Source organism: Aquarana catesbeiana, linkage group LG06, assembly GCF_042186555.1.
Source record: "Aquarana catesbeiana isolate 2022-GZ linkage group LG06, ASM4218655v1, whole genome shotgun sequence".
NCBI classification, from domain to species: domain Eukaryota; kingdom Metazoa; phylum Chordata; class Amphibia; order Anura; family Ranidae; genus Aquarana; species Aquarana catesbeiana.
In genome coordinates, this window is record NC_133329.1 from 66,995,826 (window position 1) to 67,231,409 (window position 235,584).

General features: G+C 44.8%; 1 protein-coding gene across 4 annotated transcripts; it reads left to right on the plus strand.

The window, feature by feature from the left end:
- The first annotated feature begins 12,646 nt into the window (after positions 1–12,646).
- LOC141148578 (uncharacterized) lies at positions 12,647–215,110 on the plus strand. 4 transcript variants are annotated; one of them, XM_073636141.1, is made up of 9 exons: positions 12,647–13,033; positions 131,280–131,609; positions 145,635–145,934; positions 151,510–151,623; positions 169,240–169,596; positions 174,526–174,882; positions 178,225–178,533; positions 185,902–186,243; positions 210,585–215,110. In XM_073636141.1, the coding sequence occupies exons 1-9, from the start codon at positions 12,979–12,981 to the stop codon at positions 210,665–210,667; spliced, it is 2,247 nt and encodes a 748-aa protein (XP_073492242.1). In that variant the 5' UTR covers positions 12,647–12,978; the 3' UTR covers positions 210,668–215,110. The 4 variants fall into 4 exon arrangements, with proteins under 4 accessions (XP_073492242.1, XP_073492241.1, XP_073492243.1 ...); XM_073636140.1 differs by lacking the exon at positions 12,647–13,033 and adding an exon at positions 66,351–66,450; XM_073636142.1 differs by lacking the exon at positions 12,647–13,033 and adding an exon at positions 66,351–66,450 and having other exon boundaries at positions 169,246–169,596.
- Positions 215,111–235,584: the final 20,474 nt, after the last annotated feature.

Here is a 235,584-nt window from a genome sequence, read left to right on the forward strand (position 1 = left end):
AGTGGTCATTTCAGGAAATTTTAGCTATTAGACACTGTCAGGGGCATGTCAGCAGTCGTCAGGTGAATCTGCGTGCACATAGGACCTCAAGGAATATTTCTAAGCGTATCCAGCCAAAATCCCCACCAGGGGGCGCCGGTGCGCTCCCGCGAATGCCCGTACGCGCGTTCGCGGGTGCGCGCGCGCGCCCGTTCGCGCTAGCGCCGTTTGGCGCCAAGGGGCCTTTAAAAGGGTGACAGGTGCTCATGTTAGCTGCTGTTCGTCTGCAGCTCTGCACCTGAAAGTTCCTGTATCTGCCTGCTTGTTGTTTGCTATTGACCCGGCTACGTCTGACCACTCTCCAGTCTCCTATCCGACCCGGCTTGTCTGACCCTGTTTACTCTGCTACCCGTTGCCGAACTCCTGCCTGTCTGACTACCCTTGGATCATCCCTCCTGCTATATCCTGCCTGATCTCCTGCCAAATACGGACTGTCTGACCTTGCTTGCCTGTGTCCTGTAACGCTGCTTCCAGCCCGCCTGTTTGCATCCAGCTGCTGTCTTTACATCCGGCTTCCAGCCTACCTACCGGCCTGCACCAGTGTCTGCATCCACAGCTCAGCCATCCCTGAGGGACGTCCTCCCAGCTCCAGTGTCTGCTTCTGCTGGAACCTGCATCAGGCCCTCCTACCCACTGTGCTCAGGAGACCACTGTTCCCACTTCCAGCGGCTCCTGAACCAGCGCTTAAGAGAGGTCTCCTTCTACCAGTCAGGCTCAACTACCAGGTACCTCACAGTACGAACAGCCATGACTGAGCCTGCAGGAGAGACCTCTCCCATTCAGGAGATCTGTACACACTTGGCGGCCCTCACCCAAGCAGTAAAAACTCTACAAGACAGTTATAACAGACTGGAAGGGCAAGTGTTAAACCTCAGTGGTTCCGGTGGTGTGGCCGCTGCACCCGCAGCTGCTCCAGTACAGGCTGCTGCACCACCCTCCGTGGTCATGCTCCCACCAGAACCAAGAGTACCTGTTCCTGACAAGTTTTCCGGTGACCGAACTAAGTTTGTGGCCTTCCGCAGCGCTTGTCAACTTTACTTTGGACTACAGCCACGGACTTTCTCTTTGGAAGCCACCAAAGTGGGGTTTGTTGTATCCCTCCTGCAGGGGGAGCCCCAGACCTGGGTCCATCGCTTGCTTGAATCCAATGCTATACAGATTCAGACTCTACCTGCCTTTTTTGAAGCCATGGCCCAGCTTTATGAGGACCCTCAGCGGGCTGCCACCGCTGAAGCAGCTTTGATCGCGCTCCAGCAAGGCCGTAGACCGGCCGAGGACTATGTCATGGACTTTCGACGCTGGAGCGCGGATACTCAATGGAATAACGCAGCCCTACGCCACCAGTTCCGCATGGGGTTATCTGAGGGTCTTAAGGATGAGCTCGCCCGAGTAGGAATGCCTGACACCTTAGAAGAGCTCATTGCCATCACTATCCAAATTGACCGACGCCTTCGTGAGCGCCGGTCTGAACGATCTGCCCAACAAACTCGGCCTATGTGGATGACTGCCAGAGCCCCGCTGCCTGCCTCTCGGTATCTACCCTCTGCCGGGCCAAGTCCAGTCAACCAGGCAACTGATGCCCCTGAACCCATGCAACTTGGACTTATGCGTACTACGCTGACCCCTGAAGAACGGGCACGCAGGCGCCAACTGAACCTTTGCCTCTATTGTGGCGGAACGGGCCACTACGTGAACAACTGCCCAGTGAAGATCCGTAAGTGTTTTTCTTCAGCTCCAACCAGTTTGTCTGCCTTAACAGCCAATGCCACTCAACTTGTTCTCCCTCTCTCATTACAGCTCCAGGGAAGAACAATTCAAGTCAACGCCATTGTTGATTCCGGGGCATGTAGCTGTTTTGTTGACTCCACTTTTGCTACACAGCAAGAACTTTCGCTAAAAGACAAAACACATAGACTTTCAATTTTTCTGGCCGATGGGTCCCGTATAAAATCCGGGCAGGTCTCTCAAGAAACCCTTCCGCTGTCTGCTATCTGTTCATCCCAGCATCGAGAGATCTTAATCCTGGATGTCATCTCATCACCTCTTTTCCCAATCATTTTGGGTATGCCCTGGCTTCAAGCCCACAATCCTCTTGTCAATTGGGCCACAGGCGAGATCAAGTTTCAGTCACCCTATTGTCAAAGACATTGCCTACCTGAACCTGTTATTCCTGCTACTACCCTACTATGTATGGACACTGACCCAGATCTGCTTCAAAACGTACCAGAGGTTTATCAGGACTTTGCAGATGTATTCAGCAAGAAGGGAGCAGATTCTCTGCCACCCCATCGCCCCTATGACTGTCCAATTGAATTGCTTCCTGGAGCTGAGATCCCTTTTGGGCGCATCTTTCCGCTGTCCGAAAAGGAACAAGAGGCGCTTAAGGTTTACATCAATGAAAATCTAGAGAAAGGCTTCATTCGACAGTCCACTTCACCAGCGGGAGCGGGAATATTTTTTGTCTCTAAGAAAGATCTTACGCTCCGCCCTTGCGTGGATTATCGGGAATTAAACAAAGTTACGGTCAAGAACCGTTATCCATTGCCCCTAATACCAGAACTGTTTCAAAAATTACGGACCGCCATTATCTTCACCAAATTAGACCTGAGAGGGGCCTACAATCTGGTCCGCATTTGGGCCGGGGATGAATGGAAGACGGCTTTCCGGACCCGTTTCGGGCACTACGAATATTTGGTCATGCCCTTCGGTCTCTGCAATGCTCCTGCCACATTTCAGCATCTGGTCAACGATGTGTTTAAAGATTTCCTGGACATCTTCTTAATTGTCTACTTGGACGATATCCTTATCTTCTCCAGTTCACTTGAACAACACAGGGAACATGTCCGTAAAGTCCTAGCGCGACTCCGCTTGCACAGATTGTACGCCAAAGCGGAGAAGTGCGAATTTGAACAAAGAGAGATTCAGTTTCTGGGGTTGGTCATATCCCCAACCGGTATTAAAATGGATCCTCAGAAAGTGTCTGCTGTGTTAGAATGGCCAGCACCCATGGACAAGAAAGGCGTACAACGTTTTTTTGGATTTGCAAACTTTTATAGGAAGTTTATCAGGGGATTCTCTGCCATCATCTCCCCCATTACACAGCTAACCAAAGCAGAATCTTCGTTTCCACTGGAACCAGGAGGCCCAGGAGGCCTTTGAAGAATTAAAAAGGCGTTTCACGTCAGCTCCGATTCTTAGTCATCCAGACCCATCTTTGCCCTTTATTCTAGAGGTTGATGCCTCCGAAGTAGCTGTGGGTGCTATTATTTCCCAACGTCAGGGCAACAAAGACCTGATGCATCCTGTTGGGTACTTCTCCAGGAAACTTTCGCCGGCTGAGCGGAACTACGATGTGGGGGATCGGGAGCTACTTGCCATCAAGACGGCCTTGGAGGAATGGAGATACTTGCTTGAAGGTGCAGTCCATCCAGTACTGATTTATACAGATCACAAAAATCTGGAGTATCTAAGATCTGCTAAAAGACTGAAACCCAGACAAGCCCGTTGGGCTTTATTCTTCACACGGTTTTGCTTCCACATCACCTACCGGCCGGGATCCAAGAATACAAAACCAGACGCACTGTCACGCATGTTTGATAATCCCAAGGACTCTTCTGTTCCTGACACTATTTTGCCGGCAAACAGTTTCCTTCTCCTTCAGACAGATTTGCTATCCATGATTAGAAAAGCATCCCCAGAACCCTCAAGTCTTCAGGAGTCTTCTTTAACACCTCGAGATGGACTATTATGGAGGGGAAGTCAAATCTTCGTGCCAAAAAACGTTAGAGTCAAGGTGCTGACGCTTTTGCATGACCACCCACTTGCAGGACATTTTGGGGTCCGTAAGACCCTTGAGCTGGTGCAGCGCACTTTTTGGTGGCCTAACTTAAAGGAATTTTGCAAGAAATATGTCAACTCCTGCTCTGTCTGCATCCAGAACAAAACCCCCAGGAACAGAGCGTGGGGCCTATTAAGACCATTGCCTATACCAGATAGGCCCTGGAGGATGATAGCAATGGACTTTATAGTCGAACTGCCATATTCTGAAGGGTGTTCGGCGATCTTTGTGGTCGTCGACCGGCTATCCAAAATGGCCCACTTTGTGCCCCTAAAAGGAACACCTTCTGCTGTAGAGACGGCTCGTGTGTTCATTAAGGAAATCGTTAGGTTACACGGGATCCCCGCAAATATAGTGTCTGATAGGGGGGTGCAGTTTACTTCTCGTTTTTGGAGGGCCCTTTGTGAAAACTTGAAGATTGAACTAGCCCTGTCCTCAGCATACCACCCCCAAACTAATGGGCAAACTGAAAGGACAAACCAAACTCTGGAGCAATACATTAGGTGTTTTACATCTTTTGTGCAAGATGATTGGGTATCCTTGCTGCCACTTGCAGAATTCGCGTACAATAATGCCAGTCACTCTGCCACAGGTCAATCCCCTTTCTTTGCCAATTATGGGTTTCATGCATCTTTTTTACCAGATTTTCTTTCAGAATCTTCAGTTCCAGCGGTCCAGGACACAGTGCAGTTCTTCAGTCGTAATAACCGGATCTTGCAGGAGGCGGTATCCAAAGCGCAAGCGGATAATAAGAGGTTCTTTGATGAGAAAAGAAGGGGAGATCTAAACCTTCAGCTTGGCGACAAGGTATGGCTGTCCACTAATAATATCAGATTGTCATGTCCTTCCAAGAAGCTTGCCCCAAAATTTATTGGACCTTTCCCTGTGAAAAGGAAAATTAACGAAGTATCGTATGAATTATGCTTACCTGATTCACTTAAGATACACCCTGTATTTCACGTATCACTCTTAAAGCCTGCTGTAGATGATCCTTTTCCTGATAGGGGCACCAGGGTCCCTGAACCAGTTTTGGTGGACGGTAATGAAGAATATGAAGTGGAATCCATCCTTGACTGCAGAAAGAGGTCTGGGCAAGTACAGTTTTTAATTAAGTGGAAAGGGTATGGTCCAGAGAACAACTCATGGGAACCTGACTGTAATATTCATGCCAAACGTTTAATCCATGCATACTTCTCTACCCATCCTGAAAAAAAGGTGTATCTGGGCATCCGGAGGCTGCCCGTTGGGGGGGGGCAATGTCAGGGGCATGTCAGCAGTCGTCGGGTGAATCTGCGTGCACATAGGTCCTCAAGGAATATTTCTAAGCGTATTCAGCCAAAATCCCCACCAGGGGGCGCCGGCGCGCTCCCGCGAATGCCCGTACGCGTGTTCGCGGGTGCGCGCGCGCGCCCGTACGCGCTAGCGCCGTTTGGCGCCAAGGGGCCTTTAAAAGGGTGACAGGTGCTCATGTTAGCTGCTGTTCGTCTGCAGCTCTGCACCTGAAAGTTCCTGTATCTGCCTGCTTGTTGTTTGCTATTGACCCGGCTACGTCTGACCACTCTCCAGTCTCCTATCCGACCCGGCTTGTCTGACCCTGTTTACTCTGCTACCCGTTGCCGAACTCCTGCCTGTCTGACTACCCTTGGATCATCCCTCCTGCTATATCCTGCCTGATCTCCTGCCAAATACGGACTGTGTGACCTTGCTTGCCTGTGTCCTGTAACGCTGCTTCCAGCCCGCCTGTTTGCATCCAGCTGCTGTCTTTACATCCGGCTTCCAGCCTACCTACCGGCCTGCACCAGTGTCTGCATCCACAGCTCAGCCATCCCTGAGGGACGTCCTCCCAGCTCCAGTGTCTGCTTCTGCTGGAACCTGCATCAGGCCCTCCTACCCACTGTGCTCAGGAGACCACTGTTCCCACTTCCAGCGGCTCCTGAACCAGCGCTTAAGAGAGGTCTCCTTCTACCAGTCAGGCTCAACTACCAGGTACCTCACAGACACAGTGTACTGTGCTGCTTATGTTGCCATGGTTACCAAAGCTTCTGTTATACACAAGGGGGAGGTGACTGGAGCATCTCAGCTCTGATTACAGAGCCCGGGGGAGGGGACCGACACACCATGTACTGATTTATAATAGAGGAATATGATGGGGCAGTTTTGATGGGGCAATTCTGATGGGGCAGTTTTGTTGGTGGCAATATGATGGGGAAGTTTTGATGGGGACAATTCTGATGGGGCAGTTTTGATGGTGGCAATATGATGGGGCAGTTTGATGGGGACGATTCTGATGGAGCAGTTTTGATGGTGACCATATGATGGGGCAGTTTTGATGGGGGCAGTTTTGATGGTGGCAATATGATGGGGCAGTTTTGATGGGGCAATTCTGATGGGGCAGTTTTGATGGTGGCAATATGATGGGGCAGTTTTGATGGGGCAGTTTTGATGTTGGAAATATAATGGGGGAGTTTTGATGGTGGCAATATGATGGGGCAGTTTGATGGTGCAGTTTTGATGGGGCAGTTTTGATGGGGCAGTTTTGATGGTGGCAATATGATGGGGCAGTTTTGATGGGGCAGTTTTGATGGTGGCAATATGATGGGGCAGTTGTGATGGGGACAATTTTGATGGGGCAGTTTTGATGGTGGCAATATGATGGGGCAGATTTGATGGGGACAATTTTGATGGGGCAATTCTGATGGTGCAGTTTTGATGGCAATATGATGGGGGCAGTTTTGCTGGGGGCCGTTTTAGCAATTCAGCTATTCAGCATTCCCACGCATTTTCTAGTTAGTGGGAATGCTTTAGCAGTCCCAATATTGTTATTCGATTTTATTTATTTATATTTCTTTATTATTCTGTACGTTTTTGGTTCTGCGTAACTTCTGATGACTTTCAGCTATTAAAACCATTCAACTATTAAAATGTTCGTCTCTTTCATCTGATGATGGGACTTTTTCAACTTTTTTTCTACCATTTATACTTTTTAAAATACTAAGCTTTTTATCACTTTTTTTAATATTGAAGTCAATTGGAGCATGCTTCAGCTCCTTAAAATCTTCTTCCGCTCCTAAAAGTTTCAGCTCCTTCATACTTTCACCTACAGACACCAAACAAACTTTAAAATGTTCACAAAATATTCAGCTATCTGGCTATATCTTTTTAGTTTGATATCTTTTACAGTTTTTGTGAAAAAGCTGTTTGTTTAGTGGTCATTTCAGGAAATTTTAGCCATTAATCAGAATGTACTGTGTTGCTTTTGTTGCCATGGTTACCAAAGCTTCTGTTATACACAGGGGGAGGTGGCTGGAGCATCTCAGCTCTGATTACAGAGCCCGGGGGAGGGGACAGACACACCATGTACTGATTTATATTAGAGGAATATGATGGGGCAGTTTTGATGATGGCAATATGATGGGGCAGGTTTGATGGGGACAATTTTGATGGGGCAATTCTGATGGGGCAGTTTTGATGGCAATATGATGGGGCAGTTTTGATGGTGGCAATATGATGGGGCAGTTTTGATGGCGGCAATATGATGGGGCAGTTTTGATGGGGCCATTCTGATGGGGCAGTTTTGGTGGTGGCAATATGATGGGGCAGTTTTGATGGGGCAATTCTGATGGGGCAGTTTTGATGGTGACAATATGATGGGGCAGTTTTGATGCGGCAATTCTGATAGGGCAGTTTTGATGGTGGCAATATGATGGGGCAGTTTTGATGCGGACAATTTTGATGGGGCAATTTTGATGGGGCAGTTTTGATGGCAGTATGATGGGGGCAGTTTTGATGGCGGCAGTTTTGATGGGGCCATTTTAGCAATTCAGCTATTCAGCATTCCCATGCATTTTCCCCAGGAAATGCATTTTCTAGTTCTTCCTAAGCTCTTCTTCATGTGTAAGGAATGGATACACATTTTTTGTATGATTTAGGCTGGCCATACATTATTCATGTTTTTCCCCTTTCAATCAGCGGGTTGAATGACAAAAAAATGAGCCGCTTCTCCATCCTTCTCAAATCCTTTTCCACTGTGGTATTGTATTCTGACAGTGGGGAGCCTCCTCCCGCCGGCAGAATACAATGATCAGTGTTACTGGTTGTAGCTGGCGGCACTGACTGTTCAGGAAAAAACTGACAGGCCCAGGAAAATGTTTGTCCAGGGTCCAATCAGTATTAAATTTGGCCCTGACTACAGCTCTATTTCCTTCTCTTTGGGTGCAGAGTGCAGGGACTGAATAAAGCAGGACTATCTATCAATGACAGTTACCGACTTTCATCCTTAATTATGCTCTCACAAATTCTTATAATAAAGTGCAATATTTAAACATATATAAACTGTGTTAGATGATACACTGTGCAATAAAAAAAAATTGCATACCAAATATCACTATAAATAAAAACAACCACATTTTAAATAAAGTGCTTTTTGTTAATATAATGCTCAAATATCAAATAAAGTACTTTGGTCTACAAGTCGCAGATTAGAAAACACATCGGCTCTTGCAGCAGAGGCTTTACAAATAAACCGGCAGATGATTCCGGGGTGCCAGGGAGTGCACCGGAAATTGTGAGTGTGATTTATATACATTTTTTTAACAAATATGTTAATAAAATGGTATGCGCTATGAGATCCCTTTCTGCTTGATCCTTTCCTATATGTGAGCTGCTTCATGGATCTGTGTCATAGAAGATGAAACCAGAGGAGGGTTGCAACACAGCAGTGCTGGGAAAAGCATTGCAGACCTACTTTGGCATATAATAAGGTGGTCATCTCCCTCTGGTGAGTGTGGACCCACTGGGCTAGGGCACCATTTGCACAGAGTGTTGGCGGTGGAAATCATTTTATTACATATCGAACAAAAACATCACTCAAGCACTTTTGTGCTTGTCTGACACTCCTACTCTCTTGATACCATATCGGACTTTGATTGTCACTTGTTTGAACTGCACCAAGAATAATTCTTTTGTATAATTTTTTTTTTCTTTCATGGATAATTCGTTGTACACATTTTATGAATTTTTTTGGTTTTTATGTTTCATTATAAGCGGGTGAGCGGTGAGTAAAATAATTTCTAATGTGTATACATTGAAAAGGCACAGCTACCCACAAATGTGTTTACCTATTCTGTTGCACAGGTACTAAGTTAATATTAGTTCCTCTTTAGTGTTCAACTCCACCAACACTCAGGAAAACTCACCAAAAATCCTTGACCCTCCAGATTTAGTACGTCAGTATGCGCTTTGTCCACTCAGGGGTTAATTCCTTGTCCTCTCAACATGAACACCATAGTACACTATAAGTCCAGGAGAGAAAAGCTACAATAGTATAAAAAACCTTTTTATTAAAATTGCATCATACAAATCATCAGTATATGCACTTACATATTAGGTTGCATTCTGCCATGCACCTGGGAAATATAGCAAGCACGGTCGGTTCTTTCAGCTGTTCCAGGTGTACCTTGTCACTTCCGGGTGTAGTGGGTGCGATGACATTGCTTCCTGTATCTCCTCCCCAACATACATTTTGTTGTGATGACATCTTCGGAAGGCACTTTAAGCTTTGAAAATTAAAAAGCCTGTTCATTTGTATGGGCTGCTGCGCCCACGAGAAACGCGGGGAAAGAAGTCCTTGACCCTATCTTAAAAATGCACTGCTCAAAACCACATGGTGCTACAGCACAAGCAAAAACGCCTTACATCATCTGATGCGCCCTGCAGGTCGTGAATGCATGCAATTATGCACGCGTTCACAACCCACAAAGGTCCTGTTAACCTAGGCTAAGGGGGAAACAGCAAGGCAGCAGAAAAGTAGACTGGATCTCCTAAAAAGGAAAAGGAGCTAAAGGTAGTTTGTTTTTTTATTTGTCTCCCTGGTGCCCAACATGTCAGACTCTGCCAGTACTTCAGAATGTCGGCACAGACAAGATGCCATGGGCCACACATAGAGTGCTGGCAGTCTGGTTTTGGGCACCAGAGTCTTAGAGAATAAAATGGAGGTAGTTCCAATTTTTTATATCACACAATATTAGCCCAACGATTTATGAAATGCAAAATTTCAGTAAAAAATATACAAAAGATAATTTTAGGGCACACAAACACTATATATTACCACTTTGTAAAAAGGTTGCAAAGACAGAAGAACAAGCAGTAAAACCAATTGGCTTTGAGAACCTCCTAAGGGGTCATATAAGTGTGGACACTGCATAGAATGGCATATATGCCAACTGTAAAAGAGTTTGTGAACTCTAAAATGGGGAAAAGATTGTAACTAATACATTTATCAACTGTAGTTGTAACTTTTATATACAGTATGTGGGAAAATTCCCATGCCAGGTAATGTATTTGGGAAAAAATAACAATGTAAAAACTAAGAAGAGTATTGGAACATGTTGGTGATATAAGTCTGAAAAAAGATAAACTGATTCCACGTCATATGTGGGATAAGCATGGTGTAAAGCTGGATGGCCTCCAATATTGGGGATTAAACCAAGTCAAATTGGACAGGAGAAAGGGGAATCTGGACACTATTACTGCGTATAGAAGCTAGGTGGATCTTCTCACTTAATTCAATGATACCTTATGGTCTAAATTAAGGCTTTACATATCTTCCATTTATTGATTGAAGTAGGAGTAGGTCTTATATATAATAATATAAAATTATTTGAATGAAAAATATGGAGATTTAGAGAAAATAGTGGTAAACATAAAAGGACTTTTGAGTCAATTGGATTATGTGTGTGAGGGGAAAAAATTAGCAGTGCACAATGAGGTCTTTTCCTGCACAATGTGATGATGGGCATCATGTGCGTGCTCATGCTGTAGTGTATACATGACATGCCTGTTGACGTCATCTTGCATCCTTGGGGCCATCTTGTAAGATTATAAAATGCAAACCAGCACATTGGCATAGTGGTCCACAAATTATGATTTTGTTTAGAGAGGGGCTATTTTATTTCCTTTATGGGACACTAAGCGCTATATTTTGCATGCTCCTGATGAAGTCATGAGAGATATGGCAAAACATATTGGGTGGTTATAGAAATTTTTGTTTCTTGACTTTTTGGAAGGGTGGATCTTAATAGTCTTAATAGATAATAGTCTTTTTTGGAGTATTTACACAAAGAAATAAAGATGAGGTTATGGAAGCCTTCAACTAGAGAGATAGTGAGCTTTATACAGTATAACTAAAGTATAATTAAAGCTAAAACTTTTTTTTCGTTTTGGATGGAGTGGAGAGGGCTTATAACCCCTGTTTTTATTGCAGTCTGTGTCCCTGTTAGGGAGGTTCAACCTCTCTATTTGTTCTGTTTCCCTTTATCGTCGACAGTGAAAGTAAATGAAACTCCACATTTTCGGTTGTCCCCAGAAAAGTAATAGAGGAGAAATTTTCCAATGGGGACACTAGTTCTAGTGACCTGGGGGTTCCCAAGGAATTCCCTTTATTTGAAGGGATTTTTTTCACTTCCTGTTTTGGTTGTGGAACAGGAAGTGAATGGAAATCTCCCTAATGGGACACAGATGCTAAAAAAATAAACTGACAGGGGTTATGACCTTCCCTTACTCTATCCAAAATGAAAAAAAAAGTTTTGCCTATAGTTCTACTTTAACCTTTTGCTGACCAGCCGCCATCATTATACTGCGGCAGATCGGCACGATCCCGCGAGCCATTGTAGCTATACATCAGCTCCTTTAAGCAGGATACCAGGCCCGCGCATGGCCGACGGTTGCGATGGGGGGCTGGATGCCTGAATAGGGGGTGGCTACAGGGGCCATGGATAGATTTATGCAATGCAATGCATGAATCTATCCATGATACATAGAGGTGGGTGGTTGGAGAAAAGGGGTAGCACTCATGCACCCTTAATGGGCGAACCACCACTGCCTGTATATATGCCAGCCCAGCCCCCCACACACACCTGTATATATATGTCAGCCCCACATACACAAATCTGTAAACACACAAGGCTCTGCCCCCCCTGTACACAAACAGCCCCCCACCCTTTACTTCACAGCTCATACTTGTAAAGAATGTCTTCCTTCCTGGTCCCAGCTCGTTTCCACAAAGCTGACATGTTGCAGACACAGAAAAGCCCAGTACATGAGGGGTGCACATGCACATAGTAGCCAGAGGTGGCAGCAAAGAGCTCAATGTCTGAGCTCAATGCCACAGAGAGCACACGCTGTGAGATCGTTTCTGTAATGCACAGCATGGCTCCCCTTGACCTGTCCTGCCTTCTTCTGGCCTGGGCGGGCCCCTTGGGCCCCGGGGCCCCTTACAGTTGTAACGACTGTACCCCCCTGATGGCGGCCCTGGTGGGTCACTGTGGGTGGCTGGCTGGCACCCTGGCCCTGCTGTGGTCAGTGTAGAAATCCCCATTACATTGGTGGTCAGTGTAGAACCCCCCACTATATACTGTACATGCAAAAGATTTCCAGTCTAGCTCTACAAGATTCACAATTTGCCACAGTGTAATGCCTCCTAACTAGTTAAATTACCCAGGGTTTTTGCCACTTAAAAAAACCTTCAACACATCATAACAGATGCCGCAGTACTCTGCAAAATGGTCATTGGTCAAATTATATTTTCTAAATATTTCATGCCAAATGAGTTTTTCCTGCATAAAATGTGTATCACTGTATTCTCTACAAGAACTGTTGGATTGCCAAAACTTTAAAGAGATTGTACAGACTAAGGCTAGCCATACACCTCAGTTACTCAATTCCACTATCCACACTACATAGTGTGGATGGGGGGATGTCCTCTGGCTATTATACTCAGACATTGTTCAGTAGGTTAATGATATGCCTCTTGTAGAACTAGTTCATTTTAAATAAATGTCCCATCCGATTAAAGGACATTCCCTGTTTACACTGGCTTGCTGGATGGAAACCAAAAAAAAGTGTCCCTGTAAAAAAAAAAAAAAAAAAAATTCTTTTGAAAGGCTGACAACAATATCCTATTCTGACTTATAACCTTTAAGGATATTTTAAGACAAAGACATTCCTTTTTCTGAAAGTGAAACTAAGTGAAAGACATTTATGTGACTGTTTAGTGTTTTGTTGGCACATCGGGGTAAAGGGAAATCATTCCACAAAGACTCAGGATGGCGGAGAGGACAATTCTGGGAATACTGATTCTTCTCTCTCTATGCCAGACATGTAAGTTTTAATCTTTTATCATTGGTGAGGGGAATGAGCCAATCATTTAACTGTAAAGATGATATATAAAAGAAAAGATCTGAGATATGGTTTTCAGGCACATGGAAGTGATAGAACTGTGAACATTGCTCTCTCCTAGTCCTGTAATCTGAATACAAATAACAATTTTAATTACTGACATAAACTTAATGTGACTATAAACATAGCTCCTAACTGTCCCTGATTTCGAGGGACTGTCCCTGATTTGAAACAATGTCCCTCTGTCCCTCTGTCCCCCTCATTTGTGCTTAATTTTGGTCTGATCTATATAGTTTGTATATAAAATGCACTATTTATCTTTCAAGAAGTGTTTCCTAGTGCAAATCTTCCATACAAATTCTAAATGGCTGCATTTGTAAATTTTCAAAGCCAACATAAAGGAATAGTAGTGAAAAAAAAAGCCCTTGTGAATTTAATTAACCTTTTTTTTGGTTAATTCTCCTTTAAGGAGGTGTGGCAGGGGTGTGTGTCCTATGCCTACATACATTTGCTGGTAGGTGTCCCTCATTCCCATCTCAAAATGTTGGGAGGTAAGCACTGAATGACTCAACCCTATACTAGTTTGACTACCAGGAGGATAATATTTGGTTCTGGCTCTTGGAGTCTCTAATTATCACACACGGATTTCCACCTTCTCTAAAAAGCTCCATACTCATCCTAATGCCTTAAAGTCTAGCTCCAGGAATTAGACAAGATCTATCCTGGAAGTGGGGCCACATCCGTACTACAAGGGTTAATCACTCACTCAGCTTAAAGGGGCAGGAATAAGGAACAATGCTTATCTTTCTATAATCTCCAGCATGGTCTCTCCTGCGGGGCGACCAATCATACAAAGCCACCTAGCTGTGGTCACTTCCCTGCCAACGTAAGTGGTCAAAGATGTAACTTCCTCAACTGTAAGTCCTCAATAGAAAAGAGAACTGCTAGACCGACAAGAGGTTAGCAAAGACAACCGCCAGAGCCATTGCCACAACCTTGCGTGTCCAAACAATTGTTTCTAATTTTTTTTTGGTTGTTCAAAAAAGTTTTAATTTGGGATTTCCATGCAACATATGGTTACATATAATGTCCATCTAGGACTACAATGTCCACAGGGTGATAAGGTTGCTATGCAAATTCACTGAAGAATGAACAACATTGTCACTGTTAGATATAGAACGTGGGAGGATGATAATGTAAGAATTAACACCTGCTAATGATTCTCTGACAGGAACTTCTGTCAGATCCAGGACTTTTTTTTAGTGGGAACGCAGGGAGCGCAGTTTCCGCCACCTTCAGTACTGAATGTATGTAAAAGCAAGCTGTGTGAGTTATGCTGGAGGGTCTATTGATGCTGGTGAGGATCTGTTTTTGAGTGAGGGTCTATTGTTGCTGGTGTCAGATCTATTATTGCTGGGGGGTCTTATGTTGCTGGTAGGGATTTACTGTTGAGGGGGAAAGGTCTATTGTTGCCTGGCTGCCGGAGGGTTTATTGATGCTGGTGGCTGTGAGATATGTTGTTTCAACTTTGCAGATCAATGTTGTCCCCTCTCAGTTTTCACATCATCGTGGTTTTATTCAAAATTATCTTTATTAATTCTTCAAAAGATATTTAAATTTTATTTTAATTGCAAAAAAAAAAGCTTAAAATATATAAAACTACTCCTATTACTCTATCCATTCCTTGTCTCTCTATCTGTCGTCCCCATCTTCCCACCCTCCCCCCCACTTCTATCTGGTTTACTTTCGCTCAAGTCCCTTATCATTCTAACTCAATACCTACTCCTTCCTTCATCTTATCTAAATATATGTCCGAGGTTTTTTAAAATCTTTTCCAACCCTCCCAGAGGCTGGTACACTTATTATAATGTCCTTTCTCCCTACTTCTCAACAAATGCATTTTACAATAATAATCTATTTTTTCATACCACTCTCTTATATCTGGTTTTTCACATTTTAACCATTTTTTTGGGATCAGACCCTTCGCAGCATTCAGAAGTTTTGGGACCCATGCTGCTGGGGGTTCTAATGTTGCTGGGGTGGATCTTTTGTTGTGGGGGGTCTATTGTTGCTGTGTGGGGGGTCTATTGTTGCTGGGGTGGATCTTATGTTGCTGGGGGTGGTACTTTGTTGTGGTTGGTCCATTGTTGCTGCTGGGGGATCTAATGTTGTTGGGGGAGGTACTTTGTTGTGGTTGGCCCATTGTTGATGTGTGGGGGTTCTATTGTTGCTGGGGTGGATCTTATTTTGTTGGGGGTGATATTTGGTTGTGGTTGGTCCATTGTTTCGTGTTGCTGGGGTGGATCTTATGTTGCTGGGGGTGGTATTTTGTTGTGATTGGTCCATTGTTGCTGTGTGGGGGGGGGGTCTTTGTGGTGTGGGGGAACTATTGTTGCTGCAGTGAGGTCTATCATTGCAGGGTTGGGATCTATTGTTGCTGTGAGGATTCTATTTTTGTTGGGGGGGCATTGTTGCCAGGGTGAGGTCCATTGTTGCTGGGGAAGTCTATTGTTGTATGAGGGATCTATTGTTACTGTGGTGGGGTCTATTGTTGGTGGGGTCTATTGTTGCTGGCTCCGGGGGATCTATTTTACTGCTTTTCTTGTTATTAGACAAGAAAACATTCCATACAAATTATTTAGCACCACAAAATGATACTTGGGGTGGTACTGGGAAGTGGGAGGGTGGTGGAACCAAGGGACAGTGCTCAGAGGAAGGTAGGGGGAGGAAATAAGGGACAGTGCTCAAAGGAGGTTAGGGAGAGGAGATAAGGGACAGTGCTCAGAGGTGGGTAGGGGGAGGAGATAAGGGACATTGCTCAGAGGAGGGAAGGTGGAGGAGATACGGGACAGTGCTCGGAGGTGGGTAGAAGGAGGAGATACGGGACAATGCTCGGAGGTGGGTAGGGGGAGGAGATACGGGACAGTGCTCAGAGGTGGGTAGGGGGAGGAAATACGGAACAGTGCTCGGAGGTGGGTAGGGGGAGGAGATACAGGACAGTGCTCGGAGGTGGATAGGGGGAGAGATAAGGGACAGTGCTCAGAGGAGGTTAGAGGGAGGAGATAAGGGACGGTGCTCGGAGGTGGGTTGCGGGAGATAATAAGGGACATTGCTCGGGTAGGGGGCGGAAATAAGGGACAGTGCTCAGAGGTGAGTAGGAGGCGGAGACAAGAGGGGAATCAGAAGAGGGGAGTTCCTGCAGCTATTCTCTGAGAAGAAAAGCCCTGGTGAGTAGGGATGGGCCGAACACCCCCCTGTTCAGTTCGCGGCAGAACATGCAAACAGGCAAAAAATTTGTTCGAACACCATTAAAGTCTATGGGACATGAACGTGAAAAATCAAAAGTACTAATCTTAAGGGTTAATATGCAAGTTATTGTCATAAAAAGTGTTTGGGGACCTGGGTCCTGCCCCAGGGGACATGTATCAATGCAAAAAAAAGTCTTAAAAACAGACTTTTTTTTCGGGAGCAGTGATTTTAATAATGCTTAAAGTGAAACAATAAAAGTGAAATATTCCTTTAAATTTCGTACCTGGGGGTGTTTATAGTATGCCTGTAAAGTGGCGCATGTTTCCCGTGTTTACAGCAGTCGGAGAGCAAAATGACATTTCTAAAAGGAAAAAAAGTAATTTAAAAGTACTAGCAGTAGCACTGGCAGCTATAATGAATTGTCGGGTCTCTGCAATACTCATAAAAGTCATTGACAAAAACGGCAGGGGATTCCCCAACAGTCAATTACCAGGCCCTTTGGGTCTGGCATGAATATTAAGGGGAACCCTGAACCAAAATTTTAAAAAAAATGGCGTGGGGGTCCCCTTAAAAATAAATACCAGACCCTTATCCGAGCATGAAACCTGGCAGGCCACAGGAAAAGAGGGGGGACAAGAGAGCGCCTCCATCCTGAACCGTACCAGGCCACATGCCCTCAACATGGGGAGGATGTCCCCATGTTGATGGGGACAAGGGCCTCATCCCCAAAACACTTGCCCGGTGGTTGTGGGGGTATGCGGCGGGGGGGCTTATTGGAATCTGGAAGCCCCCTTTAACAAGGGGACCCCCAGATCCTGCCCCCCCATGTGAAATGGTAATGGGGTACAAATGTACCCCTAACATTTCACAAAAATAGTGTTTTTGACAATTCCTTCATTAATGTCTTCTTCTTTGCCCGCTTCTTCTTCCATCCTCTTCTGGTCTTCATTCGGGTTTTCTTCCTCCATCTTGTTCTTCCCCTGCTTCTCCCTCTTCTTCCTCCAATCCTCTGCTTCTTCCTTCGGTCTTCTCGTCTGCATCTTCCTCCGCCTTCTTCTTCCCTGCCCCGTTCTTCGGAAGATCCGCATCCATGGGAGGTTCCCGCTGTGTGACTGTTCTTCTGACAGTTCCTATATAACTGCGGGTCACCCAGTGACCCCGCCCCTCTGACACACGGGGACTTCCCTAAGGCTTACCCTGTGATGTCAGGTTATGTAACAGGTGACCCCGCCCCCCTCTGACACCACAGGGAAAACCATAGGGAAGTCCCCGTGAAGTCCCCTGTGCGTCAGAGGGGGGCAGGGTCACCAGGTGGCCCCGCCCTCAGTTATATAAGAAGTGTCAGAAGAACAGAAGCGTCACACAGCGGGAACCTCCCATGGAGGCGGATCGTCTAAGGAACGAAGCGGGGAAGAAGAAGCTGGAGGAAGATGCGGACGAGAAGAGCGAAGGAATAAGCAGTAGATCGAAGGAAGAAGAGGAAGAAGTGGGGGAAGAACAAGATGGAGGAAGAAAACCGAATGAAGACCAGAAGAAGATGGAAGAAAAAGCGTGGAAAGAAGACATTAATAAAGGAATTGTCAAAAACCATCTCTTGCCTTTTTAACATTTTTGACACTTTATTTTTGTACACCATTACCATTTCACATGGGGGGGGCGGGATATGGGGGTCCCCTTCCAGATTCTGATAAGCCCCCCGCCCACAGACCCCCACAACCACCAGGCAAGGGTTGTGGGGATGAGGCCCTTGTCCCCATCAACATGGGGACATCCTCCCCATGTTGAGGGCATGTGGCCTAGTACGGTTCAGGAGGGGGGGGCGCTTTCTCGCCCCCCCTATTTTCCTGTGGCTTGCCAAGTTGCGTGCTTGGATAAGGGTCTGGTATGGATTTTTAGGGGGACCCCAAAAAACGCAGATAAACACTCAAAAACGCAGCTCACCAGCGTTTAACGGTTTTGATCCATAAAAAAAAACCTCTAAAAAGCGCTAACGCTGAATAACCCAATAAAAGCTATTGCAGAAAACTTTGAAATACGTTGAAAAACTCACTGCAAAGCTACTGGCGTTTTTATAATCTCATTCACACGGGCACCGTCAGTTTAGCCACGTTAAAAACGTATCAGTTCTTATCCGTTGCTTCATCCATCTTCCGTTCCTTTAATATCCGTTTTCATCCGTTAATGTACACGTTTACATCCGTTTTTTCATCCGTTCATCTGTTTTGATCCGTTTACAGCAGTTTCTGTGCCTTTAAGGAAATAACCCAGAAAGCATTGCTCCTCCCATACAGATAAACAAAAAAAAAATGATTTCTTCAAATCGGATCTTAACTGATCGGACGTTGACGACAGTGTCCGTAAACGTCAGTTAATATCCATTTTAACGGATCTGGACGTAGCTTTGTACGTTAAAAAAAACTGATAAAATCAGTAGCGGAGGTTAATGGATGGTAACGGATGGTCATCCGTTTGCCCATAGGAATGCATTGTCATCCGTTGACGGATGGAAGAAAAACGGATAGACAGTCCGTCCGAGTGAAAGGGACCTAAAACTTGAGAATGAAGGACACTTCAGAAAGACAATGACCGCGGGAAAAAGTGGGTGCTGTTAAATTACTCTAAACATCAGGCATGGCTCAATAGTCTGATTAGAAATGATAAACACCACAACCTGGAAAGTATCCCAAGATAACTTCACACCCTGTACACCCGCCCTCTCCACACACTACCCCCCCCCAACATTTCTTTTCTCTAAAGCCCCATGCACACTTAAGCATTTTTTTGCGCGTTTGTGTGACAGAGAAGGGCAACCCATTGACTTGAATGGGTTGCCCAACATGTGACAAGTAGCTCCTTCACCTTTTTTGTGTGGTCAGCCTCACAAAACACACATGACTGCTAGCCGCCATCCTCAGTGCCAGGCTGTCCACAGATCCAAAAAACGGAGGCACCTTTGGGCACCCCAGGAAGAGTAGCAATTTGGCTTGAGGCCAAACTATGAACAGTGGGAGGGACTCAAGGAGTTTGGCTAAACAAAACCCGGGTTCCATTTACCTATAAAATAAGCTTTGATTGCTGTGTGACAAGTAAAGTTGGCTACACATTATACAATCTTGTACAGTTTTCCTTTAGATTTACCAAAACCATATAATAGGAGGTCAAACCTAAACCCTTCCAATTTGTATGCAATCAGGCAGGCCCTTGCACTACACAGTTGAAGGTAAATCTAAGGGAAATTGAACAAAAAAAATTGTATAATATACAGTGCACACGGAAAGTATTCACAGCACTTCTCTTTTTCCACATTTTGTTATATTACAGCCTTATTCCAAAATGGATTAAATTCATTATTTTCATCAAAATTCTACAATCAATACCCCATAATGACAACGTGAAAGAAGTTAGTTTGACATCTTTGCAAATTTATTTAAAAAAAAAAAAATCCCATGTACATAAGACCCCTTTCACACTGTGCCGCCACCGGCGTCAGCGGTAAAGCGGTGCTATTTTTAGCGCCGCTTTACCGTCGTTTTAGCGCCGCTATTCAGCCGCTAGCGGGCGGTTTTTTTAACCCCCCGCTAGCAGCCGAAAAGGGGTTAAATCCGCCCACAAAACACCACCGTGTTTAAAAAATATTGTAACGCAATAGCAATAGCACGGGCTGTAGATTGGGTTAAAGGGGGTAATAACAAAAGATGGGTCAATCTAGAAATGGGATTAAGTAGGGCACGTTTAAAATTCCTGCTATGGAATCCGCCACGGTTTAGAAAATTAGGATTAGAAACACATATTATTACACAACACACTTTTAAAAGGTGGGACATGATGCACACAATTAATAGTTGGGATTATAATTCACCACTGATTTACTTAAAAAATAATGAGATGTTTCCCCCAGGTATGGAGGAAGTAGGAGAAAACTGGATCACAAACACTGAAACACAACTAAAAGATATCATGAATAAAGGAAAAATTTACACTTTTCAGCACCTAGATACACAGAGGAATTTAATGAGAATTAATGAGTGGCGGTATATTCAGCTCTCTCACTTTGTAGAAAGTCTACCAGGGTACATTTTTTTTTAAATCATAAAAGTTTTTATTGCTCATATGAAAAAACATATATTACATTACATTGATATTTGCACCGTAAACCGCATTTCTTTTTCCCACATATTAACATATCCATCGATAAGGTGTCATAGTTTGCATTTTGGATCTTTCAGCATTCGGACTCTATGCTCCATCTAATCAAATCAAAAACATATTCTCCATTGTCCCCATACCCTCCTCCTCCGCTCTCCAATACCCACTCACGTTGTCTATCTGTCGTACCTTTAAACACCCCTCAGCAACCTCATCTGTACCAATTCCGTGGGGCTTATACCTGGCACATCCAGCCATGGGTCCCACAATCTGTCAAACTTTCCAGGACTGCCCCTGTGCTGGTAAATATATTTTTCCATTATAAGCGTCTTTCCCATATTTAGTATCCATGTTTTGCTATTAGGCGGCGCAGCAGACTTCCAACCCATCAGTATTACCTTTCTAGCCTGAAATAGCGCCCGTGCAAAAGCGACTCTCGTCACCTCCTCCGCAATCACCCCCTCCAGAACTCCCAGTAAGCAACATAATGGATCTAATGGGACAGTGACCTGGAACACCTGATTTAGTGTAGCCAGGACCTCCGTCCAGTACCTATGGAGTTTGGGGCACCGCCAGAGGAGGTGAATCAAGTCCCCAGACGCCGCCCTGCATCTGCCACACAATGGGTCAGGCGCCCTGCCCATCTTGTACAGCTTAACAGGTGTATAATGTACTCTCAACAAGATGTAAAGTTGGGATACCCTCTGCGCCACGTTTAGTGAGTAGGAGTTAACTGCTTGCAGAGCTTCTTCCCATACCTCCCCTGATAGGGGGCCTAAGTCCGCCTCCCACTGAGCAGCCGCCTTTGTGGGATACCCCTCTAACAGTGACGCTAATAACATGTTATAGCATTGTGAAATCATGCCCTTAGTCTCCAATGCCTCCTGCATTATATGAAAAACCGGTGTGGGGGATTGGGACCAGTCAGTTGCATCCCCTTGTGCTTTAATTGCATGCTTCAGTTGTAGAAAGTAAAACAGCATATTGGTAGGCAGTGAGTATTTTTCTTGTAGATCTTTAAACGATAATAATGTTCCATTACTGAAAATCTGGTGCAGATGTGTGATACCCTTGCAGCGCCATCTGTGCCCTTGTTGGATCTTGGCCAGCTCAACATATGTTTTATTTTCCCATATCGGGCTATACTTAGTAAAGCCCAAAACGTTTTGTAGTTGTTTAGCTTTGTTCCATACTTTCTGCAGCAGTGTATATGTAGGCATTTGTTTATTGGGTTTTTGGAAAAGGTGGGCCTCCAGTCCCTCAGGTATTGACTCCGCCCCTGTGCCCACCAGCATAAGTTTAGCCGATGAGCACAGTGGGCGAGGGGCCATAGCGCCTATCAGTTGCTGCAACTGCGCCGCTAGATAGTATATCCATGGGTTGGGTAGGGCTAGGCCCCCCCTCTCCTTAGAGCGCTGCAGCTGTTCCAGCTTGATTCTGGGGGGCTTGGTATGCCACAGCAACAGCCGGAATAAGGAGTTAACCACTCTGAATATCTTCAGCGTGATAACTACAGGCGTGTTGTGTAGCATGTATAGAAATTGTGGCATCAGAATCATTTTTATGAGATTTACTTTTCCTGCCAGGGACATCCTAAGTTTATTCCAAATATTTATCCTGTCTCTAAACCGTGACAGCAGGGGGTAGACATTTAGACTACAAAAGTCTGTAAGTGTAGGCGAGATGTGTATACCCAAATATTTAAATGTAGAAACCACCGGTATCTGGGTCGGGGGTCTCATGTTGGTCGTCGGGGAACCGTCTATAAACATTAAGGCAGATTTAGTCCAGTTGATAGTGAGGCCTGAATAGCGACCAAATTCAGTTATAAGTGACATTGCCTGTTCCAGGGATCCCTCTGCGTCTTCCAAAAACAAAAGCATGTCATCGGCGTAGAGCATGATTTTTTCATGCAATTCACCATATTGAAAACCTTTGATCTGTGGGCAGTCTCTCACCTGTGCCGCCAGGGGCTCTATAGCCAGTGCGAAGAGCAGGGGGGACAGAGGACATCCCTGTCTGGTCCCCCTGCCCAGCCCAAAGGCATGGGACATTCGATCCGCCACACGTATAGCCGCCCGGGGTGTATCATACAGCAGCCTAACCCACCTGATGAACCTGGGCCCAAACCCAAACTTGGCCAGAACCGCCCACAAATATCTCCAGCACACGCTGTCAAATGCCTTATTGGCGTCAAGAGACAGCAAGGCTCTACAGCCCATAGACTCCGAGGGGGTCTGCATGTTTAGGTATAGGCGTCTAAGATTGGTTGCCGTAGATGTTCGAGGCATAAATCCCGCTTGATCTAAGTGAACTATTGTTCTAACAATCTTATTAACCCGCATGGCCAGTACTTTTGCTAGTATTTTAATGTCGCTCTGAAGGAGCGATATAGGCCTATAGGAGCCCGGGTCTAAGGGGTCCTTACCCATTTTTAACAATAATATAATGTTAGCTCTAGTCATAGTGATTGGTAGCCTTCCCAATTTAAAGGATGCGTTTAATACTTCGAGCAGTTTAGGTAGGATTGTTTCGCCATATTGGGTGTACACCTCCATGGGGAGCCCGTCGTCCCCGGGGGCCTTGCATGTAGGGAAAGAGGCAGCCGCCTCCCTCAGTTCATCCAGCGAAATTGGTGCCTCCAGCTCCCCCCTAGCCTGGTGGGTCAGAGCTGGAAGCGTTATAGTGCTCATGTATGTCTGCAGTTCTTCGTCTGTATAGTTGTCACACGGTTTATATAACTCTGCGTAGAAATATGCTAGCTCCTCTATAATTTTCTCCGGATCATTCACCAGACGTCCCGAGGAGCTACGTATCGCTCCTATAGCGGGGGACGACTGTTGAGATCTGGCTATCCTGGCCAACAACCTACCAGTTTTTTCACCCTCTTCGTAAAAAGCTTGTTTAGTAAAGAACCGTTTACGTTCCGCGGCGGAGGACCTCAACCGATCCAGGGACTCCTGGGCCGATATCCATGCCTCCCTCGCGGACTCTGATGAGTCTAAAATAAAAGCGAGCTCCAATTGCTTCACCCGGTCTTCCACCTGTATCAGTACGGTTGCGGAATTGTGTTTTACGTCAGCAATTTCAGCTATAAATGTGCCTCTCAGGCATGCTTTAAAGGCATCCCATCTTACTAAAAGATCAGTTTGTCTTCGGTTGTCTAGAAAGTATTGTTCTATCTGTTTCGCTACTCTGTCGTGAGAGGTGAAGAGCTTTAGCCAAAAAGCGTTCAGCTTCCACGGTGCTCTAGGCAGTGTGGTCGCCGGTCTAGTAACAAGATAAGCGACTAGAGGAGAGTGGTCCGAGACCCCTCGGGGTAAGTATTCTACCTTGTGTATCACACTTAGGAGTTGGGGGGACCCCACACACGGGTCAATACGGGAAAGTGATCCATGGGTTTTGGAGAAGCAGGAAAATTGTTTTGTGTTAGGGTATTTAGCTCTCCATAAGTCTATCCAACCCACCTCTATCAGTAGTCTACTCAGAATAGTGCCCCTGTTTCCCGATGGTGGCTGTGCCGGGGGGTGTCTGTCTAGTCTGGGATCTAAGTAGCCATTAAAGTCACCCATGATCATTATTGGGACATCAGGTTTGTCAACCAGGTAAGTCAAGAGGAGCTGTAAAATTTCCCTGGAGAACGGAGGAGGTACGTACACAAACACCAATATCAATGTCAAGGTATACAACCTGCAATGCAAAAACACAAATCTACCCGTGGAATCAATCACAGCATCTAATTCCTGGTAAGCCAAGGATTTATGTACCAAAACACTCACCCCGCGAGAAAATGCAGTGTGTGTAGAATGGTAGGCCTTGCCCACCCAGGAATACTGCAGAAAACTGACTGTTTCCTTCGTTAGGTGAGTCTCCTGGAGGCCCACTATTGCTGGGTGAAATTTTTTCAGACATGTGCTTATCATGGTACGTTTCAAGGGATCAAGGACACCTCGGACGTTCCATGTCACAACTGGGGTGTTTGCCATGATTGATATTGTAGATTGAAAAGTCCTGGGTGAACCTGTTTCTTCGCCTCATCTTCTGGCCGTAAAGTATCAATGCATGTCTCGATGACCCAGACTGTCCCGGTACAGCATTCAGCGTTGTTTTGCGATGACGATCCGAGGCATCTGTGGAAAGAAGTGCGTGGTGTCTTCGTATGCAAAAGTGTCCCTCTCCTCTGTAGCAGTGTGCTCCACGGTGTAGATCTCGCCCTGTGGGTGTGAGCAGTGTTCCCACAGTGGTCAGGGGGGGATTCCCCCGTTCCGACTGTGCACCTTGAGTTGTGCTTCAAACTGGTGCCAACCGGGCACATTTTAACTGGCCCCTGCAACTGGGCCGAAACTTGAGTGTTCAAAAAGAAAGAGTTTCCTGTGGGTACAACTGTCCCACCTTGACTTTTGACTTTTCTTGGTATTTTTCTTTTAAACAAAGCTCTTGTCTCGCGTTAACTTTATAGATTAATGATATTGTCCCGCAAACTATGTTGTAGACTATAAAACGTCTAATAATGACTGACCAATTCTCCAGCTTCGCGTTGTGTGAGTCAGTCTCCCATATCAGCTTCTCTCCTCCTCCTTAGATCCTGTTCGTTGCGGTCCAGCCAGGCGGATGCTTCGGCTGCAGATTCAAAGAATGTGGACTGACCTCTTGCCGTAATACGTAACTTAGCCGGGTATAACATGGCGTATGCGACTTGGATCTTCTGCAATCTTTTCTTTACTTCTGCAAATTTGGCCCTTTTGCGCTGTACCTCTGACGAGAAGTCAGGGTAAAAGGAGATTTTGGTTCCATTATAGTGCACTGCTCCCTTCTCCCTGGCCAATCGAAGTATTATTTCTCTGTCCTTATAGTTCAGAAGTCTGGCCAGCATTGATCTAGGTGGATTGCCTGGGGGGAGGGGTCTCAATGGTGTACGGTGAGCTCGCTCCACCGCAAAAAGCGCGGTAAAAACATCTTTGCCGAATATGTCTTGTAACCACATTTCTGTAAATGCTGTGGGGTCTCTCCCCTCCACCTTCTCTGGGAGCCCCACTATGCGTACATTATTCCTCCTGAGACGGTTCTCGATGTCGTCATTTTTGGCATTGGCCTGAGCCACTTGCTGTAATGCACTTCTAGTATCTCTAGTGAGGGGGGGTAGTATGTCCTCCACCTCGCTGATCCTTCCCTCCACAGCTGTGGTCCTCTCCCTGATCTTTTGAATGTCATGGCGCAATAGTGAAACAGTCTCAGTAAGGCTCCCAAATTGTGCTTTCAGTCCGTTTACAGACGCTGTACAGCACTGTACCGCCCGCAGAATATCACTTAGCGTGGGCTGCTGTCCCTCATCAAGCACGGGGTCAGGGCCTTCAGTATTAAGGATCAGGGAGCCCTCTAATGGCAGCGTATCATCCAGCGCCATGGCGCCTTCATGTCCCTCAGTGTCCATTGCCAATGACTGCTGATTCAGGGGGGAAGCACCGCTCTGTCCCTGCATCTTTTGGGCATAGTATACCATGTCCCTGGGCTGCTCTTTCCCCCATTGTTTACCAGATTTTGCCGTCTTACCGCTCGGATCCTGCGCCCTGTCTGTGCTGCGGGCCGCACGCTGTGGTAAAGGTGAGCCGGCGCCATCTTGGCCTTCCATGGCCGCCGCTGCTGCTGCTTCTTTCTCCCCTTTTCTGGTCATTCTGGACCTCTGGCACCTTTTGGGAATGTTGTGATGTGTCCTGTAGGGTCGCGGCGTACTGATGGGTCAGTTCTGGGTTCGGATCGGTGGCGGGTTCAGGATATTATAAGGATCAGTGGCGGGAGCTCCGTGCAGTGCGTCCGCTCACATGCCCGTCCAGGCCACGCCCCCCCTACCAGGGTACATTAGAGAGGAAAAAGACTTTAGACCAATAGAGAAAGTATTCTGTAGCAAGAAGCCTGGGGGATACATCTCTAGGATGTACAAAATGCTGATAAATAGCGGGGAGGTGGAAGTACCGCCATTCATTAAAAAATGGGAGAAAGACTTGGGGTTGACCCTAGAAGATAACGTAGTGGGAAATGTTCTGAAGGCAACGCACAGCTCGGCATTGGATATAAAAATGACAGAAACAAACTACAAGTGTCTATCTAGATGGTATGCCAATCCAGAGATAATCAGCAAATTCCAACCAGATAAATCTCCGAACTGTTGGAGAGGGTGTAAGGTATTGGGGTCCATGGCTCATCTGTGGTGGAGCTGCCCGGTTGTTAAAAAATATTGGCTGGAGGTGTTACAAATAATAGAGGAGATTACTGGTAATCCCGTATGACCCATGGATATGCCTGTTTCACAGCTCAGAGGGTGGAAACCGAGACTACAGTAGGTCCATCACCCCTGTGCTGTTGAACGCAGCAAAAAGTGAAATCCCCAAAAAATGGCAGAAGGTCGCTGGGCCTTTGATCAAGGATTGGTTTCTAAGAGTGCAGGAAACATATAACCTTGAGAGAAGGGAGAGAGAGTTGACAAATGTGGAGCATAAGAGAGGGGGAGGCAGATGGGTCAGTTGGGTGGCTTTTAAGGAATCCGTGAGGTATGCGGAGAAGAGGCTGAGCTAGCTGATACCAAGGGGGTAGGAGGGCGAAAGTATCTGGTTGAATAAAGTCTGCGGGGGGGGGGGGGGTTTCGGGGGGGTGAGGGATAGGGGGGTGGGTTTTTTTTTTTTATGGGTTACAAGGGAAAGTATTTTTGAAGAAGATGTGATGGTTATTTCTGTATGTGCTTTCTTTTGTATGGATATAAATAACTTAAAGATTAAGAAAAAAAAAACACCACCAGAGCACAGCGCTGCCCCATTGATTTCAATGGGAAGCAGCGGTGGAGAAGCGGTGAGTTCACCGCTCCTAAGAAGCTGCTGGCAGGACTTTTTTCTGACGCCCAGCCAGCGCACCGCCCCAGTGTAAAAGCCCTCGGGCTTTCACACTGGAGTGAATGGAGCAGCTGTTTTATGGCGGTTTGCAGGCGCTATTTTTAACGCTATAGCGCCTGCAAAATGCTCCAGTGTGAAAGGGGTCTAAGTATTCACAGCCTTTGCCATGACACTCAATATTGAGCTCAGGTACATCCTGTTTCCACTGATCATCCTTGAGATGTTTCTACAACTTGATTGGAGTCCACCTGTGGTAAAGTCAGTTGACTGGACATGATTTGGAAAGGAACACACCTGTCTATATAAGGTCAGTGGCTGAGATGCCCCATATACCCATAATCTGACCTTGCATTGCCCCTCTCGTATCACCAAGTACCCGACCACCAAGCGGCAGAAGAGAAAAGTGCAACAGTGGCAGACTTAGGGAGAAATCAATTGATCTCTAGCAATTAGCCAAGGTAGCTTACTCCTGACAGGTAAATTTAGGAGCAACCCTGCCTAAACTCCAGGGTGCTACAGATACTTAGCACTTTGCCTGAGCCTACCTTTAAATAAAAACTTTATTAAACTAGTCAGGAACATTTTGTGCTGGAGGGAAAATGAGGGGGGATTTTTCATGTTCTTGGACCCTACACTGTGCTTATACACTTGTAGCACTTGTAGATTTATGATCTACCATCTAAATTTAGTAAATTTCTCATTAAAGGAAGTTAGATTTGCCTCTGTTCCAGCTTGGCTGACGTTGCATGTGTTTCCATACTGAGCCAGTGGGTGTCGTTGTTACTATTGGCTAGTGTTGGAAAGGCAACGTGTCAAAGCGTATGGGTGCTCTTCTGTCCCGGAGACAACTCGGTGGAGGTGGTCCTCCGAGTTGGATTCTGGGAGAGGGTATTTATGGGATAGACGCCATGTTTTAGGGTCATTTTTATAGCCACCTGCTGGCCCTCCTGGCCGACAGGTATGCGTTAGAGTGCTACCTCGTGGTCCTCCGTTCCGGAGGCCCACACCGCTGCGGCGCGTGGGTGGGCCCAGAAGCTTGTTTGGGGCCTACCACAGCAGCCGAGGAATGAGCTGTCTATCCAGAGTGAAGAAGCTGGACAACCGAGGAGATCCTAGGGGAGGACCCATCATGGAAGGATCATGCAGAGTGCTGGTCTGGAGAGGGGCCTGGTGACTCGGTTGGAGGACGTATCCTAAAGTAACTTTACAGCATAGTGTTGCCGGGTTTGGCTTAAAAGTTCAAGCACTGTGTCTGACGTTCACCGCAAAACCAATACATCCTGTGGCAGAAGATCGTACGGGTTCATCCCGGGCAAGTCTGTGGCAGAGACTTTGTTCGTGCTACGTACTGGCTGCTAGGCAAGTGAGAGAGGCCTATACAGGCGAGCAAAAAGTGTGTCCCACGAGGGGAATGCATTCTACTGCAATATTCAACCCTAAAGGACATTTGTCAAGAATCCTACAGAAAGGTATTTGAGCTTCTCTGCAGTTTCCCTTCTGCCTCTTTCCTGCTATTTCCTTTGTTAATCGTTTAATAAAGCATCGCAAACGTACTCAAGTGTTGGTGCTTATATCGTCCGGAGGTAAACTCAACGGAACCCTAGACCCGGTGTCGGTGAAACAGAAGGAAGGAGAGTGAAGGTAACAAGCCCGCTTAAACCAGCAGCTCCACCCAGAGTTATTGCTACATGTGGGGGCGTCGTCCGGGATTTGTTGACCGTCAATTCTTGCAACCCAGAGAAGTGTTTCACCGGGAGTTTACGGTGAGAGTTGGACTTTGTCAAAGTTTTGCAGGAAGAGAAGGGTTAAAACTGCAGGACTTTATTTCTGAGTGCGTAGGCGGCGGGCGCCAGTAAAAGCCCAGGAGCTACGTGATCAGAGAAACAAGTGCGAGGAGCTTACCCTACTTGATACCACGTGGGACGCGTGTATGTGTTTGGCGCCAAAGAAGAAGAGAGGCCCCGTGATCGTGCTGAGAAGATCAGAGTGTGGCCATGTCTTTTTCAGCGATGCAGCCAATTATGGGACTGAGAATGTTTCCTGCGAGCACCGTGTTGAATACTGTGCTGACCGGAACCCTGCTTATGGATACTGGAGCAGAGAGAGAACGGCAGGCCACCACTTTGCATGTTGTTACTGAGAATGTTCCGGAGAGAGACACTGCTGTTGCCATCTCATCAGGGGACATTACTTTGATTTCTGCGTCCACTACACCTACTCCTGTTGTACCTGTTCAAAGGAAGGTGGGATATGTGAAGGCTTCCCGTGGCCGTGGTCGAGGCCTACCCCAGAGGTTACCTGAACCGGAGCTACCAAAGTCCACGTCAGGAACGGGTAAGCCACTGATGGGGAATGTATCTGGGACTGTAAATAAGTATCTGCCAGCGGAAGAGTTGGGAGATTCAGAAATAGAATCCATGTCGGATCTTTCCGGTGATGATGACCTATTTGAGACTATATCACAAGAGCTGTTGTGGTCACAAGACGAGGATGTTGCCTCTACTATTACTTTCCCTGAATGGACAGCCCTGAGTTCTGGGAAGACGTCAACCTGTGTGGAGCCGCACAGTACTGTTACTGAGACTTTATCGAAAGTTGCTAGTTCACTACAGACACCGGCTGGGTCTATGGTGAGTAAATCATTGGATTCCTATGTGCCTCCTGGTATAGGGAAAGATAGACCTTTTCCCAAACGTGCACGTTTGCAAACAATGTTAAACAAGCGTGTGGCTGCGGAGTATGGTTTGGAGTTCCCCTATGTGCCCCAGGACATAATGCAAGTGATTGAACTTAACCGGGAACTTTGGTACAGTGAAGCTGTTTGGGACTATTTGTCTGTGCCTAAGCCTTGACTAGTGTAGTCCAGATGAACCCATCTTATCCCATACTGTTAGCCACCCATACTCCACCCTCTTACCAACTTAAATAATGAGACCACACCTTTCTTCTGGAGTATTAATGGCCACAACAGCCTTTTATTAAACAACTGTATAAATACCTCCAATCAACTTAAATATATAAATAACATATACTTCAGAATAAAACAACATGTTTTAACCCAATCTGTTGGTCAATGACGGAGCTACCCCTTTTCACCACATATCCAAACAGTACACTGCAGGAACATATTTCCAAACTGATAAGGCCTCCAGCTGTGCCGCTCGGAGACAACCCCCTCCTGCAGTGCAACAATAACGGTATTCCTTTCAGGAATACACAGGAGGGGCCATACTATTGATGACCCCCCACCCCTTTTACCACATTTTATTTACCGCTACCGTCACCGACCAACAGCAACAAACCAGCCACAGCCCGAAAGGATGAAACCTTATCCTTAAGGGCCCCTCCACACCCTCAAAGCCCGTTGTATGCCTTCCTGCAACCCCATAGTCCATAAATCAGTTCCCACATCCGTGAGATGAACACCATCCCTTCGCAAATATAGGCCTACATTTATCTCCAACTCCCTGTGGCGGATAACCATGCCCCTTTGCTGAACCAAAAACCTCCCCACCACCCTATTGACTCGTATACGAGCCTTGTTGATTCGCACCACCGACCTTGCATTGCGCCACGAAGTTCGTGCCACAATATCGGACCATAGCAACAATGTGTTCGGAAAAATAGTATGTAAGTGCAACAGATCAGCTTTTACATTTGCTATCAGTTCCCTGACCGTCACAAATTGCTGCCAGGTTTGCAAAAGTGACCGGCCGTCGGTTATCCTTTTTCTTGCTTCCCTTCCTGTACCCTTTTAATGCCTGCCTCACCCAAAAATCCTTCGTCCAATTCTCTTTTCCTTGTAACTTAAACAGGAATGACAATGCAGCCAACTTTTTACCAATAGACGATACCGCCACCCTGTCTTCCATATTTCTGGACACAAAATACAGGACCATTAATCTCACCTCCCTGCCGTCCTCAACCGCTCTAGCTTCCCTGACCAGTCCCAACCATTCTTTCCATACCTTCCCATATACCACCCATGTGGACTCACTCACAGACCGTTGTATCCATCCTGCAATGACTCCAAGGCCAGCTCCCAAATCCAACCTGGGCAAGGAATTCCTTCCTTCTCTGCAGCCGGAGCTAATTCCCTGAACTTGTCCCACTGAAAGCGAGACAGCGAATCAGCCAATGTGTTGTCAATCCCCGGTATATGTACAGCGTAAATGAAGATATTCAACTGCAAACATCGTAATACCAACTGTCGCAGTAACCTTATGACAGGTTGGGAAGACGCTGACATGCGATTGACTACCTGCACCACCCCCATATTGTCGCAGTTCAATCTCAACTTTAAATTCCGGCAAGACCTTCCCCACAATTCCATAGCCAGCACTACTGGAAACAATTCCAGTAGTACCAGGTTACGCAGAAAGCCAGCTTCCACCCAAGATTTTGGCCATGGTTCTGCGCTCCATTGCCCCTGAAAAAACGCCCCATAACCAGTAGATCCCGCCGCGTCTGTAACCAACTCCACATCAAAATTACTTACCGGACCCGACATCCACACCGACTTCCCGTTGTATTCCATCAGAAATTGATACCATACCTTTAGGTCCTCCCGATGTTCTTTTGTAAGCCTAATGTAATGGGCCAGTGCTTTAACCCCCGCTGTAGCCGCCGACAGCCGTCGGCAAAAAACCCTACCCATTGGTATGATCCTGCAGGCAAAGTTCAACTTACCAAGCAAGGATTGGAGGTCCCGCAATTGTATTTTCTTCCTCCCGTGTATCCGCCGAATTTCTGTCTGCAAATCCACTAACTTGTCTTGCGGCAACCTACATTCCATCGCCCGTGAATCAATAACAATGCCCAAAAAACTAAGTTCCGTTGTGGGACCCTCCGTTTTTTCAGCTGCCAGGGGCACACCAAACCGTTCTGCAATGTGCTGCAACGTTGACAATAAAATCGCAAACACACTTGAAGAAGGGGGGCCTATGCACAGGAAATCATCCAGATAGTGTATCATAGATTCAAGCCCCGACACCTCCCTAACAACCCATTCCAGAAAAGAACTGAAAACTTCAAACATAGCGCACGAAATGGAGCAACCCATGGGCAAACATTTGTCCACATAAAATTGTTCCTGCCAGTGGCACCCCAACAGCCAAAAGCTATCCGGGTGCACCGGCAGTAGCCTAAATGCCGCCTCTATATCAGCTTTTGCCATTAGCGCCCCCTCTCCGTATCGCCTGACCCATCGCACCGCCGCATGAAACGAAGTGTATGACACGGTGCATGCTTCAGGGTCAATGAAATCATTAACCGATCCCCCTTTTGGGAATGATAAGTGGTGAATTAACCGAAATTTATTTGGCTCTTTCTTTGGCACTACACCCAGTGGCGACACCACCAGGTCTTTTAATGGTTTTGACCCGAAGGGGCCACCCATCCGTCCCAAAGCCACTTCCTTTGCCAATTTTTCCCCCACCACCCCTGGATGTTCCATTGCAGATTTTAAATTTCGCGCTACTGGAGGAACTACCTCCAATGAACTCGGTATTTTGAACCCCTCCCTGAACCCCTCGGTTATCAGTAACGCCACTTTCCTGTCCGGATACTTACTTAGGAAAGGCTACATCCTTTCCACCTTCACCGGCGTCATCCCTCTTGTAAGTAGACTCCCCGGCACGCTTTCCTTTTTTGAAACACCGAGACAGGGTGTGGGCTCCCCCACACCCTGAACATTCGTGCTTGAATTTGCACGATCCCCCGAATTTACAGGATCCCTCATTAAACTGCCAGCACACCCCCCATTTTTTGCTGGCCGGTAGTCCTGAGGAGTGGGTACCCCCGGCCCCCCCCTGAAATAACTGAGGTGGGGCCCTAGCTGACGACATCAGTCTCATCCATAGGCTAATATCCTTATGGTCCCAACGCAGATCCGGACGGACCGCTCTGCGTTGACGAAACTGTTCGTCATACCGTAGCCAAGCAGTTCCCCCATAAACCCTGTGTGCCTCCCCTATAGCATCCATATAACAAAACAACCCCGAACAGTGTTCCGGGTTCTTTTCGCCAATGACGCTGGCCATGATAGCGAACGCCTGTAACCAATTTACAAATGTCCGCGGTATCAATCTATATCTCCTCTTCTCTTCATCCTCCTTCTTGGAATCGTCGGGCCTAACCCTATCCAGGTTGAACTTTTCCAAAGGCAATAAGGAGAAGATCTCCACATACTCACCTTTGTAAATTTTTTGCCGCACCTCCTGTTTTAAATGGGCTCCCAGTGGGCCTTCAAAACACACATATATCTCACATCTTGCAGCGTCAGCCAGCCTAACCACATCAGACCTGCCCTTCCCTTCTGCAGCCTTCTCACCTGACGCCTCCTTCGCCGGCATCGGCTCCATCGTCTTGTCAATCGATACTACTGTAGCCGGAGAAACCTCAGCCCCCCCCCTGAGTTCACCCCCCGCCATCTTTTCCCACCCTCTGGGCGCCCCCTTGCGTATCCGTCCGCTGAACCTGCCCTTGAGCATTGCCAAAACGACCCACCAACACCCGCAGCCCTTCCAATAGCTCCTGAAGCTGCCCCCCGGACCCCGAACTGGCAGATGCGGTACCCGCCAGTTGTTGGTCCGGAGCCTGTCCTGACGACTGTAGCAAAGGTGACACCATCCCTCCTGCACCCGGCGCCACCGCCCCCAACAAACCCTGTAACACTTTAGTAAATGATAAATTGTCACTTGACTTACCGGGCTGACCAGGAGTCTCCCAACAGCCGCTGTGTCGCTCTCCTTCGCAGGCGCCTGCTGCCTTGGCTCCTCCTCCTCTTCCAACATTCCATCCTCCGACTGTTCCACGTGCGCCGAGACTGATGACACAGGCAGCCCCCCAGGTGAATTCCCCCTGGAGGCCGTAACACCACTCTGTCTTGTAGCCTGTACATTGGTGCGCGCTGATGACGATCCCTGCTGCCCTGACGTCCCTGCAACCGGGCCAGCCTGCGTCCTGCTCCGTCCGCCACCTTGTGCATCCCCCCTCCTGCCAGGTGAGCTCCGCCCACCCACAGCGTCATCCGATTTGCTTCTCCATGCCTCCCTTGCTCCAGCCTCAGATCTCCCCCTTCTGTCCATCCTCCCCCGCTCGTTGAGAGCTACGGGGGGGCAAGTCTGGTCTCCATAGCCTGGCCCAGCGCTCCGGGAAGCGGCGCCATTGCGGCCCGTGGCCCCGCCCACTGAGCCCTGACCACGGCGTGTAACCCACCCGGGCCCCGCTACCGTCGCCTTGTGACTCCTCTTCGCCAGCGGAACCGATCGCTCCCCCCTAGGGCTTCTCTCCACCCGGCCTTGCCTGTCTTCGGGTCCCGGCGAGTAACGCGCCGGAGGCCGCGATCTCTGCGCACGCGCCGACGGCCCTTCCTCCCTCACAGCCACGCTGGTCTCCCCGCCTAGTAGCTCAGAGACCTGGCTGTGGAGCCAGTCTGGTCCTCTCACCTCTGCAGCCTGCCTCAAGCGCGCCAGGATCGCCTCCACTTCCGCCATTGCTGCTGAGGAGCAGTGAAATTCTGCCTCCTCGTGTCTCCTTCCAAGCACACTGCTCCGTTCTTGCTCCGCCCCCTTTTATATGGCCACTCCTTCCTACTTTCTTGATCTCTCCTCCCACCTCTCCATGAAACTTTTTAACCCCATGTGTCACTAGACACACTGTCATGCCCGGCCCTGCACTATTCCACTTCCTTTCATTATTCCGGGCCTCACTTTCCGAAAGACTGGATGTTCTGTTAAAATGGATGAACGTTTTAGTGGATGTTTTATGCACTGGAACTTCGATCGGCACATCTATGCTGACAAAGTAGTCATCTGCAGGCCCGGAAAAGATGATGTTGTCTATTTCATTACCACAGTGGATAAACTGGGAAAGACACTGACCTTGCCAGATCCCCAGTTTTATTGGTGATTATGGACAAGAGAACTTTGAAGTTAGATAGTTAGTTAGGGTCATTATAAAGAGATCTTCGTGGTCAAAAAATCTGGATATTCTGCTCAGTGTTCTAAATCCAAGGACTTCTTTTTTGCTAGCCGGATTTCCTTCATTTGAAGAAATTATTATACAGGGATGGACTCCTTAAGATTACTTTGATATAGGTAAAAGGAAGAGAAGGCTCATTTTTTAAAAAATGAGGCTTTGCTCCTGATATTGTACAGTATGTGTATGTGTTTAATATGTTTTCCTTTTCAGGAACTATTGGATCTCCTATCAAGCTGGGAGGCTTTTCAGCTAGATAGATAGTGAACATAATGTTTTGTAGATGTAAGTCTTATAATGTCTTTCCACTGTCTTTCTCTCTTCTTTGTCTATCCAAGTTATTAAAAGCTCAAATACCTACTCCCAGGCTTGGGAGTTATCATCATTGTTTTTGGACAGACGTTGGGGACAACGTCTACTGTAGTGGGGGGAGTATGTAGCGCTGGTAGATTTATGATCTACCATCTGATAGGTAAATTTAGTAAATTGCTTGTTAAAGGAAGTTAGATTTGCCTCTGTTCCGGCTTGGCTGACGTTGCGTGTGTTTCCACACTGAGCCAGTGGGTGTCGTTGTTACTATTGGCTAGTGTTGGAAAGGCAACGTGTCAAAGCGTATTGGTGCTCTTCTGTCCCAGAGACAACTCGGTGGAGGTGGTCCTCCGAGTTGGATTCTGGTAGAGGGTATTTATGGGATAGACGCCATATTTTAGGGTCGTTTTTACAGCCACCTGCTGGCCCTCCTGGCCGACAGGTATGCGCTAGAGTGTTACCTCGTGGTCCTCTGTTCCGGAGGCCCGCACCGCTGCGGCGCGTGGGTGGGCCCAGAAGCTTGTTTCGGGCCTACCACAGCAGCCAAGGAATGGTCCTGAGCTGTCTATCCAGAGTGAAGAAGCTGGACAACCGAGGAGATCCCAGGGGAGGACCCGTCATGGAAGGATCATGCAGAGTGCTGGTCTGGAGAGGGGCCTGGTGACTCAGTTGGAGGACGTATCCTAAAGTAACTTTACAGCATAGTGTTACCGGGTTTGGCTTAAAGGTTCAAGCACTGTGTCTGACGTTCACCACAAAACCAATACATCATGTGGCAGAAGATTGTACGGGTTCATCTCAAGCAAGTCTGTGGCAGAGACTTTGTTCGTGCTACGTACTGGCTGCTAGGCAAGTGAGAGAGGCCTATCCAGGCGAGTAAAAAGTGTGTCCCACGAGGGGAACGCATTCTACTGCAATATTCAACCCTAAAGGGCATTTGTCAAGAATCCTACAGAAAGGTATTTGAGCTTCTCTGCAGTTTCCCTTCTGTCTCTTTCCTGCTATTTCCTTCGTTAATTGTTCAATAAAGCATCAAAAACGTACTCAAGTGTTGGTGCTTATATCGTCCGGAGGTAAACTCAACGGAACCCTAGACCCGGTGCCGGTGAAACAGAGGGAAGGAGAGCAGAGGCGGCTCTAGACTTTGTGAGGCCTTAGGCAAAACTTAGACATGAGGCCCCACTGTATTATGAATTGTATTAGGAGGGTACAGTATAGGGGAGTGGACAGTACAGGGGGTAGGTAAGTGGGCATAATAAAGATATATTTTCCTCAAGCAGAGCTGCACAGGGAAGCTGCTCTCACAGATCCTACCTATTCTGGTAGGCTGTCACAAAGAGAGAAATAAAGGGGGATGCGTGAAGAAAGAAAGAAGGAAAGAAAGAAGGAAAGAAGGAAAGAAAGAAAGAAAGAAAGAAAGAAAGAAAGAAAGAAAGAAAGAAAGAAAGAAGGAAAGAAAGAAAGAAAGAAAGAAAGAAAGAAGGAAAGATGGAAGGAAAGAAGGAAAGATGGAAGGAAAGAAGGAAAGATGGAAGGAAAGAAGGAAAGATGGAAGGAAAGAAAGAGAAAGAAAGAAAGATGGAAGGAAAGAAAGATGGACAGGAAAGAAAGAGAAAGAAAGAAGGAAAGAAAGATGGACAAGAAAGAAAGAAAGAAAGAAGGAAAGATGGAAGGAAAGAAAGAGAAAGAAAGATGGAAAGGAAAGAAAGAAAGATGGACAGGAAAGAAGAGAGAGAAAAGAGAGAGAGAGAGAAAGATGGAAAGAAAGAAAGAAAGATGGACAGGAAAGAAAAAAAGAAGGAAAGAAAGATGGACAGGAAAGATGGAAGGAAAGAAAGATGGACAGGAAAGATGGAAGGAAAGAAAGATGGACAGGAAAGAAAGAAGGAAAGAAAGAAGGAAAGAAAGAAAGAAAGAAAGAAAGAAAGAAAGAAAGAAAGAAAGAAAGAAAGAAAGAAAGAAAGAAAGAAAGAAAGAAAGAAAGAAAGAAAGAAAGAAAGAAAGATGGACAGGAAAGAAAGAGAGAAAGATGGACAGGAAAGAAAGATGGAAGGAAAGAAAGATGGACAGGAAAGAAAGAAAGAAAGATGGACAGGAAAGAAAGAAGGAAAGAAAGAAAGAAAGAAAGATGGACAGGAAAGAAAGAAGGAAAGAAAGATGGAAGGAAAGATGGACAGGAAAGAAAGAAGGAAAGAAAGAAAGATGGACAGGAAAGAAAGAAGGAAAGAAAGAAAGATGGACAGGAAAGAAAGAAGGAAAGAAAGAAAGAAAGATGGACAGGAAAGAAAGAAGGAAAGACAGAAAGATGGACAGGAAAGAAAGAAGGAAAGAAAGAAAGAAAGATGGACAGGAAAGAAAGAAGGAAAGAAAGAAAGAAAGATGGACAGGAAAGAAAGAAAGAAAGAAAGATGGACAGGAAAGAAAGAAAGATGGACAGGAAAGAAAGAAAGATGGAAATGAAAGAAAGAGAAAGTAAGAGACAAAAAGAATGGAAAGAAAGGAAGAAAGAAGGAAAGAAAAAGAAAAGAAAGAGAGGGGGATGGAGAAAGAAGGAAGGAAGGAAAGAGAGAAAGAAAGATGGAAAGAAAGAGAAGGAAGGAAGGAAAGAGAGAAAGAAAGATGGAAAGAAAGAGAAGGAAGGAAGGAAAGAAAGAGAGGGGGATGGAGGAAGAAGGAATGAAAGAGAAAAAAAAAGAATGACAAAAAGAATGGAAATAAAGGAAGAAAGAAAGAAAGAGAGGGGGATGGAGAAAGAAAGAAAGATAGAAGGATCAAAGGAAGGAAGAAAGAGAAAAGATGGAATGAAAGAAAGAAGGAAAGAAAAAGAAAGAAAGTAAGAAAGAAGGAGAGGGGGATGGGGAAAGAATGAAGGAAAGAGACAAAAAGAATGGAAAGAAAGAGAGGGGTATGGAGGAAGAAGGGAAGGAAGAGCATCCCCTACATCAGTGTACTCACTGGGAGGCAGGAGGGACTGGATGGATGGATGGATGGATCAGACTCCACTTTTCGTTTTCGGTTTGCTGCTCTTCAGCTTGAATCTTCCCGCCCACACATCCCCTTCTGTGAGGCAGAACAGAGAACACTGCCGAGGAGGGTGGGCGGGGCAGACACAGGAGGAGAGGGCGGGAGGAGGAGGAGCAGAAGCTCTCTCTCCTTTTCTATCTGGCTGTGCGGGCAGCAGGGGGAGGGGGGAGATCTGTCAGAGCTCTACTGAGCGGCTCTCCCTCCCTGTCTGTGATCCGGAGATGTAGGTGAGCTCCGATCACAGGTCTCACTCGCAGCCTGTTATCTCTCCCTGTAGCAGGGCGAGGGGACTCAGGATGGAGATCTCTGCTGCTGAAAGAGGCGGCTCTCTAATTAGGTAAACTAGCCAGCTGTGCGAGGCCCCTATGACTGCGAGGCCTGAGGCCACCGCCTATTTCGCCTAATTAGAGAGCCGCCTCTGAAGGAGAGTGAAGGTAACGAGCCCGCTTAAACCAGCAGCTCCACGGAGAGTTATTGCTACACACTCTTAACTTCTGCACTGTTTTCCTTTTGTAATCCTGACCCATACTGTGCATTACATACTCTTGTCCCCTTCAGTCTGTGTTATGTACTTCTTACCCCATCGCAAAATGCAGTACTGTGCATTGCATACTCCTGACCCCTTTTCACTACACTCTCTGAATACACCGCTCCTCCTCCGCTCCTGCCCATTGAAGTGAATGGGCAGCGTCGCTGAACCACCAGCAAAGCGTCGCTGGAGCCCCATGTGACCGCGGAGGTGGCTAGCTGGCCGGGGAGGGAGGGGGGTGAGGCGGCCTCTGCTGCTCAGATGGTGGCAGTGTGAGCGGAGGATCTGCTGTGAGGCTGCACCGAGGAGGATCAGCGGGAATATGGCCGGGATCCTGAAGGTAAGAGAGCATCGGTCGATCCACAAATACTGACCAATATCAGCCGATTAGTGTGAGAGATACCCGACTGAGAATGAAAGCTGAATGACAGATGGGCACAGTGACAGTGATCTGAGTGACAGATGGGCACAATAACAGTGATCTGAGTGACAGATGAGCACAGTGATAGTGATCAGTACCTCGGAGTAGGCTGCGTAAAAGTCTAGAGGTATACCATCTCGACCAGGGGCATTTGCTGGTGCCAAGGACGCTATCGCGGTCGCGATTTCATCCGTAGTAAGGGGAGCCTCCATGTCTTTCATCTGAGATTCTGAAATTCGAGGGAGTGGTATGTTGTGAAGAAAGGTCTGGGTCTCTTGTATAGTGACCCTCACTTTGGAGGAGTAAAGATCAGCATAGTATGTTCAGAATGCTGTTGTTACCGACGTTGGGTCTGTTAATAGTACATTTTGTGAGTCTACCAAGGATACCACCACCGGTGGACTAGCGTCCTGGCGAGCCAGGTACACCAAAAGTTTTCCCGCATGCTCCCCCTGTTCAAACACCCGTGGTCTCGAGAAAAAAAGTTTCTGTTTGGCTTTTTCAAAATGCAATTGGTCTAGAATGCGAGTTTGCAGCTTAAGTGCTGATGCTGTGGCATTAAATTCATTCGTTACTGAATCTAATTTTTTAGCAGCTAGTTGGAGTATGGCTTTCGACGAAGCTTTCAGCCTGTTTATGTGTGAGGAAAGAACGGCACGGACATGTATTTTAAATGTCTCCCATACCATGCCCACCGATGCTGTGCCCCTGTTAAGATTAAAATAAAATTGCCATTCCCCTTGAATGTCCTCCTGGTATTTTAAAGCACATAGCCAAAAGGGGTGGAGACGCCACGTGTGGGGTCCTGTGTGTGGGGTAAAGTGCAGGGTGGCCCAACAGGGAGCATGATTGGATAGGGATCTAGTGTGGTATCCATAATCTGATATGTGGTAGTAACACATCTGAAATCAATATAAAATCTATTCGGGACATAGTGGAATGTGTCGCAGAGAAGCATGAAAAAACCTGATTGTTCGGGTATTTGTATCACCATGTGTCAGTTAAAGAAATTCATTCAGTAGACGCCCAAATCGAGTAGTGTCAGGGAGTTGACTACTCTGACTCGGCTGTAATCTGTCCATTGTAGGATTCAGGACCACATTGAAGTCCCCTAACCAAATAGCGGGTATTGTAGGATATTGCGCAATGTACAACAAGCCCTCGGTGACCAAATTGGAGTTATAGGGCGGGGGGAATATAGAAGGCCATAATCAGGTATTGTGAGCCACAAATAGTACAATGCAGAAAAATGAACCTGCCCTGGGGGTCCGTCCACACTGAAATGATACCAAATGGGGCTGTTTTGGCAATCAATATAGACACGCCCCTTGAATAGGAAGAGTATGTGGCATGATATGCCCATCCTATCCATGGGCGCTTCAGCGCAATTTGGAGCTGACCTGTAATATGTGTCTCAACCATTACAATCTGCTCGGTAGGACTTGAGGCATCCAAAAATTGCGGTACGTTTAACTCTGTCACGGATTTCCCTGACGTTCCATGTTAGGAACTTGATGTCAGCCATATTTATCAAGTAAATGCTTATGGGGAAACGGCTGGATACCATTGCCCAGGACAGTTTCATCCCTATTCCACACCATTGCATGTGGAGTATTACATCTCAACTGCAGGTGATATCGCACATATTTATTACCAATACATCTCAGTGAATCATAACTCATGTTCTTTGCACTTTATAGACAGAAGTAGTACGCACTAATTGTACCGTCATCAGCAGAAGCCTATTGGGCCACGCCGGTGATAGTATAACATACTATTGGTGGGGGCGAACAACCGCTGGTTATAAGCCCAGCAATGAGAAATCTAGACATTTTAGTTTATCAACACTTAATGGCTATGTAAGCCCATTCATTCGCCCATGTGTAGTGTATAGCATTTATAAACATCCTATGAAGACAGTGAAATCAACCATCTATTAGCAGCCAACTGACACCCCCACTCACCCCCCTCCCCCCTTAATAGGGCTGTGTCAATACTTAAAATATGTAGAAATGGGGAAGAAGGTGTGATGACGGTAAACCTCCTTTAGTTAGATAAAGTCTCTAGTTGCAAAAAACCTGGTAGTGGGGTGTCTCATAGCAGGTCATTATGATCCACATGCTGGAGTCCAGGAAATATACCCCGTTCGGAAATTCTATAAGTGAGTTACTCCGGACACAAAAGAGTATAAGGTATAGAGCACCAGGCTCCTCAGCAAACCCCACAGTAGTTCTAGTGCGATGCAGATTCGGCAATTGTTAACCTGCAGCACCTACTGGGACCGGAGGCTCTATCAAGGGTGCAGTGCGCAGGCTAAATGTTAAGGTCTGTGAGGGGGCATAGAGTCTCACCTATACCTCTCAACGTGCAGACATCATCTTCAGGCGGGTCGGTTTTTCTCGGCATCTCGCTGATCCAGCCATTCCGAGGCGAGTACCGGGTCTTCAAGAAAATATGCTCGATCCTCTCCCACGATGCGTAGGCGAGCCGGGAGTAGCATGGCGTATTTTATGTGGTGTGCTCTCAAGCGTCGCTTGACCTCCATGAACCGGGAGCGTTGTTTCTGTACCTCCGCGGAGAAGTCTGGAAACGCCGAGACAAATCCTTTTTGGAACGGAATATTTCCCTTGATTCTGGCTAATCGAAGGACCGCGTCCCAGTCTCTGAAGTTTAATAACTTTGCGATGAAGGTGCGTGGCAGGGCTCCTTCAGGCGGGCGGCGGGCGGGCATATGGTGCGCACGTTCCACGACAAATGTGGCGGAGAAGGCCTCTCTGCCATATGTAGTTATCAGGAGCTTTTCAAGAAAAGTGGCCGGGTCTGCACCTTCTGAGCCTTCCGGCAGGCCGATGAAGCGAAGGTTGGACTTGCAGGCACGGTTTTCCAGGTCATCATGCTTCTGTGCCAGTTGTATTTGGTGTTTTAAGTCCTCCTGGGAGTTCTGTAGGGGGTATAGTGTATCTTCCGCCCGACTAATTCTGGTCTCCGTTTCGGTGACCTGCTCCCGGAGCTTAGTCATGTCCTGCCTTATTAGAGAAATGTCCACTTTCACTTCCTCCAGCTTGGTCGTAAGGGTGGACTGACACAAGGATATAGCCTCCAATACCTTCGCCGTGTCGGGCTGCCTCATGTTCTATATGAGGAGCTGCATTGGCTGTTGAAGAGGCGCCATCTTGCCCCTTGAGATCCCGCTCCGTTCTCCGGTACCTATCCAGGGACGAGGAGGCTGTATTATTCTTCTTCGGCGTGGACATGTCACAGCGGTTGTAGCAGACTTCGGTCTCACAAATGCAGGGTAAAAAATTAGTTTTTAGGTTGCAGGATAATGTGTTCAGGATCTACCACGAGCAGAGCTCTGGTCACTCACGTCCTATCTCATTGCCGTCCAGGCCACGCCCCTGTAATAGTGATCAGAGTGACAGAAGGGTTCAATGGCTGCATTTGATGCAATTGATGGGCACAGTGGCTACAATTGATGGGCACAGTGACTGCAATTGATGGGCACAGTGGCTGCATTTGATGGGCACATTATTGGCATTTGATGGGCACAGTGGCTGCAATTGATGGGCAGTGGCACAGTGGCTGCATTTGCTGGGCACAGTGACGGTATTTGATGGGCTCAGTGGCTGCATTTGATGGGCACAGTGGCTGCAATTGAGGGCACAGTGGCTGCATTTGATGGCACAGTGAGGCTGCAATTGATGTTTTTTCAGAATTTTTCAGTTTGTTTGCGTCCCCCAAAAATTTTGAGCACCAGCTGCCACTGGTTTACAACAATCGCCAGCGTTTCTTGAGCTTTCTGTTTCCACCGTCTCGCCCGAGAAACGATCCAACGGTGCAGCCAACTGGTCACAGAGGTGATAAAGGACTAGATCATCGATGATCGCCTATATGGCCTTGGAGGACTGGGGTGATGTCATGATGTCACTTCCGGTCCAGGGTGGAAGTAAACTATTTTTTTTTTAAAGCATAAGCTAAAAAAAAAATGTTTTTTGATCTTTTGCTTTTAGGGTGGGTTTACACTCATGCGATTGCAGACATTGCATGTGATTAACACCCGTTCCTGTGCACATCACATGAGATGTCTGTGTGGTGTGAATTCACCCATACAGTTTGTATGGTGCAGGACACTTTTTTTTGTCCACATTGGAATTGGATCGCATGGGTGTTCAGACCCATGTGATCCAATTCCACAGTTGGCACTGCCTTCTGCAAACCGATTTGGGGGTGTCATTACTTTTATATTGACACCCGCAGCGATTCGCAGAGCACAGTGTGAACTGCCTACGATTCTGATGCGGTGCGGGAACCTGCACATGAATGGCTGTGGATCTCGCACTGCATCAGTGTGAACCTAGCCTCAATGGTAAAAAAGAGATTTGAGGTCTTTTTTACCCCAGATCTCTCCATAAAGAGGACCTGTTTACACCTTGGGATGTTTACACCTTGTAATAGGAATAAAAATGATAAAAAAATATTAAGGGGACAGTGTAAAAATAAAAAAAATTAAGCGACCCCCATCCCTCTGTGCTAACACACAGAAGTGCATGCATACATAGGTTGCACACGCATAAGTAAATGGGCAGGACAGAGATCACTCTTCCCGATCACTGGCAGCAGTAGATCCTTGTCATGTTACCAGGCAGAACGGGGAATCGTCTTTGTATACATAGGCAGTTCCCCGTTCTACCTCTTCTCACTGCGATCGTGGGACCCGTGGGTACGCTCCCGAGGCGGGCGCGTGCCCGCTATCCCCCTTGCACGGAGTGATGTACAGTTACATCACTTCGCATAGGAGAGACGACCTGCCGCAGTTTATCTGCGTTAGCAGGTCGGCAAGTGGTTAAGTAGCACAGTGCCGTATCGCAAAAAAAAGGCCTGGTCATGAAGGGGGTAAACCTTCCGGAGGTTTTTTCTTTGGATGAATGCAAAGCTCTGCTACTTGTACCGTGAGGTGTTAATGCTCTTTCTACAACTGACTATTGTACATTTTGCAGTGTAACCTGTTCTTCCTGTTCTGCTACATCTGCATGCAGACTTTTTTTTTTAAGTGCATTGTGTGTTTTGTTTTTTTTAAATTGTACTATAAACATAGAAAATTCTTGAAAACATAAATACTGTATATTGTTATTCTGTTGGGGGCAGTGTGGGAATTTTAACCATCTCAACACAGTGCACTTTCACCCCATTCCTGCCATTTTTTAGCTTTCAGTTCTGTCACATTTTGAATGACAATTGCGTGGTCATACAACACTGTACCCAAATGATATTTTTATAATTTTTTCCCCACAAATAGAGATTTCTTTTAATGGTATTTGATCACCTCTGCGGTTTTTATATTTTGCGCTATAAACAAAGGAAGAGTGGCAAGTTTTAAAAAAACAATATTTTGTACTTTTTGCTATAATAAATATCCAATTTTTTTTTAAACAAATTTTTTCCTCAGTTTAAGCCCGATAGGTATTCTTCCACATATTTTTGGTTAAAAAAAAATCGCAATAAGCATATATTGATTTGTTTGCGCAAAAGTTATAGCGTCTACAAAATAGGGGATAGATTTATAGCGTTTTTATTTTTTACTTTTTCTTACTAGTAATGGAGGCGATCTGCGTTTTTTATCGTGACTGCGATATTGTGGCGGACAGATCGGAAACTTTTGACACATTTTTTAGGACAATTCACATTTATACAGCGATCCGTGCTATAAAAATGCATTGATTACTGTGTAAATGTGACTGGCAGGGAAGGGGTTAACACTAGGGGGCGATCGAGGGGTTAATTATGTTCCTAGGGAGTGTTTCTAACTGAAGGGGGAGGGGACTCACAAGGGGAGGAGACTGATCGGTGTTGCTCTATACTGAGAACTAGGGATGAGCCGAACACCCCCCGGTTCGGTTCACACCAGAACCTGCGAACGGACCGAAAGTTCGCACGAACGTTAGAACCCCATTGACGTCTATGGGACTGGAACGTTCGAAATCAAAAGTGCTCATTTTAAAGGTTAATTTTTATGGTATTGTCCTAAAAAGGGTTTGGGGACCCGGGTCCTACCCCAGGGGACATGTATCAATGCAAAAAAAACTTTTAAAAACGTCCGTTTTTTCGGGAGCAGTGATTTTAATGATGCTTAAAGTAAAAAAAAAAAAAAAGTGAAATATTCCTTTAAATATCGTATCTGGAGTGTGTCTATAGTATGCCTGTAAAGTGACGCGTGTTTCCCGTGTTTAGAACAGTCCCTGCACCAAATGTCATTTTTAAAGGAAAAATCTCATTTAAAACTGCTTGCGGGTTTAATTTAATGTCGGGTCCTGGCAATATGGATGAAAATCAGTGAGACAAACGGTATGGGTACCCCCCAAGTCCATTACCAGGCCCTTTGGGCCTTGTATGGATATTAAGGGGAACCCCGCACCCAAATTAAAATAAGGAAAGGTGTGGGGCCACCAGGCCCTATATACTCTGAACAGCAGTATACAGGCGGTGCAAACAAGACAGGGACTGTAGGTTTGTTGTTAAGTAGAATCTGTTTGTAATTTTGAACAGGTACATTTTTAACGTGTTTAGCTCCAGCCAAAAAATCTTTTTTAAGCTTTTTAGAAAACATAGGGAAGGGTTATCACCCCTGTGACATTTGTTTTGCTGTCTTTCCTCCTCTTCAGAAGATTTCACCTCACTTTTTGTCCCAATGAAAAATGTTTTTTGAAAATTTGGGTTTTTTTGTGGAACAAGGATTGGAAAGCATCAGTGGAAAGGAGAAATGTTTTTCCCATATTAACTCTTACAGGAGAGAATTTCCCTTCCTAGGGGTAGATTTCATCTCACTTCCTGTTGTCTCCTTCCGTTTGCAAGTAGGGGTCGTTTGTAAGTTAGTTGTTTGAAAGTAGGGTCCTGCCCTATATACTCAGCAGAAATTTGGGCCTTAGGTGTTGCTGTGGCCACAACACTGTAAGCCCTCACAGGGCCCTGCTGTGAAATATTAGATCAAAAATTGTAATTACACGCCCCTGTTAAACAAGGGCTGAAAAATTGGGCCTTAGGCACTGGTGCTGGTGCCACAACACTGCAACCCCTCACAGACACTCTAGTTGGAATGCAGGAACGAGCCCTGCTGCAAAGTATTGCATCAAAAATTGTAATTACACGCCCCTGTTAAACAAGGGCAGAAAAAATGGGCCTTAGGCACTGGTGCTGGTGCCACAACACTGCAACCCTCACAAACACTCTAGTTGGAATGCAGGAACGCACCCTGCTGCAAAGTATTACATCAAAAATTGTAATTACACGCCCCTGTTAAACAGGGGCTGAAAAATTGTGCCTTAGGCACTGGTGGTGGCGCCCATAACCAAAAATATTCTTACAAGCTATCAGCGTGATCATTGAGGAGGAAGAGGATAATTACTCAGGGATAGTCACTCAGCATCAGCATAGGCAGTCTTTGAAGGGATCTGAGATTTCAAAAAAAATTATTCGGTTACATCAGCATCAGGTGCTTGGTAGCTGGTGGTGATCCAAGACTGATTCATTTTTATGAAGGTCAGTCGATCGACCGAGTCAGTGGACAGACGCACCCTGTGATCGGTTACCACGCCTCCAGCAGCACTGAATGTGCGTTCCGAAAGAACGCTGGATGCAGGACAGGCCAGTAGCTCAATTGCATACTGTGCAAGCTCTGGCCAGTGATCCATCCTCAAGACCCAGTAACCCAGAGGAGTTTCGGTGGGAAAGGTGTCCAAGTCTGATCTTGCCCCTAGGTATTCCTGCACCATGTAAAACAGACGCTGGCGATGGTTGCTGGAACCGATCATACCTTGGGGCTGCGGACCAAAAAATTGTCTGAACGCATCGGTCAGACAGCCACCTTCTCCACCGCTCCTTCTTTGACTGACCGAAGCCTCAGCAACACGTTGTCCAGAAACAGGAGTTTGTAACCTCCCAGTCTCTGGGAACGCGTTGCACAGACCTTTCTGCAAGGCCTCCCGAAGATGTTTCATCCTCTGCTCCCACTGCGATGGCAAGATAAGGTCCGCAACCTTACCCTTGTAACGTGGATCAAGGAGGGTTGCCAGCCAGTACTGGTCCTTCTCCTTGATACCACGAATACGAGGATCCTTACGCAGGCTTTGAAGGATCAGGGAGGCCATGCAGCATAGGTTTGCTGAGGCATTCGGTCCGGAGTCCTCTGGGTCACTAAGGACGACATGGTCCGCAGCCACCTCCTCCCAGCCACGTACAAGTCCATGTGTTTCTTGGGACTGATCCCTTAAAGACTGCTGCTGATGCTGAGTGCCAGGCTCCACCTCCATACTGACACAATCTTCCTCCTCCTCCTCGTCCTCTTCCTGTGTGATCGGCGGGCACGCAGGAACACTGTCTGGATAAAGGGGGCCTTGAGAGCTAAGGAAGTCCTCCTCTTCCTGCCTCTGTTCTGCCTCAAGTGCCCTGTCCATTATTCCACGCAGCGTGTGCTCCAACAGGTGGACAAGGGGGACAGTGTCACTGATGCATGCACTGTCACTGCTCACCATCCTCGTGGCCTCCTCAAATGGTGACAGGACAGTGCATGCATCCCTGATCATGGCCCACTGGCGTGGGGAAAAAAAACCAAGCTCCCCTGACCCTGTCCTGGTGCTATAGTCGCACAGGTACTCATTGATGGCCCTCTGCAGCCGCTGCAGCATGGCCAACGTTGAGTTCCACCTGGTGGGCATGTCACAGATTAGGCGGTTCTTGGGCAGGTTAAACTCCTTTTGGAGGTCCGTCAGCCGAGCACTGGCATTATATGACCGGCGGAAATGCACACAGACTTTCCTGGCCTGCCTCAGGACATCCTGAAAGCCCGGGTATGTGCCCAAGAACCGCTGCACCACCAAGTTAAGGACGTGAGCCAAACAGGGCACATGGGTCATTTGTCCCTGTCGGAGGGCAGAGAGGAGGTTGGTGCCATTGTCGCAAACCACCATTTCTGCCTTAAGTTGGCGTGGCGTCAACCACCTCTGAACCTGCCCCTGCAGAGCTGACAGAACCTCTGCCCCAGTGTGGCTGCTGTCCCCCAAGCACACCAGCTCAAGCACCGCATGGCATCTTTTGGCCTGCGTACTTGCGTAGCCCCTTGAATGACTACGGAGCACCGCTGGTTCCGAGGAAGAGGCCATGGAGGAAGAAGAAGAGGAGGGGGTGGAGGAGAGAGGTGTTTCACAATCATTAGCATTTTGGAGGCGTGGTGGCGGAACAACCTCCAACACTACTGCACCTTGTCCTGCATCCTTCCCAGCTGCCAGGAGAGTCACCCAATGCGCCGTGAAACTTAGGTAACGTCCCTGTCCATGCCTGCTGGACCATGAGTCAGCGGTAATATGCACCTTACCGCTGACCGCCCTGTCCAGCGAGGCATGGACATTGTCTTCCACATGCTGGTAGAGAGCTGGAATCGCCTTCCGTGAGAAAAAGTGGCGTTTGGGTACCTGCCACTGAGGAACCGCACATTCCACAAACTCACGGAAGGGGGCAGAGTCTACCAACTGAAAAGGCAGCAGTTGAAGTGCTAGCAATTTTGCCAAGCTAGCATTCAACCGCTGGGCATGTGGATGGCTGGGAGCAAACGTCTTTCGGCGGTGCAGCAGCTGGGGCAGGAAAATTTGCCTGGTACAATCTGACGTCGGTGTACCAAAAGCAGATTGCCCACAAGTACTTGGCTGTGGCACACCTAATTCTACACCTTCATTCCTCTCAGTGCAGGTCTCAGAGAGGACTGAAGGTATAGTGGGGTTGGAATTCTCAGCTGATGAGGAGCAAGGAGAGGTCCTCTTTGTTCTTTGGTGTGGGTCTTTTAGATACGCTTGCCAACGAACTGCATGGCAGGTCAACATATGTCTGGTCAAGCATGTGGTACCCAAGCGGGAGATGTTTTGGCCACGTGAGATACGCTTGAGACATATGTTGCAAATAGCAGCGGTGCGATCTGATGCACTTGTCTCAAAAAAGGCCCACACCAAAGAACTTTTTGAATAATGCGCAGAGACTGCAGCGCCCTGCACATGTGGAGATTAGTGGAGTGGCCTCTATAATGGGTAATTAGAGTAACAAAAATTGTATAGGTGTACCATCATCCAGAAATGAATAATCAAAAGGATTGGAAGCCAGATCCCCAGTCAGGCGACCAAGAAGTGGGGGCATGTTGGACTATTCCGGTACGATAAACAGAGGTATGGGTATAGAATATAAAAAAAGCAGTAATAAAAATTATAATTGTTTTTATTGATGCAGAAGACACAACAATGGTAATACAATAAAACATAATAAAAGTACAGGTATATCACCAGTAGGATCATTGGTATACAGTACAACACAAAATCTCAGATATCATATCCTCGACTAGTTTCGCGGACATAAACCGCTTCGTCAGGAGGGAATCTGGAGATGATTTTGAGCAAAACAGTCTCAACCTAGCAAATAGAGGATATACAATAGAATTACCAAATTACATAATTAATATAATTATAATCTAGCATCAATATTCACAAAAAAGGTAATGCAACGTTCTAGGGGGAAGGGGAGCGAGTCTGCTTACCCAGGTCCCAACAGGTCCCAGGCGCGCGGCCCCACCGCCCAAGAATATTCTCCCACGGCGACCTGGGGGAGCTAACAGAATGACGGGGGTAATAAGCGTAAGGTAATTATTATCGGGTAATAAGGTAACCTAAATTATCACGCACAGAGGTAGAAATAAAAATTATGAATAATTAATAATTAATAATGAATAATAAAAAAGTGGGGGTGATACTAAAAAATAGTGATGAGGGGAGTGACTGGTGAGGGATATGAAATGGCATAATTTGAACCTTAAGTGTACGAGAATAAAAGGATGAGTATGTGACCGAAAGGGTAAGAATAAGTGATAAGAGCCAAAAGGCATGGTAGTGCATAATATGAGACAGTGGGGAGGTGAGAAGGAAAGATAGGGGCAGGGAAAGGGAGGGGGAGGGGCTGGGGACGGAGAGGAGGAAGGGGAAGTAGGGAGGTAAGGAAGCCCAGAGGGAGGAAAAGGGAGGGGGAGGGGAGGAAGGGGGGGGAAAAGAAGGGGGAAGGAAGGGCCAGGAAGAGAGGGAGGGGGGGGGAAAGGAGGGGGGGAAAGAAAACAAGGGGGGAGAGAGAGGAGAGAGGGGAGAATAGAAGGGGAGGAAGGTAGGGAAGGGGAGAGAGGGAAAGGGGGGAGGGAGGATGTGACAGTGAGGGCTAAGTGAACGAGGAGTGGAATTACCTGATGCTAGTATGAACGTGGATGGATATCCATGGGAGGCATCCTGCCAAAGCAAGTGCCATGGTAGAATGGATAAGAGGGTAATAGAGGCTGTGAACGAAGGGTGAGCACAGATCACAGCACGTTCAACTCAGCCTAGGGCAACTGCAGAGGGGAAAAAATAGTATGTTGAATAGTCGATACTAGTGCCCAGAGGTACGGGACTTGAGTAAAAGATAGAAAGGTACTAACCTCAGACTTGCGCCAGGCTGATTCGGGTATGGAGACCTAGGAATGATGAACTGACCGTCAAAATAGCAGGACTAACCTGCCATTTGTAGCTCCCAACCCTGCGACGCTGCGCCGCGCCCCTGTGGGACGCTGGCGCGTGACGTCACAGGGTCAGAGGTTCCACATGGCGCGCGCACGAAGAGATCGCGCGCGCACGCATGCGCACTGGCCATCTGGCCACGGGGACGACCTCCCCACCAAGACCTGTGCAAGAGGAGGGGGCGGTCCCGTGTCCGAGACCAATCCCTCCACCAGGGACCTCACCAGGCCGCCGCGGGAAAACAGGGAGGAGGGGCCCGCGCCGGTGCCCTGGGCGGAGCCAGGGAATGGGAAAGCAGAGTCACAATACAGAATGGGTAAAAAGCAACGATAAGGAGGTTTAAGCAAAATAAAAAAGGAATAATAAAATGGTAGAACAAATTAAAAGGCTTAAATAGGTGAGCTAGGGATTGGTAAATACCCTGGAAACCGGTGCAATAAACCCTCCGAGGCATAGACCCATAAAACCTAATAGCATAAATGCATATAAGTAAGGAGGGCCAAGGACAGAGCCACATGAGTGGGTAAAAACATGTGGATAAGGGGGCGGGTAGCCAAGTAAAAGTGTCTGGCCGACCTAATGGGCGTCTGTCTCGGAGGGTTGCAACGGGGCTAACAATTAGCCATAGTGATAGTAATAAAGGATAAACTTGCATGTAGAAAGAGGCCCCCCCAGAGAAACACAAACTATATGTGTCAGTGGGGGTAAATTAAAAATGAAGGGTGGGGCAACTGGGGTCTGTAGGGTAGAGGGCAAAAATGACCCATCCCCTATGACAGCCCACCCCAGTATCCCACTCAACATGATGCCGGGTGTGTTATCCACCCAATGTATACGATTAGTGGAGTGGCCTCTATAATGGGTAATTAGAGTAACAAAAATTGTATAGGTGTACCATCATCCAGAAATGAATAATCAAAAGGATTGGAAGCCAGATCCCCAGTCAGGCGACCAAGAAGTGGGGGCATGTTGGACTATTCCGGTACGATAAACAGAGGTATGGGTATAGAATATAAAAAAAGCAGTAATAAAAATTATAATTGTTTTTATTGATGCAGAAGACACAACAATGGTAATACAATAAAACATAATAAAAGTACAGGTATATCACCAGTAGGATCATTGGTATACAGTACAACACAAAATCTCAGATATCATATCCTCGACTAGTTTCGCGGACATAAACCGCTTCGTCAGGAGGGAATCTGGAGATGATTTTGAGCAAAACAGTCTCAACCTAGCAAATAGAGGATATACAATAGAATTACCAAATTACATAATTAATATAATTATAATCTAGCATCAATATTCACAAAAAAGGTAATGCAACGTTCTAGGGGGAAGGGGAGCGAGTCTGCTTACCCAGGTCCCAACAGGTCCCAGGCGCGCGGCCCCACCGCCCAAGAATATTCTCCCACGGCGACCTGGGGGAGCTAACAGAATGACGGGGGTAATAAGCGTAAGGTAATTATTATCGGGTAATAAGGTAACCTAAATTATCACGCACAGAGGTAGAAATAAAAATTATGAATAATTAATAATTAATAATGAATAATAAAAAAGTGGGGGTGATACTAAAAAATAGTGATGAGGGGAGTGACTGGTGAGGGATATGAAATGGCATAATTTGAACCTTAAGTGTACGAGAATAAAAGGATGAGTATGTGACCGAAAGGGTAAGAATAAGTGATAAGAGCCAAAAGGCATGGTAGTGCATAATATGAGACAGTGGGGAGGTGAGAAGGAAAGATAGGGGCAGGGAAAGGGAGGGGGAGGGGCTGGGGACGGAGAGGAGGAAGGGGAAGTAGGGAGGTAAGGAAGCCCAGAGGGAGGAAAAGGGAGGGGGAGGGGAGGAAGGGGGGGGAAAAGAAGGGGGAAGGAAGGGCCAGGAAGAGAGGGAGGGGGGGGGAAAGGAGGGGGGGAAAGAAAACAAGGGGGGAGAGAGAGGAGAGAGGGGAGAATAGAAGGGGAGGAAGGTAGGGAAGGGGAGAGAGGGAAAGGGGGGAGGGAGGATGTGACAGTGAGGGCTAAGTGAACGAGGAGTGGAATTACCTGATGCTAGTATGAACGTGGATGGATATCCATGGGAGGCATCCTGCCAAAGCAAGTGCCATGGTAGAATGGATAAGAGGGTAATAGAGGCTGTGAACGAAGGGTGAGCACAGATCACAGCACGTTCAACTCAGCCTAGGGCAACTGCAGAGGGGAAAAAATAGTATGTTGAATAGTCGATACTAGTGCCCAGAGGTACGGGACTTGAGTAAAAGATAGAAAGGTACTAACCTCAGACTTGCGCCAGGCTGATTCGGGTATGGAGACCTAGGAATGATGAACTGACCGTCAAAATAGCAGGACTAACCTGCCATTTGTAGCTCCCAACCCTGCGACGCTGCGCCGCGCCCCTGTGGGACGCTGGCGCGTGACGTCACAGGGTCAGAGGTTCCACATGGCGCGCGCACGAAGAGATCGCGCGCGCACGCATGCGCACTGGCCATCTGGCCACGGGGACGACCTCCCCACCAAGACCTGTGCAAGAGGAGGGGGCGGTCCCGTGTCCGAGACCAATCCCTCCACCAGGGACCTCACCAGGCCGCCGCGGGAAAACAGGGAGGAGGGGCCCGCGCCGGTGCCCTGGGCGGAGCCAGGGAATGGGAAAGCAGAGTCACAATACAGAATGGGTAAAAAGCAACGATAAGGAGGTTTAAGCAAAATAAAAAAGGAATAATAAAATGGTAGAACAAATTAAAAGGCTTAAATAGGTGAGCTAGGGATTGGTAAATACCCTGGAAACCGGTGCAATAAACCCTCCGAGGCATAGACCCATAAAACCTAATAGCATAAATGCATATAAGTAAGGAGGGCCAAGGACAGAGCCACATGAGTGGGTAAAAACATGTGGATAAGGGGGCGGGTAGCCAAGTAAAAGTGTCTGGCCGACCTAATGGGCGTCTGTCTCGGAGGGTTGCAACGGGGCTAACAATTAGCCATAGTGATAGTAATAAAGGATAAACTTGCATGTAGAAAGAGGCCCCCCCAGAGAAACACAAACTATATGTGTCAGTGGGGGTAAATTAAAAATGAAGGGTGGGGCAACTGGGGTCTGTAGGGTAGAGGGCAAAAATGACCCATCCCCTATGACAGCCCACCCCAGTATCCCACTCAACATGATGCCGGGTGTGTTATCCACCCAATGTATACGATTAGTGGAGTGGCCTCTATAATGGGTAATTAGAGTAACAAAAATTGTATAGGTGTACCATCATCCAGAAATGAATAATCAAAAGGATTGGAAGCCAGATCCCCAGTCAGGCGACCAAGAAGTGGGGGCATGTTGGACTATTCCGGTACGATAAACAGAGGTATGGGTATAGAATATAAAAAAAGCAGTAATAAAAATTATAATTGTTTTTATTGATGCAGAAGACACAACAATGGTAATACAATAAAACATAATAAAAGTACAGGTATATCACCAGTAGGATCATTGGTATACAGTACAACACAAAATCTCAGATATCATATCCTCGACTAGTTTCGCGGACATAAACCGCTTCGTCAGGAGGGAATCTGGAGATGATTTTGAGCAAAACAGTCTCAACCTAGCAAATAGAGGATATACAATAGAATTACCAAATTACATAATTAATATAATTATAATCTAGCATCAATATTCACAAAAAAGGTAATGCAACGTTCTAGGGGGAAGGGGAGCGAGTCTGCTTACCCAGGTCCCAACAGGTCCCAGGCGCGCGGCCCCACCGCCCAAGAATATTCTCCCACGGCGACCTGGGGGAGCTAACAGAATGACGGGGGTAATAAGCGTAAGGTAATTATTATCGGGTAATAAGGTAACCTAAATTATCACGCACAGAGGTAGAAATAAAAATTATGAATAATTAATAATTAATAATGAATAATAAAAAAGTGGGGGTGATACTAAAAAATAGTGATGAGGGGAGTGACTGGTGAGGGATATGAAATGGCATAATTTGAACCTTAAGTGTACGAGAATAAAAGGATGAGTATGTGACCGAAAGGGTAAGAATAAGTGATAAGAGCCAAAAGGCATGGTAGTGCATAATATGAGACAGTGGGGAGGTGAGAAGGAAAGATAGGGGCAGGGAAAGGGAGGGGGAGGGGCTGGGGACGGAGAGGAGGAAGGGGAAGTAGGGAGGTAAGGAAGCCCAGAGGGAGGAAAAGGGAGGGGGAGGGGAGGAAGGGGGGGGGAAAGAAGGGGGAAGGAAGGGCCAGGAAGAGAGGGAGGGGGGGGGAAAGGAGGGGGGGAAAGAAACCAAGGTCAACATATGTCTGGTCAAGCATGTGGTACCCAAGCGGGAGATGTTTTGGCCACGTGAGATACGCTTGAGACATATGTTGCAAATAGCAGCGGTGCGATCTGATGCACTTGTCTCAAAAAAGGCCCACACCAAAGAACTTTTTGAATAATGCGCAGAGACTGCAGCGCCCTGCACATGTGGAGCTTTGGGGTGTGATGCAGTCAATGTGCTGCCCTTAGGCTGGTCCCTGGAGAGCATCTTGCCTCGTTGGTGATGTGCCGCCTCCTCCTCCTCCTCCTCTCTCCTATCAGGCACCCACGTTGAGTCAGTGACCTCATCATCCCCTCCTTCCTCATCACTGGAGCAAACCTGGCAGTATGCTGCAGCAGGGGGAGCATGACTGCCAGATTGCTATCCTTCTTGGGCGCGTGTTCGGCACCGGGACCACGTGCCTTCATCAGGGGGAAGGCACGTGGTCCCGGTGCCGAACAGGCGTAGGGGAGGGGCCTGGACGGAGCTGTCAGCAGAGAGGGAGAAGGAGAATTTCGATACACACACCGCATCGCACGCCACACCGCGAGATTGACCGTTATTTGTTTGTTAAGGATGGTGCACTCACGCACCCATAGTATGTGAGTACCCCAGCAAGGGGAGAGAACTATTTTATTAAAATCCTTTTATTACACCTTGCAATATTGCGCTATGGAGTTTTTTTCTTTTGCATATATTATCTTCGTTTGAGAACATTGGAGGTCTGTACAGCTGGTTCCAAATGAGCACAGGAGTGGCTCCAAGGCTTTGTTTGACATAGTTTAATCGCTGTGTCACACACAGGAAGGTGAGCATATACACCTGTGGGGGTGGCTGGAAGACACTACAGCATGTTTCCTGGTGATACACTTTTGGAAGGAAGGATATGTGAATTTCACTAAATCTTTGGATTATGTTTCTTCTGGGTACTCTTATATTTTTGGATATATACGGTTTTGGACTTTATTTCATTCACCAGGAGTTATATCCCTTTACATTTCATTTGATTCATTATTTATGTGATATGTTTTTTGATTGATCACTCACATTGTGTGTTTTATATAGCACTGTGCACTTTATACCCTAGTACTTAGAGGTGTTTTCACTCAAGTGTATTATTTGTTAAACACCTATGTTGCTTATGTTTATTATTGCTGCACTTTTGATTGATGTGATTTTTTTCTAGCGCAGACACATTGTTTTAGTTTTATCACTTTGCACGATTATGAAACGTGACTAAGTGTTTGCAGCTGGTCTCCACTTAAGACTAATTACTCACCATTTGTAGGCATTCATCCGTAAGTGGCTCGCAGGGTTGCTCACTACTTTTGTGGTATTGTATTCTGACAGGGGGAGCCTCCCCCCGCCGGCAGAAAACAATGATCAGTGTTACCGGCTGTAGCTGGCGGCACTGACTGTTCAGGAAAAACCTGGCAGGCCCAAGAAAATGTTTGTCCAGGGTCCAATCAGTGTTAAAGATGGCCCTGACTACAGCCCTATTTCCTTCTCTTTGGGTGCAGAGTGCAAGAGCTGAATAAAGCAGGACTATCTATCAATGACAGTTACCGACTTTCATCCTTAATTATGCTCTCAATCCACAGCACTTAACTACACAATTTTTTATACTAAAGTGCAATATTTAAAAATATATAAACTGTGTAAACTGTGCAATAAAAATAAATTGCATACCAAATATCACTATAAATAAAAACAACCAAATTTTAAATAAAGTGCTTTTTGTTAATAAAATGCTCAAATATCAAATAAAGTACTTTGGTCTACAAGCCGCAGATTAGAGAACACATTGGCTCTTGCAGCAGAGGCTTTACAAATAAACCGGCAGATGATTCGGGGGTGCCAGGGAGGGCACCGGAAATTGTGAGTGTGATTTATATACATTTTTTTAACAAATATGTTAATAAAATGGTATGCGCTATGAGATCCATTTCTACTTGATCCTTTCCTATATGTGAGCTGCTTCATGGATCTGTGTCATAGAAGATGAAACCAGAGGAGGGTTGCCACCCACAGCAGTGCTGGGAAAAGCATTGCAGACCTACTATATGCATATGCTAAGGTGGTCTTGCCCCTCTGATGAGTGTGGACCCACTGGGCTAGGGCACCATTTGCACAGAGTGTTGGCGGTGGAAATCATTTTATTACATATCGAACAAAAACATCACTCAAGCACTTTTGTGCTTGTCTGACACTCCTACTCTCTTGATACCATATCGGACTTTGTCACTTGTTTGAACTGCACCAAGAATAATTCTTTTGTATAAATTTTTTTTCTTTCATGGATAATTCGTTGTACACATTTTATGCTTTTTTTTGGTTTTTGTGTGTTTCATTAGAAGCGGGTGAGCAGTGAGTAAAATCATTTCTAATGTGTATACATTGAAAAAGCGCAGCTATCCACAAGTGTGTTTACCTATTCTGTATATAGAAAAGGCTGCGCTGCTTATTAAGTGAGTGTAATCGTGAATCACTTAAATTACCTCAACTAATGCACCCATATGAGATGAAAAAACAGTGAAGAAAGAACTATATTGCTGACAAGTGCTTAAAATTAGTTCACACAAATTTGAGCATAATAGATTAATCTTTAGGTATGAAAATTCAAAAACTGAACAAAAACAGCAAAGTTCATACAGAAAGTTTCTTGCTGAGACAGTCTTTCATAAGAAAAAAAGGAGGAGAAAAAAACACCAATCTTCCAAACTATGTGAAGCATGCAATGCTGACACCCTGAAGAGTGTGATGATAGGGAAATTCCTCCACCTCTGAATAAGCTGCCCCTTAACAGATCAACTGATCTCTTGTTAGGGAGATCGTATGGGCTTGTGGCTGTGTCCCCCAGCCACTGGGTCTCTGTTGGACAGTATGTTAATTCCCATGGAAAAATACAAAAAGGAAAGCTCCATAGCGTGACACAATACACATTTATTAAAAGAAATAATAGACATGCACTTACAATAAGGTAGTTGTAAATCGCGTATAAAAACATATGCTGGCCGGCTCACAGCTGCTGCCCGTAGCTTCCGGGATCAGCGATGGATCCATCAGCATTGCATGCTTCCCATCGTTTGGAAGATTGGTGTTTTTTTCTCCTCCTTTTTTTCTTATGAAAGACTGTCTCAGCAAGAAACTTTCTGTATGAACTTTGTTGTTTTTGTTCAGTTTTTGTGTGAACTAATTTTAAGCACTTGTCAGCAATATAGTTCTTTCTTCACTGTTTTTTCATCTCATATGGGTGCATTAGTTGAGGTCATTTAAGTGATTCACGATTACACTCACTTAATAAGCAGCACAGCCTTTTCTATATACAGCATTACAAAGTGGAGGTTGTCTCACATTTAGGGGTGTAGCAGCATCAAAAATTTTTTTTGTTTTCATAGGTACACATATATTTTCATTGATCACATTTAGGGATAGCACAGTATTTTTTTGGTTTAAATGTTTACCTATTCTGTTGCATCTGATGCGCCCTGCAGGTCATGAATGCATGCTATTTTGCACCCGTTCACAACCCACAAAGGTCCTGTTAACCTAGGCTAAGGGGGAAACAGCAAGGCAGCAGAAAAGTAGACTGGATCTCCTAAAAAGGAAAAGGAGCTAAAGGTAGTTTGTTTTTTTATTTGTCTCCCTGGTGCCCAACATGTCAGACTCTGCCAGTGCTTCAGAATGTCGGCACAGACAAGATGCCATGGGCCACACATAGAGTGCTGGCAGTCTGGTTTTGGGCACCAAAGTCCTAGAGAAATAAAATGGTGGTAGTTCCAATTTTTTATTTCACACAATATTAGCCTAATGATTTATGAAATTCAAAATTTCAGTAAAAAATATACAAAAGATAATTTTAGGGCACACAAACACATTATATTACCACTTTGTAAAAGGTTGCAAAGACAGAAGAACAAGCAGTAAAACCAATTGGCTTTGAGAACCTCCTAAGGGGTCATATAATTGTGGACACTGCATAGAATGGCATATATGCCAAATGTAAAAGAGTTTGTGAACTCTAAAATGGGGAAAAGATAACTAATACATTTATCAACTGTAGTTGTAACAGATTTTATATATGTGGGAAAATTCCCATGCCAGGTAATGTATTTGGGAAAAAATAACAATGTGAAAACTAAGAAGAGTATTGGAACATGTTGTGATATAAGTCTGAAAAAAGATAAACTGATTCCACGTCATATGTGGGATAAGCATGGTGTAAAGCTGGATGGCCTCCAATTTTGGGGACTAAACCAAGTCAAATTGGGCAGGAGAAAGGGGAATATGGACACTATTACTGCGTATGGAAGCTAGGTGGATCTTCTCACTTAATTCAATGATACCTTATGGTCTAAATTAGGGCTTTACATATCTTCCATTTATTGATTGAAGTAGGAGTATGTCTTATATATAATAAGCTAAAATTATTTGAATAAAAAATATGGAGATTTAGAGAAAATGGTGGTAAACATAGGACTGTGGAGTCAATTGGATTATGTGTGTGTGTGTGTGTGTTGAAAAAATTAGTAGTGCACAATGACGTCTCGTCCGGCACAATGTGATGATGGGCATCATGTGTGTGCTCATGCTGTAACGTATACATGACATGCCTGATGACATCATCATGCATGCTTGGTGCCATCTTGTGAGATTATAAAATGCAAACCAGCACATTGGCATAGTGGTCCACAAATTATGATTTTGTTTAGAGAGGGGCTATTTTATTTCCTTTATGGGACACTAAACACTTTTGAGCATTATATTTTGCATTCTCCTGATGAAGTCATGAGAGATTTGGCAAAACATATTGGGTGGTTAGAGAAATTTTTGCTTCTTGACTTTTTTTGAAGGGTGGATTATTGGCTGTTTTGATACTGAGACTAATAGTCTTTTTTGGAGTATTTACACAAAGAAATAAAGATTAAGGTTAAGGAAATCTTCCACTAGAGAGATAGTGAGCTTTATGCAGTATAACTAAAGCTAAAACTTTTTTTTTAGTTTTGGATGGAGTGGAGAGGGCTTAGAACCCCTGTTTTTTATTGCAGTCTGTGTACCTGTTAAGGAGGTTCACCCTCTCTATTTGTCCTGTTTCCCTTTATCATCGAAAGTGAAAGTAAATGAAACCCCACATTTTGGGTTGCCCCCAGAAAAGTAATAGAGGAGAAATTTTACAATGGGGACACTAGTTCTGGTGACCTGGGGGTTCCCAAGGAATTCCCTTTTTTTGAAGTGACTTTTTTCACTTCCTGTTTTGGTTGTGGGACAGGAAGTGAATGGAAATCTCCCTAATGGGACACAGATGGCAAAAACTAAACTGACAGGGGTTACAACCTTCCCTTACTCTATCCAAAATGGAAAAAAAAGGTTTGCCTATAGTTCAACTTTAACCACTTGATGACCAGCCGCCATCATACTGCGGCAGGTCGACACGATCCCGTGAGCCGTCGTAGCTCTACGTTGGCTCCTTTAAGCGGAATACCAAGTCCACGCGCGCACGTGCCCACTGCACTGCTGAGGTGCCGATGCTCGTGGCCGATGGTCGCGATGACCGCTGGCCACAAGCGATCGCGGGCACAAGAGGCAGAACAGGGACGTGTGTATAAACACAAATCCCTGTTCTGTTCTGTGAGGAGAGACAGATCATGAGTTCCTAATAGCTAGGAATCATGATCTGTCATTTTCTCTAGGTCAGTCCCCTCCCCCTACAGTTAGAAACACACACAGGGAACACAGTTAACCCCTTGATCGCCCCCTAGTGTTAACTGCCAGTGAAATTAGTAATCAGTGCATTTTTATAGCACTGATCGCTGTATAAATGCCAATGGTCCAAAAAATGTGTCAAAAGTGTCTGATGTGTCCGCCATAATGTTGCAGTCCCGAGATAAAAATCACAGATCACCTCCATGCCATTACTAGTAAAAGAAAAAAAAAATAATAATAAAAGTGTTATAAATATATCCCCTATTTTGTAGACGCTATAACTTTTGCATAAACCAATCAATATACGCTTATTGCTTTTTTTTAAAAAAAAAAAGGGGATATTTATTATGGCAAAAAGTGCAAAATATTGTTTTTTTCAAAATTGTCGCCCTATTTTTGTTTATAGCGCAAAAAATAAAAACCGCAGAGATGATCAAATACCACCAAAACAAAGCTCTATTTGTGGGAAAAAAAGGACATCAATTTAGTTTGGGTGCAGCGTCGCACGATCACGCATTTGTCAGTTAAAGCAACTCAGTGCCGAATTGCAAAAAATGGCCTGGTCATTAAGCAGCCAAATCTTCCGGGGCTGAAGTGGTTAAAGGGATACAATAGAATCCTTTTAGATGCAGCTCTAGACTCCATACAGGTGAAAATAAATAACAGAAAAGATAGGAGTGGTAGGCTATATGGCTGACTTGATCAGATTTGTGGTCCACCTTCCAAAAATGAGAATGTTGGGAAATAAAAAAAAATGAAAAAGATATAAGTAAAAATGTAAAATTGTACTCCACACATCTATATTTTTGAAAAAATAAAAATGTATTTGACTTTAGTGGGAACTTACAGTAGATTAGCATAGGGGCCTGTTACACTGGCCCTACATGCTAAACTTCTTGAACTACTGACCATTACAGCAAACTGTAGTTTAAGCGACCCAACAGTTTGCTGTAATGAACAAGATACAGTAAATAACATGCTTGGGGAATGCCTTAAAGCTGTATGTGGTATTATGGAACAGTATGATGTATTACTTTAAAAAAAAACATGAAAAAAATGGCATGGAGTTTCTATTAAAGTTTCTACCAGACCCTTATCCAGGCATGCAGCCTTGACCAGGAAAGGGAGGGCAGTGAGAATGCCGTCCCCCTCCCCTTGCTGCACCAGACCAAGCAACATGTATTTTCACACTGGGGGGCACCTTGCAAAGAAGTGGTGCCAAGGCTTTCACCTTTGCAAAACACTTTGTCCCAAAGTTGAGAGACAAGGGTCTTTTCCCTATATCCTGCCCCACAAAAGGGATATGGAGGAGGTTACTGGGAGGCTTACAAGAGAATCTGAAAGCATGCTTTATAAAAATGGGGCTACCAGATATCTGCCACCTCCCTTTCCCAAAAATCATAAAATGTAAACAAGCACACTAATGCCTTGACAAAGTCCTTTAAAAACAATACAGGAAAAAGTCACTAATGTCTCCAATATAAATCCTTGTCAATCACAATGATCTGGTGGCCACCATGCGTACACATCGCATTCCCTTCATAAAATGACTGATCCCAAGCACCGCAGGATTGTTTCTGCAGTGACATTATTGACCAAATATGGTCATGACTATATTTGGTCAATGCTGTCTCTCAAGGTCTTCAGGTTTTTGTTTACATTACAGAAGCCAGGAATTTGGGCGGATAAAGTGGCCAATTTGGGAAAAATTGTTTGCAGGTCTTTGAAGGGTGAAAGATCTGGGTTTGGGTCAGACCCATGTTCATCTCAAGCCTAAATGTCATCCCTAAAAGACAATTCTGATTTCCAAAAGATCAGCAAATTTTCTGTGGATTGGAATAAACTTCTCATAATGGCTTTTTAGTCCTAGATACCCCTTACAAATGAATAATATATGAAAATGTTTATGTGAAATAAAAGTCAAACTGCATAAATATTTACAAAATATAGGGGTTGTTTTGATGTATTGGACTGTACATTTTAATACATTTCTGCAATTACATAGTTGCCAACAGTCCCAATTTTCCCGGGACAATCCCGATTTTGGGACCCTCGTACCGGATGGAGGGTGTCCCGAATCGGGATTTTCCATAAGGAAAATCGGGAATGTTTTTTTTTGTTTTGGAGCAGCTGGCTCCAGCAAAATGGCGGCCTGCAACTGCAACAGCGCCGCGTGTCTTGCCGAAACTAAGTTCCCCTGCCCCGTACTGCGCAAGCGCTGCGCCTGCGCAGTACAGGGGGTCCATACTTGCGGAGGGGAACTTTCTTGGCAGGCAGAACACCGGCCGGCCGCACCTGCACTGAAGGGGGGTGAGCGGGGGGTGAGGTGGGGCTGCATTGAGGGGGGTCTGCACTTATAGAGGGGGGCTGCATTGAGGGGGGGTGGCTGCACTAATTGAGGGGGGCTGCACTGAGGGGGGGTCTGCACTTATAGAGGGGGGCTGCATTGAGGGGGGTCTGCACTTATAGAGTGGGGGCTGCATTGAGGGGGGGGTCTGCACTTATAGAGTGGGGGCTGCATTGAGGGGGGGGTGGCTGCACTAATTGAGGGGGGGCTGCATTGAGGGGGGGGTCTGCACTTATAGAGGGGAGCTGCATTGAGGGGGGGTCTGCACTTATAGAGGGGGGGCTGCACTAATTGAGGGGGGCTGCACTAATAGAGGGGGCTGCACTGAGAGGGGGGGCTGCACTAATAGAGGGGGGCTGCACTGAGGAGGGGCTGCACTAATAGAGGGGGGGCTGCACTAATAGAGGTGGGGTCTGCACTGATGGAGGGAGTCTGCACTGATGGAGGGGATCTGCACTGATGGAGGGGATCTGCACTGATGGAGGGGGTCTGCACTGATGGAGGGGATCTGCACTAATGGAGGGGGTCTGCACTGATGGAGGGGGTCTGCACTGATGGAGGGGGTCTGCACTGAGGGGGTCTATACAGACTCTGCCGGGGCACCTGATGCAAGGACAGACTCTGCCGGGGGCACCTGATGCAAGGACAGACTCTGCCGGGGGCAGCTGATGCAAGGACAGACTCTGCTGGTGGCAGGCGACGTGGCTAGTGACACGCTCAGGGATCCCACTGATTCGGCATTATGGTGAGTTGAATGATTTAATTTTATATTACAATGTAATAATAGAAATAATGCGCTTCAATCATCTTGACACCATAACAACCATGGTGCCGGGATGATTGAAGCGTTAACACCTGGCGTTTGGAGTATCTTTATCTGCTGATTGTTAAACTTTCTAGAATACACATATTTCTATTGTGTAGGATCTGGGGCTGCTGTCCCGTCATTCCCCCTCTCCCCCTTTCCCTCTCCATCCCTCATTTATCTCAAACTCTAACCACACCCTATCGAGCCACGGCCATTTAAGCCACGCCCATTTTTACACGCAGGCCACGCCCATTTTCACAGCGGGCCGCACTTGTAATTTTTTTGCTAGGCCACGCCTACAAACAAATGCCCCGTCCCCTAATTATTGCACGGCTCCGCCTACAGCCAAAAAAGTGTCCCACATATTTTTTTGCAATGTTGGCAACTATGCAATTAGAAATAAGTTGATAGAACAGAATGTTTGTCTAATCTAAACATGTAATTGCTTTTTGCCTTACTGAAATGTTCTCTTGGGCTACAATCTCACCTCGGGGCCTTAGTAAACTGGTAAGGGCAAGGCAATCCTGTCTGTGAACCAACTCTTCTGTAGTTTACTCTAGTTATGCTAGTGCTAAAATTGGAGGGACAATATCAGCAGAATAATTGTGAGAAGCTCAAGGATCGGCAAATGTGACACTGCTTATTATTCTCCGGGAAATATCTGCCTGTCTATGGCCAACATAATAACGCTTATACAGATAAGAGGTTTGCATATACCCAGGGGCGGACTGGCAACACTCAGGGCCCCGGACCAAATAAAGCAAGGGCCTCTGACAGGCCCCGCCCATGACCCACCCCTGACCCCACCCTGACCCCGCCCATGGTCCCACCCCTACATTTTGCACAAAGTACAAAATCTGCCTTTTTTTAATGGGACCTGGAGGGAGGTCTCTCTCTAATAGGGTCCATTAGAGAGTCTGTTAGAAAGCATCTCCTCCAGGACCCATTAGAGATTACAAAGGAGTCTAATGGGACCTGGAGGGGGGTCTCTTTCTAACAGAGTGTACAGTGAACATCTTCATTCACTCTGGTCCTCACTGGACCCCCTCCTTGTGCCATGACTCTCACCCCTGCCCCAACCTCTCTCAAAGTAGAAAAAAATTGACACTGTGTAGCGCTCCTCTTACCTTAACTATGGATACTGTACCTGTGGCTGGCTGGCTCCCACGTCCTCTGTGGCTGGCTGGCTCCCTGGTGTGGGTGGGTCACCGTGGGTGGCTGGCTGACACCCTGGCCCTGCTGTGGTCAGTGTAGAAATCCCCATTACATTGGTGGTCAGTGTAGAAATCCCCATTACATTGGTGGTCAGTGTAGAAATCCCCATTACATTGGTGGTCAGTGTAGAACCCCCCACTATATACTGTACATGCAAAAGATTTCCAGTCTAGCTCTACAAGATTCACAATTTGACACAGTGTAAAAGGCTCCTAACTAGTTAAATTACCCAGGATTTTTGCCAACTATAAAAAACCTTCAACCCATCATAACAGATGCCGCTGTACTCAGCAAAATGGCCATTGGTCAAATTATATTTTCTTAATATTTCATGCCAAATGAGTTTTCCCTGCAATAAATGTGTATCACTGTATTCTCTACAAGAACTGTTGGATTGCCAACACTTTAAAGAGATTATACAAACTAAGGCTAGCCATACACGTTAAAATTTATTTTGTGAAGTCACTCAATTCCACTATCCACACTACAGAGTGTGGATGGGGGGGGGGTGTCCTCTGGTGGCTATTATACTCAAACATTGTTCAGTATGTTAATGATATGCCTCTTATAGAACCAGTTCATTTTAAATAAATGTCCCATCCGATTAAATTATATTCCCTGTTTACACTGGCTTGCTGGATGGAAAACAAAAAAAAAGTGTCCCTGTACAAAAAATATATATATATTTTGAAAGGTTGACAACAATATCATATTCGGACATAACCTTTTAAGGATATTTTAAGACAAAAACAAAATTCCTTTTTCTGAAAGTGAAACTAAGTGAAAGAAATCCATGTGACTGTTCAGTGTTTTGTTGGCACATCGGGCTAAAGGGAAATCATTCCACAAAGACTCAGGATGGCGGAGAGGACTATTCTGGGAATACTGATTCTTCTCTCTCTGTGCCAGACATGTAAGTTTTAACCTTTTATCATTGGTGAGGGGGAATGAGCCATTCATTTAACTATAAAGATGATATATACAGTTGGGACGGAAAGTATTCAGACCCCCTTAAATTTTTCACTCTTTGTTATATTGCATCCATTTGCTAAAATCATTTAAGTTCATTTTTTTGATCATTAATGTACACACAGCACCCCATATTGACAGAAAAAACACAGAATTGTTGACATTTTTGCAGATTTATTAAAAAAGAAAAACTGAAATATCACATGGTCCTAAGTATTCAGACCCTTTGCTCAGTATTTAGTAGAAGCTCCCTTTTGATATAATACAGCCATGAATCTTTTTGGGAAAGATGCAACAAGTTTTTCACACCTGGATTTGGGGATCCTCTGCCATTCCTCCTTGCAAATCCTCTCCAGTTCTGTCAGGTTGGATGGTAAACGTTGGTGGACAGCCAATTTTTAGGTCTCTCCAGAGATGCTCAATTGGGTTTAAGTCAGGGCTCTGGCTGGGCCATTCAAGAACAGTCACGGAGTTGTTGTAAAGCCACTCCTTCGTTATTTTATCTGTGTGCTTAGGGTCATTGTCTTGTTGGAAGGTAAACCTTCGGCCCAGTCTGAGGTCCTGAGCACTCTGGAGAAGGTTTTCGTCCAGGATATCCCTATACTTGGGCACATTCACCTTTCCCTCGATTGCAACCAGTCGTCCTGTCCCTGCAGCTGAAAAACACCCCCACAGCATGATGCTGCCACCACCATACTTCACTATTGGGACTGTACTGGACAGGTGATGAGCAGTGCCTGGTTTTCTCCACACATACCATTTAGAATTAAGGCTAAAAAGCTATATCTTGGTCTCCGACCAGAGAATCTTATTTCTCATTATCTTGGAGTGCTTCAGGTGTTTTTTTAGCAAACTCCATGTGGGCTTTTAGGTGTTTTGCACGGAGGAGAGGCTTCCGCCGGGCAGGGCCGGACTGGGTATGAAAACCAGCCCTGGAAAAAATGTCATACCAGCCCCATAGCATTATTATACCAGCCCAACAGCATAACGTCATTATTTTCTTGTTCATAAAATGGAAAACCATGCATTTTAAAGCACATTTAAAGAGTGCATTTTTTATAGATAAGACACATATAAAAGCACATAGGGCTTTATATATATATATATATATATATATATATATATATATATATATATACACTGCTGTGCGTTCGCTGCTTACACAGTGCTGTGTTAGGAAATCAAATAAATCGCTTCCCTAACACTGACCCGCCTCTCAGCCAATCAGGTGCACTGGGTCTGGTTACCTGTCACCTGATTGGCTGAAGCGACAGGCGCTGTGATCGGAGTGAGCGTGGAGCAACGCGCTGACCTGAGACAGGTAAGTGCCGGGCGGGGGGGGGGGCACTGGCAGGAATTGATGGGGCAAACTGGCTGAAATTGATGGGGCAAACTGGTGGCAATTGATGGGGCAAACTGGCGGCAATTGATGGGGCAAACTGGCGGCAATTGATGGGCACAGTGGCTGCATTTGATGGGCACAGTGGCTGCGTTTGATGGGCACAGTGGCTGCGTTTAATAGGCACAGTGGTGGCGCTTGATGGGCACAGTGGTGGCGCTTGATGGGACAGTGGTTGTGTTTAATGGGCACAGTGGCTGCAATTGATGGGTAGTGGCTGCGTTTGATGGCACAGTGGCTGTGTTTGATGGGCACAGTGGTGGGAATTTATGGGCACAGTGGCTGCGTTTAATGGGCACAGTGGTGGCAATTTATGGGTACAGTGGCTGTGTTTGATGGGCACAGTGGTGGGAATTTATGGGCACAGTGGCTGTCTTTAATGGGCACAGTGGCAGCAATTGATGGGTACAATGGCTGCGTTTGATGGCACAGTGGCTGTGCTTGATGGGCACAGTGGCGGGAATTTATGGGCACAGTGGTGGGAATTTATGGGCACAGTGGCTGCGTTTAATGGGCATAGTGGTGGGAATTTATGGGTACAGTGGCTGCGTTTGATGGGCACAGTGTCTGTGTTTAATGGGCACAGTGGTGGCAATTTATGGGTACAGTGGCTGGGCTTGATGGCACAGTGGCTGCGTTTAATGGGCACAGTGGCTGTAATTTATGGACACAGTGGCTGCGTTTAATGGGCACAGTGGTGGCAATTTATGGGTAAAGTGGCTGCGTTTGATGGGCACAGTGGCTGTGTTTAATGGGCACAGTAGTGGCAATTTATGGGTACAGTGGCTGGGCTTGATGGCACAGTGGCTGCGTTTAATGGGCACAGTGGCTGTAATCGATGGGTACAGTGGCTGCGTTTGATGGTACAGTGGCTGGAATTTATGGGCACAATGGCTGTAATCGTTGGGTACAGTGGCTGGAATTTATGGGCACAGTGGCTGTAATCGATGGGTACAACAGTGGCTGCGTTTGATGGTACAGTGGCTGGAATTTATGGGCACAGTGGCTGTAATCGATGGGTACAACAGTGGCTGCGTTTGATGAGAGAGAGAGAGAAAGAGAGAGAGAGAGAGGGCGGCAATTGATGGTTACAGTGGCTGCGTTTGATGGCATAGTGGCTGCGATTGATGGGCACAGTGGCTGTGTTTGATGGGCACAGTGGCGGCGTTTAATGGGCACAGTGGCGGCGCTTGATGGGCACAGTGGTGGCGCTTGATGGGCACAGTGGTGGCGCTTGATAGCACAGTGGTTGTGTTTAATGGGCACAGTGGCTGCAATTGATGGGTACAGTGGCTGCGTTTGATGGCACAGTGGTGGGAATTTATGGGCACAGTGGCTGCGTTTAATGGGCACAGTGGTGGCAATTTATGAGTACAGTGGCTGTGTTTGATGGGCACAGTGGTGGGAATTTATGGGCACAGTGGCTGCGTTTAATGGGCACAGTGGTGGCAATTTATGGGTACAGTGGCTGCGCTTGATGGCACAGAGGCTGTGTTTAATGGGCACAGTGGCTGCAATTGATGGGTACAGTGGCTGCGTTTGATGGCACAGTGGCTGTGTTTGATGGGCACAGTGGCGGGAATTTATGGGCACAGTGGCTGCGTTTAATGGGCACAGTGGTGGGAATTTATGGGTACAGTGGTTGCGTTTGATGGGCACAGTGGCTGTATTTAATGGGAACAGTGGTGGGAATTTATGGGTACAGTGGCTGCGTTTGATGGCACAGTGGCTGTGTTTAATGGGCACAGTGGTGGCAATTTATGGGTACAGTGGCTGGGCTTGATGGCACAGTGGCTGCGTTTAATGGGCACAGTGGCTGTAATTTATGGGCACAGTGGCTGCGTTTAATTGGCACAATGGTGGCAATTTATGGGTACAGTGGCTGCGTTTGATGGGCACAGTGGCTGTGTTTAATGGGCACAGTGGTGGCAATTTATGGGCACAGTGGCTGCGTTTATGGGCACAGTGGCTGTAATCGATGGGGAGGGAGGGAGAGAGAGAGAGAGAGAGAGAGAGAGAGAGAGAGAGAGAGAGAGAGAGAGAGAGAGAGATAAGGGGGGGCAATTACTGGAACCAATCCCCTGTATGTCTTTCTCTACAACAGCTGAAAGCTGGCTTCTTTTCCTCTCTCTCCCGTTGGCTTGGCTTTCAGCTGCTGCAGAGAGAGCCATACAAAGGATTGGTCCCAGTAATTGCCCCCCTGCCACACAGATCACCCTCCCTGTGCACCTTACATTTCCCCCAGCTGGCTCCTCCACTCCCGAAGTGCTGATGGCTTCCATCCTCTTTCCTGCCGGAAGCTGCAAGCACACAATAGGATCCTTCAAGTTTGAAAATGGGGGAAGGGTCTAGTAAATATGTAATATTTACCAACCCTTTCCTTTACTGAATAAACACAATGAGTGATCAGTACTGATCACTTACTGTGTTCATTCATTTCTGAAGCATTGGCTGTATGGGGCCTCATATCAGGTTGTCCATATGGGACCCCATGGTTTCTAACAGCAGCCTTGGTGGTCAGTGTAAATCTCTCCTTATATTGGTGGTCAGTGTAGAAATATCCCTTTACATTGGTCGTAGGTGTAAATTCCCTGTTACACGACAGTCAGTGTAAATTCCCCATTACATTGGGGGACAGTGTAAGGTCTCCCCTTACAGTGGTAGTCAGGGCAAATTCTCCATTACATTGTTGGTCAGTGTAGAATTTTCCCCTTACATTCGTGGATAATGTAAAGTCTCCCATACAATGGTAATCAGCGTAAATCCCGCCTTACATTGGTGGTTGCTGTAAATGCTCCTATTACATTAGTGGTCAGTGTAAATTTTCCATTACATTGATGGTCAGTGTGGAAATCTCCATTACATTGGTGGTCAGTGTAAATTCTCTATTACATTGGTGGTCAGTGTAAATTCTCTATTACATTGGTGGTCAGTGTAGAACCCCCCACTATATAAATGCAAAAGAAATCCAGTCTAGCTCTACCAGATTCACAATTTGCCACAGTGTAATGCCTCGTAACTAGTTAAATTACCCAGGATGTTTGCCACCTATAAAAACCTTCAACTAATCAGCCATCATAACAGATGCCACAGTGCTCAGCAAAATGGTCAAATTAAATTTTCTAAATATTTCATGCCAAATGAGTTTTCCCGGCAATAAATGTGCATCACTGTATTCTCTGCAAGAACTGTTGGATTGCCACTCTTTAAATAGATTGTACAGACTAATGCCCCGTACACACGATCGGAAATTCGGCCAGCAAAAGACGTATGAGAGCTTTTGGTCGGAAAATGTGACCGTGCGTATGCTCCATTGGACTTTTGCTGGCGGAATTCCAGCCAGCAAAAGATTGAGAGCATTGTTAGGCGCCCGTCTTCTCCTTGTGGCCTAGGCTCTTGGATGTGGCTCAGTGGAGGTCCTCGCCGGCGGTTAATCAATAACACATACACACACTAGGTATGCTGAAATGATTACAAGTCTTTATTTTTAGATTCGCTTTTTTATGCTGTCTTTACAAGACTCTGCCCACAATTTGGGGGCCAATCAAAATGATAATACATATTAGCATATTCGGTAATTTCCAAACATATCCCAACCTTGTGATTTTCCAAACATTAATAGTGTCTACATCTTGTGATATCAAAAAGGGTGACCCCTGTAGTTCAAGTTAATAGGTCAAAACATTCCTCATCCTCTGTCACTTGTCTGCTGGACAACCGCAGCTTCCCTAAAAAGTACGGAGACAAAACCACAAGCAGATGTTTCCTCAGATGAACACAGAAAAAGAGGAAAAGACATATATGAGATATTTCAGTAAATCATAAGACAGTCTGATCTTAATCAAAAATATACTAAGATATGTTTCTGATTATTAAAGCAAAATAAGCAATGTGAAATCATGAATCATGAACAGAGTGAAATCAACAATTAATCAATTAATCAATAATGTAATGTAATATGGAATCTCCTTACAATCCTCCCTTTGACCATTCGATATCATCGAAATGGTCATTCTACCAAGTAGGTATAAATACTATCAGAATCAGACATGTCCAGAAGCATAATGTTTTTCCTGACACAAAGGTGGAAATCATTTTGTCAGGTACTGTGTGCAAAGTTCTGTTACACGTTTCTTCTTGTTGGTGGGGGATTGGTCTCGTCGTCCAGAGAGATTTGTGTTATGCCTTCTTGAATGTCCTTCAAACCTGGTCGCTGTTCCTGGTCAGAGGAGTCTTGGGGTGCTGGAGGAGGGTCAGGGGTCTGGGGTTGCTGTGGACACTTCCTTAACCGGCTGGCGTGGATCCAGGTGTTTCCCAGATCGGTCAGTACAGCAGTTCTGGAAACCTTCCCTATCTTCCAAGGTCCAGAGAAAATGGGTCCAACCTTCTTTTTGTGTGCCAGTTGTTTCACCAGTACTTTGTCTCCTGGGATGAAGGGATGAGTAGGTTCTGTTGAAAGAGGAGAAAAGGTGACAGAGACTTGTTCGTTCATATCCTGTAGCATACTTACCAGATTTTTCACGTACATTTCCTGTTGAGAATAGATGTTAATGTCAGTGTTTTGATCTAAGAGGGGCAGCTCTATGTTTGCAGGAACTCCCATCAAGATCTCAAAGGGCGAGAGTTTTGTTCTAGCATGTGGTGTTGTTCTGATCTGAAATAGGACAGAAGGAAGGTAATCCAACCATCCTTTCATGGTGCCCCCCGTGGCTTTTTTTAACTTGTCCTTAATGTTCCTATTCATTCTTTCCACTACTCCTGCACTTTGTGGGTGGTAAGGGATGTGCAGTTTCCACTGTAAGCCTAGTAGCTTAGCTAAAGTCTGTGTAACAGAGGAGCTGAAGGCAGGCCCTCTGTCTGACCATATGGCCGTTGGTATTCCGAACCTACAAACCCAATGGTTCAGTATGCATTTGGCAGCAATTTTGGCAGTCTCACCTGTACATGGAATTCCTTCAACCCAACCTGACGACCATTTGCATACGATCACGCAAAGGTATTTAAAATTGCCTTTTTGTTTGGGCATGTGTGTGAAGTCTATTTGCAAATCTGTTAGGGGACCCAGGGGTGGGGGCAGGTGGCCATGTAATCCATGATTTTTCCCTTGGACATTGTTTTGTGCACAAGTCAGACAACTGCTGGTGAGGAGTTTTGCCTGTTTACTTAAGTTGTTCGTGCAGAAAGACTTTGTGTACATGTTTGTTAGGGCGGTGGTACCTATATGTCCTGGACCATGGAGATAGGAAAGTATGAGAACACTGCTTGATTCTGGTATGCCCAATATCTTCCCCTCTTTTGACCAAAGACCTTCTTGGTCCTTGGTCAAGCCATCCTTGACCCAAAAAGAAACATCCTCTTCTGTAGCTAATCCCTGTATTTGTGCCACAACGGTTTTAAAGTTGGGTGATGTAAAATGTTCTTTGAAGAACATTGTTGTGGGAGCTGGCTGACCAATGTACAGGGCAGCGGCTTTTTTTGCTTCTCTGTCTGCCAGAGCGTTTCCTTTGGAAATTCTGCTGTTATCTGATGAATGTGCCTTTACCTTGATGACCGCTATCCTCTTTGGGAGAAGAATCGCTTGCAGGAGTGCTTTAATTTGTGTAGAGTTAGCGATTGGCTTGTTGTCAGCGGTTTTAAATCCTCTATTCGCCCAGATTACGCCATAGTCGTGCGTGACACCAAAAGCGTACCTACTATCTGTGTAGATGTTTACCTCCTCATCAGAGAAAAGTATGCAAGCTCTTGTGAGTGCCTCCAATTCTGCTACCTGTGCCGAGGAGGGTGGTAAGGCTTTTGCTTCCAACACCACATCAGGGAGTTGGACAATGGCGTACCCTGTCAGGAATGTTGCATCAGAGGGGCGAGTACAACTGCCGTCTATGAAGACGTCCTGTACTCCTGGTAGGGGAATGTCAGTGAGATCTGGGCGAGGGCTGGTTATTGCTGCAACCTGTTCAACACAATTGTGCTTCTGATCAGGGTCTCGCGGTAACCTGAGTAAAGAGTGCAAAAGACGGACAGTGGGATTACTTGGTGGTGCGTGTTTGAGAGTGAGGTTATCAGTATTCAGAAGTGTGATCTCATACCCACTAAGCCTCTGTGCTGTCATATGCTGCGTGTTCATGTTTTGCAGGAGGTGAGTTACTGAATGAGTAGTGTAGAGAGTCAATTCATGGCCTAATACTGATTTGTTAGCCTCTTGAACTGCCATAGCACAAGCAGCAAGGTTTTGTAGACAAGATGGCATCCCTTGTACTTGGGTAGGCAACTTTTTTGAGAGATAGGAGACTGGTCGGTACCCGGTTCCATGTTGCTGTGTCAAAACCGCAGCAAAAGAATTTCCCGATACCACACAGTATAATTGAAAGGGCTTGCCATATTCTATCAATCCCAGGGCGGGGGCCTGAGTCAAACTTTTTAACAAGGCCTGAAAAGCACAGAGCCTTTCTGTTGTCCAATCTACTGTCTTTGGGGCGGTGGACAAGGTAGCCTCCCTCAGAATGCCATCATAATATGAACAATCTGGGATCCATTGGCGGCAATATACGATTGCGCCCAAGAATGAGAGCAAAGTTGCTTTGTCTCTTGGAGGACTGAGAGCCTGCAGGGCTGCGGCACGTTTGGGGGATACCAGCCTGGTTCCCTCCTTCAGAATGCATCCCAGGTATTCTACCTGACTTTGACACCATTGTATCTTCTTCCGTGATGCTAGGTGGCCAGACCTGGCCAGGTGATGTAACAGAGATGTGGAATCGACCGCACAATCTTCAGCAGATCGACTGCACAGGAGCAAGTCGTCCACATACTGTATTAGCACCGACCCGCGCTCAGCAGTCCATGACTTAATTGTCTCATTAAGGACCATGGAGAAGGCTGCGGGACTGTCCACATACCCCTGAGGTAATCTTGACCAGGTCAACTGCTTTCCCCTCCCCCATGAGAATGAAAACATGGGCAATACCCCTTCATCGATCGGGATGCTAAAAAATGCATTCGCCAGGTCTACTACTGTGTAGCAAAAGGAATCAGCAGGTATTTTCAAAAAAATGAAAGAAATATCTGCTACCAAAGGTGGCAGAGGTATAACCTGCTTGTTCACGGCCCTTAGGTCCTGTACAAGCCTCCACTCCCCATTTGCCTTTTTCACAGGGTAGATTGGTGTATTCCAGGGGCTTATAATGTGTTTCAGAATCCCTTTTGCTATGTAATCATTGATTAATGGTGTGATGCCTTCAATTTTTTCAAGTGGCAGGGGGTACTGCTTGTGATATTGTACTTCAGCGTCTGGACGCATTTGTGGTGTGTAAGGTGTACAGTTAATAAAACCCACACTCCCTTTGTTGTCTGCCCATATAGCATGTGTTTCTAGAGTGGGTGGCAATGATGCAAAGAGTCCCCTGAAAGTGTGTCTCTTTGGAGCATGTAAATCACAGAACGGTGAGCTGGCAGTGAGGGAGCCCCCTCTGTCAAATTTAATGGTGATATTCAGTTTTGAGAGTAGGTCCCTCCCCATTAAAGATACTGGACAATCCACAAGGACAGCAAAACTCTGGGTACACAGTTCCTGCCCTTCTGGAGTAGCCACGGGCAATGGTGGAGTGATGGGGTGGGTAATTGATGTCCCATTTATACCAATAGAGTTTCCCTCAGTGCAGTGCGGTGTGTCATATATGGCATCATTCAAACTACTGAATGTAGCCCCTGAATCCAACAATAGACATATCAGGTGATTGTCTACCCGCAATAGTACCTGCGGAAGACTTTTCCATGATGGATTGTAACACACAAGGCTGAGGGACGGGACGTACTCTTGGCATCCCTATTGTGGTGTCCGCCGAGCGGATGGCCACTGCATCGGAATGCGTGGGGGTGGTCTGTTAGGCTGAGGCTGGTATTGGGCTTGTGGTTGGGGTAGTTGGGGTTGTGGTGGGTGAGGATACCTGATATCCTGAAGGCGACGGGGGGTGGTGTTAAGATTCCTACCTCTCCCTCTCTGGGCGTTTGTTCTAATTCTGTAGGGACATTGGGACTTCCAGTGCCCCAGTTCCCCACAGTTAAAGCACCCCTGGTCTGGTGGGTAACCCTGATTTGGGGGATAAGATTGCATTGGTGGATAAGGTTGCATTGTCATTATGTGGGTGGGCGGAGTCCCACCAGTTGGCAGAGTCTGGGTTGGTGTCAGGGAGGGAAAAATGCCACCCTTCTGCTCAAATACCCCTGATGTTTCTCGTGACCTAGCATCCTTCATAAATTCATCTGGGGGTTGTTCTGCCCACTTTGGATTAGTGAATTTAAGCAACTGTGTCACCTTCGTATCGCCACCAGCCATAATGGTGGTGGTGAACAACTGGGGGTTGGCGTTATCTACTGCTTTCCACAGACCATATACCCGGGTACAAAATTCATAGAACTTTTCCTTCGGTCCCTGTTTTGCTAGGACAAGTTCCTGAAGTGCAGATGAACCCTTGTATATAGTAGACCAATGATTCCCCATACCTTTCCAAAAAGATACCCAATCTTTATCTTCTTCTATGTGGGCTGTCCATAAGGCATCTACAGGATGCCCTTCTGGGCTGTCAGGGTCAACTATACTAAGGATCCCTGCTATATCTTCTTTATCCAGGCTTGTCCCTGCACTGTATTTTGCAAGGAAAGCTCCAGCCTCCCTAGGGCTTTTCTTTGGGCTGGGGCATAACTCCTTTATTTTTGACAGTGTGCCTAGGGGTAGGGGAATATGCACTACCGTCTCCCCTATATGCATGAGTGGTGCTTTAAAGGCGGCACCTAGACTTTCCTGTTCCATGTCTATTTCTCTTTCCTCAGTAGAGGATTCACCCTGCTCCCTTTCCTCCTGTGGGGGTTTCTGGCTTATGGCCGGTTTTGTTTGGCTTCTGAGTGTGGTGGATGGCTGTGGAATTATCTTTTCCTTGGCCTCCTTAATCCTTCTTGCTTCTTTCTCTACCTCTTATTAAATTCTTTCTGTTTCTCCTCCCATTCCTTTTCCCTGGGGCTTAACTTCCTGACTCCTTCCTCTTCTCCCTTTTCCAGGGACATTCCATCCCTTTCTTCCTTTTCCAACTTCCTAATCCTCTCTTCTTCCCTCCTACGTATACCTTCTACCCGGACTTCCTCTTCCCTGTTTCTACTTTCGTTTTCCCATCGTGTAACCTGTGCCTGATCAGCTGCACTATATACCATGGTAGCTAATACTGCTGGATCCAGAGATGGATACAGCTGAAGACATGGACCCAATGTTCCATCCTCCTGTTTAACCATCACATAAGGGGGGGTGCTTCGGGTGATAGGGCGGGTGAGTTTACAGGTTTTGGTGTGGGGGCTTTAGTTACATACTTTGTTTTATATTTGGCTTAGTGGTAAGCAGGATCCATGTCCTGTCAACACTAAGGAACAGTAAACCAAAGGTGCAATGTGGGCAGGCGGGCGCTATCTCACTACAGTCAGGCTCCTGTCTTAGGTCGTTCATTTAGTACATATATGTGTAATACAATATCAACAAAATCCCTCTAAATCAATACAATACTTTACATTCAGTTGTCATACACATATATTATCATACACTTATCTCTAATTCTCTAATACTCTATACACTCTAAATACTTACGGTGTTACCTAAAAGCAAAACAAGCAAGAAAACAAGCAAAATCTTATATATACAGTGGCAAGATAAAGTTACATTATATGAACATGTTATAATAAGTGCACTTTTCAATATTTTCCCCAAAAATTGGGCGTCCACTTAGCCACTCCTTATACTACGGGCGTATTCTATACTTCCCGAGTTTTAAACACACATATATTTACTCAACACAGCAGTCAGACCAACCTAGTCAGACTATAAAAAACCAAAAAACCTCTGCGAGCCCTTAACCCTCCAAGGGGCCAGCCTAGCCCGTTGCGAAGGCACAGTTATGTAAGTGGGTGGATATACAAGGTTATTTGAACAAGGCAAGCATCAACACCAGTTACCAAAAATAGGTAAAAAGGAGCAGAATGTCTTACCTGTTCAAAACACCCCACTTCTGGTACCAAAAACTGTTAGGCGCCCGTCTTCTCCTTGTGGCCTAGGCTCTTGGATGTGGCTCAGTGGAGGTCCTCGCCGGCGGTTAATCAATAACACATACACACACTAGGTATGCTGAAATGATTACAAGTCTTTATTTTTAGATTCGCTTTTTTATGCTGTCTTTACAAGACTCTGCCCACAATTTGGGGGCCAATCAAAATGATAATACATATTAGCATATTCGGTAATTTCCAAACATATCCCAACCTTGTGATTTTCCAAACATTAATAGTGTCTACATCTTGTGATATCAAAAAGGGTGACCCCTGTAGTTCAAGTTAATAGGTCAAAACATTCCTCATCCTCTGTCACTTGTCTGCTGGACAACCGCAGCTTCCCTAAAAAGTACGGAGACAAAACCACAAGCAGATGTTTCCTCAGATGAACACAGAAAAAGAGGAAAAGACATATATGAGATATTTCAGTAAATCATAAGACAGTCTGATCTTAATCAAAAATATACTAAGATATGTTTCTGATTATTAAAGCAAAATAAGCAATGTGAAATCATGAATCATGAACAGAGTGAAATCAACAATTAATCAATTAATCAATAATGTAATGTAATATGGAATCTCCTTACAAGCATGTTCTAAATTTTTCGGTTGGGAAAATTCCCTATCCGAAAATGCGACCGTCTGTACAAATTCCAATGTTCAAAATTCCTACACATGCTCGAAAACAATTCGACGCATGCTTGGAAGCATTGAACTTCATTTTATCGGCTCGTCGTAGTGTTGTACATCACTGCTTTCTTGACGGTCGAAAGTTCAGAGAACTTTTGTGTGACGTGTGTATGCAAGGCAAGCTTGAGCAGAATTCCGTCAGAAAAACCATTCAAGTTTTTTCCGACGGAAAATCTGCTCGTGTGTACGGGGCATAAGGCTAGCCATACACGTGCAAATTTCTCTTGTGAAATCACTCGATTTCACTATCCACACTACATAGTGTGGATGGGGGGATGTCCTCTGATGGTTATTGTACTCAGACATTGTTCAGTAGGTTAACCATATGCCTCTTGTAGAACCACATTCATGTTAAATAAATGTCCCATCTGATTAACCACTTGCTTACTGGGCACCTAAACCCCCTTCCTGCCCAGACCAATTTTCAGATTTAGCGCTGTCACTCTTTGAATGACAATTGCGCCGTCATACAACACTGTACCCAAATTACATTTTTTTCCCACAAATAGAGCTTTCTTTTGGTGCTATTTGATCACCTCTGAGTTTTTTATTTTTTGTTAATAAATTTTGCAAACAGATAATTTTTCTCCTTTATTGATGTACGCTGATAAGGCTGCACTGATGGGCACCGATAGGCTGCACTGATGGGCACCGATTGGCTGCATTGATGGGCACTAATAAGCAGCACTGGTGGGCACTGATGAGGTGGCACTGGTGGGCACTGAGAGGTGGCACTGGTGGGTGGCACTGATGGGCGGCACTGAAGGGCATTGATAGGTGGCACTGAAGGGCACTAATAGGTGGCACTGATAGCTGGCACTGATAGGCAGCAGTGATGGGCACTAATGGGTGGCAGTGATGGGCACTGGTAGGTGACACTAATAGGCAGCACTGCTAGGTGGCACTGATTGGCACCACTGGTGGGTATTAATAGGTGGCACTCGTGGGCTTTGATAGGTGGCACTGATGTATTGGTGGGCACTGATCGGTGGGCACTGATTGGTGGGCACTGTGGGTACTGATTGGAGGGCACTGTGGGCACTAATTGGTGGGCACTGTGGGCACATATGAGGCGGCTTCGCCTCTCCCCATTCGAGACCGATGTCCCTTTAACAGAAGCCTGTGAACGGCTTTTTTTTCTCCTCACGCTGTCAGCGTGAGAAGAAAAAACAAAACGATTACCGATCCTCTGTTTACATCATATGATCAGCTGTCAGATCACATAAGTGGTCGGGATCAACCCCTTACTCCGATCTGTGATCATCCGAGGCTCATTGACTTGGGTGATCACAGTGCACGCCGTGCGTGCCCTTCCGGGGGGCGTGGCCAGCATGTAAAGGGGAGGACGTCTATTGACCGGCAAAGCAGATTCGCGCTGTAGCCATCATTCGGCTATAGTGCGGATCTGAAGGAGTTAAAGTACATTCCCTGCTTACAATGGCTTGCTGGATGAACAGCAAAAAAAGGTGTCATACATTTTTTTTTTTTAAAAGCTGACAATGATGTCAGTTTCTGACTTATAACCTTTAAACCATATTTAAAAGAGAAGTAAAGGATTCATTTTGTTTGGAGAATCATACTTACCTAGGTGGATGCAGCATCGGTCTGATCAGTGGCGTAACTAGAACCTTCAGGGCCCCGATCCAAGAAACCATGAAGGGCCCCCCTAATCCCCGGACAGGGCCCTTTCCTCCTGGTGGCGGAACAACAGGGACCGGTCGCAAGTGGGTGGCTGCATATAAAGTAACCAATTTCTCCATTTCCCCCCTGCTTCTCCTCCTCTCCCTCCCGCAGGCATTCAGCGGCTGCAGGAGAAAAATGGAGAGATCGCTTCCTCTATGTTGGTGTTTCTCAATCTGTTTCCAGTCAGGGCATCCTTGAAGTATACCCCTAGGTGAATGGGGCTGCACTGCAACCAATCTGTGTGGATTGCATGCAGTTGCAGGATAGTGATGATGCATTTAAGGGGTTAAAACAGGCGGTCAGGAGCCAACATACTGCCTCTTTACCGGCTGTCAAATACCTCTGAAAAGCAATCTGAGCATTGATCGCTTTTCAGAGGAACAGCATTTTTTTTTGCTGGTACTATGAACAAGCAAGAAAAAAAAATCAATTTTGATTGTACACATATAGGGGGTCAGGATTCAAAGCGCATATATAAAATGTGCATACATACATATAAACACACATGTACGCACACACACATACATACATACACATATATAAACACACACACACACATATATATAAACACACACATATATATGTAGAACTGACCCCCTAAGGAGCTGCTGGTAATTGATTGGGCCTGTACTCTGCTTTTCCACCCCCAATGAACTGGCTCAACCCACTTGACACAGCTGTGTAACAGTGTTGGTGTGAAGCCCAATAATGAAGAACAACCCAATAATAACAATATCCCTATATTGTACCTTTGCCATTACCTGGGTACCCGTTGCTCCACCTGCTAAGAGAATGAAGAAGCCTCACACCAGTTGTATTTTAACCAGACTATAGCTTTACTGAAGCTGGTCTAAACAGTAATTATAATAACTGCATTAACACACAAGCTTAACACAATAATGAAATGAGTATATGTAAATGGTTAACACTCAAGGTTTACTTCAATGACCCCTGCAGGCCCATCTCCAAGTGGGACTAATGCTCAGGGTGATAAGATCTTTACACTGGGCACCTTCCCACTTCCAGTCCAGCCGCAAAGACACACTATGCAAGGTTATAAACAATACGACACTGTAAAATTGTTCAAGAGCTGCCCTTAAGGTGTAATGCAGTCCTCTGCATGTAATTTAAACTCAAGATCTCCCAGTGCTGTGGTATAGTCTCTGATCTTCTTTCTTCAGCTAGCTATTATACTGCAGTGTTTGTAATTCAAAGGTTTAGCAGGTAGTAAAGTATCATACAGTGATGCATGACAGCAATTCTGGCTATGCGACACTCCTATAATTTCCTCCTGTGAAAGCATGCCCGAACCGTCAGTCAATACTTAATGGAATATGAGCTTTAAAACCTGGTTGAACTCAATCTATCTAAAATGAGACCTCTCTATGGAACTGCAGTTCTCAGCAACACTGTGATACTAGTCTCTAGCATGTTAAATGCTTTATATAACTTCTGGGCATCAGCCCCCTCACCACACCAGGCCTGGAAAGTTGGATGCCTCCGCTCTGGTGATCTCAGTCCTGTTGCCAACCGCCACCATCACGCTGCACCGCTCTGCAAGATGGCCGGAACCCTCGTTTGGCTCCGTCAGGTGTTCTGGATCCTCCAACCCGAGCACACTGCTATCCAGCACACTGTGGCAAGACACTCTCTGTGGCATCCACTTTGCTCTGCGCTGAACAGGCCGCTCTCTTTGAAACACTCCCACACAGTTCCCTGTAGGCAGGCCACGCGTCCCAGCAGAAGAGAGCAAAGATGGCCACGCCGGGCCTTTTTATTACCTACCCAGCATGCAGTTCGACCACTTAGTGTTCTTGGGTAGGTGAGTGAGCCTTGTGGGCAAGTAAGTCCTTCCACAGAATAATTAAGTCACTTCCTGTATAGGCTCTCCTTATACCAGTGGTTCTCAACTCCAGTGCTCAGGACCCACCAACAGGCCAGATTTTAAGTATTACCTTGGGGAGATGCGGACAAGAATACTGCAATCACTGAGCAGCAAATGATATCACCTGTGATGTATTTCAGTTATCTTGCAAACCTGGCCTGTTAGTGGGTCCTGAGGACCGGGGTTGAGAACCACTGCCTTATACTCTTATGTGAGAAATATAAACAAGTCTCACTCACATTGCATACCACAAGAGGGAGCCAAATACCAATCTAATAGCATAGTCTTAATAGATATCATTACATGGCATAAATTCCAGCGCTACATATATAAATGCACATATGCACACACACACACTTTCATACATGCATAAATGCACATGCACACACACATACATACAAACATGCACACACACACATTCACTTGCACACGCACATACATACATGCACACACACATACATACACACATGCACATGCACACACACAAAGACTTTGGATGGCGGAGAGGACTATTCTGGGAATATTGATTCTTCTCTCTCTGTGCCAGTCATGTAAGTTTTAGCCTTTTAGTATTGGTGAGGGGAATGAGCCATTCATTTACTGTATAGATGATATATGATAGAAAAGGTCTGTGATGTGATGTTCAGGCACATGGAAGTCATAGAAGACTGACGGTGGATGGGCGCGTGGTATAGGAAGTAGAGTGAGACTAATGGTTGTACTGCAACTCTGGCAAATCGTATCTACACTGCTTGTTTGCTGATAGATGACCTCTTTTGTACGTGCAAACTTATTTTTTATTAAATCTCAATTATCAACATACTACACCATGGAAGTCTTTTTCGTTTTATGTCTTTGAGTATCCCTAGCAACAGTGGGAGTTCTGGATTTCCCATAAGGGTTGAGGGAGACCTTACTTCACATAGGCTGGGCGAGACTGCTGCGGCGGTTATCGCTTTCTGGTAAGCAGGTTATTCATACACTTTGGGTGGCGATCTGGATGCACTTCGTTTGCTTTGAAGACTTTGTCACGATTCTCTTTTTGCAAATTTATTCTTGCTCATCTGGATGGACACTGTTATTTAAGAATGTATGAATTTTTTCTTTGATGGGACCTTGCTTTAGTTTTTCTTTTTTTCACTTTTTTCTTTTTTTCACCTTGGTATTTACTAAACAAATTTTTTTATGTAAATTCACATATTTATGAGTTTTAATTAGCGCTGCATCTTCTCTTGGATAAGTCATAGAAGACTGATAGAACTGTGGAAATACAGTAGCTTTCTCCTAGTCCTGTAATCTGATTACAGAGAACTTTAATTATTTACATAAACTTTAGGCTTCTTTCACACTGGGGCGTTGGGGGCATCGGCGGTAAAGCTCGCTATTTTTTAGCAGTGATTTACCATAGTTTTTGCTGAAAAAAGGGTTAAAACAGAGGCGCTTTGCTGGCGGCTCGGTGGCACTGCCCATTGTTTTCAATGGGCAGGGGCGCTTTAAGAGCGATGTATACGGTGTATCCTACAGCGCTTTGAACATGAGGCTTGCAGGACTTTTTTTTACTATCCTGCCAGCGCACCGCTCCAGTATAAAAGCGCTCGGGCTCTCACATTGAAGTGAGAGGAGAGGCTCTTTCAAGGTGCTTTGCAGGCACTATTTTTAGTGCTATAGCGCCTGTAAAGTGCCTCAGTGTGAAAGCAGTCTAATGTGACCATAAATGACTCAACACCATACCAGTTTGACTACCAGTGGGCAATAACATTTGGTTCTGGCTGTTGGAGTTTCTCATTATCACACAAAGATTTTCCACCTTCACTAAAAAGCTTTGTACTCATCCTAACACCTTAAAGCCCAGCTCCAGGAATTAGACAAAATCTGTCCTTGCAGTGGGGCCCCATAATACCGCAGGGTTTAATCACTCGCTCAGTCTAAAGGGTCAGGAATAAGGTACAATGATTATCTTTTTCCAATCTCCAGCATGGTCCCTCCCCTGGGGCGACCAGTCATACAAAGCCACCTAGCTGTGGTCACTTCCCTGGCAGAGGGCACCGGAGCGCGGCGGGAGGGGGGTCCCATATCCCGCCGCCGATAAAAATGATCTTGCGGCAAATCCGCTGCAGAGACCACTATTATCGGAAAGATCTTTTTAAATGTTGTCTAATTCCTGGGGTTGGGCTTTAAGATAGGGTGACCAGATGTACCCAGTTTCCAGGGACAGTGCCCGTACTGAGGACATTGTCCCCGGGCCAAATCTGTCCCCGGTTTCAGAGCATAAACAGGGCATCCCATGCTGGCTCAGAAACAGCCTGGTGGCTCGGATGCCGAGGTCCCCCCCCGCTGGACGATCTCACTGCTGCTCCTGCTGCTGGAGGAGAGGCAGAGCCAAAAATTTACTGTGTGGAGGGCTGAGACTGGAAGTTGGGGGGGTCTGTTTGTACACCGGTGAGGGCAGTGGATGAGCAGGGGTCAGAGCTGATGCAGCTGCATTGAGAGATAGAAAGTTTAGCTGTTGTGGGGGAAGGGCTAAGAGGTGGCTGCAGAAGTAATCTGTGAGAGAAGGGTGCATAGGTGAGCTATGGATGTGGGGGCAGAAGTGTCTTCTGTGCAAAGAAAACTTCTGAATGCCTAACACCCTCCTGTGCATTATGTAGTCCTGAACCCAGCGCTCTGTGTATTATGCAGTCCTGTGCCCAGCGCTCTGTGTATTATGTAGTTCTGAACCCAGCTCTCTGTGTATTATGTAGTCCTGTGCCCAGCACTCTGTGTATTATGCAGTCCTGTGCCCAGCGCTCTGTGTATTATGTAGTCCTGTGACCAGCACTCTGTGTATTATGCAGTCCTGTGCCCAGCGCTCTGTGTATTATGCAGTCCTGTGCCCAGTGCTCTGTGTATTATGCAGTCCTGTGCCCAGTGCTCTGTGTATTATGTAGTCCTGTGCCCAGAACTCTGTGTATTATGCAGTCCTCTTCCCAGCGCTCTGTGTATTGGTCTTGAAATGGACATCCACACATAGATATCTGTCTGTTTATTTGTTTAATTGTAATGTTTTGTGTCTGTTGTCTTGTGCTGTGTGTTGCCATATCTAGAGACTATCTGACACAGTAATCTCTGGATATTTGTCACGTTATCAGTGTCATAACCATCATCTCCAATTGGGGAGAATAAAGATATTTTAATTCAATAATAAATATATTATATTTTTCCTTACATTGTATGCTGTGTCACTCATTTGGTCCTCTGGTTTCTTACACTCTTGATAAGAACAACCCCGTTTTTTGATATATATGCAGCTTTCCTGACTAGAGTGACACTACCGATACAATGTTATATGGATATTATTGTATATAAAGCCCTTGTTTCTCTTTTTTGGTTTATACATCTTTACGAATGTTCGAGGGCACTAAATGTAAATGAGTTCAGTCTCAAATTTACAATGTGCCACAACATTTCCAGGATTACTTTCCTGGCTGGATGTTGAGATTTTTAAAAATAACGTGAATATGCTGTCCTGCAAACTATTCAGGAAGTCCAACACAGGAAACACAATCTTACATTCGTCCAGTTTCCACCCCAGACCACTTGTGAACTCTATTCCCTACGGCCAATACTTGCGTTTAAAACGCAATTGTTCTAACACTGACAACTTCAAACGTGAGGCCAATAACCTCAAAAAACACCTTCTTGAACGGGGCTATAGCCATAAATGACTTAAAAAGGCATTTAACCGGGCAAATGCCAGAGATAGACATGCTCTATTGGCCCCTAAGAAGAATAAACAGACTTCGGATGAGGGCCATAGAATCATCACCACCTATACCAACGATCACTCTAAAGTATTTAATCTATGCAAGAAATACTGGCATCTACTAACCTCAGATCCAACAGTAGGACCTTTTGTACCTCCCACGCCCGCAATTACATACAGACGGGCCAAGTCCGTCTGTGATTTTTTGGTTAGAAGTGAGTTTCGAGGTTCTAGTCGAGGCGATCCCTGAAAAACAATGGGGACCTTCCCATGCGGATCCTGTACTTATTGTAAGTATATGGATTCCAGAAAGACCATATATCTACCTAATGGTATGCGTTTCTTTCCTAAAGACTATTCAAACTGCCAAAAAGCAGGGGTAGTCTATCTTATACTCTGCAGTAGGGATGAGCCAAACACCCCCCTGTTCGGTTTGCACCAGAACTTGCGAACAGGCAAAAAATTTGTTCGAACACGCGAACACCGTTAAAGTCTATGGGACACGAACATGAATGATCAAAAGTGCTAATTTTAAAGGCTTATATGCAAGTTATTGTCATAAAAAGTGTTTGGGGACCTGGGTCCTGCCCCAGGGGACAAGGATCAATGCAAAAAAAAGTTTTAAAAACGGTTGTTTTTTCGGGAGCAGTGATTTTAATAATGCTTAAAGTGAAACAATAAAAGTGTAATATCCCTTTAAATATTGTACCAGGGGGGTGTCTATAGTATGCCTGTAAAGGGGCGCATGTTTCCCGTATTTAGAACAGTCTGACAGCAAAATGACATTTCAAAGGAAAAAAAGTCATTTAAAACTACTCGCGGCTATTAATGAATTGCCGGTCCGACAATACACATAAAAGTTCATTGATAAAAACGGCATTGGAATGCCCCACAGGGGAACCCCGAACCAAAATTTAAAAAAAAATGACGTGGGGGGGTCCCCCTAAATTCCATACCAGGCCCTTCAGGTCTGGTATGGATATTAAGTGACGTCAGAGGGGGCGGGGTCACCTGTTACGTAACCCCGCCCCCTTCTGACGTCACGGGGAATGCCACAGGGAAGTCCCCGTCAAGTCCCTGTGCGTCAGAGGGGGCGGGGTCACCAGGTGGCCCCGCCCCCGTTATTTAAGAACCGTCAGAAGAGGAGAAGCATCACACAGCGGGAGCCTCCCTCCATGCCATCATGGATGCGGAGTGGCCCGAAAAGAAGATGAAGACCAGAAGATGAAGAGAAGAAGATGAAGAGGAAAAGATGAAGAAAAAGATGAAGAGAGAAGCGTCACACAGTGGGAGCCTCCCTCCATGCCATCATGGAAGACGCCGCGGAGGAGATGCCGGATGAGAACACCGGAGGAAGAACCAGAAGAAGAAGATGGAGGAAGAAACTGAAGGAAGATAGAAGAAATAGGATAGAAGATAGATAGCATTTAAATAAAGGAATTGTCAAAATTTTTTTTAAAAAATTACGTGGGGGGTCCCCCTAAATTCCATACTAGGCCCTTCAGGTCTGGTATGGATATTAAGGGGAACCCCGGCCAAAATTAAAAAAAAAAAAAATGGCGTGGAGTTCCCCTTCAAAATCTATACCAGACCTTTCAGGTTTGGTATGGATTTTAAGGGGAACCCCGTGCAAATTTTTACCATACCAGACCTTTATCTGAGCACGCAACCTGGCAGGCCGCAGGAAAAGAGGGGGGATGAGAGAGCGCCCCACCCCCCTCCTGAACCGTACCAGGCCACATGCCCTCAACATTGGGAGGGTGCTTTGGGGTAGCCCCCAAAAACACCTTGTCCCCATGTTGATGGGGACAAGGGCCTCATCCCCATAAACCTTGCCCGGGGGTTGTGGGGGTCTGCGGGAGGGGGGCTTATCGGAATCTGGAAGCCCCCTTTAACAAGGGGACCCCCAGATCCCGGCCCTCCCCCTGTGTGAAATGGTAAGGGGGTACAAAATAGGGGTGCTGAAATTAATCGCTGCATCGATGCATCGCGATTCGGGGGTCCTCGATGCGGCATCGATGCATGCGACCCCAAAAATCGATGTCGGGTGACATCATCCCAACTTGCCCCGCCCCTCTGGGAAGAGCGCTCCGAGCGTGTCTGTCAAAATAGATTTTTACAATAAATGCAGGGTTGTAATGTATTAATTCGCCACCGCTGTATGTTTTTTTTTTAAATATATGCAGCTTCATACCTTATTTCTTATTCTGTATATATATAACTGTATATCCCGCTCATGTGACTGCCAGGTCCGGCCCCCCTCTCTCCTCTCACGTCTCTTGTAACGTCAGCCCCGCCCGCCTCTCTTCTGATCTGATAGCTACAGTCGGTGGGCGGGGCTGAGAAATCCCACTGACGTCAGGAGAGACGTGAGACTAGAGGAGAGAGGCAGGCCGAACCGAGCAGAGCAGTCACAAGTCACATGAGCAGCATATACAGTTCTACACAGACTAAAAAAGGAGGTATGAAGCTGCATATATTTTAAAATGTACATACAGCGGTGGGCACTTTTACAACTGCATTTATTACCACACTTACTTATACTGGCTCCTACACGTGCTCTGTGCTGACACATTTGCTCCTCCCCCCCCCCCCCCGTTTGCATATTCCACTGTGTTAACTCCTAGTGTGCTGGAAAGTGCAAACAAGGGAGCCCAGAGAAATGCCATCACAGTGACAGTGCAGGAACTTCACAGGGCTATTTGTCAGTTGTGGATTCTAATCCCTCCTGACCTCACAGCAGCCATGTGTGTGAATTCCTGTACCCTGTAGTGCACCGGATTAGTGCACTTAGAAAAGCGGAGTTCCACCTGTTTTTTTAGTTTATTAAAAGTCAGCAGCTACAAAAAGTTTAGCTGCTGACTTTTAATAAAAAGACACTCACCTGTCCCACGGTCCAGCGACATGGTCACCCAAACCCTCTATTCTCTCCCCTGCCTGTCCACGGCGCTGGAGTCCCACTAAAAGAGGACACACACTCCCCCCCAAAAAAAATTACATGCCAAATGTGGCATGTAAGGGGGCGAGCAGTGCTTAAAGCGGAAGTTCCAATTTTGGGTGGAACTCAGCTTTAAAGAAGTGAGGTTATTTTTAATTCAAAGAAAGAGTTCCAGTACATTTTTTGTTTATTAAAAGTCAGCAGCTTCAAAAAAAGTGTATCTTCTGACTTTTAATAAAAAGACACTCACCTGTCCCACAATCCAGCGACGTGGCCACCCAAACCCTCCATTCTCTTCCCCGCCTGTCCACAGCGCTGGCAATACTACTGTGGGCATCCGGCTATGACAGCTTGCAGCTTCACAGCCAGGTGCGCATGTCTCACTGCGCTGTCCTGCACAGCCGGGCAATCTTCTGGGACCTGTGATGTCTCCCAGAAAATTGCAGGGTGGAAGGGCCGCCTAGGCGGTCCAAGCGGAAGTGGGAGCTCTTTGGTAATCGTGATGCATCGTAATGCATCGCGGAATCGAATCAAATCGAATCGTCGACCAGATAATGGTGATCGAATTGAATCGTAAGACCAGTGAAGATGCGCACCCCTAGTACAAAAGTACCTCTTTTGACAAGAGACAGTTTTTGACAATTCCTTTATTTAAATGCTTCTTCTTTCTTCTATCTTCTATCTTCTATCCTCCTTCGGTTTCTTCCTCCATCTTCTTCTTCTTCTGGTTCTTCCTCCGGTGTTCTCGTCCGGCATCTCCTCCGCGGCGTCTTCTTATCTTCTTCTCCTCGGGCCGCTCTGCATCCATGATGGCATGGAGGGAGGCTCCCGCTGTGTGACGCTTCTCTCTTCAGCTTTTTCTTCATCTTTTTCTCTTCATCTTCTTCTCTTCATCTTCTTGTCTTCATCTTCTTTTAGGGCCGCTCCGCATCCATGATGGCATGGAGGGAGGCTCCCGCTGTGTGATGCTTTTCCTCTTCTGACGGTTCTTAAATAACGGGGGGCGGGGCCACCCGGTGACCCTGCCCCCTCTGACGCACGGGGACCTGACGGGGGATGTCAGAGGGGGCGGGGTCACCCATTATGTAACCCCGCCCCTTCTGACGTCACCGGGAATGCCACAGGGAAGTCCTCCCATTAGGAAGACCCGTTGCACAGACACATAGTGGGATCTGTCCAAAAATATCGGTCCTAGTTTTGGACCGCCTACACCCCAGTCCCCGAGGGGGAGATTTTAACAAATACCTGCTACAACGTGAACTCAAATGGATATGTAACCTAAATGCTACCCAGCCACCTGGTTTAAATGAGGCTTTTAATCTAAAGCCCTTTCTACCAGGTTATGCCTTTGGAGGTTTTGACAAAGATCTTTAGAATTCTCTACCAATTTTTTGCCCATTTTTTGTACCATTCTGAATCCATTATCCTTTTGAATAGTTCTTTTTCCAGGAATCCCTTATGCACTCTTGTATTAGCCTTGGGTGCCTTTTTTTGTTTACAAAAGTTTTATTTGGAAGATTCAAGAAGTAAATACAAAGTCATGAGGATAATAACTTTTGAATATACAGTAATGTACATTAAGAACAGTATACAGTATTATTTGGATATTCTACAGGTATATAACATATATATGTATAGCCAGTTACGAGGGAAAGAATACAGCATGATCACATAGATCGTAATGCTGGGTAGAAATGAAAAGTAATTCTATGGGGAAGTAATGAGAATATTGGTAAAAACATCTGAGAGTATGTATGGGGTAGGCAAAATGTAATAGAGTGGGACTTAATTATCAAATCCAGTGAATCTATTTCTTGTTAAAAGTATGCATACTATCATGTAGTGTGGTGGATTCTCTCTGATAATTTAAGCATTTCCGTCCTGGATAGGACCTGAGGCCAAGGTAAGTTTTTGGATTTCCAATTTAGGGCTATCATCCATTGGATTGAACTGAATAAGGAGTGAATCAGTCTAACACGTGAAGGTGGAATATCAGGGATTGTTGCATATAGTATGCATAATTGTGGTGAGAGGTTGATTTTCTTTTTTGCTACTAATTCCATTTTAATCAAATCAAGCCTTTATCTCTTGAGGAATTTATACAGACAGACATGGATTAATGTACAGGCTGGTCTAGGCTGCAGCCTAGGGCCCCACGTGTGCAAGGGCCCCCGATTGGCCAGGATATTTTCATTAATTTACATTTGCTCATATAGAACATTGAAAAATAAGGCTGATTGGGTAGATGTGGGCCACATCTACCCAATCAGCTGGCCCAATGAACATGATGTGGCCAGGGTTCATAAGGTCAAATTGGTCTTCAAATGATACGTCACTGGGTGCTACAGGACAGCAAAGCGGTAAAATGTCCGATAGAAAATACGATAGTGGAGAACAAAAACGGAAAGCCCAGCGGCTGAAAGAACACCGTGACCAAGATGTTCTAAAGAAAATCCCAAAATTTACTGGTTATTTCAAGGCTGCCGAATCTTCATCTAGTCGACCAGGTAAATATCCACAAGCACAGGAGGACTGCTAGCTAACGGCTAACTTTGGCGCGGTTGAAACAACTGCATCCTCAGCAGCTGCAGCGGCTAGCTCTGCTTATGGCAAAGACACTTCCCAACTCCAAGCAGACCACGACCATGCCTCACAACCAGGTCACCTGGACTCAGATAAGGAGTCGGAGATAAAGGGTCCGATACTTCAACCTGATACACCGGTGTGCTTTGTTACCACCACCAACATCCCGGGAGTTAGCCGTGTCATCCCAGCCGCCACAAATCCCTCCTCACCTGTTGCTGCGGAGAGGGAACAAGAGTCTACAGATCCCGCTACTTGTAGCTCGGATCCTACATGCTGGGATAAAATTGATGAGCATATGAGGACATACTGGGCTAAAATAGGATCTGAAATGTGTCAGAACAAAGACGCAGATGTTTCCGCCTCAGAAAGACAACATAAACACCAAAAGAGGTACTTTTCCAAAACCCTGTTTAAAAGGAAGCTGGCGAATGGCGAAACTGTGCCAAGAGAATGGTTGCTTTATTCCCCTTCAAAGGGCACTGTGTTTTGTTTTGCATGTACATTATTTGGGGGTAGTGATCAGAAGTCTGCACTCACAGCAGGCTACAGTAACTGGAAAAAATGCCACCACGCGTTTGGCTGAACACAAAGGATCAGAGAGTCACAAAAATGCTATGGTCGCTTATGTAATGCGCTGTGCTGAAGCTGGGTGTATAAATTCAGAACTAAAAAAACAATTTGACAATAAATGTGAATATTGGACTGAGGTTTTAAAGAGGGTGGTTGCGGTGGTGAAGTTCTTAGCAGAGCGAGGACTACCTTTCAGGGGACACAGTGATATATTTGGCCAACCTGAAAATGGGAACTTTATGGGGATTTACTAAAACATTTAATGTGAAAATGGCCTAATGTAGCCTAACGTGTAATAAAGTGCCTAAACCTCAATCAATTGCCCTGAAATTTTGTACAGCCTAAGATCTCAACTTCCCAAACCTATCCAAGAAGTTGCATGCGATTCGGTGTATCACAAGGCAAACTATGGACATTAAGCTTGTTTTTTGGAGAGCTTAATGTGGCTTAACGTACAAAAAAGACCTTAAATGTTAACCAATTTCCCCCAAACTTCACACAATAGAAGATTATATCCATGCTAACATATTCTGAAAATTTCAGCTCATTTAGTAAATCACACCAAAAGTTACTTACATTAAGCTATATTTTACAATGCTAAAACGTTTAATGTAAAGCGCTTAACGTACCATAATGTTCTATAACCTCATCCAATTGTCTTGAAACTTTACACAGCCTAAGTTCTCAAGTTCCCAAACCTATCCAAGAAGTTTCATGCGATTCGGTGTACCACAAGGCAAACAATGGACATTAAGCTTGTTTTTTTGGAGAGCTTAAAGTGGCTTAACGTACAAAAAAGACCTTAAATTTTAACCAATTTCCCCCAAACTTGACACAATAGAAGATTCTACCCATGCTAACATATTCTGAAAATTTCAGCTCATTTAGTAAATCACACCAAAAGTTATTCACATTAAGCTATATTTTACAATGCTAAAACATTTAATGTGAAAATGACTTAAAGAGGAGTTCCACCCAGGGGGTCCATTAAAAAAAAAAAAAATGTAAAAGTCAGCAGCAACAAATACTGCAGCTGCTGGCTTTTAATTGGACACTTACCTGTCCCTGGGTCCAGCGATGCGGGGGATCGAAGCCCCGCTCGTCCCCCCCTCCGCTTGTCGGCACCGGCATTTCAACTGTGGGCACGGGGCTGTGGCTTCACAGCCTGGCACCCACTGTGCATGCGCGAGCGGTGCCGCGCGCCGTGATTGGCCGCTCAATCACCTGGGACCTGTAATGGGTCCCAGATGATTGACAGGAGGGAGGGAGCAGAGCCGAGCCCTTCCTGTGCCGAGGGGGAAGTGATGTCACCAGCCCAGGCAAAGGAAGAGGCAGACTACGAGGGACCACCTAGCAACAGGCATTTAGAGGTAAGTAAAAAAAAAAATATCCAAATTTTTTTTGGGGGTTTTTTTTAGAATTTTTCAGGTATTTTTGTTTTTTTGGGTGGAACCCCACTTTAATGTAGCTTAACGTGTAATAAAGTGCCTAAACCTCAATCAATTGTCTTGAAACTTTGCACAGCCTAAGTTCTCAACTTCCCAAACTTATCCAAGAAGTTTCATGCGATTCGGTGTACCACAAGGCAAACTATGGACATTAAGCTTGTTTTTTGGAGAGCCTAATGTGGCTTAACGTACAAAAAAGACCTTAAATGTTAACCAATTTCCCCCAAACCTCACACAATAAAAGACTCTAGCCATGCCAACATATTTTGAAAATTTCAGCTCATTTGGTTAATCACACCAAAAGTTATTTACATTAAGCTATATTTTACAATGCTAAAACTTTTAATGTGAAAATGGCTTAATGTAGCTTAACGTGTAATGAAGTGCCTAAACCTCAATCAATTGTCCTGAAACTTTGCACCGCCTAAGATCTCAACTTCCCAAACCTATCCAAGAAGTTTCATGCGATTCGGTGTTCCACAAGGCAAACTAGGGACATTAAGCTTGTTTTTTGGAGAGCTTAACGTACAAAAAAGACCTTAACTGTTAACCAATTTCCCCCAAAGTTCACATAGTAGAAGACTCTATCCATGCCAACATATAATGAACATTTCAGCTCATTTAGTAAATCACACCAAAAGTTATTCACATTAAGCTATATTTTACAATGCTAAAACGTTTAATGTAAAGAGCTTAACGTACCATAATGTGCCTTAACCTCAATCAATTGTCTTGAAACTTTGCACAGCCTAAGTTCTCAACTTCCCAAACCTATCCAAGAAGTTTCATGTGATTTGTTGTACCACAAGGCAAACTATGGACATTAAGCTTGTTTTTTTAGAGCTTAATGTGGCTTAAGGTACAAAAAACCTTAAAGTGGAGTTCCACCCAAAAGTGGAACTTCCACTAATCAGATTACAGGTATCTGTACCCACTTCCGGCATAAATAGCCGCAGAATCTGCGGTTATTTACGCCACTTCCTGCTCCCTCCCGCTGCCTGCTGGGAAACACACACGGGTCCCAGAGGCAGCAGGGAGCATTCGTATTGCGCGGCGCGACTCGCGCATGCGCAGTAGGGAACCGGGAAGTGAAGCCGCACGGCTTCATTTCCTGATTCCCTTACCGAAGATGGAGGCGGCAGCACCCGAGGACGGAGAGACGCTTCGGCCTCGGGTGCCGACATCGCGGGCGCCCTGGACAGGTAAGTGTCCATGTTTTAAAAGTCAGCAGCTGCAGTATTTGTAGCTGCTGACTTTTAAAAATTTTTCTTTCGGCGGCGCTCCGCTTTAAGTGTTAACCAATTTCCCCCAAACTTCACACAATAAAAGACTCTATCCATGCCAACAATCCCTAACCAGTTGCAGACTTTGGGCGCACTAGACACGCCCAAAAACATGTCATCAGTGTACACAGGTCATGTCTAGTACATCTAGTCCTTCTGCTCTGCCGTTAGGACGCTTCCCTGTCTCAGTACCCAACAATTCAGCAGGAGCTGTCAAAAAAAAGAAGCAGGCTGGCAATGTTTATCAACAACCACATCACAAAAAGTTACATTGAAACATTGTATCAATTGTAACTTTCTATGTTTTGCATTCACAGATTAAAGGGATGAACTTCCATTTGTAGGTGAAGAGAGTTAAAGAAACCTTGACAAGTAAAAAAAAATGTTTTTTCTAATTAAATGTTCCTCTGTTGAACTCCTTATTAACCCTTTAGTTTTCTCTAATCAGCACTGATTAACTCTATATTCTCCTTCTTTATTCAATTATAATTGTAATTTTCCTGGTGATTTTTTTTCTTTTCTATTTTATTAACTAATAGTTAGGCCTCTTTCACACGAGGGATCCGTATGTCCGTTTTTCATCCTTCCATTTTCGGAGGAAAAACGGACATACATGTATCCCTATGGAGCGTCGGTTGTCAGCGGTGACATGTCCGCTGACATCTGACCCCGCTCCGATCCGGAAAGTGTAACGGAGGAAAAATCTACTTTTCCATCCGTTTTTGGATCGGATCGGGTGACGACAGACACTACGGTCCGTCATCATCCGATCCCCCCATAGGGGAGAGCGGCGCTCTGACAGCGTGCAGCGATGGACCTGTCATCTTCCTGCTCAGCGGGGATCGGCGGAGCGATCCCCACTGAGCAAGTGTGTGTTCACGGGGCGGATCATCACTGATTCGCCCCGTGAGAGAGAGCCCTTAAACTTTTTTTCTGTTTTTTTGTTTGCTTTGCTTATTAATATTTTTGACACCTGTTTACATATATATACAGAAAGAAAGAAAAAAAGCCTTTTGTTTAGTTTTATTACATTAAATTGTCTAAGGATTGCAAAAAATAATTATTGTTGCAGGACAATATTCACAAAAAGAAAGCCTTGTTTGTCCTTAAAAAAAAAAAAAAAGTATTATGTTGTTATCTTAAGTCAGGGGTTAGGCAAGCTTGGCACTCCAGCTGTCGTGAAACTACAAATCCCATAATGCCTCTGCCTCTAGGAGTCATGCCTGTGATTGTCAGGGTCTTACAATGTCATCGCTGGATCTAGAAGGGACTCAGGGTAGTGTTAGGGGGGCTGCTGCACACAGAAGGCTTTTTATCTTAATGCATAGAATGCATTAAGATAAATAAACCTTCTGACTTTAAAATCCCTTTATTAACCGCTTCAGGCACGAAAGATTTTACCCCCTTCCTGACCAGAGCACTTTTTACAATTTGGCACTGTGTCGCTTTAACTGACAATTGCGCGGTCATGCCATGTTGTACACGAAAAAATTAGCATCCTTTTTTTCCCCACAAATAGAGCTTTCTTTTGGTGGTATTTGATCACCTCTGCGATTTTTATTTTTTGCGCTATAAACAAAATGTGACAATTTTGAAAAAAACGCAATATTTTTTACTTTTTGCTATAATAAATATCCCCCAAAAATATATAAAAAAACAATTTTTTTCCACAGTTTATGCCGATATGTATTCTTCTACATATTTTTGGTAAAAAAAAAGTTAAAGAATCTATAAAATAGGGCATAGAATTATGGCATTTTTATTACTATTATTTTTTTTACTAGTAATGACGGCGATCTGTGATTTTTATTATGGACTGCGACATTATGGTGACACATCGTACACTTTTGACACATTTTTGGGACCATTGCATTTTTACAGCAATCAGTGCTAGAATAATACACTGATTACTGTAAAAATGTCACTGGCAGGGAAGGGGTTAACACTAGGGGGTGAGCAAGGGGTTAATTGTGTTCCCTCTGCATGTTCCAACTGAAGGGGGAATGGGACTTACTAGGGGAAATGACAGATCGCTGTTTACACACACAGATCCCGGTTCTCGCTGTGTCACGAGCTGTTTCGGGTGCCCGGCAGACATCGCGCCCGCCGGGCACTCGCATAGCCTCTGTGGGCGCGCCCCTAGTGGCCACAGGGTGAAGCGACGTAACATAACATAATTTCGCCCAGCCAAGCCATGCTGCCACAGTAAAACTGCGGCGGCTGGTTGGCAAGTGGTTAAGCTTGTTTTGAAGAGGCTGAGACACAGCAGTGTCGCCATTGACTCCCACTGCTGTCAAAGTCAGGTAGCCAATCAGGAGAGGGGGGGCAGGCCGAACCATGGCTCAGTGTCTAAATGAACACACGAAGCTGTGGCTCAGCTCAAGTGTCCCATAGCAAGCCGCTTGCTGTGGGGGCACTTGGCAGGAGGAAGCAGCCAGGAGCGCCAGGGAGGGAACTGAGAAGAGGAGGATCAGGGCTGCTCTGTTAAAAAAACACTGCACATAAGAGGTACAGTATCTCACAAAAGTGAGTACACCCTCACATTTTTGTAAATATTGTATTATATCTTTTCATGTGACAACACTGAAGAAAAATCCTTTAGGAGCCATAGTAGGCACGTGCCCGCTGCATGGTGGGGGACCCGATGCGTGTGGTAATTAGTGCATTTTTCAAGCACTGATTGCTGTATAAATGTCAATGGTCCCAAAAAAGTGTCAAGTGTCTGATCTGTCCGCCACAATGTTGCAGTCCCGCTAAATATCGCAGATCACCGCCATTACTAGTAACAAATAAATAAATAATAAAAATGCCATAAAAATACCATAAATCTTTTACCTATTTTGTAGCCGCTATAACTTTTGCCCAAACCAATCAATATACGCTTATTGCTATTTTTTTTTACCAAAAATATGTAGAAGAATAAATATTGACTTAAACTGATGAAGACATCTTTTTTTTACATTTTTTTGGGATATTTATTATTCATTAAGGGGGCAAATCCTTCCGGGGCTGAAGTGGTTAATCAATAGCCTTGAAATTTTGCACAACCAAAGTTTTTATCTTCCCAGCCCTATCCTGAATATGGAATTTGGTTTCCCACAAGGGAAATGAGTGACTTTAGCTTAACCACTTGCCGACCGCCTCACGCCTATATACGTAAACAGAATGGCACAGGCAGGCAAAATCACGTACCTGGTACGTGATTGCCTTCCCGCGGGCAGGGGGTCCGATCGGACCCCCCCTGGTGCCAGCGGCGGTCGGCATTTGTCTGGGAGCGTTGAGAGGCGAGGGGGAGGCCATCCGATCGTGGCCCCCCTCGCGATCACTCCCAGCCAATGAGAAACATCCCCTGCCTGTGTATAGTAGACACAGGCAGAGGATGTGATGTCATCTCTCCTCGGCTCGGCAGTTTCCGTTCCGGTGTTCTGACGAGAACTGTCCTCCTATCGGATAGTGTCCGCCCCGTACTGCGCAGGCGCAGCGCTTGCGCAGTACGGAGGAGAAGGAGATACCGAAAGTGTCCGAAGTTGATCAGCTGACCATCAGCTGTACACGGCGCTTGGGCACTTCTTAGCGATGGCTTTGTAAGAGGGCCCCTCGCGGGCTCGCTTCGCTCGCCACACTTCGGGCACGGCCTCGCTGCGCTCGGCAACTATTTATTCTAGCTCTATGTCCAGTTGGATAGTAGGGAATGAACCTGGACATAGGGTGAGAATAAAAGCGCAGGCGCCGTGTACAGCTGATGATCAGCTGTTGAACTTCGGAGACTTTCGGCGTCTCGTTTGTCCTCCGTACTGCGCCTGCGCAGTACAGGGCGGACACTATATCATAGGGGACTGTATTCGACAAGACACGGCGCCGAGGAGAGAAGACTTCACAGTGAGTGAACACACACACACAGTAGAACATGCCAGGCATACATTACACCCCCGATCCCCCCCCGATCGCCCCCCGATCCCCCCCAATCACCCCCCCGTCACACTGACACCAAGCAGTGTTTTTTTTTGTTTGTTTGTTTGTTTTTCTGATTACTGCATGGTGTCAGTTTGTGACAGTTACTGTGTTAGGGCAGTTACAGTTAGCCCCCTTTAGGTATAGGGTACCCCCCTAACCCCCCCTAATAAAGTTTTAACCCCTTGATCACCCCCTGTCACCAGTGTCGCTAAGCGATCATTTTTCTGATCGCTGTATTAGTGTCACTGGTGACGCTAGTTAGGGAGGTAAATATTTAGGTTCGCCGTCAGTGTTTTATAGCGACAGGGACCCCCATATACTATCTAATAAATGTTTTAACCCCTTGATTGCCCCCTAGTTAACCCTTTCATCACTGATCACCGTATAACCGTTACGGTTGACGCTGGTTAGTTTGTTTATTTCTTATAGTGTCAGGGCACCCGCCGTTTATTACCGAATAAAGGTTTAGCCCCCTGATCGCCCAGTGGTGATATGCGTCGCCCCAGGCAGCATAAGATTAGCGCCAGTACCGCTAACACCCACGCACGCAGCATACGCCTCCCTTAGTGGTATAGTATCTGAACACATCAATATCTGATCCGATCAGATCTATACTAGCGTCCCCAGCAGTTTAGGGTTCCCAAAAACTCAGTGTTAGCGGGATCAGCCCAGATACCTGCTAGCATCTGCGTTTTGCCCCTCCGCCCGGCCCAGCCCAGCCCACCCCAGCCCACCCAAGTGCAGTATCGATCGATCACTGTCACTTACAAAACACTAAACACATAACTGCAGCGTTCGCAGAGTCAGGCCTGATCCCTGTGATCGCTAACAGTTTTCTTGGTAGCGTTTTCGTGAACTGGCAAGCACCAGCCCCAGGCAGCGTCAGATTAGCGCCAGTAGCGCTAACACCCACGCACGCACCGTACACCTCCCTTAGTGGTATAGTATCTGAACGGATCAATATCTGATCCGATCAGATCTATACTGGCGTCCCCAGCAGTTTAGGGTTCCCAAAAACGCAGTGTTAGCGGGATCAGCCCAGATACCTGCTAGCACCTGCGTTTTGCCCCTCCGCCTGGCCCAGCCCAGCCCACCCAAGTGCAGTATCGATCGATCACTGTCACTTACAAAACACTAAACACATAACTGCAGCGTTCGCAGAGTCAGGCCTGATCCCTGCGATCGCTAACAGTTTTTTTGGTAGTGTTTTGGTGAACTGGCAAGCACCAGCGGCCTAGTACACCCCGGTCATAGTCAAACCAGCACTGCAGCACAAGTAGTGTCCCGCTGCCACCAAAAAGACAAACACAGGCCCGTCGTGCCCATAATGCCCTTCCTGCTGCATTCGCCAAACCTAATTAGGGAACCCACCACTTCTGCAGCGCCCGTACTTCCCCCATTCACATCCCCAACCAAATGCAGTTGGCTGCATGAGAGTCATTTTCTTTATGTCCTCCTGAGTACCCCTACCAAGTGAACCCCCCCAAAAAAGATGTCGTGTCTGCAGCAAGCGCGGATATAGGCGTGAAACACGCTATTATTGTCCCTCCTGTCCTGACAATCCTGGTCTTTGCATTGGTGAATGTTTTGAACGCTACTCACTAGTTGAGTATTAGCGTAGGGTACAGCATTGCACAGACTAGGCACACTTTCACAGGGTCTCCCAAGATGCCATCGCATTTTGAGAGACCCGAACCTGGAACCGGTTACAGTTATAAAAGTTACAGTTACAAAAAAAAAGTGTAAAAAAAAAAAAAAAAAAACAAACAAAAATATAAAATAAAAAAAATAGTTGTTTTATTGTTCTCTCTCTCTCTATTCTCTCTATTGTTCTGCTCTTTTTTACTGTATTCTATTCTGCAATGTTTTATTGTTATTATGTTTTATCATGTTTGCTTTTCAGGTATGCAATTTTTTATACTTTACCGTTTACTGTGCTTTATTGTTAACCATTTTTTTGTCTTCAGGTACGCCATTCACGACTTTGAGTGGTTATACCAAAATGATGCCTGCAGTTTTAGGTATCATCTTGGTATCATTCTTTTCAGCCAGCAGTCGGCTTTCATGTAAAAGCAATTCTAGCGGCTAATTAGCCTCTAGACTGCTTTTACAAGCAGTGGGAGGGGATATCCCCCCCACCGTCTTACGTGTTTTTCTCTGGCTCTCCTGTCTCAACAGGGAACCTGAGAATGCAGCTGGTGATTCAGCCAGCTGACCATAGAGCTGATCAGAGACCAGAATGGCTCCAAACATCTCTATGGCTTAAGAAACCGGAAGCTACGAGCATTTTATGACTTAGATTTCGCCGGATGTAAACAGCGCCATTGGGAAATTGGGAAAGCATTTTATCACACCGATCTTGGTGTGGTCAGATGCTTTGAGGGCAGAGGAGAAATCTAGAGTCTAATAGACCCCAATTTTTTCAAAAAAGAGTACCTGTCACTACCTATTGCTATCATAGGGGATATTTACATTCCTTGAGATAACAATAAAAATGATTTAAAAAAAAAATGAAAGGAACAGTTTAAAAATAAGATAAAAGCAAAAAAATAATAAAGAAAAAAAAAAGCACCCCTGTCCCCCCTGCTCTTGCGCTAAGGCGAACGCAAGCGTCGGTCTGGCGTCAAATGTAAACAGCAATTGCACCATGCATGTGAGGTATCACCGCGAAGGTCAGATCGAGGGCAGTAATTTTAGCAGTAGACCTCCTCTGTAAATCTAAAGTGGTAACCTGTAAAGGCTTTTAAAGGCTTTTAAAAATGTATTTAGTTTGTCGCCACTGCACGTTTGTGTGCAATTTTAAAGCATGTCATGTTTGGTATCCATGTACTTGGCCTAAAATCATCTTTTTTATTTCATCAAACATTTGGACAATATAGTGGGTTTTAGTGCATTAAAATTTAAAAAAGTGTGTTTTTTCCCCAAAAAATGCATTTGAAAAATCGCTGCGCAAATACTGTGTGAAAAAAAAATGAAACACCCACCATTTTAATCTGTAGGGCATTTGCTTTAAAAAAATATATAATGTGTGGGGGTTCAAAGTAATTTTCTTGCAAAAAAAAAAAATGTTTTCATGTAATCAAAAAGTGTCAGAAAGGGCTTTGTCTTCTAAGTGGTTAGAAGAGTGGGTGATGTGTGACATAAGCTTCTAAATGTTGTGCATAAAATGCCAGGACAGTTCAACCCCCACCCAAATGACCCCATTTTGGAAAGTAGACACCCCAAGCTATTTGCTGAGAGGCATGTCGAGTCCATGGAATATTTTATATTGTGACACAAGTTGCGGGAAAGAGACAATGTTTTTTTTTTTGTTTTGTTTTTTTTTGCACAAAGTTGTCACTAAATTATATATTGCTCAAACATGCCATGGGAATATGTGAAATTACACCCCAAAATACATTCTGTTGCTTCTCCTGAGTATGGGGATACCACATGTGTGGGACTTTTTGGGAGCCTAGCCGCACATGGGACCCCGAAAACCAAGCAACGCCTTCAGGCTTTCTAAGGGCGTAAATTTTTGATTTCACTCTTCACTGCCTATCACAGTTTCGGAGGCCATGGAATGCCCAGGTGGCAAAACCCCCCCCAAATGATCCCATTTTGGAAAGTAGACACCCCAAGCTATTTGCTGAGTGGTATAGTGAGTATTTTGCAGACCTCACTTTTTGTCACAAAGTTTTGAAAATTGAAAAAAGAAAAAAAAAATTTTTTCTTGTCTTTCCTTATTTTCAAAAACAAATGAGAGCTGCAAAATACTCACCATGCCTCTCAGCAAATAGCTTGGGGTGTCTACTTTCCAAAATGGGGTCATTTGGGGGGGGGTTTGTGCCACCTGGGCATTCCATGGCCTCCGAAACTGTGATAGGAAGTGAAGAGTGAAATTAAAAATTTACACCCTTAGAAATCCTGAAGGCGGTGATTGGTTTTCGGGGCCCCGTATGCGGCTAGGCTCCTAAAAAGTCCCACACATGTGGTATCCCCATACTCAGGAGAAGCAGCTAAATGTATTTTGGGGTGCAATTCCACATATGCCCATGGCCTGTGTGAGCAATATATCATTTAGTGACAACTTTGTGCAAAAAAAAAAAAAATTTGTCACTTTCCCGCAACTTGTGTCAAAATATAAAATATTCCATGGACTCAACATGCCTCAAAGCAAATAGCTTGGGGTGTCTACTTTCCAAAATGGGGTCATTTGGGGGGGGTTTATGCCATCTGGGCATTTTATGGCCTTCAAAACTGTGATAGGTAGTGAGGAGTAAAATCAAAAATTTACGCCCTTAGAAATCCTGAAGGCAGTGATTGGTTTTCGGGGCCCCGTACGCGGCTAGACTCCCAAAAAGTCCCACACATGTGGTATCCCCATACTCAGGAGAAGCAGCTAAATGTATTTTGGGGTACAATTCCACATATGCCCATGGCCTGTGTGAGCAATATATCATTTAGTGACAACTTTTTGTAATTTTTTTTTTTTTTTGTCATTATTCAATCACTTGGGACAAAAAAAATGAATATTCAATGGGCTCAACATGCCTCTCAGCAATTTCCTTGCGGTGTCTACTTTCCAAAATGGGGTCATTTGTGGGGGTTTTGTACTGCCCTGCCATTTTAGCACCTCAAGAAACGACATAGGCAGTCATAAATTAAAGGCTGTGTAAATTCCAGAAAATGTACCCTAGTTTGTAGGCGCTATAACATTTGCGCAAACCAATAAATATACACTTATTGACATTTTTTTTTACCAAAGACATGTGGCCGAATACATTTTGGCCTAAATGTATGACTAAAATTGAGTTTATTGGATTTTTTTTAGAACAAAAAGTAGAAAATATCTTTTTTTTTCAAAATTTTCGGTCTTTTTCCATGTATAGCGCAAAAAATAAAAACGGCAGAGGTGATCAAATACCATTAAAAGAAAGCTCTTTTTGTGGGAAGAAAAGGACGCAAATTTCGTTTGGGTACAACATTGCATGACCGCGCAATTAGCAGTTAAAGCGACGCAGTGCCAAATTGTAAAAAGTGCTCTGGTCAGGAAGGGGGTAAATCCTTCCGGGGCTGAAGTGGTTAAAGGATATGTAAAGGTTCATTTTCTTTTTTTAAACAAACATTTCATACTTACCTCCTCTGTGCAGTTGATTTTGCACAGAGTAGCACCTATCCTCCTCTTCTGGGGTCCCCCAGCGGTGCTCCTGGCTCCTCCTCTTCTTGAGTGACCGGTTGGAGAGTCGCTCTCCCTTGGGGGAACTCGTGTGGGCGAGGGGGATGGGGAGGGGGTCCAGTGTAAGTTCACCTTACAGATTTTCTGTAAAGGTGAACTTACCCTTTAAGCTATTCCAATTAAATGTTTCAGGACTATAATAAAATTGTTAAAAGTGAGTAACCTTTGGTTAGGGATGAGCCGAACACCCCCCTGTTTGGTTCGCACCAGAATATGCGAACAGGCAAAAAATTTGTTCAAACACGCAAACACTGTTAAAGTCTATGGGACACGAACATGAATAATCAAAAGTGCTAATTTTAAAGGCTTATATTCATGGTATTGTCATAAAAAGTGTTTGGGGACCTGGGTCCTGCCCCAGGGGACATGGATCAATGCAAAAAAAAGTTTTAAAAATGGCCGTTTTTTCGGGAGCAGTGATTTTAATAATGCTTAAAGTCAAACAATAAAAGTGTAATATCCGTTTAAATTTCGTACCTGGGGGGTGGCTATAGTATGCCTGTAAAGGGGCGCATGTTTCCTGTGTTTAGAACAGTCTGACAGCAAAATGACATTTCAAAGGAAAAAAAGTCATTTAAAAATACTCGCGGCTATTAATGCATTGCCGGTCCGACAATACACATAGAAGTTCATTGATAAAAACGGCATGGGAATTCCCCACAGGGGAACCCCGAACCAAATTTTTTTTAAAAATGACGTGGGGGGTCCCCCTAAATTCCATACCAGGCCCTTCAGGTCTGGTATGGATATTAAGGGGAACCCCGGCCAAAATTTAAAAAAAAAAAATGGCGTGGGGTCCCCCTCAAAATCAATACCAGACCCCTCAGGTCTGGTATGGATTTTAAGGGGAACCCCGGCCAAAATTTTGAAAAAAACGGCGTGGGGTCCCCCTAAAAATTCATACCAGACCCTTATCCAAGCACGCAACCTGGCAGGCCACAGGAAAAGAGGGGGGACGAGAGTGTGCCCCCCCTCCTGAACCGTACCAAGCCACATGCCCTCAACATTGGGAGGGTGCTTTGGGGTAGCCCCCCAAAACACCTTGTCCCCATGTTGATGAGGACAAGGGCCTCATCCCCACAACCCTGGCCGGTGGTTGTGGGGGTCTGCGAGCGGGGGGCTTATCAGAATCTGGAAGCCCCCTTTAACAAGGGGACCTCCAGATCCCGGCCCTCCCCCCTGTGTGAAATGGTAAGGGGGTACTACCCCTACCATTTCACTAAAAAACTGTCAAAAATGTTAAAAATTACAAGAGACAGTTCATGACAATTCCTTTATTTAAATGCTTCTTCTTTCTTCTATCTTCTATCTTCCTTCGGTTTCTTCCTCCATCTTCTTCTTCTTCTGGCTCTTCTGGTTCTTCCTCCGGTGTTCTCGTCCGGGATCTCCTCTGCGGCGTCTTCTTCCCTTCTCCTCGGGCCGCTCCGCATCCATGATGGCATGGAGGGAGGCTCCCGCTCTTCTCTTCATCTTCTTCTCTTCATCTTCTTCTCTTCATCTTCTTGTCTTCATCTTCTTGTCTTCATCTTCTTTTCGGGCCGCTCCGCATCCATGCATGGAGGGAGGCTCCCGCTGTGTGATGCTTCTCCTCTTCTGACGGTTCTTAAATAACAGGGTGGTGGGCCCACCCAGTGACCCTGCCCCCCTCTGACGCACGGTGACTTGACGGGACTTCCCTGTGGCATCACGGGGAATGCCACAGGGCAGTTAAGAACCGTCAGAAAAGGAGAAGCATCACACAGCGGGAGCCTCCCTCCATGCATGGATGCGGAGCGGCCTGAAAAGAAGATAAAGAGAAGAAGATAAAGAGAAGAAGATGAAGACAAGAAGATGAAGACAAGAAGATGCAGAGAAGAAGATGAAGAGAGAAGCGTCACACAGCGGGAGCCTCCCTCCATGCCATCATGGATGCGGAGCGGCCCGTGGAGAAGGGTAGAAGATGCCGCGGAGGAGATGCCGGACAAGAACACCAGACGAAGAACTAGAAGAGCCAGAAGAACCAGAAGAAGAAGAAGATGGAGGAAGAAACCAAAGGAAGATAGAAGAAAGAAGATAGAAGAAAGAAGAAGCATTTAAATAAAGGAATTGTCAAAAACTGTCTCTTGTCATTTTTAACATTTTTGACAGTTTTTTAGTGAAATGGTAAGGGTACTTTTGTACCCCCTTACCATTTCACACAGGGGAGAGGGCCAGGATCTGGGGGTTCCCTTGTTAAAGGGGGCTTCCAGATTCCGATAAGCCCCCCGCCCGCAGACCTCCACAACCACCGGCCAGGGTTGTGGGGATGAAGTCCCTCATCAACATGGGGACAAGGTGTTTTGTGGGGCTACCCCAAAGCACCCTCCCAATGTTGAGGGCATGTGGCCTGGTACGGTTCAGGAGGGAGGGCGCTCTCTCGTCCCCCCCTTTTTTCCTGCGGCCTGCCAGGTTGCGTGCTCAGATAAGGGCCTGGTATGGAATTTAGGGGGACCCCACGTAATTTTTTTTTTAAATTTTGGTTCGGGGTTCCCCTGTGGGGAATTCCCATGCCATTTTTATCAATGAACTTCAATGTGTATTGTCGGACCGGCAAAGCATTAATAGCCGCGAGTAGTTTTAAATGACTTTTTTTCCTTTGAAATGTCATTTTGCTGTCAGACTGTTCTAAACACGGGAAACATGCGCCCCTTTACAGGCATACTATAGACACCCCCAGGTAAAAAAATTTAAAGGGATATTACACTTTTATTGTTTGACTTTAAGCATTATTAAAATCACTGCTCCCGAAAAAACGGCCGTTTTTAAAACTTTTTTTTGCATTGATCCATGTCCCCTGGGGCAGGACCCAGGTCCCCAAACACTTTTTATGACAATACCATGCATATAAGCCTTTAAAATTTTGATTTCTCCCATAGACTTTTAAAGGGTGTTCCGCGGCATTCGAATTTGCCGCGAACACCCCAAATTGTTCGCTATTCGGCGAACTTGCGAACAGCCGATGTTCAAGTCGAACATGAGTTTGACTCGAAGCTCATCCCTACCTTTGGTCTGTTTTACCAAGCAATCTGAGATTTTTAGAATATGCTGACATAGATACAGTCTTCCATTGTGGGAATTTTGGGGGAATTGGATAACATCCAAAAAAAAGTACAGCACCCCTTGACCCCCAGAGGAATAGCATTGACACCCAAAGGCAGGAAAGACTGACATTTTGATCTCGGACAGATCCTAGACCAGTGAAGGGCTGTGCGATCAAAGAAAGGTTTGGCGCCAGTCATTTTAAGTACATTTTTAAATGCTTTATTGGAGAACTCAATGACTGACAGAAGGCATAGGGCTGAGAACATCCATGGCAAAACTAGATTAGAACATAACTCTAGACTCACCAGTCCCTTTCAGTATTCCATAGTGCAGAATCAATAGGAGCACAGGCTGGCACTGGGTATTAGAGAAACAGCTAAATAGGGAATAGACATAAGATCTTCAGTAGGAGGGACACCAGACTTGCTCCTTAGGTCCTTTCCAGTAACAGATACCTCCAGTAGACATCCAGCGTCTCTGGTTCTCCTCCTCAATCAGCATGTGAGGCCTCTTCTAGGCTTGAGTCCTAGTCAAACCTTTTCCACACTTGAGCATTCCTATCTCCAGGACAAGCCTGGATGTAGGCTGTATGAAGATTGAGCATATGGCAATTCTCCTAAGTATATATGCACTTCCCCAGCATGCACCAGTGGCCAAGAAACCCCTAGTGAATGGCTGGTGAGCACACACATACACATAATATTCCCCCATTGGCTGTCCCACACTACAGCCATTACACAAAAGGTGGTAGGGGCGTCACATTCAGCTTAATGTCACTCACTTGTTTTGTGGAAAACAAAAATCCATGAAACATCTAGGATAGGTTTGGGGAAGCTGAAAGCTTGGGTTGTGCAAAGTTTCAAGGCAATTGATTAAGGTTTAGGCACTTTATTGTAAGTTAAGCCCCATTAAGCTTAACTTACAATAAAAAAACAAGCTTAACACCTTCATTTTCTTTGTGGGAGACCAAAATCCATGACTCTTCTAGGATAGGTTTTGGAAGTTGAAAACATAGGTTATGCTAAGTTTCAAGACAATTTATGAAAGTTTAGGCACATTATGGTACATTAGGCTTTTTACACTGAGCCACATGTTTTGGGATTGTAAAATGTAGCTTAATGTGAAAACTTTTGGTGTGATTTAACAAATGAGCTGAAATGTTCTGAGTATGTTGGCATGGATAGAGTCTTCTATTGTATGACGTTGGGGGAAATTGGTTAACATTTAAGGTCTTTTTTGTACATTAAGCCACATTAAGCTCCCAAAAAACAAGCTTAATGTCCCTAGTTTGCCTTGTGGAACACTGAATCGCATGTAACTTATAGGATAAGTTTGGGAAGTTGAGATCTTACTCTGTGCAAAGTTTCAGGGCAACTGATTGAGGTGTAGGCACTTTATTACACGTTTATCACACATTAAGCTGCATTAAAGCAGAGTTCCAGTCCCCCAGTTCAATTTTTTTTTTAAAACTCCACTTCAACTTGATCCACTTTATATGCAATCTTTAGATAGTGTTATTCTAGTACTCACTTTTTTTCTATTCAAACATAAATAAAAATATCTGGATCTCGGAAGCTGGCAGTGTCCATCTCCACTGTGGACATCTGAAGCCCTCTTCTATCCATTTCCGGGAATCGGTGCAGCAGGCACCTCCACATCTCGTGCCTGCGCAATAATGCCACTGCACGGCGCTCCTTTTTCTTGAGTCCTGACATGTTGCCATAGTGGCGTCGGCGGACGTTCCATCAATCATCGTGAGATTTCGTCACTAGGTGATTCACAAGGACTCCTAGGATACATGACGCCGTTATCCCAGGGGCCCTTGCAAATCACCTAGTGACGTAATCGCCTCGGCGGGGACTACCGGAAATGCCAGAGAAAAAAAGATAATTAAGGTATTTCCTTTTAAAAAAAAAAAGAATTTCCATGGCGAAAAGGATTTTTACAGGGGATACCAGAGTGAGGAACTGTTTAACCACTTCAGCCCCGGAAGGATTTACCCCCTTCCTGACCAGAGCATTTTTTACAATTTGGCACTGCGTCGCTTTAAATGCTAATTGCGCGGCCATGCAATGCTGTACCCAAACTAAATTTGCGTCCTTTTCTTCCCACAAATAGAGCTTTCTTTTGATGGTATTTGATCACCTGAGCGGTTTTTATTTTTTGCGCTATAAATGTAAAAAGACAGAAAATTTTGAAGAAAAAAAAATTTTTCAAGTTTTTGTTATAAAAAAAAATCCAATAAACTCAATTTTAGTCATACATTTAGGCCAAAATGTATTCGGCCACATGTTCTTGGTAAAAATAATGTCAATACGCGTATATTTATTGGTTTGTGCAAAAGTTATAGCGTCTACAAACTAGGGTACATTTTCTGGAATTTACACAGCTTTTAGTTTATGACTGCCTATCTCATTTCTTGAGGTGCTAAAATGGCAGGGCAGTACAAACCCCCCCCAAATTACCCCATTTTGGAAAGTAGACACCCCAAGGAAATTGCTGAGAAGCATGTTAAGCCCATTGAATATTAAAATTTTTTGTCAAAAAAAGAGTTTGTCACTTTCCAGCAACTTGTGGCAAAATATAAAATATTCCATGGACTCAACATGCCTCTCAGCAAATAGCTTGGGGTGTCTACTTTCCAAAATGGGGTCATTTGGGGGGTTTTGTGCCATCTGGGCATTCCATGGCCTCCGAAACTGTGATTGGCAGTGAAGAGTGAAATCAAAAATTTACACCCTTAGAAAGCCTGAAGGTGGTGCTTGGTTTTCGGGGTCCCGTACGCAGCTAGGCTCCCAAAAAGTCTCACACATGTGGTATCCCCGAACTCAGGAGAAGCAACAGAATGTATTTTGGGGTGTAATTTCACATATTCCCATGGCATGTTTGAGCAATATATCATTTAGTTAAAACTTTGTGCAAAAAAAAAAAAAAATGTTGTCTTTTTCCCGCAACTTGTGTCACATAATAAATATTCCATGGACTCGAAATGCCTCTCAGCAAATAGCTTGGGGTGTCTACTTTCTCTACTTTCCAAAATGGGGTAATTTGGGGGGCTTTTGAACTGTCCTGGCATTTTATGCACAACATTTAGAAGCTTATGTCACACATCACCCACTCTTCTAACCACTTGAAGACAAAGCCCTTTCTGACACTTTTTGTTTACATGAAAAAATATTTTTTTTTGCAAGAAAATTACTTTGAACCCCCAAACATTATATATATTTTTTTTAAAGCAAAGGCCCTACAGATTAAAATGGTGGGTGTTTAATTTTTTTTTTTCACACAGTATCTGCGCAGCGATTTTTCTAACGCATTTTTTGGGGAAAAAACACACTTTTTTAAATTTTAATGCACTAAAACACACTATATTTCCCAAATTTTTGATGAAATAAAAAACATGATCTTAGGCCGAGTACATGGATACCAAACACGACATGCTTTAAAATTGCACACAAACGTGCAGTGGCGACAGACTAAATACATTTTTAAAAGCCTTTAAAAGCCTTTACAGGTTACCAATTTAGATTTACAGAGGAGGTCTACTGCTAAAATTACTGCCCTTGATCTGACCTTTGCGGTGATACCTCACAAGCATGGTGCAATTGCTGTTTACATTTGACACCAGACCGGTGCTTGCATTCGCCTTTGTGCGAGAGCGGGGGGACAGGGGTGCTTTTTTTTTCTTTTTTTTTTCCTTTCTTATTTTTTTTGCTTTTTTATCTTATTTTTAAACTGTTCCTTTCATTTTTTTTTTTTTAGCATTTTTATTGTTATCTCAGGGAATGTAAATATCCCCTATGGTAGCAATAAGTAGTGACAGGTACTCTTTTTTGTAAAAATTGGGGTCTATTAGACCCTAGATCTCTCCTCTGCCCTCAAAGCATCTGACCACACCAAGATCGGTGTGATAACATGCTTTCCCAATTTCCCAATGGCGCTGTTTACATCCGGCGAAATCTAAGTCATAAAATGCTTATAGCTTCAGGTTTCTTAGGCCATAGAGATAATTGGAGCCATTCTGGTCTCTGATCAGCTCTATGGTCAGCTGGCCGAATCAACAGCTGCATTCTCAGGTTCCCTGTTGGGACAGGAGAGCCAGAGAAAAACATGGAAGACAGTGGGGGGGGGCATTCCCTCCTACTGCTTGTAAAAGCAGTCTAGAGGCTAATTAGCTGCTAGGATTGCTTTTACATGAAAGCTGACCGCTGGCTGAAAAGTATGATACCAAGATGATACCTAAACCTGCAGGCATCATTCTGGTATAACCACTTAAAGTCCAGTAACATACCAGTACCTTGCTGGTCCTTGTTAGGCATATATTGTAAACTTTTTTTTCATGCAGCATGTGGGCTGAATGAAAAAAAGAGATTGATCAGTGGGTATGCCCACCATTAGAATACCTCCCTTCATCTGCCCACTTCTAATGATGGGCATATATGCACCGTTTATATATGCCGAAGCATGGGGGCATCCTCCCGCAAAAGGTAGGAGCAAATCGCTCCTCCGCCCACTGCTGCCCCCACGCTTCGGCATATATGCTGAAGTATGTAACTGTGGTGGTGAAATCACCTCAGACAGCGCTGGAGTCACGGCTTTATGTATCGTGGGAGCAAACGCTGTTGCTGTCAAGATAAATAAATCCGCGCTGCAACTGAATGGCGTACCTGCTAAGCAAATGATGGTTAACAATAAAACAAAATAGCATTACAGTATAACAGTAAGACTTACCATACCTGCAAAGCAAATACAAAAAAAACATAGTAAAAAATAAAACATTTAACGCAACCTGAGCCTTAAATATATATATGCCGAAGCATGGGGGCATCCTCCCGCAAAAGGCAGGAGCAAATCGCTCCTCCACCCACTGATGCCCCCACGCTTCAGCATATATGCTGAAGTATGTACCGTATTTATCGGCGTATAACACGCACCTTTTTCCCCTTAAAACCAGGGGAAAATCGCAGGTGCGTGTTATACGCCGATCCCCTGCGATCCCGACCTGTCAGATTTGCAAAATCGCCGACCGCGATTTGAAAATGGCGCCGCCGGCGCCGAAATACACAGAGCCGGTCCTCGGCTCTTTCCGGCGCCTCTCGTTCATTTTCGGCTCCACTCGTAGTCCCGAGCGGAGCTATCCGAACCTACTCGGCTAGGTTCGAATAGCTCCGCTCGGGACTACGAGTAGAGCCGAAAGTGAACGAGAGCCGCCGGAAAGAGCCGAGGACCGGCACTGTGTATTTCGGCGCTGGCGGCGCCATTTTCAAATCGCGGTCGGCGATTTTGAAGCCCAGAATGGCTGGGATCACTGGGGAAGGCTGCACTAGGGAAGGCTGCACTGGGGAAGGCTGCACTGGGGAAGGCTGCACTGACAAGCTGCACTGGGGAAGGCTGCACTGACAAGCTGCACTGGGGAAGGCTGCACTGACAAGCTGCACTGGGGAAGGCTGCACTGACAAGCTGCACTGGGGAAGTCTGCACTGACAAGGCTGCACTGACATGGCTGCACTGACATGGCTGCACTGACAAGGCTGCACTGACAAGGCTGCACTGAGAAGACTGCAATGATGGGCATTTAAATGTAAGTTTTTTTTTTCCCTTCAACTTCCCTCCTAAAAGTTTTTTTTCCTTAAAATTCCCTCCTAAATTGGGGTGCGTGTTATACGCCGGTGCGTGTTATACGCCGATAAATACGGTGGTGAAATCACCTCCGACAGCGCTGGAGTCACGGCTTTATGTATCGTGGGAGCAAACACTGTTGCTGTCAAGATAAATAAATCCGCACTGCAGCTGACAAAAAACAAAAAAATGGTTAAAACACAGTAAACTATAAAAAAATTACATACCTGAAAAGCAAACATGATAAAACATAACAATAAAACATTGCAGAATAGAATACAGTAAAAAACAGCAGAACAATAGAGAGAGAATAGAGAGAGAGAGAGAGAGAACAATAAAACGACAACTATTTTTGTTTTTTATTTTATATTTTTTGTGTATTTTTTTTTTTTTACATTTTTTTTATAACTGTAACTTTTAAAACTGTAACGGTTCCAGGTTTGGGTCTCTCAAAATGCGATGGCATCTTGGGAGACCCTGTGAAAGTGTGTCCTAGTCTGTGCAATGCTCTACCCTACGCTAAAACTCAACCAATGTTTGGTAGCGCTCAAAACATTCACCAATGCAAAGACCAGGATTGCCAGGACAGGAGGGACAATAATACCGGGTGTCACGCCTATATCCGCGCTTTCTGCAGACACAACATTTTCTTTGGGTGGCTCGTTGGGTAGGGGTGCTCGGGAGGACATAAGGAAAATGCCTCCCATGCAACCGGCTTACTGCATCTGGTTGGGGAAGGTGAGGTGGAGCACCGTCTGGAAACAGAAGGGCTCTGACGATCTCTTCCTGGAATTTAAGGAAGAATCCAGTCTGTCCTGAAGCTCTGTATAGCACATGAGCGTTCAGCAAAGCCAATTGAAATAAGTATACAGACACTTTTTTGTACCAGCGCCTGGCCTTACGGGCAACTAGGTACGGCACCAACAACTGGTCGTTGAGGTCCACCCCTCCCATATTTTGGTTATATTCATGGACACAGAGGGGTTTCTCCACAACACCAGTCGCCGTAGTAATTTGGACCGTCATGTCTGCATGAAGGGAGGTAAGAACGAAAACATTCTTATTGTCCCTCCACTTCATAGCAAGCAAATTATTACACTGCAAGCAGGCTCTCTCCCCCAGCCTAAGATGGGAATCTACAAGCCGCTGGGGAAAGCCCCGGCGATTAGATCGCACGGTGCAACATGCTCCAATTTGATGATCGAAAAGGTGACTAAAAAGTGTCACGCTCGTGTAATAATTGTCCACATATAAATGGTACCCCTTTCCAAATAAGGGTGACACCAAGTCCCACACTATCTTGCCAGTGCTTCCTATGTAGTCAGGGCAGTTTGTCGGCTCTACGTGACTATCTTTGCCCTCATAAACCATAAAACTACATGTATAGCCTGTGGCCCTGTCACAGAGCTTATACATCTTGACCCCGTATCTGGCACGCTTGCTGGGAAGGTACTGTTTGAATGACAAGCGGCCAGAAAATTTAATCAGGGAGTCATCAACGCAGACAACTTGATGGGGAGTAAACAAGTCTGCAAAACGTTGGTTGAAGTGGTTTACGAGGGGCCGAATTTTGTAGAGCCGATCATATCCAGGGTCTCCATGAGGACGACAGAGTTCATTGTCATTGAAGTGCATGAACCGCAAAATCTGCTCGTATCGTGTCCTGGTCATAGAGGCAGAGAACACGGACATATGGTGAATTGGGTCAGTGGACCAATATGATCGCAACTCACTCTTTTTAGTTATGCCCATGTTGAGGGAAAGGCCCAGAAAGATCTTAAATTTGGAGACCGTAATTGGTCTTGTTGTGGAAAATGTTATATTAATGTATTGTCATAAGAGTCTCCCAGTGTCTGTTCAATCGCAGCCTGCTCTAAAGAGCTGACTGGGGCAGACTGACTCTGGTTGAGACCTGTTAGGTAGTGGAAAACTTCCTGGTGTTTGAAGAGAGGTGTTTGCGGAGAGAAGGCATGTCCGCCAGCAAAGGGCCCCTGTGCAATGCACAGAACGATCGTCTGGTGGGGATGCGTTCACTCTGCAAAGACATTATCGGTTTAGTGGTGGTTTGCTCTTGTAACCCCTGGTATGCCTGATCAACATGTCTGGAGTGCCATGACATACACCTGCAGATAATATCCCATGCACCAGGAACTTTAGTCATTGCCATTTAGTATATTGTATCATGTCCTGTAGTAATTGGTTGTTTTGTGTTCTGCTGTTAAATCCTTATATGGTCATTGACATCCTGTGAGGTCACAAGCTTTGTAAGAGGTGTTTGGCTGTTGGAGGCCAAACCCTCGAGCTTTGGGACTTCCTGTTATGCTAATAAAGAGTGAGCACACGTCTGAGGAGTCAGTGTGATCTTGGAACTGGAAGCGTGAGGTTGTGATTATTTGTGAGCATGGGGCACACACACCAGAGGAGGGGCTACATCAGAAGGAGAGATATATGATCAAAAGGTGAGATGCATTTATATCATTAGATGAAATTGTTATTATGATTAGAAACAGGAGATTTGGCTGTGTGCTTTGCGTACAACCAAATTTCCCTGACAGTCTCCAATCTCTGGCAAGGGAGGACTGGGGAATAGTGGCGATGTGTTGACCAGCGTACAAATTGCTTTGGTCCACAATAGATCTATAGAGATCTTCGGTGAAAAACAGTGAATAAAAATCAAGTGGCGTAAAATCAACTGTTTCCACCTGAATTCCGGGTTGGCCAGTGAATGGGGGAAGTACGGGTGCTGCAGAAGTGGTGGGTTCCCAATTAGGGTTGGCGAATGCAGCAGGAAAAAATGAATAAAAACCAAGCGCTGTTGTGGAAAGATATGTGTGATATAAATAAATTGTGCTTAAAAATATATATATACCAATATAGTTAGTGCTATGAAAAAATCAGTAAATTAAAGCTGCTATCAATATAGGGTGATCAGATAACCAAACAAATAGTACTAAGTATAAATTTTATACTTAGTACTATTTGAATGCAGCAGGAAGGGCACTATGGGCACGACGGGCCTGTGTTCCTCTTCTTGGTGGCAGCAGGACACTACTTGTGCTTGCCACCTCGCCAGCTTGAACTGCACTTATGGGACTCGCCACGTCACCAAGTGTTACTGCAGTGCTGGATGTAGGACCAGGGTGTACTAGGCCACTGGTGCTTGCCAGTTCACCAGAAGGAATAGCGGCGCTAGTACTTCTCTGCTCCATACGAGGGACCTGCGGTTCTTGCACTTCAAGGACAAAAGAAGAAGTTTGGGGTCTGGTATGCCTGACCTTGGCAGGGACCACAACTCCGTTGTCAGAGCTATCTGTCATGGAGCCGCTGTCCTCTACAGGATCGTATTCTGAGCCTGAATCTGACAGATGAGTGACTTCCTCTTTACTATCTGTCATGCTCAGAAATGTGTAGGCCTCTTCACTAGTGTACCTTCGATTTGCCATTTTGGGCTCTAAATTTAGGGGTACACTAGTGAGACTCACAGGCAAAAAAGCTCCTGACTGTCAGCGACTATATCAAAACGCTAAAAAACTGTTAGCGATTGCAGGGATCAGGCCTTACTCTGCGAACACTGCAGTTATGTGTGCTTAGTGTTTTGTAAGTGTCAGTGATCGATCGATACTGCACTTGGGTGGGCTGGGCTGGGCCGAGGCGCATAATGCAGGTGCTAGCAGGTATCTGGGCTGATACCGCTAACACTGCGTTTTTGGGGAGCCTAAACTGCTCGGGATGCTAGTATAGATCTGATCGGATCAGATATTGATCCGTTCAGATACTATAGCACTAAGGGAGGTGTATGCTGCGTGCGTGGGTTTTAGCGGTACTGGCGCTAACCTGACGCTGCCTGGGGCGACGCAGACCTTATCTGACCCTAAAAACTTAACTTATATCACCGCCGGGCGATCAGGGGGTTAAACCTTTAAAGGTAATAAACGGTGGGTGCCCTAAAACTATAATAAACAAACTAACTAACCAGAGTCACCCATAACAATTATATGGTGATCACTGGTGAAAGGGTTAACTAGGGGGCAATCAGGGGGTAAAACCTTTATCAGGTAGTATATGGGGGTCCCTGTCGCTATAAAACACTGACGGCAAACCTATATACTTACCTCCCTAACTAGCGTCACCTGTGTCACTAATACAGCGATCAGAAAAACGATCGCTTAGTGACACTGGTGACAGAGGGTGATCACGGGGTTAAAACTTTATTAGGGGGGGTTAGGGGAGTACTCTAGACCTAAAGGGGGCTAACCCTAACTGCCCTACCACTTATAACTGTCACAAACTGACACCAATGCAATAATCAGAAAAAAAAACTGCTTTTGGTGTCAGTGTGACAGGGGGTACAGGGGGGTGATCAGGGGGTGACTGGGGGGTGATGGGGGGGTGACAAGTGTGCCTGCGTGTTCTACTGGAAGTGTAGTGTTGTGCAAACTTACTTGGATGTCTTCTCTCCTCGGCGCCGGAACAAAAAGACCGGCTCGAGTAGAGATGACATCACTTCCTCCGCTTCTGTTTACATTACAGAAGCCGAGGAAGCATTTCATTCGCCAGGAGCGATCGCGAGGGGGGAGCCATTAATGAGTGGCCTCCCCCTCACCTTTGATCGCCCCTGACCTGAATCCGACCGCTGCAGGACCCCCCACCCGCGGGAAGGCAAGGACGTACCTGTAAGTCCTTTTGCCTGCCCGTGCCATTCTGCCGACGTACATCGTCGTGCGGCAGTCGGCAAGTGGTTAAAATGGGTGGAACTCCACTTTAAGCCATTTTCACATGAAATGTTTTAGCATTGTAAAATATAGCTTAATGTGAATAACTTTTGTTGTGATTAAACAAATGAGCTGAAATTTTCATAATATGTTGGCATGGATAGAGTCTTCTATTGTGTGAAGTTTGGGGGAGATTGGTTAACATTTAAGGTCTTTTTTGTACATTAAGCCACATTAAAGTGGAGTTCCACCCAAAAGTGGAACTTCCGCTCATCGGATTCCTCCTCCCCTCCGGTGTCACAATTTCAGGGGGGAGGGGAATGCAGATACCTGTATAATACAGGTATCTGCACCCACTTCCGGGAATAGACTCCCGCGGGAGTCATGCCCCCTCCCGCACTCCCCCCGCTGTCTCCTGGGAAAGACACAGGTCCCAGGAGATAGCGGGGACCATTGAGAACGCGCAGCGTGACTCGCGCATGCGCAGTAGGGAACCGGGAAGTGAAACCGCAATGCTTCACTTCCTGATTCCCTCACTGAGAATAGAGGTGGCAGCACCCGAGGATCGAGGGACGGTTCGGTCTCGGGTGCCGACATCGCTGGACCCTGGGACAGGTGAGTGACCTTATTTTAAAAGTCAGCAGCTGCAGTATTTGCAGCTGCTGATATCTAAAAAAAAAAATTTTCGCCGGACTCCAGCTTTAAGCTACCCAAAAAACAAGCTTAATGTCCCTAGTTTTCAGAATATGTTGGCATGGATAGAGTCTTTCATTGTGTGAAGTTTGGGGGAAATTGGTTAACATTTAAGGTCTTTTTTGTACATTAAGCCACATTAGGCTCTCCAAAAAAACAAGCTTAGTGTCCGTAGTTTGCCTTGTGGTACACCGAATCACATGAAACTTCTTGGATAGGTTTGGGAAGTTGAGATCTTAGGCTGTGCAAAGTTTCAGGGCAATTGATTGAGGTTTAGGCACTTTATTGGACGTTAAGCTACATTAAACCATTTTCACATTAAATGTTTTAGCATTGTATAATATAGCTTAACGTGAATAACTTTTGGTGTGATTAACCAAATGAGCTGAAATTTTCAGTATGTGTTGGCATGGATAGAGTCTTCTATTGTTTAAAGTTTGAGGGAAATTAGTTAACATTTCAGATCTTTTTTGTACGTTAAGCCACATTAAGCTCCCCAAAAATCAAGCTTAATGTCCCTAGTTTGCCTTGTGGAACACCGAATCACATGAAACTTCTTGGATAGGTTTGGAAATGTAAAAACTTAGGCTGTGCAAAGTTTCAGGGCAATTGATTGAGGTTTAGGCACTTTATTACACATTAAGCTACATTAAGCCATTTTCACATTAATGTTTTAGTATGTCCCAACTTTATGGGTGTGCTAGAAGTTATCAGCGAGTTTGATCCATTTTTGAAAGCGCATATTGAAAAGTATGGCAATGCTGGCAGGGGAACACCATCATACCTCTCATCAACAACATGTTTGGAGTTTATTGAACTGATGGGAGAGCGGGTCCTCACAGAGATAAAAATGTCAGATAAAAATGGCAAAGTACTTTTCAATCAGTGTCGATTCCACTCCAGATACACACACAGACCAGCTCACATTCATAATGCGATATGTGTCACCTGACGGCAGCATCACGGAGCGTTTTGTGAAGTTTTTGCCAATTGAGAGTCATTCAGGAGAGTCACTTTGCCAGTCTGTTCTTGGTGTTTTACAAAACATGGGCATTGATATCAATAACTGCAAAGGCCAGTGTTACGATAATGCAGCCAACATGTCCGGGATTTACAGTGGCCTGCAAACGCGCATTAAACAGATTAACCCTTTGTTTGAGTGGGTACCGTGCGCTGCGCACACACTCAATTTAGTGGGGCTGAACAGTGTTAACTGCTGCCTTGAGACAGAGGAATGTTTTTAACTTTGTACAGACACTTCCCGTTGGCAGGCAATTAAAGCAGGTTTAGAGCCTAATGACAACCACAGAATAGAGACTTTAAGAAGTCTTTCAGGCACTAGATGGTCAGCACACGTGCAAGCAACAAAAGCAGTGCACCAGAATTATGCCAGAATTCAAGAGCCACTGCAAAAGTTAGGTGATGACTCAAACCAGTCTTACTGCTAGGGATGAAGCCAGGACGCTCTGTGAAAATGGAAAAACTAGAGAATGCCATTCTGTGTAACTTGTGGAACAACATACTACAACGTTTTCACAAGACTAGTACTGCTCTACAGGCAGTTGAACTGGATTCATGTAATGCTGTTAATTTGATCAGCTCATTGAGAGATTATGTGGCCAGCCTACGTGATGATTTTGACAACTTTGAGAGTGAAGCAAAAAACATGTCCTCAACTTTGTCCCAACACTACAAAGCAGACACACAGAGGCACAGAAAAAGGAAAAAAACAAGCAGATGAATCTATTGAACCGGAGTTTGAGCAATCAGGCCGAGACAAGTTCAAAGCCACTGTTTTTATCGCTGTCATAGATCGACTTGTTGCAGAACTGGATCGGAGCTATCTTTCCTACAAAGATAATCAGCAGACATTTGGATTTTTTAACAATATTAAAAATTAATAATTAAAAAATATCTATCTCTGCACAAGAACTTCGTACAGGAGCAGCTAATTTCCAGAAGAAATATGCAGGTGATCTGGAGGAGGATTTTGTGGATGAAATTGTACAATTCAGAGAATTTATTAAAGAAAACGAAGACACCTCAGCAAGGTCACTTCTGCAACTTATAAGAGGACGGAAACTACAATCAGTGTTTCCAAACGTTGATATAGCACTCCGACTGTTTATGACTTTGCCTGTAACCAATGCCAGTGGGGAGCGCTCTTTTTCAAAACTGGTTAACTAGTTAAAAATAGACTGAGATCTACTATGGGCCAAAACAGACTGAATCACCTGTCTTTGATGTCAATTGAAAGTGACATTCTGCGCAAATTGGATTTTACCAGCCTCATTAAGGACTTCTCTGTTATAAAAGCAAGGAAGAAAAACTTCTAAAGGTAGGAATATGTATGATTGTTTTGCTGTTGATTATTGCTTGCTTCTATGTGCTACATCTGCTGCTGTTTATGGTATTTGTATGGCTTTTATTTTATTGGAATATTACACAGCTTTTCGATCGGTCTCTGTCAGGATGTTGTGATTTTGCCTCAGTTAAACAGGAGCTGCTGCAGACGTTTTTGACCTAACTGTTGGTTTAGAAAGGTAAAATCTGTTACCAGCTTGCAAGTGTATTTTAAATGCTTTTTTTCTGTGGCATTGCTGTTTATAGTAGGATCATGTCTGAATGTGTTTGGTCTGTAGACCTGAGAATTGCACTTGAGGCGTGTAATATAGGTCTACCCTTTTACACATGGCACTAAATAATTTATTTTCTGGTAAAGCATGCTTAGGAGGGGGCCACACAAAGTAGCTTAGGGGCCCGTGACCACCTTAATCCGCCACTGTATACAGATGTGCTCAAATAAGGTCGTTTGGGATTGGATGATTGATGAGTAGTGTTCTGTATAGAAGTTTTTGATCTGGAGATAATTTGTGAATTCAGATGAGGTAAGGTTGTATTTAGATTTCAGAGCCGGAAAGGAAGGAAACATCTTGTATGGAAACAATGATCTCAGAGTAGTCAGATTGTTGTTTCGCCAGTGAGGAAATGAGTTATTGTTACTATGGTTTTGTGAAAGTCTAGAATCACCTAGAAAGGATGCTGGGAGGGGGGGTCTGATGATAGTTTAAAGGTTTTATTAATTTTAAGCCATAATTGGAGATAGTGGGCAACTATGTTGTTTAATTTGAGGATTTTATGGTGAGAGTTTAGATTGGACCATAATAAACCTTGTAGGAAGTGTGGGGAGATTGAAGTTGATTCAAAGTTTAGCCATGGAATGTTTGGGTTAGAGGCAAACCATTGGGCCATTTGTGTGAGTTTGGTTGCTAAGAAGTATTGCCAAATGTTTGGGAGGCCAAGTCCGCCTTTATTTTGGGGTCTGAACATGGGAGAGTAGCTGCATCTTGGTCTCTTATTTGACCAAATAAATCTGTTAATCTCTCTTTGTAGGGCTTCTATTCTGGATTTGGGGACGTTAATAGGTAGAGCACGGAAGTGGTATAAAAGTTTGGGGAGGATCGTCATCTTAAAGGCACAGATCCTACAAAGGAGGGAGATATGATTTGAGGACCATATTTTAAGTAGAGAACTAATGTGTGAGAAAAGAGAGGTGTAATTTGTTTTATATAGAAACTTGTGATGGAATGTAATGTGGATACCAAGATATCTAAATGATTTGGAGCACCATATAAAGTTAAAATATTGTTCTAGGTTGGTGGTCAAGTTGGGGAAAGATTGAGAGGCAGGGCTGAGCATTTGTTAATGTTAATACCTAAACCTGATAGGGCACGAAAAGAGTTAAGTTCAGATATAAGGTTGGGCATGGATGTGAGAGGATTAGTAAGTAATAGGGATGAGCCAAACACCCCCCTGTTCGGTTCGCACCAGAACTTGCGAACAGGCAAAAAATTTGTTCAAACACGCGAACACCGTTAAAGTCTATGGGACACGAACATGAATAATTAAAAGTGCTAATTTTAAAGGCTTATATCGAAGTTATTGTCATAAAAAGTGTTTGGGGACCCGGGTCCTGCCCCAGGGGACAAGGATCAATTCAAAAAAAAGTTTTAAAAACTGACGTTTTTTCGGGAGCAGTGATTTTGATAATGTTTAAAGTGAAACAATAAAAGTGTAATATTCCTTTAAATTTCATACCTGGGGGGTGTCTATAGTATGCCTGTAAAGGGGCGCATGTTTCCCGTGTTTCGAACAGTCTGACAGCAAAATGACATTTCAAAGGAAAAAAAGTCATTTAAAACTACTCGCGGCTATTAATGAATTGCCGGTCCGACAATACACATAAAAGTTAATTGATAAAAACGGCATGGGAATTCCCCACAGGGGAACCCTGAACCAAAAAAAAATGACGTGGGGGGTCCCCTAAATTTCATACCAGGCCCTTCAGGTCTGGTATGGATATAAAGGGGAACCCCGGCCAAAATTTTTTAAAAAAATGGCGTGGGGTCCCCACAAAAATCCATAGCAGACCCTTATCCGAGCACGCAACCTGGCAGGCCGCAGGAAAAGAGGGGGGGACGAGAGAGTGCCCCCCCTCCTGAACCGTACCAGGCCACATGCCCTCAACATTGGGAGGGTGCATTGGGGTAGCCCCCCAAAACACCTTGTCCCCATGTTGATGGGGACAAGGGCCTCATCCCCACAACCCTTGCCCGGTGGTTGTGGGGGTCTGCGGGCGGGGGGCTTATCGAAATCTGGAAGGCCCCTTTAACAAGGGGACCCCCAGATCCCGGCCCTCCCCCTGTGTGAAATGGTAAGGGGGTACAAATGTACCCCTACCATTTCACAAAAAACTGTCAAAAATGTTAAAAATAACAAGGGACAGTTTTTGACATTTCCTTTATTTAAATGCTTCTTCTTTCTTCTATCTTCTATCTTCCTTTGGTTTCCTCCTCCATCTTCTTCTTCTTCTGGTTCTACTGGTTCTTCTAGTTCTTCCTCCGGTGTTCTCGTCTGGCATCTTTCTCCGCGGGGTCTTCTTCCCTTCTTCTCCTCGGGCCGCTCCGCATCCATGATGGCATGGAGGGAGGCTCCCACTGTGTGACGCTTCTCCTCTTCTGACGGTTCTTAAATAACGGGGGGTGGGGCCACCTGGTGATCCCACCCCCCTCTAATGCATAGGAACTTGACAGGGACTTCCCTGTGGCATTCCCTGTGATGTCAGAGGGGGGCAGGGTCACCCGTTACGTAACCCCGCCCCCTTCTGACGTCACGGGGAATGCCACAGGGAAGTCCTCGTCAAGTCCCCGTGCGTCAGAGGGGGGTGGGGTCACTGGGTGGCCTCGCCCCCCCCGTTATTTAAGAACCGTCAGAAGAGGAGAAGCGCCACACAGCGGGAGCCTCCCTCCATGCCATCAGGAGAAGAAGGGAAGAAGACGCCACGGAGGAAGATGCCGGATGAGAACACCGGAGGAAGAACCAGAAGAACCAGCAGAAGAAGATGGAGGAAGAAACCGAAGGAAGATAGAAGATAGAAGAAAGAAGAAAGAAGATAGAAGAAAGAAGAAGCATTTAAATAAAGGAATTGTCAAAAACTGTCTCTTGTCATTTTTAACATTTTTGACAGTTTTTTTGTGAAATGGTAGGGGTACTTTTGTACCCCCTTACCATTTCACACAGGGGAGAGGGCCAGGATCTGGGGGTCCCCTTGTTAAAGGGGGCTTCCAGATTCCGATAAGCCCCCCACCCGCAGACCCCCACAACCACTGGCCAAGGGTTGTGGGGATGAGGCCCTTGTCCCCATCAACATGGGGACAAGGTGTTTTCGGGGGCTACCCCAAAGCACCCTCTCAATGTTGAGGGCATGTGGCCTGGTACGGTTCAGAAGGGGGGGGGCGCTCTCTCGTCCCCCCCTTTACCTGCGGCCTGCCAGGTTGCGTGCTTGGATAAGGGTCTGGTATTGATTTTTCGGGGGGCCCCACGCCTTTTTTTTAAAAATTTTGGCGCGGGGTTCCCCTTAAAATCCATACCAGACCTGAAGGGCCTGGTATGAAATTTAGGGGGACCCCCCACGTCATTTTTTTTTTAAATTTTGGTTCTGGGTTCCCCTGTGGGGAATTCCCATGCCGTTTTTATCAATGAACTTTTATGTGTATTGTCGGACCGGCAATTCATTAATAGCCACGAGTAGTTTTAAATGACTTTTTTTCCTTTGAAATGTCATTTTGCTGTAAGACTGTTCTAAACACGAGAAACATGCGCCCCTTTACAGGCATACTATAGACACCCCCCAAGTACGAAATTTAAAGGAATATTACACTTATATTTTTTCACTTTAAGCATTATTAAAATCACTGCACCTGAAAAAACAACCATTTTAAAACTTTTTTTTGCATTGATCCTTGTCCCCTGGGGCAGGACCCAGGTCCCCAAACACTTTTTATGACAATACCATGCATATAAGCCTTTAAAATTAGCACTTTTGATTTCTCCCATAGACTTTTAAAGAGTGTTCCGCGGCTTTCGAATTTACCGCGAACATCCCAAATTGTTCGCTGTTCGGCGAACTTGCGAAAAGCAGATGGTTGAGACGAACATGAGTTCGACTTGAACTCGAAGCTCATCCCTAGTAAGAAATAATAAAGCATCATCCGCGTATAGACTCAATTTGAATTCATTTGGGCCTTTACTATATCCTGTGATGTCTGAGTTATTTCTTATGGCTTGAGCTAGGGGTTCTATTGCTAATGCAAATAAAAGTGGGGAGAGGGGGCAGCCCTGTCTAGTACCTCTACTTAGGGAAAAGAAGTCTGAGTTGTGGCCTGGGATTTTAATTCTAGTTTGAGGGAGGTGGTAAAGGGCATTAAATCTATGGATAAATTTGTCTGTGATGCCGAATTTAGGGAGTAAGTGATTAAGGTATGACCAGTTTACACTATTGAATGCCTTGTGTATGTCAAGGCTTAGAAGGCAGACCAGGCGAGAGGAAAGATTAGCATCCTGCACTATATTTGTGACACGTCTGATGTTGTCCATAGTTTGTCTACCGGGTATAAAACCCGTTTGGTCTATATGGATAAGGGAAGTAATGACTGTCGCCAATCTGTCTGCTAAAAGTCTGCCGAAGATTTTCAAATCATTATTGAGGACTGAGATGGGGCGAAAATTTTGAGGGAGGGTGTGGTCTTTAAGAGGTTTAGGGATATAGGATAAATTTGCTAAGAGCATATCCTCAGGAAACTGGCCACCCATAAGAATATGGTTAAATAGTGTCCACTGTGTCCTCTGGCCCCCTTACGGTACATTACAAATTACATTTTTCTTTTGCCCTTATGGCATTGTTTCTAAATATTGTACTTTCTGGAAGATTCTACCTTGATCCTTTTACAAGTTTACTCAAGAGGAGATTCAAATTATTATACTACAGTTGTTTTCTTGCTCTATGCTATAGCCTTAAACTATATTGTACATCTCTAATCTATATTTGTAGTGTTGGCACTGGTAATAGTTCGGTATACCCTACTATATGTCCAATTTTAGCTCACTTCCCATATAGGTTTTCCTCTAGCCCAGTCAAAATAATTTGCTTATATACTTTCATTAAAAATGGGTCTTAAGATCTTTTCACACAATATACAAGGATTTAACTCCCCACAAAAATGTAAAAAAGCTTTCAGACACTATAAAAGACTGGGTGCAGACATTATCCTCCTTCCCATTTCTCCTCAGAAAATCACCCGCACTACTTTGACAAAACTGAATAAACGCTCACTTACAATCGCCTCCAGATACGCCCCTAATGATGCTCAAACATCATTCTTCAACAATTTTTTTTAAATTCCAGACCGCCTTAGCTCTCCTCATATGGTACTAGGAGGAGACTTTAATTTAGCTGCACACCCCTCCTTAGACAGAAGCAAAGTTGCCCTCACCCCGAAAGCCTTCTCCAAATCAATTAATCGCTCACTCAGCAAATTCCACCTAATTGATTCCTGGAGAGCTCATAACATTGGTGTGAAGGCTTTTACCCACTACTCCCACCCACATGACTATTATGCCAGGCTTGATTATATCCTCAGTACCCCTATCTTATTGGCAAACTCCTCGAGAGCTTGAATTCACCCCTGTCCATGGTCCGATCATGACATGGTTGAATTTGAAACTTCTCATGTTGGTCTTGCCCCTACCCCATTCAATTGGTGTCTGAACGATTCAACCTTATCAGACCCATCCACTCTCCAAGACATAACCACACATATTGAAGACTATTTCAAAAATAACTTAACCGACGACACCTTCCCTACCTCACTCTGGTCTGCACATAAAGCAGTTCTTAGGGGACATCTGATTAGTATAACAGCAGCCAAAAATAAAGCTAAACTCACAGAAATTAAGAGCCTCACTAGAGACCTAGATCTCTTATACAGCAAGCTGAACCAATCCCCTTCCCCCGAAACCACAAAACGAATTCAATCGAAAGGTCAGGCCCTAGATACAATTCTTTCAGCAGACACTGAAAAATCCCTCAGATTTTCTAAGGCCAAATTTCTGTTACATGGCAATTCTACCTCTGCCATGTTCGCAAAAAAACTTAACCAAGAACATAAACCCTGCCCTCCATATATACAAGCTCTGAAACCAATTAGGTAACCTGGTCACACACCCCAAAGAAGTCCCAGACAGCTTCTCTTCTTTCTATAAAGATCTTCTCTCGGGCCCCCAAACTCAACCCCATCACACTTCAATTGAGTGGGTTGACAATCTACATCTCCCTACTCTCAACGAACAACAGGCTTCTACTCTCAACGATCCCTGCACAGACCATGAAATCATTAATATATTTAAATCTCTGAAAACATCAACAGCACCAGGCCCAGATGTTTTCACTACATCATAGTACAAGAAATTTGCTCCCCTTTTAGCACCCAGACTAGCCCTGTGTGCCTTTTACAGGCCGTTTGTATTTCAATGCTACATTTGAGCTTATTAAATCTAGCATTTATATTTGTCATCGTCATTATCTATTTCTGGCCTGTACTGACCACCAAGATATTGACAATATTCTGATGTGGTCTTTCCATGTATACTCATTTAGTTACACCATCTGTATCTTCCATATTGTGTAATGTACATAGTTTTGATGTTTATGAATAATGGTCTTGTTTTCCCTTTTATTATTTTTTCTTTGTTTTTTCAGCACCTTGATATCTGATCTGTACCCACATGTAAAGATGATGACCTCACGTCCTCTCTTCCCTATGGCATCGCCTTTCCTAAATATGGAACATTTCTCTTTCAATATTTGCAAGTTTAGTGCATATCGGCTAGAATACTCAATCAAGGATGTATTTCCTGCTTCTGTGGCTTTTCAGAGTGCCCCGACACACGGGGACCTCCAGGCTATGTTCTCAGTCTGGAGGCCTAACCTATGTTTGGTTGCGGCACTCTTCAGGGGCACCGCCGTGTCCGGCACATGCGCACGCCGCTGCCATCTTGCCATTAGCCACTGCCCTGTTTACCAGTCGGCAGCTCTGTTGACGCCTAACGTCACAACGCGGTCTACGCAGTGACGCCGGGCGCCACATCAGCCGAGGGACTGTCCATCCCAGACTGCTATGGGGCAGGCAATCAGATGTAGGTGTCCGATCGCATCACAGAGTTTGGATTTACTCAGCTCACCTGTCAGCTCCTTATACACAGACGCTTAACACTGATTCTTGTGGCTGATAGGTGTATCAATTCCAACCACCCCCACTTTTGTAAGTATATATACCTGGCATGTTGCAGCTAGTTTAGTGCTGCACAGCCAGGATATCTGCTCTACCCCAGGCATGTGTGGAGGTGTCGCTGTATAAGGTTATTGTATTCATACAGCTATGAATTTTTTCTTTACTTATATCTTTTCCCTTCACTACTCTACAAATTAGTTTAATATATCAGGGTGGGATGTCTGCATACTCCTCTTTGTTTAACTTTTGTTGGGGGTTTTTTTGCTCTACCAGCACCCCCTTTCTAGCACATCCTTACCTATATATATATTTTTGCCCACTACCGATGCATCCATTACCTGTAGCTTTGATCATCTGTTTGGTCTCTAAATATCATACTTTTATCTTTTTTCCATATATATATACTTATTATATTTCCTGTTACTATTCTTTTTGCCAGGCACATATTTGCGGTCTGTTCTGACTCTCCCTGTGCTACCCTGATTTGCCGCTCCAGTACAGGTTTTACATCCTTTTCAACCCTGCACACACCCATATATCATATTATGCCTGGGAATTTCCCAAGAATCTAGTGGTGGGAGGAATATCTCCCCCACTCTCCTCTATCCACCCTTGCTGAGATTTGTTAGACGACCCATTGGTTTCTTGCAGGCATGAGGTCTCATCTATCTCCACAGTGCTGTGCATTACCATTCAAAGGGACATATGACCTGTAAGTATCAAAGTCTGAGAATGACTGACTGTTTTTCTGCCATTTTTGTAACCAATTGTTGCATTAACATAATATACATTTGTTTATTTTTATTTTCAACAACACAATTGTTTATCTATTTTGTCTATATATTTTTTGATAGAACTACATCAGCATGCTCCCAGTCAACCCCTGAGGAAGGAAATGAATACAATATTCAACTAGCCCCCTGGCTTTTTTTCCAAAACATGTCGGGATTTGTTGCGACCCCTATTTGTAATTGACTTCATGTCCCAAAATTTGTGTGTCTCAACACGTAGCAGCTGTTATATGTATATTCACATGTGCCTCAATACATTGCTTTTAGATGTTTGTTCTCTATATTTTGTATTTTTTCATTGAATAATAAAAATTTATATTTGTTATACTTTTTAGTACTATTGCTTTATACCTTGCCAATTATCTTACCCGTACTATCCCTTGGGGCAGCCCTTTTTGCTAGTTCATACATCTTTATGTAGAGCAACAATTCTTGTTTTCAGATCCTCAGAGAGTTCTTTGCCATGAGGTGCCATTGTGAACTTCTAGTGACCAGTATGAGAGAGTGAGAGTGATAACACCAAATTTAACACACCTGCTCCCCATTCACACCTGAGATCTTGTAACACTAATCAGTCACATGACACCGGAGAGGGAAAATGGCTAATTGGACCCAATTTGGACATTTTCACTTAAGGGTGTACTCACATTTGTTGCCAGAAATTTAGACAATAATGGCTGTGTGTTGAGTTATTTTGAGGGGACAGCAAATTTACACTTATACAAGCTGTACACTCACTACTTTACATTGTAGCATTTCATTGTGACATTTCTCTTTAGTGTTGTCACATGAAAAGATATAATAAAATATTTACTAAAATGTGAGGGGTGTACTCACTTTTGTGAGATACTGTATATCTGTAGCTAGGTCCCAGGCCTCCTTTGATCGAATGAGAACCTGCAGGGCCAGAGATAGCCGACATCCTTCTGTATGTAGTGGATTGTTAGGCATGGTGGGTACAGAGTAGTTAAAGTTATTGGGCACCAGACACTTCTTGGATGCAAAAGAATAATTATTTCTCTTAACAAACCCTTTTTTTGGGGGGAGAGAGGATTAGGGCCAGGACACCCTTAGGTGATTGCAAGATTTATTGGCAGACTCCGAGACTTCAATAGGCTGGCAGCAAGACAACACATCTGCATGTGTAGGAAAGCTATCTCCTATGGCAACAGTCTTTAACAGTTCCAAACACAAGGCTTAACGGTTCCTTCACTTTCACTACAATCACTCCTTGTAGTTCTTCAGTACACTGAGCTCCCGGTCTCTCACTAGACCCACTGATTTACTGACACTGAATCCCTTGAGCTACTCCAATCTTCACAGTGGTATCTTCCTCAAGCGTCACCCCCACCTCTCTGCTGGGTCCCTAGCTTGGCACTCAAGATACCTCTCAAGCTTCACCCACACTGGCCTGCTCGCTCCCTGGCTTGACACACCAGGCTGCTCTGCAAGCATTACATCTGCTGGTTGGGTCCGTGGCTTGATTCCCTCTGCAGTTTCCAGATTCTTCACCATGCCCAGTTGGTGAGAATACGGCTCGGGTACCTTTTCAGTTACTCACTGTGGTCCCTGGTAATTAGGCGGATAGTCCCTTACTGGCGACAGCTTCCCCTCTACCTTCGACCACCACAGGTTCTCCAGCCGACAGAACCGTCACTTTTGGTTGGACTGCAAGCCGCAATCCCAACTACTCTCTTGCTTCTGGATAGGCCCTCAGACAGCCTAGCAGCCAGATGTGCCCAGGATAGGCCCAATCTCCAGCCTAGGGGCCCGGGCAATACGACACATGTCCACCCAGACAGCTGTCCAGATGGCACAGAACATAGATCATATGACTCCACCCAAATATATAGGTTCTCCAAGCAGGCCAAGGGATTCAAGAAAATCCCTGCCCATTGGCTGAGATACCCCATATACCCATAACCTGACCTTGGGTTGCCCTTCTCATATCTGATAAAAAAGAGGGGAGGGTTGGGACTTTGAATGAGATGTGTGTTTACACAAATGAAAATGAATAGATAATATTGCATAAGTTTATTCATAAATTACACATAAAACATAATACATTACAGGTATAACTAGCTGATGTGCATGTAGTTGACAATAAAAAAATCAAAATTGCATTAGTGCACATGGTGGATTAAATCCATGAGTTGAAGAAATCCAGTGGAGTCTCAGCCATCCCTTGTGCGCCTCAGACAGGTACTGTCAATATCAATGGAATGGGCTGACCGCTACGCATTTCAGTGGAGCTGTAAGAGGTTGATACCAGGTCAAACTCGGGTACTTACACTACTTGCAATAAAAAAAATGTTTATGTTTTATTAATACAGAACTGCATTAAAGTGTATTTAAAGTCAAACCCTTTACTTTTAGATTTGAATAGAAATCCAAATTGATCCAGAGACACAGCATGAAGTCAAAGTAGATCTCTCCAAATTAAGGGGATATCTCCTCTTAAATAGCTTTTGCTAGAACAAGTGTACCCATGGGAAGATATCTCCTCACCTTCTGTTTCATTGACAAATCAAAAAGTTCAGATTTCCCATCACTTTGTGTACCAGAGACAATGGTCACCAGGACCAATAGTGAGGTGAATCTCTCCAGCAGGGACAAGGAGCAAGAAATATCTAGCAGGTGTTCTAACCCTTCTAAATTCTATCCAAAATTAAACAAAAGGTTTACATACTTACATATAGTTTAATTTGTCTATTTTTTGTCTCCCTCTCCAGTAGCACTTTATTTTCTTTGTTCCTATGAATTTTAAAAGTACCTGTTAATGTATCTCAATAGATGCAGCTTTGGATGTCTCTGCGCCTTCTACACAAAGGGCCCTTTTCACCAGGGACACCATCCTCATCTGCTTCTTCTCGGTGGATAAGACGCTGGATCTCAACTTCCTGATCATATTATGGACCTTCCGGGGAAAAGTCATCCTGAGATATGACAACAAAGTCTTCTCCACCCAAGACCCCAGAATGTCCCTCAACATGGAATCCCTGGGGGATGGATACGCCTCATTACACATATCTAATGTGACCATCTCTGATAGGGGCACCTATATGTGTACCGTTATCTACAACGCTGAAAGAAAGGAGAAGGAAATTTCATTAAAAGTGTTTGGTAAGGGTACCTACTAGATTAAAATTGTAAATGTTAATGTCAAGTTCAACATTGCTTTCATGTTAAATATACAGTGGGAACAGAAAATATTTAGACCCCCTTAAATTTTTCACTCTTTGTTATATTGCATCCATTTGCTAAAATCATTTAAGTTCATTTTTTTCCTCATTAATGTACACACAGCACCCCATATTGTCAGAAAAACACAGAATTGTTGACATTTTTGCAGATTTATTAAAAAAGAAAACTGAAATATCACATGGTCCTAAGTATTCAGACCCTTTGCTGTGACACTCATACATTTAACTCAGGTGCTGTCCATTTCTTCTGATCATCTTTGAGATGGTTCTACACCTTCATTTGAGTCCAGCTGTGTTTGATTATACTGATTGGACTTGATTAGGAAAGCCACACTCCTGTCTATATAAGACCTTACGGCTCACAGTGCATGTCAGAGCAAATGAGAATCATGAGGTCAAAGGAACTGCCTGAAGAGCTCAGAGACAGAAATGTGGCAAGGCACAGATCTGGCCAAAGTTACAAAAAAATTTCTGCTGCACTTAAGGTTCCTAAAAGTACAGTGGCCTCCGTGATCCTTAAATGGAAGACATTTGGGACGACCAGAACCCTTCCTAGAGCTGGCCGCCCGGCCAAACTGAGCTATCAGTCGAGAAGAGCCTTGGTGAGAGAGGTAAACAAGAACCCAAAGATCACTGTGGCTGAGCTCCAGAGATGCAGTCGGGAGATGGAAGAAAGTTGTAGAAAGTCAACCATCACTGCAGCCCTCCACCAGTCGGGTCTTTATGGCAGAGTGGCTCGACTGAAGCCTCTCCTCAGTGCAAGACACATGAAAGCCTGCATGGAGTTTGCTAAAAAAACACCTGAAGGACTCCAAGATGGTGAGAAATAAGATTCTTTGGTCTGATGAGGATGAGGATGTGGAGAAAACCAGGCACTGCTCATCACCTGTCCAATACAGTGCCAACAGTGAAGCATGGTGGTGGCAGCATCATGCTGTGGGGGTGTTTTTCAGCTGCAGGGACAGGACGGCTGGTTGCAATCGAGGGAAAGATGAATGCGGCCAAGTACAAGGATATCCTGGACGAAAACCTTCTTCAGAGTGCTCAGGACCTCAGACTAGGCCAAAGGTTTACCTTCCAACAAGACAATGACCCTAAGCACACAGCTAAAATAACGAAGGAGTGGCTTCACAACAACTCCATGACTGTTCTTAAATGGCCTAGCCAGAGCCCTGACCTAAACCCAATTGAGCATCTCTGGAGAGACCTAAAAATGGCTGTCCACCAACGTTTACCATCCAACCTGACAGAACTGGAGAGGATCTGCAAGGAGGAATGGCAGAGGATCCCCAAATCCAGGTGTGAAAAACTTGTTGCATCTTTCCCAAAAAGACTCATGGCTGTATTAGGTCAAAAGGGTGCTTCTCCTAAATTCTGAGCAAAGGGTCTGAATACTTAGGACCATGTGATATTTCAGTTTTTCTTTTTTAATAAATCTGAAAAAATGTCAACAATTCTGTGTTTTTCTGTCAATATGGGGTGCTGTGTGTACATTAATGAGAAAAAAAAATGAACTTAAATGATTTTAGCAAATCGCTGCAATATAACAAAGAGTGAAAAATGTAAGGGGGTCTGAATACTTTCCGTCCCCACTGTAGTTCTAATCTCTAACTAGATGGTTTTTAGTTTGCCAAAGCACTTTGTATCACAGACATTTGCCATGTTTTTTTCCCATAAAATATTGTTTTTACCTTTATTTGTATCCTATTGTTGCTGATCTCCAGCCCTATTCAGCCATTTCCTGTCTTTATGCATTTGCTTCAGCATTGGCTTCACATCCTTGTAGGGTAGGCAGGTGGTACCTCCTTCATGTTCTCCTCCTCGTTGGGTGCCAAGTGCGGGTCACATAGGAGGCCTACCCCAGGGTGGGTTCTTCTGGGCTACGCTAGGCATTTTTGGATTGAGTCACTGCTTTACACACGGGGTACCTTTGCTTACACGGCTTACTTAAACTCTAGTTGACTCTCTTAATGTTAATGTACACCACCATGATCACTGATGCAATTAGAAGGGACATGGTGAGCCAATGCCCTTTCACCTGTCCAGCGTATCTCCGCTACATCACTTCCAGTAATGACATTGGGCCCATGGTGTTCCATGTGCGCAATTTCTTAACTCTGCCTCTTCCGTACCTTTGCACAGGCAGAGGACCTCTGCAGTGCAGATCTATTCCCATTGTTATGGGAGACAGACCTGCTCATGGAGAGAATGCCAACTACAACTCCTGCTAGAAGCTATCCCACATGCTTAAGACAGGCTGCTAGAGAGACCTTTAGTATCCTTGGTAACCACTGTATCTTCACAAAGTATTAACTCTTGTACCATTATCCTTGTACCCTAATGTGCTTAACTGATCCAAGCTGTAGGTTGTATATGCCAGTTACTTGCATTATACCCCTTAAGTAAAAGGCAAAGTTTCAAAAGCTTTGCTTAAAGTAATTGGCATGACAGTCAGCGAAGGCAACAGCCTCTCCTTAAACTAGTTCCTAACTCAGGCATGTGGCTGCCCCGGCATGCCTGCACAGGAAAGAGTCCATGTTGGTAGTACCAAGGTTTGGCATCTTTGGAGCAGACTGCAGGTCCCAGCAATCCCTCTAGGCTGCAGAAGGATCCCAAGGATGGAGGTGCATTCGTTGGGATTACAGCCTTGGCACATCCAGCAGGCTACCAGGACAGAGTCCAGCAAGGGTAATAGTAACAACCTCAGACTTGCAGTACCTTTTCAGCCTGGATGGGACCCCTGTCCCATTTTTACCCATGGACCCATGAAAGCCCACCAAATAAACAGCCAGGAAACACAGTTAACATTAACCCTCCTGACTGAAGCAGCATCAAACTCTACCTGCCTACATCCTTGTTGTGGACCAGATTCCTGATAGTGACACTGGTGGGTCATGCCTGCTCAATGTGTGTCATCACAGCTGTTTGTAGTCCTCACCTATGAGGCATGTTGTAAAGCCTCACCCTGCACAGAGATTTTCCAGCTCATGGGACAACAATCAAAGCACAAATAGACTAATAGTTGTCACTGGGGCAGGTTAACAGAGCAGTTGCTTCTTTACATACACAGCAGCTGCCCCCATGTGTTTTAACAAAAACGCACACCATTCACAGCATCATGGTAACTTCTTCACAGAGACCATGTTCTTAGTTTCTAATTAGAGCATTCAAAGATTCAGCCTAAGAATGTTTAAATATTGTTTTTATGAAAAAGAAAACTGCATTAAATATTTGCAAAAAATACACTACAAAACAGTCATAAGCAACAGTAAAATAATCTAGAATCCCTGGTAGTTTTGATGGTAAACGAAAGTTCCCGCTGCCAAATGCATCAGCTTTTTCTTGACCCTTGAGAAGGCATTGCAGAATTACTTCCACCCAATCAAAGGGTCTGAGGGGTGTATTGTTGTGTTATAGTATCCCAAGGGACATACCTTTAATGTCAACTATCCAATGTACAACTACATTTCCACATAACAGGGTTTAAAAATTTGCAAACCATCATATTATTTAGTAGAATTAAATTATGCTTTGTTAGAAACCAAATATGAAAGAGATCTTATATATAGAAAACAGAAAACAGAAAATCCCCCTAATGGTTTCGACCCCAGTGGGTCTTCTTCGGAGGATAAATGTATGGAAAGACTGTAACAATGTAAACATGTGTCAAACAATTTAAAACCTAAGAAAAAGAATATATAAACAGTTCCATATGGTGCATCTTTACCAGTCACGATGTATTCGATGGTTACAGGTGGCCACAGTATAAGGGAGTTTCCCTCTTGTTGTATCCCCGATCTCGTAGCCGGCGGGCCAGTCACAGGGGGAGCGAGTACCACCCACACATGTCTTGCAAGGAATCACACACTAGGTATCCCCAAAATGTAGGGGGAGAAGGGGGGGGGGAGTTTTCGCACTGCACCTGCGATAAAATGTCACAATGTATATTAAGTAGCGGATTCGAAAGTCGAGTTTATAAGGCAAAAAGGACAAAGAAGGAGTATGTCTATGTGGCTGATAGAATTTCTAGGGGTTGAAAACTGAATGGCCGACGTGGTGGGAGGCGAGTCCACACAAAGGGGGAGACATCAAGGATAAGGGGGTGGGGAAGAAGGTGAAGGAAGGGAGGTGAGGGAAAGAAAAGAAGGGAAAAGGGGTGATCGGCAGAGATGGGATAAAAAAGGGGGGGGGGGGAATGGGAAGACAGGGAAGGGAAAGAAAGGGGAGGTACGAGGGAACGGGGAAAAAAAAAAAAAAACAATGATAATAGAGGAGGTGGGAAAAGAACATAGTGAGGGTCGACTCCCAGAATCACGTCCTTGTTTGTGGGTGAGAAGACTGAGACACTAGAGTGTAAGTATGTGAAGGCCAGTGAGTGTGGAGGAGGCCCTTCATGGGGCCATAAAAAGTGAATAGTGAAAAAACAAACAAAAACACAAAAATAAACGTGAGCAAAACAAAACTGAGCAAAAGCCCCCATGGAAGTGTAATGAGTGGGTGACGTGTGAAAAGAGCGTGTAGGGTGGGAAAGTGAGTGAGGGGGGCAAAGGAGTGTCAAAGGTGTCGCAGATCAGATGGTCAGGGATAGTCTATAATATCACAAAGTATAGAACAAGTAAGTCAAAATTGTTAACCAAGTGAGGGAAAGTGTCACAATCGTGGTGTAATCCACGCATCATGAATGCAGTAAAAGGGTATATGGATCAGTAAAGAATGTATACTTACCAACCAGGTTGAGTAATAAGACCACACAGAAGCGTCCAGTGGCAGCAAATGATCCCACTGGACCTTACCTGAGGCCAGCATAGTTTATAGGTAGACTAATTTGCCTAAATGTCTCGCAGGTGCAGGTGTCCCGCCTCCTCCATCTGTTCCCCCACATGGGGAGAGCGACGCTTTAGTGGCGCTATTGGTGTGACTCCCTCGGCGTTCCGGAAGAGATGTTCTCCCGGAAATCCCCGTCACCTCCGCCGCAACTGCGTAGACGCCGTGACGTCACACGCACGCACGTGGTGACGTGCGCGTGCGGGCGAACAAGGCGTCCGGAGGGGATCCGGAATGCCGCTGGCAGGTTTTGAACGTCCACATAGTGGGCGCGTGGGGAGACGCAGGACCCTTTGCGTCGCCCCACCCTGCCAGGAAGACATGTGTGTGGTGTCTCCACCCCCCAGGCGGCATGGCCCACTGAGGCCACTAGGTGGTGGCCATAACATGGAGAAGGGGGGGAAGGGAAAGCCATAAAAAATATATATATAGAAGGGCCATCAATAGATTATTCTATCATGTGTTAGAGATGACATATATATAATTTTCACTGCCCCTCATACACATAGAAACAATAGGGTACAAAAAATGAACAAGGTATAATATGACAGCCAAAATAAAACAAAAATAAATGAAAATAAAACAAAACGGTTTTGAAATGAGAAACTGTGAACTGATTCATGTGCCAAAAGACATCTCTATAAAATCAAAATCAAAATCAAAAGGGTTTATTGGTGGTACAAGGTCCCATGGGTTGTACTATGAAATACTGAGAAATGTAAAATATATTAGCTAGGTCCAGTTGTCCAAATGGACAAGAGGGGTAACAGCTTGGGTACTGTATCTGTACAATAGAAAAGCATTTCAAACAGCATGTACAATCCCATGGGAAAAAGTTTCAAAGTTAGAGTAGCATACATCCTTCATGGGGATGAGCTTAAAGGTATTATTGCCGAGGGAAGTCCTCGCCGGGAAGGGTGTGGCCTGTCCGAGGAAGCCTTCACAAGACCAAGGCACAGAAAGTGGTTCACAGTTGATGTCTGGACTCGAGTGTCAGAAGCAACGGGGGAGGGGTGTTTAACCACCCAATTTTAGACAAAAGAAATAAAGACACTCTAGAGAGTACAGACAGGGAGGCTGTGCACCCCGGATTTAACTAGAAAACAGAAAATCCCCCTAATGGAGCTTTAATGCAGCCAGTAGTGTATGATAAACAGAATACAAAAAAAATTATCAATGGCTATTATGTTTTATTAATGCAGGCAAGTATTATCAACAAGAGTTGAGACATAGGCTAAAATCCAAAAAATAATCAAAATAAGAAAACAATACCAATGACAGAGGGCAGTGTGCGATAGAGTTACATCATGGGCAACAGTAATACAATAACACAGAGATGTTGATTGTGTGAGATACTGACGCGTTTCGACCCCAATGGGTCTTCTTCAGGGGATAAATGTATGGAAAGACTGTAACAATGTAAACATGTGTCAAACAATTTAAAACCTAAGAAAAAGAATATATAAACAGTTCCATATGGTGCATCTTTACCAGTCACGATGTATTTGATGGTTACAGGTGGCCACAGTATAAGGGAGTTTCCCTCTTGTTGTATCCCCGATCTCGTAGCCGGCGGGCCAGTCACAGGGGGAGCGAGTACCATCCACACATGTCTTGCAAGGAATCACACACTAGGTATCCCCAAAATGTAGGGGGAGAAGGGGGGGGGAGTTTTCGCACTGCACCTGCGATAAAATGTCACAATGTATATTAAGTAGCGGATTCGAAAGTCGAGTTTATAAGGCAAAAAGGACAAAGAAGGAGTATGTCTATGTGGCTGATAGAATTTCTAGGGGTTGAAAACTGAATGGCGGACGTGGTGGGAGGCGAGTCCACACAAAGGGGGAGACATCAAGGATAAGGGGGTGGGGAAGAAGGTGAAGGAAGGGAGGTGAGGGAAAGAAAAGAAGGGAAAAGGGGTGATCGGCAGAGATGGGATAAAAAAAAGGGGGGGGGGGAATGGGAAGACAGGGAAGGGAAAGAAAGGGGAGGTACGAGGGAACGGGGAAAAAAAAAAAAAACAATAATAATAGAGGAGGTGGGAAAAGAACATAGTGAGGGTCGACTCCCAGAAACACGTCCTTGTTTGTGGGTGAGAAGACTGAGACACTAGAGTGTAAGTATGTGAAGGCCAGTGAGTGTGGAGGAGGCCCTTCATGGGGCCATAAAAAGTGAATAGTGAAAAAACAAACAAAAACACAAAAATAAACGTGAGCAAAACAAAACTGAGCAAAAGCCCCCATGGAAGTGTAATGAGTGGGTGACGTGTGAAAAGAGCGTGTAGGGTGGGAAGGTGAGTGAGGGGGGCAAAGGAGTGTCAAAGGTGTCGCAGATCAGATGGTCAGGGATAGTCTATAATATCACAAAGTATAGAACAAGTAGGTCAAAATTGTTAACCAAGTGAGGGAAAGTGTCACAATCGTGGTGTAATCCACGCATCATGAATGCAGTAAAAGGGTATATGGATCGGTAAAGAATGTATACTTACCAACCAGGTTGAGTAATAAGACCACACAGAAGCGTCCAGTGGCAGCAAATGATCCCACTGGACCTTACCTGAGGCCAGCATAGTTTATAGGGAGACTAATTTGCCTAAATGTCTAGCAGGTGCAGGTGTCCCGCCTCCTCCATCTGTTCCCCCACATGGGTAGAGCGACGCTTTAGCGGCGCTATTGGTGTGACTCCCTCGGCGTTCCAGAAGAGATGTTCTCCCGGAAACCTCCGTCACCTCCGCCGCAACTGCGTAGACGCCGTGACGTCACACGCACGCACGTGGTGACGTGCGCGCGCGGGCAAACAAGGCGTCCGGAGGGGATCCGGAATGCCGCTGGCAGGTTTTGAACGTCCGCATAGTGGGCGTGTGGGGAGACGCAGGACCCTTTGCGTCGCCCCACCCTGCCAGGAAGACATGTGTGTGGTGTCTCCACCCCCCAGGCGGCATGGCCCACCGAGGCCACTAGGTGGTGGACATAACATGGAGAAGGGGGGAAGGGAAAGCCATAAAAAATATATATATAGAAGGGCCATCAATAGATTATTCTATCATGTGTTAGAGATGACATATATATAATTTTCACTGCCCCTCATACACATAGAAACAATAGGGTACAAAAAATGAACAAGGTATAATATGACAGCCAAAATAAAACAAAAATAAATGAAAATAAAACAAAACGGTTTTGAAATGAGAAACTGTGAACTGATTCATGTGCCAAAAGACATCTCTATAAAATCAAAATCAAAAGGGTTTATTGGTGGTACAAGGTCCCATGGGTTGTACTATGAAATACTGAGAAATGTAAAATATATTAGCTAGGTCCAGTTGTCCAAATGGACAAGAGGGGTAACAGCTTGGGTACTGTATCTGTACAATAGAAAAGCATTTCAAACAGCATGTACAATCCCATGGGAAAAAGTTTCAAAGTTAGAGTAGCATACATCCTTCATGGCGATGAGCTTAAAGGTATTATTGCCGAGGGAAGTCCTCGCCGGGAAGGGTGTGGCCTGTCCGAGGAAGCCTTCACAAGACCAAGGCACAGAAAGTGGTTCACATTTGATGTCTGGACTCGAGTGTCAGAAGCAACGGGGGAGGGGTGTTTAACCACCCAATTTTAGACAAAAGAAATAAAGACACTCTAGAGAGTACAGACAGGGAGGCTGCGCACCCCGGATTTAACTAGAAAACAGAAAACAGAAAATCCCCCTAATGGGGCTTTAATGCAGCCAGTAGTGTATGATAAACAGAATACAAAAAAAATTATCAATGGCTATTATGTTTTATTAATGCAGGCAAGTATTATCAACAAGAGTTGAGACATAGGCTAAAATCCAAAAAGTAATCAAAATAAGAAAACAATACCAATGACAGAGGGCAGTGTGCGATAGAGTTACATCATGGGCAACAGTAATACAATAACACAGAGATGTTGATTGTGTGATACTGACGCGTTTCGACCCCAATGGGTCTTCTTCTTCTTTGTGTGGACTCGCCTCCCACCACGTCCGCCATTCAGTTTTCAACCCCTAGAAATTCTATCAGCCACATAGACATACTCCTTCTTTGTCCTTTTTGCCTTATAAACTTGACTTTCGAATCCGCTACTTAATATACATTGTGACATTTTATCGCAGGTGCAGTGCGAAAACTCCCCCCCCCTTCTCCCCCTACATTTTGGGGATACCTAGTGTGTGATTCCTTGCAAGACATGTGTGGGTGGTACTCGCTCCCCCTGTGACTGGCCCGCCAGCTACGAGATTGGGGATACAACAAGAGGGAAACTCCCTTATACTGTGGCCACCTGTAACCATTGAATACATCGTGACTGGTAAAGATGCACCATATGGAACTGTTTATATATTCTTTTTCTTAGGTTTTAAATTGTTTGACACATGTTTACATTGTTACAGTCTTTCCATACATTTATCCTCTGAAGAAGACCCATTGGGGTCGAAACGCGTCAGTATCTCACACAATCAACATCTCTGTGTTATTGTATTACTGTTGCCCATGATGTAACTCTATCGCACACTTCCCTCTGTCATTGGTATTGTTTTCTTATTTTGATTATTTTTTGGATTTTAGCCTATGTCTCAACTCTTGTTGATAATACTTGCCTGCATTAATAAAACATAATAGCCATTGATATTTTTTTTTTTGTATTCTGTTTATCATACACTACTGGCTGCATTAAAGCCCCATTAGGGGGATTTTCTGTTTTCTAGTTAAATCCGGGGTGCGCAGCCTCCCTGTCTGTACTCTCTAGAGTGTCTTTATTTCTTTTGTCTAAAATTGGGTGGTTAAACACCCCTCCCCCGTTGGTTCTGACACTCGAGTCCAGACATCAACTGTGAACCACTTTCTGTGCCTTGGTCTTGTGAAGGCTTCCTTGGACAGGCCACACCCTTCCCGGCGAGGACTTCCCTCGGCAATAATACCTTTAAGCTCATCCCCGTGAAGGATGTATGCTACTCTAACTTTGAAACTTTTTCCCATGGGATTGTACATGCTGTTTGAAATGCTTTTCTATTGTACAGATACAGTATCCAAGCTGTTACCCCTCTTGTCCATTTGGACAACTGGACCTAGCTAATATATTTTACATTTCTCAGTATTTCATAGTACAACCCATGGGACCTTGTACCACCAATAAACCCTTTTGATTTTGATTTTGATTTTATAGAGATGTCTTTTGGCACATGAATCAGTTCACAGTTTCTCATTTCAAAACCGTTTTGTTTTATTTTCATTTATTTTTGTTTTATTTTGGCTGTCATATTATACCTTGTTAATTTTTTGTACCCTATTGTTTCTATGTGTATGAGGGGCAGTGAAAATTATATATATGTCATCTCTAACACATGATAGAATAATCTATTGATGGCCCTTCTATATATATATTTTTTATGGCTTTCCCTTCCCCCCCTTCTCCATGTTATGGCCACCACCTAGTGGCCTCAGTGGGCCATGCCGCCTGGGGGGTGGAGACACCACACACATGTCTTCCTGGCAGGGTGGGGCGTCGCAAAGGGTCCTGCGTCTCCCCACGCGCCCACTATGTGGACGTTCAAAACCTGCCAGCGGCATTCCGGATCCCCTCCGGACGCCTTGTTCGCCCGCGCGCGCACGTCACCATGTGCGTGCGTGTGACGTCACGGCGTCTACGCAGTTGCGGCGGAGGTGACGGGGGTTTCCGGGAGAACATCTCTTCCGGAACGTCGAGGGAGTCACACCAATAGCGCCGCTAAAGCGCCGCTCTCCCCATGTGGGGGAACAGATGGAGGAGGCGGGACACCTGCACCTGCGAGACATTTAGGCAAATTAGTCTCCCTATAAACTATGCTGGCCTCAGGTAAGGTCCAGTGGGATCATTTGCTGCCACTGGACGCTTCTGTGTGGTCTTATTACTCAACCTGGTTGGTAAGTATACATTCTTTACCGATCCATATACCCTTTTACTGCATTCATGATGCGTGGCTTACACCACGATTGTGACACTTTCCCTCACTTGGTTAACAATTTTGACCTACTTGTTCTATACTTTGTGATATTATAGACTATCCCTGACCATCTGATCTGCGACACCTTTGACACTCCTTTGCCCCCCTCACTCACCTTCCCACCCTACACGCTCTTTTCACACGTCACCCACTCATTACACTTCCATGGGGGCTTTTGCTCAGTTTTGTTTTGCTCACGTTTATTTTTGTGTTTTTGTTTGTTTTTTCACTATTCACTTTTTATGGCCCCATGAAGGGCCTCCTCCACACTCACTGGCCTTCACATACTTACACTCTAATGTCTCAGTCTTCTCACCCACAAACAAGGACATGTTTCTGGGAGTCGACCCTCACTATGTTCTTTTCCCACCTCCTCTATTATTATTGTTTTTTTTTTTTTGTTTTTTGTTTTTTTTCCCCGTTCCCTCGTACCTCCCCTTTCTTTCCCTTCCCTGTCTTCCCATTCCCCCCCCCCCTTTTTATCCCATCTCTGCCGATCACCCCTTTTCCCTTCTTTTCTTTCCCTCACCTCCCTTCCTTCACCTTCTTCCCCACCCCCTTATCCTTGATGTCTCCCCCTTTGTGTGGACTCACCTCCCACCATGTCCGCCATTCAGTTTTCAACCCCTAGAAATTCTATCAGCCACATAGACATACTCCTTCTTTGTCCTTTTTGCCTTATAAACTCGACTTTCGAATCCGCTACTTAATATACATTGTGACATTTTATCGCAGGTGCAGTGCGAAAACTCCCCCCCCCTCTCCCCCTACATTTTGGGGATACCTAGTGTGTGATTCCTTGCAAGACATGTGTGGGTGGTACTCGCTCCCCCTGTGACTGGCCCGCCGGCTATGAGATCGGGGATACAACAAGAGGGAAACTCCCTTATACTGTGGCCACCTGTAACCATCGAATACATCGTGACTGGTAAAGATGCACCATATGGAACTGTTTATATATTCTTTTTCTTAGGTTTTAAATTGTTTGACACATGTTTACATTGTTACAGTCTTTCCATACATTTATCCTCTGAAGAAGACCCATTGGGGTCGAAACGCGTCAGTATCTCACACAATCAACATCTCTGTGTTATTGTATTACTGTTGCCCATGATGTAACTCTATCGCACACTGCCCTCTGTCATTGGTATTGTTTTCTTATTTTGATTATTTTTTGGATTTTAGCCTATGTCTCAACTCTTGTTGATAATACTTTCCTGCATTAATAAAATATAATAGCCATTGATAATTTTTTTTGTATTTTTTTTGTATTCTGTTTATCATACACTACTGGCTGCATTAAAGCCCCATTAGGGGGATTTTCTGTTTTCTGTTTTCTAGGTAAATCCGGGGTGCGCAGCCTCCCTGTCTGTACTCTCTAGAGTGTCTTTATTTCTTCTGAGATCTTATATATATTTCTCTTAGGAGGCCTAATGGGTCTTATTAGCCTCCCGGACCTTGAAAATCAGGCATTTTTTTGCCTCATTAGTGCAGCCACTTTTTTGGAAGGTAACTCCTTTACCATAGGAATCATGCAATATGACTGCAAGTTGAGAGTAGTACAGGCTGTTTATGACCTGGCAGGGCTTTATCAGAAAATTTCTGAAATTCCAAGGCTATTGAAGGTTTTTGATGCCCTGCATAGCTTTTTACTTACAGTATCTGCTTTCTCTCAAATGTACCTTAAGCTGGACTTTGGTTTGTCAGGTGTTTCACCTTTCCTGCTGCTTACCCTAGACATGAGATTTAAGTCATCAACTTGTGAATTTTGAGGAAAATTAAGGTGGTAAAGTGTGGGTCTTCAGACAGTGAACAGTCAAATAGTCAACAGTGAACTATGTCTACATAATAAGTGGCCCCTGGTAATCTCTATTGGATAAAAAAAGGGGGGGGGGGGGGGGAGAACAAGGGGGTGGGACTTTAATTGAGGCAATACCAATTTTACCCATATACCCCCTCCTTTGGACCAACGAGGTCATAGACTCTGCAAATACTATTATGATTTATTGGTTTATCCAACATTATTTTGGTGAACTATATAAGAATCTTGTTTGCCATATATGTGATACTGCTTGTTTGATGCCACTTATACTGTATTATCATTTGAAGAGAGAGAAGAGAAGGGGGGTATAGTCCAACCATCTTCCGCATACACTATGTATTATCATTTGATAGCACTACGGATGAATCCTGTTCTGCTATATACGTGACACTGCCTTTACGATGTCATTTATACTGTATTATCATTGTACCATTGTCATATGTTGTACCTGCTTTACTTAATTGTATTGTGTGGCAATCAATTAAAAATTACAAACACACAACAAGACTTTACAATGTCCACCTTTTAAATAAATTTTTTTTTTATTTTGGCTACCACGTGCCTCATTTAAAGTCCCACCCCCTTGTTCACCCCCCCCCCCTTTTTTCTCAATGTATGACAGGGATGGAAATATGTGACCTTACCAGGCCACATTTTCATTTAAAGTCCCAAGGGATGAAACAGCTGCCCTTACCAGGCCACAGGTTCACTTAAAGTCCCTTAAACCCCCATTTTTTAATTCAATCTCTATTGGATGCTGTGTGACAGGTTGTCAACGCAAGAGCACTACTGGGTGAGAACGACAGTGTTGTCACAATAGGAAGTGTCTGAACAAGGACTTTCATGGTAGAATCACCTATATATTTTTTATTAATATAATAAACATGAAAAAGTACTTGTTGAATTTTTGGTGAGCTTTTAGTAAGTGGAAATCTCTGCAAAGTGACTCAAAATGCTCCTTTAGACAGTTGTCACTGGAACAGGGGTCAGCATCGGAAGATCACTTCTTTATCCTGTTTTGGTGGAAGATCCAATATTATGAATTTCCCCATCACTTTCTGTCCCCAATGACAATGGTCACCAAAACAAATAGAGACCATGAATACCCTTTAGGAGACAGGCGCAGCAATAAAAGTTCTACAGAGGTTTTAACCCTTCCACACTCTATTAAAAGCTAAAAAGAACAACAGTTTTGACAGTCAAGACCCCACACTTGTACATATCTGTCCTACTTTGGATGGAGGTTTCTAAAAAGTATATACAGTATATACCACTTTATACCTGTATCTGTGTTCCCTGCAGCTAAACCTCTACTCTCTATACAAAGTACGAAGGTCCAGAGAAATACAGAGAACACCCTGACCTGTAAGGCCACTGGATTCTTCCCTCCGGATATCTTGATAACTTGGTACAGAAAAGGAGAGGCCCTGAGAAATTATTCCATGGGAAAACCAGAACTGTATAAAGATGGAATGTACCAGGTGAACAGCACCATGACAATCATACCGACCGAAGATGACCAGAACCAGACCTTCTCCTGTAAAGTCCAACATGACTCTCTACAAGAACCTCTGCAGAAGGACTTCCAGCTTTTCTTTGAAGGTATGGATAATCATCCAGTCTCTCTGGCAAATATGATTTAAATCTAGGTTTGCCTTCACACTTGTGCAGCTCTGGGAGCCACATTCAGCCCATTCATTTGAATGCTGAAAGTAAACCAACAGCGCTAAGCCCGCTAAATCCTTACACGAAGAGAACTTTAAATAAAACAAGCTGCTACTGATAAAATAAGTGTGTCCACAAGTGCAAATTGTATATGTTAATTACAGCAGCGCTAGTTTTGATAAACATTATTACATAAGTGCAAAAAGTGCATAAATATTTTACCATTAAACACTAAAACAAAAAAAATCACATAAGTGTAAACAGTGTATAGATATTATATGAGATAGAAAGTCCACTTAACCAAAAGTCCATGATGTGGAAAAATGTAAAATAATACCAAAATATTAGTTCATAAATATGTTCCACATTTAAAGGTGCTCCACTTATTCCACTGAAATTAAATCTACGACCCAGTGCACTCCGTTTAGACAGCCTGGACACAGCAGAATAGGTGAACCTATTTTAAATAACAACTGGTCAAAAAGTGCTTTTAGAAGGGGAACTGTGCCTTTTTTCTTGAATCCTCCAGATTCAGGTACACATGGCTTATATAAAGGAACAGATATATTTGGCTCATATAAATGGGGGGACAAAGAGTGAGACTCATCATGTACAATTTTAAAAAATGTTCTTAACCGCTTAACAACCGGCCCATAGCCGAATGACGGCTACAAGGTGGTTGCATAACTCTGGGAGGGTGTACAGTGACGTCCTCCCAGAATCTCGCTCTCGCGCGCCCCCCTGGGGCGCGCACCTGAGAACATCCGTGACCGACGATGATTTACCGTGATCACGGATCACGGTAAATGGCTGCTGATAGCGACCGTTTACCACATGATCTCTCCGTCAAATGACGGAGCGATCACTTGTAAACAAGCCGGCGTCATGTCATGACGCTGGTTCCTCTTTCCCCTCTGTGTACCGATCAATACAGTGTGAGAGGAGAGGGGAAGAGATTGGATGGCAGCAGCGCTGTGGGCTGGATCTGTAGTGCCCACAGCGCTGCTCTGTGACAATTGCAGTCACATCCAGCCATCCACCCATCCATGCTCAGCCATCCCTCCATACTCTGTAATACCCTGCAATACCCTGCAATATTCTGCAATACCCTGCAATACCCTGCAATACCCTGCAATATTATGCAATACCCTGCAATACTCTGCAATACCCTGCAATACCCTGCAATACCCAGCAATACCCCGCAGTACCCTGCAATACCCCGCACTACTCTGCAATACCCTGTAATGCTCTGCAATACCCTGCAATATCCAGCAATATCCCGCAATACTCTGCAATACCCTGCAATACTCTGCAATACTCTGTATTACCTTGCAATACTCTGCAATACCCTGCAATACCCCACACTACTCTGCAATACTCTGCAATACCCTGCAACATTCTGCAATACCTTGCAATACCCCGCAATACTCTGCAATACCCCGCAATACCCTGCAATAACCTGCAATACTCTGCAATACCCTGCAATACCCTGCCATACTCTGCAATACCCTGCCATACTCTGCAATACCCTGCCATACTCTGCAATACTCTGTGATACCCAGCCATCTCTGCCATACCCAGTCATACTCGGCAATACCCTGCCATACTCAGCCATACCCAGCCATGCTCAGCCATGCTCAGCCATACTCGGCCATGCTCGGCCATAATCTGCCATGCTCAGCCATTCTCGGCTGTACTCGGCCTCTGTATGTGGCCAGGCTGTGGAAGTCTCACACATGTGGTATCGCATGTGGTATGTACATGCTATGTGTTAGAAATATTGTATAAATGGACAACTATGTGTTAAAAAAAATGCGTTTTAACCACTTCCTGTCTACCGTCATATGACGTCCTTGATTTTGTGTGGGGATATCAGAATGATTCCTGCAGCTTCATTTTTTCTTATTTTATTTCAGGCACAGCCTAGAGGTGAGATGTGAGGTCTTATTGACCCCATATCTCACTGTAAAGAGGACCTGTCATGCCATATTCCTATTACAAGGGATGTTTACATTCCTTGTAATAGGAATAAAAGTGATCAAAAAATGTATTTTTTGGAAAAAAGTGTCAAACTAAAATAAATAAAGTAAAATGAACAATAAAAAAAAAAAATTTTTAAAGCGCCCCTGTCCTCGTGTGCTCGCATGCAGAAGTGAACACATACTTAAGTCCCACCCACATATGAAAACGGTGTTCAAACTACACATGTGAGGTATCACTGCGATCGGTAGAGCGAGAGCAATAATTGTGACCCTAGAACTCCTTCTTAACTCAAAACATGTAACCAGTAAAAAATGTTATAGTGTCACCTATGGGGATATTTAAGTAGCAAAGTTTGGCGCCATTCCACGAGCGTGTGCAATTTTGAAAGGTGACATGTTAGGAATCTCTTTACTCGGCGTAACTTCATCTTTCACATTATGCAAAAACATTGGGCTAACTTTACTGTTTTGTTTTTTTTTAAAGCACAAAACAGTTTTTTTTCCAAAAAAATGCATTAGAAAAATTGCTGCGCAAATACCGTGCGAGATAAAAAGTTGCAACGACCGCCATTGTATTCTCTAGGGTCTTTGCTAAAAAAACATATATAATATTTTTGGGTTCTATGTAATTTTCTAGCAAATAAATGATGATTTTTACATGTAGGAGAGAAATGTCAGAATTGGCCTGGGTGCTCCAGAATGCCTGAAGGTGCTCCCCTGCATGTTGGGTCTCTGTATGTGGCCACGCTGTGTAAAAGTCTCACACATGTGGTAATACAATAAAAGGACCGCGCTACTAAAAAGTAACAAACAGTAAGGGAGTGCTGCAAAATCTAATGGTGTTCACAAGTCAACCAGTAAATAAAGTGCATATACAAAATGATTTCACGCAAAACCATAAATAAACGGTCAGTGAAATGACCACAAAATGATCATAAATGGGCACATCAAAAAATGTAGATAAAAAATTAAAAATTATAGTGAATGAAGTCACAGTGCTAAATGGCTAAATGTTGACTCTTGACAGAATTGTCATTGAACAATCAAAGAAGAAATGATAATGTGTATCAAAAAAATAATGATAATAATAATAATAATAATAATGTATAAAGTGAAAGTGGTAGTGTACAATCGTGAATAGATCATGATAAGTGGTAGAGAAAAATATTCTATATATAATAAGTCTGAAAAAATGGTAAAGAACAGTTCATGGATCTTTTCAGTAGAGGCAACAAATTCTAACGAGTGGGCAGTGGTAAGATGTCATCTATAGAATGTGCTCACAGAGCCCTTACCTTAAAAGGTATGGGTAAATGCCTTAATGATCGTGGTAGTGGTTTCATCCTGGAAGTAGATGACAGATGTATGGCCGGATCAGGCTCGCATCAAAGTTCCGGATGGGCATGCAGAAAGAAAGGAAGAAAGGGGGCCTCCAATCGTGTAGTAACATAGACCAAAGTTTATTTTATAAAACGCTGTACAGGGCAGTGGAAAAGCACAGCACAGCAAACAAAAGGGCGTACCGCCATCACCTAATACATCACTTCCGGTCCGCAACAAAAACAACTCAGTCAAATGGTGATAGCTTCCGGTTGCGTCTAGTATCTCAATCCTATGCAACGCGTAGTGTTTATTGGTATAATATGTATTCACGGTTTGCACTTATGCAATCATTTTTATCAAAACTAGTGCTGCTGTAATTAACACATTCATTTGAATAGGCTGCCGTGCCTCCTGAAATCACAAGGAAAAGGTCCCTGCTCCATTTTTTTAAATCACAGTCTGCATGGAAACCACAAGAGCAGTGCAATTCCCAGCGTGGAAAACGGCTGCTGTGATTTCCAGTGTGTGTGTGTGCCGTTAGAATTAAGGGCACCCGCACGCGCCTCTTGTGTTTTTCTGTGTGGGTGGTTGTGGCTGCGGGAACAGGTGCAGACCTGCATGTAAATGAAGTGAAAGGATACATTAGTGGGATGGGTTGTAAGAAAGAAAAGGGGAGGAGACTTACTTGCAAAAAAATAGTGAGGTCAGAAAGGCAAGAGGTTTATTAGGACATTTTGGGACTGTTAAGAGAACAGACCAGGCAGGAACATCCGTGCCTTCCTCCATCCCTTAGAATGAGGTTCTAAATATATAAGGAGTGAAGGGTTTACAAAGGGTGGGTGTGGTCATTAGTCAGGGGAGGAGTTTTATGTCACAGCAGAGATGGGACTTTTATTGTTATCAAATATTGTAACTCATTTTGCTCTGTTTGGTTGATGGGCTTGTTAAACACAATGGTCACAACATCTATTTTCCATGGGTGTTAAGATGTATGTGAATCCTTAACCTGCAGCTCACTTTAACCACTTTGGCACTAGAGAATTTTTTTTATTTTTTTATTTTTTTATTTTTTTTGCAAATATGGAAAAATCGCAATCTTAAGACATAAAATTACTTAAATCCCCAGAACATTATTCTGAAAACAGCGACCCTATAGAATAAAAAGATGATAGTTGTATTTTTTTATGTCGCACCATATTTGCTCAACTGTTTATCAAATGCAAATTTTCAGGAAAAAAATGTTACATTGTATTATGGGCGTAACATGTTGCTAAAAAAATACATACAGACCTGTCAGCTAGAATCCATATGAAAAGCACAGGTGCTATAAAATAGAGGCCTTTCTGTATACTCAATGGACAGTAATATCGAAGAGCAAAAAATCTCCAGTGCAGCTTTAATGTGTATGGACATCTTAAAGCAGAACTCCATCCAAAAGGGGAAGTTCCACTTTAAGGCCTCCTCCCCCCTCCTCTTTGACATTTGGCATTCCACCTCCACTTAGACTGCCTAGGTGATCTGACCGGACGTTCTCCTTCCCCTCTCCCATACTGCAGTCTTCTGGGACACATCACAGGTCTCAGAAGACTGCCGGACCATTCAGAATGCGCGGCTCATGCAAACTGTGACAGCCAGGTACCCACAGTTAAGATGCTGGCACCAAAAACGGTCCCCAGTGCCCCCTCGGGTGATCACAGCACTGCATCCTGGTACAGGTAAGTATCTGTTTAATAAAAGTCAGCAGCTACAGTCTTTGTGGCTGCTGACATTTAATTTTCAGAAAAACGTCTGGAACACCTCTTTAGAGAATAATTCCGGCCATCGGTACGTTATACATAACTTTGTAACGTTGCAAAAGGTGGAGTTGGCCTTTAGGTAAAGCTGTGGCCAAAACATTCCAAGGTAACACTGCTGTATGAGGCCTCATATACGGGAGCCAGCTGAGCCCATTCAGTGTAATTCCCAATGTACTTCCTCCACCTGGGCAGCCCAGTTGCAGCGTACAGCCTGTCATTCATATGAATGGCTGTGCAACGCTGTACTCATTGTATAGAAGGGTGCTATCATAAACTCAAGTTTAGTGTTTTATTTTGGATATTGGGTAGTTCACCAGTGAGATTGTTCTTTCATCTCTTGTTCTTTCAAGATGTGTTAAAAAGACACTTGCTTATCTTTAATGTTTTTTTTTTTTTTTTTTTTTTTTACAGATATAGAAACATCGTCTAATGTGGTCACTGTGGTCTGTATTATTCTGGCTTTGATGACAATAATTGGAGTTGGGATCGGGATTTTTTGGTGGAGGCAAAAATACAGAAAAAAAGGTAATATTCATAAAAACTCTGCAAATTGCTGGGCTTTCAGGTATGAAATGTAAATCAATGTATACTTTGTCCTAATTGAATGTTTATGTTGCTAAAAGAACTGCAGACTACAGTGCATTGTAATAATTTGTGGTGCACAGAGTTGAATAAAGTGTCATTTTGTAACATTTTAATAACATTACATTAAAAAAAAAAAAAAAAACACTGTGGGGTTTATTTACTAAAGCTGGAGCGTGCAAAATCAGTCTCACTTTTGCATTAAAACCAATCAGCTTTCAGGTTTTATTGCCAAAGCTTAATTGAACAAGTTGAAGTTAGAAGCTGATTGGTTTCCCTGTAGAAGTGAGACTGATTTTGCACTCTCTAGCTATAGTAAATAAACCCCTGTTAGTCTGTGATGCATTGTAATGGCTGCTCTTACACAACGCACCCCAGCATGTACACATTTGTGCACAGAGTTAAAAAAAAAGTGTTAGCTTTAATAATTTTTTTTAAACAGTTTGGATGCATTGTAACAACGCATCTCAGAGCACATGTACAAAGCACACCAGTGCACATGTGTTATGTGCTCCATAATGTCCTCCCGTCGATGTGAATGGGCCATATGAATTTACAGTTATAAGTGGCAATAGAACCTTTGCTTACAAAAGTGAATGTCTTAAATGACTTCTCTAATGCATCTGTGCACCGATAAACAGTCCTATAGGTATTATTGAATTCTTCCCTGAAGGTGAAAGGAGGAGTATGTTCTGCAAAGTGCCCTAAGCCCTGGTTCTGTACTGACTGCTGGTTAGAAATTGTGCAAGTTCAGCTGAACTCTCACGATTTCATACCCACATGTCAGTCTGACTTTGGAAGTGATTTCAGAGACATCTATGGGGGTTCATGCACAGATGTATATTGAAATCAGGGCCGGTGCTACCACTAGGCAAACTAAGCAGCCGCCTAGGGCGCACTGCTACCTAGGGCACCTGGCCGCTGGTGATCCTACTTTCTGGCTCTGCAACATGTAACTAACTCTCCACAGGCAGCCGATCCATCCGTCCGTAGTGTCAGAGGCGAAGCGGCGGCGGAGGACTGTGCCCCGATGGCAGAATGGAACATCCCCTGCACGCCTGTATGATCAGTGACCTGCTGTCTGTCCCACCAGTCTCTGAGTCAGTGGCGTATACATGTGTGCGGGGGGAACTGTGACCCACATGGATGATCCCCTGGTTGACAGTCAGGGATGATCGGTGCAGCGGGAGGGACAGCTGCAAGCACCAATCTCTGTATAGCCTTCAGTGAAGGAGCTGACAGCGGCTTCTCCTCCTCTCCCTCCCACAGCTGTCAGCTGAAATGCCATACAGGGAGATCTGTGCTCGCAGCTGTCCCCCGCCGTACTAGTCATTCCCGACAGTCCTCCATCTCCAGCCCGTGTCCTCCTTTTCTGGCCCCTCTCCATGTCCTCCTCCTCCGACCCCTGTTGTTTGCTCCTCCTCCGCCCCCCCCTTCGGCCCACCGCAGCCGGCTTCCCTCCTCTCCTCTGCCGCCAGCTTCGGTGAATGTGTCAGGATGGAGAGCAGAGGAAGGAGCCAGTAAATGTGTCATTTACCAGCTCCTTCCTTTTCTGAATTGGACACAGTGAGTGAGTAACCTATGTGTACTCCGCTTCAGTTTATGAATGGACAGGAGCCTCTGCCTCCTGTTCATCTTTAATGCTGAGGCTTCTGAGAAAGGGACTGGGGAATCTGTGTCCTCAGTCCCTTTCAAAGGGGAGATGTCAAGGGTCTGTTTAGACGTCTTATAGCTCACCAAAGCCCCCCAACAGTGCTGATAAAGATAAAAAAAAATACAATATAAAAATATGTAATTGTAAAAAATGATAAAAAATAATATAAGATAAAAAACTACTGACACCATCCCCTCCTGCCCTACCGACCTTTTACACTGCCCCAACCCCCTCCACCCCACAAAGAAAAGCATTGTGAAAAAAAATTAAATTGTAAAAAAATAAACACATAAAAATAAAAAACAACTGACACCGTCTACTACCCCATAGATCTATGAAATTGAATTGATTACATTGCCCTCAGGTGGCAATCAAACACCTAGGTATAAATGTGCCACATCCTATGTAATCTATAAACGCTGAATAAAGGAATAATGGACTTTGTAGGCACGTATAAAAATATATAACCATTTTTAATTGTTTCTGCTTCCAGGGGTAGCTTCTTTCAGAGCGCCTGGGGAACGTTGTCCTGACTCCTTTATATGTACATCTCGGCTGAGCTCCGTCAGACTAGCGTCTGACGTCACTCAGCCTGGCCGCTGATGCACCGCGCATGCGCCGACAGGTGTATGTGCACTAGAGTATCGGACATTCCGGTCCTAGTGCCCGCCGTCTGCGGTGGCTGCAGTGCGCCTAGGGGACACAGATGGAGAGTGTGTCCAAGTTGCTGCGGGTAGATGCATGGCCCCCCATCCTAGGTGAAGGTGGCCCAGGAGGGTGGGTTGCAGCCCCAACGGCTTGGGTGGACACACATCCCTACCGTGTCCACAGTGGTATTCCGCAGCTGATGCCCCCCATGGCCAAAAAGGGGAACTGCGGTCAAAATTCCCAGTCATAAGAGTGGAGAGACATTATACATATGTATATATATATATATATCACAATAATTCAAATCTAGCAGTCCAGTGTAAATTGACAATTGGACAATTGCTATACTTATACACATTATTTGTTGGAACTTTGACTTCAAAAGGCATTTGATACTTGAATTTATGAAACAATTTGTATGCAGAACAATTTCGTAATTATTGCAAGTTGTCAGGGCCAACAAGATGAATACATATACATGATTGTTATAGTTTGGTATATGACCAAACTGAATAGTACACGTAATATATTGTAAATGCTTGACCAGGGATCAAAGAGGCCACCTCAAAGGTCCCTCAAAGGAAGGGCCGGTATGATAGTATCTCGTTGATGCCTGGTGACTAATGCCCCGTACACACGATCCGAAAATCGTACGAAAAATGCCGCATTCGAATCGATCGTACGATAATCGGATCGTTAGTACAGAGCTTTCGAGAGCCAATCAGGACAGTTCATCCGATATTATTCTATCGGACATGCACGGAAATTTTTTTCGTACGATGCCAGATCGTACGATTTTTGTTTCATCAGTACACCTATCGTTTGAAAATGCAATACAAATTCATTACAACACATGACAGCACTTCCGAATTTTTATGCTGTCGTACGGGAATTTTCGTGACTTTAGTAAACTCATCAGATTCGACGTGAGATCAGTATGCAAAAAAAAACGGCCGATCATTCGTCCGATAATCGGATCGTGTGTACGGGGCTTAGTCACTTCAAGGCGCTAAAACCAGAATGTTTCCTTCTGGAGAATGCATTTGTCCCAGTTTCCGCCACATGTGTCCTCAGGTATTACCTCCAAAACAATAAAATGGACAAGGGTAACATCAAACTTATGATTAGGGATGGGCTGTCTGTTTGAGTTGAACATGAGTTCGACTCAAACATTGGCTGTTCGCCCGTTCGCCGAATAGAGAACAATTTGGGGTGTTCGCGACATATTCGAAAGCCACGGAACACCCTTTAAAAGTCTATGGGAGAAATCAAAAGTGCTAATTTTAAAGGCTATTATGCAAGTTATTGTCATAAAAAGGGTTTGGGGACCCGGGTCCTGCCCCAGGGGACATGTATCAATGCAAAAAAAAGTTTTGAAAACGTCAGTGTTTTCGGGAGCAGTGATTTTAATGATGCTTAAAGTGAAACAATAAAAGTGTAATATCCCTTTAAATTTCGTACCTGGGGGGTGTCTATAGTATGCCTGTAAAGTAGCTCATGTTTCCCACGTTTAGAAAAGTCCCTGCACAAAATGTCATTTCTAAAGGAAAAAAAGTAATTTAAAACTACTCGTGGCTATTAATGAATTGTCGGGTCCCGCAATACAGATGAAAGTCATTGAAAACAACGGCATGGGATTCCTCCCAGTCAATTACCAGGCCCTTTGGGTCTGGTATGAATATTAGGGGAACCCTGAACCAAAATTTTTTAAAGAAATTGCGTGGGGGTCCCCCCAAATTCCTTTACCAGGCCCTTCAGGTCTAGTAAGGATATTAAGGGGAACCCTGCGCCAATTTTTTAAAAAAAAATGGTGTAGGGGTCCCCCTCAAAATCCATAACAGACCCTTTAGGTCTGGTATGGATTTTAAGGGCAACCCCGTGCCAAAATTTACAAAAAAATTGGCGTGGGGTTCCCCCCCAAAAATCCATACCAGACCCTAAAGGGTCTGGTATGGATTTAGAGGGGGACCCCTACGCCATTTTTTAAAAAATATTTGGTGCAGGGTTCCCCTTAATATTCATACCAGACCTGAAGAGCCTGGTAATGGAATTTGGGTGGACCCCCACGCTAATTTTGTTAAAGATTTTGGTTTGGGGTTCCCCTTAATATTCATTCCAGACCTGAAGGGTCTGGTAATGCACTGTGGGGGATCCCAGGCCGTTTTTTTTAATGACTTTCATCTGTGTTGCGGGACCCGACAATTCATTAATAGCCGCAAGTAGTATTTTCCTTTAGAAATTACATTTTGTGCAGGGACTTTTCTAAACACGGGAAACATGCGCCACTTTATAGGTATACTATAGACACCCCCCAGGTACGAAATTTAAAGGAATATTTTACTTTTATTGTTTCACTTTAAGCATTATTAAAATCACTGCTCCCGAAAAAATGGCCGTTTTTAAAACTTTTTTTTTGCATGATACATGTCCCCTGGGGCAGGACTCAGGTCCCCAAACACATTTTTATGACAATAACTTGCATATTAGCCTTTAAAATTAGCACTTTTGATTTTTCACGTTCGAGTCCCATAGACTTTAACGGTGTTTGAACAAATTTTTTGCCTGTTCGCATGTTCTGGATGTGAACCGAACCCGGGGGTGTTTGGCCCATCCCTACTTATGATATAGACCCAGGTGGCGGCTGACTGATGTAAGCATTTTTGCAAATTGGGAGTAATAAATATGGTCATATATGCGTTGTTTTAGTTGCCAAATTGTCTTGCCTAGACTAAATTATTTTGTTAAAATAATTAATTAATTTTCGTAGACTAAATTAATACTATTTTATTCTACTAAAACTAACACAATTGAACTAAAATGTGACTAAAACTAAAATTGCATTTTAGTCAAAAGACTATGACTAAAACTAAATTGAAATCTGACGTCAAAATTAACATCGCACTACTAAATAAGAATATGTAGGGGGCATCTACTAAGCTGCTAAAAGAAAGAAGAAAAAAAATAAGAAAAAAGGCATTTCTTATTTTTTTCTTAGTATTTCATGTTGGTAATATATTCAGGTAATATGTGCAATGGCATTACAGCCAACAGAGTTTAAGTTTTTCGTTTTTTTTTAAATTTTCATGTTGCACATCTGCTTGTCAAAAAGCAATATTTTTGTTTGTTTATTGGTTTTATTTATAAAGACGTCCTATGCATTAAGGTGAAAAAACTTCTGACACTGACCGACCCCCCTCCCCCCCCCCAGCCCCACGCCCCCAATTTACTCACCTGAGCCCGTTCGTTCCCTCGGTGGAGACACGCTCTACCTCTCTGCCCCTTGTCTCTGCCCTTGATTGGATAGATTGATAGCAGCACAGCCATTGGCTCCCTCTGCTTTCAATCAAATCCAATGACACGGGCACCGGGGGGCGGGGCTGAGTCCAGCATTCTGTGTCTTTGGACACAAATGCTGGACTCGGGAGCACGCGTGCACAGTAACCCCCCCCCCCCCACCCCCGGGAAAGCACTTCTCCTAGGGGGTTTCCAGATGCCAGGAGGAGCCGTGAGCGCCACCAGGGGACCCCGGAAGAGGAGGATCGGGGCTACTCTGTGCAAAATGAACTGCACAGTGGAGGTAAATATGACATATTTGTTATTAAAAAAAACAAGGGCTTAGTAACCCTTTAATTCCAGAAATAAAAATATCCTATTAGATTTTTACTCCAGGAGTATATAATACAGTAAGTTTGACAATTCTAAAGAAATTATTAAATAATGCATTAAAATTTAACTAATCCCATTAGATTTTAGTCAACTAAAACACAGCTAAAACTTAAACAATTCAGATAACTAAAATATGACTAAAACTAAAATGGCATTTTAGTCATAAGACAAAACTATTAGGGCGTACACACGGTCGGAGTTTGTTCGGACATTCCGACAACAAAATCCTAGGCTCAAACTTGTCTTGCATACACACGGTCACACAAAGTTGTCGGAAAATCCGATCATTCTGAACGCGGTGACGTAAAACACGTACGTCGGGACTATAAACGGGGCAGTGGCCAATAGCTTTCATCTGAGCATGCGTGGCACTTTGTCCGTCGGATTTGTGTACACACGGTCGGAATTTCCGACAACACGCTCCGATCGGACATTTTCCATCGGAAAATCCGACCGTGTGTACGGGGCATATGACTAAAACGAAAATGGCATTCTAGTCAAAAGACTATAACTAAATCTAAATAAAATTTTGATGTCAAAATTAACACTGCTGGGCAGAGCAGTTGCCCCACTGCATACCGACCACAGGGGCACCACAACATCACCTCCATTCAAAGAATGCCTTGTATTTTTTTCCATTCATTGGATGAGGTGGAGATTGTGATGTCCTCTCCATCTCATTCAGTTAAAGAATGCCTTGTATTCATTAAAATAATTGAAATACAAGGTGTTCTATGAATGGTTGCTGTGCCAAGCAAGTGACCCCCCTGTGTTCACTATGCAGAAGGGTATCCTCTTGGTACAGGACATAGAGGACTGCGGTGATCACTATAGTAATGCCAACAACTACAATGATTCTTCACTTCCACAATGGTCTCTCGGGTATAGAATAGGTGCACACACATTGGTCCAAGATAATCAAAAGTAACTTTGCAATAAAAACCGTACCTGACATTCAGCTTTATTTTCTATTTTGAGCCATTCAGTAATTAAAGCTCTTTTATGTGATCCCTCACTGGTAATGAAATTCTGAATTAGGAAGTGTTCATGTCTCTGATAGGTGGGAAGCTTTACTATAAATTAAGCTGAATTCAAGACCAACCTTTCCTGAGAGCTCATACAGTTTATAAATGTAGCCATGGTGTTGCAGCTAATAACAAACAATCTGCCAAATCACCCCACTGCCAGACCTCATACATCCTTTCCAGAGACAATGAACAGTCTTTTGCAAGCTTTGTTTTTGTTGTTTTATTGTGGGGGGTACAACTTTGATAGGGATAGGAATTTGGGATGCCCATAGGATAAGTCTTTGCCATCATATTTAAGGATTTTAGTACACTTTGAATAAAGTAAGAGAAGGAAGATATAATGTGCATATAGGAATTAGTATTATGCAGCGTACACACGACCGGACTTTCCGGCAGACTAGGTCCGACGGTCTTCCCGACAGACTTTTAACTGAGTTACGGCGGACTTTCCGAATGAACGGACTTGCCCACACACGGACAAGTCCGTTGATTTTGAACGTGACTCGGGTATGACAGGACTAGAAAAGGAAGTCAATCTCACCGCTTTTATCGGTGAGATTGATACCTTGCAGGCCCCATCGCAGGGTATACCAGGCCCTTAGGTCTGGTATGGATTTTATGGGGACCCCCCTACGCCGAAAAAACGGCATGTGGGTCCCCCCAAAATCCATACCACACCCTTATTCCGAGCACGCAGCCCGGCCGGTCAGGAAAGGGGCTGGGGACGAGCGAGCGTCCCCCCTCCTGAACCTTACCAGGCCACATGCCCTCAACATGGGAGGGTGGGTGCTTTGGGGGAGGGGGGCACCCTGCGACCCCCCCAAAGCACCTTGTCCCCATGTTGATGAGGACGAGGGCCTCTTCCAGACATCCTGGCCGTTGGTTGTCGGGTCTGCGAACGGGGGGCTTATCGGAATCTGGGAGCCCCCTTTAATAAGGGGGCCCCCAGATCCCGGCCCCCCACCCTATGTAAAAAAGCGCCCCCACCTAGAGAAAAAAGCGTCAATAAAAAAACACAGTACACAGGTTTTTAAAGTAATTTATTAGGCAGCTCCGGGGGTCTTCTTCCGACTTCGGGGGTCTTCTTACCACTTCTCCGCTCTCTCCGGCCTCTTCTCCCGATGTCCGGTTCTTCTGCGTCGTCTTCTTCCCTATTCTCTTCTTCCGATATTGACACGACGCTCTCTCCCACTGTAATGCTGTGTGGACGGTGTGTAATGACTTATATAGGCATGGGGCGGGGTCACCGGGTGATGTCATCTGATGACCCCGCCCCTTATGGCGACACAGTCCCGGGGCATGCTATCGGGATTCCGATAAGCCCTCCGCCCGCAGACCCCTACAACCAACTGCCAGGGTTGTCAGGAAGAGGCCCTTGTCCTCATCAACATGGGGACAAGGTGCTTTGGGGTGGGGGGCCACAGAGCGCCCCCTCCCCCAAAGCACCCACCCCCCATGTTGAGGGCATGTGGCCTGGTACAGTTCAGGAGGTGGGGGGCCGCTCGCTCGTCCCCACCCTCTTTCCTGACCGGCCGGGCTGCGTGCTTGGATAGGGGTCTCGTATGGATTTTGGGGGGACCCCACGCCGTCAAAAAGTCCGCCCGTGTGTATGCCGCTTTAGTTTGCTCTTGCATATCCATGCAGACTGTTGCTCCTCCTGTGGCTCAACCCCCGCAGACTATTCTCTAACCATCTGACCATGTGGTGGCAGAGACATCACTAATGACTGTGTAAAAGCAATGTTCTTAGATCTCTTTCACCTCCTGCACATAACTTGGTTCCTCCTGTACACTTGGTTCCTCCTGCACAAACTTGTAGTTACTGTATTGAAATATGACACATCCTCTTATATTGAATAGTAGGGGCCCACTCTGAATAAGCCACCCTCCTATGGCTCTTGTTGCTCGCTGACACTAGGCCAGAGGCCTGCAGAACCTCTCCCTGGAGGCCCAGTGGGTTAAAAGCATATCTTCTAGGAAGTATGGACTACTGTTCCTTCCCAGCCAGCCCAACCTGCAAATCATGAGCCCACAGGCTACATCGACTTGACACAGATCTCCACAGTCTCTTTTCTGATTCAGGACTCCCCATCATCCACCGCATGTATTGATGAAGACTCCACTATTGACCGTGTACTAGCAGAGCTCCCTTCACAAACTCCTTGGCACTTCCAGCCCCTTGGCACCTCCAGCCCCACTGTGATAACACTCACCGAACTTCCAACAGCCCTGAGTCCTTGATGAGGAACTTTGACTATACCATGCATACCACCAGTTTCACCTACCCCTTCTTCTCCAGGAGTTCCCTGCCATCCGACCGTGTGGTGGCAGAGACATTGCCAATGACCGTGTAGAGGCAATGTTCCCTCACAGCTCTCCCCTGGCCTCTCCTGCGATCAGCACACCCCCTCAGATAGGGATGGCCTCCTGCGACTGACTAACATGCCATTCCTCACTTCACCCAGCCGACTCTGACCCCTGTGGAGAATCACCTCAGCATATATATGAGACCCGTTCCCTGCCAATCTCGATGGGGATTGGTCAAGGCTCACACACAAGCTGCCTGCCAATCCAGCTCCAGGCCCAGCCCCCTTTCCAGAACCCTCTCCCTGGAACAGGGGGAGGCGCCCCAGAGTCAGAGCACAGGTGGAAACGCCCACAGCTACTCTGACCACTCCCAGCCCCCAGATCAAAACAGACAGGCCTAGCTTGCAGCATAGGCCTGCCTAAATTTGCCTGTGCTGGATAACCTAATAAAAATAAACCTTTCTAGCACCTACCTATTGGTAGAGGGTGCTACATAAATAACAAAAATACATATTTTTCATTACAGTCTTCTGAGAATATTTGGAAATTGGTAAATATCAGAAGTGACTTTTCCAACTATAGAATCATCTTGTGCTGAATGGATCAGGCAAATGCATACTTACCAACTGTCCCAAATTTCTCGGGATAATCCCGGGATTTAGACTATTTTCTGATTTCATTGTTTCCCGGGAAATGTCCAGAGAAATCCATTTTTCGCCACCGCCGCTAGAGGTCTGCGGCTGGCTGAGACAATGTCTCTGTTCTGTAATGGCAGCGGAGACATTGCTACTAGGACACCGCTTCTAGCACCTACCTGTTGGTAGAGGGTGCTACATAAATAACAAAAATACATATTTTTCATTACAGTCTTTTGAGAATATTTGGAAATTGGTAAATATCAGAAGTGATTTTTCCAACTATAGAATCATCTTGTGCTGAATGGATCAGGCAAATGCATACTTACTAACTGTCCCAAATTTCTCAGGGACAATCCCGGGATTTAGACTCTTTTCTGATTTTTTGTTTCCCGGAAAATGTCCTGAGAAATCCATTTTTCGGAGACAATGTCTCCGCCAGCTGACACTCTTAAGAAGACCAGAAGAAGTGGAACACGGCTGGGTGGCTACAACAGAAAGGGAGCTGCTGCAGCGCCACCCACCCCCACCCCACTCCGCCCACCCCGCCCCACTGCCGGTCTGTTATAAGGGACGGGGGTAGGCAGTGGTTCTATTGTAACCATGCGGCCGGCAGAGACACTATTTTGTTCCCCCTTGGCCTCTGTTCTGTAATGGTGGCGAAGACACCGCTACTAGGACACCGCTTCTAGCACATACCTATTGGTAGAGGGTGCTACATAAATAACAAAAATACATATTTTTCATTACAGTCTTTTGAGAATATTTGGAAATTGGTTGTGACAAACTCACCCGGGACAGAGGCTATTGGAGGGGATTGAACCCAAGCCTCTTGCCCACCGATTATGGGCCCTAGCATTTGGGGGAATGGTGCTCTCTGTGAGCTGTATGCCTGGGGACCCTGGGGTTGGTGTTACTTTGGATTCAGCTCCATGTCCCACCAAAACACACAGACTCTGGAACCCGTTATATGCCATATTAGAATGATAAGACTGAATTATACTGTTGGGACACATCCTGTGAGGAGATGCTGGTGTCATCAACTCCACTCACCTGTCTGATGTCAGCTATAATGGGTTTATTGTAAATAAGTTTAGTCTAGGTTCTAAGGGTATTCAACTCATTGTTGTTTGTTCTAATTAACCTTGTGTTGATGTTTATGGTAATGTATGTTCATTGAATGAGCTGATCACATTGTCCTCTATACAATGTAGGAGACGGGACGACTCCTATTGGAGCTCATGTTAATTAGGTTAGCGTTGAGTCAGCCTGGTGCATAAATGTGTGTGAGATCTCAAATAAAAAGTTAGTTCTGATGTACTCCAAGACTAGTGTTGTCTAGTTCTTGGGGGTTCCTATAGCCAGATCCATTGGGCTCATGTTCCAGAACTTAGGAAGCGGTATACTGACGGAAGCACTCAAGCGGAGTGAGGGACGTTGCGTGACATTAGTAAATATCAGAAGTGATTTTTCCAACTATAGAATCATCTTGTGCTGAATGGATCAGGCAAATGCATACTTACTAACTGTCCCAAATTTCTCGGGACAATCCCGGGATTTAGACTCTTTTCTGATTTTTTGTTTCCCGGAAAATGTCCTGAGAAATCCATTTTTTGCCGCCGCCGCTAGAGGTCTGCGGCTGGCGGAGACAATGTCTCCGCCAGCTGCCACTCTTAAGAAGACCAGAAGAAGTGGAACACGGCTGGGTGGCTACAATAGAAAGGGTAATTAAAAAAAAGTCGCGCTAAAAAAGATTATTTGAGAATAGCAACAATCTAGTGCCTAAAGTGATAAAAGGTAAATATGAATAAAAAATATAATTGAAACAATACCCAATGTATATAAACTCCACGATGAGATGGAATAAATGATATAGAATAAATGATATACAAAAAGGACTATTTTCTATGTGAAAAATAAATAGTGAAATAAATTAACATAGTTGAATGTGAACGACAAAAATTAATTTCCAGAACACTATTACCACGTGCAACAATATAAAGAAATATTGTGAAGATACTGAGCATATACCCTGTGAAAAGCAAAAAATAAAGCAATAAAAATTATAACCAAACTAAAAAAGTCCATAAAAAATCCAAGTCCAGAAAAGCAGTAATTATTGAAGTTCTTGCATATTGTGGAAAACAGGCAAGTAGATATCCCCCAGTGCTAGGAGAAGTGCAGAGACAGACTTGCTGAAGTGACACAGGTGCATGGGCAGACCTCCACCGTTTAAAACAACTGCCTCTTACCAAATAGAGTTGGTCTCTAGATTATAGGAGACCTATGGAACGGATGGCTGCAACCCCAGCCAGGGATCTAAAACAGCAGACACTTGTTGTCATCCGGGACCCGGAACTCGCTCCGTCACACACAGCGAATAGAATAAGATGGCTCCCCATAAAAGAAATAAAAGCTCCACATAGCATAAAAACCACGACTTTATTTAATAAAGAGTAAGATTGCACTTACACAATGGTTGTAAAAAACAAGCATCAAAAGCGCCGGCCGGCTGATAGACTCCCCGTGTCTTCCGGGTGTACAGAACGCGGTGTCGTCGGGATGTAGCTCCTCCTCCCTACGCCGTTTCGTCACAACAGGACGTGGTCACGGGACAAATAAAGTCGTGGTTTTTATGCTATGTGGAGCTTTTATTTCTTTTATGGGGAGCCATCTTATTCTATTCGCTGTGTGTGACGGAGCGAGTTCCGGGTCCCGGATGACAACAAGTGTCTGCTGTTTTAGATCCCTGGCTGGGGTTGCAGCCATCCGTTCCATAGGTCTCCTATAATCTAGAGACCAACTCTATTTGGTAAGAGGCAGTTGTTTTAAACGGTGGAGGTCTGCCCATGCACCTGTGTCACTTCAGCAAGTCTGTCTCTGCACTTCTCCTAGCACTGGGGGATATCTACTTGCCTGTTTTCCACAATATGCAAGAACTTCAATAATTACTGCTTTTCTGGACTTGGATTTTTTATGGACTTTTTTAGTTTGGTTATAATTTTTATTGCTTTATTTTTTGCTTTTCACAGGGTATATGCTCAGTATCTTCACAATATTTCTTTATATTGTTGCACGTGGTAATAGTGTTCTGGAAATTAATTTTTGTCGTTCACATTCAACTATGTTAATTTATTTCACTATTTATTTTTCACATAGAAAATAGTCCTTTTTGTATATCATTTATTCTATATCATTTATTCCATCTCATCGTGGAGTTTATATACATTGGGTATTGTTTCAATTATATTTTTTATTCATATTTACCTTTTATCACTTTAGGCACTAGATTGTTGCTATTCTCAAATAATCTTTTTTAGCGCGACTTTTTTTTAATTACATTAGATTCACGGTTTACTACCTTTAGTCGCAGCTTTTCTTATTGTGTTAGCGCAGTATTTTTTTAACCTTACAATAGAAAGGGAGCTGCTGCAGCGCCGCCCACCCCCACCCCGCTCCGCCCACCCCACCCTACTGCCGGTCTGTTATGGAAAGGGGTGGGGGGGCGGTGGTTCTATTGTAACCACGCGGCCGGCGGAGACACTATTTTGTTCCCCCTTGGCCTCTGTTCTGTAATGGTGGCAGACACCGCTACTAGGACACCGCTTCTAGCACCTATTGGTAGAGGGTGCTACATAAATAACAAAAATACATATTTTTCATTACAGTCTTTTGAGAATATTTGGAAGTTGGTAATTATCAGAAGTGATTTTTCCAACTATAGAATTATCTTGTGCTGAATGGATCAGGCAAATGCATACTTACCAATTGTCCCAAATTTCCTGTACTGTACCGGGATTTAGACTCTTTTCCGATTTTATTGTTTCCCGGAAAATGTCCAGAGAAATCCAATTTTCGCCGCCGCCGCTGGAGGTCCGCGGCTGGCGGAGACAATGTCTCCGCCAGCCGCCATTCTTAAGAGGACCAGAAGAAGTGGAACACGGCTGGGTGGCTACAATAGAAATGGCGCTGCTGTGGTAAACAAAAATGTGAGTTTCCTGCGAGCCACAGATGGATCAATGCCTCTAAGGGGTGAAAACCATTAGTTTTTTAGCAGCAAACACTAAACCACGTTTCATAGCGTGTAATATAATGCATAAAAATAATTGTGCCTGCGCTAAAAGATGGACTAAAAAATGACGTGCAAAAATATTAAATTAAACCACTAAAATATGCTATTAACAAATACATATGTAGTTAAATATAAATATGTGCGATCTTATATATATAACCTCAAAGTGCATATAACATTGTGCAAATAGTAATATAAACCATTGAAAGTGCACCGTGCATAAATAAAATAAATAAAAAGCCAGGTGCTATCCTGTGTATTACAAGTGTCCAACTCAATCAGCGGGTCCAAACTCAAAAAAGTGTGCACAAACAGTGTCCATGGAATAAATGTTCCTCAGAATTCTTCTGAATGGTGCCCAAATCACAGCAAACAATATGTGCTCTCCCGTGACACCCCACATGTGTTTGCGCTCACCTCTGATCGTGTGACCCAGTAACTAAACTGTGTCAAACACGCAATGGGGCCACTTCTGGGCTCCCTCAGGATGGAATGATATGAATACAATGCTCACAGGTGCAGCCAGAATCCACATGTATAAAAGAGAAAGGAGAACTCCATGGTGTAATAAAGCAGGGATAATTTATTTAATTAAAAGAATTTCCTCCAGGAGGGTACTCACATTGAGTGGGTGCTCCAGTGCACCAAACTTTACAAGCATAAAAAACAAGCTGCAATTCAAATGGCGTGCGGTGTGGTGTATGATGTCTCCTCCACTGCTGACAGCTCCGTCCTACCCCTCCCCGACGCGTATTCGGCACAGGGATCACGTGCCTTCCTCTGGGGGGATATCCTGCTGTGAGCTGCTGTGGTGCCACCCACCCCCCGCCCACCCCTCCCCGCTGCCTGTCTGTTATGGAAAGGGGCGGGGGGTGGGCGGTGGTTCTTTTGTAACCACGCGGCCGGCGGAGACACTATTTTGTTCCCCCTTGGCCTCTGTTCTGTAATGGCGGTGGGGACACTGCTACTAGAACACCTGATGTAAGGAGGGGCACCGCTGGGGACAACTGATGTAAGGGGGTGCTCCGCTAGGGACACCTGATGTAAGGGGGGGCACCGCTGGGGACATCTGATGTAAGGGGGGCTCCGCTGGGGACACCTGATGTAAGGAGGGGCACCGCTGGGGACATCTGATGTAAGGGGGGCTCCGCTGGGGACATCTTATGTAACGGGGGGCTCCACTGGGGACATCTGATGTAAGGAGGGACTCTGCTGGGGGCACTTGATACAAGGACGGACTCTGCTGGGGGCACCTGATGGCATCTGATGGCAAGCGATGTGGCAGGTGACAAGCTCAGGGGTCCCACTGATTCTGGATTATGGTGAGTTGAATGATTTCATTCTATATTGCAATGTAATAATAGTAATAATGTGCTTCAATCATCCTGACACCACAACAACCATGGTGCTGGGATAATTGAAGCGCTAACACCAGGTATGTGGAGTATCTTTATCTGCTGATTTGTTAAACTCTGGAATACACATTTCTATTGTGGTGTAGGATCTGGGCCTGATGTCCCTCCATCCCTCTTTCCTTCCTTCTCTCTACTTCCCTTCTTTCTCTCTCCCTCTCTCTTTTCCCCTTTCTTTCTCCATTTCTCATTCATCTCAGACTCTAACCACACCCCCATTTAAACCACGCCCATATAAGCTACGCCCACGATTTCACGTAAACCACGCCCATTTTTCCTGTGCGCCACATTTTTCTTTTTTGTATATGTCATGCCTACAAACGCATGCCCTGCCCCTAATTATATTAAGACTTTGCCTACAGCCAAAAAAGTGTCCCTATAAATTTTTCTTACAATGTTTGCAACTATGTGTAACGCACTACCCCCGTAGGAGCTGCAAGTTAGTTCATTACAGTACCTGCTGGTTTAACCCCCGCTTCTTCCACCCCGCTGTAGTAATCACAGACGCAGTTGAACAGTTCAAACAATAACTTTTATTCCTGATTCGGCAGTTGTGTTGCTTGAATTAACCCAACAGATATAAGTTGCCTCTTGTCTAAGCTGCACGAGTAGTTAGAATCTTTCCTTAATGAACTGGCTCATGCCCCTCTGAAAAGCATGTGGTACTACTGAAATGGTGGGTGTCTCAGGCCTCACCTGCCTTCTCACCTCCGATCACTTCTTCCCTCGCCAGCTCAAGGAAATCCAGGAACCCCCGGTCTACTCAGGTCGGTCTGCAGCCACTTCTCGTTTCTTGAAGCCTTCCTGCTATGGAGTCTCTGAACCTCCATGCCTTCCAGCTATACATTGCAGCTCTACTCCCTCCTGTTTACTGCTACTTCCCAACCGTACAGCACATCTAAATTTACCCAAAGAAAAATACTCTGAATAAAGCTCTTCGGGCTGATTTTATTTCTCCAGGGTATTAATTCTCTAAGGCCCAACTCCTTGCACAGTCCTCTTTATTGACCCACACTCCAACACTCTTTTGGGGTATTGATTCTCTAAGGCCGAAGACCTGCACCTCCTCCAGGACCCGCACTTTAATACCTTTAAGTCTCTTGGGAGCACTGTTTCTCTGGGTTTCCACTCACTTGTACTCCTGATCAACAGTCCATGTTTGCCAGAGAGCAGGGATATGCAATTAGCGGACCTCCAGCTGTTGCAGAACTACAAGTCCCATGAGGCATAGCACGACTCTGAGCCACAAGCATGACACCCAGAGGCAGAGGCATGATGGGACTTGTAGTTTTGCAACAGCTGGAGGTCCGCTAATTACATATCCCTGCCATAGAGGGTCGATCTCCCAGTCTTTCTCCTGTCAGTAGTAGCAGCTTCCTCCTAATGTCTCCTCCATCTCTCTTCCCCGCATGGCACGATCCCCTCCCCAGAGGGGAGAGCGCCCAAACTGCACCAGCCCCTACATGCTGTCTTCTTCTTTTCTCCAACTCTGGAACTCCCAGGGCATGTGACCCCGAGTGTATATACATGAACTCACCCCTGCCCGAACAAAGTATATCCCTCTATAGTGTGTACTTGTCTCAGTCCAGAGCACTAAGTGTAATTTCTGTCCATTGTCTCTTTCCTCTGCTATCAGCATGAGTCACTTCTGATGACTTTTCCTGACACCAAGAGAAAAATGGTGACAGGGGAGGGACCTCCAGCAGATTGACAGCCTCAGATGTGTTCCTGTGTGAAGGAGGGTGTGTCCCTTCCCACCAATCAGCTCTCAGAGCTCTCCTCGCTGATGTAACTTTAGCTCTCTGTCCCCTGCTTTTCAGAGCTGAGAGATTCTGTGTAAATTCTGCACTTTGAATGGAATTAGGAGAAAGATGGCTGTAGATAAACGGGTAAAACTTATGTAGGAGGATTTGTTTCATCTCAGTATATCACCTGAGGCCAGTCACTTCACTAGGTATATGTGAGGGTTTATAACCACTTTAAGTCATCTTGGTGTCCTTGCAGGCTTGCTTAATTATCAATATATAAGTTATAATGTGTAAATTTGGGAACGTTTGTATAGTTTGAAAACATAAGAGCTGGAATTTTCATGTAAAGGAACAAATAACTGAGTTCATTCTTTATCAATGAATTTGCAGATATAGGAGTTTTCACAGTAATGGACATTGAAGGACCTACCAAGCTGATAGCTGGAGAAGAAACAATTATAATCTGTAGAGCCACCAATTGCCCAGAGAACACCAGTGTGACTTGGCTGGAGGAGATAAGAGGACAAGTCTATGAGATCCCAGAGTACCATGGAGGAGATAATGAAGAAGAGGAGAGACTGATGGATACACAGTATGGGATCATATCATGCAAAGATGGACCAAATTACATATCTTCACTGAAGTTCAGACCCAGTGTGACCAATCACAAAGATGTGACCTTCACCTGTAGATATAGCTGTGGGGACGAGAAGAAAGAGAAAACATTCCACTGCAGAGCTATTTATGGTGAGGAGTCTCTATTATTACATCCAAGGATATTGTTAACTGTTGTGTTTTAATGGTGCAATCATGTTAAAACTGGACTAATACCATCCAATAACCAATATTCACAGATCATACCCTGTTGTTTTTTAAAGGGTCATGTGACGCAAAACAAAATAACGTAACATGGGATTTTTATATGGGATTTTTTTTATCTGACTTTCTTTCTTTAAAATGAAAATCCAGAAAAAGTTTCCATGAACAAATTTAGGTTCACACTGTAGCGATCTGGGAACCAGCGCGATTGCAGCGCTGGTTCCTACATCGAATCTCTTCCGCAGGCAGTTCACACTGCCCTCTGCAAACCGCTGCGGGTGTCAATACAAGGTAATGACACCCCCAGATCGGTTCACAAATCGCAGTGCGAACTGTGGATTTGGACAGGAATCTGATCGTATGGGTGACAACACCCGCGTGATCCAATTCCAGTGCGGGGAAAAAAAGTCCCTGCACCTTTTCTGTGCGAATCCAATGCAAATTCAGCCATACAACTGTATACAACTGTATGGCTGAACTCGCATTGCACAGACATCACGTGTGATCGGCCCCTCAGTGCAGGTGTGAATCACATGCGCATAGTTTATTTTATTTTATTATTTTATTTCAGGTACTTATATAGCGCCGTCAATTTACGCAGCGCTTTACATATATATATATATATTATACATTCACATCAGTCCCTATACCCTCAAGGAGCTTACAATCTAAGGTCCCTAACTCACATTCATACCTATACTAGGGCCAATTTAGACAGGATCCAATTAACCTACCAGCATGTCTTTGGAGTGTGGGAGGAAACCGGAGTACCCGGAGGAAACCCACGCAGACACAGGGAGAACATGCAAACTCCAGGCAGGTAGTGTCGTGGTCGGGATTCGAACCAGCAACCCTTCTTACTGCAAGGTGAGAGTGCTACCCACTGCACCACTGTGCCGCCCATGCATAGTTGCCAACTGTCCCAAATTTCCCGGGACATTCCCAGGATTTAGACCTATTTCCCGAATTTTTTGCATCCCGGGAAATGTCTCGGGAAATCCATCTTTTTACTTGTTTAAGTTTTTTCATGGCACGCGGCCCGCCGCCACTAGAGGCTCGCGGCCAGCAGAGACAATGTCTCCGCCAGCTGCCATTCTTAAGAAGACCAGAAGAAGTGGAACACGGCTGGGTGGCTACAATAGAAACGGAGCTGCTGCAGCGCCACCCACCCCGCTCCACTCTGCCCCGCTGCCGGTCTGTTATGGAAAGGGGCGGGGGTGGGCGGTGGTTCTATTGTAACCACGTGGCCGGCGGAGACACTATTTTGTTCCCCCTTGGCCTCTGTTCTGTAATGGCAGCGGAGACACCGCTACTAGGACACCGCTTCTAGCACCTACCTGTTGGCAGAGGGTGCTACATAAATAACAAAAATACATATTTTTCATTACAGTCTTTTGAGAATATTTGGAAATTGGTAAAGATCAGAAGTGATTTTTCCAACTATAGAATCGTCTTGTGCTGAATGGATCAGGCAAATGCATATTTACTAATTGTCCCAAATTTCTCGGGACAGTCCCGGGATTTAGACTCCTTTCCGATTTTATTGTTTCCCGGAAAATGTCCAGATAAATCCGTTTTTCGCCGCCGCTAGAGGTCCGCGGCTGGCGGAGACAATGTCTCCGCCAGCCGCCATTCTTAAGAAGACCAGAAGAAGTGGAACACGGCTGGGTGCCTACAATAGAAATGGAGCTGCTGCGGCGCCACCCACACCCCGCCCCGCTTCGCCCCCACCCCGTCCCACTCCTCCCCACTGCCCGTCTGTTATGGAAAGGGGCGGGGGGTGGGCGGTGGTTCTATTGTAACCACGCGGCCACGGAGACACTATTTTTTTCCTACTTGGCATCTGTTCTGTAATGGCGGCAGTGAAAAACGCTACTAGGACACCTGATGTAAGGAGGGGCACCGCTGGGGACATCTGATGTAAGGGGGTTCTCCGTTAGGGACATCTGATGTAAGGAGGGGCTCCACTGGGGACATCTGATGTAAGGGGGGCTCTGCTGGGGACATCTGATGTATGGAGGGGCTCTGCTGGGGAAATCTGATGTAAGGAGGGGCACCGCTGGGGACATCTAATGTAAGTGGGCGCTCCGCTGGGGACACCTGATGTAAGGAGGGGCAACGCTGGGGACATCAGATGTAAGGGGGGGGCTCCGCTGGGGACACATGATGTAAGAAGGGGCACCGCTGGGGACATCTGATGTAAGGGGGGCTCCGCTGGGGACATCTGATGTAACGGGGGCTCCGCTGGGGACATCTGATGTAAGGAGGGACTCTGCTGGGGGCACCTGATGTAAGGATAGACTCTGCTGAGGGCACCTAATGCAAGGACGGACTCTGCTGGGGGCACCTGATGGCATCTGGTGGCAGGCGACGTGGCAGGTGACACGCTCAGGGGTCCCACTGCTTCTGGATTATGGTGAGTTGAATGATTTAATTCTATATTACAATGTAATAATAGTAATAATGCGCTTCAATCATCCTGACACCACAACAACCATGGTGCTGGGATGATTGAAGCTCTAACACCAGGTATGTGGAATATCTTTATCTGCTGATTTGTTAAACTCTGGAATACACATTTCTATTGTGGTGTAGGATCTGGGCCTGCTGTCCCTCCATCCCTCTTTCCTTCCTTCTCTCTACTTCCCTTCTTTCTCTCTCCCTCCCTTTCTCTTTTCCCCTTTCTTTCTCCATTTCTCATTCATCTCAGACTCTAACCACACCCCCATTTAAACCACGCCCATATAAGCTACGCCCACTATTTCACTTAAACCACGCCCATTTTACCTGTGTGCCACATTTTTCTTTTTTGCATATGTCATGCCTACAAACGCATGCCCCGCCCCTAATTATAAGACTCCGCCTACAGCCAAAAAAGTGTCCCTATAAATTTTTCTTACAATGTTTGCAACTATGTGTAGCGCACTACCCCCGTAGGAGCTGCAAGTTATTTCATTACAGTACCTGCTGGTTTAACCCCCGCTTCTTCCACCCCACTGTAGTAATCACAGATGCAGTTGAACAGTTCAAACAATAACTTTTATTCCTGATTCGGCAGTTTTGTTACTTGAATGAACCCAACAGATATAAGTTGCCTCTTGTCTAAGCTGCACGAGTAGTTAGAATCTTCCCTTAACGAACTGGCTCATGCCCCTCTGAAAAGCATGTGGTACTACTGAAATGGTGGGTGTCTCAGGCCTCACCTGCCTTCTCACCTCCGATCACTTCTTCCCTCGCCAGCTCAAGGAAATCCAGGAACCCTGGTCTACTCAGGTCGGTCTGCAGCCACTTCTCATTTCTTGAAGCCTTCCAGCTATGGAGTCTCTGAACCTCCATGCCTTCCAGCTATACATTGCAGCTCTACTCCCTCCTGTTTACTGCTACTTCCCAACCGTACAGCACATCTCAGTTTACCCAAAGAATGATACTCTGAATAAAGATCTTCGGGCTGACTGATTGTATTTCTCCAGGGTATTAATTCTCTAAGGCCCAACTCCTTGCACAGTCCTCTTTATTGACCCACACTCTAACACTCTTTTGGGGTATTGATTCTCTAAGGCCGAAGACCTGCACCTCCTCCAGGACCCGCACTTTAATACCTTTAAGTCTCTTGGGAGCAGTTTCTCTGGGTTTCCACTCACTTGTACTCCTGATCAACAGTCCATGTTTGCCATAAAGGGTCAATCTCCCAGTCTTTCTGCTGTCAGTAGTAGCAGCTTCCTCCTAATGTCTCCTCCATCTCTCTTCCCTGCATGGCACGATCCCCTCCCCAGAGGGGAGAGCGCCCAAGCTGCACCAGCCCCTACATGCTGTCTTCTTCTTTTCTCCAACTCTGGAACTCCCAGGGCATGTGACCCCGAGTGTATATATATATATGAACTCACCCCTGCCCAAACAAATTAACCATTGGACCAGGGCCATACACACTGCCTGTCCTTCAAGTCCTGATCCGCCTCCTTTCCAGAACATTACTCTGAAGAAGTAAGGGAGGGTTTACCAGGATGATGATGAACAGGTGTTCACACCTCTCTAAAACCTATAACTCCACCCTAACCCATATCAAACCTCCAGACCTATACAAACAGTAAGGCACTGGTAATTTAACCTGTCTTTTAACTTTATAGCACCCACCAAAAGGTGGTGGGCGCTACATATGCAAATGGTGCGGGGCAAAGTTAACCAGATGTTGACCAAGGTTTCTTATCATATCCATTTATTGGTCCCTGATGTGTTAAAGTGGTTTTAAACCTCAGACATGAAATATGAACAAAGTATATCCCTCTATAGTGTGTACTTGTCTCAGTCCAGAGCACTAAGTGTAGTTTCTGTCCACTGTCTCTTTCCTCTGCTATCAGCATGAGTCACTTCTGATGACTTTTCCTGACACCAAGAGAAAAATGGTTATAGGGGAGGGACCTCCAGCAGATTGACAGCCTCAGATGTGTTCCTGTGTGAAGGAGGGTGTGTCCCTTCCCACCAATCAGCTCCCAGAACTCTCCTCACTGATGTAACTTTAGCTCTCTGTCCCCTGCTTTTCAGAGCTGAGAGATCCTGTGTAAATTCTGCACTTTGAATGGAATTAGGAGAAAGATGGCTGTAGATAAACGGGTAAAACTTATGTAGGAGGATTTGTTTCATCTCAGTATATCACCAGGGGCCAGTCACTTCACTAGGTATATGTGAGGGTTTATAACCACTTTAAGTCATCTTGGTGTCCTTGTAGGCTTGCTTAATTATCAATATATAAGTTATAATGTGTAAATTTGGGAACGTTTGTATAGTTTGAAAACATAAGAGCTGGAATTTTCATGTAAAGGAACAAATAACTGAGTGCATTCTTTATCAATGAATTTGCAGATATAGGAGTTTTCACAGTAATGGACATTGAAGGTCCTACCAATCTGATAGCTGGAGAAGAAACAATTATAATCTGTAGAGCCACCAATTGCCCAGAAAACACCAGTGTGACTTGGCTGGAGGAGATAAGAGGACAAGTCTATGAGATCCCAGAGTCCCATGGAGGAGATAATAAACAAGAGGAGATACTGATGGACACACAGTATGGGGTCATATCATGCAGAGAGGGACCAAACTTCACATCTTCACTGAAGTTCAGACCCAACGTGACCAATCACAAAGATGTGACCTTCACCTGTAGATATAGCTGTGGGGAAGAGAAGAAAGAGAAAACATTCCACTGCAGAGCTATTTATGGTGAGGAGTCTCTATTATTACATCCAAGGCTTTTGTTAACTGTTGTGTTCTAATTGTGCAATCATGTTAAAACTGGACTAATACCATCCAATCACCAATATTCACAGATCATACCCTGTGGGTTTTAATAGGGTCATGTGACGCAAAACAAAATAACGTAACATGGTATTTTTATATGGAATTTTTTCTATCTGACTTTCTTTCTTTAAAATGGAAATCCAGAAAAAGTTTCCATGAACAAATTTAGGTTCACACTGTAGCGATCTGGGAACCAGCTCAATTGCAGCGCTGGTTCCTACATCAAATCTCTTCCGCAGGCAGTTCACACTCCCCTCTGCAAACCGCTGCGGGTGTCAATACAAGGTAATGACACCCCTAGATCAGTTCACAAATCGCAGTGCGAACTGTGGATTTGGACAGGAATCGGATCGTATGGGTGACAACACCCACGTGATCCAATTCCAGTGCGGGGAAAAAAAGTCCCTGCACCTTTTCTGTGTGAATCCAATGCGAGTTCAGCCATACAACTGTATACAACTGTATGGCTGAACTTGCATTGCACAGACATCACGTGTGATCGGCCCCACAGTGCAGGTGTGAATCAAATGCGCATAGTTGCCAACTGTCCTGAATTTCCCAGGACATTACCGAGATTTACACCCTTTTCCTGAATTTTTTGCATCCCGGGAAATGTCTCGGGAAATCTGTTTTTCACCTGTTTAAGTTTTTTCACGGCACGTGGCCCGCCACCACTAGAGGTCCGTGGTCGGCGGAGACAATGTCTCCGCCAGCTGCCATTCTTAAGAAGACCAGAAGAGGTGGAACACTGCTGGGTGGCTGCAATAGAAACGGAGCTGCTGCAGCGCCACCCGCCGCCCACCCCCCACCCCGCTCTGCCCACCCTGCCCCACTCCACCCTGCTGCCGGTCTGTTATGGAAAGGGGCGGGGGTGGGCGGTGGTTCTATTGTAACCACACGGCCGGCGGAGACACTATTTTGTTCCCCCATTGGCCTCTGTTCTGTAATGGCGGCGGAAACACCGCTACTAGGACACCGCTTCTAGCACCTACCTATTGGTAGAGGGTGCTACATAAATAACAAAAATACATATTTTTCTCCGCCAGCTGCCATTTTTAAGAAGACCAGAAGAACAGCCCTTGCAGTCCCTCAGCTTATCTCCCCAGGGTTCCTCTCTCCCCCTTTCCCCTGATACCCCCGGAAGTTTTTAGGGGAGATGCTCAGATCCAGGCTCTGCAACGACTGGAGCACATCTCTGGTCACGGCGGTTCTACACGGGGCTTCTGGGTATGAGGACATGGAGACAGCGGACCTGGACAATCACACTCCACGCTGAATCGAGCCGCGTTCCCCGCTGCCATAGCAACCGCTGCCATGCTAACAGAGCAGGAAGCGCTAGGACCATCACCGCTGCCATGCTAACAGAGCAGAAAGCGTTAGGACCAATCACAGAGCAGCTCCATCGTTCTGCCCCGACTCCTTGCACTTGTGGTTTCTAAGGAGCTGATTCTGGGTAATGTGACTGGTGATGTCCAGTATTATCCTCCGCCTGTAGTATGAGAGACAGAAAGGAGGCGTGGCCTGTGTACGAGAACCTGCTCAGCTCTCAGTGTCCGCTCATACCTGCCAAAGAAAACCCTTATTTTATAATGCAAATGATAGTGCAGTCACGGGGGCCCAGTGCAGACAAAGTGGGCTTCATTTAAATGTCATCCTTGTGAGGAAAGCATGATTTCCATGGAGCCTGTTTCAAAAGTAGCATTCTGATGGGTGCTGCCCTGCCTATAGTATAGGAAGTATGGTAGCTTTTAGTATTGATATCAACGTGTGGCTGCAATAGAAATTAAGCTGCTGCGGCTGGGGACACCTGATGTAAGGAGGGGCTCCGCTGGGGACACCTGATGTAAGGAGGGGCTCCGCTGGGGGCACCTGATGTAAGGACGGACTCTGCTGGGGGCATTTGATGTAAGGACGGACTCTGCTGAGGGCAACTGATGTAAGGACGGACTCTGCTGAGGGCAGCTGATGTAAGGACGGACTCTGCTCTGATGTAAGGACGGACTCTGCTGGGGGCACCTGATGTAAGGACGGACTCTGCTGGGGGCACTTGGTGGCAGGCAACGTGGCAGGTGACACTCTCAGGGGTCCCACTGATTCTGCATTATGGTGAGTTAAATGATTTCATTTTATATTACAATGTAATAATAGAAATGATGCGCTTCAATCATCCTGACACCATAACAACCATGTGTCGGGATGATTAAAGCGCCAACACCAGGTGTTTGGAGTATCTTTATCTGCTGATTGTTAAACTCTGGAATACACTTGCTATTGTGGTGTAGGATCTGGGTCTGCTGTCCCTCCATCCCTCTACCCCCCTTTCCCCCTTTCCCTCTCCATCCCTCATTCATCTCAGACTCTAACCACACCCCATTAGAGCCACGCCCATTTAAGCCACACCCACCATTTTGCGTAAACCATGCCCATTTTTTGGCGCCGCACATTTTTCTTTTCCCTATGCCATGCCTATAAATGCATGCCCCGCCCCCTAATTATAGTGTGACAAAAAATTTTTTACAATGTTGCCAACTTTGCATGCGATGTCTGTGTTCGCATCAGTCTGAACCCAGTGGAATATGTGTCACACTGCCACTCTTGTGTTCTTTGTTGGAAATGCTGTAGAGAAGTCTTTGCTGTCCCAGTAGTTGAGCTATTGCCTGCAGCTACCAGCCATGGAACTATTCCTTGAGTTCAAGTCATCATCTAACAATAGTTTATCATATCAAAGAATCCCACCCAGTCAATAGCTTTCCAATTCATGCTGAAAAATTGGGTTGGTGTGTTGGCCAGGAATTCCACAGAATTTTCTCATATACCGTACATATATAGTGATTTTCAACTATATATTGACAATTACAAATTTGAGTGAAACTACCTTTTACCATGGGGTCTATGTGTAAAAAATTGAATGCCCACAGCCACCACAAATAATCATTGTAATTTGAATAATAGGCTAATTTCTTATGATCATAAGCTCCAGCTAGTGGCCATAGTACAGTATTTTCCTTTACTGAGGTATTTAAGAAAAATACTGCATTATGGTCTCTAGATGGAGATGACAATTATATGGGAAAAAAAACTATTAGGCAAATTACAATGAATATTCACCATCACTGTGCAAATGGTTGAGACATTCATACAGTGATTTTTTTGTAAATAGACTTTTATGTGATTTAGTCTTATAACAGACTATAAAGGTAAAGATACTTACAATCTTCATGTCAAAAATATTTTACTCATCATGTTTATGTCGTATCATTTCAGCTAAGCCTCAGCTTGTACAGCCGATATCAAGAAGTTTAATTGTCTCAGTGCTGAAATATTTGGTCACTCTGGAGAATTTTTACCCCAGAAATATCACAATCAGATGGACACAAGGAATAGGGGAGCCACAAGAAGCCTTATCATCCACAGAGACATTCACAGATATTCCTGATGGGACATCTAATGTGCACAGCGAGGTCACAATTCCTGAAGAGCTCCTGAAGGATCCAGAATTCAGAGTACGAGTGAGCTGGGAACATGAATCTCTGGACACACCGGGATATAAAGATCTATCTATCAGAGACCCAGGTGAGTTACATGAGGTTGTTACCAACAAATATATAGATCTGTCAGCTAGAATCTATAAAAAAAGAACAGGTGGTGCAAAATAGGGGCCTTTCTGTATAGTTGATAGACAGTGATATTGATTGGTAAACAATCTATTCAGATCAAATCTGAGCCATCCTCACAAAGAAAGATCCAAAAGATAACTGTGATTGGGATATCAAGGCACATAGAAAGGGCAAATCAAAATGATATCACCAATTTATTTAAAACTCAAAAATGTATTACAAAATTTCTAAAAAAAAAAAAGTTTTGTGCAAATAAAAAATACATGGCTGACACAACAGATATATCATCACCCTCATCTAGACATAATTAGGGTCATCTAACACAGGGGCAGATCCAGAGTCTAATCTCGGGAGGGGCACTGCCAGAGTGAGGGTGGGCAGTAAGAGATGATGTCATCTCTCTTCTGCCCGCGCCTGCACAGTAATGGCAGTCTACTTTTAGATGCAGAAATGCTGTGAATTGGGCGGTGAAAGACAGTGGCGTCTCCAGCTTTCATATTTAGGGGAGGAACATGGGGGGACAGGGACAAAAGTAGGGGGGCCAACTATAAAATGCAATTATATATTTATACACACACAGATAAATACAGTGTCTTAAAAAAGTATTGGTGGATGCAGGCAGGTGGAAGAAAGGACAGGGTGGGAGCAGCCAGGTGGAGGGGAGGAAAGGGGGGGAGCAGCCAGGTGGAGGGGAGGAAATGGTGGGAGCAGCCAGGTGGAGGGGAGGACAGGGTGGGAGCAGCCAGGTGGAAAGGAGGAAAGGGTGGATTCAGCCAGGTGGAGGGGAGGACAGGGTGGGAGCAGCCAGGTGGAGGGGAGGACAGGGTGGGAGCAGCCAGGTGGAGGGAAGGAAAGGGTGGGAGCAGCCAGGTGGAAAGGAGGAAAGGGTGGATTCAGCCAGGTGGAGGGGAGGACAGGGTGGGAGCAGCCAGGTGGAGGGGAGGACAGGGTGGGACCAGCCAGGTGGAGGGGGGGACAGGGTGGATTCAGCCAGGTGGAGGGGAGGACAGGGTGGATGCAGCCGGGTGGAGGGGAGGACAGTGTGGATGCAGCCAGGTGGAGGTGTGGACAGGGTGGATGCAGCCAGGTAGAGGGGAGGAAAGGGTGGATGCAGCCAGTTGGAGGGGAGGACAGGGTGGATGCAGCCAGGTGGAGGGGAGGAAAGGGTGGATGCAGCCAGGTGGAGGGGAGGACAGGGTGGGAGCAGCCAGGTGTAGGGGAGGACATGGTGGATGCAGCCAGGAGGAGGGGAGGACAGGGTGGATGCAGCCAGGTGGAGGGGAGGAAAGGGTGGATGCAGCCAGGTGGAGGGGAGGACAGGGTGGGAGCAGCCGGGTGGAGGGGAGAAAGGGGTGGATGCAGCCAGGTGGAAGGGAGGACAGGGTGGGAGCAGCCAGGTGGAGGGGAGGACAGGGTGGATTCAGCCAGGTGGAGGGGAGGACAGGGTGGATGCAGCCAGGAGGAGGGAAGGACAGAGTGGATGCAGCCAGGTGGAGGGGAGAAAACGGTGGATGCAGCCAGGTATGGGGGAAGGACAGGGTGGGAGCAGCCAGATGGAGGGAAGGAAAGGGTGGATGCAGCCAGGTGGAGGGGAGGATAGGGTGGGAGCAGCCAGGTGGAGGGGAAGACAGGGTGGGAGCAGCCAGGTGGAGGGGAGCAAAGGATGGGAGCAACCAGTGATAAGGTCCTGTTCCTCTATGAAAGCCTGCATCCCCGCCCCCCTCATCCCCCCACCTGGAGGTAAAGTCTTGCCTTGGGGGATATATAATAGAATGACTGTCACTTTCTCTCTGGCTCCCTCGACCTGACAGCCTCGTGGTTCCTCTTCTCCTCTCATGGTCCTCTCTCCCCTCCTCCATCTCTTCCCCCTCCCACTCGCCATGTTGGGGGCTGCAGTGTACTCTCAGGGAATCGTCCTGGGCCTGCTGGTATCCGGGACTACATGTTCCATAATCCTCTAGTTGTTAGTTTCCCAGCCATTGGCCTTGAATGTAGCCAATAGGAGTGGGCATTGCCAGGTGAATGCTCAGCTCAAGGAGGAGAAGGAGGGTTTGAAATCCCCCACAGCTGCGGCTCTGCCTGTGTCACTCCCTTCACAGAGCCTGTCAGTTTTGGTGCCGTTGCCCTGTGTTCTGTGGCAGCAACGGCTGATGGGGGGTCGGCATCAGCACAGCCTGCTCACTATTTTCTGAGGAGGGCAGTTGACCCGTTGCCCCCCCTGGATCCTCCCCTGATCTCACATGGATCTATTCATCTGCTACAACAAGGACTGACATGATTATATTACCATGTGGGACTGGGAGCAGTTGAGTGATATTATGTCTAGATAAGGGTGACAATATATCTGTTGTGTCAGCCATGTATTTTTTATACGACATGTACCTAAAAAGTTTGGTGAATCGTATCAGAAAACAAACAAAACAGAAGATACAAAACAAATTACCTTTATTGGCCTTCAAAATAATCGCCATCCTTCACCACACACTTTTGGCAATGTTCATAAAGCTTCTGGAAACTGTCAGAAAAGGCATCTTTAGGAATCTATCGCAGAACCGCAGGAAAGAATTCCTTATGGATGATGACATGTGAACAAGCACGGTTCCTTTCGTGTGAAACGCGTCAACTGATCATCATTGCAATTTTCTCTGGCTCATGACAATATAGAAATTACTACAGCATCTTTTGGATTCAAGTGTGCGATCAATCTTTTCTTCTCTTCTTGATGATGACATAGTTGTTAAAGAAGGCGATCAATATTGTCTTGACCTTGGATATTTGCAAGCGACTCTTTTTGAGTCGTGGGGAAGACGGTGAACACCATACCATAGATTTCTGCTTGGATTCCGAATCGAACTGGTAGCACAAGGCTTCATCCCCTGTGATGATGGTTCACAGAAAGAATGGATCCTGTTCACACATGGTAATGAAATCTCCAGAGGTTTCCATCCTTTTTGCTTTCTATTTGTCTGTCAGCTTGTGTGGCACATACCGGGAACAAATCTTCCACTTACCCAAATGTTTGTGGACGATGGTGCACACCGTATCCTTGCTAATGCCCAATTCCTCCGCCATCAATCATAGAGGCTGTCACCAATCTTGTGCCAGCATTTGTTGCACTCCAACATGGCTCATCCTCAGTCATTTCCTTCCCATCGCAAAAGCATTTCAACCAGTCATAAACATATTTTTTGCTCACGGCTTCCATCCCATACACTTGCACCAACATTTCACGGGTCTCATCGCCAATTTCCACCAATTTGTAGTAGAACTTGATGTTCACTCATTGCTCCTTTGCACTGTGACCCTACCTCTCACACTGACTACGTTCTACTGCCCGCAGCAGGTTTACCCTGATGGTCACATGTACTCCACACTGGGTAGCACTTCTCGACGTGTCTCTGAATAGCCATGTGCATGTGCGCGCCCCTGGCCCATGCTTCCGTTGAGATATCAGACCATTCACCAAACTTTTTAGACACACCTCTAATTTGGCGATATAATTTTGATGTGTGTTAATCTGTGCTCTCTATGTGCCTTGAAAGTCATAATCACACTTATCTTTTGGAACTTTCCATACAGTATGTAGCAGAATCTCTAACCTCTTCCAGTCTGATGAGAACCTTCAAGGCCAAAGACAGCTGACATCTTTCAATATGTAGTGGGGTAGTGGGTTGTGAGGCATAGTGGGTGCAAAGATGGTGAAAGTCATTTGGCGCCAGACACTTCTTGGATGCAAAAGAGGTTTTATTTCTTCTATCAGTCATTTTTATATTTTGCAAGGAAAAGGGGGTTAGGGCCAGGACCCCCTTGAGTAGTTACAATTTCAATTGTTTGCTGTCTTCTATGGCAACAGTATCTAACAGTTCCTAACACAATGTTCAACAGTTCTCTCAGCTTCACTACAATGTCCACTTGTAGCTCTTCAGCCCTCTGAGCTCCTAGTTTCTTACTAGACTCTCTAAATCACTGACTCTGAATCCCATGAGCACCTCAAGGCTTTTGCCATGGTATCTCCCTCAATCGTTACCTACGCTTTCCTGCTGGGTCCCTAGATTTGCACACCAGATACCTTTCAAGCTTCACCCCTGCTGACCGGCTCGGTCCCTGGCATGACCTTTTGCCCAGACTGAGTTAATTATCACAGGACATTTCTCACAATAGCAGCTCCAATAGGAGTCGTCCCATCTCCTACATTGTATAGAGGACAATGTGATCAGCTCATTCAATTAACATAAACACAGGTAGTTGGAATTGATGACACCAGCATCTCCTCACAGGATGTGTCCCAACAGAATGAATCAGTCTTATCAGCAGGGGGCTGCTGGAGGAATCCCCCCTCCCTCTTCAGGGACACAAATCTACAGTAAGGAGTCCCCAACAGAATCAAACAACATACAATATATACATATATACACGACTGAGTCCGATTAGTACAGTTCAGACTGGATTTCTAATTCATCTCACAAAGAGTATTGTTCCATTGAAACCAGGGCCCATAATCAAAAGGCAACAGGCTTGCATTCAGTCCTCTCCAACAGCCTCTGTTCCGACTAGGTCTGTCACACTGCTCCAGTACTTGCTTCAGTTACTCACTGTGGTCCCTGGTAATAAGGTGGTTGGTCCCGTAGTGGCGACAGCTTCCCTTCTATCTCTGACCACGACAGGTTCTATGGCCGGCAGAACCGTCACTTTTGGTTGGATTGCAAGTCGTCTTACTTCTGAATAGGCCCTCACACAGCCTGGAAGCCCGATTTCCCCCCCGGATAGGCCCAATCTCAGGCCTAGCAGACGGCAGTCTGGGTGGCACAGAACACAGATCACCTGACTCCACCCGAATATATAGGTTCTCCCAGCAGGCTAAGGGATTCAAGAAAACCCCTGCCCATTGGCTGAGACATCCCACATACCCATAACTTGGCCTTGAAATATTCTTCTCACATCTAATGCCACCAAGTGCCTTGCCACCCAGTGGCAGAAGAGAAAAGTACAAGAAGGCAAAACTTAGGAAGAATTCAATAGATCTCTAACAACTATCTACAGTAGCTGCTCCTGACAAGGGATTTGGTGTGGAGCTCCCTGATTAAACCCCAGGGCGCTACAAGTACATAAGGAATGCTGGCACTGAGCAGCATACAATAATCCTATGTGTTTTTTTACCAACCTGACATAGCTGTGTGCTACATATACCATACAAATAGTAGAAACTTCTGTGGTGGAAGTAGCAAAAAAGAATAAAGGCCTATACAGACAATTCTGGATGTGCAGGAATAACATGGTCACTAGTAGGCATGTAGTCAAGCTCAAATTATAAAATACAAAGACCGCACTCTGTGCTAAAGGTATATAAAATACATAGACTGCATTGTGTTAGGGCGACCTAAAGGTAGGGTCGCTAAAAACTTCAAAATCCCAAAACAATGCTCGTGCTCAAACTCAAATGGCCTAAACAATAAAAATTCCAAGTCCCAAATTGAGTGCTCGTGCTCAAAGATAGATGCGGGATTCCGTGCTTGATAAGTGCTCAGACAAGGTGCCCCCACATAGATGTAAACTCACCCCTCAGTGTGGACCAACTATCTCTAGTATGGTCAAACGCACGTGTGGGGCAGCCCCTGTAGATCTTCTTTAGACTGGCGTTGCCTGGGATAAATGTTCCTCATGTGGATAGATGTGACAAAGAAACCTCATTGCGCAATAACGTTTAAAAATGTATTCCAAATATAAAAACATAGTAGTCAACTCACATGTAAGGGGGCCTAAAGCCTGGCACCTGGTGTGAATAGCAGGTAAGTTATCCAGGAAATCTGCCCATAGGCAATGGTAGACTGCTGCCACGGTTAGTGTTCGATTTCTGGAAACGGATGTTGGGGCGGAGGTATGTCGCAATGACGCGAATCAACCTCGACGCGTTTCAGCCTATCAAATGGGCCGTCATCAGGAAGTCATCACAACTTCCTGATGATGGCCTATTTGATAGGCTGAAACGCAGCAAATTTTTTCACTGCAGCTGCTAATTATTTGATCTGGTATCACTACATTTATATTTAATATTATCTAGTTTCCTTTGGCGCTTTGGTTATTTAATCAATGTAGTCAATCTGACAAGACTATAATCTAGACTCGTGTTGTGCAGCCATCATCTTGAGGCTATGGAAAGGTAGGGATGTGGAAAGACATGCTGCCAGCCCCTCCAGTAGTAGTTTTTGGGAGGAATAAATGTGTTCAGACAGAGGGGGGTCCAAAATGTCCAAGATCTTCTCCCACATCTCTCGTTATTGTCTATGGGCACCTTAAGAAACTGTTCTAGTCATATGAGATCACATGGATCTATTTCTGGTTGATTACAGTGGAAGGAGATGCCACAACAGGCAAAAATCTAAATGAAGAAAATACAAACCTTCTTATTTTCAAAAAGAATTGTGTTTGAATCTTCACCCCAGATAATGTAGATCTGCAGTTGAACTAAACTATTGAACCAACCTAACTATTCCCATTATTCCTGAGCTGGGTTCCCAGGTCTGTACACCCCCTGTGCCCATTATGAGGGGTTCCCACCATCCCTGTGCTGAGTTCCCGGGTCTGTACACCTGCTGGCTGCTGTGCCCATTATGAGGGGTTCTAGGAGATTTAAAAAAACGCTAGTGTGCATGGAGCCTCATAGTTTTAACAAATGATAAATAAACATACAAGCACATCAAAGGGGAAAAGGACCTTCACTAGTAGTGTGCTTCTGCAGAGATGTGAGGGTGAAACTTTTATTAACTTTATTAACAAATACTTTTTTGTGTTTCTGAAACGAAGACTGCAGTAATAGACTGCAGTTGCAGCAAATAACCAACAGATGGCTCCCTACTCAACACAATCATATGATAGACAGTACAAAGAGGCTGCAGAAGATCAGCAGCATGGTGATTCAAAGAGGATGAAAAAAAGGGGAAAACAATTTTAAAAATTGTACTTGTTTATGATACATACTGTAGTGTCTTAGCAAACCAAATGACATCCTATTTGGGTCACATCTACTAACATTCATTTGAATCATAGTTGCTCTCATGGGCACTTAGATCTATATGTGGTCACACATGCCTTTATATAAAACAAAAGTTAAAACGTCAAAAAGCTGAAATTTCAGAAACAGAAAGCGCAGCAGACCACTTATAAAGACTTTGTCTAGGTCAGGGTTGGGAGGTCCACCAAAACCAGATTCTTGCTGCAGGTCAACTTCCTGAGCTGTCATGGTTTGTATATACAGTACTACTTCTTAGAGATGTGGGAGATGAAAACTGAACCCTAATGATGATGATGCACATTTTTTGTTTTGTAGAATACCCATGGAACCCTGTGGTGGAAGAGATACAGACACCCAACATATTCCATGACACACCGGTCACCCTTAAGTGTTATATCTCCAAATATTTCCCCGATGATATCACTGTGACATGGCTGAGAAAAAGCAAAAATCAGGAGATATGTGAGGAGACTGATAATATGGTTAGCAATACAATAACCTCCAGGAGAGAAGATGATAACACATACAGTTGTACAGCCAGTCTGACCATCAACCCCACACTGAGTGTCCACCAGGGGGCAGAATACTTCTGTAGGGTGGATCACCCCTCTTTGGAGAGACCCATCGAGAGAAGAACTAAAAGTCTTATTATAAAGGGTGAGTGTTTGTATTATTTGCACAGATCTCACATTACAGTGGTTCCCTAAAGAGGCCCTGTCACCAACAAACAATTGGGGTAAAAGCACAGAAAAAATAATTATTTTAACCACTTAACCACTTCAGCCCCGGAAAGATTTACCCCCTTCCTGACCAGAGCACTTTGTACAATTTGGCACTGCGTCGCTTTAACTGCTAATTGCGCGGTCATACAATGCTGTACCCAAACGAAATTTGCGTCCTTTTCTTCCCACAAATAGAGCTTTCTTTTGATGGTATTTGATCACCTCTGTAGTTTTTATTTTTTGCGCTATAAATGGAAAAAGACTGAAAATTTTGAAAAAAAATGATATTTTCTAATTTTTGTTAAAAAAAAAATCCAATAAACTCAATTTTAGTCATACGTTTAGACCAAAATGTATTCAGCCACATGTCTTTGGTAAAAAAAATGTCAATAAGCGTATATTTATTGGTTTGCGCAAAAGTTATAGCGCCTACAAACTAGGGTGCATTTTCTGGAATTTACACAGCTTTTAGTTTATGACTGCCTATGTCATTTCTTGAGGTGCTAAAATGGCAGGGCAGTACAAACCCCCACAAATGACCCCATTTTGGAAAGTAGACACCCCAAGGAATTTGCTGAGAGGCATGTTGAGCCCATTGAATATTTATTTTTTTTTGTCCCAAGTGATTGAATAATGACAAAAAAAAAAAAAATTTACAAAAAGTTGTCACTAAATGATATATTGCTCACACAGGCCATAGGCATATGTGGAATTGCACCCCAAAATACATTCAGCTGCTTCTCCTGAGTACGGGGATACCACATGTATGGGACTTTTTGGGAGCCTAGCCGCATGCGGGGCCCCGAAAACCAATCACCGCCTTCAGGATTTCTAAGGGCGTAAATTTTTGATTTCACTCCTCACTACCTATCACAGTTTCAGAGGCCATGGAATGCCCAGATGGCACAACCCCCCCAAATGACCCCATTTTGGAAAGTAGACACCCCAAGCTATTTGTTGAGAGGCATGTTGAGTCCATGGAATATTTTATATTTTGACACAATTTTTTTTTGACACATAGGCCATGGGCATATTTGGAATTGCACCCCAAAATACATTCAGCTACTTCTCCTGAGTATGGGGATATCACATGTGTGGGACTTTTTGGAAGCCTAGCCACGCACGGGACCCGAAAACCAATCACTGCCTTCAGGATTTCTAAGGGCATACATTTTTGATTTCACTCCTCACTGCCTATCACAGTTTCAGAGGCCATGGAATGCCCAGATGGCACAAAATCCTCCCAAATGACCCCATTTTGGAAAGTAGACAACCAAGCTATTTGCTGAGAGGCATGGTGAGTATTTTGCAGCTCTCATTTGTTTTTGAAAATTAAGAAAGACAAGAAAACATTTTTTTTTCTTTTTTCAATTTTCAAAACTTTGTGACAAAAAGTGAGGTCTGCAAAATACTCACTATACCTCTCAGCAAATAGCTTGGGGTGTCTACTTTCCAAAATGGGGTCATTTGGGGGGGTTTTGAACTGTCCTGGCATTTTATGCACAACATTTAGAAGCTTATGTCACACACCACCCACTCTTCTAACCACTTGAAGACAAAGCCCTTTCTCACACTATTTGTTTACATGAAAAAATATTTTTTTTTTGCAAGAAAATTACTTTGAACCCCCAAACATTATATATTTTTTTAAAGCAAAGGCCCTACAGATTAAAATGGTGGGTGTTTCGGGTTTTTTTTTCACACAGTATTTGCGCAGCGATTTTTCAAACACATTTTTTTGGGAAAAAAACACACTTTTTTTTAATTTTAATGCACTAAAACACACTAAATTGCCCAAATGTTTGATGAAATAAAAAAGATGATCTTAGGCCGAGTACATGGATACCAAACATGACATGCTTTAAAATTGCGCACAAACGTGCAGTGGCGACAAACTACATACATTTTTAAAAGCCTTTAAAAGCCTTTACAGGTTACCACTTTAGATTTACAGAGGAGGTCTACTGCTAAAATTACTGCCCTCGATCTGACCTTCGCTGTGATACCTCACATGCATGGTGCAATTGCTGTTTACATTTGACGCCAGACCAACGCTTGCGTTCGCTTTTGCGTGAGAGCAGGGGGGGGGACAGGGGTGCTTTTTTTTTTTTTTTTTGCTTTATTTTCTTTTTTTTCTTGCTTATGTTCCTTTCATTTTTTTTTTTTTTTCTTCATTTTTATTGTTATGCCAGGGAATGTAAATATCCCCTATGATAGCAATAGGTAGTGACAGGTACTCTTTTTTTTAAAAAAATGGGGTCTATTAGACCCTAGATCTCTCCTCTGCCCTCCAAGCATCTGACCACACCAAGATCGGTGTGATAAAATGCTTTCCCAATTTCCCAATGGTGCTGTTTACATCCGGCAAAATCTAAGTCATAAAATGCTCGTAGCTTCCGGTTTCTTAGGCCATAGAGATGATTGGAGCCATTCTGGTCTCTGATCAGCTCTATGGTCAGCTGGCTGAATCACCGGCTGCATTCTCAGGTTCCTTGTTGGGACAAGAGAGCCAGAGAAAAACATGGAAGACGGTGGGAGAGGGGGGGACAGTCCCTCCCACTGCTTGTAAAAGCAGTCTAGAGGCTAATTAGCCACTAGGATTGCTTTTACATGAAAGCCGACCGCTGGCTGAAAATAATGATACCAAGATGATACCTAAACCTGCAGGCATCATTCTGGTATAACCACTTAAAGTCGTGAATGGCATACCTGAAAACAAAAAAAGGTTAACAATAAAACACAGTAAACAGTAAAGTATAAAAAATTACATACCTGAAAATTAAACATGATAAAACATAATAACAATAAAACATTGTAGAATAGAGTACAGTAAAAGAGAACAGAACAATAGAGAGAGAATAGAGCGAAAGAGGACAATAAAACGACAACTATTTTTGTTTTTTTTTATTTTATATATATATTTTTTTTTTTTTACATTTTTTTTGTAACTTTTATAACTGTAACCGGTTCCAGGTTCGGGTCTCTGAAAATGCGATGGCATCTTGGGAGACCCTGTGAAAGTGTGCCTAGTCTGTGCAATGCTGTACCCTACGCTAATAACTAGTGCATGGTAGCGTTCAAAACATTCACCAATGCAAAGACCAGGATTGTCAGGACAGGAGGGACAATAATAGCGGGTGTCATGCCTATATCCGCGCTTGCTGCAGACACGACATCTTTTTTGGGGGGGTTCGTTGGGTAGGGGTACTCGGGAGGACATAAAGAAAATGCCTCTCATGCAGCCGACTGCATTTGGTTGGGGATGTGAATGGGGGAAGTACGGGTGCTGCAGAAGTGGTGGGTTCCCAATTAGGATTGACGAATGCAGCAGGAAGGGCATTATGGGCACAACGGACCTGTGTTTGTCTTCTTCTTGGTGGCAGCGGGACACTACTTGTGCTTGCCACCTCACCAGCTTGAACTGCACTTATGGGACTCGCCATGTCACCAAGTGTTACTGCAGTGCTGGCTTGACTACAACCGGGGTGTACTAGGCCGCTGGCGCTTGCCAGTTCACCAATATGCTACCAAAAAACTGTTAGCGATCGCAGGGAACGCTGCAGTTATGCGTTTAGTGTTTTGTAAGTGTCAGTGATCGATCGATACTGCACTTGGGTGGGCTGGGCTGGGCTGGGCCGGGCGGAGGGGCAAAACGCAGGTGCTAGCAGGTATTTGGGATGATCCTGCTAACACTGCATTTTTGGGAACCCTAAACTGCTGGGGATGCTAGTATAGATCTGATCGGATCAGATTTTGATCCGTTCAGATACTATACCACTAAGGGAGGTGTACGGTGCATGGGTGTTAGCGGTACTGGCGCTAACCTGACGCTGCCTGGGGCGACACATAGCGCCGCCGGGCGATCAGGGGGCTAAACCTTTATTCGGTAATAAACGGCGGGTGCCCTGACACTATAAAAAATAAACGAACTAACCAGCGTCACCTGGAACAGTTATACGGTGATCACTGGTGAAAGGGTTAACTAGGGGGCAATCAAGGGGTTAAAACCTTTATTAGGTAGTATATGGGGGTCCCTGACGCTATAAAACGCTGACGGTGAACCTAAATATTTACCTCCCTAACTAGCGTCACCAGTGACACTAATACAGAAAAATGATCGCTTAGTGACACTGGCGACGGGGGGTGATCAAGGGGTTACAACTTTATTAGGGGGGGTTAGGGGGGTATCCTAGACCTAAAGGGGGCTAACACTAACTGCCCTACCACACTAACTGTCACAAACTGACACCAATGAAGTAATCAGAAAAAAAAAACTGCTTGGTGTCAGTGTGACAGGGGGGGGGTGATTAGGGGGTGATTGGGGGGTAAATGGGGGCGTGATGGGTGATGTAAAGTATGTCTAGCATGTTCTACTGTGTGTGTGTGTTGGTGTAACTCACTCAGATGTCTTCTCTCCTCTGCGCCGGAACGGAAAATACCGAGCCGAGGAGAGATGACATCATTTCCTCTGCCTCTGTGTACTATACGGAGGCAGGGGAAGATTCTCATTGGCTGGAAGCGATCGCGAGGGGGGGCACGAATGGATGGCCTCCCCCTCATCTCTGAACGCTCCCAGACAAAAGCTGACCGCCTCGGGCACCGGGGGGGTCTGATCGGACCCCCCGCCCGCTGCAAGCAATCACGTACCAGGTACGTGATTTTGCCTGCCGGTGCCATTCTGCCGCAGTATATCTACGTTAGGCGGTTGGCAAAGAGTTAAGGGCCGAGCCTCTTTTTGAGATTTGTTGTTTACAAGTTAAAAACATGTTTTTTTGCTAGAAAATCACTTGCTACAAGAAACCCAAACATTACACTTTTTTTTTCTAACACCCTAGAGAATAAAATGGCGGCGTTGCAATATTTTCTGTTACACCGTATTTGCGCAGCGGTCTTACAAGCGCACTTTTTTTGGAAAAAATACACTTTTTTGAATTAAAAAAATAAGACAACAGTAAAGTTAGCCCAATTCTTTTTTATATTGTGAAAGATGATGTTACGCCGAGCAAATTGATACCCAACATGTCATGCTTCAAAATTGCGCCCGCTCGTGGAATAGCGAAAAACTTTTACCCTTAAAAATCTCCATAGGCGACGTTTAAAAAATTCTACAAGTTGCATGTTTTGAGTTACAGAGGAGGTCTAGGACTAGAATTATTGCTCTCGCTCTGCCGATCGCGGCGATACCTCACATGTGTGGTTTGACCATTGTTTCCATATGCGGCGCTACTCATGTATGCGTTCGCTTCTGCATGCGAGCTCGGTGGGACAGGGCACGTTTAAAAAAAAAAAAAAAAATTCTTATTTATTTTACCTTTTACTTTTACACTGTTCTTTTAAAAAAAAGGTTTCACTTTTATTCCTATTGCAAGGAATATAAACATCCCTTGTAATAGAAAAAGCAAGACAGGACTCTTACATATGAGATCTGGGTTCAAAAAGACCTCAGATCTCATATTTACACTTAAATCCAATAAAAAAAATAAAATTGTCATTTAAAAAAAAAAAATATGGCCCTTTAAGAGCTAAGGGCGGAAGTGACGTTTTGATGTCGCTTCCGCCCTACAATGTTATGGAGACAGGTGGGGGCCATCTTCCCCCTCACTCGTCTTCATACCTAACACCAAGAAGGATCCGATCGCCTCCGCCGCTACCGACGGCTCTGGTAAGCCGCGGAGGGTGCCGGAGCACGGCGGGAGGGGGGGCCCCCTCAACCACCGCTGATAAAAGTGATCTAAGATCTAACTGATGTGAGCACCACGCTGTCGGGGTCAGGAAATCACCTACAAATTCCGAAAGCAGTTTACCTCCTAGGGGACTTGAACACACAGACTGACCATCATGCAAACTTTCCAGAGCACAAGTGGGCCTTATACTATAGGTCTTCTATGAGCTGGTCCACAGGGGGGGGCAACCACAGACAGACTACATTGTTTCTCACAGCAACTTTGGTCCCTGTGTAGTTATACACTGGACATAGGGTAACCTGCATTCCACTGATCGCTTATGGGGTCTATTAAAGCATTATAGCTATTTTATATTACAGTATTTGATTTTACAGTTGGTTCCATTATTGCTGAGGATTTACAGGAGCATGTTATACTTATTACATTGGGACATGTATGGTGAATTATATAATTTTTTGATAGTTTGTGGGATATGCAATTCAATGAACATGGGAGAGTTGGCTGTGATGGATTCATTACATTTGCTTTTTGATTGACAGTTTTCAATGACCAGTCCCATGAGCCAATGTCTGTAGTACCTGCCTAACATGGTCCCTGCTAATTAAGGTTGGGTCATGTCTTTGATACACAATGCTATATAAGAACACATAGTATGCAGCAGACATTCAGCTCTAAAGAAGAGGGGGCGCCCTCAAAATGCATCAGTATCTGTAGACCCTTGTGGTGTCCTCCTAGTCTATTTGGGTGCATGTACAGATGTTCTGGTTGTATCTTCCTATGATATTTGTGATCTTGTGACTGTCCATTTGTGAATATAATCATTGATTTTTATTCTTAATAGATGGTATCATGCTTAATGCACTAGGCTGGTTCACCCAATTTTATCTTTTTGTATGTGTAGCCTGGAGCCAGACATGCTTTACTTTAGAATGTATTTAGTTTGACCTATCTCTCCATAAGTTTTATTGCTGTTATAATCTCTTCCCGCCACTAGAGGAAGCGCCCAGTACTGTAAGCCCAAAGACTTTGTTACCAAGTGCCTGGGATGTTGGGAGGTGTAGTCCTAGGTGACAACCATGTTATTAAACCACTGCTTTGTACTACAAATCCCTATGGCCTGTGCAGTGGGAGGAGACTTGGTAAGCCGATACAGTGTATTTTCTCCGCCCAGGAAAAGTTCCTGCTCTGGTGCAGTGGGAGTCGTGCTGTGTGGACTGTTGCCGTGTGCTGTCCCTGTGCAGAGGCTGGAGTTACCACGATTCAGGGTATACCATAACTGGTGCAGTCACCGGGAGGTTGCTGTATTCATCATCTCCACTGTTCTCACCTACAGTCCAAAAAAATTAGATATTTTCCAGACCCACTGAACTGTTCATTACACTGCTTCTACTGCAAGCATCACCCTGAAAGCGACCTGCAAGGGGGCCCCCCATTCATTGCAAGACTGTTTCAACTCCAGAGGAGTTGGTAAGTGGGTCATCTAACATTAGCAACCAACTTACTACTTGTGACGAACCCCTGTCCTCAACAGGTCTATGTCCGCCATAAATGCTTCCTTTGTCCATAACCAGCACCATCTAAGACCCTTTAGCCCACCCAGTCACCAGCCGTAACACAGTGTAAAGTGGCAAACAACAAACTGATTTATTATCACACATGGGCAAAACAGATAAATAACTCAGAGACTCTTCCCCCCCACCCTTGCACTCAGAATGGGTTAAACTGTCCAATGACAACAGACACACAGGTCGAGTGTGTACAAATTTCTCATCAGTAAACAGTCTTATCAGCAGGGGGGCTGCTGGAGGAATCCCCCTCTCTCTTTCCTCACAGAAAACACACTTACACATCCCATAATAGTTGAGGCAGACAGCCACAATAGAACAATAGAATACAGTCACACCCCAAACGATCACATCAAAGAGTCCACAACAGCATGAGACAACACACAATATATACATATATACAACATTGAGTCTGACTAGCACAGATCACAGTGGGGTTCTCAGGCACCCTGTGCCCCTATTAGAGACACAGGGTGATTTACACATAAGAGGGGTTGGGGAAGCTGGACAAGGAGTTTCCAGAGCTCTCCAGGGTAAGCTGAGTTCCACAAACCCCCCACTCAAAGTGACTCCTGTCACACATCTCCCCTTTCGGCAGGAGACTAACGCAGGAGAAGACCCCAGGCGGGTTGACTCAGAAGTTAGTCAGTAGTTCCAGTCCCCCAATGCCGGTATCCACACAGTACCCCAAATAAATTGTCCCAAACAGAGCATTACTTACCCAGCCAACCTCTGCCTCCCCTAGAGAACGGACCCACTGCTGGGGAAAGGCTTGGACTGGCCCTTCTCCCTGATGTCCTTTCAGCCGCTGGAGAGAAGACAGGGTGACTGGTCTCACTCCATCATGCTGTTAGGGATCTGGGCCGACTGCCCAGCATCCCTGGGGTATACAAGTGGAGACTGAAGTCCCATCCACTTTTGGTAGGTGAAAATCCCCCAGTGCTTGCAAAGCAAGGCTGATATCCTTCTGTCTCAGTCCCACACCATTTTCTGGGGTTGGGTCAGTGGAGACTGAAGTCCCATCCACTACCACAGGAACTCCCTCTTCTGTTAGTTGAGGGCAGAGGCCAGCAGCACTCTGCTCTGTTGCCAGCTCTTCTGCTGGGTTGCTGTGAGTGGAGACCGCAGTCCTATCCACCAATATCAGCTCAAGCTGCAGTTGTGTGTAGAGGGCATTAGCATTCTGCCCCTTTAGCACTTCAGCTGAGGACCCCACATCATCCATCCCGGCTAACCTCTGGGATGGGAGGCCGGCTTCCTCCACTCCCAGACTGAGGATTTGCTGCTGGGGTGGAAGGATGACCTCCGTCTCTCCAAAACTGTGTAGCTGCCATTGGGGAGGTGAGCCGGCTGCTTCCTCAACCGTTCCCTCATCTGGCTGCTGGGATGACATTTCTCTGTCACTGTCTCCCAGGTGCACGAATCCTTGTTGGGGAATGACCATCTCCTTCTCCCCCTGGGCTTCTGGAACTCCCGCAGGTGTGGGGCAGAGGTCTTGGATACTCTGTTCGGTTGCCAGCGCTTCAGCTGGAGAAGTTTGTTGTAACTCCACAGATGCTGCTGGCAGAAAATCCAATGTCCTTTCAGTGTTGTGGGAGAAAGGCCGACTACCTCTTCTCTCAAGAAGGCCTGAAGCCACTGTAGGTGCTAGGCAGAGGCCAGCGGTACTCTGCCCTGTTGCCAGCGATTTAGCTGGGAGAAGAAGCTTCACTACATCCGCTTGTCACTGGGGAGAGGGGCTGACTGTCCCGTCTCCCTGGAACTCTGTAGTTGTTGCCGGTGCTGGGCAGAGGTTGATAGCACTCTGCCCTGTTGCCAGCACTTCTGCTGGGGACTCCACAGATGTGGCTGTTTTTGCTGGGCAGAGCTCAGTGAAGTTTGGTCCTAATACCAGCTCTTCTGCTGGAGGCTCACCAGGTTATTCTTCTTCACCAGAACAGTCTATCAAATCCCCAATCTCTATAACTAGTGTCTGGGGATAGAGACTGACCATCCCCTGTCCATAGAACGAAGAAGAGGTTACTGGTGCTGGGCAGAGCTTAGTGATGTCTGGCCCTGATGCCAGCTCTACTGCTGGGTTGGTGGCATCATTCTGGGGTGCCATCTGCTGCTAGAAAGGGGGGCCGGCTGCTCCATCTTCCTTACCCTCATCTGGCTGCTGGGATGACATGTCTCTGGTACTGTCTCCCAGGTGCATGGATCTTTGCATGGATCTTTGCTGGGGAGGAAAGATTGCTTCCTCCACCCTGGCCAACTGTTGGGAAGGGAGGATGAACACCTCCACTCCCTTCTCCCCTGGATCTTAATCTGCTGCTGGGAAGTGACCATCTCCTTCTCATCCTGGACCTCCGGAACTGCCGCAGGTGTGGGGAAGAGGTCTCGGACCCTCTGTCCAGATGTCAGCTCTCCAGCTGCATACGTTTCTGGTAACTCCACCTATGCTGCTATTGTGGGAGAAAGGCCAACTGCCTCTTCTCTCCGGGAGGCTAAAGCTGCTGTTGGTGTTGGGCAGAGCTCTGCCCTGTTAGCACTTCAGCTTTGGAGACTGCAATCTCCGGAGTTTCCACTGCCGATTTTCTGGCATGCTGCTGAACGTGTTCTAGCAGTTTTCTGTATGCCCTTTCCAGATGCTGTTCCTTCCTTAGCAAATAGTCTAGATCAGGTTTAAGCTCTGAGACCCCTGCAAGACCGATCATAGCCTCTGTATTCTCGCATGTCTTCAAGGGTAGGTTCCCCTTCATTGCCAAACACAAAACAATCTGAAAGGCTCTCCCACAGCAATCCAGGGCCACCAAAGTCATATCCCTCCGGAGAGCATTCTGTTGTCTCCTCTAAATATTCCTCCTCTGCGTGCCATTGCAGAGCCCGATACAGATTGTCCAGTTCTATCTCCTGCTGAACCAGCCTGTCCAACTCAGTCACCCATTGCTCCTGGGGCCACTCTCCCAGGAATTGCATCCGTAACTCCCGTTGTTCACTGGCCTGTTGCTCTGGGGTTGGAAAGCACTTGCCCTGTTGCATACCAGCAACCTGGAGGGTTCTAATACAGTGTCTTACCTGAATCTGCTGCCTGACCTCCAGGTATTCATCCGCAGACACAGACCTGGTGTATGCTGAAAGGACGATCTGCAGCAGCCCCGGGAACTCTGATGCCAGATACATATCTCCGCTGGGGTGACTGAAGTTTGCTATCCAGATCTTGGAACCAGGTGGAGGTTTGGATGTCTTCACAACCAGGAAGCACGATCCCGCTGCTGCCAACCAGTTGTGACGAACCCCTGTCCTTAACAGGTCTATGTCCACCGTAAATGCTTCCTTTGTCCAGAACCAGCACTATCCAAGACCCTTTAGCCCACCCAGTCACCAGATGTAACATAGTGTAGAGTGGCAAACAACAAACTGATTTATTATCACACATGGACACAACAGATAAATAACTCAGAGACTCTCCCCCCCCCACCCTTGGATTCAGGGTGGGTTAAACTGTCCAATGACAACAGACACACAGGTTAGGTGTGTACAAACTTCTCATCAGTAAACAGTCTTATCAGCAGGGGGACTGCTGGAGGAATCCCCCTCCCTCTTTCCTCACAGAAAACACACTTACACATCCCATAATAGTTGAGGCAGACAGCCACAATAGAACAATAGAATACAGTCACGCCCCAAACGATCACATGAAAGAGTCCACAACAGCATGAGACAACACACAATATATACATATATACAACATTGAGTCTGACTAGCACAGATCATAGTGGGGTTCTCAGGCACCCTGTGCCCCTATTAGAGACACAGGGTGATTTATACATAAGAGGGATCAGGGAAGCTGGACATGGTTTTTCCAGAGCTCTCCAGGGTAAGCTGAGTTCCACAAACCCCCCACTCAAAGTGACTCCTGTCACACTACTGAAAGCAGAGTATCAGTTGACTCCCTCCCTCCTTCTCAATCAGTTCTCTAGTGTTGCAGCTCCTTATCTCTTGGCCTCATTAAAGATATATGTAGTGCACCCCCTATAGAGCTGCTAAAGAACTTAGTCTTATTCCCTCAGATAATGTACGCACCTGGGCATGCAGCATTTTCTTCACTCTTTCGCTGGTTCGAAAAAAACAGTCTAAGGGTGTCTTCTTAGGGTTTTATTGGAAATGTTGAACTTGGATGGTGTGAGGGAGAGCATGGGATACCCAGAAACTAAAGAACTGGACAATCTGAGGACTCCCTAAATATCTTTCTGAACTGCACAAAGAGAATGTCCCACAGAATCTCTTTGCTAACAGTGATTATGACTTCTCCCAGAGGGTTTTATTGGAAATGTTGAACTTGGATGGTGTGAGGGGGAGCATGGGATACCCAGAAACTAAAGAACTGGACAATCTGAGGACTCCCTAGATATCTTTCTGAACTGCACAAAGAGAATGTCCCACAGAATCTCTATGCTGTGATTATGACTTCTCCCAGAGACAAAGATCTGCACCCAGTCAAGTTGTGTGTGTTCTATAGTTTCTGTGAGGACTTTATTTACCCAGAGTGCTGATTTAAGTATTAGTAACAGATTTGGAATTTGCATTTGTTAAAGCCCCATTGGCCCAAAAATCTTTATTCAACCTTAACAAGTATGTAACTATCGTGAAACACCCAAGATGTGTCAAAAGATCTAAAAGAATTAGCTTCCCTACCCTTGAGAGATTGGGCTTGAGGAATTGTCTGGCAAATCCATTTTGCCATTATGGATCGGGATACAGAAGAACCCTTTTTGGCCTCATCAGGCAAAACAAAAAATGAGTCTGTGTTTCTGAGGCTGTGGCCACAAAGTAAACCCTCACAGCTCTCATAACATCCAAACATTGGATAGCTGCCTCTTTTGGGCCTTTAGAAGATTGATATAGGGAGGGTCAAATAATATCCTCATTTAAATGGAAACCAGATACCACCTTTGACAAATAGAAAGCATTCGGACTTAACACCACCTTGTACTTATGTAACACCAAGAAGGGTTCCTTACAGGACAGGGCAGCCAGCTCTAAAACCTGTCTGCAAGAAGTGAAAGCCACTAGAAAAAACACCTTACAGGTAAGATCTATCGAAGGAATATCCCAAATTGGTTCAAAGAGCTGATTTGTAGGACTAAAAGTATCAAAGGAGGGTCTGACGGTATCGCTGGTGTCTAATGAGGTGAGACGATATGAGCAACCCCTTGAACAAAAGTCTTCATCAGTGAATGAGAAGCTAGGGGTCTCTGAAACAGAATGGCCAAGGCCAATACCTGACCTTTGAAGGTTCTCAAGGCCACTTTTTGATCCAGTCCTGACTGTAGAAAGCCAAGCAAGTGACCCATAGAATATTGTCAAGGGTAGAAGTTCTTCTGTTCACACCAATGGAAATACGTTTTCCAGATGTGATGGCATACCATAATCTAAAGTAAATTCAGTGTAGCACAGCTTAAGATATAAACAATTAAAAGTCCCAGAAGATGTTGAAGATATTCCGACAATTGAATATAAATGTGTCCAGTTATTTCTCAATCATGAAAAAAGTTCTGTGAAAAATAGTACGGAAAATAAACGTGAAACAGCTTGTAAAACACCACGTCTTCACTGTGCATGCACAAGTGCATCTCCTCCACCAGACAAAATGCCTGCTCACCTCAATGCACTAAACAACTTACTCATCAGACTCCCAACCAGATAAATCCTGTCTCCTCCTTGCTTCCCGATATGTCAGTCCACTGCCTGAGGGAATCCTCCAGCTCAGCTCACATATCAATTAAGGAAAAATGGCATAGACATAGTGTACTCTGTCAGACTTCTTCATTAAAATACCCCACCATAAAATACACTTACAAAATCATAATATCAATAGCGCTTATAAGAAATCACCAGCTAGCTCATTACCTTGTGCGGCTTGATCCCGGCGTGACGTTACAGACTCGGCTCCTCCCTAGACGCATTGCGCCCGATAATTGGGCTTCTTCAGTATGCCTATGCGTACGGGCGCCACGCCCTGAGGCTGACATTGATAGATAGCCTTCAGCAAATCCAGTCTGTGCAGAGAAGGAGATGATGGAACATTTGATGACTGAAAACAAAGTTGAATAATTGCTCTGGCATTCCAGTTTGTAACCAAAGGACACAACCTCCTATATCCAGGAGTCTGATATATCCTGGCACCAGGTGTTTGCAAAGACCAGCAAATGTCCCCCCACAGATAACATTGGAAGTGCCCCTTTATTGTGAAGGGGACCAAGGACCCAGCTTAGAAGGTTTGGAGGACCAAGACTTGCAGCAAAAGGAATTGCCTGGTTTAGTCTAGATGTACTGTAGATGCATGGGAGGAACGAAAGGACAATGTTTTCTACCCGGAGGGGCTTGGCTTACACATAGGGACTCTCATCTTCTTTCTGGGCAGAAGAGTAATCTTTCCACCTGTTACCTTTCTGATGCAAGCATCCAAAGACTCTCCAAGGAGTCATTAACCTTTGAAAATCAACATTTTAGCCAGAGGATTCTCAACATTTGTACAGACAGAAGTACAATACGAGATAATTGATGGAGCCTGTCACTAATTTTGTCCACATAGTAAGGTAAGGTTGCTGGAAACAGGCCCAATTGACTTTGGAAGGCACTTCTACAGGGTTTCCAGGGTTCCTGGCCAGCCATTTGGATCACACCCTGTGTGTCTGACACACTGCTATGGCAACCACACTTGGTTGTGAGGTCAGTCCAGATAGGGAAAACAAAGCCTTGAGCAGCGCCTCAAAGCAGTTATCCACAGGGTCCCTGAAAGTAAGTTGTCCGCTGGAACCATCAGAGTTTTATTGAGGCAAGAGATACCTCAGAAAAAAATATTTTTATTGTTATTTAACTCCTCATTTTTGGGGGTATTGTGCAAAGATCATGAGCAGGAAAAACATTAGAAGTTTTTTTTCTGTTTTCTATAACCCATACTAATCACTTTCGTGTCCTTGAGCACTGCAGAGTCTAACTTAAGACCTCTGCAGACCTCTTCTAATAAGAATGCAGGGAGAGCGCAAATTGTGAAAAAATATATTTTTTACATTTTCTAAATTTTCTGAATAACTGAAAAAAAAAACTCACTATGCCTCTTACTAAACAACCTGGACTTTGTACTTTCCAAAAAGGGGTAATTTGGGGTTATTTGTACTGTCCTGGCGTTTTTGGGCCTCAAGAAATGAGATGGGCTGTCAGTACATCAGAATTGATCGATTTTCAGATATACAGTATACACTCTATAACTTTCGCTCAGACTAAATACTGAGTTGGGATATTTTCACCAAAGAAATACATTTTTGCAAAAAATTTGAAGAAAGTTTGTTTATTTGCAAAATTTTATAACAGACATGAAGAAAAATGCAGGGTTTTTTTAAAAAATTGCGGGTTTTTACATTTATTTAGCAAAAAATAAAAGACCCAGTGGTGAATAAATACCACCACAAGAAACCTCTATTTGTGTGAAGAAAATTATAAAAATTTAATATGGGTACAGTGTTGCATGACTGAGTAATTGTCATTCAAAGTGTGACAGCGCTGAAAGCTGAAAATTGTATCTAAATCCTTCCAAAGAACTTCTCTCATGTGCTCCCCTTTGGTCTGTTAAATAACCGGTTGAACTGTTGCGTTTTTGCATTTAATAAACAGATAAAACAAATCAGTTGATCCTGCCATAAATCCAGAGCTCTTATGTGCATACTGCAGGTTTATATCTGAGACAAACCATTTACCACTGGGAGGGGTGCTTACTATGATCAGCTTTTAATTATTTATATAAAACCTTTATCCCAAAACAAAAAAACTGTCTGTTGTTACAGCTGCTTTTGGCTTCATTTTGTTAGCGTGTCTAAATCTGCTAAATCTGCTAGTACATATAACACGCCCCAATGCCCCCCCCTTAACCACTTGCCGCCCGCCATATAGCAAAATGACTTAGGCAAAGTGGCTGCGATATCCTGACCGAACGTCATACGACATTCTCAGGATATCAAGCCATTGCGCGCCCCCGGGGGTGCGCATTGCAGCGATTGTTGTTGCGGCGTGTCAGTCTGACACACTGCAACTCCGATCTAGGTAAAGAGTCTCTGTCAGACAGACACGCCAGAGTCTCTTGATCATGATGTAAACAGGAAGAGCCGTTGATCGGCTTTTCTTCACTCGCGTCTAACAGACGCGAGTAGAGGAGAGCCGATCGGCTGCTCTCCTGACAGAGGGGTCTGTGCTGATTGTTTATCAGCGCAGCCCCCTCGGATGCCCACCCAGGACCACCAGGATGCCACCAGGACCACCAGGGATGGCCACTACACTGGACCACCAGGTATGCCACCCTAGACCACCAAGGAAATGCCAATCAGTACCTAAGCAGCTGCCAATCAGTGCCAGTGAAAAATGCCTACCAGTGCCACCAGTAATACCTATCAGTGAAAGCCAGTGCCAGCCATCAGTGCCCATCAATGCCGCCTATCAGTGCCCAGCAGTGCTGTCTATCAGTGCCATCCATCAGTGCAACCTTTCAGTGCCCATCAGTGTCACCTATCAGTGCCCATCTGTGCCCACCAGTGCAACCTATGAGTGCCCATCAGTGCCGCCTATCAATGCCCATCAGTGCGCATTTCAGTGCCACCTATCAGTGCTGCCTATCAGTGCTGTCCATCAGTGCCCATCGTCAGTGCCCATCAGTGCCATCTCATTGGTGCCACCTCATTGGTGCCGCCTTATCAGTGCCCATCAGTGCAGCTTATCAGCACCCATCAGTGAAAGAGAAAACTTACTTATTTACAAAATTTTATAACAAAAACAAAGAAAAACTTAAAAAAAAAAATTGGTCTTTTTTTATTGGTTTAGCAAAACATAAAAACTGCAGAGGTGATCAAATACCACCAAAAGAAAGCTCTATTTGTGGGAACAAAATGATAAAAATTTAGTTTGGGTACAGTGTACCATTAACGCGCAATTGTCATTTAAAAAGTATACAAAAGATACGCTGCGCTAAGGTGAAAATATCAATCTGGAGATTATTAATGCATATGAGGTATACTGAAAATACCGCATAAGCGGCTTATCCAGCCACAGCAAGGCACAAAGGATATTTATAAAAAAACAAGTGATTTTAAAGTGCAATGTGTAAATAATATATTAGATGTATACCATTAGAATGAGAGTAGCGATTACTGAACTACTACCTGTATATATAATGGATGAAAAAATCATTTATATAGTCTGAATTTTACCGTGAAAAAAAAAAAATATATATATATAAATAAATATAAATAAATATATCACAGTGATAAGTGCAAAATATAACAAAGTGCCAAGTGCCACACAATGAGTGTGAATATCAAATCCAAGATGTGGTACGTGATGATTAAAGTCCAATATATGAAAGAAATGCACATAAAGTCCATAAAAACAATTCATAAAAAATCCAACATGCGTGCATTAATCTTAGTGCTTAGTGCTCAGAATTCCATGCTCAAGTGCCATGCAGTGACCCCCCGGGGACAGCCGCTCACCTCAGAGCGTGCGACTCAGCTGTGAGTCGAAACACGCTTATGAGCCATCCCACGGCTCAGTGATGGAATCCAGATACACAGTTTTTAGCAGCAACTCCACAGTTAGGAATAAAGGAAAAGAAAAACTGGATAGTGTGATATCGTTTATAAATATTTATTACAATAAAAGCTCCCTACATTAGGGTACTCACATTTGCAAGGTGCGTGAGTGCACCAATCTGATACCAGTCTCCAAAGTTTGCCTCAAAGTTTGCCTGTCAGGAGGGATAAGCTGTGCATCGCATCTCAGTGGAGTGAAAGGCTCCGTGCTCCGTCCTGGCCCTTCCCCTACGTGTGTTCGACACAGGGTCACGCGTTTTCATCAGGGGGATCCCCCTGATGAAGACACGTGGCCCTGTGTCGAACACGCGAAGGGGAAGGGCAGGACGGAGAGCTGTGCTGCAGATTCAGTGAGTGCCAACACAAATTACAGTTAAAACACAGTAAATACAGTGCCCATTGTGAGTGTCACAGTACCTATCAGTGCCATCTGTCAGTACCATCTATCATCAGTGCCATCTGTCAGTGCCACCTGTCATCAGTGCCATCTGTCACCAGTGCCACCTGTCAGTGTCACGTGCTATCTGTCATCAGTGCCACATCAGTGTCACGTGTCATCGGTGCCATTTTCATAAGTGCCCACCATCAATGTCTAGAAAATTATTTTCAGCTGAGGAGGCGTACAATATTCTTGCAGCCGATGAGAGCAACGGGGAGCTCTCCGCTTCGGATTCCTCTTTAAATTCAGATTCTGAGTCTGACGTTGACTACGAGCCTGTCCTAAGCAGTGGAACACTGACAGCCTCAGAGGAGGATGAGAGTCCGCCCACCAGACGAAGGCATTCTGGTGAGGAGGCAGTGCCATCCACCAGCACTGCAGTGCCATCCACCAGCACCGCAGTACCTCGGCAAGAAAGGCCAAGTACCAGTGGGGTGTCACCTCAGTCCCAAAGGGATAGGTCCCATGCCAGCCTTCCCTATTCCCTTCAGAACCCCTTGTGGCTTCCTCCTAATTCAGGAGAAGCTAGCATTCCCCCTTTCATTGCCCAGCCAGAAGTCCAGGTGGGCACAGAAAATTTTTCCCCGATAGATTTTTTGCATTTAATTTTTACTGAGGACATGCTAGCATCAATTGTGGCTAAGTGCAACCTGAATGCACAACAATTCATAGCAAGTAACCCAACGTCCTATTATGCCCGTCCCTACGAGTGGAGAGCCCTAACAGTGGAGGAGTTTAAGATTTTTTTGGGCCTACATTCTGTATGGGACTAACCAAAAAAAATGAATTACGTTCATATTGGTCAACCCACCCCATCCACCACATGCCCATCTTTTCCTCAGTAATGCCCAGAACCAGATATCTTATGATTATGAGGTTCCTAAATCTTCCCCCAGTTGTTTACCCGAGACCAACACATATGCGTGGATGAGTCACTTATCAAATTTACTGGCAGGCTGGGCTTCAAACAATTTATTCCCACCAAAAGGGCCCACAATGGGGTGAAGCTGTATAATTGTGCGATGCCTGTGTCTGGCCGAGTGGCAAAAGTTAAGCAACTTTCAGGGATTAGTCTTGCAGCAAGGAAGAAACTTGTGGGTTTAAGGAATAAGCAACATCTTTACGGATTAAGAAGCACAGGAGACATCCAATACAAAATATAGCAGCAAGCGATCCATTTTCCAGCACAATCGCATTACCCCAGTGTGAGGCTTGGGGAGCTGATCATATTACAAGCATCTATCAGAGGAAGCAACAAGTGAAGTAACCCAGCATATTACACCACAGGCGCAATACCCCTGTTGGGGTTCTGGGAGCTGGTGAGTAGGCAACCAAGAGGGGGAGCACGAGAGTCACCAGACAATTGTTGCAGCACCACCACTATGCCTGATATTCAATTGCTGTAATTTCTGTGCTAACATTTTTCGTCTTGTATACATGCAATTTTAGCCCTTACTTGATTACATATATGGCATTTGATTAGGGTGGCATAATCTATATGCATAGTATGGTATTGATATAAGTAATAATGTTATCCCCATGATGTATTCCAGTGCTTGATATGGTCATAGATTTATATACAGAAATTACTTTACAGCACACGATATATGGTCTAATAAATGCACAATATGGAATATAGCCTCTGGCTTTATTACCAGACGCTGTAGGACCACTTTATTTTGTGCGACACTTGAGTGTTTGTTATATTTCTGCAGCATAAATTTAGCTGCACATATCTGCCAGCTGAAGTATCATTCATAATATAAGGGGGAACTTTTTTCATATGTTCAATACCTTATAGATTTACAACCACGAGTAGGGGGCTGCTACATTTTAGGCTATCCCAGTTTAAACCTACAGGTAGCGCCATTACACCCATACTTTATATCCTAACACAGTGTATACATATGGCTTCATGGTATATGAAGGGAAGGACACCCAGTTGCATCCCCCTAATTGCCCAGACTTCATCGGATCAAGCGGGAAAGTCCTTTGGGAACTCATAAACCCACTCCTGGAGAAAGGCTACCATTTGTACGTAGATAACTTTTATACGAGTTTGCCCCTGTTCTGCAACCTTCACAGGAAGAACACTCCAGTATGTGGCACCATAAGGACGAATCGGAAGAGCTTTCCTCAAAGCCTTGTCAACAAGAAGTTAAGAAGAGGGGAGACTGCGAGTTTGCGGAATGAGGAAATTCTGGCTGTGAAGTGGAGGGACAGAAGGGATGTCTACATGCTTTCTTTGATCCACAATAATACCTTTGTGGAGATCACCAGGAGGAATGGCCCAATCCAAAAGCCAACATGTAGCCACGAATACAATATGTTCATGGGGGGTGTCGACCAAATGCTCGAACCCTACCTTGCCACAAGACGAACATACCAGTGGTATAAAAAAGTATAAATTTATTTGTTTAATTAGATAATATAGGTGTTGTATATGGCCAATCACAACTCCACTGAAAGCCCTAAACCCTTCCTTGGCTACGAGGAGGAAATCACCACTGCCCTTATATTCCCGAACGGCCCACCAGAAAACATTTAATCTGATGTGATTAGCAGACTCTCTGAACGCCACTTTCCTGATAAAATCCCTCCCAGACCAACAGGCCAAAAACATTGGAAAAAATGCGGGGTGTGCACCAGAGGAGGAGTTAGAAGAGACACCACTTATTATTGTCCCCAATGTCCTTCCCAACCAGGCCTATGCATAGTTGACTGTTTCTGCCGTTACCATACTTCAGTAAATTATTAGTGAAGTATGGTAAACATCACCCTCACTTCCTGCCGTTTACCTTCACACCCCTTATGCCTCTGCTTGCTCTGTAACTGACCCTGTCTTGTTATTCGACCACGCTTCTGCCTACCGATTCTGTACTTACCTCTGCCTGATCTGGGACTGACCCAGGCTTGTTATTCAACCACGCTTCTGCCTACCGATTCTGTACATAGCTCTGCCTGATCTGGAACTGACCCTGGACTGTTTGACCATGCTTTTTGCCTGCCTCTTGGACTGATCTTGTACCCTGCTACTGGACTAGTGGGATTCATAACACAGGGGTCTCACATATGTGAGGGGCTCCAGAATTGTTTTTCTGGATGAAGAAAACTATTTTTTTGTTTTCTCATTCCTAGATTAGAGTCTGGAGACTCGGAGGCTTCAAAGAGATTTGGGTGGGAGAAGCCTCTACCCCTGTCCCCATTCTGTCCTGAACAAGGCCATACTTCTGCCTGCTGCCTGTAGGACTTGCCATCATGCCTCTGCCGCATGAACTGACCACACCACATGGACCATGTTCCTGCCTACTACAGGACCAATATTTTGGCACTGCTGACAATCTCTGCCGGGACTGTATATGGACAGTATCCCTGCCTGCTGCCTGTACTGACTATGGACAGTATTCCTGCCTGTTGCCTGGACAATTGCATTCGCTTTTGCTAACCAAGTCCCTGCCTGCTGCCTGGACCAGTGCTATCCTCCTGTGGACAACTGCGCTACTACAACCACAGGTAATCTTTTGTTTACCCTTTTCTCAGCAGAATGTATTTTGGGGTGTAATTCTTGGTATGTGCATGCTATGTGTCCCTAGAACACCTGACGGTGTTCCTTGCATGTTGGGCCTCTGTATGTGGCCAGGGTGTGTACAAGTCTCACACATGTGGTATCGCCATACTCAGGAGGAGTAGCAAAATGTATTTTGGGGTGTCATTTTTGCTATGTACATGCTATGTGTTGGAAATATGCGTTTTCATTTTTTCCCCACATTTTCCAAAAACTTCTGGAAAAAAATGAACTGTTCAAAAGACTCATTATGTCTCATAGATTATACGTTGGGGTGTTAGCTTTCCAAAATGGGGTCATTTTGTGGGTGTTTCCATTGTCCTGGTGCTCCAGGGCCTTCAAAAGTATAATAGGTAGTCAATGTTAGATGTGTAATTTATGCTCCTTGAACACCTGCATGTTGGGCCTCTCTACGTGGCTAGGCTGTGAAAAACCCACACATGTGGTATCGCCATACTCAGGAGGAGTAGCAGAATGTATTTTGGGGCGTCATATGTGGTATACACATGCCATGTGAGAGAAATAACCTATTACATTGACAATTTTGTGGAAAAGAAAAAAAAATCTTCATTTTGCAAAGAATTGTGGGAAAAAATGACAACATCAAAAACCTCACCATGCATCTTATTCAATACCTTGGAATATACTTTCAAAACAGGGACCATTTGGGGGGTATTTGTACTTTCCTGGCTTGTTCGGGTCGCAAGAAATGCCAGTACTTCAGTACTCCAGTACTTCAGGTGTGATCATTTTTTTATGATTTGCACCACAGCTTGTAGACTCTATAACTTTCACAGATGTACACAGATGTACAGAACTAGAACGGAGGGATCGGTGGTCATGTGACCTGACATTGGGCAGCATAGAGGTGAGTATGTATATTTTTTTAAATCCTAAACTTCTCCTTTTAAGGTGAGAGAAATCGCCTCCAATATTCAAATAATAACATAAGGTTTGATAAGGAGGGGAGTAGTTGGGCCAGGGTTGCCATACTGAGAGAAATTTACAGAGGCTTATTTGTTAAAATCGTGGTTAATTTTTCATTGACAAATGTATCCTGTATCCTAGATAGCTAAGACATATTTTTTAACCAGGGTGCCTTGAGGTTTCTTCAGGTGTGCCTTGGCCAAATGCCTAAAAATTGCCCCAAAATTGTATACAAGCCAGCAGATGGATGAAGGCTGCCTTTTAGTTTCACAAAGCCACAGGTTTTTATTGTGCTCCATTACAACCTTCTAGCCACCCGCACCCTAACAATCAATGACCCTCCCCTGCCCCTCTCTGTCAGCGCTGGTGTTACATTAGCTAAGTGATTGAGAAAGACTGAGGGAGAAGAGAAACATTGGAATACTAGTCAGAACCAGTGTGCAAAAGTATATTGGATTTGGAAGAATAAATCACCTCTAACGTTGGGTGTCCTACGCATGTGGATGTTGATGTATTATGTAAAACTATTAGAATATTTTTTTACATTTTAGAATGGGGTGCCCAAGACTGTCCTTAATTTTAGAGGGTGTCTTGACTGAAAAAAAGGTCGAGAAACACTGAGCTAAGAGATGGGGTTTTCCAAGCACGAGCAATTGTTTGGTGGCTATAAAAATATTCTTGATTGTTGTCCTGCATTGAGGCTTTGAGTCTGATTGCGGCTTAGATTTAGATTTGGCTTTATCCATCTATCTCATGTCGTAAGAGGGTGGTTGGGTTGTCGGGGTGCTGTGAGGTGTAGTTTTTGAGGGGGTAACATCATGGTAACATGTAGGTAGGATTGCCAGTGTGCCCGAGGTGTGCAGAGCTAGATTGCTGACATCCATGTCCGCAATGCACAGCCCCAGGGATTGTTTTTTCTCAATAAATGTGAAATTATTCCTTAAATCATTTTAGCAATCATCCATTTATTTGGGAATATAACTGTAATTGTATCATCTTGTCCATAATGTGTCAGGTTTTTAATTCATTAAGGCCTAACTTCAGTGACATCTCCTCAGCGGGTACAATGTGTGCTGGGTACACAGGCTCCAAGCGGGATTGGGCCCACTGTGCCCTCAGGCACTGCAAACACTGAGGATTCCTGTTAGTAAGGCTGCTTTCACACCGAGGCGCTTTGCAGGCGCTATAGTGCTAAAAAAAGCGCCTGCAAAGTGCCCTGAAAGAGCCTCTCAATTCACTCCAGTTAATCAGGAATGTGTATTGGCCAATCCCCCACACCTAAGCTATTTACGACAGTCTGACTGTTACAACTCAAGGTACTCAGGTCTGTTGAGTCTGACATTTTTATTAGGGTTTCTAGACTGAAGTGTGTATTGGTTAATGGAAAGGGTCTGTGTTACCATTCAATGGGCAGACAAAAAGGTCTTGGTATCAGTTAACAGTTTTTTTAAATCATGAACTGAAGGAGAAAGGAAGAGGCAATGTCACTGTGCTATGTCTCTTCTTCTGCCAAAATGGCTGGGATAAGCTGAGACATGGATGGTGTATACAGCTTTTTATGTGCCCAACGCGCACAGTAAGTGAAGGAAAAAAATTGTTCAAATGGCTGTAGATCCCTAAAAAATAATCAGTACCATGCTGCTTCTTATTATTCATTTCAAATCTGAATTTGCCTAAGACCCCTTTCACACTAGGGTCACGGGCGTGTTCACGGTAAAGCGCTGCTCGTTTTAGCAGCACTTCACTGCTGTTTAAGCAGGGCTTTCGTGCCGCTCTCGGCCGCTAGCAGGGTGCTTTTAACCCCAAAAAAGGCGCTAAGAACTCCCGTTTTGCAGCATTTCCAAATCGCTTTTAAGGCACTTTGAAAGCGCTGCCCATTCATTCCAATGGGCAGGGGCAATTTGGGAGCGCTGTATACAGTGCCCTGAAGATGCTGCTTGCAGGACTTTTTTTTCTCTGTCCCGCAAGCACACCACTCCAGTGTGAAAAGTCACACTGGAATGAATGGAAGGCGATTTTCAGGCACTTAACAGAGGCTATTTCCAGCGCTAAAGCGCCTGAAAACCGCCCCATTTGATCTTAAGCTAAACTGTGGAAGAAAAATGACCCTTGCAGTGAGATTATCCCACCATTACAAGGGTTAAATGCTCATTTTGTCGAGAGAGAGAGGAGAAAAAGCAACTATACTTACTTTATCCCTCACTCCCCCGATAGCTGGTGCTCTTCTTCACTCACCTATGCTCTAGTTTGTGGGTGGGTCTTTGATGTTCTCATGTGGTGACATCAGAATGTGTGTATAGTAAGTTTGTATGTGGTACTACCTGTTTTTACATGCTTTACAGTAGCATTGAAAAAGTTTCCTACAGGACTGAAGTGATCAGACCTGAACATTATTTTGCATTAACTGCATCTTTGCATTTTAAAGAATCCAACCCATTGTGAAATATGAACTGGCTTGTTGGTCTTTGTGTTGCAGATCTGCCCTGGCGCCCACAAGTTGGAGAGATCAAAATTCCCAACCTGGAAGAAGATAACGAGGACTGTTGTAATATCTTATGATATTTCCCAGATAATCTGAAAGTGATCTGGTTTAAAAAGGAACCTGGAACAGACTCACATCCGATTGTAACAGAGCTACCTAAAGATGTCTAAAAAGTCTATGATAAGAAAACAAAAGAGCCGAAAGATAAGACCAGTGGAGGATTAAGGTGGTCACAGGCCCCTGGGCTACTTTTTGTGTGGCCCCCTCCTAAGCATGCTTTACCAGAAAATAAATTATTTAGTGCCATGTGTAAAAGGGTAGACCTATATTACACGCTTCAAGTGCAACTCTCAGGTCTACAGCCCAAACACATTCAGACATGATCCTACTATAAACAGCAATGCCACAGAAAAAAAAGCATTCAAAATACACCTGCAAGCTGGTAACAGATTTTATCTTTCTAAACCAATAGTTAGGTCAAAAACGTCTGCAGCAGCTCCTGTTTAACTGAGACAAAATCACAACATCCTGACAGAGACCAATCAAAATGCTGTGTAATATTCCAATAGGATAAAAGCCATACAAATACCATAAACAGCAGCAGCAGCAGCACATAAAAGCAAGCAATAATCAACAGCAGAACAATCATACATATTCCTACCTTTAGAAGTTTTTCTTCCTTGTTTTTCTAACAGAGAAGTCCTTAATGAGGCTGGTAAAATCTAATTTGTGCAAAATGTCACTTTCAATTGACATCAAAGACAGGTGATTCAGTCTGTTTTGGCCCATAGTAGAACTCAGTCTATTTTTAACTAGTCCCAGTTTTGAAAAAGAGTGCTCCCCACTGGCATTGGTTACAGGCAAAGTCATAAACAGTCGGAGTGCTATATCAACGTTTGGAAACACTGATTGTAGTTTCCGTCCTCTTATAAGTTGCAGAAGTGACCTTGCTGAGGTGTCTTCATTTTCTTTAATATGACCCCCTGCACAGTTCACAGACCCCCTGCACATAACACAGCCCCCTTTCCCTGCACAGTACACAGACCCCTTTCCCTGCACAGTACACAGACATCTGCATAGTACACAGACCCATTTGCCTGCATATCACACAGGCCTCTTTCATTATAAAGCCCCCCTGCACTGGGGGTCTCCTGGGAAAGAATACTCTAAAGTTGAGAAAACATCACTGCCAGCCCTTTCTCATACACCGCTCCTCCTGTGTCACTTATTGTAAATCAAAGCTTCTAAATACCTCAATTAACGCCGTTCTTCGTGATCCGATCATGTGACTGCTCTCCTCTGCTGTTTCATTGAAGGTCACATGACCGCTCTCCTCCTGCACTCAAGGGCTACACTCAGGAAGGAGGTGGAGAGGGAGTAGGAGAGCGGCCAGACAGAGCGGCTTTAATTGAGGTATTAAGAGACTTCCTTTTTTATTGAGAGTGACACACGAGGAACTGTGCATGAGAAAGGGCTGGCAGTAATGTTTTCTCAACTTTAAAGTATGCTGGCAGCACTGTCCCAGGACCAGGAGAGGCGGTACAGCTGGCCTGACACCCCCCCAATGGGTGGCACCCGGGGCGGACCGCCTGATCCCCGCCCCCCACTGGTAAAAAAACATTTATCGGCGTATTCGTATAACACGCAGGCATGTTTTTTATTCTACATATACATAGATATATATAAATTAATAAAAATATCATGGCCAATCGGGGGCCTAGACCAGCCTGTGCATTAATCCGCCCCTGGATAAGACCTTCTCCAATAAGTCATTTCTGACATTCACCCCATTACTCAGCAGAGACCAGGGGGCAGAGTTCACCTGTAGTCTGGAACATCCCAGCCTGAAGCATCCCATAGAGAGAAGAACGGGTCCTATAAGGATAGGTACACTTTTCCATAATAAGACTGTCAACACATAACCATTAAGTGACTTTTTACATTGACGCTGCATTCACATATTTATGTGTGTTATTGTGTACTTTTTTTTTTTTCAATCAAGTAATTTTTATTTCATTTTCAAATTTACAAAAATAAAAAAAAACTCTACTACTTGCCTTTCCCCCTATCACTGCTTCTCCATTATCCCCCACCCTTTCCTGCTTTCCTTCTATTACTTACCGTATATGTATAGCAGGCTACAGTACTACTTAGGTTGGTTTTGTAGCAGGTACTGTATACTCCTCCTTAAATGTTGATGTCAATTAATAATAATCATTACCTTACAAGTTATTTTACATCATTTCATTTCTTTTATCAATAAAGAATTTTTGAAACAAAAAGACAAAACAAAACTTCAAAACACACAAATCATTCCCACAAAACAACCCCACCCAACAACAACAACAAAAAAAAAATAAATCCCGCAAAAAAAAAAAAAGATTATGCCTTGCAGTTGCATTTTGAATTTTGCTGTAAACCTTTTATCACATCGAATTAAATTTAACAATTACATTTTTCCTACATGAAATTAACAATATAAAGCCAACCATTATGTTCAATATAATTAAGTTACTACCCCCTAGTGACATATATATGCATATACAGTTATCCTCCACCATGAATCCATCTCATTACTAACTTTCCTCAGCATCATTGTTATGCTCAACTATTTATTAAGATAAGTTGGAGACAAACCATCAGGACCAAATGTTCAAAAATGTATTAGGGCTTCTCCTATGTTTATATGCCAATTCCTCCCATTTTAGATTATGATTAATCGCTTTGGACCATTGAGCTATTGTTGGCTTTATACATTGATCTTAACCAAATCATATGCATCTCAGTCGGGAGAACGTCTTCCCACATAATCCAGGGGTCTTAGGGGTGTACTCACTTTAGTTGCCAGCGGTTTAGACATTAATGGCTGTGTGTTGAGTTATTGTGAGAGGACAGCAAATTTACACTGTTATACAAGCTGTACACTCATTACTTTACATTGTAGCAAAGTGTCATTTCTTCAGTGTTGTCACATGAAAAGATATAATAGAATATTTACAAAAATGTGAGGGTTATACTCACTTTTGTGAGATACTGTGTGTGTATAATATATATATATATATATATATATATATATATATATATATATATATATATATATACCAGCCAGCAAGTTTCAAGTATTAGTCTGCACCTGATGCTGGCTGTTGGGAGGGTATTTACCCCACCTCTAGCTTTCCATAGCGCCTCAATGTTTTGTCCTGTGTGCCAAATATCCTGATCCTGTTTCTGTACCTGTTACCCTGATCCTGTTTCTGTACCCGTTCCCCTGATCCCATTGCTTCTACCTGTTCCCCTTGTACCTAATCCTGGCTCTGGCCCCCTTTCTGACCCATCTCATCCGCTGTTCCTTGTACCTCCAAGTCTTGCCTGACCCTGCCTCCTTACCCAATCTTCCCCCTTGCTTTGTATATATCGTAATGCATCATAGTTAGTTTGTTAGTGTAGCACCCTCGTCATAAAATAGGGTTACAGGTAAATTGTGTTATGCTGGGTGGTAGCCAGACTGGCTATTTTGTAGTGTTTAGAGGTCAAATGGCTTTTCTCCTAATCCTGTTTAGCTGTGGTTTCTCCCTTTTGTCAGCAGGGGGCGCTGTTGCCTTTGACATTAGTGTGATGAGCTACAGTGCATTCATTCAGGTTATGAATAAACATACCTTTCTCAGATTCGCCGCTATGAATGCTGGGAGAGGCTATTTATTTGGAGAGAGTCAGGTGATCTAGGTTCTTCCCGCCCAGTCTGCGGTCTGGGTAGATGTGTATGAAACAGCTCCTGTCTGCTAGGCCTGAAGCCTGAGGCCTATCCAGGTGCTCTCCTGGCTGCTAGGTCTATCCAACGCCTATTCGGGTGTTCAAGATTATGCTGAGGAAAGCCTGCTAAATATCCTGAAACAATTCTGAGAGGGATGGAGACCTGAGATGAAGTACCAGAGGTGACTCTTGCATGGACCGGGAATATATGGAGAGCATGGGAAAGCGTCAAGAGGAATCATCCATAGAATTCCTGCACCTTCCATGAGTTAAGTTCAGTTACTAGAGAAGACAGTCTATTCTATAAAGTACAGATGTGCTGGTTCAGCTTAAAGGCTCTCTTTTCATGTACTGCTGTCTACCTTATCTCACCATTTTTATCTAAGAAGTCTGCCAATCTGCCTGTCTGCTGACTGTTACTATTTTTGACTAAGGGTGTCCTGTGCCCTAACCCCTCTCTCCCACATTTTTCCTGTTGTGAGAAATAAGCTTCTCTTTGTTTAAGCATAAAAGTGACTGGCGCCCAATCTTTCTAACTTGTTCATCACCCACCATGCCTAGTAACCTGCACCCTGAGGAAGTATGTCAGCCCTCCCTACCTCTGAGGGTCACCCTCAGGCTCCCGGAGAATTGGGGTGGGCACTACATTAGGTAGGAAGTTTTTCACTGGGTTTCACTTATTACCCGTGTTTCTCTTTCACTTGTGTTCTGTTTGTGTTGTTGAATGTTTTTTGCTGTGTTATTAATAAATATTATTATAATTGCACTTAGTTTGAGTCCAGTCTCCTTTGTACAGCTTAACAGACCTGGTTACCCCTGCTTTTCCTGGGTATCAGCACCCCAGAAGAGGACGATCGGGGCCACTCTGTGCAAAACAAACTGCACAGTGGATGTAAGTATGACGTTTGTTATTTTTTTTTTTTTTTAAACAAGGGTTTACAAATTTTATATATTGTTATGTAACATTATTCTTGCCAAACTGTTTCAATGAGATTGTATGTTATTATTGTTTTTTGTATCCATATCTTCCTTTATATCCTTGAGTAGGGATGAGGCTCAGGATCGGTTCAAGGAAAATCCTATAGGTTCATATATATATTCGGTACTAATTTTTGTGCAGAAGAGTGCAGGGAGAATTACATTTAAGCCATAATGCACCACGTTACCCTTGAACTATAGCCAGCAGGCTTAGGGGGGCCAATAGGAGGGTTTTTGGAGAAGCCGGCCCCAATAATTTAAAAGGAGTGTGGCACAGAGCCGCCATAGACTCAGTGAACTGGAAGCTGTTGTAGGGAAACCTGAAAAACTGTATAGGAAGAGGTTAGGTTCAGTTAGGAGTCAGTATTTTAATTATGATTGCTAGCTTTGGAAAATAAACCCTTTTGCTGCCTTTTGGTTCCTATTATTGGAGGCATTTTTCTTTCTCATTTTTATTTTGTGGTTGATTTGAAGTCAGTGGTCAATTTTAGCTGCTGGCCCACCCATAGAGGATTTTTTTTTGCTGCATGGCTTTTTAATTCTTAATTATATAAATTCTCAACTTGGCCAACAGGCAGGACAATTTCACATTAGTGAGAACAAGGATAGCCTCAGTAAACTACTGGCCAATTTCTATCTGTTGGTTAAAATGGGTCTATTACAATTTGATGAAAAGTATGGGTTACTGCTATGTCTACCTGAAAAAATACCTTTTTTTCAAAACGCAATCAAAGTAGATTGGGGTGCTGCTGCTGTATGCAAGCCAAGCTACTTTAATTGGAAAAGAAAAATTCAACAGCCAAATTGGCACTGCTAGTGTAAACTGTCACTGAGACTGTCTGTGAAAATCATACTGTTCTGTAACATCACGTACAGCTTTAAGTTCTCTTAAAGCACATTATTTAAAGGATTTGCATATTTTCAATCTCCCAAAGTGACATGAATGGCCAAACTTCCTGTTTATTGGTATAATTTCTTTCTTTTTTTTGCATTGGTAAAACGCATGTCCCCCATTTTTTGTTTTACAATAGTTTGCCTATTAGTCCTAAAAATGGTCAAAATTTAAGAAATGTCCCCCCTTTCCCTATAGACTTTAGTAGGATTTTTCTCTAAGTTTGGGCTTTCTAAATTTCGAACAAAATAAACCAAACCCTTGATTAATCAAAACTGCTCATCATTACCTTTGAGCCTCGCCCAAGTCAAAGCCAGCATGTGAAAAACATAATACGGCTTAGAAATGATTTTTTCCATTACACTATGATTTTCTTTATACAAAATGGTAGCATGTCAAGATGCAAAGTTTGTGTGTTTTTTGTGTTTAGTTTGATGTCACGTGTGGCTTTAGGGATGTCATTTTACTCTATAGAATGTTCAAATTAACAATGCTTTTTTTTACATCAAAAAAGTTGGAGGGCTTGTACTCTAGCTTTTCATATTGGTAATACCTGTTCAATTTAAAATTCTCAAATTTTAGAAATATATAGAGTGGTAATGAATAGAGTGGTTAATTTTTTTGGTTTGAATTCTTTTTATTCATTTTAAATAAGTGTACAAATTGGTACAGCACACTAGAAAACAAGACAACATTCATAAAAGAAGAAAAAAAAACCCCATAACAAATATATAAAAAAGGTGTATATCCTAAGACTCTGTCCGCATATCAAAGCAGCTATATTTATGCCCCAGAGAGGAGGGAAGAGACAACAAGAGAGGTGGAATCTCCTCACATATAAATATAAATAATCTGATTGATCTTCTCAAAGATGGGTTTATTAGATGCCAAAAGCCATATATCTAATCCCCGTCTCTCGCATCCTCACTCCCCCTCATTTTTTTAGGGGAAAATGTACAGAAAAAAAATCTATGATATCTATATTTGTAAGCATTCTCCTTAAAGATAAATACAAGATTCTTTATTCAGCATACTGTAGATGTCTCGTTGCCTGTTACATTTGGCTGTAGATGTTCTCCCCCCTTAGTGTTCCTCAGACTGAATGACAGGACTTGATATGAAGAGCAGGTGTCCTCACTTGTCCCCCTCCTGACTCTTTCTGGAAAGTGAAAGTGATAATAACACAAATTGCTGGATCTCCACACGCCCATGTTCCCAAAAATGTCCAGCATCAAGGCCTTGTTCCCAATTCTTGTATGGCAGACGTGTAAGTATATTGACCTCTTTATTTTAATAGTGAATATTAAAATGTTCTTTTTAAAGGCAGGACCACAAAGAGATCCTGAGCATGTGAGATCCTACTGTCTTCTACAGTGAAATTCATGTGACTGTTTGTTTAGAGTGTTGGCACAACGGGTGAATTGCACCCATTCAACAAAGGCCTGGGTACAATGGATATGACTATTCTGGGAATGTTGCTTTTTCTCTTGCTACACCTGACTTGTAAGGTTTACAATTTTCAGTTTTAATACTTCTGTTACATTTTCAAGAAAGAAACCATCCTTAATTAATATCAGATACAGCATGCAAGCAGAACAAGCCCTCTGTAGAGTTGTCAAAAGAGTTGATGGTCATTTACTGCTTAATCATTAACCAACATCCAAGATATAGTAATTTCAAGGATACTCTACTTCATATGTGCAACTCTGAATTATATGATGGTTGTATCTATACTGTTTAATTTTAATGCATAACAGAGCTAAAATAAATAGATGGATGTACAAAGCAGCCTTGACAAGAGAGTGATAACTGTATACCATGTTCACAGTGGGAGGAAAACAACTTTAGTACAATGTTAGAGAGAAGAGGCAGAGGGGTAAAAAAGAGTAGAAAAGAAGATAATAGATCCGGGACTGGCACAAGCAGTGGTGGCACCATTACCCTCACATATGGGTGTACAGGGAGCGAATATGACTAGCCCTAAGAAGATTGGGAACCAGGATCATAGTGTGCCCTCCAGTGCAACAAAGGTAACTAAGACTAGCATTTTATGAGTGGTGTAGTGTTACCCAAGGTTCTTAGATCTATTGCTTATCATCTAGGATACCAATAAGCCTTTCATTGGCCATACTTTTGTCCACCCTGTTTTTAACTTCAAAAAATGGGATACGTTGTTTCTACCAGCTCCCTGCTAGTGTTAACTTTGCTGCAAGCAAATGTAGCATTCTTCTAGATAGGTGCTAAGTTAGGTCAATTTAGTTACTAGCTCACTGTAATCAGTTAATCAGTTGCAATGTGGTTATTTTGGTTTGTTCTATGTTCTTCTGGCTGCAGGGTTGACTGCTTTCCTCTGTCTCTCTGGAGGGTTCTGAATTATAGTGTGCAGGGCAAGCCGAATCAGCAGCTGAATGTTTATGAAGCCCTGGCCAATCCCTGGGGAGAGGTGCCCAGATGGTGGCTGGGAGGGAGCATAAATAGCCTGGGGCTTGGAACAGAAGGGTCCTTGTCCTAAAGGAGGAGTTCCCAGTCTGGGGGGCTGCTGCCCTTCTGGGCAGACCTGTCCTGTGTCTTCTGCTCATCGAGATCTCACCTTGGCTAGCTGGGGGGGCAATTCTGTTGAATTTCACTGGAGCTGACTGAGGGACTTGCTTTTGTGAATCTGATTTGGAAGATATTGGAATGAGGCATCCAATTATCCAAGGACATTAGTGAGTACAAATCAATGTGAGAATACCATTGACTGTGTGCTGCTACTATCCCTCTTGTACTAGAGTCAGCATTGCAGAAAAGGTGAAAACTCTTAAATATAAAACTCTAAAATACCTCAGCCCAATATTTTCTGCTTCAAGGACTGTGCTCAGATTCTTAGGAGGAAGCTAGTGACCTCAAGTTGCTTCATTAAAGTAAAACTTTCTTTTTTTTTTCATTTTGGATGGAGCAAGAAAGGGTTATAACTCCTGACAGATTTTTTTCGCCATCGGTGTTCCATTGCAGAGATTTCCCTTCACTTCCTGTCCCATAGCCAAACAGAAAGTGATAGGACATTCCTGCAAATTAGGGGAATTCCTTAGGGACCCCCAGGTCACTAGAACCAGTGTCCCCATTGGAAGATTTCCCCTCTATTACAGTACTTTTCTGGGGACAACCCAAAATTTGGGATTTTCTTTTACTTTCACTTTCAATGAAAATGATAAACAGGACAAATAGAGAGGGTGAAACTCCTAAACGGGGGGCTGACAGCAATAAAAACTGACAAGCATTCTAAATCTGTCCACTCTATCAAAAAACTAGTATAGCAAAAAGTGTCACAAGTGTCACCTCACAATCATAAGGTTGCTGGATACCTGTCCTGTGGTCACACAATCTACAGTATATTAACATATGTGGAGAATATGGCTGTCTCCATGCAGAGTGCCAATGGTCACTCTCGATTCTTATAAGGGTTTTCTGGAGATTCTTGCACTACTCTAAGCTGTGGTCTGGCCTGGAGAGCAATGGCAAAGATGAAGGTGGTTCCAAGATGGAACTAATGTGTGGTCAGCAGTGGCAGTACATAAAAAGATGCTTCCAAGTGGATTCTTCAGGAACATTGATCATGTTTTTTGATCATAAGAACAGGTTAATGCGCACAATCAATGGGTGGGATCTGTGTGCATTCCTTCAGCCCAAAGTATACAGTACTTGCTAGCTTCTAGTCGAACAGATCAGTCATGCAATGTAGGATAGCCCGCCAGGGGTCTTTTATAAATGTCCCTGCAGAATAAGAAGACTAAATACCTTGGTCCAGAATGTGACAGTAAAGGGGCATGTCCACTAAATATGTAGCATGAGCCCTACAGCAGTGCAAAATGAAAAACACTTTTCCCAAAGTGCAGGTGAGAAAGTCTTGAAGGCACTATATGCCATTGCATCATCACTTTTTAAGCTTCTTCTAGTGACATTAAGGCACCAGGAACCCAGATCATTTGAGATCGAGAACCACTCCTACTCCGAGTTAGACTGTTTGCGTTTTTTTTTCCCATCTGGCGAGATATAAGTGGCGGTCATAGTTTTTACTATTCATTAGACATTAGTGAAGGGAATGGCTGTTAATTTAACTGCAAGGATGATACCAGAAATGGAATTATACAACCCCACATTCAACTACCCAAATACCACCCACAGAGCAACAATCTGATCATTCATGATAATAAAAAAAAAAAAATACAGGAAACCAAAGTGTGGAAAATAATAGCCGCAACCCCTTTTTTTGGGTTTAACTCCAAATATGATAACCTTTACCTTTATTATACCAGATCTTTACCTTTAAATACACAGATCAATACCACCATGAAAAGATTAAAGTATAACTAAAGACAAAACCTTTTTTTGTTAAAATTTAGAACATCTGTATGGTTTTTATTGCTGTCTGTGCCCCCGTTAGCGAGATTTGCCCTCCCTGTTTGTCTTGTTCACTGTTATCATCAAAAGCATTTAACTTGCAACTAGGGATAAGACAATGGTTGGCTGTTTGTGCATTTGGACAAACACCCAAGCTACCGCCCCTTTGGCTGCCTGTTTGAAGTGAATAAAATATCATGTATAGGTTAGGTATTTTTACCACTTCTATATATGACAGCTTCCCTTTGTCATTGATTGCTAAGGAAGGCACCTCCCTCCTCCCTATTAAAGAGGAAGTAAACCCTGTCAAAAAAAAAAAAAAACACCCTGCAGGACAAAGGCATAATGGGCTAGTATGCATAGCATACTAGCTCAGCGACCCTTGTTCACGTCTTCCTTCGCCACCATGATACCCGGAGTGATTTCCAGGTATCGCTGCTCCGGCGCTGTGACTGGCCGGAGCAGCGATGGCGTCACTCCGGCGCATGCGCGTGGGAGACGTCAATGATCGCCTTCACTAATGGCATGCTCAGTGCGCCTGTGCCGTTGTCTACGGAGTGCATGCGCCATAGGCATCGGTGCCCGTTTTTAGGAAAATATCTCCTTAACCGTGTAGGTTAAGGAGATATTTCTTGCACCTACAGGTAAGCCTTAATCTAGGCTTACATGTAGGTTAGAGTGGTCTGTAAGGGTTTACAACCACTTTAACTGCTGACATCACTGGCAAATTTACTTATGTGCCTGGGAATCCCCAGACATGTAAGCAGAGGGGCAGGGATAGAAGGAGCTTCCAGATTCCGATAAGTCCCTGCTCACATACATCAACAACCACCGGGTGGGGGTTGGTGGAAAAAGGCCATTGTCCTCCATCAACATGGGGACAAAATGCTTTGCCAGGGGGTCCCTCTGGTCAGGCACTTCCTCCCCATGTTGAAGGTATGTGGCTTGGTACGATTCAGGAGAGGGTGGGGGCACACACTTATGCCCTCTTTGTTACATGCCTACTTTGCAGATTTGCAGTGATTATAAAGTCTAAACATTTTTTACCTTAATGCATTTCTTGCATGTTTTGGTGTCAGCATCCCCCCTCACCCCTTCTTTCCTTTTACTTACCTGAGCCCTCATTCGATCCAGCACTGTGCATGTCTGCAGTTCTTCTCTCCTCTCACGTCCAGGTCTCGCTGGCTTTGCTGGGGCACCGGGAGCTGTTGGCTACCAGTGCTGTCAATCAAAGACAGTGACGAGGGGGCGGGGCGAGTCCCACGGTCTGTGTCAATGGACACAGCAGCGGCGGGGCTCGGAAGCGGCTTCCCATGGGGGCACTGGGCAGAGGGGAGGGGCCAGAAGCGCCAGTGGTGGCCCGAAAAGAGGAGGTTTGCGGCCGCTCTGTGCAATTCCATTGCACACAGCAGGTAAATATAGACATGTTTATTTATTTATTTATTTTTAATTACTTTAACAATCACTTTAAATGTCTGATATGGATTTTTGCATGGGTGTTCCCTTAAAATCTATGCCAGACCTGAAGGATCTGGTATGGAATTCCTAGAGTACTGTACACATTTTTTGTGTGGGGTACCCCCTTAAAAGCTATACCAGACTCAAAGGGGTTTATTTACTAAATCTGGAGAGTGCAAAATCAGGCTCACTTCTGCATAGAAACCAATCAGCTTCCAGGTTTTATTGCCAAAGCTTAACTGAACAAGCTGGAGTTAAAAGCTGATTGACTACCATGCACCAGCTTTAGTAAATATACCTCAATACCCCAAAGGGGACTCTCTAATTTTTTTTTCCATTCTTGCTGTAATATACAGCAAAAGTGACATTTACAAAGAGAAAATTATACAGTTTATTTACCAAAAAATGACATTTCATTGCCAGCTTCTTTTTTTTTAGTTTTTAATTTTGGTGTTATTTAGAGGGGTCTCTGCGGCATTAAAAAAAGCAATGAAATGTAATTTGCTTGCAATTAAACTGTATAATTTATTTCTTTGTAAATTAAATTTTTGTTGTAGCACATCCTACAGCAAGAATGATTTTTTTTTTATATATATATATATATATATATATATATAAAGAAGCCGTTTGGGAAATGTCATTTGCCAGCAATTTAAAACATTTTTTTCCTTTGTAAATGTCAGTACAACTGCAGCACTTTCTGCATATCACAGAGATGTGCTTCTTCAGAGGCAGGGTTAGGACACCCCCTAGGCATGTTATTTAAATGATTTTTTTTTTAGCTTTGGTATATGTTCCCCAGGGAAGTACCCAAACCCTTTCCGTGCTAATTTTTGACAACCTCTTGTCTATTAGCCAAAAAATTGGCATTTTTGATTTGTCAGATTTGACCTCCCTTGATTTCAGCAGGGTTTGGGTTCAGCATCCAAACTGAAGTTCGCCAAACTCTGCTTGAACCATACCCGGGTCAGTTTGAATCAGTCCTACGAGCAACCAATGAAATTCCTGCTTGTTGTAGCTTACACAACTCCCAGGAAAACAGTTGGAAGGCCAGCTCTAGGCTACAAATAAGAGTCAGCGATGTCATGCAACAGGGTAAACCAAGAAATATACTTTAATGAATACTGTAAACGGTAAGGGAATTACACTGCAGTGATTAAACAGTAAGATAAATATACTACAACAATTAGGCAAAAGGAATAATATGCTGCCGCAACAATATTTTTTTTTAAAACACAGCCCCTCATAAACCCTGTAAGGAGCAACTATAACTGGGGGAGGGGGGATTATATCTATATATGTGTATCCAAATAACAGTTCAGTATCAGCAGTCAGTAGCATGCTTCCCTATTTCTTCTGCTGGCTAGCTCATTGAGCCCAACCAATATGGTGGAGCACTTAAGGGAAAAGTCCCTTTAGGAACTAATGCAAGCATTGTCACTGTATTCCTTACAAACAACTATGTTCCTCTTTTAGCAGGGTGTAATGCAGGGTTGGCCAGCAGCCTCTCACCACTGTGTCAACAGGGGGATCTTATTCTGCTCACCGGCAAAGTGTACCTTGGTCAGTGTCCCCATCATCCAACTCCTCAGTCAGGAACAGGCTCAACCAGCATTCAGGGCATCTTCAGATGCTTTGGAATGGCTGACACTTTGTCCCTCTTTCACTCTCCTCGGCCTGGGAAAATGATAAATCCTCCTCCTCTCCACATTGCCTTGGAAAGTTGAAGTTTAGGAACAGAACTGTAGTACAGGCTAAGTCTCTTTGGAAACTACATCTCCCACTGTCCTCCACACTCCCCCTCAGAGTCTCTAGCACTTCACATCCTTAGCGCACCCCTAGTGGATGCAGGGCAACTTAACAATGGCTGCTCTTTGTTCTGTAATAGGAGTCTCTACTGCACATGAGGCCCTCTGAGCCCTCTGATGTGACCTTCAACCTCAAACTAGGGAAGCGCATGCCCATGCTCTGGGATGGTGGGTCAGCAAGCCCAGATTGCAATCAAGGGGTTGCCAACCCGCCATCCCAGAGCATCAGAGTGCATGGAACTGGCAGCAGATGAAGTATGCAGCTACGGAGGAAGCAGGAGCTGCATAAGCTTATGCTTCCTCTGTCGCGCGGACTTCAATCTCAGGCAGAGTGATACCAAGTGCACTTTGCCTGGGACCTTTCTAGCAGCCTGGAGAATGATGCCAGTAGAAGCAGGAATATCACATACACTGCACTTCTGCAATGGACCTACTGTATTAGCACTTATAAAAAAGTGTTATTAAGCTGCTTTCACACAGGTACAGCAGAGTGCACCTGAAGCTTTCCGGCGGGTTAGCTGCAATGAGCCATAGACTTCTATTATAACCTGCAGGTTTGGTGCACTTTCTGAAAGCAGCTAACCCGCAGGAAACCTACAGGTGCACTGCAGCTCATCAGTGTGAAACAACCTTATGGGGGCTCAGGATAGTAAGGGCTTGTTTACATTTGTGGTTTCTGAGGGAGGTAAAACCCCGTAGTTCATTGCGGCCCACAACCGGTTACCAAATCACTTACGTGACCCTCGCTCTTCAACAGGTTGAGCACCCCTGGTCTACCGCATCTGTGCTTGTGTAGAAGTCCCCTGTGCAGCACAGACACAGAGCTCTCTCCTGCCAGAGCTGCAGACTGGGCTACATTTGTATGTAAAAATATACATTTAATGTTTTATTAATCAATATAGAGTTTCACAGTGTTAAATTCATTCAATCTAAATAAAAATGTACTTTTTCTCTTAGTTTTGGATAGAGTAGCGAATGGTTATAACCCCTGTAAGGTTATTTGTTCATTTTTTGGTTTTCTTGAGTCTTGTCAGGGAGGTTTTTCTTCACTTCCTGTCCTACAGACACAACCGGAAGTAAGAGGAGGTCTTTCCAACTTAAATGGATGTCTCCAAGTGTCCTGATTGGAAGATATCTTCTCACCTCTTGTTCCAGTGACAACTTAAAAAGTTTGGGTTTCCCATTTTCTCTACTAGAGAAAAAGGTCACCAGGACCAGTAGTGAGGTAAATCTCCCCAACATGGACAGAGATGGTGACAGAAATCTGACAGAGGTCCTGACCCTGACCCTAGCGAAAAACTGAACAAAAGGTTTTACATACACTATAATTTGTATACTTTTTATTTTCTTTCACCCTCCCCACAAGCGCATACTCATTTTCCTTGATCTCTGATGCATTTTATGAGTATTACTTTTTACTTAATCTTACCTGTTGATGTATCTCAATAGATGCAGCTTTGGATATAATCGCTCCTTCCCAACAAAGGGCTCTTGTCACCAACGACAGCGTCCTCAACTGCTTCTTCTCTGTGGATAGACAACTGGATTTAAACTTTTTGGCCATATTGTGGAGTTTCCAGGGAAAAGTCATCCTAAGATATGACAACAAAGACTTCTCCATCCAAGATCCCAGGATGTCCCTCAATGTGGAATCCCTGGGGGACGGAGATGCATCACTACACATATCCAACGTGGCCATTTCTGATAGGGGCATCTATAAGTGTTCCATTATCTACAGCCCTGAAAGCAAGGAGAAGGAGATTGTATTTGAAGTTTTAGGTAAGAGCGCCTACTAAATAACAATGATAAATGTTGAGTTAAACATTGCTTTCACATTTAACTTTTGAGGAACAAAAAAAAACTGCTGTACAATTGACAAAAAGAATTAAGTAGATCTGATCTCTAACTTGACATTTACTGTAGTTTGCTAAAGAACTTTGCGTCATAAACAATTGCCATTTTTTTCCACAAAATATTTTTTTCATTTTTTTCATTTTAGTCTTGCTGATCTCTGGCAGCCTTTTAAAGCCATTTCCTGTCTACATGCACTCCCTCTAGCATCAGCTGCACACCATTGCTCTGTTCTGGCTTCCCATGGGCAGACAGATCATTTTTAGCCCAGGTAGCAAGTACAACCCAATGCCCATGGTGCAACGACTCAGCCCTCCTCCCACTCTCCCTCTTCCCTGCCCCTCCTGACCCCAACCCAGGCTGAAGCTCCGCTCACAGGGTGGGTCGGGCTGGACAGAACCTGCTGCACCGACTCTAGGTTCCCAAACTGGCCAGGAAGGGCGGCCACGGGCTGCAGGGGCAGTGGGGTGGCTTGGACGGGCCTGGCTGGGGGAGGAGAGCCTCAGGTGAGGCACAGAGCTGGCCTCTGCTCAGACACATCATACACCATCCATGCCAGGGGGTGACTTGCGCTCTGTCCTCGGTAGGACATCAGTGGAGACTCCTCTTCACCAGGACGCCTTTAGGCATGTTTGCGGTGGAAGCGGTGCAGCCTTTTTACGGGGCATTAGAGCGGTCCAGGGGGGCGATTGTCTACTCCTGTGGCTGCCTGATAGTGGCAAAGGTGGACAATGCCTAAGCCCAGCTCTTTGTCATCTCCACCAATTGGGCATGTGACAGGGTGACAACACAAGAAGACAATGGAGGGATAGTTGTCACCCCATAAAAGTAAGTGGCTGAACAAAGGGCTGGTAGGATCACCAGGTACTATTTCAATGAAAAATATATATGAAAAGCTTATATTTTTTATGTTATTCTTAGGGCAGGTGTTCAGATGGTGACAACAATAGACCATGCGTATTACAGCGGCCATGTGTAGTCCCCACCATTGCAAGATCACCATGTAAAATTTATACATTTTTTTTGCCCCCATAACAATGGTCATCATGACAATTAGTGGGGGGTAAATCTCCTTAATGAGGAGACAAAGGCAGCATTCACTTTTTCCTACTCTAATAAAACGAAAACAATAGTTTTGATTTAGATACAAGACCCAACACTTTTTTTATATATGCCCTACCGCGTATGAGAGTTTCTAAAAAGTATATAGCGCACAATCCCTCTTCAGTGACAGGTTCTAACTCCCTCAAGTCGGCTTCCACAATCCCATGGGTTCCCAACATTCCCTGGCTTCTGAACACATTCAGGAGATGTGGAGAAACTGATCCCCTCTATTTTCCTACTGCAGTCACTGAATGCCTGAGGGAGAGGAGAGAAGCAGGCTTTCAGGGGCTGCAGGAGGAAAATAGAGGGCATAAGTTTCTCTCTATGCCACCCTCGCTTCCCCTTCTATCCTGGTGTAAAGGGGGGCCGCACGGGCCCCCCGGAGCATGAGGACAAGTCGCAATTGCGACCCCCAGTAGGTACACCCCTGCTCCAAGTTACTCTTTGCTCTCTGTCTAATGATTTGGATGATTTCCTGCTATTACATATGTGGGGACCTATTGCTTTCTAGTGTTAGCTGTTAAAGCGGAGGTCCACCCTAAAATTAAAAATTACATTAATATTCTCAAAAAAATATATAAAAAAAATTGAAAAAAAAAAGTTTACTTACCAGAAATCCCTGTTGCTAGGCAGTCTTCCTAATATGCCTCTTCCTATTCCGCGGCGCTGTTTCTTCAGTTCCTCCTCTTCGGCGACCTACCCCATTGTCTTCTGGGACATGTGTGTGTCCCAGAAATCAACAGGGCCATTCACAAAGCGCTGCACAACTTGCGCATGTGCAATAGGAAAGGGGCAGTGAAGCCGCAAGGCTCCACTGCCTGTTTCGCTTCGTTAAGATGGTGGCGTCAGCACCTGATCCGATGGACGGATCAGCCTCGGGGGACCCACATTGTGGGCTCGCTGGACAGGTAAGTGTCCTTATTAAAAGTCAACAGCTACAGTGTTTGTAGCTGCTGACTTTTAAAAAAAAAATCGCAGCTGGAACACCGCTTTAATATCAGTGTTATGTAGCGCTCCCCCCCCCCCCAATTTCCGGAGGCCTGGTGGTGGTGGTGACCCCCAGAGACAGAGAGGGCCAACATTCCTTTTCAGGGTGCAGGTTACTAGGCATGGTGGGTACTTTTTCAAGGTAGAAAGATGGGCACCAGCAGGCCCGGATTTGCCACAAGGCCACCGAGGCCAGGCCTCGGGGCGGCAGTGGTGCAGGGGCGGCGCCGCTCCTGCGGCGACTTCGCAGCCGCCCCCCTATTCGGGCTGCCCATTAAACTTTATCAATGGCACCGTTTCCCGCAGAAAAGATTGCCGCGAGCCAACCACCCAACTGCGCATGCACCGTTCCGAAGCCGGCCGGGCTCGGGAAAGCTCGTACGCGCTCGGCCGGGCAGCGCATGCGCAGTAGCGTGATTTCGCAGCCCGGCGCCATTTTTGAAAAAATCAATGTATTGTCAGCGGTGCGGCAGCGGGGGAGAGAGATGACATCTCTCATTGCCCGCACCGCTGTTCCGCCCTCCTCCATCTGATAGAAGGCAGCATGGCATCTGGTGGCAGGGTCCAGGGAGCATGGCAAGTGACATCCCCATCTGGTGTCAAGTGACACCCCCATCTGGTGGCAAGTGACACCCCCATCTGGTGGCAAGTGACATCCCCATCTGGTGGCAAGTGACATCCCCATCTGGTGGCAGGCAGCATGGCAAGTGACATACCCATCTGGTGGCAGGCAGCATGGCAAGTGACATACCCATCTGGTGGCAGGCATGGTGGCAAGTGACATTCCCATCTGGTGGCAGGCATGGTGGCAAGTGACATTTCCATCTGGTGGCAGGCAGCGTGGCAAGTGACATTCCCATCTGGTGGCAGGCAGCGTGGCAAGTGACATTCCCATCTGGTGGCAGGCAGCGTGGCAAGTGACATTCCCATCTGGTGGCAGGCGGCGTGGCAAGTGACATTCCCATCTGGTGGCAGGCAGCGTGGCAAGTGACATCCCCATCTGGTGGCAGGCAGTGTGGCAAGTGACATCCCCATCTGGTGGCAGGCATAGTGGCAAGTGACATCCCCATCTGGTGGCAGGCATAGTGGCAAGTGACATCCCCATCTGGTGGCAGGCATGGCGGCAAGTGACATCCCCATCTGGTGGCAGGCATGGCGGCAAGTGACATCCCCATCTGGTGGCAGGCATGGTGGCAAGTGGCTAGTGACATCTGGTGGCAGGCATGGTGGCAAGTGACATCCCCATCTGGTGGCAGGCATAGTGGCAAGTGACATCCCCATCTGGTGGCAGGCACAGTGGCAAGTGACATCCCCATCTGGTGGCAGGCAGCGTGGCAAGTGACATCCTCATCTGGTGGCAGGCAGCGTGGCAAGTGACACGCGATGGTGGCAGGTGACACGCTCAGGGCTTCCAATGATTCTGCATTATGGTGAGTTGAACTATTTCATTTTAAATTACAATGTAATGATAGAAATAATGCGTTTCAATCATCCTGACACCATAACAACCATGGTGCCGGGGATGATTGAAGCACTATCACCAGCCATTGCCTGCGAAAAATCCTTACCCTTTGCGCGCCTACCCTGAAGTATTTTCAGTCTGTACAATTAAAGTCAGTTATTTTCAGTGTTCTCGTGTGTGGAGATATGTTTTTAATTGATCTATTGTAGCAGTCATCGATAAAGGACGAGAATGGTGGTGTGTGTGTGTGGGGGGCGGCATTGAAGGACCCGGCCTTGGGGTGGCAAAGGGAGTAAATCCGGGCCTGGGCACCAGTCACTTTTATGCTGAACAGAGAGAAGTTTATTTCTCACAACAGGAAAAATGTGGGAGAGAGGGGTAGGGCACAGGACACACTTAGTTAAATACAGCAGCAAACTAGAAGACCGGCAGACTCCTTAGACAAATATGTAGAAAAGGGTAGACAGCAATGCAGGAAAAGAGCCTTTAAGCTGGAACCAGAAATCTGTACTTTGCAGCATAAGCTATCTCCTATAGCAAATGAAAAGAACTCACATGAAGGTGCAGAAATTCTGTGGATGATTCCGTCCTTTCCTTCATGCCTCCTGGTAATGAGCAGGCTCTCCCTTGCAGAACCATAAGCACATGGTCAGGCCTACCCAGCAGGAGCTGTTCCTCTCACACCTCCACCCAGACTGCAGGGTGGAGAAGACCAAGATCACCTGACCTTCTCCAAATAAATACCTTTTTCCAGCATCCATAGCGGCCAGTCTGATTGGCTGAGAAATATATGTTTATTCTAAACCTGAATTCACTGTAGCTCATCATACTAATGCCAAAGGTAACAGTGCCACCTATTGACAAAAGCGAGAAGCCACAGCTGAAACAGGCTTAGGAGGAAACCCATTTGATCAATAAAGACTGCAAATTAGCCAGGGCAGCAACCACCCAGCACAGCTAAATTTTATTGTAGCCCTGATTAAGACAAGGGTGCTACATATACATGCACTTCCTGCCCCCGGTTTATTGGCTTTGAAACCCTGGTAAGAGAAAGTGGAGAAAGAGAGACAGTCTCAACCACGTCTTGTCCATGCTGCTAATCCCCAAGCCAGAAGAGACTATTATAAACTACTAGCGAGGGACGAAAGCACAGAATAGATAGGCTAACTTTGAGGTCCAGTGCCACAGTTCCAGTGCCATACCACAGTTCTTGCCGGTGAAAAGGACCATTCCAGGCTGGTCGGACAAAAGTTGGAGGCTACCCCTGTGATCGCTGATCTTGTCTTCAGGTCTCCAATGGACGCCACATCATCCTCAGGAGCCCCTCTAAATGGACTTTGCTGCAACATTCATCTGGAGGTATCTCTATTGATAACTACTGTATAGATACCCGGGTATATGTGCACAATTCCACCAGGACCCCTATCGAGCCCTTTGATGATAAAACTTGTTCGTAAATTGGATGCATATACTACTATAAATCTCTTCATATATAAAGCTTGTATTATTTCTATGCTTATATGCATCTATGTGCTTATGATTAATGTTATATACTTGTTGCAGGAATTATTTGATTGGATTACTGATTCATTTCCCAGGAAGGGAACCCCCTCTATTCAGAGGCCCTGTCCTGGGTGGAGGCACTGCCAACGTTACTATCAATACTATCAAACCCACTCTTCCAAGATTCTGGTTCTCTTATTGACCTACAGGTTTAGTGAAATATCCTGTTAGGGAAGGGCCATTTCTCATAACCCCCCAACAGAGGGCTACATAAATATAATGTATATATATACACCACTTCATGAACTGTATCTGTGTTCCCTGCAGCCAGACCTCTATTATCAATACTTAGTACGAAGGTCCACAGAAACACAGAGAACACCTTGACCTTTAAGGCCACAGCATTCTTTCCTCCGGATATCTGGATAACTTGGTACAGAAAGGGCAAGGTCCTGGGAAATCAGTTAATGGGAAAACCACAAATGTATAACAATGGAACATATCAGGTGAACAGCACTATGACAATCACACCGACCAATGATGACCAGAACCAGATCTTCTCCTGTAGAGTCCAACATGACACTCTAGAAGAACCTCTGCAGAAGGACTTCCAGCTCATCTATGAAGGTACAAATAATCATCCACTCTTTGTTTCAAAATTTTTTAAAATTTTACCAGTATTTAACCCAAAAGAAAACATTTATTATATTGCAGCTTGCCAATTCTTTCTTAAACTTTCTTTCTTCTATTATCATCTGATGATCTAGCCAGCATGCCAGTTACTTTTCAAAAGAACACGTTGTCCAGCAAATGCATCACTTACAATAATCAGCTTTAATTAAAGCAGCGTTCCACTCATATCTTTGTTTTTTTTTAAATTTTATTACTATTAATCTTGAATAATGCATATCAAGCTATTCTTGTCATTAGCGCTGCCTTTACTATATATTTATCTTAAAAAATACCTTAGATTTTTCCTTCTTGTGGATTCCCATCTTGCTTGTGGGCAGGAGAAGCCCACAAGCATATTCTTCCGGAATACGGCACTGCTGTATTTCCAGCATGCACCACCCGTTCTTGCGCATGCGCAGTAACAGCACGTAGCGGCGCTGTAAACTATACAGGTTGCCATCATAACGGGCGGCGGAAGTGCCCACCCCGTTGTTATGGCAACCTAGCCCCTGACGCTGCCCACTGACTCCTGGGAAATGATGACACACATGTCTCAGGAGCAGTAGCGAGCAGAGTAGCCGAGGAAAGTGACGTCAGGAGCCGCGGTGAGGAAGGCGAAAATTTGAAGGGACCACATAGCAACAGGGATTAAAACGTAAGTAAATGAAAAAAATTTCTCCAAATATCATTTGTTATGTTATTTGCTGCACAGTTATGTAAACTTATTTTTATGGGTGGAACTCCGCTTTAAGGAAAACCTTTATTTAAACCACCCCAAAAAAACTGCTTGTTGTAACTGCTTATAAAGTATTAGCTGGAGTTTGGTTTCAATTTGTTAGTGTATTTAAATGTGCTAGTATATTTAACACTCCCCTCCCCCAGGGTTGACAATGCTGTTGTCTGCTGTGCCCTCCTGTGCTCCTTCATCCAGAGTGGGGGGCACTCTAATGCCCCGTACATACGATCGGACTTCCCGACAACAAAACCGTGGAATTTTGTTCGAAGGTTGATGGCTCCACCTTGTCTTGCATACACACGGTCACACAAATGTTGGCCAACAATTACCAACGTGGTTACGTACAAGACGTACGTGATATCTCCATTACGAACGCTAGTTTTACAAGACCGAGCACTTCCGGCTTGTACTTGATTCCGATGCGTGGACTTTTGTGCGACGGACTTGTGTACACACGATTGGACTTTCCTACAACTAAACATTTGTTGGCGGAAAAATTTGAGAACCTGCTAGCCAACATTTGTTGGCGGAAAGTCAACAAATGTTCAATGGAGCGTACACACAGTCAGACTTTCCGCCAACAAGCTCACATCCAACATTTGTTGTCGGAAAATCCGGTCGTGTGTACGGGGCATAATACAGGAGGTGTGTTACCAGATCACCAGGTGAAAGCAGAAGGGAAAAAGCTTAAAAAGAGAGAACTAATGCTGCCACCACATCTACTGATTAGTAAGCTTCAATATATTCCGTTTTTGGTTTTGGGTTTAGTACCACTTTAAGTTTGCCCAAAACTCTGTAGCTATTAAGTGAATGGGCACATAAGCAGGATGAACTGGAAGATCAAGACCAGTCTGTTCCGCTTCCTAATATGCTGGGTGCATGAAGTGTATCACTACACAGCCAATCTCCCTACAGAATAACTACTGTCCATCAATAATGGGAGGGCTGGAGAGTGGGCGTGTCAGGTGGCGATGTCAAAGGCCGACTACAGGACTGCAGGCACGCTTTGCTCTTGCACAGTGTCATGCTGTTCCCTGTCAAAGATGGACAGTGCATGTCTGTCTATACTACAATGAGTCTTCACCCATGCATAGTTTATAGAGAAGAACAGGACGTAGGACATTGGCTGGATCACTGGATATTTTGAATTCACTTGCATGGATCCTCAAGAGCCACCCCCCCCCCTGCCAGGAGAACACAATAGCTCCATAGGAGGAATTGCCCCACCAACACTGACTGTGTTGATGTGGGAATCGAGAGATTTTCTTTCCTGCAAGCTGTGGTTGCAGGAGAGAAAATCGCACCATCTATGGCTGGCTTAAAGGGTAACTCCACTTTTGTGGGTAAAATTTTTTGCAAAGACGCAAAGAAACGAGCACCGCTGAGGGGCCCCAGAAGAGGAGGAACGGGGCCACTCCATGCAAAACCAACTTTACAGAGGAGGTAAGTACCCGCTGAGAGGCCGCATATATGCGCCACATCGGTGGGAAGTGGTTAAAAGTGAAGTGTGAGATTAAAACAAACAAAATTACCTATGTGGACTGATGCTGCAGCTGTCCCCCGCTGGCTCTATCACTGAGAACTGAGCGATCACATGATTGCTGATCGCTCAGTTCTCAGTCTTCAGTGAGCAGATAGTGGTAACTGTCAGGCACTGACTGGCTGCTCTGCCCCTCCAGTGCTCACTGGAATGCCTGGCTATAAAGGGGGTGCATTGAGAGGCTGAGCCAGCGGACTTGCCAGGCAATATTGGATCAGCTCTGTGGTGGCTTTAGCCGATTAATCTGGATCACAGGAGTGCAGAAATCAGTGCATTCCTGTGACCCACAAAAGAAGTTTGGCCAAAAAAAGCTTTGGCCATACTTCTTCTTTAATTAAAGCTGGGGTCAAAATATTCCAAAGGTAACCCTGGTGTATTAGTGTTTAGGTGGGATATTGGGTAGTTCACCAGTTGGGGGGGGGGGGTTGTTCTCTGGTGCTCCTGCCCCATCCAAGTCATGTAATCCCCTATATGAAGGATGTGTTAAGAAGACTTTCTTTCCTTTGATCAATATTTTATTTTACAGATATAGAAACATCATCTAATGTGGTCACTGTGGTCATCGTGGTCTGTATTGTTCTGGCTTTGATAATCATAGTTGGGATCAGAATTTTTTTATGGATGCGAAAATACAGAGGAAAAGGTAATACTTGTTAAAACTCCGTAAATTGCTGAACTTTCTGGTATGAATAATATATCAATAAATGCCGTGTCCTTATTTAATGTTTAATGCTGCCAAAGGCAAATTGTTCTTTAACCACCTCCCGTCCACGCTATAGCCCAAAGACGGCTGCAGCGCGGACCTAATTTGCCGGGATGGCGCCCATAGACGTCCTCCGGTGCTCGAGCGGCCTGCGCGCCCCCTGCAGGGCACGCGCGGCGCGCTCTGTGATCAGCGAGTCTATGAGACTCGGCTGATCACAGATCAGAGTAAGGGGTCGATCCCGATCCCTTACCACTTGATCAGCTGTCAGCCAATGACAGCTGATTATGTGATGTACACAGAGCCGGTAATCGGCTATTTTTTCTCCTCACGCTGGTAGCATGAGGAGAAAAAAAAAAGCCGATCACCGGCGGCTGTGAGAGGGACATCAGTCCTGATCATGGAGAGCCTCTGCAGAGGCTTCTGTGCCACCTACCAGTGCCCACCAGCGCCACCTACCAGTGCTCACAGTACTACCCATCAGTGCCAACAGTGTCACCTATCAGTGCCCACATTGTCACCTATCAGTGCCCGCAGTGTCACCTATCAGTGCCCACAGTGCCACCTATAAATGTCACCAATCAGTGCCTCATCACCAGTGCTGCCTATCAATACCACCTACCAGTGCCCATCAGTGCCACCTACCAGTGCCCATCAGTGCCACCTATCAGTGCCCACCAGTGACATCTATCAGTGCCACCAATCAGTGCCACTCATCAGTGCCACCCATCAGTGCCACCCATAAGTGCCATCTTATCAGTGCCTATCAGTGTTGCCTTATCTGTGCCTAACAGTGTCGCCTTATCTGTGCCTATCAGTGCAGCCTCATCAGGTAATATCAATGAAGGAGAAAAATTACCCGTTTGCAAAATTTTATAACAAACTATGAAACATGTTTGTTTGGTTTTTTTTTCAAAAAATTCTGTATTTTTTTGTTTGTTTAGCAAAAAATAAAAACCCAAGTGGTGATTAAATACCACCAAAAGAAAGCTCCATTTGTGTGGAAAAAATGATAACAATTTCATTTGAGTACAGTGTTGTATGACTGCGCAATTGTCATTCAAAGTGTGTCAGCGCTGAAAGCTAAAAATTGGTCTGGGCAGGAGGGGGGTTTAAGTGCCCAGTAACCAAGAGGTTAATAAGGAAAGGGATGGTCGGCACTCAGGATGA

Excerpts from the sequence above, each read along its gene's own strand:
- LOC141148578 (XM_073636141.1), top strand. The coding sequence starts at position 12,979 with ATGGCGGAGAGGACAATTCTGGGAATACTGATTCTTCTCTCTCTATGC. Across the intron at positions 145,935-151,509 it reads CTTCCAGCTTTTCTTTGAAG|ATATAGAAACATCGTCTAAT; the intron begins GTATGGATAATC and ends TTTTTTTTACAG. Across the intron at positions 151,624-169,239 it reads GCAAAAATACAGAAAAAAAG|ATATAGGAGTTTTCACAGTA; the intron begins GTAATATTCATA and ends ATGAATTTGCAG.